The sequence below is a fragment of the Anser cygnoides genome, chromosome 19 (assembly GCF_040182565.1).
Source record: "Anser cygnoides isolate HZ-2024a breed goose chromosome 19, Taihu_goose_T2T_genome, whole genome shotgun sequence".
Classification (NCBI taxonomy): domain Eukaryota; kingdom Metazoa; phylum Chordata; class Aves; order Anseriformes; family Anatidae; genus Anser; species Anser cygnoides.
The window spans coordinates 9,804,717-10,093,074 of NC_089891.1; the positions used below are offsets into that span (position 1 = coordinate 9,804,717).

The 288,358-nt window shown below is 42.9% G+C and overlaps 3 protein-coding genes and 3 long non-coding RNA genes across 21 annotated transcripts in view; 3 read left to right on the forward strand and 3 right to left on the reverse strand.

Annotated features, from left to right (window-relative positions):
* Positions 1-6,060: 6,060 nt before the first annotated feature.
* On the forward strand, positions 6,061-12,840 carry APOH (apolipoprotein H). 2 transcript variants are annotated; one of them, XM_013178943.3, is made up of 8 exons: positions 6,061-6,219; positions 6,824-7,000; positions 7,824-7,920; positions 9,309-9,385; positions 9,962-10,150; positions 10,469-10,648; positions 11,171-11,368; positions 12,198-12,840. In XM_013178943.3, the coding sequence occupies exons 1-8, from the start codon at positions 6,156-6,158 to the stop codon at positions 12,266-12,268; spliced, it is 1,053 nt and encodes a 350-aa protein (XP_013034397.2). In that variant the 5' UTR covers positions 6,061-6,155; the 3' UTR covers positions 12,269-12,840. The 2 variants fall into 2 exon arrangements, with proteins under 2 accessions (XP_013034397.2, XP_013034398.2); XM_013178944.3 differs by lacking the exons at positions 7,824-7,920; positions 9,309-9,385 and having other exon boundaries at positions 6,062-6,219; positions 12,198-12,833.
* A 4,066-nt stretch (positions 12,841-16,906) lies between these two features.
* Positions 16,907-179,916, forward strand: CEP112 (centrosomal protein 112). Of its 13 annotated transcripts, none has more exons than XM_048064334.2 (28): positions 16,913-17,216; positions 18,063-18,183; positions 19,202-19,392; positions 20,161-20,327; positions 20,896-20,934; positions 26,426-26,522; positions 27,787-27,858; positions 34,492-34,539; positions 34,677-34,754; positions 47,489-47,575; positions 49,461-49,560; positions 50,628-50,746; positions 51,868-52,011; positions 55,834-55,988; positions 56,319-56,448; positions 56,860-56,952; positions 57,850-57,909; positions 60,620-60,699; positions 75,065-75,200; positions 78,629-78,736; positions 90,523-90,705; positions 115,869-116,099; positions 132,690-132,752; positions 136,589-136,738; positions 161,385-161,474; positions 175,709-175,810; positions 178,094-178,158; positions 179,470-179,915. In XM_048064334.2, the coding sequence occupies exons 2-28, from the start codon at positions 18,084-18,086 to the stop codon at positions 179,471-179,473; spliced, it is 2,892 nt and encodes a 963-aa protein (XP_047920291.1). In that variant the 5' UTR covers positions 16,913-17,216; positions 18,063-18,083; the 3' UTR covers positions 179,474-179,915. The 13 variants fall into 13 exon arrangements, 12 of the variants coding, with proteins under 12 accessions (XP_047920298.1, XP_047920297.1, XP_047920292.1 ...); XM_013178927.3 differs by lacking the exon at positions 16,913-17,216 and adding an exon at positions 17,381-17,401; XM_048064336.2 differs by lacking the exon at positions 20,896-20,934 and having other exon boundaries at positions 16,916-17,216; positions 179,470-179,914.
* LOC106034681 (uncharacterized) lies at positions 74,062-89,889 on the reverse strand. Its single transcript, XR_001206239.3, has 3 exons — positions 89,689-89,889; positions 88,627-88,737; positions 74,062-74,196 (listed from the first exon to the last, which is right to left on the reverse strand). It is a non-coding gene; the product is annotated as an uncharacterized lncRNA (long non-coding RNA).
* Positions 140,889-149,065, reverse strand: LOC136786630 (uncharacterized). The gene is made up of 3 exons (XR_010825810.1): positions 148,707-149,065; positions 143,644-143,849; positions 140,889-141,272 (listed from the first exon to the last, which is right to left on the reverse strand). It is a non-coding gene; the product is annotated as an uncharacterized lncRNA (long non-coding RNA).
* A 27,500-nt stretch (positions 179,917-207,416) lies between the features above and the next one.
* On the forward strand, positions 207,417-232,187 carry AXIN2 (axin 2). 2 transcript variants are annotated; one of them, XM_048064496.2, is made up of 11 exons: positions 207,417-207,576; positions 208,534-209,463; positions 215,488-215,628; positions 221,045-221,147; positions 223,048-223,188; positions 223,399-223,895; positions 224,075-224,257; positions 224,542-224,772; positions 225,411-225,506; positions 226,730-226,897; positions 231,179-232,187. In XM_048064496.2, exons 2-11 carry the CDS (start codon positions 208,640-208,642, stop codon positions 231,303-231,305), a joined length of 2,511 nt encoding a protein of 836 aa, XP_047920453.1. In that variant the 5' UTR covers positions 207,417-207,576; positions 208,534-208,639; the 3' UTR covers positions 231,306-232,187. The 2 variants fall into 2 exon arrangements, with proteins under 2 accessions (XP_047920453.1, XP_047920454.1); XM_048064497.2 differs by having other exon boundaries at positions 224,078-224,257.
* Positions 225,545-288,358, reverse strand: part of LOC125182850 (uncharacterized) — an 89,114-nt gene continuing 26,300 nt past the window's right edge. For both annotated transcript variants that reach the window (XR_010825921.1, XR_007163501.2), the window contains exons 2-4: positions 265,361-265,490; positions 230,911-231,076; positions 225,545-225,696 (exon numbers count right to left, since the gene is read on the reverse strand). This is a non-coding gene — a long non-coding RNA (uncharacterized lncRNA). The remainder of the gene's footprint in view (positions 225,697-230,910; positions 231,077-265,360; positions 265,491-288,358) is intronic.

Below are 288,358 nucleotides of genomic sequence, written 5' to 3' on the forward strand. Positions count from 1 at the left end.
CAGTATGACAAAAATTTACTTTAATAAAGTGAGCACTTCTGAAAGCATGACCTTCACTTAGTTGTCTAAATAGAATTTAAGCCCTTCTGAAAATCTGATTCCAGTTATTGATACTGGCCCCTTCAAAATCTGCTTCCTCTTAGAAAGGCTTTGCCTTGGATTTATTGCTGAATATTAGAGGCTGTCACAAACTGAAATTAGTTTATTGATATCTTCCTACTCTCTAATGGTCCCCACTATAAAAGCACCATACTTCTTGGTACAATATGAGTCTGTGCACAGGATCCAGACACAGAACGATGTGATGTCATGAGCATTAGGCACAGGGAGCTTACGTAGCAGCAGGATTTTCTCGCAAGTGTCTAGCTGAAGACAAACTAATCTTCCCTATCGGAGTAGCCCTTAGCTCACCAACTTAAGTTTGAATATGCAAGTACATTTAAAAAACAGTTTGTGGAAGCTGACGGCCTTCCCTCTGGATCCAATGTTTTGTGAAATTTTCAGTTCTGAGACTGAATGTTCAGCCTTTTCAGACAACAGTAAAATGGGGAATTTTCGCTTTTGCAATAAATTTACTAAGAATACCAGATTAAAAATGTCAGGAAAAATTATAGTCAAATATTTGTGTTGATTAATGAAGATTTGGCATAATAACATGACAGGATTACGGATTTAACTGACAAGTTGATGGCAGTTAGGTATAAGAACAGTGATGAAGTGCCATACGAAAGCCCCAGTGAACCGCTGACAAGCCTCTGGCTGGCTCGTGAAGGTTTGGGCTTTGGCCATGAGGGAGATCAGTATCTATCTACTTTTTGATTACACCGTACAGAGCACAGGAGCTGAATAATAAAGAAGGTAGATTTAGTCATCTGGAACACTCTGGACTTCTGCCCAGAAAGAATTTAACAGATAATATCCATGGGTTAATAGAGATCATAGGATCTCTAGATTGAAGCTGTCGATTTATTTGGCGATACCAATGGAAGCCTCTGATGCAGCCAAAACACGTTGATTCTAGGCTGCTTTTAGACACATGCTCTTTTCAATGAAGTTTCTAATGCAGATGAATATACCAAACAGCTTCTTGGTTATTGGTCCTCTTATCCATCACTTGGGAAGACCAAGGAATGGCAGTAAATAAATCCGGCGTTAGCTGGGCTTTCTGATAGTATCACGGCCATGTGCCAAAGGAGACAGAGCCAGTTTAAAAGCACTCTCATTTACCCACAGAAGTCCTTACCAGAAGGGATGGAGCCAATCTAGGATGAAAACTAGCAAGGATTGCTCCACTGTTTCACAAAGCGGTAAGAATGCTAATGACATTTCTGATGTCCTGGCAGTGTAAAGTGCGTTCCTGCAGCACTGCACTTCCCCTGGAGAGCTTGCATCTGGTCCTGACCAGGTCTGAGCTCTCCCCAGCTTGTAAACAAGATGACAACCTGAGGCAACACACATAAATAAGCATAGCGAGGCTCTCACAGAAACCTGTGGCATCTGGCTTAATAGAAAGCAGAAGAATAATGATGAAGGGAATCTTAATAATGTAGTTTCAGGCTTGGTGGGTGAAAAGAATGAGTTTGGTTTGAGCTTGGAGAGTGCTCTGTCTTCTCCAACCTCCCTGTTACCCTGGCTGGCATCTTCCCTGAAGGCATCTGCGCATCTCTGATGCACGGAGGCAAAAGGCAACAAGGTGGGATGAGACAAGAGGGTGGGAGGGTCTGTGGCTTGCTACGGTACCTTTGCATTCCCATGTCTCAAAAACAGGCCCTTGCAGAGTTGTTCACTGCAGACTCAGACTCACATAGGGGATAATTTGCCCTGAAGTCTACATAATTCAGCATTCCTGATGAAGAAATATAATGCAGGATTTTTTTTTAGACAGATTTTAAAATAAGTTTTATCAGAGGAACAGACTGTTTTACAATATTTGGGTCACAGTACAACTGTGAGAGAGATTCTCTGGATTTTCTGTGCAGGAAATGAGAAGGCGGAGAGGAGGAAGTGGCTTTAAAATGCTCTCTGGTTTTGTACACCGCGAGTTTAATGTATGTGAAAACTGGAACACCTTCACGCCTCTGCGAGGGAGCATAGGCCTGCTAAAACCCAGAAGAAATCCTTGTTGCCAGACCTCTGGATGGCTTGGGTTGGAAGGGACCTTAAAGATCAAGGACTGGGTATTAATGCAGTACTGGGTATTCTAATGCTGGATGTTCAGTAAATCGGTGGGTGTTTGAAGTGATTTAATGTCTGGGACTAAAATGATAATTATTTCACTAACTTCAGAAAAAAACATCCCAGAACATCAGTGATAAACCCAAGTGCCATCTAACCCCAAAATATGCTACTAAGTGAAAACAATGTATATGCTGCTAAGTGAAAACAATGTTTTTAAGAGTTATTCAGACACTGCTTACTTTTGAAGTCACCAAGACATTCTTCCAGGTCAATATCAGTTACCAAGTGTTTACTTTCAGCATCTCTAAAGGCAGGAAATATAAACATTGACTGGAAAAATGATTCAGTGCAGATGGATCTTGGCTTCTGGCTGGCTGAATATTTTGCTCGTAATGAATACATAAATCTAAATTATCGATACTGCTCTATATTAAATGGAACTGATATTTAGGAAGCAGAAACAGCCTCAGTTGGCCAGAACTACATGCAATTAATTTTCTTTAAGACTAAAAATGATGCAGTTCACCTTCTTACTTTTTATTTGTTATCTCTTCAGTGCAGTGGAGCACTCACTTCAATATCGGATGTATTGAGTGGAGGCGATAAAAATGTTTGTGCAGGGCATAAATGAACTTTGAACAAATATTAATAGAACTATCTTGGCAACACGAAGGGCAATGATTGGACCCGTAACTTAACACCTGCTCCCACAGAGGAGCAGGCATCCAGCCGCTAGCCACCCGACCATCATCTCCTCGTGCTCCAGGGAGGGGTGGGTGTACACAGGAACACCCAGCGACTGGCATGTGAAGCAAGAGGATCAGAGTGAAAGACGCTGGAATCTGAACATCTCAGCCTTGTAGGAAAAGGATGCAGCTGTTGGTCCAACCAAGTCCCAAGCCCAGCTTTCATGCCAGGGAGAGTGCCTCAGCAAGTGGATGCTGGCGCATAAGGAAGGAACACATTCAAATCTCTTCAATATTTTATCTCAGTATCCTTAACCAATATATTCTTGGTGATGTGAGAAACACCTGCATTTTGAACTGACTAAGCTGTGTCATGCATTTTCTGGTTGAAGAACACTCATAAAAACTTGAGAGCAGCGGATAATGCAGACCCAGCACTCATCACCCAGAAGGACAGACAGAAAGTCTGTGGCAGGATCAGAGGTGTGACATATCCTACAATATCATGAAAATTACAGCATCAGCTAGAGAAGCAGGCAGACAGATTAAAGGAAGGTCTGGCTCATTAGCTGGGGGAGCTGTTACTCCACAGTGACCTGACCTGGAGTCTGGCTAGTTCTTGCAAACTTTCTGCATAATATCTCTCAGAGAGACTGTTTCCTGCCTGGAAGTCTTTGTCTGGCTCCTTATTAGCTAGCGTCCCAATTACCACAAGGTATTTTCCTCATCTTGACAGCTCCAGTTGACCCCTGGTATCAATGAAGAATGCTGCTGCATAGAGTGCTTTTCATCATCATTTTTCTTTTGCAACCCTCTATTTTTTGTTTTTAAACTCTTCAACATGACACATTTTTACCTTCACTTGTAAGGCTTTGCTGGCACATCCTCTCCCCATCTCTTATTTGTTACTGAAACTACTCCGATCAGTCAGCGATGTCGGTCTCCATCATTAAATTGCTATCTTTTTCAAAAATGTGCTCTTGATCTCTGCTATGCTGCCCTTCATATTTTTGTCTTGGCAACACAACTTCTGCAAAGTTCATTCGCATCCCTCCTACATATTCTCCTTTTAGGTTGTGCTAGCACAAAATTGGGTAACAGACTCCTGTGATACTGATACTCTGCACATCACGCTAGCCAATATCATCTCAGTGTGTCCTTGCACTCCTGCCTCTGCTCGCAGCTAGCGTTTCTTCCCTGAGAGTATAAGGCCATTTGTGGCAGAGAACAGCAGCCCCCTCTGTTTTGTCAGTGACCAAATAAATGCAAAGTTCCATTTCATGATTGGGTTTATGAAAGCACTAGCAATAAATAGCATACATGGTAAGGAGTGGGCTGGGTTTGATGGAAAACCAGATGACATAAATAATTGCATATTATCATCAAGCACAGAAAGAAATAGATTGGTTGCTGATACTCTGCCAAGTTGAACAACTCTTCTCCAGGTACGGAAGAAGGTTCAGTTATTGGCAACATACATCCTGATGTTTCTTATTGCAGAAAAACGTTTTTAAAAAGAGTCACAATACTGGCAGTTATTACCCTGTTGTGTGAAATGCATACTTAAGTATTTCTCTTTCAATTTCATATGCAATTATTCAAAGTTTTACTTCCAATTTTAGAAGTAGCATAAGTTATCACACACAACCGATATTCAAACTGCATGCAAAGATCGTCATGCCCTTCATTCAACCCACTTTTTCTATTATGTCTCCCTGTCTCTTAAAGTAGCATAAGAAAAACTTTTCAGCTCAAGTTTATGGCTGTAAGGTAGATGGCAGAGTACATTCTGCCATCTGGTGAGCACAGTGGGAAGTGCTCACATGGTCAGCATGTAAACGGATAAAATTGTGCCCATCTATTCCTGGGCTATTTTAAACACAGAAAAGAATGCAGTCAGAATAGCAGGCGGATCTAAGGAAGGATTTAAACCAAAGGCAAGAAAGTTCACTACAGCATTGCAGTGTGGTGGGAAGGGAAAACTGAAATACTTGTGAAATTTTGTAGAGGAAGAATTAGGCTGTGACAAATGGAAAAATAATCAGATGTAAATACAGAAAATAAAGTCTATATTTCTTGGTTGATTTAGCAGTTGTACTTTGCCCTTTGGCACTGTGTGTTTGGTAAATATTTTGAGCAAGACATTCATATCACTTTCTTTCTGAGAAGACTAGCATGATCCTAATCATTTAATGTTGTGGCTAAAGTTTGTGTTTTACATGCAAACAGGGAAACTTCATGAAGCAAAAATAAACAAACTATTTAAGATCTCAGCAATAAGGGTTTGACATAACCTAGCTTCTCGTTTGAGCTTCAAATGTCCCTCACTCCCCCTCGCAGGCTGTGAGTCAGCGGGGAAGGAGGATACTTAGATTAGAAACACCAAACTGTGGAACAATGATTACACAAATGTTATTTTGGTTGCACTTGAGATGTTCCTGCAGTTAAAAATCTGCTAAATTAGGAGGATTGCAGTGATCAGAACATCAGCTGATAGCTGTGAAGTTTTGACTTGATGACCCCAAATGGGGGAATCAAAACAAGTTTTTATACCACCCAAAACCATGACTCAAATATGAGCCCTTATCACAAATAAGCACAATCTAGAACAATTATTTCACTTTTTTGGCAGCACTGGCATGGCGACCCTTCTCTATACTACTTCTCCAGTAGTTAACTGGTTATCCATTAATTGAAAGATGACAACTGACAACGTGAATCAGATAAAACAGGCCCACGAAGCCTGAAGTTTCAGGCCACATCATCATCTAAATCATTATTAAGCCGGTATTATCACTGGAGGCATATAACACCGCCAATGTCACTGCAATGCTAACCGTTTTGCCTTAAAAAGATCTTTATAACTCTCAGCACTCTTTGGTACATGAAAACGTACAAGCTCAAGTGAGAAACAAAAGCTTCTCAGTGACAGTTCTATTATTTGATCCAATATTGAATTCCAAGCATCCTCATCCTTTAGAGATGCTGAGAAAATAATGTTGTTTTCTCAAAGCCATCAGTCCCAACAGGAGATGCTTTGCAGAAACAACTGGAGCGGAGATGTTTGCAGCCAAGACTGCTGTTTGAATTCCTGCATTATGTACCAGCGCAACATGTGACGGTTATTTCATCCTTTATTCCAGCTACACAAGGACCCTTTTATCTTCTGTTTACCAGGGTGGGAATAAATACAAAGAGTTAATATGTAACCACCCTTTTGTGGCTGCCTTTATTTTTAGGGAAAGAAACGCTGGATTGAGGGTCATTCGGGAAACTGGTGGACCAGCAGCAATGTACTCCCTGGTGCTGGTCGTGTGTGCGGCTGCTCTGACCCACTCTGCTCTTGCAGCAAGAGGTAAGCGTCTTCCACTTTCCAATAGCCACCGCTACCATGGGGCGTGAGGGAGGGAATCTGGAGAAAGCGACGGAACTATAAAGCCTTTGGATAGTTCTGGTCAAGTGTTTTTGAATGGGAGTTCTCTGAAAGCTGTTTCTTGTCTTTTTTCACTTCCTTTCCTTCATCTCTACAGCGAGGGGAATTTCTGACCCCACCAAACCAACTTAGATTAAAAATGAAATGCTTTAGTTTGTTTCTAAGTCCCCCTCGCCCCATTTTTTCCCCTATATCATTTACCATAATTGCCTCACTTTGAAGAACACCTCATAAATCCAAGGAAAAGCACTTTTTTTCCTCTTAAGTCTAACTGGAGCCACGATAGAGCTGCCAGAGAGAAGGGAAAGAATACATTTTTTCCTTGCCGATGCTTACTGCAGCCCTCCCTTGCCTCAGTAAGTCAGGTACCTGTAGACACCAGAAGAACACTTAGCTCAGCATAGGGACATCCAACAGCTGGCTATAATACAGGAACTTGTGCTTCCAGTTTAGAGGTAAGAATATCTCAAACTTCCTGCCCACTTATTTTTCATTTTTTTTTTATAAAGTGTCTCCTCTCTTCCAGTCTGTTCCAAGCCACCAGAAGTGCTCTTCGCCACAATCAATGTGGTCAAAACCGTGTACGACGTGGGTGAGGAAATCGAGTACACCTGCAGGCCGGGGTTTGTCCCCAACAATGGCCAGAGGAAATACACCTGCCAGCCCACCGGCAAGTGGCCTCTCAACACGCTCCTGTGCCTGCGTAAGTAAAACAAAGTAGAACTTACCCCCAAATTTTGCACCACCTTGTTGACATACCATGTGCTGAGCTGAAAAGGGTATTTTATAGTCCATGTGATGGATCTGATATGTTAAAACTGATATGTTTTTGTTCTCTGGTTGTTCTTTCCTTGCATTTCTAAGTTTTCTATATAAAAGCAAACGCAGAAGCCATCTTGCTCCCTGCAAAGCCGCTGCCTCCTGCCAAGGAGTTGTGTGCTTTGCTGTATTTTGGGTGCTTTTTTGTTATTGCTTTCCTGAGTCAAAATAGGTAAAAAACTTAGATTGCTCTAAGCTTTCTCCTGAAAAATAAATAGTCATCAGAAGACAAACTGGGTGTGGAGGTGAAAAGAGAAAGGTGGAAAAAAGGTGGAAAAGAGAGGTGGAAAGAGGTGAAAGCAACAGGAGAAGGAGCTTACCATAACTTTCCCTTATGCCTCTGCTGCCAGAGAGTGATACAGACTGGATCCAGACAAAGCAAACCTTAATCTGGCTCAGCCCAGCAGTGCTTGTACTCTAAGTGATGCAGATTGGTTGGTAACATTATCTGCCTTTATTGTATCCATTGCCACTCATTTTTATCATTTAATTGCAGACAATCATTAAAAGTGAATTAATCATGAAATTTTTGAAGCTACCTTTACTATGTTTTAATAGAGACATATAATATTTACACTTAGGAAACGTAGCATACAAAAGTGGAAAAAATTGAAAGGCACCCAGACCCCTTTATGACCAACTTGTTTCCACTATCCTAGCTTCATGCCTTGTGAAATAATAGTATCCTTTTTATCTTTAATTAACAGCAAAGAGATGTCCCACTCCTGGACAGCTGCAGCATGGAAAAATTGATTTTATAGACTCTTATTACCAGAGTTCTTTAAGTTTTTCGTGTGAACCAGGGTAAGCACTCCCTTTCTTAGGCTGCTAAATAAGTGATCTAAATCACAGCATTACACTCTACTATCACCTGTTGGAGCATTACAAGCCAGGGAACTTAGAAAATACCACCTTAAACCCACCTGAACTTCAGACACTTAAAAATGCCATATTTAGCGATCCTTTACTGTTCAAACTCAATTATTACATCCCAGGGCTTTGTTACTCCAAAGCAACATCTTACAGACAGGAAAACCATCAAAATAGCAGAGATTTTGTACAAAGACTTATTCCAGACCTCTTTCCCCTGCTTTTTAAATCCTCTTATTACATCATGAGATGAAATCCTACAGCAAAGAAAGGATAATCACTGTCTAAGTTGTTATGCTGTCAGGCTCTGGAGACTGAAAATTTTGTTTCTGTGTCCTTCCAAGCTCAGTAAATGAAAACATGAGATTAATCCTCACTTAGTCCCTAGACCAAATGCACTTTTACTGAAGGCTGCTTACTGATTCCAGAAACAAGGATGCATTTAAAGAAATAGAGTTATGATAAATGCAGGGATATAGTTGATAACAGCATACAGTCATTCTACTTGGTGAGTAATTAATAAATAGTGCATACCTAGGAAGAGCCTAAGTGAGCCACAGTCTGGAGTTCACTGAAGAACATCAGTAGCCTCAGTTACTCCTTCCTCTGCAGGAGCAAGAGAAGGAATAAATAAATTCAGCTCTGACATCAAGTGTAGCTAAGGGACTTGAATTGATTTAATTTTGTTAATGATATTTACTAGGCTTCAGCTGTGTGATATTGAAATGATAAATATAGAGGGAGCATTTCTTTAAAACTCAGTGTAAGTAAGTTAGTAGTAACATGCGTACAGAGAACTGGAGAAGCACTTAAAGGGAGTGCATATGTAAATTAAACTGGACTTTCTGATATTATAGTAAAATAAAGCTCTTCAGTACCTTTAGGTATTGAGTGCTGAGGTTGTTACAAATAGACTGATCCTAATTGCCCTAAACAACTGGAATTTCTCCTGAGAACCTATAACACTAACATCATTGATCAAAGATCAATGCTCGCTATTTACGTATATCCACAATATTAACCAGCTGTATAAATTATTGTAACATCAAAATAGAATATTGAGTTGAAAGTACAAAACATCTTTTTTCATCAAGTATTCTTTCTAGAAAATTTTAATACCTGAATATTAACAATTTTTCATATTTGAATCTAAACTTCCTTTGAGGTTAATAAGTGCTTGAATCAGAGAAGGATTTCAGAACTGGACTCTTTTTAAGTCTGTTTGTGAGAAATGGAAACCTTTTTTTTGCAAAGAACAAGTTTATTTTTCTTCATATAAAGGTTCATTAAGCTTTCTGATAACCAGGACTTTTGGTTTTCAGCTACAACCTCATTGGGACAAGAACAAGCCAATGCATGGCAGATGGCAAGTGGAGTGGAACTGTCCCACAGTGTCAACGTACGTGTTTAAATACCAAAAAACTATTCTATCCTTACAGGACGGCTGCTTTACACTGCTCAGAATTACATATACTCTTGTTCAGAGGCCTCCTACTGTGCTGTGCAAAAAGAGATTAGGAAAAATCAAGAAGCAGCTTATATGTTTGGTTTTATATGTGTGGATTTTGGTTACAGAGAAATACAGTTTATAGGTCTGTGTGAAAGGCTAGGATCAGGGATGCTATTTACAGCTGAAGGTAAGATGCTTATCCACTCAAATTCATTTTCCAGGTATATAAAAAGAGGGCATTGTCATGCTTTACAACTGTTATGCATATTTTTGCTATAACTTTTCCTGCATAAACACTTTACTGAAAAAGCAATATACTGCATAACATTGTGTGAAAAATACAGAAAAAATCATGAATTACGTACTCTAAGGCTTCTGAGACTTTAAATCTGATCTTTTTGTTTTGGTAGCTACACTTCCATAAGGTATTTTGTGGGCTTATTTGGCCATAAGCGTGTTGTTCCTGTGATACTATTAACAATTCGATTTTTAAGATTTAATTCTAAGAATATAGTATTTTTCTAGCCGTGACTTGTCCACCTCCACCACTTTCTGAATTTGGAGTCCTTTCTTACCGTCACGTAAAACCTGGAAATATTTCTCACTACATGGACACGATTATTTTTGAATGTGTACCACCCCTTGCACTTATTGGAAATGAGACAGCTACCTGCCAGGCCAACGGGACCTGGAGCAGCATTCCGGAGTGCAGGGGTAAGTAACTTACTTTTAGCAGCATTAAAAAATATAATAGGAATGCTAGAATTGTATATATCAAATTATATGCAAAATTTTCTTACAGAAAAATATCATAATGCTATTAAAAACATACACTACAGTTATTCTGAAAGTCTGAATTGTGAATGCAATTGTTTATTTATTGTTTTTTAAAATATTTTCCTCTATGTTTGCCTGTGAAAGAGACTGAAATGAATCGCCATGAAAGTTTTAAGTATACTTCCAAATCAATACTGCATCTTCTAGAACTGCAGCATTGATAACGTTTTTCGCTTGTTTGTTTTTGTACCACAGCTGTCACATGTCCCGCTCCATCAGGAATAGAAAATGGATTCTTAAATTTTGCTGTTCGTAGAACATACCACTACAACGAAACCGTCAGCTTCAGCTGCCAATCCAGATACGTGCTAGAAGGACCTAAGCATTCCCGATGTGAAAAGACAGGAAACTGGTCCACAAAGCCAACCTGTAAAGGTATATATATTCCAGCTGTTAGAAACAAATTAATCAAATTTAATATTCCTGAAAGAGCACTGCTCTGATTGTTAATGAGCGATGGCACCTTTGTGGAAGAGCTGCCTTCTCGCAAGTAAACTGAAGCTGTAAATTCAAGGCCTCGATAACCTACGATGGCTCCCCGCATTCAACATGGCATACCGTGATGTATCTGAACTGACTGCAATAATCAGCTACAAAAATTTATGATGTCTGAATATTTCCTCTCCTCTTCCTATTTGATATAATTAGAAATTTTACTGGGGCTGGATATTCACCAGAAACTTCTGTCCCTACACATAGGGGTGAAAAGTTCTTCAACATCATAATACCAGCAGAAGTACTATATATGTGTGGGCCACGGTATTTTTCATTCTCAAATGTCACTTGTGCAAATTTATCATGGGATCTAATCTACCTATTTCTAATCTAATCTACCTATTTCTCAAAATGGCACTCTAGTTATCCTTATGTATTGCTTTTAACTGTACTCTTTTACAGAGCCATGTAAAATGCCAGTTAAGAAAGCTGTAGTGTTATACGAGGGAGAGAAGAAAAGAGTTCAGAGTGACCTTAAGGAAGGCATTCTGCATGGCGAAACCGTATCCTTCTTCTGCAAGAATAAAGAGAAGTCCTGTGCCTATACTGTGCCCGTTCAGTGCGTGGATGGCAATCTTACTCTCCCTGCCTGTTTCAAAGGTATGAGCCAGGCTAATTTCAAAACAGCGGCCTGTGCGTGTCGGGGGGCAACGTCACAATACGTCTTCAAGCCCTATTTGACCAGCTAGTTTGTCTGTCTTGTACTAAAGTTACTGGGCATTTAGGAAGACCTAAGCTAAGGGGAGAACGCACAGCGGTGTTTTTCTGTGATACACCGGGGCCCTGCTTTAATCCCTCTTCTTTTCTGAGAAGGCATTATGCAGAGGCCTAGCCCAGACAACAGGCCATGGGTAACGTGTTCTGGGATTTCACGAATCCTCGCATCAACTTCTAGAGCCTAAATATGGCTTCAGCCTTGAAAATCGAGCGCATTCGCTTCCCCTCATATATATATATATTTTCTGCTGAAGTATTGCCACTTTACGCTGACTGGTTCTGACATTGGGTCAAGCATTAAGAAGCAGCTGACAGCCATTGTGAGGAACTGAGGCTGGAGAAACTGGCTTGCAGGCACACAGGTGTTTAGAATAAATAAACAGACTAAGTACAGAAGTTTGTCAGCAAGACAAAATGTTTTGCACGTGTTTTTATCAATATTCCTTGCAAGTCTTATTTTCGTTTTGTAAGCAAAGGAAAAAACACAGCCTAATCCATGGTGAAAACATCCTCCCTTATGTTTGGCTTAGCTTCAGATAGATGTAGCCTAACTTTTATTAAAATAGAAATCAAAATAGCGTATTTCTTCCAGCGGTTTTGCAACGATGCAGAAAATCACTGCTTACCCAGCTGTGTCCGCAAGATGTATTGTTTTCAGCTATTGCACGTTTTATTATTTTAACCTGAGTTCTCAACCTCTTGCTTTCAACAGAACGTGGCTTCTTTTCAACTCTTGTGAAGAAGGACCCATCAGACATGAAACCATGTGAAGATCACGAATGAGTTAAAAAAAAGAAATACAGCGCTAAATGCCTTACTGAGGCAAAACATGAGATGTAAGAAAGGACAACCTAAGTCCTGTGAGGGTAAATTCCAGGTGAACTTGGGACTCTCTGAGAACGCAGTTTCAGCTGTTTTCCCTACTGCTGCTATTAGCAGCCTCTTTCACAAGCTATGACACATTATTTCAGCCTTTTTCCATTAACTTCCATCTTCTTTTTTCTGCTTTATTCAACATCCCCACAACACCACTTCTCTTTCCATATTGCCAATGTTTATGTAATTGTAAAGCATTTTCTCAATAGCAACCCCTTTAGAATAAAGTAATTTTCCGCCAATAGTGTTTTCTTATTTAATATTACCTAATCCTCAATCAAATCCTTCAGCTCTTAACTGTTTTATAGAGAAGGCCTTCATCATTAGTAATTAGCTGGGTTCTGATTCCATTTCCTTTCCCCTGTGATAGGGAGTGGACCTTCAATTATAGAGAGACAGAGGGTCATCATAGGATTTTCCAGAATTTATGTAAGTAGAAAGACTGAGTTTTCCAAATGCGTTTAGAAGCTGTCCGATCATCATTTAAATATCAATAGCATCAGATAAAGAATTCTTTTACTCTTAAAAAAAAAAAAAAACTTGCTAAAATTAATAAAACTATTTATGTTTTCGTGACTTGAACTTCACCTGAAATGATTGTTTTAAACATCAGTTAATTATTACCACTGTTTAAATATTATGCAACGTAGCTGATTCCTTTTTAAAGAAAGAGAACTATGCACCATTGAGCAATAATAATGATTTCTGGTCAGTAAGTAGCTCTGAAGTAAACTATACTTTTCATTTGATTTATGATACAGGTAGATCACATGATCCACTCTGGCAATTTTTGTGCTTATGTCCGTATTTCCATCCAGAAAAAAAAAATATAATTTCAACCTACTAGAAAGTGATAAGTGTACAACAGATATTCCTCTGCAATAGATTACAGCGAGTCACAGGTGCTTCCCTCTGAAGTATAAAATAATCCTCTGTGATTTGAAGCAGAAGTAAGCCACACAGTAATCAGGCTACTTTAGAACTTTTAAAAAGATCCATTTAACATTAACACCAAGATCAAACTAGAACTGTAAGATGCTAAAGCCACCATTAAAAAAACCTTTGAATGTACTCTTATTAGCTTTTCTTCTTTTAAGGCTGCACATGAATATTTTAACAGTATTCTTCAAATCATTTGTTCTTATACTTTGTATTTTCAAGAAGAGATTGAGGCAGGTGTTATTAAGTGTTTAATACTTGCACTTATGAGGAGTTCAATTCTCTAATGTAGAGAGAGCCCCTTCAGTTACCTGAGTAAATTTCTCTATTTTGTGGGTACAATGTGCACTGTTTTGCTTCCTAAACATGTTTAAAAGGGATCTTTGAACAACATCTGAGAAGCCAAAATATTCATAGCCACCTTTAATAAACACATAAATCATCTGGCAGGAACCTATCTGTTTGGAAATCTCCTCTCAATGTTTTGTGGATAAAACATTGGGATCAGGATGTTCAGGAAGGTAGCTGAGACACCAAACAGTTTAATATTAACTTGTCTTTCATAGCTAAACACTGTGAAGTTGGGATAAGTAAAGCTAGCATTTGCTGCCACGCAAATGCTACTTTTCCCTGAAATGATTTGTATTTTGCACAAAAACAGTTGCCCCAGGAACATTCAGATTTTTCTAAGCTATGTTAACAAGTTATCCCAGTTACAGCAGGATGACAACTGATGACGACAGCTGGCCCTGCTTCCTAGCTGAATGTGCAGTATTTGACTACTTGAAAGAATCACCCTTAGGAGTCAATGTTCGTACGCTGAATTTATTGTCTAGTCTCCTGAAGCAAGAAGGGGAGGAGGGCACTGCGAGTGTGTGACCTGATAAGTCTTTGAAGTAGAGAAGTGTTTTTGAATTGCAACTTTTCAGACATGAAAGGTTTGCTTAGAAGGTCTGAAAACTAATGTATTGCAACTAGAGGTGTTCCAAAGGCTGGTGTGAGTGAATGAAACCTGCCTTTTTTTTTTAGATGTTTGAAAGAATGCCGTAAGCTGTGCTCATGTTACTTGTGGCAACCTGCTGAGACAGTTTCAGAGATAAGAGAACATTGTGAAATGAGTTTTGAGGGAAAAAAAGTACCACGTGTTTTACTTAAATGAACATATTTTTGCAATTCAAATTGGGAATTTGTTCTGTTTCTGGTGTGTTCTACAACTGTGTATCTGGAGTGCTTTCCTTTGGAGTGTCAGTGCACATCAGTACTCACAATGTCCAGACTGCAGCTTTGGCCAAAGACAAGAGCGCAGTCATTGCTTGAATCTTTTGGTTTTCCTTCTTTTTGGACAGAAGTTATGCAATTGTCAAATCAGTGCAGGTAGTCTTCAACCTCTCTGGCTGCTATTGGTAATGTTTTCTGCCCTGCCTCATGTTCTTTTTCACCAGCAAATACGTTTTTTCAGACTATAGTGTTTTGTGATGACGATGACAAAGAGGTATATTCAACTCTGAAAGCAATCCACAGACATGTATCAATAATCATCAACATACAAAAACCTTGATTTAGAAATTCTAACCTTTTGAAAAAAAAACTTGAAAAGCCTACGTGGAAAGAAATGTGTACATCCATAGGGCCTCCCACGGCCTAGTCAGTAACAAAACACTTGTCTGTCTCCTGTGATTTGGACTAACTTGAACAGATCAATTTCCTAATGATTACAAAATTCCCAATCTGGGTATCCAAAGTGGTAGTTCAGAAGTGAAAATGTATGCAAGTTCAGCTGTTTGAGCAAGTCTGTTTCCTGCGAGTCTGTGTTGCAAAAATCCACAGTATTTTAAAACATTGAAAGTAGTCATATCTTCAAAAATATATTGAATGACAATTATTTTAAATTTAGAATTTAAAGATAATAATCTTTGTAATCCACTCCATCAGTTATTTTTTGCACTGCTACTATGCAAATGTTGATTGAAGGAGTTACATGAAATCTATGCAGGCAATCAGTATAGCTGTCATAGCCATCACCAAATGAGCACTGATACAGAATCATTTCTGCTGGAGATTAGCTGAGAAATAAAAGAAAACAGCCAATTTTCTACCATACATTTAAGAAGTTCTTGTTTAATTTATATGTGCATGTGAATCAAGCTTAGAAGAGTTGAAAAGTTTACATGTTCTAGATGAAAGCACTTTAGATGCTTTATACACAGTAGGCTAATGACAGATTTTGGGGAAAGAGAAATACTTAAATCAATCAAAGAGGTCAGAAGTTTTATTTAGAATCATACATGCATGCCAAAGAGCTGTGTGGCTGAAGAGCTAAAAGGACTGGGAGGTTTCTCTAATTCTTTTGGACTAATTAATGACTTTTTGATGTGGCTACAAAATGAAAAGCATAACCTCTGACTTATTTTAGAAAGGTCGGGCATGGACTTCTCAAGTGGTGTTTTTTGTTTTTTTTTTGTTTTGTTTTTTCCACAACACTCTCCTTTTTTCTGCTCTTAGGATAGCTTCATAAGACAGATAAGCAATATTAAGCATATTAAGTGGTTTAAGATGAAGCCAAAATTGATCTATTATCTACGAGGATATACTTGAACAAAATTTACTTAGAAATATTGGAAAAATGTAGTTAAAATCGGCTCTGAAATTATTCGGCCTGCACCTGCCATTTCAGTGTCATTTTATCTGCTCAGTGGTACCCACTACGAAGCCACAAAAACTTTGCACAGGACTCAAAAGCTACCTCTGATTTGCTGACCTTCTATTTCAGACTGCCAAACATTTTTCACCAAGCTTTGAGTGGAAGCATTTTTGATTACTGATTTTGATCGTAACAAAGACATGGACCAAACAACAGCTATAAAGTTTCAGCTGATATCCAACTAGCAACAATTAAAACTAATAAGCAAAGGAACACAGCCAAACCAACCCGGAGTTGCCTCCCACGCCTTTTACACCTTTGTTTTTGTAGCACAGGTTCCACCACAGTGCTGAAGCACCTGGCACATCTCCTGTTAACGAGGTTCTTAGTGAACCTCACAGAATTTCTGGCATCTCCTGTACCTCCCTTTGTGCTCTCTCAGCATCTGCTGGACCCTTTTGGGGTTTCTAGTGTGTGCACAAACAGGTATCAGTATTTATGCATGCGTGTGTACATTGTGGGAAGAGTGTTGGGCACAGTGATGACTGCAATTTAGTTTTAGAGACACACCAGCTTCCACAAGAGCTTATTCACTCATGGAAATCCACAAGGTGATGGTGTGGTGACTTTGAGTGCTGGCTCAGGCCAGCAGCGGCCTCCAGGACGGTGGCTGAAAGGGGTGACAAGGTGACATCCATCACCCCGGACACCACAGCGTACGCAGGCACTAACTGCATTTCTTAACACAGCACAACCGCCTTCAACACACATCTTTACCTCCCCGAATCTTTATTTGTGTGTTTCCTTTTCGTGCAATACAAGCAGAACTGGCCACAGCTCCTTCTGTGAGCTCCCAAACCCACCCGCTCCCCAAAAATCCTCTCAGAGCTCCCCTCAGAAGCAGCGCCCCCACCCCGGGGCCTAGCGGCCTCCACAGCCGTGCCCGCAGCGCCGCTCCCGCCCCTCGCCCCCCTCAGGGCGCCGCCGGCCCCGGGGCCTCCACAGGGCCCGGGCCGGAGCCGATCGCGTCTCTGGGCCAGCCCCGCGGCACAGCGCGGAAACGGAAGGGGCCAGGCCGGGGCCGGCTGTCAGCGGAGGCCGCCGGGAGCGGGGGTGGGGTCGGTTTGAACCGTTGGCCGCCGGCCTGTCCCCGCACCGGGGGACCGGGAGCCGCCGGCCCGGCCCGGCCCGGCCCGGCCCTTCCCGTGCGGTGTCACCCCGGGCGCCTGCTGCCCCCCAGGGCAGGGCCCGGGCGCTGCGGGGTAAAAGAGCGAGGTAAAGCGGGCGATGGGGACCGGGGTAGCGGTTGGGGTCGGTGGGGTGACAGCGGCCAGGGGGAAGCATCAGCCTGGCTGTCCCTCCGAGCTTGTCACCGCGGGAGGTGTCGCTGAGGGTGGCAGCCGCTGCAAATCCCCTCAGGAAAGCCCCGCAGGCGGCAGCGCCGCGCGGTGAAACCGCAGGTAACCACCCGGAGGAGGAGGAGAAATAAGGAAATAGCGGCTCTCACCCTGCGGGGACGGTGCTGGAGTCCCGGGCCGGCTGCAGGGTAGGGTGGGCTGGGCTGGGCCAGGCTCTCCCAAATCCCGGTGCTGCTCAGGAGCCGAAACACGCAGCAAACCCTGCCTGGCCCCCTGGGAACTCTGTGGCCTGAGAGCTTGGATAAAAAGCTCCTTTTTGGTTGTCTTTTTGTTTTAACAGACTGTTTAATATTCTGCCAATACATGCTAGTTGTGCCACTTCCAAGTCTGCTTGGTGTTTTTCCTCCAGTTGCTTTTTTCTTCTTAATAAAAAAGTTTACAAGTTTGCTAATTACAAGGAAGATAAACTAGTATGAACGTAGCTGTTACACAAATTAACGTAGGTGCCGTTTCTTACAAATTGTGCCGACTGAATACCTTTTTGTGTGGCTGGCTATTTTCAAAACTAGACAAGCGTGTTCTTGTAGAAAGTTTAATTGAACATCATTTGTAATGCAAACCACGGTTCTTTTTGCGTGAATTTAATGAAAAAGTTTCCTTTTCTATATAGTTTCAAAGGATGTCTTGGCATGGCCCAAGATGAATAGAGATCATCATAGAGCGGTATGCAATCTCATCTACTTCAATATGAATAATTTTGCAGGTTACTTTGCGCTCTTTCAAAATGAATGGCGAAGAAGAAACGTGGGAAAAACTAGATGCAGAATTTGATCACTGCGTTGTGGATATGAAGCCTCATGTTCTAAAGCTACAGCATAGGTCAGGTAAATGTCGTAAAACGTGTATGTAGAGAAACACTAATAACAAAACTCTAGGTTACTGGTAATTATTATGTGTACTTGTTTCACTTTAATGATTAAATTGACACTTAATGCCTGAAGTTACATGGTATTGTAAGTTATACCCCCCCCCCCCCCCCGAAAAAAAAAAAAGTTTAGATTGCTGTTGCTATTATTGTTTTGAACTTACCTGTATTATATTGTTGACTGCAAATGTGATTTTGCGTAAATATATTAGTTTCTGTGTTTTTAAAATTGAGTAGAAGCTAAAAGCTTTTAAAAGGCATTAATTCTGAGATTGCATTTACCAAATTGCAAATATTTTTTAGAAGTTTGTTTTTTTTTTTAATTTGGGTTAGGAACTTGTAATGATATAAGCGTCAATTCATAAATAATGTTTTATGAAGCTAGTGATTAGGAACAGATTTGTTATTATTAAATACATGCAATCTACAAATTGAGGCCTTGATTTGTGAATATTTAATCATATAAGTAGTTTCATTATCTGGCAACAATGCTTGTGTAGAGAATTTTAGAATGCATGAAGACTCAATGTGTTCATAAAATATTATTTTTCATACAAGCTGTATGTTTTAGTTAAATACATCACCTTGCAGTGAGTAACAGCCCTCAGTTCCTGATGATTTGAAGGAGTTCAGAAATCTTTGTCATTTGTGGGCTCTGTAATCATTAGAGATTTAATCTGAACATGCTGCTTTTAGAAGTCATGTAAGCTTCTAGTAAATGTGAATCTATAGAAAATATTTCTGAATGGCAGAAATCTGAGCTATTGTTAAAGACTTATTTTAAATCTAGGTACTTTGGTTCAGTCATTCGGGTTTTTTGTTGACTTTGCTTTAAACTTTTGTGTAGAAGGTAAACATCTACCAAAAAAGGGTGACCAGTAATGGCTTTTGTTATTTCTGTGTGTTCAATTTTCTCTGATATATAGTAATTTTATATATCTATATATGCATATAATATTTTTTAAAATTTATTTTAGAACGACAAAGATGTGCACTGTGGATTAAAAAACTATGCGAACCCTCAGGAGCAGGTACAGGAATAGCGGGAAGGAAGAATCGGAACCTATATGCAAGACTTCTGCTCCACATGCTAAAACGGGGTTTGTTAGAAGGTCCTTTTACACACAAACCAGAACCAGGAATACTGAAAACTTTACCTTCGTACATGGTGAGTGTAACTTTTTTATCAGTTAAACTTGCTTAAACGTATTCTGAAAATACTTTAAAGTCTTTGATTTGGCATAAATATGAAAAAACTTAAATGAATCGAGTGGATTTGGGTGTTGGATACATATATGTTGTACATCTTGTAACTAGCGTTGGAAATATCTTTATATGCAAAAACCTTTTATGAGAGACCTGTTTCTTCTTCAAAATTCGGCTTCTAAGGGGGCTTATAAAAATAGGTGTCCTGAAGGAACAGGAAGATGATTTCTGTCTAATTTTTTCAAAGGATGTAATAAAAAACCAAACTCTTTAGGCTGTATTTTGTCTTAGACAGCAGATATCCTTGTGAGCGGAAGTGTGACTGGTGTGACTTAAGCAGTCTTCCATTTTGCCTTTTGCTGTGAACTCCAGCCATTAAAACTTTATGAAAGAAAAGATGACAGTATTTCTCATAGGCATTGTAAAGCATGTAGTTTTCTGAAGACCTGAATATAGTGTGGCAAGTATCAACTTTACTGAGAAAGTGCAGGACCTGTCCTAACTCATACTAAAGTTACCCGTACTGAAAGAAGTAAAGTACAGGAAAACACACCATTGCTTGTTGTACTAATCCCCATGTGTAGGGAGGGTTATATTTGCATACGTCCTTGACTTTACTCAGAAAATAATTCATATAACGCAGATATTCCTGCAAGAAATTACGTTAGTAGTGTAAAGAATGTATTTGTGTAAATATAATGTTGATTTTGTATGTATTTTTTAACTACAGTCAATTTATTTTGATGAACCAAATTCACCAAGAGTTCGGAGTAGTAGCCCAGAGTGCTTACCTGACTGGGTAATGGGAGAACTAGGAAACAGTGAATCCAAACATGAGGAGTTGTCGAAAATATCTTCTAAAGAAGAATCATCTTTAGCAACATCACTTACATATGGGTAAGATTTCTTCATTTGCTTTATTCAGTATTTGTTTCATATTTAACATATACTTGGCTTGATAAGCTCTGCATGTTTGAATTTGAATTCATTACACTTTCTCATGGGCTCGTGTTGAATACGGTATTTGTACTTTATATACAGAAATTTCATTAATAGCTTATATCTTAATGATCACTGTTCTACTTTTTCTGTTGTTTCGCTCCTCTGTTATGTTTACTTCCTGTAAGTCATCTTCCAAATCTCATGGTTCTATCTTCTCCCCTTCCTGTTATTTTCCTTTCAGTTACAGACAATATGGAAAATCAATAGGGCAAACAGTTTGGCAAATATAGCAGTGACTGAAAAGAAGGCTTTATAGTGATTTGGTCTGATGATTACCATGGGTACTCAAAGATGGCCCAAAGAGCCCGTTTCCTAAATGATCTCTGTCCATATTTTTGCAACGTTCTTATCTCACTTTATGGTAATAGTATATCCTCTGTAGACTTCGGAAGTAGATAATAGCTATTGTTCTGACATTCTAAACATCTATCAAATAAGCTGATACTCTGATTATGTTTTTCAGACTTCAGATATTATGGTGGCAAAGCACAGTGGTCGCAAGGCAAGAGACAGAATTCATACAAAAATACTTAATTGGGAGAGGGAAGCACAGACAAATGCACAGGCAGGAAGGAAGAAGTGATGTGGTAAAAGACGATGTAGTTGAAGACTCTCAGGCCACATTTTTCTTGAAGTAGATCAGAACAGTTACTATCCCCCTGGAGTTCCTGTGCAGTCTTCTCTTTCCAGTTTCTGTACATCAGCATACAAGAGTGGTATTAATTAATGAAGCTGAGGTAGATTAATCCTCACTGTTTCTATGCAGTTAAAATAAATGGAACATACAATAAGCAAATGACAAAAAACTTGGGGAGAGTAAATGTATAATATTTTTTAAAATATGTTCTCAGATGATAATGCTGAAAGGAACTTCATGTAAAATAGTTTTTAGTGGTTTTTCTCTAGAGAGAATAAAAACAGGAACAAGCATACGGGTGGTAAATTTAAAGAACGTTCTGTTGTTCATGGTCAGAAGTTGGAGGAAATTGAGTAGTGTATCTCTGAAGATCAGCAAGTTTTGTTGTCCTGTGACAAAGAAAGAAAGGTTATGGATTTGATGCATCTTCTTGCAAGCGTGATAGTTCTTCTAATAAAAACTTCTTGGCCTATTTGTCCTGTGTTTCATGATGGCTTCTTTAGGAAATAGCAGAATTTCTTTTTCTCATTAGTCTTTTGAATCTTGGATTACAGATCAGAAGCTGTACTTTTCAAAACTTGAGGATAAAAACTCAGAACTGCTGTCTGTGGGTTTGTTTGCAATAAGTTTGTCCTTGTCTGTACAATCTCTCATTGAGTTTGATTTAATATATTTTGATTTACATCATGCAGTGTTAACGACTAGGACTCTCTTTGCCTGTATCTTGCATGTTTGCCATTAGGACAACACAAAATTTTAAGTATTGTTCATCTGCAGCTGTACACCAGAATCCTGAGTATTTGTATCTGTATCTTGTTCTTGCAATCCATTGGGACAGCCTCTTTGTAAGTTTGCAGGTGCCAGCAAGCTTAAGCAACGTCTGTATTTCCAGTCAACTGGGTATAGAGCTCTTTGTTTTCTATCCAGCTTACAAAGCAAGAAGGTAAAGGGGTGAAATGCATCAGGTTATTAAGTCTTGGTTTCCTTACGGCTTAGAAAAATGTCTCTGCAGTATCAAAAATGTACCAAGCTGGTCAATGAACACTGTTTACATAGGCTTTTTTTTTCTGTCCTATTTTGGTGGGAATCTTAGGTAAATTTAATCTACATTCTATTCTTAAATATTTCCTTTCCTTCAGTTTTTCTTATATAGTGCTACTTTGTACTAATGATCAAGTTCTATGTTCATTTTTACATAGCTGCATTTCAGTCATGAATGGATTTGCCTTTTGTTTGCTTATTTTGACGTTTTAGTTAATGTTTAAACTCTCAAATCCTTGCAGAAAAAAGCACTGTTACAGGTAGCTCTGAATTATGTTCACACCCTAAGTAAGCTCTGTACAAGAGGAAGTGTTTGCTCTCATTCTGTATGAAACTTCTGGTTTGGTTTCACTGCATTATAAATATGCTCATAGGTTTTGTTTCAGAAGACTAAAGCTTTTTGATGTGTTCAGTTATATTTTTCATAAGTGTTATAATTAGCTATGTTTTAAGGACAATTATGTTTATAGTGTACATTTCACATTCCTTCTATCACAGTGCTCAGTCTTGCAGTTTCAAGTTGTTCAGCTGTCATTTTTACAGGTGACAGGCACTCTTGCAAGTTATGTCATGTTAATATTCAGTATTTTGAAACTTTTCCTCTTATGTATCCATTAATTATGCAATTGTAACAGTCATTTAAAGAGCAGTAGTCCTATTTCCAAGTCCTACAACATTAATACTAAGGGGTCTTCTGTTTGCTTATACCCTGATATGACCATGCCGAAATATCATTCAGGCCTAATAATGTGGAGTTGTGCTGATAGAGGTAAATTACTTCTAATACCTAATCTGGCATTGATACCTGTACCATGCCATGTTTGCAGCATTTAAAAAAAAAAAAAAGCATCTAATTGCTCTGAGTTCCTTACTTGTAGTGTCAGCTGGGGTGTTATTTGAATAGGATGTGAGGCAGCATACTCCTCCCTCTGTATCCAGCTTGTGCTTGTCCACTTTTGAGGAAGGCTGAGGCACAAGCCTGCCTACTCCCTCCCTTGTGTTCTTTACTATTTTTTTTTCCTTTTCTCTACCTGGATTATAGTAGGATATTGGAAGCCTGACCCCTTTTCCCCTTCCATATCTGAACCCAATATTTAGCTAGGTCTCTCAAAGTTCCCTGAGATGTGGGCAGGATAGTGAAGCTTTATTTCACTTTTTTTTTTTTTTTTTTATTTGGTACCGTGGGCTTTAGCAATATCTACAGTGGTGATCAACAGCTGGTTTCCAAGGCTCTGGTAAGTTTTCAGGAGACCCATGTTGCCCACTATACCATGCCAGGAGAAGCAAGTAATTGGTTTAATGAGTTCTGGAAGTGAAACCTAGCACTATAGGCATGGTTTTGCTGATGTGTACTCAAGCTGAGTATGGAACTGTGTATAAGGAAACCTGAATTTGTGTTGGCACTTGCAAATTTTGATATCCCTGTAGATTAACAAGAATTAATCTTTAAGGCAGTGAGAAACTATGTTAAATGCGTGAGTTATGTGGGAAGAAATACCAAAGGTGAATGTTTCAGATATTATGTTTCATGGGGACAGTTTCTTTAATACTTATTTACAAGTGTCTATATTAAGATTGTGTTTTTCTTTGAATTTGTAGTTTTGAACGTGCCGTCAGTGCAAGTAAAGAGATTAAGTATAAAAATCTTCTGGAATCTGCAGTTTGTAAAGAGCCAGCAGATGGGGATCTTGTTACGTTTTACTTGTCTCTCTACTTCAGAATGTGTATTAGGAAAGCTGTGTCCATAGGCGTGTGATATATTTAGTTTGATGGAAATTTTATGTTCCAACCATGACTTAATTCTTACAGATGGGCTAAAACATTTTCTCAAGGCGAAACAGATATGCCAGTGAGACATGCTTATGAGTAATTTCTTCATGTTTGTTTATTCGAGATTCTCTCCTCTAAAAGAAGCAGACAAATGCAGAAGCTTTGTTCAATTATTTTTATCTTACAATATACATGCTATGTGTGAAGATCTTGCCTTTTTACATAAGAAGCTGCTTATCTGGCTAAATAAAAAGTATGTTTGCTCTCCTTCCAAGTAAGATTTGTCTAAGACCAAGCAAGCAGATGCTAGAAAGCTGCATCTTTAATATGAAACTTGAGAGAACAGGTTTTAGTAATATGTGGTTAGGTTTGGACAAAAATCTGGCCCTTCTGACTGTAGGAAAATTCTACTGTATTTTTGTAGCATTACAGATTATGCCTCAAAAACATTGTTAAACGTCAGTGTGTGGCTGTGCTATACCGGGAGGAACCAGTGAGTTTCCCTTACTTTGTTCCTAGTAGGAAATTATTTACTAATCTCTTTTATTAGCAGCAAATTGCTTCCTTCTCCCATGCTAGTTCAGTTTTTGCTGAGGCAGGTCAGAGAGCTAGCGTCAGGCCTGACCATTCTTCACTCACCTGCTGTGGAAGGAAAAATAAATAATCTTACATAACATCTTGTGCTTTCTGGAGCCTGACTCAATAGCAGAAAGCTAAAGGGAGTGAATGGGTGGTATACATTTGGAAAGAGTGGAGTTGCAGTCCATCCTTAGTGGTCTTTGCAGAGCCTGTTTATAGAGAAAAAGTGACTGCCTTTTGAGTTCCCTTTCAAAATAGCAAGTGCAGAACTAAGAGTATATCTAATTTTCTTCATTCCTTTTTCCAATTTAAAAATACTACAGGTAGCCTGTTGGCTGGTTTGGATATTTATCTATAGTCCTTAATCTCTCGATGATAGGAGCATGAATTCTTTTCTTTCTTGTTTTAAATGAATGAAACTTTAATTGCTAGGTAACCTGAATGTTGTTTGGAAAAGTCCATTGATAAAAGTGCAGACTTTCAGTGAAAGACAACAAATCTTTGCCTTCTAGTAAGATGATTTTGTGTAAAATGAAATTTTGGTTAAGATATGTATGATTTAGAATGCTACAGAAAGTCATTGTATTACTATGTTTCTTTTCAGCTTTTTTTTTTTTTTTTTACCTCTAAGTCTTTTCTAACTAAACTTATCTAATTTACTGCTAGTAATAGTTACTTTGCATCCATATATGTTGCTCATGTTTACTGGTGCTAGATGGGAAGATATGCTTCCAGTTGTTATATTTCACAATTCCCTGCTGTTGTGATGAAAGCTGGGCTGGTGTGCTTCATGAAAAGCTTGTGTATGTCTTCCTAGAAGTGACTAGTTTATATTGTACATCCAACGGTTGTCTTTCACTTCATAAACACTTAATTCATCTCAGTGTCTTTTGGCATATCTTACAGTCTAATTTTCTGCCGGATGGAAAGAATGAAAGGCATTTTAATGGTCTGACTTGATTTTAATACTATGTAGCTAGTCACAGGAAGGTGGATTGACTAACAGGAGTCTTTAATTACTTTAATACATACAGAATTGACACCCGAGTATATGCTGAAAGGTGTTTTGCTACCGTTTTGGATCCTTTGCTGTATCAACCTGTTTAACAAACTTTTAGAGTTCTTGCGTTGTTTTTGTTGTTCTGTGCTGCTGTTCTCTTCTTTCCTTGTTCTGTGACTGGGAGGCATCTCTTGTCCAGGTTCATGAATGACAGGTATCTTCTGCTACTTGAAATCTCTTGTGCAAACGCTTTATGTTAACAGCTTTTTCAAAGCATCCTTGTGTCCTTTTTTTCTGTACTGGACAGAGTACTTGTTTATTCTGTGCTATATCCTGTATTGCTTTCTGGGCTTTTCTTACTGTCCCTCCCATGTATATCACTATAGTCCCTGAAAGAGAGCTGAAATGAGGTGCAACTAAGGTAATATATATGACTTGTTTCTTTCACATGTTACTCTTCACCCTGGCCTTTCAAGTCATTGCTTTTCTGTTGAGCTGTTTTTGTGGTTCTTGTCCTTGTCTTCAGGTTTGTATGTTACATGAAGATATACCTTGAGCTAACCTCATTTTTAGGAATTCCCAGACTAGTCTCCCCTGTGGTGCGGACAACCAGCATCATCATTCCTTTTTTGTTCTCCGAGTTGTCAGACTTTATCCTATGCTGTCTCATGTGCTTAGGAATTTTGTCTTAAAAACATGTTCTCCTAAATCAGCCCTCTTGGTGAACTTAGGTTTATTCTAAAATCTGTTGAGAGATGTTGGGTAATGTAGTAACTGAGAAATGCAAAAAACACCTCTTAATATACCATATATATATATATATATATATATATACACGCTATTTTTGACCTTTACATCTGGATAATCATCTACTGTCGTAGAAAGGATCTTATTAAGGGTAAGCTCTGTTGTGTGCCACAAGCATTAAAATTATTTTATTTTTGCTTACTTTTATTATAACAACAGGGAGAGATTCACGTTCAATGGGAAGCCAACATTAAGATCACAGTCTACGAGTCCTCCTCACCGGACAGATGAAGATAACCTAGCTGCATCGCTGTCTGTAAGCTGCTTCTCCTTCTCGTAATAAAACCTGCTGTAGTTTCAATGAGTTCTTTTTATATATTCCTGTAAAGCTGTTATTTCCAAGTGCATGACTCATGATCCCTGTGTACAAATGGAGATATTTAGGAAGGAGTGACATGGACTAAAGCTCATCAGCATCTGCCCTTTGTGCACAGGAAAAAATTTCTGGTAGGATACTCTCGATTCATCCTAAAGGTTGAGCTATGTTTAGTATAGTGTGTTTAATGTCAGATGTGCTGTTATCCACAGGCTTTGCAAATTGGCTGTATTGACATCATCTTGTATTTGCAATAATAGATTTTAAAAAAATCTGCATAGATGGATTTGGCTCTCTTTAATGACAGCTGACCTTTGTGTGAATTTTGGACAGTTTGTTTTATCAAACTCTCAACAACTAGCATTATATCTGACTGAAAGACAGCAGTCAGACTTCAAGTGAAACTGTTTTAGTCCAAACTATTTAATGGTATTGTATAACAGCAAGCATTTGAAACTAAAATTACTCCTGAAAAATTAAAGCTATCAAAACATATGATGTTGCTGTTCTCTTTTACAAATGTGTTTTGTAGCCTTTTAACATCCTGTGTTTGTTACGTCAGAGAAGTCCATCTCCTCTAGTTTCTTCACTGTAGTCAGTGCATCATTTATAGGTCCCACACCTCCATGAAATATTTTATTTGCTGTATGTATATTCTAGATCTGCCCACGTTTATTTCTTGGTTGTATCAGAGGAACAGCTTAGAACAATTGCAGCTGGGAGTGGGCTATTGACTTGCGAGCAATTCAGATAGACTGTTCTTACTTTTCTTTACTGGGCGCAAATAAGAACTCCTGAGGAAGTGAACTGCAGATAGGTGAAACTGGAAGCTTGTATGGCTCTCCCATCAGCTGCCAAAGACAGTTAGGTATGGCTCATTTCTAGAGTGTGTTCCCTGAAGAATGGAGTTTTGTCTTACTTATTTTGTGAACACACCCTGTGTAGAGCAGGCCATTGCTTTGGAATTAGTAAGTAAAATAAAGAGCTATATTAAAGTGAGGTGGGAGGGTGATTCATCCTCCTCTGAACTCCTTGCTAGCACACTATGCTACTGGTAACTGAGCTATTTAGATTAAAGCTGTGACAAGTACCATGACAGAGTTAGGAAGAGCAGAGTAGGCATTACCAAATTTAATGAGAAGCTTTTTTTGCACTATGTCTCTATCAGCTCTAATGATATTTCGTTTGACTTTTTATGTTCCAGGACCATCATAAAAAAGCCACTGCTTTGGATGACAGTGACCTCGAAGCACGTCTCAATAGTTGGAATCTCGGGGTAAAATAAGAAGTGCATTATTTATTTATTGGCTTGAAATGCAGACTATATTACTAAAGAGTTTTCATCACTGAATTTAGTCGTCAAAATTTTGTGTATGAGTCAGTTTTTCAGAAATGAAATTATAAAGCTTGAAAATGCTAATAATGAATATATGTCCTCTGAAGAGGAAAAATGTTCAAACGCCTTATTTCTAAGAAATAATTTTAATATATTTACTGATAAGTTAATGAAAATAATACCTGATGGTCAAAACCAAATGTCATACTCTGGCAGAAACACAGACTGTTTCTAGTAAACTTGAAAACATTACCTTGAATTTAAGTTAGTATAAATAGTAGTTTGGCTTTCTACGTGTGTGTTATTTTGTTTGTTTGTTTTTAAATATAGAAATATAAAATTTGTAAGCCATTAATGCAACTTAACATTTTTGGTTAGGCTTTGCCTCCTGTTGGCAAGGTTCAAGAGGCTTTTCAGTGCATTAATCTCTTTTCTTCCTTTTTAATAACTAGAATCTTTAGTCCAGGCGGTGGGCTGTTCCTGATGGAGAAAATAGGAAAGCACAAAAATTCCTCGAGTAGGAGTCAGAGGTGTTTCCAAAAAACTTGATGTAGACATCAGAGTAATTTAAAAACATGGAGGAACAGACAAGTGTGGTTACATTTAGGAATAAAATGAGTTTTATTATGGGGAACATGAAATCCTTATGTAGGTCATGTATTTCTAAGGTCACATACTGAATTTAACATTGCGCTATAGTTGCTGCTTGTGGTTCTAATGCGTTTTTGCTTCTGTGATATGCCTACATCAGTAGCTCAGACACTTTAAATTTTAATTAAAAATAGTGTGAAAAGTTTTAGTAAATTTTGTGCTTTCTCCACTAAGAGGTCAAGGCTTAACAGACTGTATTACGAAGAGTTCAGATATTTGTTGTTAGCAGTAAGAACTTCCTACATGAAAAGTAAAACTTGCATCACTTTGCTAATATTGTTGCTTCTTATGAGTAACAAGATATTTTTTTTTCGTTTGCCTTGCAGCATTTCTGATTATCTCTATCAAACATTTTATTGTTCAAGGTCTTTGTATTCTAGGCATCCTTGGTTAAATGTTTTTTTTTAAAAAAGTTGAGTTTTGATAGTGATTAAATTTGCCTTTCACACAACGAATACTAAAACTAGCTAATTTTAAATACATTATAAAAATGTGTTTTTCTTAGTGTTATTGACTCTTATCTAAACCGATGTGGGACTATGAAGCGTTCGTGCCTTGAAGTTGCATTTGCAATGTAGAAAAGAAAAAATTGTTTTGTTGTTTGAAGGGAAAAGTGTTAGAGCCAGGAGTTTAGACAAATTCAAGTAATCTTTGGCCATGCTGTTACTTTGAACTTGATTTGTTATTCCTTAGCTATTTTAGAATATATTTAAAAATTCCTCAACTATCATATTTTATTAACAACTGCCAATAAACTTCTGCATGCTGTTGCAAATTTAGTGTACTTCATAAATGGGACATGCCCACCTTCCCTGTAGTTATTTCTTGAGAAGTAACTAAATATCATAAAATATATGTAGTGTCAGGAAAATAAGCTTGCTGAATAAGGGAATTATTTCCTTAGAAACTATCTGGCTGTTTTCTCCTCGTATTGGCTAAACTTGTAGGTTGTACACAAACAATTTTTGGATTTAAAATTTAAGTTATGTAGAGGAATAACAATGAACTAGACCCCTACATATTCTTACCCAGCCTACTTAGGTTTTTTCACAATGCTTCTGGTATGGTTTCATTTGTCATGGTAGCCAATTTCAGGTGTGACAAAGCCAGTCTTTTAAACATCCCAGGAAATTCAATGCTTCATCTTAGGTAGGAAGCATACAAAGAGATTGTACCCTGGGGAAACAGCAAAAGGGTTTTTAATCAGGGAGAACATCACTTTTCGTTATTGAAATTTGGCCAGGACAAGAGTTATCTCTTTGGCTTTTACCAGAAGCGATGTGCAATCTTCAGTCCAAAGAATTTGGACACTCAGGTCTTGTACAGAAAGATTTATCGTGGCAAACGTTATTGCATAATAAAGGTTTAACAGGACTGAGGCCAAAGAAATTCTGTGGTCAGTGGCTTGAAATATGTTCTCCTGTTTGGAGAAATTATATATAACACAGGGTTAAAGTAGATGCAAACACAGAGTTCTTGGGTGGCTACAGCAGCAGTGTATGATATGCCTGGTTTGTGTACTTAGTTCACATCTGCCCATGTCTTTCCAGTCTAGTTAAGCTCAACCATTTTTGTACAAACCATTTGATTATCTTTTGTTTGGTTTCTTAGTCTGTCTGCTTACTATAAACATACCTACTGTATATGTTGTGGTGTTGGAGGGCAGCAACACTGTAAAAACTTTCCCACAGTGAACTCCAAGTGGTGTTGTGACTTCAAAAAATAAATTCAACTTCATGCTGACAAACAATCTTTATGCGCTTTAATGTCCTTCCACTAAGACTGCAGAAGCAGCATTAAAGTGAACTTCCCTACAAATTATGATGTTAGATAAGAATGTCCTTACTCAAATTTCCTGAAGCTACTCAGCAGTTATTTCTGTAGGGAACAAGCAGGCTGGCTGGGTTTGTTAGATTAAAGTAAGAACTTAGGGCAAGGTTCAGTTTAGTTGTTTACCATTTCAAAATCTGAAGTGTTCTTAACTCTTTCATGTGTGTTTTTCCATCCTTGTTTTGAAAACAATCACATTTTGTCTTTGAAGGAGCTTACAGGGAGAATGTACAACAAGCCTGCTGATCTAAATGTTTTTTTTCCTGCATCTTAATATATACAACATACCTTCTGACTCCGTTACTGAACAGTAATAAGATACAATTGTATATTATCGAAGACAAATAGACCTTGATAAACATCTTCTGAAGAACAAAATGTGACTTAGGAAGGGGAAGAATGAAAGCATAACATTACCATAGTCCTTGTTGTGATATTTACTGTGTCAAAAGAGCAGAAGCTTTGGTATAAGTTTCTGGGCTGTGGTAGAAAGCCTGGATGCTGTTTTCAGCCCCAAGGGTAAAATGTAGTTGACAGCCTGAGGATGAGTTTTGTAGAAGTCCTTAGTGCTCAAACTTAGGCTTTTTCTGCACTGTCCTTGCTATTATGCGGAACCATTTTAGCTCAGTTTACTTTTCCAATGAATGCTTCACTCATGGCTTTCATTGCTTTAAAATAGTATACTTTAAAAATACATAGTTTTGTCTGCTATCTTGTTAAAATAAATGGCAATTGAGAATATCGAAGTTAAAAATTATGGTTAACTTACCTCAAATTCAGTTTTGGAATCTGTTTTTATGCTGGATTTCTGCCTTACTTATTTTCATGAATTAGGAGCGTATGTATTCATAAAGTAGATTATTTTAAAAGTATTTTTTTTTCTCCCCTTGTAATGGGAATCTGATTATCTATAGCCCTCCCAACACCAGGATTTACTGGTTTAGGCAGACTTGAGTACTGGAAGGTGATCATGGCAGTCCTCACAAATTGAAAAATGATTTGTTGTCTAACTGCCCAACAGAACAGGAGAAACAAAAATATTTTCTACAAAGAGATTCAAAATGTCATTTTTTATTAAGAAGTGGTATTTACAAATTAGAGTTCAATTCTAGTTCAAATAAAGATGTCTTTCATGATGACATTTATTTGGTTCATACTCTTAAAAAAGCATGATGTGATTTACTGTTCTTCTCATGGCAGCCCTTCAGTTTCATACATATGTATTTTGGTTTGTCTTTGACCTTTTGCTTATTATTTTTAAATTTGCATGTTTCTCATAAATACAAGCTTTTTTTCTTTTTTGGGCATTCTTTATTGTGATATTCCCTCTTTAATGTGGTATAATTTTGAGAACAAGAAGTTTTGCAGAAGACCAGCATGAAAAGAATGAATGTTGAGACATTAAATGTTTACAGATCAGTTTAAGTGGATATAATCCACAACAAGTAACAAAGTGGGAACATTAAACTTCAAAGCACATATGGCTGCTGTTACAAAATCAAAAAATGCAAGACTTAGGCCATACAAAGTATTAGAGACACATTTTCCTTCTTTCTTATAAACAAGTAGAATATACCTTAGCTATTTAGACTGTAAACAGCGTAATTTCATGGTCAGATAAAGTATTTGAATTAATCATAAATATTTACATTAATTTTTAGCTTTCGAAAAAGCAAAAGTAAAGGGTGACTTTTTTCTTTTCCCCTCTGAGAGAGGACTTTTGGAAAATATCTATGCATTTGAAATTCAGTTCTGCAGCCTTCTCAGAAGTCCACCTGGTAATGATGAAGGCTTTCAATGTTCGGGATTATCTGCTGCTCGGTATTCTGGGGAGCAAGGTCGGGGAGCAAGGTCAGGGAGCTAACCTTGAGCTTTTGGCAAGCCTTCTTCAATGCTGGGTGTCTGTAGGCAATGGTTTGGCTTGCGGGACAGATGCAATATGAGCTGGAAACCAAGTGAGTTAGAAGAAAGATCATAATACTACTGCAGTTGGAGAATTTCAGATATGAAATAGTATTGCAGGTACAAATGCGTAGGCCAAAGAAAATCCTAGATTTTCTGTTCTACAGGTTTTTCTACTTTGCATTTCCATCTCACCCTTGGTTTTTTTCTATTATTATTATATGTTCTGTGTACTTGTACTTCATGATGTTCTCGTTCCTCTATTTCTCGCTCCTCTATTTCTCTCCTCACTAATCTCTTGTGTCTAACAATTTTTTTAGTAGCTGCATGCAGCATTCCTTTATTCACTGCCGTCTGCCCATGTTTTTTGCCATGCCAGTCATAGTGGTATATTAAAAAAAGGAAAAAAAAAAAAAACTTTATATGAAAGACCTAATGTATCTGGTTTAGTAAACTCATTGACGGTAAAGAAAAACGTTATTAAACTTTCAGTTTCAATGAACAGTATTATCCAATATTTCTGATGATATACCTGGAAGTCTATGTTAAACATGCTAATATTTTCAAGTACTTCTGGGTGAAATATGACGACTCTTTAACAGCATATAGAAATTGTACATAATATTTTGGGACAGGAAACGAATAATACTGTATCAAATTGAAATTTCAGAGGGATTAAGCCTCTTTTTCACTGGTAAATTCAACTCACAAATTTATTTAATAGTACTGGAGAAAGTGCAAACACTTGATATTTGCCATGCCTCACAGATCATTCTAATTTTTTTAGAAAAAAAAAGACTAAATGTTGTAAGATATGTATTGCAACCACATTCCAAATCTCACTGCCACATTTTACAAGATTATACCCTTGAAAGGTTTTCCTGGGTATTACACATTCTCTGTGATGTGCTGTTTGAGTCCTATCGTCTGAGAAAATTAAAAAGATAGAGGAAGTGGGTTGTGAACAATGGTTTGTATTCAGTTCTTAAAAACAGTGATTGAAAGAGCTGCTTTAATTATACAGTACTGTTAATGAATTATTTCCTTATGTTTTGTCTCTATGACTTACATATGTGGATACAGTTTCAATGCACTCATATTTTTCAAAAATGCTAGATTAAAATCATTGTAATCAGTAAATTTTCTATAGCTTTACACTAATTTAAATGAAACTTTATTGCATAAAGTGTTGGTTTTTTTGGTATAAACTATGCATTTAGCTACTTAATTCTTTTAAAACACGCATTAATTGAATTTTTACAACCACAAGAGTTTGGAAAAATTGAATTTTTAAATGTGTAATTTCCACTCAAACTGCAGCTGGTTTAATAAAGAAATCAGTGCAGCAAATCCTACTGAATTGTTTTGTAGGCTGTTATCTAAACAATGTCAAAGTCATTGGTATGTTTCAAAATTCAGATAAATCACTTAAGATCTCAGAACTTCAATTAAAAATTTTGAAACTATTTTAAAAATATTTCAATTTTTTTAGATCTTTCAGGGAAGAACATGGAAGAGGTTTTCTTCAACTTGCTATTTTGCGTTGAAGTAATTTCTGTAAGCCAGGTTTTTCGTATTTTGAAGTTCATGCAATTTTCAAATATTTACTCTGTAAGTGCAATTTGAAATGCATTTGCATTAGGAAACACTAAAATTTTAAAACTTTCTGTCAATATTATATCCACAAAATAGTCTTTCCTGAAGATTGTCTATTTCTCTAACTTGTAAAAGATATTAGTGTGGTACTGGACATTTAAATTCTGATTCTTTTCTTAAAACGTGTTGAAATGTTCTAAAAGGAGAAAGAATTATGCATGGGGAAATTAACCTAGAATTTTAAAAAAAAGTTAGAGCCATGGTACCCTTTGAATCTAGAAACAGCAGAAACATTACCGTGTTTCTGATTTGCAGATTAAGTACACAGATTAGCAAAATTTCTAGTGGAAAAAAAAGTTCTTCAACTGGTAGATTCATCCAAAGGCATGCTTAAATATTTTGCTGATTTTCTATTGAGCGATACCATGTTTGAGTTAAGTAAAGGCTTGCTGAAACAGATTATCTTTCAAACTATGCACCCAAAGTTTTATTGCAAACATTTTTGAATCTTTAGAGAGAATCTTTTTTTCTTCTTTTTAAGAAACAAGAAGCCAATGCTGACGTGATTGCTTATTCTGTAACTTTGTTTTTCAGCTAGAAAATCCAAGATATTTGCGGGAAAAACCAATGCCAGTGTCTTTGGTAGGTATTTATATTTATATTCCCTTCATATTTTATAAGGACAGGCAAACATGCTTAATATTTTTTTTCTGTTTAGGAATGATTTTTACTTGGAGTTATTACTTTGAACTTAGAATCTGCTTTTTCTCATTCAATAGACGACATCCAAAATTGGCCTAGGAAAAAGTAGCAGTTCTCGTGATGAACAAGCACTATTTCAAATGCATGAGAAAGAGGTAAGATGCTATTTGTATATTTTTTTTTTTTCAGAAAAGAAGAGAATTACAGCTAAATTAGCTATTTAGGGTGTTTCTACTCAATTTAAGTATTCACAAAGCACTTTGTTCTACCAGAAAATCTCATATAAGAATATTTTCCCTGAAGTGGCAAGGCTTTTCATTAAATAATGTATTTCCCAATTACGTATGGAGTAAAAGAGACCTTCTGAGCACACGGACTATTCTTTCAAAGGAATTTTTTGTGTGGAAAAGTGAAATCTAGGAATTTTCCAAACATAGCTTTTAACCGAAGCAATGGAACCCTTGACTTAACAAGGATTTAGTGCATTTACTTTCTATATACCTCTAAGAATCTGCAGCTATAAAACTTGTTTTTATTAAAGCCTACGTTATGTCTATGTTTGCCTCATCTAGCTCCAGTCCTCTTTTATTCATTTGTGCTATTTCTTTTGAACATTATTTGGCAAGATCAGCATCAAAACATGCTTATCTAACTCTCTCATACTATGTTATTTACTTTCAACTTTTAAGAATAAAAAATTAGTTTTGTGATCGTTTTTTCTGTTTTCATAGCTCAAGGTCTGATAAGTTGTATTCCTATGATTTTTGCCATAAATCAATTTCATTTAGAACATCAGTCATGAGATGGAACTTGAACATGCTATATTTAGCACGAGTTCTTCTGAAATCATATAGGCATTACATATTTTTTGGAAAGCCGGTGAACCAGACTTCAGTAAAGCAAATGCAATGTGTATTATGAGGAAAACCAAACCCAAACAAGAGCGCACATTCTTTCTGTTTTCTTCTTCAAACAAGAGCGCACATTCTTTCTGTTTTCTTCTTCAAATCCTTCAATTTTCTGGGTTTAGTCATTTGCTATTGGAAAAGTAAATCATGTGCATGCAGGGAACCAGCTATCCAAAAGTACTTAAACCTACATAGGACTGCAAATATGCAGGAGCTGGAAAGGAAAGGACATTGTCTGCAACCCATGAAATCATCCCTCCCTTACGTGGTATGTTGTAAGAATATTTAAGAATTACAATGGTCCTAAAGTTAATTTCAAGGACGATTCAGAAGCATCTTTAACTGAGACACAAGGGAGGCTAAATTTGGTTTGCAGATACTTCCATTATTTTATTAACGATGAATATGAAATTCTGCTTTATGTTGCTGGCTGGAAATCTAATGCGATGCATAAACAAGCAGCCATACACCAGTTGCATGACACATGTATTTCACTTTCTCTGCACTGTTCTAATATTCACTGTTCTTTTCTATCGACAGTCTTCAAACCACCGTTGCCTCAGGGTGAGGCAAGGCAAGGTTTCATAAGATGTGAAAATAGACTAAAAAATAAATTGTAAGCACGATATTGTCATTTAAATAATATTTTTAAATTAAACAAATAGGAATGCATGCCAAGTAGCAATATAAAGTACTCAGTGAATGGGTTTCTCGTCCTGTGAAAAAATCCTCTAAACCACGCAGTAAAAATCCAGTGCTTTCTCCTAATGTTACTCTACAGTGGGCTAGTTCAAACTGGAAAGGCTATAGAAAGTATTTCGCAATCACCATGTGTGCGCTGCTAAGTAGAAAACTTAAATGTGTTTTCATCTTATTTTGTTTGTGAAGCTCAATTAAGAATAAAGTCTTTTCATTTATAGAATGTAAATGTATTAACAGAAGGAGTGCTGTACAAGAGCTTTTTGTAAACCTTTAATTGTTTTCAACCTCTTTGTAGTAGAACATAAAATAGGATAACTGTGGTTTTTTGCTTTTAACCTTTAGACCTTTGTTCATAAACCATTCCTGCACCTGTTTTGACTCTGTAATGCTAAACACATGGCCATTTTCAATGATAACCACATCACAGATTTGTGAAAATGTGAATATCATCAGGCAGTGGTTTTTAGTCATATTTTCCCCAAATACTTCAGACGTGGATTAAACCATTTGGGAAACTGTCATTACCAAAAAATCCTGGGTTCAAACAAGGAAGATGCAACAAAACAGGAGTATATCAATTTTCAGCAGTACAGCAAAACAGAACAGATTGTATGAGTGGCTTATCTTGATAAATAGGAAAAAGCCTCCCTTTGAACTTCACCTTTGGTCATCGTGAGTGCTACCCAATACTCCACAGAGCAGACTAGACTCTACAAACGATGTCTAAATGAATCTGAGACAAGAATCTTCTGATATTATTCTTTTTAAATTTAATGTTGTAAACAATGTTAGTACATTGTGCAATAACTGTTAGGAAGTTTCATCTGTCTAGGATAACTGAAAACACTGAGTGTTTGCAATGCTTTTGTTGACTTTATCACTTTATCACTTTGCTGTTTTGATTTTTAGAAAACCAGTGATAAAAGACTGAGTATTGCAGTGCCCATGCTTTTCCAGCCTCATGTATCTTGAAGCAATCTGGCAGAAACAGTTGTCTTTTCTACAGTCAGCTGAGTAGATGTTGTAGTGCAACTGCAGGGAGGAGTAGTTGTGGGGAAGGCAGTGGTTGAATTTTCAAGAGGATATGGAATACTTGCAGGATAATTTCCACCAATTTGTCATGTGAAATGAGGACTGATGGAGTGAGTAGGAGCCCAGAGAAAAGGAGAGATGATCTAAGTATTGAAAGATACCTTAAAGTGTAGAGAATGGGGGGAAAAGGTCTTTTCTTCCCCCTGAACTCACTTCAATGGATTGAGGACTGGATGAAAGATGAAAAAGAAGAAAGGTTTTTTTTGTTTTGTTTTGTTTTCAAAAATGTTTAAAATACAGATTTAGAACTTCTGTATTTATAATCTTGATTTTTTTCTCTCCTTTTTTGTGAATAGCCCTGCAATGATATAAATTTTGTTTGTAAAGATCATCGAGCCATGAATATAGCTTTGCTGCACTGAAAGTGTTGGCATCTAGTCATTTATTTACGTGAAGATAAAATCAGCATGCTGCAGTGACGATGTTATAGTTAAGTGTTGGTCTGGCTAAAAATGACCTGAATTTAACGTGTTGAAAGCAGATATGTTTTGCTTCTCACTTAACCAGCAGGAGATTATGGCTTGATGTGGAGTGAATTGCACAAGGGCTGTGGTCTAGATGTTCACCAAAAGGGAACATGCATAGGATGTAGTGGAAAGAAGACAGAGAGGAAAGTAAGTTGTTGAAGTTTTTGAGGAAGAATAAATAGTGCTTGCTGGTGTTATCAGAGAATAGCAGTGGTGTTTTAGAAACAAATGAGAAAACAATTGGAGAAAAAAATGTGCCACTCCAATTAGAAGGAGATGGGCATGCTCTGTAGGAATGAAGCAAAATGGATCAGATTATAGACACAATTATATTAACCATAATTTCAACAGCAGGTGAACCTTGTATTCTCCTTTCAGCAATGCTATGAAGGAATCAATGAGCATCATTACTTTGGTTTTGATTTCTTCCTCTTAATTGCTTGGTTATATGGCAAAATATATAAATATGTGAATGAGACATTTAATGCATGCTAGGTTAATTAGAAGCAATAAACAAACTTACATGGAGACAGTATTCTAAAAGAAAGATGCTTGTAATTAAATTAAGCTTTTACCAATTCAACATTATTGTGCTTTGAGCTACGTCACTGATTTGATTTTTTTTTCTTCATTGAAGAGAGATATTTTGTCCATATTTTCTGAGAATGGTAATAAAATCTATCAGTATTGCTCTCTTGTACATTATAATGAAACAAAAGCGGATGTGTGCTCATGTGTACGTACGTCTTTCTAGAGTTTAAATGTACACAGTGGATGGATATAAATACGTATAGATGTGGAGTTGGGAAGGCTGAAGGAGCTTATAGGCTGAAGGAGCCTATTTAGGCATGTCCTGTGGCTGGTGACCCTGCTTATACTTTAAGCTCAGAGGTATTTACTAATAATAGCAGGAGGGAGAATGTTTCTGACTTTCTGAATGCGTTTCAGTTGCAAAGGTACTTATAGGTGGGCCTAAAACTTGAAATTTACAGTAACTGGAGCTTCATGCAGTTCCACGGTCAGTTTGGAGCTTCTTGTGTTGCAACGATCTTTTTGATTCCTCTGTTTTTCATTCTCACTTATCCTAATTTACTGTTCATCTTTTGTCTCCCTGTTCATCCAAAACTGTACAAGTCATACTTCTGTTGTTAAACTTCCTGCTGTTTTTGAACTGGTAAAAGTTAAAAATTTTAATTCTTACATTTTAACAACAACCTCCACCAGAATGCATGTTGAATTCTGTTTACGTATATGTGGTTCATAAGAAGAGGCAAAAAAATCCAAAAAGGCAGGAAAGACATAATTATTCCTTCTTGATTTTTACTTTTCCAGAACTTTTTCGTATGATAGCTTGGTTCTGAAAACACTTTCGTTTCCCTTTAAAAATTTTATATATATTATATTCCAAACAGTAAGTATTATGACTTTGAATATTCTCTGGTTTGTTTGAATTTTCTTCTTTATGGACTAACCTGAAGTCTGTATTGAATGAAGTGTCTGATTTATTTTGAGAATTCAGTTGTAAACTGACTCTCCCCTGGTTATCATTCTGAACACAGATCTATTAGTTTAAAAACGCAACAATCTTGACTTGTTAACACGGTTCCTGACTGAATGTCCTGTTCCCAAGAACATATGCAAGTTGTCCATTGTCTTCCGTATGAGGAAATCGTATCCTGTCTGCTTTGATAACTCTTCAGAATGTAGTGTAATAAAATCCAAACCTTATTTTATTGCTAGACTGGTGTGAGACATACAGTGTATATCAGGATGAGACATGTTTTCATAAACTGACTTGTGATTTATAATTCCTGATACTAATTGGGCTGGTCATGGGGATATATATGGACATGTATATTTATTTATTTTTTGCAATAGATTGTGAACTGTCTTTAATTATTGCACATATGTGCTGGAGACATTGAGAAAGATCAAAGCGGTAGGTTAGCAATTCAAACTAGCGTTTTAACCAGTAAAATGTCCAGATGGTTGCCAAGCAGCTGGGAATTAATCTTTTGCTGCATGATTAATTTCTACCTCAGTGTCTCATTTTTGTCTTTTTAAGTTTGATTTTTACATGTATAGATCCTGCTATTCATGGCAGAAAATACACTGAGTAGAAAAAGTAGGTACCATACACTGTTATTCTCACATGTTGCAATTGTGAAATAAAGGCAGAAGTGTGCTTTTAATGACTGTTTTAGGAGATCCTGAGGTGACTACAAAATTCAGTAGCTGGTGAAATATAACATAAACAAATATGAAATAACACTGGGAAAGTAAGTTCTGTTGATTAAGTGTATATAGAATGATTTATTTTGCTAGGCATAGCACTAAGCAGAATTAAATTATATGAACTTTTCAAGTAGTATCTACTATCTTCATTATACTCAGACTTTTACTAACTCCCTTTAAAATTGGTATGATTTTGGCACATTCAGAAGGCTCAGCAGGGTTCAGTTCTCAATGCTGTCAACTGAAGATAGTTTGTTACATTTCTGAGCTCTCTTTTATATAATTGCATCTGATAATTTGTTACTATATATAAGCTTTGACAATTCCTAAACATAGTTTTAACTTTTTTGGTACTTATTGATGTCAGTCTCTTCTACAAGTGGCAGACACATTTGTTATGTATGGAAGTGGGGTGGTTACCACCCCAAATAGAGCTGTTAAGTAATATGATGTGCTGTAGTACTAATACACACACTATGTTTATTAGCTATATAAAAAACCCTTTAGAGTAAAAATACCAATTCAAGTTATAACAGTTGGTGGGATACAAGGCAGTATGCTTTCCTCCCCATTCCCACCACCCTCAACTTGGAAATCTATGAAAAAATATATTGTTCTCTTTTAAAAGAGATTAATGACTCTTACATATAAATACCAACAATTATCCATTCAATTATTTTTCTGTATACACCAAATGTTCAGTGTCATTTAAAAAAAAAAAAAACTCAGACATTTTTCTTGACAGGGTAAAGCTGGGCTGGTATGGTTTGATTTAGGACAAAGCCTTTCATTTTTAGTGGCTATAAAAATGGAACAATGTCATACTAATTTTTTACGTAGGTGAGCATCTAGTTTCTCTTCAAACAGTACCCTGTAAAAATATTGTAAATGAGAGTAGTAGCTGTCATGTTTTTAAAGAGTACAAATACAAAGAAGGTTAGATATGTGGAGGGAAGTATACATGTTTGTTAGGTCAAATAATGTAGTCCAGATCATAAACATAGTCTCCTGTGGAAGGACCTCTGCATCTGGGCAAAATGCCATGTATATAAAGGCTCTTTTTACGTTCTAACTTCTGGCTTGCATGTTTCACTTGTCTGCTGCTTTTCTTTCAGTCTGTCTGGATTATTGAGACTGTAAGCTCTTTGCAACAGAGACTTTCCAAGACACTTTTTTTTTTTTCCATGTTAGGCATTATGTTGGATGGAAATATTGATGGTATTTAATGCAGAAGTTTATTTATTATTTAAGGAGTTTGTTTATTATTTAAGGAGTGATTATGTATCTGCTGTTTCAAAATGAAGTTATACATTTATTTTTTGGGGGGGAAGGAGGGAGATATCTATATTACCCTGGGAAGATGAGCACAGCAACATCAGGAAAAAAGCCCAACCTTAATGTGAATCCCAGCTGGAAAACCTGCTTTTATTGTGTGTAATGTTCTACTAGGAAAAATATTATTTATGACTTCCTTTAATTTATACATTAGTGCCCTGGAAATCAAAAAAGACAGGCTGCAAAAGTATCCTGTCTAGCCCTCACAGGATCATTTTGGGAAATGTCTGCACCCGAAACAGTGAAAAACAATGGGCCTCGACACTTAAAAGCTCCTTTACATATTATAAAAAAATGTATGTGTAGAAAGGACTCAAAATAGTCCTCTTTTATTGTATAGAATCCCATTTATCGAGGGAACCAAAGTGAAGCTCAGGGAAATGGAGCAGTCGCTGGTTTTGTACCCAGAGCACAGGGAGAGGGGCTCTCATGGCTAGGCTTCGTCTTCCTGCTGCTGAAAGTCAGACTCCTTGAAGTCGAAACCTGGGGAGAAATGCAAACTTCTCACCATTTTTCTCAGCAAAACATTCATCCTTATACCTTGCTAATTTATTTGTAAAGGCGTTTACAGACAAGCTTGTCTGTAGACTTACATTGCTTTACATTGCCATAGCTTAAATGTTCTCCTGGTTTTGGCCTTCCTGGGATTTTATGGTGAACAATTACCAACAGTGTCATCCATGTCAGATCTGAGTTGTTTTTTCTTGTAAGTCTGAGACTTCTTGGCTTGTTATCCTTCCTCTAATTAGTTTAATTGAACAACATAGGCTTGAGAGACGTGACGCTTCCAAAAAACAGTTTTTCTGCTATTTCATCTTTTAGACTTCGTGTCACGAAACTTTCCTGTGCAATGTGCTTCTAGAGTACTATCAGCACGTACAAGGAAAACAAATCTTTTTTGATGTGCTTGTTAAATATGAAAAATGATATTAAGGTGTATATCATGTGACAAGTGTGCTTCTTACAGACAGCTTATTGCAACAAAAACAGGAGGCACAATTTTTACAATTATTTTGAAAATGGAAGAGTAGTTTCAATATGAGAAAAAGAAATTATATATATATATACTGCAGAAATTTCTATTCAAAGTAATTGCTATAAATATAGTATTCATTTCTTTCCTTTTTTTCCTCTCCAGTAATTTTTTTTGACACTTTTCAGGTTGTTCTGCCCCTTGAATTGCTCTAAATGTTAACATTTTTTATTTTATTTTAATGTTTAATGCACCTCGAAGTTGATCTTAATTTTTTTGAGGGTACAATACAAGATAGAGAAATAACCCAATGAAAAAAAATACTTTGTTAATTATAATCTGAGATGCATTATTCCAAATTGCTTTTCTGAAGTTCTGATTATACACATAATCTTGAGTGTTTTTCAGGTGTGGTGTCTATTGCCATGGCCTGCCCACATAGGTTAAAACACTGTATGAATTATAGGTATTTGTATATTTTTTTAACCCTGGATGTTAAAATCAAGTAAACATGATTCAGTAGAAAGTTCTAGTTGTGTTTCCAGTTGTTTTTTTAAAGAAATCTTTCTCTTCCGTGAAAATATCAAAGCTTTGCATTGTGAACTGCTTTCTTTAAGCAGCTGCGTTACACCAAGACAAATAAGTTTTGTCGTACACTGTAAGATATGCAAGTCATTGTTCTGCGCTGTTAGCTCTTACTTTGAAGTTCTCATTTATTGTTTACATCCTCCTCCCCCTTTCCTCTCCTCCTCCCTCTCCCATATATTCATAGACTTGGAAGAAATCTGGCAAGCAAACAAGTGCTGTTTTGTCAAATATCCAAAACCCCTCTCTGATGGATGTTAGAGCTTCGCGATGCCCCTCTGGCCTAAGGGTGATCTCGGTGATGAGACAAGTGAACAGTGAGCAGTGGTTCAAAGCTCTCTCCAAACTACAGCCTCAAATTAATATACTTAGTTTACTTAGTGATTGACTTTTAAATCAGGTATTTCAGTATTCCTACAAATTCTTGTAAATAGTGACAAGATGAATATGTGTCTTCTGTCGTGAGGAAAAGCTGGGATGTCACCTTTATTTTTCCAAAGATTTATGACTCTTGCAGGTTAGTTTCCATCAGTTTTAGTTGGACAGTTATTTAAATTTTCATGGCAACAAACCCGCGTTATGAAAATGTAAGACAGTGATATGATGAAAATCCATCTTCAGGTAACTATTTGCTGGATTTAGTGTGTTTTTTGTTGTTTTTTTGTTAATTAGGAAGAAAGTGTGACTAGGCACATAAAAGCAGTTCTGTTGATACCACCCTCCATGGCTTTAAATAACAGGGACAGCACAGATGTTTGACATCAGTAATGTTTACATGGCCTTAGGGTTTAATTGCCTCATACTCTTTGTAAGGAGAGTAAACAATGACAGAAATCCAAAGGAATGGCGTTCAGGCTACAGCAATGGCTGCATTTCATACATAGTTGGAAACTTCTCTGATACAGCTATCTATCTACACAATATCTACACTTTTTTTTTTTTGACTCTGGTAACATGTTGTAAACCTAATGTTCTCTGCTGCCTCTGAACTAGTAGTAAAAGCTATTAAAATTGATGAGCATCAGAGCAATTAGTCGCTTCTAACAAAGTGAATGACAGATTTTCTAAGCTGTCTTTATCTGTTTTCTCTAACACTTGTGAAGGTGTTAGTTTGTTACTGCGGTCAGTCAGTTTGTTTCTCGATATATGTTTAATAAAGTAAAACGCTGAAGTGCAAAGGGAAGTTTATAAAAGAGGAACATGTAAAAGTTATAAAGTGCTGTCCCACAGGAAATTGAGACCAACTTAGCAAATGAGGTTTGGCATTTGGGTAACTACAGATATGCAATTGATTCAATTAAGTATGCTTGTAATTTCAAAGATACGCCTTTATTTAAATTAGTATTTAATCAAAGATTAAAACTTTGAAGTGGCAGGGGAGAAGTTTCACCCAGTTGTGAAGTGAGCCCATTTGCTTCAAACCCAGTCTTAATGAGATCCCTTTTTAAAATGTGTTTGCATCATGTGATTTGTTTTTTTAATTTACATATGCGGTGAATTTGTGCAAGGCCAACTTCCAAAGGGTGGGCCAAAAAGTTTGCTTTCTGGCTTTTCTGGAAATTTTCCATAGAAGAAATTACAAATGTAGGGTTTTAAAACCAATATGTCTGTATTTTTACAGCAAATACTCACACTAACATTTCCAGAGATTACAATGAAAAATGCTGAAGATGTGTGTCTTGGAAGTATTGCACTGGGAAGTATTGTTCCTGGAGATTATTTTATTTTTATTTTATTTATCAGATGCTCATTACAAGTACAGGTTTCAACTTAAGCTGAAAGCTTGATGTGCATACAAATCATTGCTTTTTCAAAGATTTTTAAAATCAGTCTCCCTAATATTTATTTATATGGTATGTCCTGAAGTGACCAAATTATATAAGTTGTGGATGACACAGGTCTGAAAAATGTTTGGAGTGCTGAAACTTCAGAATTTCATTGTAAGTTTATAGGATTGCTTTTGAAGGTTTCCTTTTCAAGTCCTGAACTGGTGAGTTGCTGGTCTTTTGGATTTTTCAAGGAAGAGACTTTTAAATTTATTTTTTTAAATTAAAAAACTGTTCATTTAGTTACTGCAGTGCTTGCCTTTGTTAAGAGTTGACTTCTGTACCTTGGACATGCTTTTCCAATTCATTTTGTTTGATTGCCAGTAGCTCTCCTGAGACGAAGCTGTCAAACCTTTTTGGAAAGTAGTCCCAAAATCTGTGCGCTTTTAAGGGGGAGGTCCATCCTCCCAGAGTTAGTGCAATGAATAGAAAATGAAGTGAAATTGATAAGAACTAATGCAAGTGAAAGAAAGTTGTTAAGTGGAAGATTAATGACTAGAAGCAGGAGCCAACTTCAAGTATTGCTGTTAACCTGTGGAAAGACAGCCAAGTTGCTGAGAGCAGTCACCATCGCTTTAAAATATATGTCCATATTTAATAGAAGACGACTTCTAGTTTGTCTCATTTTTATGCTCTTTCAACGTATAGAACAATAAAGGCATGGGCCAGAGCTCAACTGATGCAAAATGCAGAGGATTAATTTATGCATGGGCCAGAGCTCAACTGATGCAAAATGCAGAGGATTAATTTATGTCAGCTGAGATGTTCTCACTTTGTTAATGAGTTTTAAACGTAATGTGTTTGTGTGTACTTAATAGGTGTGCGAGTGTGATAGCCATATGTCAGTAATTTGTGAGCTTTTAATGTAATTCAACTAGATTGGAGGTTCTGTCATGTTTAGTTTCTAGTATTTGTGTTTTTACATGTCCTTCATATTTATTTATGGTACGGTATGTTCACAAACTGTCTGTCTGGAAGTGGATTACTGCGCTGTTTTTTAAAATCAACGCTTGTTTATCACCAGGTACTGAGATTTTCTTCTACAATGTCACTTTGTTAGAAGGATATATGCATATATTTCTTTTCATATATACATATGCATGTATTTTGTGAATAGAACATGCATTCTTATTGTGATGCTCATTTTTGGATGATAAGGTGTCTGGCAGCTAAGCATACTTTCCCTTTTCTTTGGATTAATCGTCAATCCAACTTTATTTTCTTGATAATTTACATAAGACTATGTGCCTCTTTAGTCTTGAGAGATAAGAAGCCTCTTTATGTGGTGTAATAAGCAGGCATGTACTCTGGCAATCGGTGGGTGTGGAGTCTGGAAATTAACAGCGTGCGCTGCTCTTCTGCGCTCAGCTGTTGAGGACTGCAGTGTTTATTGCACTGCATTTTGCATTTTTTAGTTGAATGATGACTTGGAGTTTTGTAGCTCAATTTTTTTCGAGTATTTCTGCAAGTCATAGTTAACAGATGCATACAACAAAGTAATCATATAATAGCTGTTAATCATTTGTGGTGTATTTGTTTCTTCTATATGTTAGCTAAAGATTCTTGCTAGAATGACTGCTTTGGATAAGTCAAAGGAGTAAAAATAAGGGCGGAATGAATAATGCTTGTTGGTTCCTTTAGAGTTTGTCAGCTGAGAAGATTGGAAGTGATGTTCTTAGCCGAGCTAACCAAAACTGAGCCTGAGAGAGCTGCACGATGGCCTGAGCCTGGTGCCCCACTGCAGGCCCGGCGGGCCTCAGCACTGTGGGCTCTTGGAACATCCTGAAAGCAGATTTTTTTTTTTTCTGTTGGCAGTATAATGGTTCAATACATCTTTTGGTGAGATGTTGGTACTCGTGCTCCGATGGTTGTGATCTGTCCTGTGTAACGTGAGGGAGGTTACAGGGATCTGTCATTCTGGGGAAGCTTTTCTGGCTGCTCTGTTGCCTGGATAGGAGAAACAATTAAAGGTACAAGTGGAACAGCACGAAGGTGAATAGAGGTGTTGCCTTTTTTTTTTTACTAAGAACTCTGAGAAGCACAAACTAGCTATCATATTTGCAGAGTCCTGAAGACAAGCTTTAAAGGCATAGTGCAAACACGCAATAGATTAAAAATACTTTTAAGATGAAAACTTAGACTATAAGTAATAAGTGGCAATATGCTGTTGTTGGGGGTGTTAAGTACACTACAATGAACAAACAAGCGGAAGCAAGAAATGTATTTTAGCAATCAAATTCAGCAGTAATCTTAATCCCTTTATAAGAAACCTTTAAAAGGAAATGTGTTTATAATGTGAAATCTCTGAATAATAGAAAACAAAAATAAACATGCATCTGTGCTAAAGGACGTTCTTTGTGTAAATGTCACACCTGCCTAAAGAATAAAAGCTTGCCTACCATGCTTGGTATAGTAACACAAATATGAAAAGTTTAATTCTTAACTGTTTATTTAAATAAAAGATGATAGCTCTTTTCTGGGCAGTAGCAGTTGTTTTTATTGCCAACTAAAACATCTTACAAATTCATTTTCTAAATAAATATTTTAGGTTGAGAACTTTTGTAGCAGCTTTATGAGATAAATATGAAAACACCAAGAAACTGAATATTGATTTTTTTTTTAATTTTTTTTCATAGCGGTTATTTGTTAGTGACTTCCCATTGCCTTCTCAAAGACATACATGAATAATATAAAGGTTACGCAAAGGACATCAGTGAAATTTATTCTTTAATTTAGTTGTTTATTGATTCTATTTTGTTTTTAAAGCTGGACGTGAAAATGAAAATATTGGAAGGTAAATTTCATGAAGAAAAACTTAAATTGCAGCAGAAGCATGATACTGATGTTCAAAAGGTAAGAACTATTTTTTTCCAGAGACAATATATAGAACGAAATAATAGAGAATCTGACTATAATAAATTGTTCACAATTGTACTTATTCAGAATTGCAATTAATGTTCCTTTAAAGTAAGATTGTAGATAACAGATTGCATAAGCTGATAAGAATGCAGAATATTCTATGATAGCAGGAACTTAGGTAAAGAAAAATGCTTGCAGAAAGCATATGAAAATACCAGGTGACTTTTGTTTGTTTGTTTTAACTAGGGAACCCATTTTACCAGTCTAGCAGCTTCTATCGATTTGTATGCTGATGAAATCATAAACTTCTGATTTTTCTTTTAAAGAGAAGACACCTGTATTTTAGGAAACTGTGCACAAAAATATTGAAAAGAATTATATTTTTATGGACAAAATGCGAAAAATAGCAGTAGGACAATATGCATGCTTGTCACAGGTTCCTACCAATAGGACAGTAGTCTCTGGTTTGACACCATCTTAAAGCATAGGCTGGTCTATAAACAGTTTTTTTATGCTCTTACATTATTAACGCTGTGTGTTGCTTTTAACCCTTCACAGCAATAAAATGACACCAGATGCACTTCCTTTGGGCTAAGTTGGGTTTGACTTTATCGTATTGCACAACACCACTTTGGGGAAGATTACAAGAAGACCATCAAAGACCATTCTGTTACATTTAATACTGTGTTTTGAATGTGTGGGGTCAAATCCTGTGAGGTACTAAGTGCCTTCTGACGCGCTGTGATTCCAGGAGTGTAACGGGAGCTCAGTGCTCAGGATCGGGATCACAATGACTTGTCCTACCGTACGCTTAGCATTACTGAGTATCTCAGTTTTGTTTCTTAAGACTGAGTCACAGATTTGGAGGAAGTCAGTTGACACAACACTGTGACACATCAAAGCCTCCTGAAAGGATGTTAATATTTGGTCAGGTGCGTTTTTGGCTCATCTGTTCTCAAAGTCTGCAAGCATAACTAGCTAGCAAAGATGGGAGTCTAAAGGAAACGGCTTTGTGAGAATAAGAAATAGTTTAAATGCTTTCTCATCCCTTGAGTTGTCATCCTTTTCTAACCGATCGTAGAATTCCAGCTTCTGAAGTCGTTTCATAGTGTCGGATGTTTTAGAAAAGGTTAAATATGGTCATATCAATCTTTAAAGACAAAAAAAAAGTTTAATGCAAATGGAGTAATATTGTTTTAAGATAAAAGCATCTGTTTGATGAGAGATTTGGGGCACCGCTATAAAATCTGAGTTGATAGTTTATTTTAAACTTGAAGTTTAAATTAATATAGTATCTCAAAGTATGCAAATACTCAAACAATTTTTTTCCAAAATCAACGTGTACAGAAATGTAAATGTAGTTACACCTCAAGGACTTGGTCTATTACAAATAATAGTACTGGTGAAGTCAAAGAAAGTGTAACGAAGCTCACTAATGATTTAAATTCTCATCAGGTTTAAGGAATATTGAGGTGCTTTTAAGTATACCTAGGCAGTACAAATATGAAAAGGGAAACAAATCATTTCTATTTGCAGTCGTAGAACCGTGAAACTTCCAGAATCTTCCAGGGCATTAGCTTAATTTTTCTGTCTTGTAAATGCAACGTTGGATTTGCCCAAGTTTAAAAGAAAACAAAAAGACCCCCCCCAAAAAAACATGAAGTGTCTTTTTAATCTATCCTAGTGCCTGCTTTTATCTAAATCAATCCTTTGTTTATGACTTGGCAGTCTTAGCTATGAAAATTATTTATATTTCATTGCTTAACCTGCAAGATCTAAGGATATCTTGAAGGCAGCTCTGTTGACAGTTATCAGTGTGCACTGGTTGTAGCTTTGTGTTTTTGGAAATTTGTTAAAGTATTGTGAATCTTTGCTACAGATTTTGGATAGAAAGAATGATGAAATAGAGGTATTGAAGTCCCTCTACAAAACGAAACAAAATGAAGCTGAGGAGACGATTAGAAAACTGGAGAAAAAAGGTGATTTTCATCTTCACAGTTGTTGGTTGTTGTACTGGGTTTTTTGTTTGTTTTTTCTACATAGTGATATTGTACTGCATCCTTGTGGTCATGAGCCTGCGTGTTCCTTCCAGGTGCAAGCATACTTTTCCTCCTCATTTGCAGTTCTTTCCTGTATTTTTGCTTCAGATTTTAGAGGCTTGCCTGGTTGTTTTTGCTGGTTGTCTAGTTGCCAAAGCAAATTTTCCAAGAGGCGGTGTGTGCTTATGGTTAATGCCTACACGCTTTCATGAGCGTTACCGAAAAAAAAATTTGATCCTGAAATATTTTGGCCACTTATTCAAAACTTCTGGGATCTCTGGTTCAAGGTTCATTTATTTATACATTCAGTACATTTTAAGCAAACCACGATGTATTATTTATTTAAGACTATTGTGGCAAGATATTTCAAAAATGAGCAGTAGTCTTGAGTATGTCATACGTATAAAACTTGGCCCATCTGAGTGTGGCTTGTCAGCAGTTTTTGAGTATTAATTTCTTTTAGAATTCCTTGGAGTGTATTTACACTCAGGATGGAACCACCATGTAAAATAATGCACAAGTTTGGTGACCTAGGTGCAGAAAGAGAGAAAGTTCCATGTAGATTGTTTCCTGTTCCTTGCTAAGTAAAGTGTCCTGCAAGAAATCCAGTGCTTCTCTTGGGGGAAATTTTGGGAAATTAACTTTTTTGTATATCTTGGTCACTCAACCTGCATGAAAATATTTTCTGGATGCATACGAAATCAGCTAAATATCCCTATTTTCTGTAGGTTCTAAGGAATTTTATCGATGTTTGTTTACTGCTAGAGTAAGGAAAACCTCACTATGAAATATTTTCTGAATATAATAGAGAACACCTTGCACTATTTTAGTGACATAGAATTTAAGTGCTAAGTTATAAAGCACATGCATTAAGTTTTTTTTAACAGCAGAAAACATCAGAAAGCCAGGTCAATTGCAAAACTTCTAATCTGATTGCATCTGTTGCCAACAGTGAAAAGTCCCAAAGGTATCCCCTGAATGGTTGTTTATTTTCCCTTTTTTGACAGTTCAGACCCTTGTTCGTGAGTCACAAGTCATCAGAGAAGCAAAGGAAAAGCAGATCGTGGAGTTAAAGAAGATGTGTGAGCAAAGCACTGATTCTTTGAACAATGAGTGGGAGAAAAGGGTAATGAATATAATGCTTTGTTTGAAAGATTCCTACAGTCTGTATCTGGGATAATACATTTTGTTGCTTCAAAAACATAAATATAATAGAAAGCATGTTACTTTTAGAGAGATTCTCTTGTGTTGATTTTATTTACATCTAGAGTAATCTTGCAAGGTTCTTTCTGCTGACTCTCTTGCACATCCATAGTCACTTGCCCCTACCCAGCTGGTCACTCTAGAAGCTGTTCCTGGGCTTCATCAGGTCCTCCTGGCAAGTTGCTGGAGGTAATAGGGAAGTGTTTATTTCTGGTTGACCTGACATGGACTTTGAATCTTGGTAAACCTCCTGCTACCTGCTGTCACCGTGATTCCTTTGAACTATTACTTTCTCATTGGGTCATGAATTCTTCAAGGTATTTTTATTTATTGTTAGACTTAAGGCAGCAGCAAAGCATAGAGAAGCATGTTTACTGCAGAACAGCTTCACCTTTGCCCAAATTATTGGCAGTATTTGCATTGCTTACCCCTCTCAGGAGAGGGAGGGTCACAAAAAGGGCAGAATGCTTCCCTTCATAGATGAAGTATGCTGCTTAGGTTTAATTTTTTTTCTTCCCAGCCCTGCATCTGGAAGTGATGTTGGTTTTAATTCTTGTCTTGTAAGAGAGAAATCATAAATCCTGTCCTATGTGCTTAAGACCTAAAAGCTTGAGTGTTCAGGGTTTTTTGTTTGTTTGTTTTAGAGAAGCATTATTTTCGGACTGAGATTACACTTTTTGGTAGTTACATTGCAAGTAATTGTGATTGTCATCTGTAATTGTCATCAACGATGCAAGAATACAAACAAGAAGACAAAATGCTAATGTTAATTTTAATCTAATGAAACTATAAAAGTTAAATTGGAGCGGCATTTATCTTGAAGAAGATGGTAGTGTGAAGTACGATGGAAATACAATAAGTTAAAAAAAAAATACTGCTTTATAGAGTCATAGAATTTTTTAGTGAGACAGTTATGTAATTATAGACGATAGAGGTGTGACCTGCACTTGTCAGGTGTTCTGTTGGTATACTGTGATAACAGTGTATATATAAAGTGCTAGTTTTATATGCCATTTACTATTTGCTATTGTTGTTGTGGTGCAGCTTCACAATGCTGTAGCTGAAATGGAGAAGGAGAAGTTTAATATTCGGAAGAAGCACACAGAAGATATGCAGGAACTACTTGAGGACACCAATGCTCGTCTTAGCAAAATGGAGGAAGATTATCTGGAGCAAATAAAGTCAACAGTAAGTTTTTTGTTAGTATGTGACAATAGGAAGTGTGTCTTTTTAAGCAATTGAATTTTGTGTATCTATGCAAAAGTGTACATAAATAGTGTTGGGCCAAGAAATGCAATTATCTTGTCTTGGGAAAGGACAGTGACTGGGCAGCTAGTTCAATCAAAGATTTTTGCCACTGGAAATGAACATTGAAGTGCAGCCCTTCAATGAGTTTTATGCAGATCAGTATTTGTACTGAAGGGCTGTTTCTAGCATTTCTTGCTGTTTTTGAGTCAAATTAGCAAAACTTCCATCTTTGTAGGTTTGTAAACTGTAAAAAAAGATTTATGTAACTTCCACAGATACATGCAACTTCTTACTTACAAATCTCCTCTTCAAATGACTGAATGCTTCTGTTAGATTGGAGATCAAATACCAAGATTTAAAAAAAATAATCTTTGTAGTATTTTAATTTACTGCACTTCTTACTTAGAATAATCAGGAAAAAAAATGTAATCAGGTGTAATTTGCCCTGTCCACCAAGCTACTTACTGTTAGCTAGGTTTGCTTGATCAAGTAAGACCAATGCTGCGTGAGCATGTTTGTAGAATGAAGCCGTTGGTACTGAGGACCAATGTCCATGCTCAGCATGCTTCAGAGGCTCTTTCAGGCTAGCTTTAGCCTGGTTACATTGATTTAATAGTAATTAATGACTGGAGGGCATTAGGTCTGTTTCTGATTGACATCTTCCAATTTAGCTGTATCCAAAAGGAATCCAGTTCCTTTGCTTTGAGACTTCTGCACTGTGAACTAAAGCAGTGTAGATGGCAAGTGCAGGAGTTTTGCCTCCAAAGCCTGCTTTTGGTCTAGTAAGGAAGAACCTGGTGCTGATATGTGGATTTAGCTAAGGCCTCTGTCCCTGTACTTCATTTTCTGTTTCTTCTGGGCTTCATCTCACAGAAACAGGGTTGGTTGAAGCTCCTGTTTATTTTTGCAAAAGTGTAATTTTCTTTCAATTGGAAATTTGTAAGCTGTCTATAAAACTCTGGAAGCACTCTTATAGTCTAGAGATGCTATTTAATCATGTGCCTCAATCTTTTTGATCTTTGTTTAGCTTTAAAAAATACATTGTAATCGTAATTGGTGTCATAGATAAATGTCTCCTGGTGATGATGATAAGATGGGTGGGGAGATTTAATCATCAACCTCAACTTTATTCTCTAAGGAAGCGTAATCCTATACCAGACCTTTTAAGTGGGTCTTGTGCAGGCATACAAGGTTTGTAATTATGTAAATTATACAACAATTTGTAGTAAGGCATCATCAGCCTAAACCATATTGTTCAATTACTTTGTGAATACTTTTCTGCCCTCATTCTTTTTCTTCTGACGTGGATCATAGATTTGAAATCTTTCTAAGCAATATCTATCTTTTTTTCAAAAGTGCAAGATTTGAATTCTATTTATCCTTCTGAGATAACTTTTCTAGTGTTTCTTTAACTTATGCTTACCTAAAGCATTACTTTTATTCCCACTTCTTGTCATGTGTTCAAGTGATGTTCTTGTATGCAAAAACTCACTTGTGATGACCATTGGTTTGACAAATAGAAACAAATTCTTCCCCAATTGCAGAATTGCACAGAAAAATCAAGTGAAAGTGTTTGTGTTGCAAAAAAGAGAAAATATGAGGAACTGAATATGACAAATATGAAATAATTCAATATGTAAAGAGTGTAAAAAGCAAGAAATTAGCAAGTATCCTGTTTTTTATCAGTATGATGTATGAAGAAAATTGAATGAGTGAAAGGACAATGTCAAATAAAGTTTATCCCTTTATTAATGTATGTTGAATTTAAAAATTAACATTCAGTTCATGTCATAGGTAACAGTAAATACAAAGAAAAATGGACACAGTCTGTCAGCAAGATTGAATTTAAGAACCATCAAAACTAGACAGATCTTGCTGAGCAGCTTCTGATTTAATAATTAAACAAGGTACAGTTCAAGGCAGGGCTTAAGATGAAAGACTAGACTGTCACTGGAAATTAGTTTTCTTTTTTCCATTCTCTTTCTTTCTTGGTTGTGTTGTTTTTTTCTGTATTTCAGAGTTTTCTTGTTCAGAATTTCACATTGTCAAGAATGCCATTGCTGTTAGCAAGTGAAATTGGCTGAACAATTTAATACTATAGAACTCATAAGCAGGGTTTTGTGCATTGAACTCTTAACTTCCGAAGGGGTGGGATCGCAGGGAGGAACTGTGATATTTGGCAATATGATACGTATGTGACTGTTTAAAAACAAAATAACAACAACAACAAAGCATGCTATGCAACTGACTTTGTGCTGATGGAAAAATTTGCTGTGCTATGTTCATAAAATATCTTAAGTGACTGGCCAAAGTTCAGGTAACCATTCCAACTGTATGAGGTTCTTGCTTTACGGGCTCATTTAAAATTATATGGCAGTTGGGGCATTCACTGGAGAGGGCAGATGTTTGAGGTTTTTCTTTTACTTGACAGAGGGTGAAAATACTTTTCCACTTCCCTCATGTTCAGACCTTTATTAATATAAAAATAACAATGATATGTACATCCTGGAAGGACAGCTGTGTCTTATTTTTTAACTCTAACCTCCTGAGGAATACTTCAGTCATTTCCGTGCATATTAACATAAATTTAGGGAAGAGTGGGAAATAGTAGTCTCGTGCTACCTGCCTCTTCTATTTCTGCTCATTTTCAAGATTGTTTATATTAGGAGTTAAAATTAAATGGGGGGGGGGGGAAATATTTATAATATATCGAAAGAAAATCATTGTAATTAAACATATGATATGTTTATAAGAAGTGGATTAACGAAATGTATATCAGCAGATACTAGAGGAACGTGGTCTCAGTCCTGATTGTGTATTTGCTATATTCCTGCACATGCTTTCCTTCCCTGTTTGCCTCCACTTTTCCAGTAATAAAATGGAGCAGATACACATACCTTATGAGATGATTGGTGAATTTTTTTAGTTAATATTTTTTAGTTGATTTGAAACACAACTGAACAGCATTTGCACTGTTAATGTAGCATTAGTGTTATAATCATTGCTCTTGCATTCTGTGTCCATACCATATATTGCTGTATCTTATGGTTTACATCCTTGGATGTGGTTTTCCCGAAGTGTACACTTAAAACAATTGGTTAAAATCTATAATTTAGCAACCTAAGTGCATTGCTCTGCATTTTAGTTTAGAAATTTGATATGCTTACAGACAAAAGTATGTATGATGATGGTGAAAGTACTTGATAGAATATTTTGGCATGAGAAACCTACAGATTTAACTGGATGCTATGCAGTCTACTATGTTTCCTAGCAGACTTCTATAGCTGCTCCTCACCATAACAATCAGTAAAATCTTATATATATTTTTTTCCCCAAAATACTTTCTTACATGCAAGTTGTGCATAAGGCTAGTGATAACACTTGTTGGTTAATGGAAGGTCTATAAATGCTTTACGTGTATTATCATCAATTACAATTTTGATGTAAATATCTGTCTTCTCTCATTTTAAACGATGCATAATTTAGAAATTGGGTGCATGTATTGTTATGTTTAGTGGAGAAGACGCTATTCTTTTTTGGGGGGTGATGTTGGTGTATATATCCATGTTTTGAAGTTTTGTGTTGTCTTTTTGGTTTTTGTATGTATGTATGACATACTTACTGTCATGATTGACAGATTTGCCATTGTAACTCCTGTGTTTCTGGACCACCAAAGAACCTTGCTGCTCTAGACTACTGGATAACAACAGGGGTATATGCTAATTTATTCTGGTGTTTTATAACAATGACTTATTCTTTTAGAACCAGACGGTCAAAAATCTCGAGGCTCGTGTGCAGCAGTTGACTGTTGAGGCTGAAAATAGTAATTTACAGCGTCAAAGATTATCTCAAGAAAAGACTGAAGCAGAACAACGTTACCAGGCGATATGCTCTGAACTTCAGGAAGTGAAAGCAAGGTAATTAAGTAGAGGTTGCTGTTTTTAACATTGCTTTTGGAAATTCCATATTCTTCAAACATTAATTGTTTTCACTCAAGAACTCAGTGAATGGTAATTTGCTTTAGAGAATTTTCATTAAAATGTATTAATTGATGGAAAACTCATTTTGGAACTGACCCAAATGACCATCATAAATAAATTATCTTTCCATTATTTATAAGCATTTAATTCTGTTACAACAAGCACGTGATACAGTCAGATATGTAAACTCTGTAAAATAGAAGTAGAGCAGGTAAAATGCCAAAATATGAAAGCAATTTCCATATTTTGTTTGCTTACTACTTACAGGCACAGCTCACTTCAAAAAGACAAGGACCGTATTGTACAGGAATATGAGGAGAACATTCAGCAACTACAAAGTAAATATGATGTTGATATAAATTTTATAAAACAGGAGCATGCTCTCTCTGCAGCTAAGGTATGCTTCCACCTATAACAGGAATTAAAAAGTTTATTTTAGAAGTGGTCTCCTCAATATAAATGTAATGCATATGAATAAATCCCAGAAAATGTTCAGTTGCATAAGTTATTCATGTGCATAAGTTTAAAAATAAAAATGCCAAAAAACTAACTGAATTTTTCGTTCCCAAATTTGACTGAAAAAGTATCTGAAGCTAACTAGTAATTCTGGTGGGTGGGTGTCTATGTGTGTATATAAGTGGTACTTCTATAGGGGCTGATGTAAAGTATTTGGAGTTACAAACTCTTTTTTTTCCTACGTTAATAATTTTTCAATTTTTAGTCACCTTTGAGAAGTGAATATAAAAAGGCAAAAGATGCATCGTGTAGAGCTAATAACACAAAGATTCTTTCTGTTAAATCTTTACAGGCATCTGATATGATTGAAGAGTTGCAGCATGGTGTGTGTATATTAAAACAACAGTTACAAGATTCAGAACATCAAAGACAGCAACAGCTGAGGGTGAGCCCTGAATTTCTCTCTCAGGAATGACCAGTTCTTTGTACTTTCCTCAGTGATCTGAAATTTTAGATAGCCATAGTAAAATACACTTAAATACATGAGGATGCATATTGTATATTATTCCTAGAAATACATAGGGCGTCACCTTATGCTTTAAGATTGATTAAAAAGTAGGAGTAGAAGAGATCATTTTATGGGTAAGAGCAGAATTTTTACAGGAACTTTTCGACTATTTGTCTTAATTCATGTGTTTTAATGTGATTCAACAGTATAAATCTGTGTCTGTATTAAAGAGAAACATGTCAAAATTACAAATATTTTTTGTCTAATCAGCATACGTTTTTACGATTCAAATTTTTTTCTGCTTTTTAACAATTCGGTTCAATTTTCATTATCTCAGGATATTGAGTTCCACGTCTGTATAACGTATCAAGCCTGTTCATGTTTTGGCATCTACTTTTCCTCTGATGTCTTTCATTTCAGAGTTGACGTAGTACAGAATAGCATTTTAATAGCTCAGGAGAGCAAGTTGTTTTTTCTCTTCCAAAGCTTGAACCATGACTTTAGAGATGGTTTTGCGGGATATTTTTTGCTGTTGGTTGGATTTTTTTGTCAAAGATTTTTCTCTGAGTAAAATCTAAGAGTACTGCTCACATCTTGGATTTATGATCATGAAATGAAGTCCTGTAACTTTACATCTTTTTAGATAACCTTTATAAGCTAATGAAGCACTAAATAAAGCGGTGTGTTTTCCATAATTGAAAATAACAGCTAAGTGTCAATTTGAAAGTATTTAGTGATGTTATGAAGTGCAAATATGGATATGCCTGATAATGACTGCTTTAAAATAAACGAAAGATGTGATTTGTCTATTTAGAAATACCTCTTCATTTGCAGGATCAAGACTATAAACTTCAACAGGACAAACTTCACTTGGAGCGTGTATATGAAAAGCAGGTAATATTTTCAGGAAAATACACTGTCTTATGCACATTTTCAAGACTGCTGTATGCAACAGGTAAAGGTTTAAATTCCAAAATCATCCCCCAACATAATTTTTTTGTAGAACAAGGGCATGCAAAAAATGAAATGTAACAGCCAGTCTGAAAAATAATCTTATCTCAAATGGGGATAAAGATGTAAAAATATCTCACACAAGTATAGCATCAGTGTTTTGAATTGGGAATGCATGCTCGCTCCCCCTCTGAGAGGAATTCACTACAGCTACGAGGGTGCAGTGCTTTCTGTGCTCTGTATTTCTGTGCTCTGTATTTCAGTGCACTGTATTTCTTTCATTATTTTGAGTCTGTCTTAGCTATTGCCGTTTAAATGAAGAACTGGTAGTGACAGATTCTGGAGATGGGTTGCTTGTTTGTTGTTTCTCAGTGTGAGAAACAGGAGCCCTTAACCAAAATTAGCAGGTGGCAGTTTCAAAATGAACTTTTTCAAACAATCTCTAGTGAATCTGTGAAGGTCTTTTATAGGGTACTGTGCAGTCCAAGCATTTCATGAGTTAGAAAAATAATTAGACAAATTTGAGGAAGATTTAAGTGCAGCCATTTAATTGCTGATATATCACCTCAAATTATGCAGGCTGGGAGAGCATTACCAAAGTGCTGTTGTATGCCTGTCCTATTTATAAAGTCGTCTTTTGTTGGTATCTGATGCTAACTGCTGTTAGAGGAAAAAACAATGAACTAAGCTGAACTTTGCCTGACCTGTTGTCAGTCTCCATATGTTCTTCTGTACTTTTTTCCCAATGTATCTTTATTCTGTATGGCTACATGGTTTGAATGTGGTTTCTATATATTGTCAATATGCATTGTTTTTACATGAGAAACTTAAATTAGAAAGTGTAGTTCTCGAAAGCACTTCATCCTAAGCACTTTGCAAATGCTATCTACTCTTTCAGACTTTAAACATCAATAGGTTTCAAGTTAAACTTCATTTTTAGTGACGTTATGTATTCAACTCATGTAGTGTTTAGTAAGAGAGTGTGTTAGATGACTGTTTACTGGAAAGGATGTGTTATTCAAACATCATTTCAAAATGTGGCAAATACATAATGTAAAATGATGAATTGTGATCATAGCGACTTGTCGCTTAGTAATAGCATTTGCTACATGAACTGTAGTGAGATTTTTGGTTTGAGTTAGTGCCTCCTGCTGACTTGAATTAAATTCTTTTTTGTTCCAAGATACGTTTTGCTCTAATCCTAGCCTTTGTTTGTCTTTTTAGACCAAGTTATGTTTTTTATGAATGTTGGCTTCAAGAAAGGCCTAGGATTGAAATAATATTGCTGATTGAAATAAAAGTATGTTAGCATGGTTTGGATAACTTCTGGCTACTGAAGTACAGTGGATGTTGGTTTATTGCAATAAATCACTTCCTCCCAGATCAGATCCATGCAGATCAGATGTGGCTGGTGATGTTCAAAGGTACCAAGTCCAAATGCCCCTGAATGGCTCACATCTGCACTATTAAACTTGGTGCAAGATGAAGTCAACATATATGTTCATGTTTCTTATAGTAGTAATTTGATAGTAACAGCACACCTACTTGGAATCATATTCTTACAGTGTTCACAAGTTTCAAACTTGAATTTATCTGATATTTCAAGATGTCATTTCCAGCTCAGGTTAAAAATAGGTGTTGCCATTCTTGCAGAACTATGTTATTTGATTTCTATTATAGATAAGATAAAGCTTATTTTAGTTGAGATACTGTGCATCAGTAAACGAGAAAGAAGACCCTTTCTTTTTAATAGATAATTTTATAGCAGTTTGCATACTCAGAAATTCTGATGCAACAGTATGCTTTGGAAATAAAAAAAAAAAAACTCAAGAAAGGATGAGAGGAAAAAATACACATGAACAATCTGTTGATACAAATCCATAAAATCGTATAGATTGGCCCATAAAATACTAAAACCAAGCTTGCCTTCAAGTAGAGAAATCATGAAGTCCCTGATGCAATCTGTTCACTTAAGTACCTCCCCATTATCTAATAATCTTTATTGGTCTACAGTGGCTATTGCCTGCTAGGATATTTAAACATCAAACAAATAATAGGTAGTAACCCTAAATGTCACTGTTTGATTAAATGTGCTTATCTGCTGAATCAGGAACCAGTTAGGCTAAATGGTTTTACAAGCAAAGGAAACACCTGCTTTTTATAAATAATCTACTGCTTGTTTTGCAAACATTCAGCTCAGCATAAGAACGGTGACAGATTATTACTGAGAACTATCCTTGAGCCAGCTGTTACATGTATATAACTTTGTCAGGATTGGTAACACCTTCTTTACTCTCTGATGCACAGCCTGCCAATACCTAGGCTTTTTGAAACAGGCTAACACTTCAGATTTCGATATAGTAAACACGTACATAGAGCTGTAGCAAAATGAGATTTGCTTTTTCATTGGAGGTCTGAACGTTGTGCTGTATCTGGTTATAGTTTTTGTACAAATGTTCAGGATCACACAAAATAACTCACATGCCTCTCTGTTAATACTTATTGTTGTCACTTTATGTCATTTTAGAAATATGTCAACGGTTATCTATATCAGTGCAAAAGAAATATGTAAAATAAAGTTTATAATTTAAAATAACATTTTATCAGGCTTTGCTTTACCTAAAATATGATATTTTTTTCCTTCAAATGGTAGATTCATGGCATCCGGAATGATCTTGATAAAGAAAGAGGGGATGCTCAAAAGAAAATTCACAAACTGCAAGAGACTTTGAAGTAAGTGAATATGGAATAATTGTTGAAACACTTGTAAATTTTTAGTCACACTTATTAGATAGACGTATGCTGTGTGCTGTCTAACCACCTTCCCAAAATTTGTCTGAGTTATATTCCCACTGTAAAGCTGTGTCTTGGGGGTTTTAGCTATAAAAATCAAAAAACCAAGGCAAGAAGCAAACCACCCAAGTTTGTCGATCTGTTAAGTGGTAGGAACAAAATGGAATCAAAGTTAGTGATTTCAGCTGATCATTCCCTGTCAAATAAATGAAACAGTCTTCATTTTAGGGCGGATACATAATAGGCAAAGAATCCAAACAAAAGATTGCTTTGGACTATTTTGGAAGGGATACAATTGAAAACTTGTTTATTGCATTAGACTCTAATGTAGTGGTCTGTTATGTTGTTTTCTGTGCAACCTCCTGTTCAGTACTTAAGGTATTTATTTATGACTTAGGAGAAGCCACGAGAGAGGCGAGTCTGTTAAGGAAAAACTTCAGTATTGATTTTAATCTTGGAAATTATATTTGAATTTGGTTTAGTAAATGTATTTGTAATTTATGAGTATTTGAATCACAACTTTAATATGTTTTTTCTATTCTTTGATACCTCACGTTTTGGTGTCAGTCATTATTTTACAAATGTCGCCAGGGTTCAGAGATGGTCTACCACAAACATAAGATGCTTTTCAGTACTGAACTTGGAACAGCTTTTTTGCTGACCATTGTACATCACAAAACTAATCAGGATAGAACAAGTTTGATATTTTCTGAGCAGAGGCGTGGTCTACATACAGCAGATGCACACATGACAAGATTCTCTTGTTATGCTTCTTCCTTTTTTGATTAAGTAAAATATTTCCATATGTTTATCCAGTTTAAATTAAAAATTATGGAAAATATTTATAAGACAAACAGGTTATTCTGAGACAAAACAGAATTTGTGTGTGAAAACTATGTAGTTAAATATTGTAATATATCTTATGTAAGGTGATAGAGGCATTGTGAAGGTACTTTTATTCAATACAGGTCACTGGGCTGAAGTTTTTCCTTTATTTCAATAATCTCATAGGTACTTATGATCAACAGAGACTATTTTAAGTCCCTACAGATATTAATAAAAACTTCAGCACTTAATCTTCAAATTCTTTACACTATTTGTCTTTGTATGAGTTGAGAGACTTTGTTTACCAACTAAACATGTCTTTTAACATTGAAACATCAGACTCATTGATAATGTAGTTGCATTAATTATCTTCCATGGCTTACAAATAACATCTCATTTTGAAGTCTGTGTATGTTTAATACAATAAGTCTGAGTTTTCAGGCCACTGACTGCTCAGAACTTACTCCCTATGTGGGTGCTCCTCTTGCAGAGTAAACATGGTAGTGCTTCCCTTCAGGCAAGTGAAGTGGGTTAGTGGGTTGGAGATTTTGAACCTAATTTTTAGTTAACAGCACTGGGTTGAGAAGCTCTGTAGATATTTGAGGAGGTCGTAATATATTTCAGATTCCTTAACTGTAATTAGCTTAGGTTTAATGTTTGGGTTACAGTAAGGATGTGAAAGACTGAAGTTTCAAGAACCCAGTTTTCTGGTGATATTTCAGGGCTCACAAAGTTCAGAGCATGTTGGCGGAGGCCAGTCCTAACCTTTTGCTTTTATGAATGAGTACTTGGCCTGAACCTGAGGAGGGGTCAGCCTCTAGGTAAGCATTTTAATTTTGGAGATCGTTTACTCTTCAGTAGCGAATCTGTATTACTGTCATTTTGGTTGTCTTATAGAAGTGATTTAGGGTTAATTTTAAGGTTAGTAATGGAATTAGTAATGCTAATAAGTAATTATTTTTTTTAATGGAATAGAAGTTAAAATGAGCTTTGTTTTTGTCTGAATGGAGTCAGACGTTGGAAGAATCATCAGGGCTGATCTGGGCTCCTAGAGATTTAAAATATTTTACTGGCAGGTATAGTGCCATAGTATAAACCCAACAGATATTCTTTTAACCAGTTCTTTCAGATTTCAACTCTGGTAGAAAACCTCTGCTTTATTAGTTCCTGTGAAAGGCTATGCAGAGGCTGCTTTCCTGTTGAAACTGAATCACTAAAAGAAGTTGACAAGAAGGTATTTTTGGCATGAGAAGGACTAATATTCCTGATGGTCTGGTCATCTACTTTCATTTTCTCTTCAAATAAAGGCTACAGAACACACTAATCGGAGATGTAAATGGCTTATTCTATGTCGTAGATGATTCGCTACTTTATCAGTAACGTCAGTACACGTGAATATTAGGAAGAGACTCACTGTGAGTCTGGTACAGAAGAACTGCTAATCCTGCAAGGCTGACTTCCTGGAAAACAAACCTTTAGTTTAGCACCAGCATATGCCCCATTCCTGGAAGTGTTCGGGTTGGATGGGACTTGGGGCAACCTGGCCTATTGGACGGTGTCCCTGCCCATGGCAGGGGGTTGGAATGAGCTATTTATGGGCCTTTCCAGCCCAAACCGTTCTGTGATTCTACATCTGAACAACATAAAGATTTTATATGTATGCATTTATATACAATAAGCACCAGCTTACTGTATAAGTAATACAGTAAGCAGTAATAGTTTTATCAGAAAAATGGATGTGTTCTTTAAGGTTTCTTTACATTGCTGCAAAAAATTAGTTGATTTAAAAATCTCTTGCTATTAAAATGAATTCAAAGATACAATGTTTTATGTGAAAATGCTTTGTTCTCCTGAATTTCTTTGACTATTGGCAGAATCAAATTAAGTAAATACAGGCTAAAGCAGACACAGTAAATCTTTAGAAAACAGCCTTATCTTCCTTGAGATGGGTGAAAATATAGTTCACCATCTTCAATAGAAATGATGCCTTGTGGAATTGCAACTCAGAATCCAGTAGGTACATCAGTGATATCTCATGAACTTTGATTCTGAAATGGCCACAGGATTATATCTTGAGTAGCTAGGCAGCTGCAAACAAAGGGAAGTGGTAAGCATTTTAGTGATTTTATTATTATTACTTTTATTTTTTCAGTGGTGTGACAGCAAAGAGTTCTTTTGCAGTTTCAAACACATCCATATGGATGCACAATGAAAGTGATTTGAGGCGTTTTGTGAAAGAGTAAAATCCTTATTTCTACAGGTATCATTCACTTTGGATAAATAATGCTGACAGAGGTTTAATACTGAAGGAGTTTACACAGTTTATGGAAGGTTTTGGTTTTTTTTCTGATGTTCATGGCAGAAATCTTTGTCAGAAACAAATCTTTTGCAAAAGATTTTTGCTCTAATACTCATGATTATTGGTGGTGACTTTTAGATAGAAATTTTATATTTGGTTTAGCAATGCACGTCACAGGCATTGCCTCATAGCAAAAGTGACTCTAAGAAGTGCTCCAAGGATTTTCTTATTTTTTTCTAGAAAAGCATTTAAACTGTATATTTATAATAACAACGTAGAAAGCTTCTGTGTAATTACTCAGTGGGAAAGGTTGTTCCTCTAATCCCTTTAGTTTGGTTGCATAAAATATGTAATGAGAGTGGGTTACAAATAGGCTAAATCTCTGTGGTACTTATCTTTTATTTTAAGTGGAGGAATAAGAATTAAAGAGGTATAGTTATATTACAATTTGCCACACTCCATAATGAGTTGAATACAGCAGATAATCTATATTCACCTTTTGCTAAAGAAATTACATGGAAGAGAAAGAAAAGATTTTGCTGACATACAACACTTACCCAGAGTAGATTTTAAAATGATCTATAGTGTCTTGTCTGTGAAATCTGGACACCAATTTATTAAAAGTATTTGTTTTGCCTCTGCTAGTATTTTAATATCTGATTACTTCATAACTTTAGTTTAGTAGGCTGTAGGGAAATATTTTCCATTTAACTGAAGAATTCAAACGTTGAAGCTCAGAGACCTATGGCAATTTAGGAAAATGGAAATAGGCATGGCCTTGAAGTGATTTAAAAATGAGGCTAGGACATATATGTTAAAGGCTGTCAGCCTGTCTCTTTGACCATTTTTACTCTTTCTATTTCAGTGATCATCTCTGGAGCACTTAGCTGATCTGCACTTGGGTAATGTTCCCAACAGTAGTATTGAGGGTGGAGGATTTATGACCTTTTCCTAAAAACCTAACAAATTACTTTTTTTTTTTAAAAAACAAAATAAATAGTTGTGTTTAGGATAGGGATGATTGATTTGATTGTATGTAGTTACAGTTTTTCTTAAGGTGAGTTGTGCGAATACAGCATATATTTAGATGCCTCAGTGTTAATGTCTTCAGTTCACTTCTGGAGTCCATAATACCTTTATGACTTCACGAGTTTTATCAAGTCTGTCTGTCTCAAAATGGGACTTCTTAGAATAAATTATAAGCATATATAAGAGATTGTTATCGTCTTTCTTCCTAAGTCTTCACATCTGTCACCTGCATGGAAATGCAGACCTTCCTGCTTCTGGTTTCTCAGGATAACGTTGTGATGATTCTCACATACTGGAAATAATTATAGGATCTAATTTAATGCTGCTTGGTTTTCATCTCTCGTACGTAAATTAATATTTTCATTATACTACTGAAATATAGCTTTCCTGAGTTCTTACTCATCTATTCTGAAGTATAATTGAAGGAAACGAGTTTTACAAAGTGATGTTAGGAGAACTGAAACGTTACCTCTAGAGGTGCAGATGTTGCAATTGAAAATTGAATTGTGAAGGAATACGTCCACACTATTCACAGTTAAATGCTCCATAGCATTCTTCCTCATAATCTTTCTCATTTTTTTAAACCTGCCAATGGAGCCAAATCTCAGCACTTTGCAAGTGGTGATGATACAGAGCAAATGTTTAGCAGCTGGCTTATTGAAAGTCACTCAATAAAATTGTTTGTTTACATAAGAAACTAGCAACACCTCTTTTCTCCAGTGCTTCTCTACTCCTTTTCATCTGAACTTGTTTAAAACTCTCCTGGGGAAGGAAGAGGGGATAAACTCTCTAGAAAAAAACAGAGCAGCTCTTACCTATCAGCAGATTTGTACTTTTAGAATAGGTTTTTTAAGCATGCATGTACAGCTTTCAAAGTATTTTGTGATTTTGTTTTAGGTGGCAGACCAAAATGTTTCAAAGTCTTTTCACCTGAAAGCACGGTATGAAGTTGGTTCACAGCAATAAAAATTGAATACAATATGGAAATAAAAGCAATTTACCTTTTTTTCCCCATACGCAGTTGTGCACATGTACACAGAAAAAATAATGTTTATGCTGAATCTCTCTCCTACTTTTTCCTGCAACTATGGCTGTGCAATGACTCATTTTTCGTAGTATAGCTTGCTTTCATATGTGAAGTGAAGGCCCAGATGTTGTTTGGTCTAAAAGGCTCTTTTTGCTTTGTTTGTAATACCAAAAAATGTATTGAATTTTAGCACCAGTTTTTATGTAAGGGTCTTTTAGTCCCTTAGAATACTAATCTTTTGCAAAATCCCCTTGGTCTTTATATTACTTTCCTACGTTGTTATAACAGGGACAAACTAAAAGAAATGAGGGTACGTAAGTCTGAGATAAGTAGATGGTATACATAATGCTTCTGCACTAATAAAAAAAAAAAAAAGGAAATGGGTGAAGGCAAGGATAAGTAGAATCCAGAAGATAGATGGCAGAAGTAGATAGAATAAATAGCAGCGAATAAAATTTCTTTTATTTTTGCAGGCTACAGTTGCATAATTTAGCATGTAATGTTATGTTGGATTACAGCACTTCTAAAAGGTTAAATTTGAAATTTGAACTAGTATTTTAAATCAACTGTGATTTGTGGAGGATCTTGAGAATTTAATGATACCAAACCCTATGAGAACTTTATTTTTAAAAGGGTTCCTCTTCAAAATATTATTGTATGGATTATATTGTATGGATTTCCTGTAGCGGAGGATGTGAAAAATGCCATTGCATACAGAAAAATACAACTGCATGATAATCATCAATACAATGATAAACAAATGGAGTGATAACTTTAACCACAAGGTTTCATTGTTTTGTTTTTTTCTTTTTTGCTGCTCTAAGTTCAATCCAGATTCTGAATAATTGCTTGTTGTTGTTAATATTTTTAGGATAATTGCCCAAGTGTAGCTGTTTTCCTGTAGTTAATTCCATTTTTCCTTGAAAATGAAGTATTTGTTTGTGGAGGAATTTTGTGTAGGAATGGAAAAGCTATTACTATTTAAAGCAGGAAATAATTAAAGAAATATGAGAAGCCATTGTCTTTAATTCCAAATGTTGCAATAAAGAACATTAAGAGTTTATACTCATGTTCATTGTGTTCATCATTCTCTTTTATGAAAAATATTTCATGTTGTCTTGTTACAACAATTGCAATATGGTGAAAAAGGCAAACCTTGTGATTTAAAAGCAATGGTAATGTTAAGTGGCTGAACAGTTTGGATATAATCTTACTCTTTAAGACGGTTGTGGTGGTTTTGTGTGTATGTGTGTGTTGTTTTTTTTTTTTTCCCCTCTAAGAATCAGTGGAAAAACAGCCAGCTGTTCTCCACTTGGTGCTCTGTTTGAGCATCTGAAACCTTTTAGAGCAAAAACAGTCAAAGTTTCCAGCATATTGTAAACATTCCTTTAGCTCTAGTGAACATGCTGACATAACCCTCACTCTAGGGGGCACAATGTAAAGTATGAACAGAGGACAAAAAAATGTGGTAGCTTTATTTAATAGTCTCACTTAAAAGCAAAACTAAAGTGTTCTATTAACTATTTACAACCTTTCATTTTCTTTCACCAGTTTCTCTGGAGACCTACTGGCAATAATGAAATATGTATTTAAAGAAAACTCCAGTTGTACAAAAAGAAAAGTGACTGATTTTTAATTTTTGTCTATATTCAGCATATACTGTTATGTCCCTTCAGATGATTATAGATGTATTGTATGACATCTTTAATGATATTAACAATGAAAATGCTTCAATATAAAGTATAGGTGTATGAAACGAAAATTATTGCCTTGTTAGGCGAACAGCTTCAGTGTGTAGCACTATAACACTTCAGTTAACTGATGTAAACTGCTGTTGTAATAATTAATGTAGTTAAGGGCTATAGAGTTTGACCTCACTGAGTGAATATATAAACAGTTAACACAAATGTCAGAATCATTCCCTTATTCCAAGGAGATTCCCTTTAACGTTAGCACATCTTTTAAATTCAGAGCAGAATATTTCAAGGCTACAGTGCCAAAAACTTTGATGGAATGAAGAGCCTTCTGTTGGCCAAAGAAAGTCTTCTAGATCATTGAAATCACTTACTGATTTCTAAGGAGCGTAAAATGTTTCAGGCTGTCACCTCTTTAGGGTCAGTTAAAAATTACCTACCAAAATCATACAAAATGTTTTTCTTCCTTTTTCAGTTGTTGTTAGATAATTGATTGCTAGACTTGAATGACACTTGGTAATCTTGAGGTTACTTTTTGCGTACTTTGTGCAACTTTCCTCCAGGTTTATCAACAGCACAAGCAAGCTTCACTGAGGTATGAAAGTTAGTATTTCTGCAGGTGCTTTTATTGAAAAAAATGTGAAAAAATATGTCCACCACACTAGTGGACATGAAGAATCAACCGATGAGCCGAATAGGTGCTCATCATTCCTCAGTACTGAGTTACTACTGAGTCCTTTACAACATGGATATTTTTCTGAATCCTAAAATATAATAATACAATTATTTTAGCCCGAAAAATAGTTGCCTTAGACAGAGAAAATGCCTGAATGAATACTGGATCCTTGCACTTTCTTGTACAGGTGCATGAGTGATGTGCTTACTTCTTGGACTCTTGCCCATTCAGAAGTAGTACTTGGTGGTGTAGTCGTGATTGTCTAAGGATAGAAGAGAAGCAAGATCGGCGGGCAAACTTATTTTAATAAAGGCTTTTTGACCCAGGTTGTTTTTATCAATAAAGACCTCTTTGAAATAATAAACTTGGCATGCTTTAAACTGAAGTAATTAGTTCGATATTTCACTTTGAATTCCATATTGGGAAAAAGTGGAGGCAGTCTTCTGTTATTTAATCCTCATTGTGTCTGACTTGCCAACCACTGTTGGCACTGTCACTCATAACATCTTGGGCTGTTCTTCGCAAGTGTTAAATGATTCTTCTTGTCTGGGGCTCTTCTTGGTGATCTCTTCCATAGTTTGTCCTTTGGATGGTGTATTTATTTGCCCTCCAGCTTTCTGTGGCACAGCACTGTTCTCTGATTCCTATCTCCTCTTTCTCTGCACCTCTTCTCTGGGTGATCTCATGAATCTATTTCCTATCTGTGCTGCTGACTTTCTGGTCCGCCTTTTAATTACAGCCTTGTCTCCTTTAATCAAAGCAGTTATCTACACCTGTCTCTCTGATTCTCCCCTCCATGTTCTCGTGGCTGAGGTTTTGTTGTCATCTCAGCATGTAAAAGCCACAACAATTAATCTGTGTCCTAACCCTCCCTTCTGGATAACTGAGCCTCTGTGGCCTTTTGTATGTGATGTATCTAAATCTTGTAGACAGTATCTGCAAAGTTTAGCTAAGTTATAACATTTTCCTTTCCAACCACATTTACAGCGCTTATCCAGGCTTTTAACCCACATCTCATTTATCATTTTGCTGTTGCTGTTTAATTCTGTTTGCATAGCACCTAGCACAACAGTACCCTGTCATTATTATAATGAGAAATAGTTATAATAATTATTAGTGTGTTTAACCAATGTCTGGTTAACTTGTGAGCCATTAATTTTGAATGTAATGCATTATTCTTCTTATTTTACTGAAGTGTGATACTAGACACATGGAGTATTTACTCTAAATTCATTAACAGCTTTAAGTAGTGGTTTAGTTTGTTAATGTTATCTCATGATTTATTTAAAACATAAGTATATAGTTTAAAATAATAATTGCATTGTAAATATCACTCATTGTTACAGCTTACTTGAAGGAATGCAGACCAGCTTTTTGATGTTAACATCTCAAATTATGCAAACTGTAAACAATTTATAAGTGGATTCATGCTTTTTCTCATAAAGACAAGCTCATCTTATACTGGAAATCAGGGAGTAAAAGATAAAATTGTTCTCTACTTTATATTTTTGGTTTTATTTCTTTGAAATGATGAAACAAGTTAGAATGCTTTCTAACAACTTCGAAATATTAAAGTGCCCAGGGACAGGATAGGGATGATGTTTTGAAGGCAATAAATATTTCAGCTTCACATTTCAGTCTTTCTTCTTCCTTCCTTTGATCTGGCTTTGGTTTAGTTATCATTCCGCTTGAATGACTTCACACTGTCTTTCTTCCTCTCCACACCACAAAGAAGCGTTATGCACATATTCCATATGTTTGGGCGCTCTTGCTGTAGGAGAGCATTGTTATTCCTCATTGTTTGCTGGTAATCGCTGCCTCCATAGTAAGATGCATCCGTCTTAGCTGTAGTTAACATCTTAGGCCCTATCTATAATTTACATGGAAAGCTGTTAGTTAACTATCACTGCCTGTTACACATAGTGGAGGATGAGAAGTAAAACGGTGTATTTCAGAGGGTTGTTATTGCTACTGAAGCATTTTTCTGTAGCAGTAAACTAAACCAGCAACCCTTCCTTTATCCAAGTACATGGTACTTTAGGCCTTAGTGTGTTGTTTATGTAGTTGAAATAGTCTTTGTTCTAAAAACAAAATTAGAGGGGCTGTTGTGCAGAGTGTCCTTCTTAATGGTTATCCCACCAGCCGAGTAGTAGTGTCATCAATCTTGCATTTGGCTATAAATCGATAAACTGCTGCATCGGTGGGGAGGCTGGTAACAGGGCGCCTCCACGCGAGGCTCTCCGAGGTCGGGCAGCAGGATCCTGAGTTCACTTCTATACGATATTTTGTCTGGAAACGTGTCCGGATTCTGGATGGGTACTCCTGTGTTTGTAAAGATACTAAGATAGCCGTCCCGAATTTTTCTTTTGTATGGGAAGGTTGTGTATGTTTTGATGAAGGTTGCTTTTCGCTACTTAGTATGCTGTGTTTCATGTTGTCCAGGGAGTCGTCATCATCTTTAGGAACATGTTTACATAGTTTTTATAACCTAAACGGACTATACAAATGATAAGTGACTTTGTTTGAACCCAGGTTAGTGTAAAAAGAAAGCCCTCAATTTTTTTTTTCATTTTAATCGTTAATTTTGATCACAGATTAGATGTTTCCTATCTAATCCTCAACCATTTTAATCCAAAATGATGGGAAACAGTTAAGTACCATTTGTTTTTATCTGAAGGTATGAACGCAGGGATAGTTTTGTGATAGTGTTGTGTGAGAGATCAAGACTGTCCGTCTGGTAGAGTTCATCTGAATCTAACCTCCAGATGCTGGTGTAGCAGGCATGATGCAGCTTACAGAGCAATGTGCTCGCTACTGTCTGGAAAGCGTTATATCTTCTAAACTGAATTTCACCATTTTAATAATTGGAGTTTCCTGTTGTTTGCTATACATGCCACTGAGTTTTGGAAGCTTATTCAGTGGTAAAGGGCATCCTTATCAATGAAATTTCATGCTCCCATTCTGTGCTCCACTAAACTCAAGAAACGAAGGTCTGTTTGGACAGAAGCAGGTTTTCACTGCTGCCAGAAGTGTTTGAAGACCTGGCAAAGAATTTGCATATTCATGACCTAAAGCCTGGTATTATTTAAAATAAACGTCAAGATTCTCGTGATCTAGTAATTTTTCCTATCACTGAGAAGCCTCTAAGCTATGCCCAGGGTGTTTGCGTGCAGATTTGCTAATGGGATGTGAAACTGTCTGCAGAGGTTGTCCGTGTGTAGCTCATGGGGATACGCCTTCTGTACACGTGTATGCTTACATGCAGTCTAAAATATTTTTCATTTGTTGAAGACTGTATGAATGTTCTGCTGTTGTTTGGTGTTGGTCAGCTCTTGCTGTCGTGTAGGGACTGGTGAGAACCTTTTGGCCTTGAGAGCCCTGTGAGTAATACTGCTGGTTCATACTATGCTGGAACATCTTGAATTTATTTAACCCCATGTAAATCGCTGGATTGCCCTGTGTTTCATTAACCTGACTCGCAATGCTGTAGTGTCTCACTGTGTTTCAGTTGTTACCTCTTGGAAGACATTTTACGAAGCAAGGAAAATATTTATGATTAAGCATGAAGAAGTATTTAAGATGTTTGTATTTTCCATTTATCAGTACACTTCAGAGTGCTGCTGTCTGAAATTGCAATTCTGGACTTCATAGTACACTTTCACTGAGATGGTTTGTGCTGCGTAAGATTGCTAATTCCATGGACATATCCTTTATACACTGAAACAAGAGGAATTTGCTGCTTTTTAAATTGGGGCCAAAGAGTAAACTCACCCTATTTTTATATTCAAGCCAGCTCAGCTTTAGGGGATTTAAATGATGTAATTGTATTGTATTCGGCCCCACAACTAGTCCAACTGAAAAAAAATAATCTTCAAAGTGAATATTTTAGTGCTTCATGCTAGGCACATTGCTCAGTGTCTTGGGGAAAAAAAGTGAAGCTTTTCTTATATTTGTGAACCACAGTCCATTGTTGTGCATGTTTTCTAAGCTTCTCTACAAATCTTAAATGCACAAAAAGTAGACAGCTAGCTCCCACATCCTTAAAAAAAAAAAAAAAAAGTTGTTTTATTCCTAGTTATAATGAGATGTTACATCTATTCATGGGATTAAGTCCTTAAATGAAAGGATGGTGCATAAAACCTGATTTCGAAAAGTTTACCTTGTAATATTTCAAAATAAAAATATATTCTTCTGGAAGAAGATGCATAAATTTGGAGGCTCACTAACAGCACAAGGACTGACATCTTGTCCTTTTATGTTCAGATTTGTTGTTTCCATCTGCCTAGACCAAAGATGTTCTTCCAGTGCCTCTTGACACTTATCAGTGTTTGAATAAGCTTTGGTTTTGGTTTTGTTTCCAGCATGGAGTTGGAAGTATTTAGATGCATTTTGTGGGGAGGAAGAAGTGTTTTCCAGCACCCATAAATTAACTAAGGATCTTTGGGAGAAGAGTTTTCCCCTCTCAGTGTTTTCTCTAAGGCAATGCTCTGCCGCTGCACCACGCTGCTGCCCTGTTCCCATCTTCTCTTTCAGGATGTTGAGCTGTGTCTAGGGCTCAGAAGATCGTTCATTTGCTTATTATTCATTTCTATGAATTGTTGGTAGATTTTATTATGGGGGAAGGGAATGGCGTGCTCGCTGTACTTCAGTATCAAGCAGCTGTTAACTTGGAGCTGCTGAACATAGAGCTTTGTCTCTAGTACTTGCACTTCAGGGCGATAATTAAGCCAAATGCCTCTGCAGTTAGAGTTGATGCATCAGTAACTCATCAAACAATTCGTATCACGTTTAGCTTTTGAGGCATCCTTGGTGTGCACGTTCTGAGAAATGACTGAGGATCTTTGTACTTGTGGTTATGATATTTCAGATCCTCTGTAGTAGAAGTTTAGGTCCTAAATGGTCTTTATAACAGTTGAATTTAGAAAAAAAAAACAAGTTTTATTTTCCTGTGTAATTCGTATAGTCCCATAAATTAATGGAGAATATGGTAACTTAGATTAATATGCAGAGTTCTTTCTCCTGAAGGAAGTTTAGCAAATGCAGTTATTGCGGCAGTAGAAATACAGTGTATTTGTGTAAAGCTGATAGATGTACCTTAGCAAATTTGAATAAAGTTTTTAGAAACACACTCTTCTATCAAAACACACACATACGCAAAACACCTGAACAATAAACACCAAAATGTGATGCAGGTTTTTTGGTCTAGTTTATGCTGGGTAAAAAAAAAAAGTTATTTCCCTTTTCCTTAATGAAAACATCCGTCTCCTTATGTCTGAATTTCGTCATCTGTAAGCAGGGTACCAAAATCAAATATATATGTGTGTATGTATGTATATATATATTTTTTTTTTATTTTTTTCAAATGTGCATAATGAAAAAAAAAAGTAAACAGTAAGATACTTATTCAGGGCTTGTGGCATTTCTTTGATCTCTTTACTAATAGAATTACCCTGCTCTCCTGCACAGCAAATGGACACTTTGTGAAGATGTAGGATTATGTTCTTTGTCCCATTGTCAAACTCTGGTATGAAAACCACGGAAGAGGATGTGAATACTGTAACTTTGGGATTGGCAGCTTCCTGACCTTTATAAAAGGCTTGCTCAGTGCTGTAACAGCTAGTTCAGTGCTGGCAAGGTGACAGACTAGATGAATTAGTTGGTCTTTTCCATCTCTTGTGTGTCAGATTCTTTGTTTTATATGGAAATAATTTCTGTCAAAATGGGAAATTTATCATGAGGTACTTCCTCTGCCTGTAAAATGAAAATGTCAGCTACAGGTCTGTTTGAATGTGTCTTCTGTTATAAACCACTGGTAGAGCCAGCTTTGTCCATTGATAGCACCATGGTGTTCGCGTGTGTTTTGACACAATCAGGCAACTCTGCTGCCCTGTGAAAACAGAAAATTAACAATGCTTCCTGATTGTCTTCTATGTGAAGAATCGCATCAACATTTCCTAAGTATGCATGGGTTATCAGAATTTTCTTCTGTGATGTGTCAGTATGAAGACGTCTTTTTTAGGGGTGTGTGTGTATATCTGTGTGCATATATGTACATAAAATGTTATACGTGCATTACTATTGATAAACTGTGACGTCTTAGGATGCCCGAACCAATTTCTACGTATGTTTTGACACTGATATGCCAAATAGTATAGGCTGTTAATATGAACCATCTCTGCATAAAAATGTAACATCTGTCATTACTTTAAAGGCTGAATAGGTATTGCAGCATTATGGATTTCTGATGGGTTCAGAAGGTACCACAAGTCCCACATTAACACTGCGTGTGTTTTGATATATGCCAAGTAATGAATAATCCTGCATCTTGTCTGAGCAAAGGTGACACTGGGATAAGTGTTTTGTGGTTTTAATAGAGGAATACAATGATGCTAAAAGCAATTCACTTAAATTTTAGTGGGACAATACATTTCTTAGGGTGAGATTTCAAAGAAGGAGGTTGTAGACCAAGTAGTGAACCATTCACGTCAATGCAGACTTTGAAGCCAGAGGTATTGTCATAGGCTATGAACACTATGTTTAGGCTTGTGAAATTCAACAGGAGAAAGTGAAAATAACTCTAGACTTCTATTCCCTTCTTCAAAGTATTGCTAAGGGAAGTTTGGCAGAAGCTGGGACAGGAAATTGAAATCTGAATACTATTTTAAACTGATAGGGTTAAAGGCCTTTCTTTTACACTAGCACACTTGTTCTTTTATTTGATACTTGAACTCTGAAAATTTTCTGTGACTTTCTAGGGAGAAGGAGGAGCAGCTGACTCGGGTGACAGAGGTACAGAGGCTGCAGGCCCAGCAGGCAGATGCTGCCCTGGAGGAGTTTAAGCGGCAGGTGGAGCTGAACTCAGAAAAAGTCTATGCTGAAATGAAACAGCAGGTGAGGAGGTCACAATGCCAGCCTTTCTGAAACTCTGTCTCAGTAGGATAGCATATTCTGATCTTATAATGCCAGAAACATGCTTCACTTGATAGTGCTACATCAAAATCTTTCACAATGTAGTGTCTTTGGTAGCAAGTCAAAAAGGGATGTTAGCAGTTGTTTCATCTTTCTAACAAAGCCAGAATTGTCATTGTTATAAAGATATCTGCAGTTATGATACTGATTAGGGATTTTCAGTAGTGAGAGTATAAAGTGTTAGTTTATACACCCCTGCAGAACAACGTGTATAATTTTTCCACTTAAATGTGTGTCTCTTCCTACTCTTTTTGGAACGACTCTGGGCTCTGTTAATGAGGTCTTGTAATCAGTTTGAGCCTACGTGGGGCAGAGCCATTGTGCCTGCTGTCATCCATAGGCAGATGACAGTAAAACCCATTTTTCTCTCCCTGAGATTTACTAGTGAGAATTTATGCATAATTATGTAATCCAATATTGTATGAAATTTCTAAGGATGGTGATGATGTAGTACAGGGGTAAAACTTCTATCAAAAAAAAAAAGTTTCAGTCACAAAGCTTCACTCGTCTTCCTTAGGAGTGTTCCAAAACCCAAAGAGTTGGCAAAAAAAAAATATATATACACACACATGAAGATCAATCGATATATAAAGATATGAATAGTTTGATGTATGAAGGTATCAATATCACTTACCTACTACCAAGCATCATTGGAGCTCTCAGAAATAGTGTGTGCTTTAATATTCTTTGGAATGAAAAGAGCTCTCTTACAGGGGAGAATTATTTTACTGGTACAAAAATCGAAAATAGATGAAATTTAAAACAGTGACAGATATCTGAAACAAGCAGGAGGTGATTAAAACTGAGATTTTTTTTCCCCTTACAAATTACTAACTTCTCATATGGGTTTCACAATTACTATGAATTTAGAAGCTTGTGGGAAGAAAACCTACTGTGCTAGAAATTATCTTAGAAGAATATTTTGTCATGTACTTGTAATTTAACAAATTTCCTTTTGTTGTTCTTGTGAAGTTTTGATTTTTCCAAAATCCTTGACGAAAGTGAGAAAGGAAGTAAGACATTGTGTTGCTGATTTATTTTTTAAGACCTGTGCAGACAGCAAATAATAGTTTGGAAATAAAAAAGCAAGAGCAAACACATAAAAGCAGTGTGTGTTTTTGCAAACTAGATCTCTGAGGGCAACAGAACAAATCCTACAATTTTAAGGTCAGTTTCTGTCATTTACTGTGCCATGAGGCTCTTCTCCAACTTCAAGACGACTTTATCATTTTTGGAGCAGAAATAAAATATTTAGTCTAATTCTAGAAAGATTGATAATGGTTTCATTAACCTTGGGGGGGGGGAGGTGTAAACTTTTGAAACTTACAAAGTCAACTGTCACTTAAAAATTACTGTAAATTACTATACAATTGAGCAATACTGTTTTACAGGAATCAAGGTTCAAGGAAATACATCAGAGAAGCAGTACTGAAACTGTCTTTGTAGCTTTGTCCTTTCTCATTCTTCTGCATGCACACATACTCTTTAGATAAATCGCCTGTTAGATTACAACATAGTGAAGAATTTTTTTGTAGCTAGGTGGAATGTATTGCAAATCAAAATCTGTAGTAGCTATAGCAACACTGTACTCTTAACCACATCAGAAATACTGGGCTTCCAGAACCATTTTTGTGTAAGTGTGTGTGGCAAAGTTGCTTACAGAGATAAGTAGAATGAGGTCTGGCATTTTCAGTTCTTGTAATCAATATTTGATTCATTCATTTGGCTCTGTGATTTTTTTTTTTTGCCATCTGCTCACTATTTTGTCAAGCTCATGATTATTAAGAATCACCTGATACCCCTTGATGGGTGAGTGATACATTTTTAACTGCAAGATACCCATTTTTGCTAATACTAGCTAGCAAAAAGACACAGTACATAGACTATGCCGTGGTACTTCAGCTCTAGTGTTTCTTGGGCTTGGAAAATAATGATCAGGAGCTTTCCTTGCACTTGTAGGAAACATGATTTTTTTTTCCCCCTAATGATTAAAGCACAAAAACCCTATAGGGTTAAAGCATCTCTGCATACAGTTATATTATTTTATTTTTTTTAAGAATGTTTTCATTCTTAAAAAGTAGTCCTTTAGTGTAAAATATCATGGCCTTTTATTTTTATGTTTATTGAGCTGAGTAAAATATGGCTATGGAGATGCAACTTAAATAAGTTTGAAGGTGGAAGAAATTATTCCTAAAATATTTAATATTCATGATATAATAAAATTATATAATGAAATATAATAATCACAATATATTTATGCAGAAGCCCCATTTCTTAATAGCAGATGATACCATTGAGGTTCAAGGGCTACTGAAAAGATGATTTGATCTGTTTTATTCTGTTTTTAGTTTATTTTATCTGGACAATTCCTAGTCCTACATCTTCCTCTCCTGTTGCAGTATTTTCCAGTAAAATGCTTCTCCCACTCCGAGTACTGCCTTTTCTGCTCTTTATCTGGCTTAGAAGTGATGTCCAGACCGATTGGCAAAGACATCTATTGAAGACAGAGCACTCCCTTAGGCCAAACAGGATTTTGGCTTGTGGTTCAGGAATTCATGCGTTTCTTCTTTTGGTACAGCAGATGGACGAGCGGCAGCACTGGTCCTCCTGACAGCTATACCCCTTTTCCTTTCCTTTTTTTTTAAGGGAGACAGTTCATTCGCTGCCTGTGTTGGGACCTAGATCTAAAATAGTTGATGAGCATTCGCTGTAGCATAGCACTGTATACATATTCCCCTGGAAACATGCCTGATGTACAGCTAACAGTTGTGCTTTTGATACAAAAGTCTTTGTTAATTGGGTTATGAAATTGCTTCCTTGATGCTGTGTGCTGGAATCTGTGAAGCTCATTATTCATAGGTGATGACTATCTTCAGGGAACTTTACTTGCAGCCAAATAATTCTCTTTTAAGTTATTTTTACTTAAATTTAAAGTGATTTAATGTAAACTTTAAATGTGTAGTTTGTGCACTGATTCACGCATTACTTCCCTTGAATTTCCACAGGCAATATGTTTTTAAAATAAATATTTTTGAGTCTTAAATATGTCTATAAAAATATTCAGTTAATTTGAATGGCATGTTTACCACTGTCAAGTGAAAAATTAAGCCAATACTTTGTAATCAGGGAGTGACATCATACAGGTGATAGCTATATCTGTAAGTTACTAATAGTGCTATATTCACTGAATATTCATTTTCACAGCATACAAATAATACGATTATTATTCTCAGCGAGTTCTGTTCAGGTCTTTGATGGTTTGCAAACAACATGAGAAACGTCAGAATGTTTCAAGCTATGCCTTTTTTAAAAAAAAAATAATTAAATATTCTCTTTCTTTTACTATGTAGATGGAAAAGGTTGAAGCAGATCTAAGCAGATCAAAATCGCTCCGGGAAAAGCAATCCAAAGAATTCTCCTGGCAATTGGAAGAGCTCAAGCAAAGATATGAGCAACAGGTCAGTAAGTGTGCTCCTCCAGGTGCAGGGGAGGAGGGACAGATGTAGGTCATCTCCTGTGGCTAAATCCTGATCTCGCTGTGTGTTGCTTTTCTTCCTGTTGACATTCTATAGGTATGCAGAATTGATGGCTTGGGGGATGGAGGAGAGAGAGTCCAAATAGAAAATATTTTTGTTTCCTCTTTGCAATCCTTTGTACATCTGCCTCTTGCAAATAGTTTCCCAGGCTTACAGGTGGCAACACCTATTTTCATAATGACCAGATGAAATTATTTAACGTTATCTCTTTTTCTTCTTGCCAAGGATCAATGCTTTATTCTTTTTATAATTTTTTTACATGGGGAGTGTTCACATGAATGCTTGTTTTGGCCTACTGGTAGGGATTTTCTTTATTGTAATATAATTTCAGGGTTGTGAAATGTTCAGGAAACATGTGGGTGGAAACAAGAAATTTGGGTTCAGTAGTGTTGTGAAGTGTAAAGGGAAAAAACCAAACAGAAGCAGACAAATTATTGCATGTTACAAGGTTGAGAGCTAAAACAATTGTTCCAAGTGGTAGCTAGTCAAAGTGCTGTGTGTTTGGTAACACCTGTTAAGGGATTGAACATTTTTATGATTACTTTAAGGCCAACCATACAGTGGTACAGCAATGATACAGTTAGTCCATAAGCGTGAAATTATCTCTTATCAATGTTTTTGTGTGGATGTAAGTTTACGTTTCCACCAGGGAAATGTGGCTTCATTTCCTCACCAAGTTTACCTTCCGTGCTTGTGGGAGAATGAAATATTGCTGTCTGCTTATGGTGCAAGTCCTGCTGTGGTCCATCCAGCCAGGAACTTTTTCAAGTAATGAAGAAATGGGATCGCTTAGGAAGGTGCTGAGAGGGAACTTAGACATTGTTTGTGAGGAACAATATTTTCTGCATGGCTCTCAAATTTAATTGAAGAGAGTTTAGATTTAGAGCTCAGTGATATGGTTTAGTGGAAGACTTGTTAGTGTTAGGTCAGAGGTTGGACTAGGTGGTCTTGGAGGTCTCTTCCAGCCTCGATGATTCTGTGGTTGGTTCAGATCCAAGTATTTCCTTAGCCTTGCTCAGAATTGTCAACATTACTAATTGCTGTCACCTGATGAAGGTGAGACGTTGTCCAGTGTAGCAGATACATCTGCACAAGTGCTTTGTTTTGCTGGATGATAATACTTCCAGTTCTTCTACTTAATGATTCAGGAATAGCCCAGCTCACAGAGTTGTTGGGAAGTGTATGTGTGTATGTTCATGGGTGTTGTGTTGCAGATGAGCCCACTTGCCAAAAGAACAGTAAGAACTCTACCTCTCCTGTAATTTAGTAGAACTTCTGGAATCAAGGCTAAAAATCAGAAATACAATTGCTGTAATATAATTGCTGTTCATGAGAATCAATTTTCTTGAAATTATTTGTCTGAAAGACACTGCAGTAGTTGGTCGCATTAAAGATGAAGCTTAACATGTCAATTAAAACTCATTCTGAAGGAAGGACAATGGGAAGTGTTGGGGTTAGGTGGGCATCTACCTTAAGGTGAACATTTTTATGGGATCTCATGTTGGCATCAATTCAGCGTTTTGGTTGGATCACCTTTTTCTCTACAGTTCTTATAATTTGTGCTACTCTTTTAGAGTCACAAGTAAGCATTTATTCAAAGATTTTGTTCCCATGTTTAGGAACATGATCTATAGTAATAAACACTAGTCTGCAGTTCATAGCATGTTACAATATTCCTGTTCCTACCTACAAATGTTCTTTTTTTTTTTCTTTCCGTGTGCGTGTTAAGAGATACCATAGATAAGGTCTTCTCCCAAGCACTTTTTACTGGTTTTGTACACTAAAGGAAAATGACAAAGCCTAGTACTGTCATGGTTTGGTTTATTTGTTTTCTTGTATCTTCATGCCTCACATTTAGAGCTTCCGGATGCTGGATTAAAAGGATTGTTTAAAAACAAACAACAAAAAAAAAGCAAGAAATGAATGTGGTAGTTAAAATTTGTTTGAATCATTTTATATTGTTGTTCTGTAACAATAGTGATACTGTGATAAACATCAGTGAAAGCATTTTCCACTGAAAAGAGTTTTTTGCTGCTTCAATTTGATTTAATTTAGGATAGCTACTTTTTAGTCTAAGAAAGAACAGTGAGACTTTATGAAATATCACTGAAACGCAGGGAAAGGTTTTCAACACTAAACAGCTAAATAATGAGAGCCCCAGAAGAATTCTCAGAGGAATCCTGCTTATGCCCTATTTTTTTCTTATTATTTCTGATCATAGTTCATTTAGAACATTCATTGAAAGGCTGCAAGCCTGAGAAATGTGTGACCCTTCCTGCAGATTGTAATGCATTATCACTGGAAACTGCCTTCTTTTGTATTGTCATTTCTGCAGTATAAGGCTCCTTCAGTGCAGCCACAGAACAGTATGAGCTCAGTTCTTCCACTCTTAAAAATTTCCCTTCAGTAGTTCCAACTTCTATTTCTCTCTATTTATGCTTCAGGACTTCTACAAAATCTTTAAAGCAGACTTTTCCTTGCCTTGTTTTATTGCATACTTCTTCAGACATTAATTGTAGAGGAACAGACTGATTTAGACTATTTAAATTGAGCAGTAAATTAGAATTAGTGGTGTGCTTCAGCAGGGCTCTAGCAGACTTCCAGTCAGGAAATAGGCACCCAGCTACAAATGGGATACTTCGGCTACCTGAGAAAGCAGCAATTGCTTTGAGATGTTCTGCCTCAAGTGTCTGAATAATGATAAAATTGGATTTATATACAGAAGGAAAATTGACCTTCAAATGTATTTTGGGCAGCTTGGCATGGTGAGTGGCAGAGGAAGCACTGGCAGCCTACTGGACAACTCAGTTGTCCATAAATTTAATCATGTTGATAACAAAAAAACAAATGAACCTATTCTCCAAACTGAAAAGCATTTTGAAAGTATGAGAACTTGAGAGCTGTGGTTTTATCCATCCATTTTATATGAATGGTTATCTGTGCTTCACTGTAATTTTCTTGAATATTGATTTCAAAGAGATTACAGATGAGAATATTGATATATATATATAACTATTCAAAGCCTTCACATTTCTAATTTTCCTTGAAAAAAAAAGAAAAAATAAACTATGGAAGTTAATATTTTGTTAACTTTTCAAATTCTTTGGAATCTATTAAAAAAAAAGCAAAGAAGAAAATTTGGGATCTTGCAGTATTTGGTTTCAGCTGTCACGTGTCGGTCGTGGTTCCAGCTTCATCTGATTCAGTGCCACTTTCTTTTGAAGTATCCACTGAGAACACTCTTAGGGAGAAACTGGTGGGTTTTTTTTCTTTAAATATACTTTAGCTCAACTTTGTTCTACTTGCAGCTGTTAGATTTGAAAGTATATTTTGAAGAAAAAAAATAACTCCAACAGCACCACAGTTCCTATCTGCTGGGAGCAGCTGCTTTCGGCACTTCAAAGCCAGTGGACACCACAGTGAAGGCCTCAGCCTTTCCTGCCTTTGAAATGGTTGCAGTATCTGTAGCCGGGCTTTATGGCACCGTCAGCACAGGAAAAAAGGTTGTTTGTTTTTTTGCAAGCACCCCCATCCCTTTTCTTTTCTCCCCCCCCCCCCCCCCCCCCCCCCCCCCCACTTTCTAATTACATTCTCAGTTTAGCTCAAAATACCTGGGAAGACTTTCTGCTGCAATCACTTGCCATTAGTCCAAATATTTTTTTTAAAAAGTCTGTGCCCAAACTTGGCCATAACAAATTTTAGGGAGGCAAATTTGCCAGAAAAATGAATGAATATGCTGCTTTCCTGTATCCAACATGCTGCAGCTCTCAGAACAAGCCATGATAGCACAGTAGAGCGTTTGCGGTGGAACAAGGTTTCAGACAAGGACACTTCCCAGCAGGGTGAGGCATGTACTCATCTTCGTTTCAGGCACACTTTCATAAATTGTCATCAATAGAACCTTTTCAGTGGCTTTTGGAGATCTTAATGTTTAAATAGCATTAGCTGTCCTTTAAAAAAAAATATATATGTACCCCTGTGATCACTGTTACACTCATCTTTGGGTATAAATATTTGTTGAAGTGTTATGATTGAGGGGTTGTGAAACAGTGGAGATGCAAGGCTAGTGAGAGAGCTGAAGTCTGAGATTTCTTTTTCCTAGCAGGGAGAATGCACTATGAAAAAGCTGAAGAATTGTTGTCATAGCAGGGTGGTGTTCCTTGCCGAGTTATGGACGTACTTTGAGGGTGAATGCCAACCTGAATTTATAAATAAGCTTTTTGTTTTGGTTTGTCTTTTCTTTAACTGTGTTTATTCCATTTTAAATAATAATTATTCATGCTTCCATGGCAAAGTGGAAAGCTAGGAAAAGTATTACGTGATAGCTGAAGAATCTCCCTGTATCTCAGGAAATCCTTTCTTGCGACATTTATTGTTGAGTGCTGACTTCTGTAAAACTTGTGAAGGAATAATTAGGGTTGTCGTCTTGTTAGCCAAGTAGGAAAGTAACAGGACACCTTCAGAAATGTTTTAGTGGGTATTTAACAAAATCTCTTTGAAATCATGGTAAAGATGAGAGAACTAGTCTAAGCTTTTAAGTCTGGAGCAATGCAAAGGTGTGGTGCCTTCCAAAATATGCCTTTTATATTAAAGAAAGGGAAGTAAAGAAGTGCAGAATCAGCTGGTTAAAAGTGAAAAAAGCATGACTGTAATCTTACCTGCCAGCAGCAAGGACAGATATTCGAGGTAGTGCAGGGAAATTGTTCTCGTTTAAGCAGTGTTTTAGAGCAGAGGAAGATAGAAGGAGAGGAGGAAGAACATTATTTATCTTTTTGTATGACTTTTTTTTTGTATCTGTTTAGTGAGTTAATTAAAAAAAAAAAAGTGCAGTTATCTTGGAGGTAAAATACAAAGCTTGTAATTGCAAGCCTTATTTTGTGCATAAGTGCATATATTTAAAATCAAACATCTTCCACAGTGCTAGCAGTGCTATTTAATATGAAGGTTACAAACAGAATCTCATGCTTAGTTTCTTAAAATAAAAATATTCTGAAGTTTAACTTAAATTAATGGTTTTGCATCTCCCATGCTAACTTTTAGCTGTTTAATTTTGTGGCAGAAGATTTTAACCAGTGTTTGGGTGATCAAGGCTGAGATGACGTCGATTTTGCTTTTGTTAAAATTGTAGCAGGATTTTCTTGAAATGTTGGAGGTAGGGAATTTTTCACCTGAGTGTGTTGCTTTCTATTTTTCCTCCTGAAGATCTACTCAAGTGTATTTAGGTAATAAACATCGATTAATTCAGATTTTCTGGAGTTCAGCAGCTAAATGCTCTGAAGAATCTTACTGAGAATTTCCATACCCTCCCTGGGAAACGGAGCCAGAACAGTTTGTGTATGAAAGAGGCTGTGACCTTGTGAGAGAAGACGAAAACACAGCTTAGATGGGGAATAGAATAAAAAGTGGGGATTAAGTATGGGGGAAAACAAGAAATTGCTGTGAATGGGGTTAAGATTTGGAAAGCAAGTCCCTCAGGAAAATAAGTACTGGCTGTGAATCTGAGAGTAGTTGTAAAAAGCCTGTGCAATGGAGTCTGGAGCTATTCAGGCTGAGAACTGAGGCTTAGACCTGTGGATCAGGAGCACTGGAGAGAAGAGCCCTGCAGAAGGGGTCAGTTGGGGTGGTGTGGGCTGAAGGGTCAGCGGAGCATGAGTTGGCTCTTCAGGAGCCAAGGTTCCTTACTGACTTCTGCCTCCACCATGGCCACTCTGCCTTTCTGAGGCAGGGAGGGCAAGATGCTTCATCTATGCTGGGTGGTAAATTTACAGTTCTGGCTTGTTTATTAGGCATGTTACGTGTAGCTGTATTGATCTCCCAGCCGGTGCTCTTGTCTTCGGAACTGCTACCAACATCATCAGTCGTACCACAAGACATAATGACCAAATGGTGTCGTGTGTGTACACCTAAAACTCTGACTCCAGTTTAATGCTCACGTCTTCAGAGGCATTCAGCATGGTGTGTTAAAAGAGATAACAAGCTGAAGGTTCGGCTTTCTTTGTCCCTGTACCTCTGATTTCAGTTAGGAGTTCCTGCCACTGCAGTTATGTCCTAGCTTTTCTTCTGGCCTTGTTCTTCCTCTTTGTTTCTTCTAGCTTCCTTTTGACTGATCTGCTATTGACTCGAGTGAAGAAAACATTTGTAAAGACAGTCTTTTGAAATGTGTTATTACTCAAACAGACTAATGTTGCAGCCATTTCTTAGCTGTACTTTAAACAGTTCAGTTATGGATCATGAATGTCTGAATATTTTTAGTACGCTGGCTTAGTTATAAGGACACCATCTTTGTAGAAAGCTTTGTTCCTCTCTTCTTTGTCTATAGTCGAAGATAATTGAAATACGGTCTGTTCTTGCATGGAGGCCAAATGAGCACGTTTTTTGAGCACGAAATTTTTCATGTCATCAGCAACAAGCTGCATAAATTTCATTTAATAAATTAATCCAGGATGCATGAATGTTTCCTTTGAACCATCTTTAACACACAGATGAATGCCATTTGCTCAGAATATCTGAGGAATAGTTTCTTCAATCATCAGCATCAACTTTTCACTTCATGATATAGCTAAGACTCACAAATGGGGAAAGGATATGAATTTAACCTCCAAGTAAAGAGAGGGTGAAAATCTTCTAGCTGTACCACTGCTGTTTACAGAGTTGTTAATCAGACGTATGGGTATTTACACTGTCTCCTTCAGGCGTTTAACTTGTGTGTGATTCATACTTAAAAGCCTGAGCTCCCTGTATAGTCAACAGAGCCAGCTCTGGGGGGCGGAGGGAGAGGAGACACGAGTCCAGGATCATAAATTGATGCCTGCAGTAAATAGCAAGTCAGCCTGCAGAGTCAGTTCTTAGTGTTCAAAGAAGGTCCTTGGATAAACTTGGAATCCCTAAACAAAGACAATGTACAGTAAGTTCTGTACTAGAATCTGCTGCAAACATGCATTTGCAATGACTAAAGGTATATTATTTTGAAAGAAATATTTTGCACACTGGCTTTCTTGGGACAGGTAGACTGAGGAGGGCAGTGGGATCTCGTGACATTTGTCCCACTGCTAGGTACGATTTAATCACAGGGATGCAACTTCAGTGCCAGTATTCTGGTGATTTAAAAGCAAATTTAGTCATGGCAGGATGACTGGGAAGATAAGAGCATCAATGTGATGTTTGTGCTGCCCATGCTTTAAAAATATTACCTCTGGAAGATCTTTATAAATCAAAATTTACTGGCCAGATATGCCATTTTATATACACCTAGTGAGACTACTCGGGCATTTTGTTGTAGAAAGGATAAGTAAAACTGTAATTATGCTAAAGACCTGCTTGCATCTTTTGAAGAATTTTATGCAATTCTTAGTCTGCAGTTGAAATACAGTTATTAGTGGTTGATTATAAGGTAAAGTGTAACAGGAAACACATGAATGTCAATTAAGTTATTGTAGTTTGCAATGAAATAAAGTAAAATGCATTTACATGTATGTACATTGCCCCAAATGTGTTTGTATGTACATTGCCCCAAATGTGTTTGTATGTACATTGCCCCAAATGTGTTTGTACGTACATTGCCCCAAATGTGTTTGTTGCCCCAGTGGTAACGTAGGGGTCTGCACTGATGTATTTTTCAGCACCCCATTTGTCCTCTGTTCATTACAGTTCTTTTATCTTGGGAGTACTTTGTGTTCAAAATTATAGTGAAATCTCAAAAAATTTGAAGTTGTAAAATCCATTTATCTGCTACAATATAGTTCTAGTATGCTCCCTTGCTTTGCAATGAAGATTCGTCTTTTCCACCCAAAGTTATGCTAAGCCAGAGCCCAGCATGATTAATACTCGATCCTCAAGTCTGTTATATCAGATTACTTTAGAAGCAGTGTATTTGCAGGGATGGGTAATCCTCATATCCTCATGAAACATGCACATTTATTTATAGGCTTAGGAGACGGAAAACGCTAGATTTTACCAGAGTTGTTATTTGGGGATAGATCACGTGTTGTACAGAGTGCTGGTCAGAGTTTAGAGTGGGTTTTGGGCAGAGTAATTATAATGAAGACACCTGATTTACCAGTGGAGGAATGGGAAATAAAATCTCCAATAAAACATTTGAAAATACTCTTAAATGTTTATAAGTAAAAATTGCTGCAAAATAGATGTGCTGTGGGTGCGCTGTATGAGTAAGCTTTAGTTCAGTTCTTTGGCATGACATAAGTAATTTACTGGTGGCTTCTCTGGCCCTAAGAAGTTCAGTCATGCCAAAACAGTGCTAATAAAATCATCCTGCCATGCAAACCCATATTTTATATAGGTGTTACTTATAATATTTCTAGATTGTGGACATAAATTTACATGAATTTTCATACTTTGGTGTCAAATATTTATGGTAGTGGCTACATTTTTCAAAGAGGTAGTGAGCTAACTAATTTCCTTTCCCTCCTTTGGGGACTATAAAAAGATTTTCAAAAGCATACTTGTTCATGAGAACAAGTTGAAATTGTTCTAAAATTGAAAAGCCTAAACTTGCTGTATGATGTAAAAACAAAAACTCTGTAGTAGAAGCTCTTGTCTATATTAGGGTCTTTAAAAAAGGTATTTGTCAATGTTGATTGTATTACAAGTATTTGGTTTCTGAAGATATCTTATACAATCAGCAGGCTATTTACTGTCAAGCTTTGTTCTCCAGACGCACAAGGTGAACTGGCGCTAAGAGCAGCAGGGTTTCGCTTTAGTTCTTTATTTGATGGGTTCTTGTTTTTAACAGGTTCTTCTAGAGTACCTCCACATGTAGGTGCAGTTACATCTGCCTGGGTTGGAAGCCCATCTTTGGGTAGCTGAGGTTGTCAGTGTCCTGTGCAGGATGGTCATGATCTGCACCGCTTGATTTGTTCGGCAATTTGTGTGTGTTTATGCTAGTGAATAGCAGAAGATGATCACAGTTCTCAGATAAGTTTGTTTTAGCATTTTCTTAATACTTTTGTCATCTTTTGTCCTTCTCTGCAAGGTAAAGGCATACTGCGAAATTTCAGTTAAAAGCAGAGATTTTAAAATGGTGTGCAGAGAGATCTCAACGTGCTAACAGTTTTTAAAGGATGTGGTTTGTTTTATCATTTGCAGAGGTGTGCTCTACCCCAGAGACAGAATCCATACTGATTTATGAAGACTTAACATAGTTTTCATGCAGCTTTCTGTGATAAAGTCAGGTTGTTGATGCAAAACAGCATGGTGTTTTTCCTTTTGTTAGCGTACGTTAGTTTTTTTCTTTTCCTTTAAACAGCAGCAACAACACAACTCAATACAATAATGAGAGAGGGAGGGGTACAAGAGAAGCTGTAGAGCTTGGCAGTAGTTCTTAGGAGAACAGAAGTTTCAGTGAGAGTTCACCCACATAGTCAAATGCCTACTCAGTCATTTCATGTTATTTGTACAGGAAAGCTCATTTTGTTGCTTATGAATGTGTGGTGATTGTTAATATTCGCTTGGAAAGATGGGTTTTGTAGGCATTTGAACTTGAGGGAAGAAAATGCTGTCATCCCCATCCTTTCTCTCTAGTTATTCTCTGCCAGAAGTCTCGAAAAAGCCAAGCAAAAACATCATGGGGAATGGTATACTCTAAGTGATGAGGGTTTTTTGTCACTGAATATGACTTTTACAAAACACCTTGCTTCCCACTGCCATCGTTTCTGCTCCCATGTCAGGCCGTGAGGACTCCCCTCCTGCACATGGAAGCACTGTTCCCTTTTTAGCTCTTCCCCCTTTTAAATTTGAAAACTGAATCTGCAATATAAAGTTATACTTGAAGAGATTTTTTTAAGATAACTAATTACCTTAGTTGGGTAAACCTGTTATGCACACCTCCTGTAGCTGGTGGAAGAAGCAGGATCTGTCCCTTGCCTCCTTCCAGAACGTTCTCTGCCTGCTACCATTTTTTTCTTCAGCTAAAAACAAGAAAATTGAAATAACCGAAGTTCCTCACAACAAACTTGCTCACCCCAGACCTTACATGGCCCAACCATCAGAAAATGCAGTAATTAAGAAATCAAAAAAAAAAAGTTTGAATAGAAAGACTTCCCTTGTCAGCACGATCTCTTTTTAATCAGATCTAATGTATGACAGACTTTTTTTTCAGAAATCAGACAAAGGTTTTATAATTATTTTAGGGAGCAAGAATACTTCCATTTAGACACGCCAAGGACACTGAAGCATCTGAAAAGAAAACATTTTTGTACTCAAACCTTGGGCAAAAACCTGAGGTAAAGAGCTCTGCGTAACGATCCTAGGCCTGGCGCGGATAACGTGTCCCTCCTGGGGGTAACTTCAGATGTGTGTTAATGAGCCCCTCGGTGTTATTAAATAATGTAGATGTGTTAAACCATAGAATATTGCGGCTGTTCTCCTCACGTTGTTTTTGGAAGGACGCTCCCGGCCGCGTAGCGTGGATCACGTATTTTACTTTCAAATTTGGGATATTCTGATCCGTAATTGGTGAGAATAGGTTGCTTTTCACTATGCTTCAAATTTTAAGCCGAAAGCCATGAAAACAGCTAATTTTTGGGCTGAGGCCCGCTCCCGGAATTGCCTGCTGCAGCTTTAAGATCAGGTGCCGGGCGCTGTGGCGCACAAACCGCCCGACGTTGAGCCGGCTCCTCCCGACGGCTTTTTTTGAAGCCGGATTCTCACGCTGCAAATACCCCCACCATATTCTCGATAAGGGCGTTTTTTTTCTTTTCTTTTCTTTTTCTCCCCCCCTCTTTTTTTTTTTTTCCTCTCTTCTCCTTCCCCTCCCCGAAATCCACCAAAACTGAAGAAAAATCCAAGTGACTGTTCTTAGCAGCTGTGTGGCCCGGAGTTCAGTGGGGAAGCGGCTTCCTGCCGTCCCTATTCATCACCTGCTTCAAAGGCCGCCTGGCTGCTCCAGTGTGCAGGCCAGGTAGGGTGCCATTGTGCGAGGCGGGGAGGATTAGTATCAAAGCTGCGGCAACCAGGCCCTTGGTCTCGGGCTGCCATTCAGTCTAGCGGGGAGAGGCTAGGGCTGGCCAAGGTCACAGCATCCAGTGTGGTGCGGACTGGGAAAGGATCCTGAGAATAGAGCGCTGCTTATGAAACCGTGGTGCAAGCTTGCAGCACAGCAGGTGCCCTTCTGGAACACATACATCTGTTTATGTTGGGGTAGCGTAGCTGACAACGGGATAATAGAGCTTTGTTTTTTTTATAATTTTCTTGAAAAAAATAAAAAAGGACAACTGTATATACCACGGTGTTGAATATTGAAGGAAGAGCTTTCGCTCTGGAAAACCATCAAGAAATCCTTGAAAGATTTAATTGCTGGGGTGGGGGGGTTGCGTGTGTATACTTGAGCAAAGGGGAGAGCAGGCTGGCTATTAACCATTTAGGATCCTCAGCCCTGCGGATGAGCAGCAGCCGGGTACGGGGGGACCGTTCGCAGAATGCGACAGTGCAATTTTTTTTTTCTTTAAACGCTCCGACATTTGTACCAACAAATTGGTTAAGGATGCGCTGGATTTGCTCGGTTGTCGCCATTGTTGGAATTGTCTGGAGGAATTCTGTCACGCTAACGGTGGCTTTTTAAAAGGTGAGGTAATAGTGACGTAAAAATAAAATTGCCAACTTGATGAAATTAAGGGGAAAATTAAGCTGTAGACGAGTTGTCATGACGACAAGGATGTTCTATTGATGAACTGTACTCCTCACTGTCCAATCAGATAGTGGAGCTGAAGCTGGAGCATGAACAGGAGAAGACGCACCTATTCCAGCAGCACAACGCAGAGAAGGACTGCCTGGTCCGAGACCATGAACGGGAAATCGAGAAACTGGAAAAAGAGCTTCGCGCTGCCATGGCAGAGCACGAGAGTAAAACTCAAGAATGCAGGAAACGAGACGGACAGGTAATGATCAATAATGTTTCAAAGGCGTACGCTTATTAGAAAATGCTAATAATTAGTCTTTCCTGTTTGCCAGCATTGTTGGTGATGCACGCTGTGTGATCATTTGCGAAACTGGCACATAAACGTGATTTTGGTTTTTCTTTTCTTTTTTTTTTCCCGCTTCCCCCTCCCTTTCCACTACTGAATAGGGCTTTAACTGCAAAAACCACAGGTAGCCAGATTAAAAATCCCATGGTGCGCTATAACTCGGCCTATTTATAATCTTGTCTCATTTTCTTTCATGATGGATTTGTTTAAGAAAAAAGGTATCTGTTCTTCTCCCCCCCCCCAGCCCTCACAGTCACCCCTCCTTTTCTCCTTCCTGGGCAAATCCATATGAATTATGTCTGCTTCATTCGTATGCTTGTTTTTTTTTTTGTTTCAAATCTCTGCAGGTAACTCACAAATGGCTTTATTTCATTTTGTCCACGTCTTTTTGTTTCAGTTTTGTATTCTAGATTTGCTTTGTGTGTTTGCCTATGTGTGTCAGATATTTGATAAGACGATGTGGATTTTGGATTGCTTACCATCACGTTTATTTTCTACACACACGCACCCCTCCCATCCTCCATCTCTGTGGTCACTGTTGGAAGCCATTTGGCAGAATAACCCCCAGCTGGGGTAGCATTTGACTCTTCAAACTTCTGGATGAAATGTGCACTGTCAGCATGGAAAATGATCTTTATTAGTTTTCAGTTCAAAAAAAAAATCTTACTGCATTTTTTCAATATATTTTGTAAGGATGGCATGGTGTATTTTCTTAAGAGCCTATATTAAAAAGGCCTACAATGGCAACATTTAAAAAAATTAAGGTGATTTCATAGTTTAAAGAGTATTCAGAAAATAATCTTTACTAATCAGCGTTAGAATTGCTTATCATGCAAGGATTATTTTATACCAAAACTGGACATTTTTGGTAAGGCATCTTTAACAACGTATGTTTTCCGCGCACCACTGCCTTCCCTATGAGATGTACGACTCTGGCATTGAGGCGTTTTCACTTTACTTCCCTGTAGACTAGTATGCTGTTATTTTACTGAAAACTATAATGTAGCTAAGTGAAATTGAATATTTAATTATTTTAATGATTTTTTTGGCGTTACCCTTGGACGACTCAGACTATCGAAATCTGCCTTTAAGTAAGTCTGTTGGAAAACAAGCCGCTTGCTGGGGGAGGATGGGGGATGTATTACGGAGCCAAGACTTATTTCTCCATTTCCACCATTATGGTTTTCCAAGGAAAATGACAGATCATTTTGTGGGAACGCTTGGGAAAAGGATATTCAGGTAGCTTCTGAAAAAATTAAACCATGCCCTTTATTCTTCACTTTATTGTAAGAATGACTTAAACAGTTAAAGGGACTGCTTTTTATCTTTGGATTTTTTTTTTATTTGGCCTAAGATAGATTAATCTTAACTATATAGCTATTTGCGGGTGCCTTTGCAAAGTTGTACCATCCTCTCACCTACATGCCTGATGTGTTTGCGTACAAACAAAGGCAGAGCCGTATCTCTCAGGTTAAAAAACAGTTTGAGTTCTGTCTACACGCCAGCGTTCATTACAGTTGTTGCTCTGTATAACCCCGAACACAAATGTGAAGAGACTATCTTAAGCACATTCAGAGAATCTGGGAGGCGTCTTGTAAGTATATCTTTATTTAGTTCTGTTGTGGGCTGTTTCTGGTAAAGATGGGAACCCAAAGTTTGGTTGTGCTTTCTGTTTGCAATGGGATATATGATGCTACTACAGGTGCCGTGTAAAGAGCTGGAAATTATGGGAGCTATTATGAAAATCTAAACAGTCTGAATAGCAAAAAACTTTGGCCTTTTTACAGGGCTTTTCTTTGTAGTTTGAATATCCCCGTACAGTCATTTGAGTGTTGCTGCCATGAGAATGAAATGTAAATCAGGGAAGAAAAATGCAATTGCCTTTGACTAGAAGAGCTGTTGTTTATTTAAATTCAAGTAAGAATCTATCTGCTTTCAAGGACGCATTGTTTTTCTGTTTTGAAAAATAAAGCGTTCTTAGTTGATTCATCTGGTCTTTGTGTTAGAATTCACTTTTGTCTTTGCAGTGAGCTTAATAGACAATACTGGTGACTATTACGGAATTATGGCAGATATTTTTGATTTAAAAAAAAAAAAGCTTTGCATGTGTTTATCAAAATGTAATGTATATTTTGGGCATCTAATGGGACTAATGGCCAGTGTCCTTGATGAAACATTTGTCAGTCTCTTAACGAAGATATCACAGTGATTTAATGAGTGTGTGTAGACAAGGTTTGATTTAAAAAAAATAAAAATGTTATTATTGAACCATGTTTGACAGCAGTAATTTTAGGAATTCTTTATATTACAGTGAAGGTGCTTTGAGAAAGGAGAGGAGGCCATTTTGCTTCGCTAAATGAAAAGTAGATTTGCTGTGTATTTCAAAAAATTTAAATAATAATTAGTGCTAACCACACATGAGTATCTGGGTGCATAGGACCTATCTGTTCAATGTTAGGTGAATGATGTGAAAGCACTATTAAAGGTATTCACTGTTATTCTTTTATAAATGCTTTTCCATATGAGAATATGGAAATGTTTGAGAAACGCATTTTGACTGAGTACTGCAGAACAATTTCTTATCCTGTTCCTGAAAATATCCATTTTTTATTTCATATCCAAAGTCTTTGCTTTCATGTAGGTCTTCAGCTACCCTAAAAGATAGTATACAAAAACATTAAATATTATTAAAATATGAATACATTTATTAATGCTTTACTTGAAACCAAAGCATAAAGATTAAGATTTCAGTGCTTTGCCAGATATTAAAATATAAAATAATGTTACTGCTTCTTTGAAATACAATTTATGTCCGCAAAAGGAACTTGATCTAAGTAGATCGCCTATTGTATTCCTAATGAATTTCTGGATAACAGTTGCATTCCACTTTAGCTCTTGGTTTTATCTATTTCTAGGGGGCTTACTTTGATATTTTTTTTTCACCTGGGGTTGTAATGCTTGGGGAGGAGTAAATTGACATGTAGGTCAATAAAGTCAAAGCAGTACAAAGGCTTTTATACCATGCTGTGTTCTTGTAGTCATTTAAGTCCTATATGTTTCCTATGAACTGCTGTAATATTGTTATTGCTTAAATAATAGGTAATAACACGGGAATTTTGTTTAAAAAAACACTAGTTTTAAATCACTACTTGTATTTAATTTAGTTTTTTTGATATTATCTGGATTTTCTTTAGGAATATTTTTAAGCTATAATTTGATCATTCATTCTCCACCTCTAAATAATGTTAGTGCGTTCATCGTTTCACAAATTGGGAAATTCCTTGGATGATAGATCTTCCTTTTGTTTTAATCAAAAGAACCTTAGAACCTTGCTAGTGAATCAGAGGCTTTCTGAAGCAAGACTTCTGATTACAGAGAATAGTAGATGTTGTTTTTGGTTTTTTTTTTCCATGAAATAAGATAGCAAGGTTAGAAAATTTTAACAGCCGATGCCAAACAGGCTGTGGTAGCTGTGCCAGTTGTGCCCTTAGACTTTCCCTTTATCCTGTGACTGTCATTCTCTCCCCAGCATCTGACACGTGCCCTAAACCAGCTCAAAGATTTTTCATGTTCCAGCTGCTGTACAGAGCTGGATCATTTTCATGCTTGTTCTCAAGCCGTTGACCTTTGGGCAAGAAGAAGAATAAAACTACCCCTGTAACTTCAAATACAGCGCTTTGCACTAAAGCAAGAGGGGGAAAAAAGTTCCTTAAGGAAACTGAATTATTTCTTCAGGTACTGTTGCACTGTAATTGGCAAGTCCACTATCTTCATCCATTCATAATTGGGTCAAGAATAACTCGAACACTGAGGCACGCTTTGTCAGTTTTTGTCACTGATGTCACAGTCTTTAATTTTAGCATAGCTGTTTATTATCTCAAAAACTTGGCTGCTATAAGAGAATATCATTGGCGTTTGGCATGTCTTAGGGCTCTTCATAATCCGTTACCAGTTGGGAGAAAAAACATCAAGCGCTTCTAAAGATGTGCAAATACACACACTGAAAATGGAAGTTCTTATATTAAAAAAAATAAATAAAAAATGGGCTGGAGGTGATGAGAAGAGTTAATAAGGTATTTTCCCATGGCCAAAATGTTCCCGTTTTCTCTCTTGCATTTTGCACTTGATGTTATCCTCTTTGCTTTCACCATCACGTGATTTTTTTTACCTTCTTGCAAATCTGCAGCTCCTTCCCCAGGGCCTGCAGCATAGGCCATCCTTTCACTTCTCCTCTGGATGATCTTTGAGAATTTGCCTTTTGCTCTTGCAACCAGTGATCTTTCCACAACTGTTGCTTTGCATCTTCCTTTGACTGAATTAATTTTGAGCTGTTTGAGCCCATAGAGACATAGATAGTAGTGTGTGTGTGTATATATGCTGACTAGATACATACACGCATATGTTTGCCTGATGGAGGGCTTTATCAACTATTGATAAGAGAAAATACAGAAGAAACTAATAGAAATGCTGTATAATTGTTTAATAATAACTAAATACCCAAACACGTGCACAATTTCTTTTTGTGCATAAATCCTGCTGTAGCAGGAACTTTTCATTGCTATACTCACTCTAAAGGAATCTGGGAGCATTTGTTTCACAACTGGAGACTTTCTTAAACTTTGATCTGAAAGAACCTGCTGTTAACGTGCAGATAAATCACTGATCAACTCCGTTGCACTTCAGGTAGTTGTTCTAATGTCCCCAAACACTGGTTTCCACAGAGATGCTCTTCCAGTATCAGTGGAAGCAGTTTACTTGATTGTGCCTGGAGGGAACAGATAAATGTAGCCTGTGAAACATTCAGATGTTGTTGGTGCTACTGAAGTCACTTCTGTATACAATTTTAAGTAAATAAATTCTATGACTCATATTTTCTTTGACTTTTTTCTTTTCACAATAGAAGATGTCTTTGGCATGAGAAGAAATGCTCTGTTTGCTTTGCAAGCTTTCTCTGCAAACAATCTAAATCATGGAGCTGCAATCTAAATATTTGTTTGTTATATTTTACTTGGAGAGTAGCTTTTGGGCTGACAGTCAGACTTCTGTAGACAGACAGCAGTTCCCTTTCAGCCTTTCTTAAACAAAGGCTTTTAGCTTTATTGCCGCGTATTTAATTTACCACCAGTCAAAGCAGAACAACGAATATGACGGAGGTAAAAAGCACCAAATATTTATTACATATTTAAAAAGCACCAAATATTTATTACAGTGCTTGCGTGATTTCTCTAGGTTGTTATTCCTGGTAGGTTGGGTCAGGGTGGGGCTGGATCCACTGATGAGGAATATCTACTAAAATCAGGGATCTGGTGAGCGAGATCTGGTGGCTCTGTAGAGCCATTCAAACTGAGCTCTGAACTGATCAGCTGAGAGTTGAGTACGGATGGCCAAAACCCATCAGTATCCCAAGGAAATAATCTGGGCTGCAGGATAGACAGTCATTGAGATTAGAGGAAAAAATGAGCCTCTGCTCTAAAAAAAAACAGAAGCACACAGAGCTGAGGCTCGTGAATCCCTCCCTCCGGCCTCCCCATCAAGAGAAGGGTCTTAGCCTCCTGCACATCTTCCCCTTCTCTTCTCAGCTGAATCCGCCATGCCACGGTTGTTGTTTTGCATCGAGCTCTCTGCTCCTGGTCCCCACTTTTAAGCTGCTGCTTCTGTTTGAGCTGCCTTTCAAAAGCCTACCGAACAGGCTCTAAACATCTGCCACTTCCTCGCTTAATGGAACCATCAAAGCCTTCTCGTGCTGCACTGGGTGATCATCTCTGATCTCTTCCACATTTTTGCTTGACTCTCACTTTTTATGATACGACTGGAATTAGTGGGGAATTCAGTGCAGGAGGTGTGACTTTACTCGCTCCTCTATCCTTTTATATTTCAGGCTGTTCAGCATTTGAAATTGTTATTAAAGCCGATTTTGGAAGCCATATGTAATGGTGCATAAACTGTCATTTGCTGATTAAAAATGCTAAGTTAGCTTAGCATAGAGCTGACATTTTGTGTGGCTACAGCGTGTGTAAAAGAGAAAGCAGTTGCCATAGAAACTGGCTCATCACGTAGTATGAACTCTGATTCTGAGATGGAGCTCTCAGCAAAATGGACTTTGTTTATATGATATGAAATTGAATATATGTGGTAGTTATTACACTGTAATCAACATTTATATATTGTTTTTGGTTTAAATTTTAAATATTGCCAGCTGAAAAGATGGAGTACAATTTCACTGGAGAAGGGGCAGGGTTGATATCACGTGACAATACTTTTATTTTACGCCAGTACACCCTGTTTAGGAAAAAGTGATTATTTCCTACAGAAGAGTTAATATAGAATAATTTCTCTTAAAAAAAAAAAAAAAATAGAAAAGACCAGTCTTGCTCATCAGCTGGTTAAAGGATCTTAATGTATGGCAGTTTCTAACACACACTAGGCGTGGCTTTGCATTCAAGGTTTGGGTGTGATGGTTGCAATGAATGATCAATAGACAATAAGCTATACACAGTATGAATTTTGAAATTAAGCTTATATAAAGGAATATTAAAGTAAATCAAATCTTTTCCTTTATATCCAATTTGAATTTCAGTTGTTACAACTTGGATCTGTAGCTTCTCATCCTTTCGCTGCCATCTTCAAGAAGTTTGCCGTTGTCTTTTGTGCAATTTCCCTCTAATTTCTGTCTTCAGCTATGTGTAGATTGCTGCCTTTAGTGTTCTGCTGTCCATGCTGAACAAACCCAGTGTGCTGAGCGCCCTGGAGAGGTCCATTGCTCCAGCTTGCAGAGTTTGAGGTCCCTGTGGATGGCAGCCCTGCTCTGCAACATACCGACCTCTTCCCCCCAAGAGATGCTGCCCCCGGTGTTGCTTGAGGTTCTTTGTAGCCGTCATCCAGGTCAGTGATGGGGATGCTGAGCTGTGTCAGCCCCAGCTTTGACCTTTGCGAAATGCTGCTTGCAGCTGGTTGCCTCCACTCCTGTCCTTTGAACCCAGTGGTCCAGTGAGCTCTCCTCTTGCAGTGTAGTCCACCCATCCACTCTCTGAAGAGAGAGTGTGACTATGCAGGTGATATAAAAGGCTGTGCCAAAAGCCTTACCAAAGTCAAGATAAAAGATGTTGGCAGTTTTCCCCTTACCACAGAGTCAGTTGTTTGATTGTAGAAGGTGGTTAGTTTGGTCAGGCATGATTTGCTTTTGGATATCTGTGTTGGCTGTTCCCAGTGACCTTTTTATTCCTTGTATGCCTGGAAAGGAATTTCATGGGGTTTTGCTCCATACTTTTTGCAGGGGTGGAGGATAGGACGTCCTCTGTGTGGCTACTAGCTAAGGCTCTAGGTATTGCAAATTAAGTAGTTAAATTTTTTCGGAGAGTGTTTTTTCTCTTGAATGTTATTCTGGAAAAAGCTTAGCCAAAATCAGTTTAGTCTTTCTTCCTTAGGTCAGCAGATGCTAATTCCATTCACTCACTGTCACCGTAAATCAAAATTTGAACAGTAGTCTAGCTGTTAAATGATTTATCTGATAGGAGAGATTTTATGATCCATTTGGTTACTCAATTCAAAGGTATTATAAGTACCAAATGAAAGACTGAAAGACCAGAAGAGAAATTATGACAATCTGTAGTATGGAATGTTAACACCACTTGTTTTGGCAGAATTACGGGTCTTAAAACAATAGGATCCATATGGATGCTAATTTTCCCAATTTTGAGCAATAAATACAGCCTCTTTATGGTTTAAGTAATGATATTACTCAATACCACTGCAGGGTCCAGTGGACTATTTCATGATGAGGTAACAAATAGCAATTTTGGAGATCTGATTATTTGTATTTTTCTTTTATGTGGTTTGTGATGGGGGAAGGAGAAATCACAAAGCCAGTGAAAAGCCTTGCCCTCTCCTGTAGCTGACATACTTTGGCTGAAGATATGTCAGCTGAGAAATATGAGACCATCCATAAAGCTCCACACACTCCCACATTAAAGAATCATAGAGAAACCTTCAAGTGGAAAACCAGTAACAAATTGCAGCTGAAGTGCTTATGGCAAACTGCGCTGTCCTGGGCGCCCTACCACTGATCCCCTCGTTCCTCTGCCTATTGCTTTAGTCTGGAAGAACATGGGAGACGTCTCTCTTTCCTCCGGTTCATAGAGAGGAGCTTTGTGGTGGTGCGGGGGGAAAACCGTTGACGGGTCCTCTGTGGGTCTGAAGAGGATGTTACTGGCACAGACACCGGGCTGAGTGCTTCGCTGTTACTCAGCTTCGCAGCTGTTGCAAGCCCTGTGTCTGTAGCAATTTCTGTCTCAATTTCTGCCTCAGATGTTAGGAATTTGCTAACCCGTCTGCTGGAGGGTCAGCCCCTCCGTAACCCACCTCATCCCGGGAGCCAGCTCGGGGACACCGCTGCCTTGCTCTCCTCTTCTGAGCGGGCCCTCTGCTCAGGCCTGCTGTTTGAGCCTAGGGCAGGACCAGCTGTCTCTCGCTCTGCATTTCCCAGCCTGGTTTGTTGTCTGCCATTTGGTGATGCTGTTTTCCCTCACTGCCAGGTAACGGCAGGGATTTTAGCTTCTGCATTTGGGCAAGTTCCAGGTAGAGAAAGCTCCACATCTCCCCAGCTGTTGGCATTGAATGTGTGCTAGGCATGTACGTTTAAGTTTACAGAATCACATATGCTTTTTTGCCCTCTTTTAATAAGAAACAAATTAGAAAGAAACTACGTTATTATAAAATAAAGTGAGTGTTTTCATATGAAGTCGGACAGCAGAGCTGTTCTTTGGTCCAGTCACCTTTGAAGACATGATTGTCATCTTACTTTAATAAATGCCGTTCCTTTATTTGGAAAGAGTGACACAGACGCTGACAGTGATTTAAGGTCTTTAGTGTTGATTTCATGAGAAAAAATATTTTTCACAGTATGCCTTTAAAGTAGACTTTTTTCCCCCAATTACTCTACATGTTGGCAGCAAATTAGCTTTGAGGGAATATTGTGCACATCATAGTTCTCTGATGTACCGGGGAGTCATTTTTGGATCTCTTAGCTCAGTCAGACCAGTGACTGACACTGTTCACGTCTTCAGCTTCTGGAGATTTGAAAGACTTTCTTTTGACAGGGAAGGTGATATGGAAGAAAAGAAGCCAAAGTACAAGAAGTGATTGGCAAAGTGATGATATCATCAAATGTTCAAAGACTTTGCAAATTGAAGCTTATTAGACTGACATTTTGTCTTCTATTCAGCACTAATTGGAATCATGCCTGGCTGCATGATGTGGAAGGTGCTTAATACCTTAGTGTTTATCATGACAAAATGACAGAAATCGATGTCAACGATGCCGTAGATTTCTGTTTAATGGAGAAAACAATATATTTCAAACTGAAACTACATATCTCATTGTATTCACATATATGAAAGCCCTCCTGAAGTACTGCAAATAAGGGAACTTTTATCTTTGGCCACTAAAATATTGGCTTGATTACAAATATTTCATATTAAGTTTTTAAAGTTGCTCTTCAGAGTTAATAAAAACAACACTGATGTAGGGCGTTTTTTTTAAAAAAAAAAAGGGGGGGAAAAAGAAAAAAAAAAAAAAAAAAACGACACAGTGCTTTTACTTGAAACAGATCTGAAGATTCCAGGAAGAGTGAACTCCAGTCTTTCGTACGAGTGATACAGTTCTTCTAAAGTTGTCTCTGACAGCTTGAATTCTTTTGTAGTCTCTGCTTTCTGGTGTATTGGCATCTGTAAAATGAATTTAGAGAAGAGAAATAGAGTGGAAATTGATTTTTGGAAAAGCAGCCACTGTAAATGCACCGTACGCTGGAATATTTCAAAATAGATGCATTTTTTCCTGCTGTATCGTTTGGGATTTCCAAGTTCTAGGTGCCTGCCTCTTTGAGAGGGGTGCATGCCTACTGTCCAGCATACATGGTCAGCACAGTATTCTACATCTTCATCCTGTTCCATTTGAATTTGGGCCTTCAGTTAAATCTCTAGTATAATATTAAGTTAATATTTATTCAGTAGCTCATAGAAATTACTAGCCTTTAGCTGAAGTCACTACCTGAATGTCCATAATGAAATATGGATTGATCATTGCAAAGTAATATTTAAAGAAATAACAATTTAATCCAGTCTGTATGCTAGTAGGATTTACTGGTCATTATTACTGTAAACTCAGCAATCCTGAAACTAGTTTGGTGTTGACAAGGAGTAGTTTAGGGGCTGGTGGTAATTATTTGCATTGCAGGAGTCCTCTCAGGGATCTGAGTGTATGTTGGGTTAGTGAAAATACATAACAGCATCTCCTGAACCAGTGAGCTTGCAACATAAATGTGCTTGTAGGATATTAGAGGTGGGTGCAGCAAGCAGATGGTTGAGGATGCATGAGAAACAATGAAGTTTCGGTTGTTTGACGTGTTTTGAACAAGAAAGCAGATGACGTAGCACATGAACTGCTTTCCTCAAGTGTCTCTACCAATGACAGAATAAAAATGCCTTTCCGTGATTTGTTTGTAGCATTAAAAGGCATCTAAAACCTACTGGGTATTTGCCACATCTGCAGTTGCTGCTGTTATCACAGGTTTCTTATGGGACTGAATAGAAAAGTGTCTGACTTCAGGTGGAATGCATACACATGGAGAACGTTTTTCCTGTGAAAAGTTTGGGAACCGTTATAATAAGTTAAATGTTTATATAAATGCTGGATGTTCAGTCTATACAAGCTACGTTTATTAAGTCAACTGTAATCCTTCTAAACCTAAATATTATTATTGAATTCCTTGTAGGAAAAGCAAACAATAATTTGTTATTGCAACTCTTGATCTGTTGGATACCAATGTTGGGGATGGAGAGGTGAGAATGGAATAGGCCAAACTGTCAATGTGCTGTTGGTAATCTTAGTGGAAAAAATGCTAGTTTTCCTGCTAAAGCCAGTCAGGTAGGTGGGAGTGTGTCTTTGTGTGTACGTATGTGTGTATATGTATTATTGCCCTCTAATGGATAGAATCTGAATCTCTTGGCTGTGCTTGCTTATGTGGGTTTCTGTAGCAAAACATTATTTTCAGTTCGATATTTCCCATTATAGAAGAATCTTGTAATGTTTATTCATAAGAGATTCTGGTACATCGTCTGTAGGTAACATTCCTTTAGTTTGTGAAATTAATTTGAAATTCATCAGGAAGTCTCACAGCTTAGAGAAGTGCCTTTGTTCAGCCAAAAATTACAACTGCTTTAAATTTGCCACCTTCTTTTCCTTTTTTTTTTTTTTTTGCCACAGTGCTAAAGTAATAACTAAATAGGAAAAGAAAGTACAAGGTCTTTGTTTAACTTCTGCATTAACAGCCACAGGAGTGGAGTAGACGGACAGGGCACGCTCCCCCTCTGTTGTTACCTCCAGAGCATGCCCGTCTCACACCTTTTGCTCCCGAGGTGTGGGTGGAAGAGGCTGAGCACTGGGTGTCACCTCGGGTGACGCCCTGCCCGTGGTGGGTGTTCCCTGTGGCCATTTCCACCTGATCATGCTGGTTGCTTGCTCATTACTTTGTTTTCCAGGAAAAGTGGCAGAAGGGCATAACATAACCTCGCAGATTGAGGGTTCAAATCTTGATGAGATTCATGATAAAGACAAGTATCATACTGATGCACAGCAGATTGGGGTTTGTGTCCTTTTGTAAGGTAAAACTACCTTTGAAGTTATCTGAAAAGGAAGGCTGCAGGATAGATGGAAACTGGGTTTCCAGTTGTTTGTACTGAAACTTTTCTGCTTCTCCATGTTCTTCGTAATAGGGTCTTAACATAGTTGTATTTGTTCCTAGCAGGACTCTGTTTTCATTCATTGAATATCTTTGGGAGAATTAAATTTCAGAGTAGCAGCAAGGATCCAACAGTTCCCTTCCTCCCCTCTGGGAGGTTCGTGGCGGTAGTGGTAGGCAGCACGGTGATAGCAAGGAGGTTCCTGATGGGTATGGATTGTAACAAGCAGAGCAGTTGGACTTACAAAATGCTTTAACTGTTCTGGTGCAACCAGCAACTGACTTCACAAAGCTCTAAGGTTCCTCCCATTTCTCTGTACGTTAGGTTTTAGTTGAGTCCATCATACTTCTATTACTTTATGATCTAATTAATAAACTGAATCTAGGTTGGAACAACAGAAAGAATAGTACATTAATCAAATTCCTTTGTAATGACTCTTTTCGTGTGACTTCTGCAAGGAGTGATCCAACACAAGGCATGCTGTACTGGCTTTTCCTGTACTTCCCGAGGGCCTGGGTGCTTCCCTGTGCTTGTACCTGCTCAGCTTCACACCCTGCTGTAAAAGATTGTAGTAGTGATCTGAGACCCTGCTTCTGGGAGCAAAATAAATTATTCCTGGGGTTTGGGCTACTACAGTTTGCATTCGTAGTGAAAATAAGGAGAGGGGGAAAAAACGCACATGTTAACAGAGAGACGAAGGAGCATCTTCTCAGCCCAAGATGGGGACTTTATCTGCATTTATAAATATTGGTGTTTTTCTTCTGAACGTGATGTTTCCTAGCAATATGTGCTGTTTTTTCTCAGAAAAGTTATTTTCCGCTTACAATACATTGGCAGCCATTGTTTGTATTGTTTAGGATCAATGGAGAAATTTTTCTAAATGTTATTTTGATTTGATTTGATGACATTGTTCGCTGGTGAATTATGAAAGCTCTGATTGTTTGGTGCACAAGGAGGGTATAATACATTGCTTGGTCACATGCTCGCTTAATGCATGCACATTGTGATGGCAGTAGTAATAGCACCATTAAAGAACAAAAGGTAGCAACACATAGTAGCTCTGTATCTGGTCAATCCCCTCAAATTACCATAAATATTTGAGCAATCTGAATAGTTTTAGACTCTGTAGTAAAGCTTTCCTGTTCTTATCTGGCACCGAAGGAATGTGGAATAAAGTATTCATTTAACCAAGTATAAAAATATGTATGCTATGCAGTTATAATCATGTGTCATTAATCAGAAAATACTGCAGTAACTCTGACAAATTAAAAACACAAGGATGTGTCTGCAAGGGCTTTTTCAGTCATTAAAAAGCTGCTTCACCTCTCAGGCAAACTATTTAATGGCAACTTCTTGCTCAGTGTACTGACATCTTCAAAGGCTCTGACATCTGTCGGCCTTTGAACTACCATTAAAAAATATTATCCCATTTCCATTCTTTTATGCCCATTTTTTTAATTATAGCCCTTCTTTCAAGTTAGGAACATGGTTGGTTTAAATGATGCTGTCCTTTCGTTTTCAGCCACCCAGCTGCGGTTTGAATAAATTGATGTAGAATCAAAGGCGGGACTTTAAAGGGAAAAGGTTTGATGGACTTGGACTCCGAACCAGATGAGGTTTTATGATGAAAAGGGTTTAATCCCAGCACAGGCATCGCTTCTATCAGTTGAGCAGTACAAAGCGATTCATATATATAGGTTCACGAGAAATGATCTATTTTTTTTTTAAACAGCACAGATCTCTTCAGGACTTGCAAATGTGGCATTAGCTAATATTCAGAGAGCTGATTTCCTTTCATCCACCAGAAGCTTATGATTATAGTACAGTTCTCGAATTGGAAATGAGAGCTGCAACACAGATTTAAAGCTATGCTGTCTGATTTGTATTCAATATACATGTCACTGCGGGACAAGCCGGTCTAGGCCGAGCTGGTTCAATAAAGGGAAAAACAGTTTCAGCATCTGAAATTCTCGGGGGGGGGTGGGGGGGGAATGTACCAATTAATTCTTACCTGCCCTACCTGAGTATTGTGTCGGGTACTTAGATTACTACTGTTTCTAAAACCGTGCAAACATACCCTTGTGATAAAATGTCTTTGGCATCTTTTGCATCAGAGGTTGAGAGAAAAGATGCAGCATTAATCAGTAATGGCTTCTAATGCAGCCATTTATGTGGAAGGCAATGTTTGTTTTTCTGTACACGAGTTTCAAGGAGGCTTAACAGCGACAGCTTTGCTATTGCTTTATAGCAGTAGCCTTCATTAGTGCAATAATTGGGCTTGCATATGGAGAAATATAAAATCTCTCAAAAATTCATCAGATGCTATTTGTCAAAAACATCATCTCCTGGTACCCAAGAAATAATCTCTTTAATAGTTCCCTGCTCTTTGTGCTTCATGTTAGTTGAAATGTGGTACATAGACATATTTTCTTACTTTTCAACAATCGGATTGTGTCCTTCAAAACAGTGATGCTTTCCAGAAAAGTAAAAGCAGTAGATTTCAAAAGTCTGCAAATGACGTCCTCTTAAGGGACTGTGCTTCATTGTTGTACAGGAGGAGGACTGCTGCTTTTGGTCAACTGTCAGCAGCTCCCCACAGCCATTGTTCCCTGCCAGAATATTCAGTTCAGGAGTAATACATTGTTCTTTATCTCTTAATGCAATTTGGAGCTTTTTTTTTTTTATTATTATTTCGAGGGAAGGCAGAGGGATGGTGGAGGGAAGGGGAGTGTACTGAATATAAACATGGTCCTGTATAAATGGCCTCATTTAATGGGTTATTTTACTGGTATTTCACAGAATTTACTTTAGTATGTATTTATATTTAAACTATATGGTGACATTTAGTAAAATACAGTAGACTCAAAAGGTCTGGAGAAACTCCTGCCCCAGGATGCGATGGCCTATTTGTCATTCCGAAATGACAGTGGCATCAACTGAATTCAAGGACAAGCGGAGAAGGATGAAAAGAATAGACATCAATGTAAAGGTGCCAAAGGAAGATACTCAGCCAAAAGTATTCTTGATTTCAAGAAAAAAATGTTATGCACCCAGTCCTTATTTATTTTGCACAGATCATCCTGGGATTGATCTTGTCTTTCAGAACTGGTAGCGGTAGCATGATGCTTCCAAAAGGTCTCCGAACACAGAGGAGCCACTGCAGAGATGACGGGAATAGTGCAGGCAGCTCTTGAGGATGAAGGTGCAGAAAGGGAGGCTAGAAATAGTGCGGGCTTGTATGTGTGTGCATAAAGTACACCAAAGGTGCCATCAGCTGATGCCTTTGACTCCAACCCGACAGCTAGGCTGGAGTGCACACTTCCTTCCCTAGGACTTTCATCCTCACTTGGATGTGACAAAATTTAGCTGTTAGATATAAGGATTGACACTAAAGATAGTCAGCTAGCTTATGCTTCTTCCAATGTGGAGTTCACTTCAAAAAGGAGAAAGTAAAAATCTGCACTTGATTGTTTAATTTTGCATCTGATTAGTGTAAGCAGCTAAGATACAGATAAGAATTTACCTCAACTAGTTGATTAGAAGAAAAACTCTATTACTGCCTTGCAGAAATATTTTTTGAAAGTTAGAAGGTGACTATTTCTTTGAAGTCTAAACCAGTAAATTACACCTTTTTTTTAAATTTCTGAAGCTCCTGGTCTTCAGGATTTCTGCCCACACATATTGCCATTCGTGAGACTCAAAATGAGGACTTCATGCCTGGTTAAAGACTGTCACCTTCAATATAGCAGCATGGCATCAGCGATGAGAGTTTCCTTGTGTGTTAGGTTCTTTAGCAGAGCAGAATAGTAAGTACACAACAGGCTAGTGCATTTACCTCATCTTTAGTCATCAGGCCAGAGAATAGCACTGTTAGGTTCCTTAGCTGACTTTGTGCAATTACATTGGAGTTTAGAAGAATTTCTTTCACCTTGATTAACAGTCAGGCCAGGGCTTGGATGGCATCATCCACTTAGAGCCTTCCTCAAGTGCTTCAGCTGCCTGTTGAGGAGATCCTGGCAGGTGAGTTGAGCAGGACCTCGTGCCCAGAGTTTGCCCTTCTACAAGTACTCAGAAGTTGAAAATGGGAGATATGATTGTTTACTTTTTTTTTAATCTGTATCTTGTCTCATGTGTGTTTTGTCAAGTTTTCAAACCAATTCCATTTCCATTACAGTCACCATAAAACCTTCATGGGGGATGTATAGGGTAACGTTTCTGGAGTACTCTAAAGATGCATTTGCTTTGAGCAATAGTTTAAACAAAGACATGCAAAAGAGAAATGAGTTAATGATGTTTTTCTGTTGTTTTTCTACTTTCAGTGAAGTTTTCTCATTAGTTGACAGGGCAAAGCCATTTCTCATAGACAATATTTCCTGTACCTACTCTGGGGACAAATTAGAAAAGATATGTTTAATTTTGCTGCTTCACAGAGATGAATGTCTGTAGAAATCCTTAAATCTGTAATACATCACGTCTGCATTTAAATCAGGATTGCAAGTTGTTCAGGAAATGCTAATGATTTTAAATTTAATACATGGAAATTTAAATGGAAAGGTTTGTTTACAAACTTATCCTTAGAGTATTTCTGTGTCCGGCTTCTCTGATCCAAGTGATGGGTAGCTCTTCCCAGTCTGCTGCAGAGATCTTTAGCCTCCATTGATGTATTCCTTTGCAGGAAAGTCCTATCCTTCCTTAAATATCAATAGCTTTTCACATTCAACACAAGCTTTGATCCAGTGTTTTTTCTGAACTGTATACATCTGTAGCATTCTTCTGAGAGGAATAATTTCCTTTCACATCCTGAAATACAGAAAATCTTTTTTTTCCTCAGAAGAAAACAGGGAAGAATGCACTCGTGTTTGGTGTAATGTTCATCAATCTTTTGGGGGGGATAGGTTGGTTGTATGAGGCAGCAAAACTGATACAAGGTATAGGTTTTTATTTTTCAGCCACTGTATACTTTGTCTATATTCTGCCCTCAAAAATATTTTTAGAGGATCACAACATTAAGCATATCTTTATGGATGCATGTTTTGCGTCTTCATTATACTTCGGTGGCATTAATGCAGTTATGCAGATTGTTTGGTGCCTAGCTGAGTGTCTCTGTTAAATTTCGTAGTAGAACGACGCAAGGAAATGAGTCCTCCACTAGTCCTTTCCAGGTAGGTCTGTTAGTAGTCTTACTCATTTTATTTGTAGATAGAAAAATACAAATGTAAATGTCTTATACACAAAGAAGAGAGAGAAAAGAAAGCTGTATGACTTTATTTTTTGACTTGGTAATCTATTTCAAAGCAAATGTAGTAAACCAGGTTATAAGAAAGTCATCTGGAAGCTGTCTTCCAGGCAAGATGGCCAAGTCTTTTCTAGATATTGAACTGTTAAATGGAAAAATTATTTGCATTTTTCTCAATTTCAACTTGGTGACTAATCCTTTCCCTCACCATTGTCCTGTATTGTTCACTTCCATTCTCATCTCTCCCCCATGTAGGCTTGAGGTTCTTCCATTTGTCTAAAAATCATCTTATTAGGCAGGCAGTGGCAATAACCAACCTATATGAAGTTCTACTTTCTAGATGCTGTTAACTAAATTAGAATCAAATATACTTATGTAAATTAAGAAATCAAAATAAGCTCCGTTAATTTTAAGCTCTTTGTGGAGCTGTGAAATGGATGTCTGATTTTCTTTCTTTCTCCCTCTCTCCCTCCCCCCCTTTTTTTAAAGCCCAATAGTTTGTAGCTTAAATCCCATTGACGTTTACTAGCACTTAGGCAGCTAACTGCCTTCTTTAAAAGTCCAGATCTATTTCAGTGCACTTCCTTTGGAAATAAAGATACAAATTTGTATTTTTGATTCTTTTTCATGAATTTTTATTGAAAGTGGAGCTAAGCAGAAGGTAACTTCTCTTTACTGTTCTTCACGAATCAACACATTGTGTTTCAGTAAAATGCTTAAGCTGTACTTGCTCTATCTTGTCTAATCTTATTCTACGTTACTAAGAACTAAAATCTAGTCTGGAATGGTGCTGGACTTTTCTTGGGACTGTGACAAGTGCAGGAGTTGGGGAAAGACAAAATGAAGTTGCCCGTAGTTTGGAAGTGGAGCGATGTTTAGCCTCCAGCAGCACTGTACAGGTATGGTGGTGTTAATCTGCCCCTGCCCCTAGCAGAGTACAAAACAGCAAGGTTGATCAGAGTTTACTTTTAGCAGATGCACAAATGTTGGGCATTTTTCAGAGCATACACAACGTTAAAGCAGTCCGAGTAAAGAACCTTACAAAGGACTCTTGATGTTTAAAAGCACCTTAATGCTGTTAAAATTAATAGAATAAATATGTAAGTTAGCAGCTCAACACCTCACTTGGCAAGTCCTGGTGGATGTTTTCAAAAACAATGTCAGAGGTACATTTGTGGAGGTGGGAAAATCTGGGATTGTGTTGAGATGGAGTTGATATACCTTTGTATAAGCCCTGTAATAGGGGGACTCAGATTTTACACAGCTGAACAGCAAACATTTTACTGTTAGTATTATGGTTGCCATCTGCACTGCTTCTACATAAGGTTTTTTTGGACACTGAACGTGCATCTGTTTTATTCTAGAGAGCTGCTACTCTTTGTATGCTGGGCAGCGTAGTGACTACACCTTTCGTTTATGTAACAATTTTCCTACAGAATACCTAAAATTGCTATTATACAGTCTGATTTAAAAACTGTGAACGCTTGATTTGTGAACATATGAATATATTTCAGTTATGGGATGAAATTATTAATATTTAAAGTAAAGATGTCTTCTATTTAACAAGTTGTGCAATAGCACCAACTTCATGGACAGAATCTTCTTCCCTCAGGAATAAGAAAACTTATGTATGCATTTTCATGAATGTTTACATAGTGTTTCATGCATCTTTTGTATTGAAGTTTTAGTTTTGCTGATTTAGTATTTCCAGCAAGCACTAGATTAGCGATCAGGACTATGTTTAATTGTGGTAGATTGTGGTTTAATTGTGCTTCAGTGCTAGAATCACTGTGCTTCAGTGATTCCCTCCAGAATAATTTGCTTTTTTGAAAATCTTATCAGTGCTCTTAGGAGGTGAAACCTACCTGTTGGTCATTGAACTGTTGTTCATTCTCACTTCATTTCACACTATTTTATTTATCTGCTCCCTTAATTACCATTTTTATGGGTCTGTGTTCTTACCCAAAGGCATTTAAACTTGACAGTGTAATAGATTGTGCTGTGAAAGCTAAATAGCTGTTTATTACTTATCCCTGTTAATTTGGGCTCTGCCACATCATTACGCATGTGATAATGTCCGTGACATTTGCGGAAGTAGTTTTCTTTACAAATCAGTGCAGTACTCGCATTGCTTCCAACGTTACTTCCTGACCAAAAATCCAGGAAGAATTCTTTCAATCATTCTCCAACAGTAAAATAACAACTGCAGAAATCTGACCACCATTAGCCAAGCGTTGTTATGCTCATGTTAATATCTTCTGTGTATGACCTTGAAACTTCCATCTTGGTTCTATTTCCTTGTGTCTTTCCCAACCCTCCCTTCCTCCTTCATCAGTTACTACCCTAATTTAGATTTGTTCATTTAGATTTGTTTTCCCCTTGTGATTAGGATGGTTGGCTGATGTTCCTTAAAAGATGTTCCTTAAAAATTCAGCTCTTTATATGTTGCAATTTGTCTTGTAGAGATCCTGTTACTTGTTACTGCTTTGATAGGATGTTTTGAACAGTGTCTCATACACTTCCATGTTCCCAACCTTATTTTCTACCTATACATTTAAGGTTTCCTATTATTTACAAATTACTGGTTTTATCAATCACAAGAAAAAAAAAGATAATATTCTCAATATTTTATTTTAAATTGTCATTGTATAGAAAATCTTTTTAATATACTTGATTAAAATGGAGATATATGACATTAAAATCTTGAGTTACTACATTTTAATGACTTGCTAATTCAAAGCTGTTTTTAAAGTATTGGTTTGGACTTGAGCTTTTTAGATTTAGATTGTAGCTTAAACCAACAGATTCCTGGTTTTGGCATTGCTGTGTACCTTTTGTGTCATTGTCCTGTTACAAGGGAACCACACATTTATCTGCCAGCTGGCTGAACTGGCCAGATGAAACTCGTCTGGCTGGGAGAAAAGCAGGCGTACTGGGCCCAGTGAGTCTGGCTCAGTGGGATGTTTTGTGGACGAAAAGAACAGAGAGCCACAGGGATCGTGCTTGGCCCTTAGAAGCTGCACTTTGTTGCCTCTTTTATCTCGTAATGGTAAAAATCATAGGGATGGTTCCCAAAAGCCAGTGAGATCAAGTGTAAGACTGATTGTTGTGACTCGCTGGAACTGCAGTAGCAAGACTCGTTAATGTAAACCAATTTTGGTTTAAACACAAACCAACATCAGGCATCTTTGAAGTTCTTACAGCTGTACTTTTTTCTTAGCTTAGAGCTGCAAACAAATACCATTTGTTTACTTTTTTAGTAGTCTTTTATGTTAGGTGCACTGCTTTTGTGTGTGTGATGGTAGAGAAACTTGTCCCGTTTCTCAACCCTTTACAAAGCTTTTTTTGTTAATAAGAAAGTTAAAGTGGTTCAGATTCCCCATTTCCAACAGATAATCTGTCTAAGTTGTTTTACCCTAAATATGTCACCAGTTGCTGTGCTGACTCGGATGGGATGCTCTCCCACCTCTTCTGGAACATTGCACTAATCTAGGGTAAAAGGGAGTCATTGTCACCACTGAATCACTGGTTTCTACTTTGTTCCTTATTTTCCTTTTAATTCTTCTTCATCATCAAAGTGAGGTTTGTTTTTACTGCAGACTTCCTTTCCCTTGGCTGGACTGATCTCCTTTCAAAAATAATCCACTATCCAATAACAAATGTTATGTATACCTCATCCATCTCTGTCACATCCAGCCAGCCTAACAAGACACAAAGAAACAAGTCTCCCTTTCAGAAGGGTGCAGCTGATGGTTTCACATAGCGCACTGTTCAAACGAGTGCACTAATTTTAATGTTCTTCCAGGTGAGAAAACGTTGAGCAAGTACCAGCGCACAGAGGCAGAAACTGCATAGCAGTGATTCCAGTAGGGCTGTTGCTTATGGGCTAATATTTTAGGTTATAATCCTAGGATGAATAATTGTCAGCATCTAACCTAACACTTCATGTTTGAACTAAGTCTATGGAACTGCTCAGAGGTGTTTGGGGGTTTGTTACATGCAAGCAAAATTAAGCACTGCAAATGGAAACCTGTGCAGTTGTCTCCAGCTGAAGCCAAGTTAGCCCACCACAGGAAGCTTCTGAAACTCATTTGGAAGAGGTATCACAATCCACTTGAGAAATGCAGTAGGTTCTAAAAGTGCAATTCTCTTTCAGCTGCCTGAGTACCCTCAGCAATGAAAGGTTTCTGCAACTTCATCTGCGGGGAGCTTAGTCACTTGTTGAAGCTGCTGAAGCAACACCTAAATCATTCTAGATCTGAGCCACAGGGAATAAGATTGGATTTTATCTCAACTCTGCATTTCCTTGGTTTTGTGAGTTCAAACGGCGTTGAGGGCATTTCAAAGTTATGTGTGGTGATGGGGTGGATGTGGTTTGCTGTGTAATACGTTGAGAGGGAGCCCGTGTATTCCATCACCAAGTAGAAAAGACTCAGTCATGCTCCGGCCTCTTCCTTAGAAACTGATCCAAGTAAATGCTTCAAGAGGTTGAAGCAGAAGCTCCTGAAAAACAAAAGGAATTGGACTGTAGTCATTCGGTCCATTTCTCATCTCTGTTGCATGTAACTGTAGCAGAGTTTCAGACTTCAGCAACAGATTTTAATTTGAACTTTTTGCCAGCTTTATATTTTCTTATGCAATTTACTTTTTAAAATTAAGAGCACATGTTTTCCTTCCAAATAACATGAAGTACATTTATTGGCATTTTAAATAGGCCAGAGTGAGTGAGCAACCTTCTTTTTTTTCTTTCAAGTCTATTTTTTCCCTACAGGCAAATTGCTGTGGGCTTTTGACCCACCCTTTTTATGACACTATTTCAGCACAAATATTCTTAGTTAGAATTCTAAGTTATTCCTTTGAAACAGAAATAGAAATCACCATCTCAGCTAGCAGTTTCTTCATCTATAGGACTGTCATACGTGCCACATAGCGTACATACAAGTATGCCATATACATTCGTATGAACTCTCTACCTCTCACACAGCTGACTTTACATGCTTGTGTTTTTGTTCCATTTGGGATATTCTGTAAGCTAGCGTTTTCTTTCTCTGTTTTCCTTTAAATCACTTTACAGAATGCTTTCTTGTTTGAGATGTGCTGCAATGGCATGCCATCCTTCAGCGTTCTTTGTAAAAGAGATATGGATCTCTCATTTCATTTACTCAAGCCCATACCACTGAAAAAAAAGGCTTTAACCCTGATTCCTAAATCCGGCAAGTAGCAATAACATTTTGAACCTACTATATACTGTGAAATCTTTATTTCTTATGTTTAAGCCTTCCATTTAGCACAATAGTTATTTGCTCTGGTGGAGTATTGAAGTTGTGTACGTCTCACAGTAGGTCTTGCACCCAAGTTATTGTTTGGAGCATGCAATTTGGTCAGCATGGTTCACAAACATAGATATAACCAGCTATAAAATTGCTCTGAAGTTTTATATTTCATGGATTTTCCACAACAGAAAATTGTCATTTTTTAAATTTTTCCTGCCAATACTAATTTGCCCACATCTAAGCCTAATAATACTTTATGAGACCTGGCATGTGGAATAGCAGAGTCTTAGTGATGGAAAGTTTGGGCTTCATTTCTTTTAGTAGTTTTAAGATGCCCATGCCACAGAAAGTTGTCTTATGCAGCAAGTTGGTCATTTGTAAGCTGCTTCTGCCAGTGACTTTGTTTATGGAGAAAAAAATCTAGCTGTGAAAACTAGCCTTATTTTAAGGTTACAGACAAGAACTGTGCCTGTGATCCCCAGCGTAAGCTTTTCCCAGTCACTTTGGAGAGATTAGATGTCTCTTAACATCATCTTACTAGCAGTGAAGTTGCTCCAAAAGGACTCCCTTAATCACATTAGTTTCGCTGCCATCACCCTGTCTTCAGATTCTTTCTTCTTTCCTAATAGAACCAAATCTGCTTTTGCCATCTATTAGGCCCAACATTAATGCTCTTTTACATATTAATTACTATTACTTTACCTATAACATTCAGCCCTCTATCTTTTGGCTCCCCAGTTTTGAATCTGAAAGCTTGGCACTGTCACTGCCATGTGGCAGTAGAAAATGCTGCATTGTGCTATTTGAATTTTCCTGTGTCTTTGTATAAGAGTTATTGAGTATAGAATGAAGTAAAGCAGAAGGAAATAACAGTTGACTCAGGAATTCACCCATTCTCTATCTTGGCTTGTAATATGATGTATGAATGTTTTGTTCTTGTATTCTAAGAAGTGAGTCTTGGCTCCTTATCTGAAACTTTTATCAAACTTTTTAGGAATCTTCTGAGCGATGTAATGTCTTAAAGTTTCACTTATGGAAAAAATCAAGCTTAAGGAAGCTTTTCTTAAAAAAATTTTTTTTTTCAGTTACTGAAACATTTTGTTATGATCTTAAGGTGAAATATTTTTCTGAAAGAATTGTAGAAGTATATTGTAGATTATAATGATATACTGAAATGTGCTTTACATTTTAGTCTGTATAATTGCAAACTAAAGTGTATTTTGCATTTTAGACTGTGCAGATTTAGAAAAAAAAATAAACGCGTGGAGGAAAAGATCGGGAAAGGATCTAGTGTAGATCACAGAATCTGAAGCATATGTTTGAAATAATGCTGATATAGGCTGAAGTATGTGGAATTTTTTATAATTCTGTATACAAATGATGTGCTCATTCTGTGCATGCACAAAACTTTACCTTTGACATGCTAAGGAGTAATGCCAATGAGTAATTAGGAAAGCATGGAAACAAGTCAATCTTGTGATAAGTTTCTGAGATGGTTAATATTTAATACATGTTACAGCTGTGATAGTCTAAAGACACAAGGGAAGGTTTGAAAGGAGACATCATGTCTTTTATTATACCACATAGCTCAAATAGTTTAAAAAAATAGACTTTCAAGCCTCAGTTTTCTCGCAGATCACAGTAATTATCGTAACAATCTCTCCTCGTACATTAATGCGCAAGGCGTTATTTCTGATACAGTCATTAATTTCCCAACTTTGGTCAGAAATGAATCTTTCTTTGTCAAAGATTTGTAGTAACATGGTTCTCAGAGACTGCAAAGAAGTGGTTTAGCTGAATATAGATACTGTAGGAAATGTCTGAAGAACAGTAATAGTTGGAGAGAGCACTTCACAGCTCTAGAAACAGTACCTGGCACTCCAGGGCAATGTTTTTTTTTGATATATGCTAGTTTTAAGCAGATTTTCTTAGGAAACCTTTAATAAGCTTGATCTGAGTCACCTACATCTGTTTGGTAGGATGTCAGTATTTTATCTCATTGTCATCCCGTACATCCCAAGAATTCCAGGGAACTGCAGTGTCGCTTGTGAGGTGGGAACAAAAAGGGAGAACTACTGTGTGAGGTCTTTAGTGAAAAGGCTTGTTTTCAGAACTATGTTTATGAAAGAGAACATGTCTTTTCAACTTCATATGTTACGATTAGCCGGAAAGACAATGGTTTTGTCACAGATGCAATGCACCTATAATTTCTTTTGAGAAGCTACAGACAAAATGCAGTTAGAACAGTAATTAATGAGAGCTATATGCAAGAGTAAATCTGAACTAATGGACTACAGTAAAGTAGCAGTGTATAGTCTGTATACTTCAAGAGTGTGACAGAGTTGTAAGGGTTCTTTGCGTTGGCCAGTGTCATCCTTTCTCGGTGTGTGCTGGTGCCCTCACCTGAAGGAGCGCTTTCTGTGACGTGTTCCTTGTGCACATCAGCACACTGCAGCGAGATGCGGTCTATAATCTGTAGCAGTGGTTGGTAAATGATTGATGATATGCTCATGTCTCATTACAACGTGATAGGTGAATTCTTAAGGGAAAAAAGACATTATATATAGTGACTATAGGCCACAAACTTAAGTTTCTTCACCGATGGGGTCACCCCCTCCAAAAAGGTAAATCTCCTTGCTCTAGCCATGCCTTGGGTAGGAGGGAGCTCTGTCCATCTCTGTGTATGTGGAGAAGGGGAAGAGCAAGAAAAGAAGACAAGGAAAGGGACATAGAATCTGTAGAGTCAGCTTCCTACCACAGGTGAAAGCCTGTCTGAGGGAAGTATTTTGTTGTTTGTTCTTGTTTTGTTACTTTGCCTGTTCTTCATTTCAGGTTATGTGTGAGATGGAGAGCCAAATCCACAAGCTGAGGGAAGAGCTTATTCAGGTAAATGCTCAGCGCAAGCAACAGCTGATGGAGATGAGCCTTCAGAGGGAAGAGGAAAAGCAGAGGGCAGCTCGAGATCACGAGATGGTGGTGAATAAGCTGAAAGTGGATGCAGAAAAAATGTTGCTCGACCTGAAAAAGGTGCATGATGCAGAAACAGAGAAGGCCTTGGACAAGGTAAGAGAATCACACAGGGCTGCTTCTTGTGGCTCAGCAAAAGGGAAGCAATCACCTCAAAAGTCAGATAACCAAAGCTTTACAACGGAAAATGTTTAGGGGGTCACTTGATTTGAAAACAAAAGGTAGTATGTTGTAGATGTGACATAGATGCTGCAATCACTGTATGAGAATGGAAATTCTGTGGCTCTCTAACGAAAGACCTGTCTTTGAAGATGCAATGGCAGCAATCGCTGCTGTAGCTGTCTGCTGTGAGTGCTGCTGGGGCAGCACCTTCCAGCCGTGTTGCGAGTGGGATGGCCGTGACATTTAAAATCCAGATGACTTTAAAGGGAAACCCAGCTAAGGACTAGGCTAGTTGCTTTTCCTTTATTTGACTAGAGAGAGTAGAAAGGGCAGTTCTGTCTAACCACACTTTTTCTCCCTCAAAATGAGGAAAAGTTCTTAAGGAGAAAAAACTCAGGCTAAAACTGCAAGGAAATTGGGTCTAGTGGCTAACAATGGCTGATCTACTTTTGTCTGTGTGCATCAGATGAGCAAGTACTGTGTGAAAGGTTTGAAAATAAAAATTAACGTTTCAACTTCATCAAGGCTTCCCTCCCCATTCTGTTCAGCCGGGTCACCGCGTATCGCTGCTTCAACGCTGCGCTCGCAGCAGCTTCCTGACAAACCCCTTTCACTGGCTCCTTGAATAGAAATGTTTCTCCACATTAGGGATGGTATGAACTAAAACATGTCAGTTTTATTTCAAAGACTTAACTAAAAACGGCTGCTCAATATTGATGGTAGACTAAGGGTGTATACGTGAGCTGATAGTTGTTGAAGTATCTTTCATATGTGTTAATGTAATAAATGATACGTTTTATTGCCCAGTGATGTACAGTGGCATAAATTAACAATCTGCATATACTGTTTGAACAGCCTTTGTGAAAGTGACATTTCATTTACCTGCGTCAGGTTCTTGGTCTGTAATTTTAAACAGCATTTGGAGGATTACGTTGGAAATCAGCCAGCCTGAAGCCATTAAAATGGCTGTGATCAACAATTCAGAATCTTTTCTGAATGTAAGGAAAGCTCTGCTTGGCATAATTATTTAAAGCCAAGGTCACAGAAAGTATTTAAACCTTTGAAATTCATCATTAAAGGATTAATTTTAACTCAGGAAGACATTGTCATTTTTGCTTAAAAATGGAATTTGAATCTCAATTCTTTTCTTTCTTTGATCTTTTTTTACATGTGTAGTATAGCAAAAGAAAAGTTAACTTCTTTACATCCTCAAATTAAAGTTACAAATAATCCTTCATAGGGAAATATCTTTAATAGACTTGAATTGTCATTTCTGTCAGAAATATTTTCTTTTAATTTATTGGATTTTTCTATTTTTTCCAAATAAAATTGCTAATTTTAAGCACTATTAACTGCTATTAAAAATTACGTTTTTTTAACTTAGCATACTTTTTTTTTTTTTTTTTTACTTCTAATCAGAAGAGCACATGTTGAGTAGAGAACAAGGAAAAAAAGTCTTTTGGAAAGTCTGTCGTAAATATGAAAAAATACCTTGCATTTACCATCAAATCTCCCTCTACTGTTCTTCTTCATTTCTGTCTTCCAAATGTAGAGCTGTGGAAATTGGCTACAAAGTCAAAGTAGCTTAAAGGGCAAACTCCATATAAAGGTCAAAAGTAACAGTTTCCACTAACTCAGTTTCAAATCTTGATCCTCTTAAAATCTGCAGAATTTTAATGGAGATTTTATTTGAAGGGGGTTGACTAAAATACCTTAATTGCAGCATGAATCTTAAAACTTGTTTTTAAAACAAGCAAATCTCGTTCCCCTGAAATTTAGGACAATATGGGAGAAAGTTTTGTCCTCCAAACTGAATTCTTTTTGCCAAGTCTTTAAAGATTGTTTAAAAATCCAAGAGGAAGCTGAATTTCACTGTTTAGGCTTGGAAATAGTCGTATGGCTGTCCAGATTTTCTGAAGGTCAGTCCATTCCCACATGAAGGATCTCATTCCTCAGTGGGCTGTTTTGTGAGTAATACTGATTTCTGTGTGTATTCCTTTGTGAAATTGTGGACTGTTGTTTTTTTTAAATAAAAAAAAAAAGGCTAAAATTTGAGTGGAAAAAAAAAAATAAAATAAAGGTGGGTAAAAGAAGACATAGGATTTATGTGGTATTGTCCTCCCCGTAGCCCTGCTCCAGTGGGGATGGGAGGAAGGAGAATGCGCAGAAGAGATTAGAGAAAAGGTTTTCATTGCAAGCACACTGGACATTTAAATATTTGTTGGTATTTGTAGACAGCTTTTCAATATTTAGGTAAACATAGTGTAATTTACTGAAGTCTTTACTTTAAAGTTGAGATTTTAAGCAATAGAGAAGATAGGACATTGTTTATTTCAATATTTTATTTGATTCATTTTGTTAGAGATTACAGCATACAATGCCAGAAAGCTACTCAATAAAAATCATACAGTAATGTTTTTGAACCTGTGATTCTAAAAGCAATTATCTTCTGACAGTTATTGCATCTCCCGATCAGTAGGGGAATGATAAGCGGGAAAATATTTAACAGGTTGCCAAATGACACCGTGTAACCCACACTATAGGAAAAATAAACATATCTATTGACATGGAAAAAATAATAAAGGGAGCAGTCCATAATTTTCCACTGACCCCCTCTCTTGCAGGTATTATTTTCACTTAAATACCACTTTGTAAGAAAGTGAACGACAGCTGATGTAAATATGTATGTTTTAACTTCTGCTGAACCTGGTTGGACAACCCAGGGGCACCTCTGAGATTTCTCCAGGCTGGCCACCACCCCATGAGCAGTACGGTCCCTGAGAAGGTGACGAGGGCTCCGTCTCACCAGGGCTGGGAAGGCTTGGGGCTGGAGGTCCGACCTCCTGCTCCCCGGGGCAGGGCCCAGCCGTGCTGTCTCCCCACAATTTGCTTGTGTTCCTGACCAGTGCTACCAGCCCTATAAAAGCGTGGGGGCTGTAGCCCTGAGCTTCACGCGCCTTTCTTGCTGAACCACAGGTTGAAAGGGTCCAGATCCAGCCCCAGGGGAAGGGGCAGAGACACTCCCACCCCAGCACTTGGGTTCCTGTGGAGCATCTGCCCAGGACTGAAAATCTTCGACAGGCTCTTACAATTTGCTCTTGGCTGAGTACACTATGGTACGCTTGCGTGTTTGTAACTTAGTGCTGTTCTGTCAAAGCAGACCTCTTTCTTGAGCTGTTCCTGATTTGGACCTGGCCTTCTAAAGCCTCCCTGTTCATTTTTGCATGTCTCCTTCCCCATCACGTGAGCCACATTGCTGAAGATGGAGGCGTGCGGAAGGCTTGTAGGCATACACAGGTCTGATGGGCATTTTTCCTTGTCCCAAGTGTCCTGTTCCCTCAGAGGGCTGGGGTATAGACTCAGAAGTGCAGAAGAGAGAGCAGGGCAGGCAACTCCCTTCCATCAATCTTTCCTCCTTTTCCTAAGCAGGGCTCCTACCACCCTGGAGCCACAGATGTTATGTCGAAATAGGGCTGAGCTGGTGCAGGAGCAGCTCCGCGTGTACTTGGTAGCTTGATGCAGAAGAAGGTGTTCCACCGGGCAGCGGCAGTTCTTCCTTAGCCTTCTGCTAGGTCAGGTGCCACAGCCCCATCACCCGTAATCGCCTTACTGCTCACCTTGTGAGTCGTAACATGGCACCTGTATTGGAACACGGAGCCGCCTTATCAGATCCGGATAACAAGCCGTAATGTGCTTAAGGTCGGATAAACTCTGCTGGCCATAAATCAGACAAAATTCAAGGCGACAGCATGGAGCATTTGAAACTACTTATGTCCTTATGACTTCAGTACTTTCCTAATGTCTATTATCTATCTTTTTACAAAAACGGCTTGACAATTTCTCCAGAGTATTTACTGTATGTTAGTTAAGGAATCTTATATATCACCTCAGAGGAACGCTTGTACTCAATCATAGTGATTTAGTGTTGCTTTTAAAGCTGTTCATATATAGATTTAGTTTGCCTGAATTTCATTGCATCAGGTGATTATAGCATTTTCAGATATGATGGTAATTTTTAGTATTTGAAGTCACACCTCACTGATGAAATAAAACAAACTGTTTAAGAAATGAATGTACTAGACATACTACTGCATTTAGGCTCTGCTAATGAGGAGTTTCAGCAGCGGGGAGACAGGTGGGTTGTAGGCTGCGTCAGCAGCACGTGCAGGACCGCTCCTCAGCCAGGTGTGACAGGCTCCACAAAGCTTATGGGCATTTTCAGGTTTGCCAGAAATTACTGAAAGAAAGAGACAAACTGCATTTCTAAGTGTGTGCAGATGTGAAGCTTGGCTAACACAACTGTTTGTAACATTTGTCTGTGGTATTTTCTTGGCAAAGAAAATGAGCATTCAGAAAGCATGACCCTAGCAGATCAGTAGACATGCTAACAATGCTCAAAGGAAGCAACCTTGGAACGCTGAAAATACCTCATAAAAAAGCTCTCTGAGCAGTGTACATGAGTAAATTGGAGTGGGAGAAAAAGTTTTTTTTTCCTCTAAATAATTTTCAACATTCAGCTCTTTATTGACTTCTTTTCTGTAGTTAAATAGAGAGTTTTTGACTCATCCTGTTAATTCTTTATGCAGGTTCCAGGAACATCTAATTCTTTTTCAGTGCTGCTTTTCTTGTGGAGAAGTAATTTACATTCTTGTGTATTGACTCTTCTTAACACACATGTTATTTGATTACAGGATGAAGCTGTAGTCAAAAGAGAAAAAAAAGGGGGGGAGAATCAGCACTTTAGTTTCTGGACTGCACATCTGATTTGATGCAGTTGTGAAATGGCTCATTTTACCAAGATGGGACTCCAACATAGCATGTAACTTGGCCAGAGCTGTGCAAATCCGTCTGGTTGGTTTTGATGATGTAGCAGTTAGCTATACTCTGAGATTTCTGTTACTTCAAATAACATATGACAGCTACAGTGTTTTCTGGTCTATACCTGTTACAATCGTTCCACCTACATCTGGTGGGAAGTCCATATAAAACTGCAATGCCCGGGAAATTTGAAGTTAAGATTTAAATTTGAAAGAATATATATGTATGTGTGTGTGTATGTGTATTTTTGAAAGAATACGTATAAATATACTCTGTCAGTGATTACTTCCCTGATTAAGATTAACTATTCTGTATAATAATGTTTTAATGTGATGTTTTTTGTAGCAGGGACTTTTCTTGGGAAAAAAATGTACAGATGGTGTTTTATGATTGGATGTTTATTTATTGAAGAACTTGTACTTGCGTACAGTTTACAATTAAGGTACTGATAATGTGCCCTACAGACCTTTCAGTCCTTCCTTTATCACCCAGCTTCATGACGCTGGATACATTAACCGGCAAGCGCAACCCTGGGAATGCAGTCCAACAGGACATATTCATTGGGCATACTTTCATACTGCACATGTAGAAATGTCTTTATTTCACAGTATCTATGCTGGCATGATTCTCAGTACTCGTGCAGATGATGTCATACTGTTCAATCCTGGCCAAAAAAAAAAAAAAAGAAAAGAATATGACATCTTCAAAGAAATTAGAGAGATTCTAAGAGATGCTCTATTAAAAGTATTGAGTTTCCTCTAAGCAGTTGCTTCTGCTCATAAAAAAAATAATAATAATAATAAGCATCGCATGCTTTTCGTTAGCTTACACCACTGAATGCAGTCTCTCTAGCTGTTGTTCTTCTCTGCCAACTACATTTCATTAGCTACCAAAACTGGGTCCATCGTTGTATCTAAGACCTTCTGGGAACTGGACATCTCTGCAGCAATTCTGTAGGCTCCTGCTTAGACTTCTTAGCACGATGGAGACTTTGATCTGAGAGACATCTTTCACTTCATTAACTTGAACACTAATAGTGATAGTATAGAAAGTTCAACTGGATGCTCACAAAACAGATTCTATTTTCATACACTTTGCAGTGATACCCTGGTTATTTACATGGGGGCAAGTAGGTCAGCCATAAAATGTGGACATGTATTCTTTCGAGTATAATGATATCATTAAACTGTATCTAATTATAGTGTAGACATATGTTTTTCTCCGTGCTGAATGCATTCAGGATCTCCACCAGTTGTCATACATGTGCCATTTTTTATACTAAAAATTTTTAAGTGTTTTTGTATTACACAGATTCTTTTAGTTATAAATAATCTAAAGAGCATCTCCTTCTTACCAAGAGGAGTTGCATGTTCCCTGAGTTTCTTTATTTTTTTTCATTATCATCTGAAAACCATTGCCTGTTCCAGAGTAGTAACATTTCTGTTGTTATTGTGTTGTTTCTTGAACAATTTTGACATGCTGGTGTTAGTGATCTACCAGCTAATGTTACTCAAAGTGAGTTTAGTAGTTTGGCTCTATTGAAGAAATCCTGCCAAAAGCCTAAAAGATCAAGAGAAAAGAAATGTATTTGAAAAAAAAGAAAAGATCGAGCAAAGTTAGTATATGTTTTCATGAGAAGTGCTACTTACTTAATGTCTGTATCCTGCTTCTATGAAGGACAGCAGACAACAACTCTGCAATAACATTTTTGCTCACAGAGAAGGGAGAAAAACCAATTTCTTCTCTAGTGTGTCCCCCTTTGCCCTGCTCAGTCTCTTTCATCCCAAGGAAAGAAAGATGATAGTGGACAAGGAGCACGGTCACAGGAATTACATCATCCCACAGGGGAGCTATTTGGAAGAGCCTTCAGTCAACAGAGCCAAATGCAAAGCAAAATATGGTAGAATAATTTCAGGGATATTTTACTCAAATGAGACTGAAAAAAAATCGTCTCTTTCCCTGCTGGTGTTATTTCAGAGCAATAGGCTCAGTTACCCATACGCAGAGTTACTGTTCTCCCACCTCCTTTGGCTGGGGTGGGGGAACATCCAGAAAAACAAACTAGGAAACAAAAGGTAAGGTTTCTGGCATCCCTGCCCATGGCAGGGGGCTTGGAACTAGGTGATCTTTAAGGTCTCTTCCAACCCAGGCCGTTCTATGATTTCTGCCCATCAATTTTATTTATAAACTTGGTCCAAGAGGTAACCAAGGATAGCTGATATCAGTACCATTGCAGAAAAAAATATCCATCCACAGACACTAGACTTACTTTACAACATCTTAATTAATGTTTGGAGAAGAGAGCAAGCACCACATTATTCACAAATAACAACATTAGGTTAAACATTAAAATGCCCAAGGTACTACTGTTAAGAAACGAAAACCAGGCAAGAGGCATGATTGAGCTAAATAATATGTTATGACAGAATATGTAATTTAAAAGATAGCTTTCAACAGGGGAAGCATTAATACAATTAAAATTGGAGAACTGTCATCTGGCCTGTCTTGCAGTGTGCACTTTTATTCATTCCCTATCACATCAGTTACAGTTGGCTGGTTGGGAAGCTTGGCTGTAATCTCCCATGCCTCTGGGGAGGAGAGTGGGCTGGTGGCCCCTTAGCCCGACCTTGGAGGATGTACCGATGCCTTTAGTACGACTGTTTCAGTCTTAACTTCTCTGAGTATGGAGTGCAGGAGGCTTTTTTCAGTTGCAGGATGACTCTTCTAATTATTTTTTCGATAGTTTTCAGAGCCTTTCTTCACTATCCAAACTGTAGTACACCAGATTTATCTTGTAATACACAACTGCTTATTATTTTAACTTTGTTCAATATTTTTAAAGCCCAACTCAATCATTACCTCACTCCCCCCCCTCCCCCCCCCCCCCCCCCACCACTATGCGTCTCAGAAAAAGCTGACTGCATGTAGGTAGAGTTTTCTTTACGAAAAGTAAGAAAACTGAAACATTATTATTAATTTTGTCTTAATTCAACAAATATGCCTCAAATATGATCGATTTTACTTATCTTTATGTCATAGAGTAGAATATTAGCAAAACCACTGGCTATTTTCCAGTGTAGTAGCTAATTGTAATGTAAGATTACTCGGTTTTGTTTTTATTTTTTTAAACAGCTAGGCCGATTAATTATGAAATAATTTTCAGAATTATTGGATGAATACCATCTGGTCTGAGTGCCTAGACAAGGTAGGACCAATCCTACAGTTGATGTGCTGTTACTGGGAGGCAGTACCTGCGGTGATCCCTGGTGATCTCGCGGGGGCTCCCTAATGCAGGCAGCTGTAGGTAATCTACTGTCTGCTCCACCTGCCAGCAGTGACTGCTGTTTGCTACTTGGAGTTAGGAAGTAGTAAGTAGAAATATCTCGTGCATCCCATGCCAGGGAGCTCCACAATCCTACTTTTCTTGAAACTTTCTTAGGCGATGTGCCCCGTATGCAGTGAGTCTCTCAAGACCCCAGACGTGAAAGTCAACGCGAGCTGAAGCTACCCCATGGAACATGTCCTTGGCATATCTGCTTAGGGGGGCATTTAGATCTCAAAATTTTTCACTATACCTTTATCTTAGAAAGAAGGTTCAGTTATTTAGGACCAAGCTAACATAAAACACATTTATTGTATTTTTAAATTCTGGCACAATTTGAAGACGTTTATACTTACTTGCTCTTTTTTCCTATCTCCATAATGGAGCAGTGCTGCAGGTGGCTTTTTTTTTTTCCTCCATTTTGGAGGGAAAGGAGTGTTTGGGAAACAGGGAGGGGGGTAAAACGGTGTTATTAGTCCTTCGGAGTCTTTAATGTGAAGAAACAAAAGTGTTCCAAAACGACTTGCTGATAGCTGCAGAGCATGTCAGGGAATGAAACCCACCTTCATTAAGTGAATGAGAAAGAACTCTAATTGTTTTGAAGTTCTTGTGATCAGTCTGCATGCGCTTCATTGTAATGTGATACTAAAGTGCCTCAATTATGATTTGTATATTTTGGTGCCAGAAGGTTTTTTTCTTATGCTAAATTATTAAGTTCTGTCAGCTGCTGGGCTGTCATATAGAGATACAGTAAATCACATTATATTTTGTCATGGATTACACAGAGCAATAAATTTGGGAACAGAGATCAAAGTAGTTTCACAATCACATCTGAGTGTAGGAGGGGTGTTTAACTTGTAGAAAATCTGATTTAGGTGAAACTGTTGCAGTTCTTGTGTGAATTTGAAATGAATTTGGGTGTCTGCTTGAAAGTGAATAAGGTACAAATCCCCAAAAGAGTTCTCCTGCCTTTAGTTCACAAGAGTTAATTCTGACCTACAGCTGCAGGACGGAGAACAGATAAATAATTAAACATTGGGAATATTAAGTGTCTCACAGTGTCTTATTTATGCTTTTAATTGCTTTTATGATTGAGCAATATATTCCATTCTCCTTTTAATTGGGACTTTGCTGGACTTGTGCGCAGCTAGTTGTTGGTACAGTAATGCTTTCTGGCTCCGAGAAGTTCTAGCGTTCTGTTGGGGAAGCTTTGTTGTATTTAAAACTACAGAAAGTAATCCCACATAATCTTGCTGAGGAACACGGATTACTTCAGATTGTAGATTTGTTAGGGGATTGTGCCTTACTTTGAATGTTTGTCTTTCCAACTGTAAAAGCTTAACTTTTGTTGGGCTGTCATCTAATGATGTAACTTAGCAATACCCAGCCTGTCCTTTTGTTTCCAGTTTTTCTTCTATTTAATAAAACAGATTTGCTCTCAGAATGATACTTAGGATTTCTTTCTAGTCCTTATCTTTTTATCATTTGCTTGTTACTGCTACACAGTTCAACTTAGAACAGCAATAGCAAATCTAAAAAAAGTAAAAATCACATTCTTACTCTTTATAGTCTTTTCAGGAGCCTTGTTGTCTCTCCTTGGCAAAACTCACAGCTCATGAACTTGGCTAGTATCAGATGATAAAGTGCATGGGCCTCAGAGATCTCTGAATTCTGCTGAAATTCTTTATTGTAAAGCCTGCAACCGAGTCAACCCCTGGATCAGGGTCACATCTCGGTACTGGTGCCTTCTAGTTGTGGAGGAAACATTAGCTATGACTTGAATCATCAAAGATGTTTAGCAGCCTTATCCCTTCGTGCTTTTACTGGGCGTCAGCTGTTTGTGTACCAGAAACATCTGGGCCTGAGTGATACAAACTCTTCTGTAAACATCTTTGTGCTGGAGTGGGGGAGAGAGGCGGGATGCGCACAGCAGTGAGGTGTCCTTGGAGCAGAGGTGCCCGATGTTGCTGATGAGCAAAGGCAGCCTGCAAAAGCTGCAGTCATTCCCTTTGGGTAAATATTTTAACTGTTAAGGCTCTGAAAAACAAAATGCCACCGCTCTTGATATAATGTCTTAAGCCCAGTTTAAGTAACCATTTTAATTCAGTTAGAAGAAAACCAGGAGATATTAAGACCATAATTCAGGAACGTATTTGCAGAGTACTAGATTTAAATACATAACTGAGGGAGAATTAGGCTTCGGTATCCTTGCACAGAGAGCGTTTCATTCTCAACATCTTCACTAGGTTCACTCACTTCATCTTACAAGAATGGTGAGCAAAAGAAGGAACCATGCCATAACATAAAAGTCATCTGCCTCCAAGCTTTTTTGGCCGAAGTCACGGTACATCTTCAGATTAAACTATAATTTGCTGTCTGTCCTTCAAATTTCTGACACATACATCAGTGCTATCTTCGTGTAACATAAACTTAAGGCATTGAACAGTTTCATATGGAAAGACTAGAGTATTAATCTGGTGTTAAAGCCTTGTAATGTATACAAGGCTTGTGTTTTGGGCCAAATCATGCGGTTGGTTTTAGGTAAGGTGCCTGTCTCACTGCAGCACTGAATAGAAGTCACTGTTAGTGAAGCTGGGAAATATTTAGGTACTTAGTAAATCCATTTAGGTGCAGCTAGTAATTACGCTGTAGTGTAAGGTTCGTACAACTATGGCGTTGGCCACCGTGAAGCTGGAGTCTCACAGAAGAATTACTGGAAGAGTTAAATGGGTGTATTTAATTTCTGTACTTAATTTCAGAATGATTAAAGTATGCCATTGGTTCAAATGAAAGGACTGGAAATAAGAGTTTTCCTAAGGCACAAATTGCACAAGCAGTTTTTCAGGAGGCCCCCATTAAGCAGGGAATTGCAATACACTGCAGAAAGGCAATTCTTCATGAAAATAGAGGGTCAAATCCATTCCTATTCATTTTTTTTTTCCCAATGAAAAGCGCTTGGCACATGAATGAGAGGGTGATTGTTTTTTTTCCGTGAAGATGTATGTTTTTTAAAAAAGGAAGAAAAAGATTTATAGACCTACAAAAGTGGAATGTTAAATAGAATATTAATAGGATTTGTGAGTATGACAGGTTGGGATTTCTGTCATTCATTTTGGAAAGCCTTGAAGTCTTTTGGTACTTGACTAATTATTCTGTTAACATCGTTTTGGATATTGAACCAGTTTTAACAGTCTTTTTGGTGGCTCAAATTACATGTTTGAACTGGTATGCTATTTTCACTCTTACACAGATTTGGCTTTCCATTTGCTATCTGATTGGTGGGAAGAGTAGGAGAAAGAAAGGGTATTGGAATAGGAAGCCATTATTAGAGGCACATAAGGAAAAATACATGTTTCAGGATTTGAGGTAGAAATGAAACTTTTAGGTACAATCAGATGAATTTAAAAAGTGATCTGCTGATCTCTGACGTTTTAACAGATATCGTATGGAGAATTTTAATGTAATAAAAATTGCTACAGTTAGCCATTCTGAAGGTCATTTTCTTTTGACATCTGTCAAATTACATAATCTCGAATTTTGGTGCAAAGCATAATGCTGTCAAACTTAAATAGAAATATTCTGGTGGTGGGCTTCATGTTGTTGTTTTTGCTTTGGTTTGTTTTTTTTTTGTTGTTGTTGTTTAAGGTAAATGGGCCCCATTTACATTAGTTCTTTGATGTTAAATTCTTTGCTGCACATCAGAGAACAGTTGCTTCTTCCCTGGAGCAAATTTTCTTTCTTCTCCTTCCCCTACCCTTTGATTTTTCTTTTTTTTTTTTTTTCCCCCAGTTTGCGTACAATTTTATCTAGCTAATTATGGAGGATCAGCTTATGTATGGCCATCATTTAGCTAGTTGCAGGCATTTTGAAAAATGATTATTTCATAGCCAGTACCCTAAACAGATTCCTTGAATCTGCTTCTCCGTTAGTGACTACGGGTGTATATGTATACCTCTCTACTTCACAAGAGTTATGTTTGTGAGGTTTTTGGTGGTTTTGTATTGGTAAGACTGAAATCAAATTAAAACACTACAAGACTTTAGCTGGTTCATGTATAGATGAGCAGGATTTCACTAGGCGTGCTTGACTCTATCTGTCTGCACTTGGGTTGCAGGAGTTCATTTTCGTTTTAATTTTGTAGCATAATTGAAAGCGTATTTCTAATTTCCAAAGATCACCATTCCAAAGCTGAAAGATTTGCACAGGTTTGTACCATTCTAAAAAAATTAACAGCTGCATTTTTGATAAACGTTCAAGACGTCCTAGATGCCGACGAATGACAAAGTTGTTCACGTACCTGCAAACCCCCTAGTGCTGCGGCAGCTGCTGTCGCACCGGAGGTGTCCATAAAGCCCCAGGATGGGCAGCTGCCACGCAGGACGCGTGTGCCCAGACGTGGCTGGTGGCCGAGCCCACAGCTGGCCTGTCCTGGGCTGTCCCAGGCTGCCCACGAAGGAGGGACTCCCTGGAAGAGCAACAGGCTGCAAGCACGCTGTGTGCACAGTCACCCTCGTGCTCTCTGCAGCTTCAGGGTAGACCTCCACAGGTCAGACTTCAGCAGGTAGTTGCCTGTAATGCACGCAGCAAAAGTTCCAGTTCCATCAAGTGGAATTAGACCTGAGTCTCCTCTAATACTTTAAAAACAGTGCACTTGACACTCCGTAATTAGGGCATGACATGGTATGCATTTGGAGTACGGACCCGTCGTGGTAGATCCTTTGCTACTTTTTTCTTAGTAACACAGTTGCGTTTCATGAAAGGAAAAACTGAAAATCAGATTGTGTTCGAACAGCATCCATTAATTCCGATACCACATCTGTAGTGCTAATGCCGTTTTTAATTTTTACATGAAATGTTTTGTTGAAGTCGGTGCAGTTTTGCTCAGCAACCACAATATGATGCTTTAAGGCTTGTTATAGAATTATGGTTGGTTTTTAAAACCAATTAACTGCAACAAGGACATAATCTTTTTTAATGCAGAAGTCCTCACTCTGTAATATAGAGTAACTGTGTGTAAAATTGTCGTAATCAGATAATTTTAGCTAAAACGCGTATTAACTGTGTGAAACTAAACAGAAGTTAATTTTTGAATCAGTGGGATTCCTCTGCGGCTTATCCAATTTAAACCTTTTTATTATAGAAATGGATATTACAATCGATATTTCTGACAAGTTTTTGCCAAGTGAGAATTTCAGCAGCTACCTCTCACACGTGGAAAGCCCGTTTAAGACCATTAACTATATTTGCAGTGCTGCCCATTGCTATAAAAAGAGTTAGACTTTAATGAATACTGGCTGACCTTCCAAATGTTCCCCTTCCAGTTGGATTTTTATTCATTATGTTTCTGAAATAGCATGTAACCTGAAAGTGAGGGAATGCCCTTAAAGTAACACAGAGGCAGCCTGTGCTTCATACAATGCACGAGCCGAGCAGCCTGCTACAAAAGGAGGAGCCCAGGAACCTGCTGCTTGTGTACACCATGCCATTTTTAACCTTCTCGTTTGTCAAGATAAATGTAATATAAATCCTCAGCTATGATCACTGTGCGCAGCTACACGTTTACTTTGCAGTCTTTACTTTTTTTGTAAGTAAAAATACCTTTTTTTTTTTTTTTTAATATATAGCAGTGCTACATGTGCCCCAGGTTTATGCCTCCCTAGGCAGCAAAGCAACAGCTGGTAGCCTGGAGGTGTTAAATTAGTTTAGGTGCAGGTTTGAAAAAGGAAGAAGTTTGGTATTTCTGCAGTAAAAGAACATAATGGCAAAGAGCGTTCCTGTGCTTTGCAATGAATTAGATCTTTCCAGCTGACCACTGGGATACAACTTGCAGAAATTGCTTTCTGTGTAGCTTGTGATGATGCAAGACCTGTACAGTGTTATGGATCTGGAGAGAAGGGCTGAAGTCAGCAGATGTCCATATAGTCTTGATTGCCGATTTTAGATAGTTTTACCTAATGTTAGCTATCTCCAGTGGGAGTTTTGGTACCTCTGAAAATCAGGCCCCTCAAATAAGGATGTTGGGGCAGCAAGTAAATGCAAGAATTTGTAGTTTGTTGTTGACTTGGAGACAAATTGGAATTTTGTTGAAGCCATTACAAAATAAAGTGTTTTAATTGTCCTTAAAAGAAATGGCAGGATGCACTTTCTTTGTCCTCAGTCAGGAATAAAGCTGGGATTCAGCACCTCTCTTTCAGCCCTCCTCTGTCATGGCTAGCTCAGGTTGCCCTGGTCCTACGCAGTGTGAACAAACGAGTTCTAATTTGCTTATGAAAGTTAGGGGTGTGTTTTTGTTATTTATTGGGATTTCTTGTATGGGTTCAGGAGGTTATAGAGCTGCTTTCATGAAAGACGAAGACTTTTACCCCAGGCAAGCTGAGTGAGAGCAGCTGTAATGTGATCTTTGCAGCGCCTTGCTGCCTGGTATCTCTGCTTTCTGGGAGTAGCAGTAATTTAATCTATTACTGTCATTTATTTTTTACATTTTTCCTAAAGATAAACTGGCACTTTCAATCGCTTTATGATAGGCAGTGCTGGTAAAGTGTAATCTGAAACTGGATGACAATACAGTGGAAAGAGTGTTAACATGGGTGAGCCCGAGTACAAAGAGAAATGTAGGACAGAGCTGTCTGACATAGCTGCTTCTGTGTTACTGCTCTCCAGTTATGCAGCCCACCAACATGTGAGCCCTTACACTGTTTGTGGCTCACTGTAAATGATAGGTGTAGAAAAAGTGGAATTTAATTTGTCTGGTGCTCCAAAATTCTTGTATATGTTATCTTAAACCAGTATGTTGTGTCGTTATTTCTATTTATAACAAAACAAAAAGTGTTCTTGAAAATTAGGCACATACTTGATAATTGGTTTTGACCAACTTTTTTAGTTTGTTTTTTAATACCAACAAGCACATGAAATATAGAGACCTCCATAGGTTTCATAATCTTGGAATTTGAAGGGATTTAAGATCTTGAATTGCAGTATCATGTAAACTTTAAGATTATTTTTAACTGGCTGTAATATGCTTATTTTAAGCTGCACCACCAACTGCGTGGATGGCATGAGACGATTTGAGCCCTATCATGCTCTGCAGCAGTGCTTCACAAACACTGTTGGCAACTTAAAGCCCCTAAATTGCACTCCAGTAAAATCAATAAAACCGTTTGCTTGACTGAAATCCTTCGTGTTTGCAGAACCGGAGTTTCAGTCTTGTAGCTGGACCCAAGCAGGGTTCAGAGGCTTTGGAGGCCCCCCAAAGCCGCGTGCTGGCCCTGAAGGAGCGGGTGCTGGGTGCTGGGTGCTGGGTGCTGTGCCGTGAAACTAAGGAGGACAGATCAAAGATTTTAACATGAGGTCAGAGAGATTCTAAGAAGTTAATCAGCTTAAATTTGCTTCAGAACTCAGCTACATAATACCCTGTCCCCTAAGAAAATATTTTCCTTAGACACCTGTCCTCGAATCTGAGAGCCAAGAACAGGAGAGCGCCGAGCGGTTCGTCTGAGGACAGCGTTTGGGTGCTGGGCTATCATGTAATGCGGGGTCGACTTTACTAGAAAAATACGAATCAGAGTTGTGTCCTGAAATTAAATGGAAAATATTCTTTGAATTATTATTGTCTCATTGTTATTGAAAGTAAAGTATTTGAGGGAAAAACCTTAGGAGCTACTTTTCCCCAGAATTATGAAAGTATCTGCTGATTGGACACCGCTGCGACAAAGCAGCCTTGTTTTCACTCGGTTTTGTTCTTTATCTTTGAGTTTTGAAAGAAATGCCTGGAGAAGGGAGCTGTGTGTCTGAGAGATCCCACTTGGCTCAGCTGCACACTGGGGTTGATTTTCAGCTTAACCACAACCTGTAAAAAATAAAAATTAAAATAAAAAAGCAGGAATGTGAAACTGGACAGAAGGAAGGTACAGACATCGAGCTGCCCCATGAAGTTCATGTCGTGTTGTACCCTTTTACAGCCTGTGCTGGAGCTTGGGACTTTTTCCTTCCCTTTTCCCTTCGTTTAGAGATGAAGTCACCCTGATAAACCGGAGCCCGCCTTCCTGCCTCCCCCTGCCGCGCACACACGCACGCTCCCTCCTCTCTCCCTCTCTCTCTTTTTTTTTTTTTTTTTAATCCGCAGAAGTCTTTATGTTTTTCTAATAATTGGCAGCAGAGGTACAATTTCTCCCCTCTTTTAAGTGATGAATAGTTGGCCCCAGATCAAAGGCGAGCCCTTGTGGTTTTTTGGCTGCCACAAAAGGGCGGTGGAGCTGGCGCGGGGCCCGGCGGCGCAGTGATAGGCATGCCGATGAGGTGCCAGGCGGAGGGCTCGGTGGCAAAGTGTCTGTACACGTTCCTCGTCCCTGCTAATCTGGCTCCTTTTGTGCGTGTGTGTGTTTCAGGCAAACAGCCGGCTGAAGCAGGTTGAAAAGGAGTACAGTCAGAAGCTGGCTAAATCCTCGCAGGTAGGTACCGAGAAGACAGGAACTTCCCATGGATTCATTTGATTTGGAGACTTGATGAAAAGTGTAATTGCTCCTGCTCTGAAGTGTAGGTCTTTATGATCAAGAGAAGCCATAACCGTTTCCCAAATCAAACATACAAAGTCTTTCTTACAGATGTTAACCTTAGAAAAAATACAGAACATCCAACTAACCAGAAAAAATGATTGTGGTTGTTTGTTTTTTTTTTTTTCTTTTTGTTTTGAGCTTTCTTCTTTTTATATCCCAAGAGGATCGAGTCCTCCACAGTCGGTGGGAACTGAAGCCCAAGTGCCCCAGCAGGCAGCCCTTGTAGAACAGCACAGCTTGGAGGGGCAGGAGCCCTTGCATAATCAGGAGTTGTGTTTCGTGGGACAAGGTGGTGTTTGCCCACGCAGCTGATGACAGGACTCCAGTCCCGACTGTGCCGGTTCGATGTTTATCATTGCTCCCAGCCAGTTCAGCATATTTGCCCAAAATAACATTTGGAAGAATGTAGTGTCCTGAAAGCAAACTGTTTTTGAGTTGAGTTTTTGTTCTTCAGGGTAGTCTTTAGAACATGAAAGATGAAAGTGTACGCTGAATTTGCATATATGCAAAAATGATAGGGCAGGATGACTTTTAAATGTTTCAGCTTTTTTGATTGACAGGCCGTACTGAAGTGTGAAAAATGGTGGAGATGCAACCAGAAGTTAAGCTTTGAATAATAAGAAAATTGCCATGAGGATTTATATGGAGGTGTCATTCTTCTCATTCCTCCAGGCCACTGCATAATGCCTTCCTTATACTTTCAAAGGTGTTTTCAGCAGTAGGAATAATAGTCTACCACACTTCTAAAATCAACAAAAACACTATAATAAAGGGGTTAGGAGCCTCCAGACTAGACAGAAGTGATCAGTGACACAATGACAAGAAACTGCAAACTTTAAAGTTTGCAAAACACTTGAAAAAATTTTAAAACTCTTAATTTCCACTTTTCAGCTACATTTGGGCCTCATTCTCTCCAAACTTGACCAGAATTATGGTTTGAGCAATTTCATTGGACTACCCTGTTTTTTCACACTATATTCTTTGAGACTGCATTTATCAGGATCATTGGTAAATATGTTGTTACATTAAATTTCTAAAAATAAATGTGTGTTTTCTGCACATCTATTTGCACACAGAGAGATGTGTCCATCCTTGTGGGGTCTACATCCTTTGAGATATTCCAGATGTGAGTGGACAGGGTCCTGGGCAGCCCACTCTAAGTGACCCTGCTTTGAGCTGGTCCCTCCCAACCTCTCCAGTTCCATGATTCTGCAGTCCTTCAGAGAGAATCCTCTCCTAAATGCCTTTTTACTCATTTGTTGAGAGTCTTATAAAAAGACAAAAACTATATTATTCTGCCATCTGAACCTGAATAGCAGAAAATTTGTAAAACCCCAAAAGTAATATTTCATGCCTGTCAGACCTCAAGGAAGAGATCCTTTTCATTGCTAACTCCATTTTACCTTTTGTTTGTCATTTTTATACTATTGTCGTGCCTAATGACCATAATCCAAAGTCAGCCTGTCTGTGCCAGAACAAAAGTGGGTCTTGGTCCATTTGTTACAGATGGGCTAATTCAGGCATTTCTGAATTTTTAAACAAGGGGCGAGGGAAATTGCTTTAATTGTTACAGTGGGAACAGCTAGGTAGCACCGGGCAAGGTAATAAATATCTAACCTAAATGTCATAATAAATTTTGTCAGGCTGAAATTTATTGGCCTGTAGAATAGTCTCAAATGGAAAAATTTGGAGACATGTTTTTTTAAGCTAGGCATTGCTGTAACTAATACACTGTTCTCTTTATTGGGGAGAGATGGACCCAGTGACCAGACCTGGCATCCCTCTGTGCTTTCTGTGGCAGACACAACACATACATCATATGTCAGGGCTATTTGGCACAATAAAGGAGTTTCACCCTGATGTCTGAATTTCTTTACTTTTGTGGGTTTGAATCAAATCCCTAAAGTTACTTGAACATAGTTTTTTTCTAGCTCAGTATTAATAATAGGTCAATTGCAACTTTTCTTGTGGTTGTGTTGCTGACAGCATCCGTCTAATCTTACGCTCTGTGGCCTCTTGGAACATTCACTTTTAACACCCACACAGAGAAGATATTTCAAGAAATTTCCTCTGAAGTTTATACAAAGTAAACAGATTTTTTCTCTGAAAAGTACTGCACAAAGCAGATCTTTCTCCATCAATTCATGCTAATAGTCCCTTGCCTGCATTTCAGAATTCCTATGCTAGTCTGGGGTCTTAACCCAGTAAAAGCTTTAAATCTCACTTTGATTATATTATTTGGTTCATTATTTAGTTATCTTTTTTTAAAAAGTGACAGAACAGGATGTACACAAAATGGTGTAGGCTTCCGTGCCTTTAAGTTATCTTAATAATTCCTATGATTCATCACTTTTTCTCCTACTTCCTCACTGTTACACACCCAGACAAGCCAAATTTGTGCAAATTGCATCATGTAAATGATGATCTAAATTGCAAAACAGCTGATACTGCTGAATTCTGCCTAAAGAGGGTGTAAAGAGTTGCACCTATCCAGGTAATTTCTAACCTTTGGCCCATTGATCGCATTAAGAACAAATAGTGTTCCTTTTTATTGGTGTATTATCTTTTTTAGCATGTATTTGTTTTTAGAAAAGAAATGTGGAAATATCCACCTAGGTTTTACTCATAAGCTGCATTGCACTGTAGGATCTTCAGGGCTAGTAAAACATAATAGAACTTTACTCTGAATTTATTTCTTTAACTCCTTTTCCTCTTCCCCAGTGATTCTGGTACCTTCACTTGTAGAGTATTACTGCATCAGTCCTATCCTACTAGTAGGGTTGTTGTGTTTTTTTTTTTTTTTTTTTTATTTGTTTGTTTTAAAAAAGCACCTTTTTAAAATAAATAAATAAATAAATAACTGTGCCCTTAGTATAGTTTGACGTCTCTGTGACAATGAGGAGGCCTTGCAAGCACATGAGCCTGTGTGCTCTGGTGTTCTCTCCCTGCACTGCTGTGTGCTCAGGTGTTTTCTGAATTAGACTGTATTTTCCTGCTACAGCAGCTTAATCTTAAGCTTGGATATGCACTCTAACTTCAGTAACTCTCTGTATGTTTAAGTGCTTTGCTGGTGAGTTACTTACACGTCAGCATAAAATCCTTCAGGCTTATTTACAGATTTTTATTTGGTTATGACTTCCCACAGTGACAAAAAAGGTGAAACCAGTACCTTTCAACAAGTCATGAGTGAACCACGCGAAAGGTCTGCTGCAAGGGCCCTGGACATTGAATCAGGTCCCCACTGCACTGCTGAGCAGAGCACGTTCCTTTCAGCAGCTCAGAAATTTCACCATTAAGTTCAACATTTCAGCCCAGTGTGTACACTGGGGCCTTTTCTTCTCTACAATATCGAGCCGTTCCATATCATTTTAGAATTCAAACACCACCATCCCTCTGTAAACTTGCAAAACTCTTTCAGTGCAGTGGAAAACTGGAAAAATCCTATATTCTGAAGATCACAGATGTGCTTTGTTCTTATGAGTAAATATTTTGGAATGTCGTAGTGGAAATCTCTTCCAAATATGTTGTGTTCAGCAATTTTTGTCATCCGCAGGCTTGCTATATTCCTTTTCTCTGTATGAAATTTCATGCTTGCTGGTGTGCAATATGTTAATTTAAAATGCTTAATTTGTGCAGCAGTGCTTGCCAATGCCATGTTTCACCAAGCATAAGAACATGCAAAGTACATGCCTGTTACTGAAGAGAGATTTAGCATGCTGTTTTCTTTTTAGATCATAGCTGAACTTAAGACAACCATTTCCTCTCTGACAGAGGAGAACAGCCGGCAGCAGCTTGCCGCGGAACAGCAGCTCCAGGAAGTTGTACAAAAGTTTGAAGATAAGAAGCAGCAGCTGATTACAGATAATAACAGAGCAATCAAGGTAATCTGGGGATTTTAGTCACTGATGCTAGTAGCTGTTCTAGTGTAATTAAAAGTTCTGCAGCGGGCAGATGAATGCAGGTATCATTCCTGTTCGCACGGCACTCGCTAATTCCATTCACTGGACCTTGACTTTGATGTATTGGATGACTCAGGCTCTCTTTCCTCTAGCTGATCATACGCCTGCATAAAAAGTTTGGGTTTGGCAAGTCTAATCCATCCACTTCAGTCAAATACTTGAAACTTTCCTTTTCTCTTTCTTTTAATGTTGACTCAGATATTTTAACATATTTTCAGCACCTTTACTTGGTGCTTTCAGTACTTGGAAAAAAAAGTGAAAAATATGAGGTTGGAGCTGCACCACCTGACAGCCAGCAGCATCACACTGGCTTTGGTTTGGTTTTCACAAGGTGATGGCAACTTTCATGGTTAAGGACACAATGAAGGAAAGTATGTTCCCAGTTCCACTGGAAACTATATGCAAAGTCTTTGGTAAATATGAATGGAATCAAGTATTTTTGAAATTACATTTATATATATATATTTTTTTTTAAGAAGCTTTAAGATACTGCTGGTTTTGAATATTCAGATTGTGTCGCTGCTTTGACACCTTGATTCAGAGTGGCTGCAGAGAATCCTGCTGGAGCAAGTAGAATTACAATTTTTTTTTTAAACATTTTTTCTTTCAGAGTAGTGATGGGCAATGGAGGATTTTTTTGAAACTGTGCAATCTGCTAGGGTTGAAAACAAGAACACTTCATTAAAATTGTGTAGAAGAAGGAAATGCCTTTCTTCTTAGTAAGGACATTTACTAGTACCAAACAAAGAATTACGTTGTTAAATCTAGAAACTTGTGAAAAAAACTTAAGTCCTACAGTTTTTCTAACTTCTTGTGCTGAAAAAGAAACAATGGGAATTTTTACATGTTGGACCTGTCCGTTGTTCAGTTATGGTACACTTAATGTTGTCCTCTGTATTTGAGTGATTTGCATAATGAAATTAGGTTGACCTTACTATCTCATCATCTGGAGCGCGTTCTTTTTACTTTTTTCATAAATCATTTAATAGTACTTTTCTCTCGAGGAACAAGTCTGCCTTTCTTTGTGTTTGTTCATTGAGGAACAGAATTCTCTTTCTGGCCGTTCTTTAGCCTCTTCTGTCAAAGGTATAGACATATAAATGCTAGCTACAATATTTTATCCAAATTGAATCAGTAGAGGTAGCTTTTATTATCCAGGATCTGTAAATAGAGCATAGTTAAGTCACATTATTTGGGGGTATAGGCTGGGTTTTGCCACTTAGGAGATTGCGTTATTAGTTCTCCAGCTTTCCAGTGGCCAATGGGGTATACAGAAACCCTGTGACAGTGGAGTAGTCTTCCATATAGTCAGAAATATGTCGATACTCAACAGTTATCATGTCTTATACCTCCTTGAGTTATGGATTTGAAAAACACATTTCAGGCTGTTTGCCAGCTTTTTTTCTCAGCACATGGTGCAAATGCTGCTGTTGAATTTATGGATTCACTAAACTAAATTACGTTTAGTGGAAGTAATTCAGCTGTTGATAACAGCAATTTTTGAACAGTAATGATTATAGGTTGTATGAAATCCTTCCCCATGTAAATGTGTGTTCAGCTATTATAGGCTTAATGTAGACATTATGACTCAAAATATAATGAAATACATATAAACCTGGGGAATTCTGCACAATCTTTGTAGTGGCCCAGTGAATTTTTAGCTCCAGTGCTCTAAGTATGTTTTCTAAGATTTGGTCAACTTGGGGAATAAATTGTAGGAGATATTATGCTTGGAGATCTTGAACTTTTTTTAGTATCATTAGTATTGTACTTGAAAAAAATCTTCCTTTGAAACCACTGACTTAATGGAAATGTACTGAAAGCCAGATATCCAAACAGAAAATTCTTAAGAAGGTGAACTGCTGCATATGCTTCTGGAAGCAGAAGAAGGTGTTTTTAATATTCAACCATTTGGTTTTTTGTTTTTTTTTACGAACCACACATATTTTCTAGACGACCATATGTAGAAATACTTGGCTTTTTATTAGCCTGGGGCAAAAAAGTTGTTCTTGGTGAAAGTGGAATCCTAGATGTACTAGAGATGGGGAACAACATCCAACCCAGGGTAAGTTGAAGACCATGAGAGATGATTAAAGAAACATCTAAGGACAAAGCAATTCTTAATATAGCATAATCCTTTCTGAAGACTTAATATAAGCTATTGAAAAGACTGTCATTGAAAAACAGGCATTTGCTAAATATAACATTGATTTAAACTAACATCGAGGAACAGATTGCAATATCCTTTCTATGGTATTGGGTGACTTCCTGTAAGACCTTCCAATTATTATTTCCTTTCAAAGGGAGAAATACATTTTTACAGAAACCAACTGGCTTTCGGAGAAGTTTCACGTTTAGTCAGTAAAGTGATATCCAGATGTGGATACCATAGTACATGATTTTGATGTTAATGCAAATTCCTGACTCTAAGTTGTTATTATTTCATGATTGTCTTGATTTTTTTAATAGTATCTTAAGCATTAGTGAAAAAGAATAAATGAAACTTAAGAACGTTTTGCTTCTTTTGACAACCTAAAAATCCAATCTGAGGAACCCTTTTTGGCTTCAGATGGCCTCAATTTGGGTCAGTTTGAGACATGCTTAAAGTACTTGGCATTCTGTATTGCGCTGTGATTTGTCTGGCCTAGGGCAAGTCAAAGTTTGGGCTGTCAGAGTCATAGAATCAGGATAAAAGTTTGGCTCAGGAACTTCCTTTTTTGTGGCTTATAAGGTAACAGGTTTGGATGCCGTCAAATTACAACATCTAACAGCAAATATCTGAGTAGATGTGGTCTGACAAAGCGCTGAACAACTAGGTGACTCCTGCCACTGCCTTTTTGCTGTTGTTGAGTTTGAGCCTGTTGGGATTACGACAGTGTTGGCACAGAGAGCAGTCCCAGAAGCACAGCTCGCTGTTCACTGCCGGGTGGATATCTTTGCTTTGAACTTTCCAGGACTTGCACTCTTTGGAGCACAGTACAAGGATGCTGCAATTGGCCTGGCATGGGGCAAACGCAGCAAGGCCCACCTGGTCCCTGTGCCATGCCTCTCCTGTAATGTACTTACACTTCAAAGATTGGGAACCATTGGGTTAGACCGCAGGATTAGTTGAGAGCACAATTATATTCATGCCCTGCAGATGGTTGGAAAAGCTGCTTAAATTGCAATGTCTGTTAACCCATTTGTGATGCTTTCTGCTGGCACTTCAGAAGGCACCTCTCAGTAAGGTTTTGGGTGCTGAACTCTTGAGAATGCCTATGCAGGAGCTGTGTTGGTGATGTAAGTGTTGTGTAAACTTATTAAGGCTAAATTTAAACTAGCTGTCTTGCTTCCTGATAGCAATCTAGCCACAGCAACCCAGAGCTCAGCACACTCAAGTGGTCAGGGCATTTACCTAACTTTACCGACACTTGGCAGTGGTTACTGGCTGGACTGAGCTCCAGCATGAAGTTGATTGCACTGTAGAGATACCTCGAGGTTATTTATGAAATCCTAACTTTTTTTTTCTTTTCTTTATGAAATCCATTTGGATTCTGGGATTGAAAGTGCTGCAGAACTGCAAAATGTTCAGAGCGCTTTAATGTAGAAGTTGATGGCCAAGTGGGGACTCCACATCAAAAAGCAGATTCTGGAAAGAAATGGATGATGGAGAGCACGCAGTGACAAACCCACAACAGAAAAGGGAGAGAATGATGCTTTTTTGCCAGAGGAACCACATTTGTTGTTTGGCTCACATTACTGATTCTAGGATTCTGTTATATCCCCTGAATTAACACCAAAATTTCATTAGCAAAACATGTTTTGAAGATGACATATTTCAACACTTTGTTTGTCAGCCAGATTATGATCAGATTAATTCTGTTAATAAATAGAACTTAAAAGATTTCTAGGAAAGAATGTCATATAATAATGTTCCCCTTCGTGTGAAAAAATTTTGAAACTGTTGTTTTTCTTTGTTAGGTTTTAAAATATTGAGGGGGAAAAAATCAATAGTGTGTTTTATAGCCGTAACAGAACAAAGGAGAAAACTTTTGGTTTTAAACTGTTCAGACTAATGTGCTCATCAACATCATCATATATTTGTCAGATGCTGCCATACCTTGGAGCAAGAAAATCACTTCCTCTATGCCAAGGCTGGGCTGAGGGTTTATCAACACGGTGAAATTTCTCGGTGCAGCTATACCAAAATACTCTGCTATAGCTATACGCGAGTCGGCCCTCGTGTGGGGTACTCAGTTTCCTTTATTCCGGAATGCTGTTTCCACTGGGGAGCCAGGGGGGTTACAGGGATGTTGCTCTGTTTTGGCATGCTGTGCCAGCAGATTTCCGTGTCAGGAGAGTGCGTGGTCTCCTGGGCTCGGTGCTCTCCGCTCTGCCCGCATCCTGCGGCACCAGGGCTGCATGCCCTTCTTCTTCGGTTTGCTTAATCCCCCTTCCCTTTCACGTTTGGTTCCAGCTAAAAGTAAAGCAAATCATTTTAAAGCTTGGGATGTTCAAAGCATTCAGAACGTTTCTTTAAGGGCACCTGATATCTTTGTTTCCGGAAAGTAGTTAGCAAAATATCCCGATGGAATTTACAAGCCCCTCTAAAATGCAGTATATCAGCAAAAATGTTCTTAAAGATTTTGCGAAAAAACTACTTTTAGTTATATTTTATTATTAGCAAATTCCACTTGTAATTACAAATAATATTTAGTGTTAAAACAAAAAGTATGTCAGAGCTATGAAACATTAACTGCGTGACTGCAGTCCTGCAGAAGTATTTAGTCTGTTGTCCTCAAAATACCTTTTGGAGTACCACTATTGTGCTTTGCAATTGCCAATGATGTTTTTAATAAGAAATAACTAATTACATTTTCTTGGTTTCAAAGTCCTAAGCAAAGCTAGCTGTCAGTGTTTTAGATGTTTTATTAATGCTTATGAAGGGAGAAGATACATCAGAGAGCATACAACCTAAATTGACCTGATTTGGAGTACAGAAAAGGAGCATTTTTGGTCCTGTCGTAGAAATGAGACAGTGGAACGCAGAGCCTTGACTTTGTCCAGGCTTTGTGGCAAAGCTGGAGATTAAATCCAGCTCCCGAGCTCCAGATCAGTGCCTCAGTCCCTTCTGTGAGAACAGTTTCAGGATCCAACCAGTAACAAAACTGTGCGGTGCTCCACGGTTGGAGTGGGTTTTGGAAATGAGATAGCCCAGTGTTAAAACCGCATCTAACGAGTACACTTGCAGTCTGGTCAGACCCCTTTGAGAAAGTCAGGCCAGTTCAGTTCTTTTTGTTAAGGCTGCTGACAAGTTTCCAAGCTGTGGCAAATAAGGGGGGAACAATTTACATGTTCAGCATTTTCTTTGTATTTTCAGCAGAAAGACTGTAATGGCTATCTGTTCAGAGGGCTACGGCCATGTGTAACTGATAGCACTGAGAGCATTAATTAGGAAAAAAAAAGACTGAAAGCTTGGTGTAAACTAAAAACTGAAACCTAAACCTTAAGCTGAAGTGAAGACATGCTATTTCAGTGACTTTCTGTCAAGTAATCTTAACTTGCTCTCTTCTGCAGCACACATTGATGCTGTAGGGGTAGCTCTTATAATCTAGGCTGCCATCGAATAGCTGCCTAATAAACTTTTGCCAATGAGACTCACATCACTTATAAATATTTTAGGAAATTTTACTGTAATTTTTTATTTTAATTTAGATGAATATTTTTAAGCTAACAGCGCCTGTAAAATGATGTCAGCATTTCATTGTTGAAGCTGACACTGACTCGGGTCTTATAAGACATCTGGCCAGAACATGCATTACAGTTTGTGATGGTTCGATGGCCACAGACATGCCAAATTCTGTCAGTCACTGAAGATCTTCAGAGCTGGGTATGTCACAAAGTTCTCCAGAGGGATCTCAAATCCATCTAATTGCCTTTGAGGCTAAGCATTAGCATCCTAAATCATTTGGCATGGTGAAATAAAGAGTTTTAAGGGACTATCTTGATGTTAAATACATTTAGTCATTTTTCATGGATCTCTATTTCTTTGTTGCTGACTTTAGTCTATAATAATAGTAATAACTCTGCAGTGTCTTTTATTAGCGGGGAATTACAAGGCACCAACATATAAAATTTTGTACCTTAGCATTGTAAAGTAGTCATGAAAATTTACCATGCAAATAACATTATCTTGCTCATAATTTCCTGTATCCTGTTTGATCAGCAGAGGAAGTCAGGTCTTCCAAAAGGATAGGTAAATGAAATCTGCAGGGCTTTTATGGTTTTGCTTTCTCTTCTACATGGGGTCCAAGCTCTGAAGTACCTGTTTTTCAGTCTGTCTTTATGTGAATACTAGTTTCACACAAATTCAGTCCGTAAGAGGAATGAGGGTTTAGCCCCAAGCTTATTGACTGCTGCTTGTGTTTTGTCTCTTGATTCCATTACAAGGTTATCTTTAAAAAGCTGTATCAACACAATCATAAATGGTAATAAAAATAGGTTTACCTTTTTGTTAAACAGTTATTAATAGCAACTGACTGATTTAAAAAAAAAATATCTTCTTTTCATAATCATATATCTTTTTCTGTTGCCACAAATTATTTCATTGTTTGAAGCATAGTACCTTCTCTTCAAAATTACAGGGTTTCAGATGTTTAGCCAATCAGGCAATCTGAGTGGCTGAGCATCTGTAAGTACTTTATAATATCTTTGACATGCTTTGTGAGACAAAGAATTGAGTCATCTTTTTTTCCCGCAGCAAGCTTTGCACTCTGGCATTTTTCTCGACTTTTCATGTCTCAACACATTGAAGAACTTACCATGGCCAACAGCAAAATCATACTTACAAGTTTTATAAAAGACTAGAACTAGTGCTTGCCTAGCCTCTGAACTGCAGTCCAATTTTATCCGGCAGGTTTAGAAGTTTGGATTTTTCCTACGCCATTGTCTTCAGTGTTTTGCTTTCCCTGCAGAAGGCACTTTGCTGCATGAGGTCCTCGTTCTTTTTTCTCAGCCCTGAAGGGAGGGCACCTTACATCTACCAGTCTCCAAACTGTGGAATTAAAGATTCCATAAATGCATAACAAAGTATAAAATCTCATATAGCTAAGCTATCAATTTCTTCTAATGAGCTGGACTACGGTAATTTTGCATTGGAAAAATGGCAAAAAGAAATTCAAAGCAAGCCATAAAATCACTGTTTTTGACTGACTGAACTGGAGTAATAACACTGAATGGGGTCCTAGGCTATGAGAAAGGTACAGAGAAAACACTCTTAATTAACGAGTGTTAAATAATACTAACATAAGCCTGTGCAGTTAATAAAGAAGAGCAGAGGATGTTTTTTCTCTGCAATATAAGAAATTGTAAATTAGCTTTTTTTAAAGCTGCCATGACAGTTACAATTTACTGTACTGTTTCATTTCAAAGACGCTTTCTCTCCAAAGAGCACAGGGACTTTTATGAGGAGGAGAAAGTGGTGCTTAGAGAGACAGAGCTGGGGAGATATCCAGAAGTTACGAGGCAGACTGCCTGGGAGGAAGAGCCTGCGCTCAAAAGCCTGGGACTTTACTCAAAGAGGAGAAAAAAAAAAAAAGATAAAGATAAAAACAAGTGTCTAATGTCCTCCAAACGCAGGGCATCTGTAAAACAGTCTGTGCATAGGACTGTGTAGACTTTCCAAGGGCTGTTCTTTGTTCCAGTTCCAGTGAGTTCCTGGAACGCAGCCTCCTTCCCTGCTCCTGGAACAGCCTTGACTGCAGGGCTTCTCCAGGCGTGTAGGTGGAAACACAATATGTGTGAACTATATATTCAACCAACAAAAGATTGCTGGGGAAAATGACATCTTCAAAGCAAACCTTCCATAGTCCACAAACATTTATGACTCTGTAGTAAAGATTTTAAAGCCTGGCACAGTAACACAAGTTGCGGGGTTTGGCAAATAGAGATCTGGGGATGCAGACCTGGTCTACTTATCAGCATATATTTCCCTGAGATATCTTTCTGATGGTGTGGCTGATCCCAGGAGTGAGATGAAATAGCAACAGAATGCACTGGTTTATCCCAGCATGCCGACATGATTTCCAGTATTTGTGTAAATATTTTTCCCAAAGCTGTATGTTCTAATACAGTTTGCTATCGTTTCTGTACTAATTGTGATGCTAGCTGCTCCAGGGGTATCAGCAGGAGAGAGCCACCGAGGATTTCAGCTTTATACATTAAAATGTTCTTGCCAAAATTATTATTGACTTTAGAAATCTTCAGATTCCATTTACAATTTTCTGCTGGCTCTCCAGTTCTGCATGTAGCTCTGAAACTCTAGCAGATCAAATATCAGAGTATTTTTAAAAAATGACTAGCAAACACTTTTGAATGGCAGATCACAGGAAAATAGAAATCTGCTTATTAAATTTTCCAATTTTTTGCATAATAGTTGAGCCTTTCTTGAAAGTAACAAGAGAAACCTGGTGAATCTGATAGCTGTGCAGGGTAACTATTTATCTGTATTTAAAGACAGAGTAGCAGTAGAATTGAGGGGTCAGTAGCACTCGCACAATTTTTGGAAGGTATTGCCTTTGTTTTCTATAAAGCGTTATTTTCCATACAGATGAAAATATGTATAGTTTCCTGAGTAGTAAAAGATTAGTTACAAAAAAAAAAAAAAAAAGACTAAAGGAAAGCAGCCAAAGCTGCCATATATTTGCCACTTTCTTGCATCAGTGGAGTTGAGAATAAAGGAACTTTCCAAGTTACAGTACTGTACTTGAAAAGGAAAAAAGTATGCGAGGACTTTTATCTGCGTATTCAGTAGATCAGATGGCAAACTCACCCAGACAGCCTAGCAGGGGAGCAGCTTCTGCTTTTCTCAGTAAGCTCTGCATGGTGTGAAGCAGCACCAAGTACATCAAAAGACACAAATATGCATTGAGTGTAAAGTTTGGGGTTTTAAAAACATCTGTCTAATTAGCACAACTTATATATTTGCAAGCTCTAGCTCCGACTTTCTCACAGTTTCAAGCTCAGCAGAAGTGCCTTTTTCATCTGTCTGACAAATTTGTGTAAGAGGTTAAACCTACAAATACTGTCACCAAACCTGACCCTTCCAAATGTAGATATAAACCTATCTTGTTTCCTTCCAGCATCAATCGCTCTATTGTGCCCTGCTAGAAAATGTATGCTGGAGCAGTTAGCCAAATTTTTTCTGGAAGAACCAGGTCATTTTAATTGAATGTTATTATCAGCCAGTTCTTGTGGCTTGACATGGATTCAAAATGAAGCAGTTCATCTGCTTAAAGAATGCGTAGGCACTAATATAATAACTTCAGTAAGTTTTCGGATGCCTTCATCCCAAGGGAAATTGGTTTGACTTGCCCTTCAGTGGAAATTTTTTGTACTATTGGCATCCAGCATAGTACTAGAGTCCAGAAACAGAAGATATTCTATTCCTGTATATCATATTTTGCCCCTTTTCCCATTAAAATTTGTACTGTAAACACTTTCGTTTAGTCCTGGTTCACCTTGCTACCGTGCAGTTGAAAGAAAACTGTATGCGTTCATATAGTACACATAAGGCAAAAAACTACGTTGGTTTCATTGACAATCTGCATTATTCTTTGAGCCTTTTGCATGCTCCATCTTGCACTGGCGTTTGGGAGGTCTTCCCTAGGAGTGGTGTGCTGTTACTGATTCAGGCACCTCCCACATTGTGTTGATTCTTTTCATTGATGAACAGGATTCAATTTAATAAATATCTTATTTGTTAAGCCTTGAAAACATGCATTAGGAAGACTAGACTTGAGGTTGAAGCTTGAAGCGAAGACTGGAAACCTCAAGGCTGAAGCTTTTTCATAAGCTCGCTCTTCTGTGCAGACATCAGGAGATTTGTATCTTTGACCTCTTCAAAAAGCCTGAGGTCCTCCACTGAGGAGACTGTTTCATGGGGCTTAAAGAATTCACCTGTTTTCTTCTTCAGGAGTCTATCTACTACATTTATTCCCAGGAAACTGAAACGAGTGTTGCCTAAAGGATAAGATTTAGGACTCTCAATGAACTTCTTGGCAAAAGTTCCCTTTGCAACTGCCAGATAAGAAAGGACTGGAAAAGCAGTAAAACAGAGATTAGTCAGATTAGTCAAGCACAACAAAACCCGCAGTCCTCTGACACAACCACTTTTTAACTTCTTCCATTACTAAAACTGCTACTGCTTATTTTTAGTTCAAGCTTTCACAGCACTGAAGTCAATAACTTCAATTGGCAATATGTTAATGATTATGAAACAGTCGTTCAACACTGGTGCGTGTTTGTGTCTGAATCTGATCCCCTGATACAACAGAACCAGTTACCTGCGGTAGCGGTGAAGGTACCTGCTGGAACTGCCTTCACAAGCTTGGCCAACCACTCACGAGAACCCAAAATTTGTATTTCTAATGTGACTCCTGCATTTGGCACCCCAGGAGAGCCGTGTCCTCAGTGAAAACACTGGATTGCCAGTTATGAAGAATTCATTAAGATCTGTTGAAGTTCAAAGCAAAAAGGCCAGTTCCTCACAGGTCAGGGCAACGCTTTTCATGGTTCCTCCTTTGCCTGCAGCAGCAGCTCTTCTCCAGAACCTGTTTAGGTTTCTGCCAGGACTGTTGGCAGGGGAAGAGTCACATCAGATCAGCTCACGAGTATTCTTAGGTTGGAAACCTCTGCCCTGAACGTGCCATTTTCCTGGCCCAGCACAGCATGAGATCTGGGTTTCAAACCTGTCTGAGTCAGCTTTGGAAGACAAAACATTCAGTGTACCTTTAACTCCCTTTTTTCTGGGATCTGCTGTAAAGTCGTAGCACAGTTTTGCACCGGGATTTGCTCTCTCTTTAGAGTATCATTAAGGAATAATGCCTGCTGTGTAGGGAGGGAAGAAAGCATCGTGGGCTCGTGTTCAGGTTATTTGGGAAATGAATGGCTTGACATCCTTCTAGGGCCAGTTTGCGCAGGACAACACAAAACGGTCCCTTCTGGGAAACAATTAATTGGGGCATGTCAGTGCTGAAGCTTCTTGCAGATACGCCGTAGTTTAAGACAGGATTTGTCCTCCTGCCGAACGGGCAGCAGTGGCAGTGCAGAATTCACCCAGGCTACGGAGAGTCACAGTCTCAAGAGTGCAACGTTTTCACCTGATTAAAAAGTGACATTATCTGTCTGTATTAGAACTGTCAAACAATCGTTAAAGCTTGAAGCACTGCAAGATTTTCCTCTGTATTTTCTACGTCACTGCTCGGGGACTGCCGTGGGTACCGCTGTGTATTCTGCCGTGTTCCACATTGGCCCTCTTATTCCTGGTGCTGCTGGGACTCTCTTCTTACCCAGCATCCACCCTTCCACCAGCAGAATCTGAACTGGAAGAGGCCCGGGAAGAGGATGTGCTTAGTCAAGGAGCGATGGTGCCCACAGGCGACTGTCCTACCCGCGGCACGCACGCCAGGAGCCCCGGGCGCTGTCTGTGCTGCTGTTGTTCCAAGCTTGTTATGTAAGAGAGGGTGAAAGTACAAACAAGAGAAAACTGAACATGAAAAGTGAGTTTGTTTACTTACAGAGAAGCTTGGGAGTGTCAGAATGAAACTGTATAAATAAAAATTCGGGCTACCAAATGTGAGATACCTGCAGGAACACCTGCACGGCTTGGACCAAGCCAGGCTTTTGCAGGTGGCTTGAAGGAGAAATCTAAAATGCGTATAGGCTCCATCTGCCTTCAGAAAAAGCATTGCTTTTCTGGGTATATTTAAATTCCTTATTTTTTTGTTCCTAACGTGAGTAGCATTTGTATTCTTTACAGCATTGCACTTGTAACTCAGCAAGGTAAAACAGCAATTACCGAGGGAAGGGAAACAATTTGAATCATATCAGTGGATTTTAATTGTCTGCATACCTGTAAACACCTTTGACCACAGCTCTGCTCTAAGCTCCAACGAGCGACTCACACCTGATGTTTCATCTTCTCACTCCTACCAGAATAACGCATCCCACCTGCTCACATCTGTGTCGATTGTGATCGACACAGCTCGATTGGCAAAGAAAACAGAGGTCCAAGTTGTCACTGCTGATGTTTATGCCTTCCTTTAGTGTTAAATACTGCCTTTTCCTTGCTAATGTCCTCTACTAGGTCTCCCCTCCATCTTAAATAGCGTGAAATGTGCATTTGCAAGTCAAGTTTGACGTTGCTGCAAACTCATTTGCTGGCACCTGTCTCCAATAAGCCAGCCTCCTTCCCAGATGGGTGAGGGCTGCTGCGCCTCCTCCGTCTGCAACGTGCTGTTTGCAAAACCTCTGCAGAGGACAAGCTTCTTTTTGCTTCTTATCTGATCCTGAAGCTAGATCAAGATTTATGCCGCTTCAACAATATTGGAATTCTGTGTTCTTTCGTACTTCATCATATATTGTTTTTCCTGCAGTTTATGTCTCATTTGTGGTAAGGGATAGTTTTCTGAGTGTGCGTGAAGGAGCTGGAAAGCTCTGCTCTCCGTGCTGCGCAGGTCTAACGAGAGCCGTTAGTGTGTAACTGCCCAAATGAGAAACCGGTGGTGCTTCAGAACTTGATCTGTTTTCTGTTATTTTTAATGCTTTTGCATTTTAAAAATGTCATCTATATAAGAATATTTGGAACTACTTACACGTAAAAAAAAAAAAGAAAGAAAAATGAAAAGAGCCTGCCTTCCTTTTAGACGTGCCAAGCAGGTTTGGCAGGCCTTCACTTAGCATTGATGGAGCAGTGCTCAGCCATTCAAGCTCTTGTAGCCTTTTCTACCTGCACAGGAATGTTCTCACCAAGCATTTCTGAAACCAGAAGAACATTGGTTTGGGATATTTTCCTTGTTCAGAGCATTTTGGATGACGACTGAAGTGTAGCGTGGGGTTTGACAGTTGTCATTCGGAGGCCTGAAAGTCTTCTAGAAGATAAACCCCAAAGAGGTTTGGAAAATAGCAGCGGCTATACTGCGTCAAACCAGAGTCCATCGGGCTCGGTTTTGTGGAACATGATATCTGATAGCAGACACCCAGAAAAGATGACAAGAACAAACTGAAGATTTAGGGGCATTTCCTCAATATACTCTCCTACCCTCCAGCAGGATGAGGTTAAGTTGCTGCTGGGCCAGGGGTGATGTCTCACTTAGTCTTGGCTGGATTTCTGTTCTGGGGGTCTGGGCGGTCACTGTGCCCCTTGTCCCCGTAGTGCCCATGATGATCTGAGGCAAAGTGTTCCTTATTTGTGGTTTCTGGGTTTGGTATATCATTTTGAGATGGTGAGAACAAGACATAAATAGAGTTGAAGGTACAGGCACTGCAGTGGCTCAACATTTTCCTCTACTTCCATAGTTATAGGTCAGGTTGTTTTTATATTTTAGTGATGTGTTTTTCATAAATTCATCTCTAATGTGGAAAACACCTAATAGTATCGACAAAGCGAGAGGAGCTTGGGCTTAAATGTATGAAAGTTGCCTCGAATTAAAAATTGTCTTAATGAATTCAAATCTGCTTTAGGCCACGTGAGGAATAAAGGCTGATGGAGAATCCAGAAACACCTGTAGAGAGCAAGGGAGTAAAGTGGAAAGGTACCACTTCTGACAGAAGCCTTTGGGCTTTCTTGATCCTTTCATCCTTTATCCTTTCATCTTTGTTTTCCTTGTAAATCACGTTTCAACCAGGCACCAGGGCACCAAGTAGCCTGTACAATCTTCAGCCAATCAGCAATGTAATGCAAGCCACATTTCTGCCTGTAAGTGGCACTGATACTAAATCTACTTACTCTCTTATTGAGAGGTGAGAGATTGAACCATCAAGAGTATTTTAACTGCCTTGTCACGATCCTGTGAAGTTTCTTGGAAAGGAAGGCAGGGGGATATCTGGGGATGCTGGTTAGGGTCACAAGTAAGAAAAACTTCTGCTGGGTGGCACCCAAGTCCCCTCCCTTCCACACGTGACTTTTCTGCCACTACAAAAAGGTCAGCTAAGTGAATTAGCACCGTCTTTCAGCCATCATTCAGCTCAAAACTGGGTCGGTAAGACTTAACCGAGAAAAAAACTACGTCAAAACTCCATTGAAATCAGACCTGCCTTGTCATTAGTGTGACGAGCGCCCTCGACATTCCACAAAAAATGTATCTTGGGCACAAATAGCTTTGGCAAGTCTTTTTCCCCTCTCGTCCTCTTCCTAGTTCACCTATATATAAATTGTGCCTAATCTGACCTATGATGGTGAAATTATCAGCGTCAAAAAATGAAGTGCAGGGGCTTGCTGTACCAGCAGCCAGGCAGTGGCCTCCTGCAGGGATGTGCGCAGCAGTGCTCTCTGCCCAGGTGTCCCTTCCGTCTGAGCTGAGCAGAGCCAGCTCGGAGGGGGCACAGCCCTGCTGGGAATCTGCAGGCAAAATCCCTCCAATATGTACCATCCAGTATGCGTTCTGCACGTTTTTATATAAGCCAAATATCTGTTGTAAGCAATTGCTTTTAAGGAAAGCATGGCCAATAAATTTAAACTACCCAAATTCTTAATTTTTTATTGATGATTCCAGTTCAGCAGAAAAAGATTAGAGCTAAAAAATACAGTGGTGGGTGCTCCCAGAAAGGAGTTATGTAGGAGAGGGAGTAAAATGCTTTGAATAAATAGGTACCAGAAACACTTAAATAGGCTGGGGAGCCTTACATTGTTCTTCGCTATGTGTGCATGTGTCTGTCCCCCTATCTAAAATATTTCGTATGAGTATTCTGGAGCCCTAAAATGGGAGGAAAAACTTCTAAAGAAGCTGGGATAGATCTTAAGCCATGTCTAATTTTTTGAAAAAATATGAATGTAAAGGATTTTAGAAATGTTTAAAATCACTGGCATTAGGACAGCAAGCATCTCTGTCATAACGTCATGTGATTAAACTAGATCAGAAACATTCTGGGATGTTCTGATCACTTCTATTAATGCATCTTTTAAAAAGTATGAAGTCAGTGCTCTGTAAAATAGATACTTGAAAAACAGTTTTTGTTTTCCTCAGGCTAGTGAGATTAGAGTTTCGTAATCTGTTTGACCAGCTGCAGAGGATGTTCTTTTTCATTTTTTTCTTTTTAAGTAAATGAGCTTCATCTCAATACGATTAAAAAAAAAAAACAAGCTTCAAAAATGCTCAGTTTTTGCATATACATTTAAATAGGAGCAATTGCACTATCATGTCTTGTTGCAAATGTAATTGGGTTGGAGGTCTTTTTTTTTTTTCAAAACTTTGAATGAAAGAATTTCTAAGTTTCCAAGCGTGCATCCTCCTCTGTCAAAAATCATCCCGTTTTTGGCTCAGAGACATCATTTTAGAAGATATTACTTTGTTGCCTCTCACATCTTACATGTATTGAATGTGCAGGCGCTGGTGAGTCAAGCTAGCTCTTGTTCAGTTCAAAAAGTAGTGGTTTGCCTTGTGAGCTAATATTTTCGATTAAGGTTACTTTGAAAGGTATAAAGACATTATTAGCTCTCTTGTGTGTGTGTGTGTGTGCATGTGTGTAAGGGAGTGTGTGTTATTTTCTGTAATGGGGAGAATTCCAGCAGTGTTGGGCAGCCTGCTAGTTCATTGCACAAAATAAATAGTTTTCTTTTGTTCTTACTGGGAATCAGATTAGCCTATTGATTAGACATATCTCAGCCTTTCGTATTTACTTTTAAAAAAGAGCGTAGCAAAATAAGATGATTTGTAAAGCCTGCTCGAAATGTTTATATTACCAGCTCTTCATGCATCTGTGACAAGGAATGCATTTCAAGGAGACATTCGTAGAGCACCGGGGGGCTGCTGAAACCCTGATCGGGTCTCCAGGTGTAAAGTTTCAGGACACTCACTTAAAGTGGCAGTTTGGTGATAAACCGGGTTGGGAATGAAGCCCCCGGCAGCGAGAAGATTGCCTTATTCAGCAAGCGATTGATAAATATGCTTTATCATGAGTCAGATGTTCAGGAAACTCTGCTAGATCCCCTGGTGTTTGTTTTTGCAGAGCTGTTAGTAGGAATACAGCAAGCAGCAAACCCAGATGTTTTACTTGTTAATTTGTATGCACAATAGCAATTTTTCACTCGCATAGCATCTCCACTGATGCAACATTTTGTTCTTATGACATAGCATCAAAAATTCAAGAAGTAATCTGAAAATGTTGAAGCTGAGATGTCAGGTCTTCACAGGAAACCTGCTCTCGGAGTGGCAGACTCCTCACCATTTCCTTTGATTGCTAAGTTTTTAATAAAAAGCAAATTAGAAAATGAAGATCGTCTCGTGGCTCAATTAGGCGTAGCAGGTATCTCTGTTCGACGTTGTCATTCAGCATGTCAGGCGGTAACCTGATTGGGGATGTTTTATTTCGTATAATAGTCTCAAAATCAGACTGAAAGGTTGACTTAAAAAATACCTGAAGTATTTTCTGTGTGCTCCGAGGCTGATAACAAACTCTGCAGTTCCCTTTTTAATAACTAGGGGGGAGCTATGAAACTTCAAAAGGTTCATGATAAATGTTTTTGACAATGCGTCAGCTGAACATTAGGCAGAATCTTGGTAAATCCCCTCATAAGTGGTTTAAAATGGAGTTTTGAACTTTTCCTTCATAAGTGTGTGCTTAAGATGTCATGGTATCTTTGGGTTTAAAAGATTCGTTTTATCTGGTATACGCGAACTGTCGGTGTTTCTGTCTGCACCTCCGAGAGTGAAAGGGGGAAAAAGTTCAGCCGCTGTCCTCGTGGCAGCCAGAGCGCATGCAGGTGCACTTGGCCATGAGACGAGTGTCGGCGGCAGAAAAGGAAAAACCAAACAAGATACTCCAGGTAAATCTTACAGTAAATCTCCCCAGCTGACAGGGTTTCAGAATGACCTCACTGCGACAACCTGAAAACTTTCCGGTAATAGACCAAACAATGCTTGCACATGGCAACTGCTTGTTGGGTTTTGTGGTTCATTGAGAAAGCCAGATGAAAGCAAGTTTATTGCTGCTCTTTGAACCTCGCCTCCCCCCGTCCTGTCACCTGTGCCACTAAAAACAAAGTGAAAATGCTTCTTTCCTTGGCTCTCTCGGAACTGAATGCCGAACGTTACGGTTTATCCGGCTCTTTTCTTTGAATCGCTGTCTTTGCAGGACTGCTCTGTGCATGACACCCTTTGCATTTCAAATGAATTCAGTTTATAGTGCAATGTGGTGAAGTCCGGACTCAGCAAAATGCTTGGGCCCTTGCCTAGTTTTAAGCTCATGAGTAGCTCCGCTGGTGGCGTCAGTGTGTTTTAGGGGTATATAGCTGAAGACTCGGCAGAAAGAATGGTCCAAAAACTTTGATCACCAAAACTAGATATGTAGAGAAAATGCCAAAAACACAACGGTGTCTTAAAGGAACAGAGCAGGAAAGAGGCTGCACGTTGACAAAACTAACAGCACTTTGGGAATCTCCAAAAGACCCTGGTCTAGATGACGTCTGGTGTGAAGTCATTAAGGGACTGCTCAGGAACCCGTGCTAATGATCTACTCAAGGGCCAAAACACAAAATATACTGGCAGTCAATCTCCTGCCTATAAATCATGAACAATTCAAATAGTGTGTAGCATTAGACCCTACCACATTGGAAAAATGTTTGGATATGTGCTTCTTGTGTAGGTTAAGTGACCTACTTGCAAAATTTTTCACTGCTACTGGAGAGACTTAATTTTGGTCCTCGAGCCAAATTATTCTCTTCCGTCCTGAACCCCTTTCTTTCTTCCCACGCTCCCTGAAGGGAAGAAGTTCTTGTACTTCACAACGGCATCTCCTACTGGCAAATTTTAGAAGCAAGAGAGACTAGCTCAGTAAGGAATGGCTTAATGTGTGTGCTTAAATGGGCAAAGCCGACAGCGAGGGCTCAGTTCGCAAGATCTCCACTCCCATTTTGCAATGTCAGCAAAGCGGGCCAGATTTCCAAATCTCAGTATATGGGAGTTCATGTTATTCCAAGTGGGAGTGGGCATCTGTGCCTTTGGAAATTGCCCCTTTTATCTGATTCCTGGCCAAAGGAACTTTTTTTTTCCTTATAGTGACAGTAGACAATGGGCAACCAGCTGTTTCAGGGACACTTTTAAAAAGGTGCTAACATTTGCATTTTCATCCCATGTTGTAATTCATGTTCACTATTCATGAAATAGCGCTTAGTAGCTGACTTTATACATTAGGCATGAGAATTCCCAGATCTGCAGTTCTGTCATTGTGTAGGACAGGGACAAGCCGGCCTTTGCAGGACTTCTCCCTCCCTCACCCATACCCACTTATTAACAGCTTCACCCAGGTAATGAAGTTGAACTGATGGCAAAAGGCTAGAAGGTCACGGGAAGGAATGTGTTCAAGAAGTTTTACATATTGCTCACGGTGTTTTAATTTCTATTCATGGGGAACAATAAAGCATAAATTTTCTGTCCAGTCATAATAGTAATTGTAATGTTACCTATAGGATGAAAGAATAGCTTGAGTTCTTAAATGTCATAACTATTTTCGGTATAAAATAATAAATTTTAGTTTTCTGTTGCAGCAGTGTTGGCCCCTGCATATAGGTTGTGGAAAACTTTGTTTGCAAAAACAAAGCTATTGTTTTAACAAAAGCCACAGAATTTTTGCCTTTCATATTGAATCAGTAGCATAATGAGTAGTGGAGCAATAGTTCAACATCAAAGGAGACTTTTTGGATATATAGTGTGTTGCAGCAACAGCGAAAAAGTTCCCACCAGAAAGGAATTTTTCCATATGTGAACAGCAAACATATGTATTAGGTTAAAACCATAAGATTTCCTTTGCTTTCCACCAAAAACAAGGCAGAAGTTAAGTACAGAGGTTTTCAGGCAGTCATGTGCTGGAATGCAGCGCAGAGAACAAGCGTGTCCGAGGAGAGCAGGGTCAGTGGACAAAGCTCTACTGAAAAACAAAACCCTGTGATGATGCGTCCACAATTTGGCCCAAACATCAGTATTTTGCATCTTAAAAATACACTTTTTTTGCTCTTACTGCTGGACCTACATTGGTGATCTTCATAAATATTTTTCACTCTCTGTCTTTAATAGGAATAAACCCAAACACGTTTGCTGATCTCCATAAAATACTTTAAAGGAGATAATGATTGCTTTAAAAACATATGTGAGTATAGAACGTTAGGTAGAAAATAAATACCTGAGATTAATTCTGATGGGATACTTGGCCTGCTTTCTTTAAGTAAGAGTTGTGTTTGACACTGTAAATTGTGAGACCACCTAGTATAAAGAAGTTTTTGCCCAGACAGCTCATACTTACAGCTGCATGGAGAGATAAAGGTACTCAAGATCAGGCATTTCTGTAACATAATTGTAAAGCATCTCCATATATATTTCTGAAACAAAATTTGCTTTAATTTTTGTTAACATTCACATGGATTTACTTTAGGCTTCCAGAGCTAAGTTTTCTTCTCATGAACAGGGAGAGAAAACACATCAATGGATGTAATTTGAATTTAGAAGACACTTAAAGAGGGGCCTGCATTCAAAATTATTGTTGGCACATGTTTTGAGGATGTAAAGTGGAAGCCTTCTTCTGTGCACATTAGTAAGGAGATAATTAAAACTACAGTAGGTAATTATGGTAGCTTTTATTACTGCATCTTTCATTAACTAATTATATTAATTTGGTAATGTTTGAAAAATTCTTTGAAGATGAAAAGTGCTAACTATTACTACCTTTAGTAGTAGTATTAACTTTGCACTGGTCATAAATATTGAAGTCTCTTCTTGATACAGATGCACATCTGTGTGTGCAGAGGTGCTGTTAGAGCCAACAAGATTTATATAAGTCTATCAAGAAAAGACTGGGCTATTACCTGGCATAATCTGAGCACGACACTCTATGACTTTTCTGCAGACACTTTTAGTTTCAAAATAAAAATGTTTTGTTTTTTTTTAACATTTTTAGAAGATTTTCCTTTCCATGTAAATACCCCTTATTTATTCAACCCTCAATACCAAAGAGAGACATCTACCAGGTTCATCGTGATCCCAGACCTGCTGTTGGTGTGATGGGAGCAGGAATCATGGCCTGTCTACACTCAGGAGCCCACCAAAAATATGACATTATTTTAGGTCAAAGAAGAAGAAATCTTGCACCTTTTGTAAATACGGCATCACCACAGTAACGATTAATACTGAGCAATTCAAAGTAATTATGATTTCTGTTTATGTAATTCTTCCAGAACTGATTTTTTTTCAGTGAATCCAGCACTTCTCTTTTGAAATATCCTATGATTATAGGATAATCAAATCAGTTTTCATGAGTTAAGGACTAAATCCTTCATATATTCCCATTTCATACTTGTTCATGTGATTTGTAGAAATCTTTCTCTTACCCGCTTTTAGTTGATTTAGATTAAGCCTTGTAACTAATGCCAAAAACGTATTCCTGCCATGAAAGGGGATTTTGTAATGCTGGCATCATACCTTTTTATTTCTCTGTGGCTCCCTGTCAAGACTATACACTTTACAAGTTTAGGGTTTTTTTTGTTTGTTTGTTTCTTTGTTTGTTTTTTTAAGAAATCCTTTGCAGCCTCAGTCTGGCATCCAGAAGCCAGGCTGAATTCCTCTGGTCTCATGCATCATCATCTCTGCGAGCTGCACAGGCCAAGCTCAGCACTCGTTCCACATGTGCCTCTCTCTTGTCTCCCAAGTGCTCTCAGTTACCATGAGCAAAGTTGAGTTTGAAATAAAATTTAATTAACCATTTTGCTGATGATAATCAAGCCACAATAGAATAATAGGAAAACAGTGCCTCGCTGGAAATGAAGCTCAGCTGTTCATTTCTCCTTTCAGATCAGCCGGTAACCAAACATGTCATCTATCACAGTGACAATACTGGACTCATCCACCGGCTCCACTTGAGGTCCCAAAATATGACAGCAATATTTCAGTGGCATACTCTCAAAACCATTACATTTTTCTTCCATCCCTCTCATGTCTCCCAATGTCGTATGTGACCAAAACATTTACATTATACATTTATTTTAGGATCCTTTCCATTTTTAGAAATAAATCAAATGAATGTTCCTTTTATACAGCTGTAATTCACCCACATTGTTGCAGTAGAGCTTATTATCTCATTTACATTTTTAAGTGCTTTTCAAAGCGTAGGATATCTGGGCTGGAAAGCAAAACATTTCATTTCTTTGTTCTCAGGCCAACGCAAAGCACTTCCAAGGTCAGGTATGGTGTAGACTTTCAACAGCAAACATGTTTACATGGCATTTGAAAGCGGGTTTAACTGAAAAAAAAATACTGTCTTTATAATAGTGATGTAAGCCAACTTAGCAAAGATGAGAGAAGGGGATTAATTTTGTACCTGGAAAAACTGAACTTATTAAGTTAGGCTTTGTTTTCCATTCAGGGGAAAAAAAACCTCTGACACTCAAAAATTGGCCAATTTTTTTTACTTTTTTCTATGTCTTTTCTTCATCTCAATAGCTATTAACCATAAGCACTGTTATTCTTTGGGCAAAACCTGACACTTTGAAGCTGTGGAATAAAAACTGCATTTCTAAACCAAACCAAACTGTTTAATTTTACAAAAGAGATGTTCTCTGGCGTACCTCGGATAAGTCATCTGCTGTTTTTAAGAGCTTTCTACATGGTGAAAACTTATCTGTCAGACACAGGAAAGATTTGGTGGAGGTGGGTGGCTTCAGGAATCGCTATCAGCATTCAGCCTCTGACCACTGCATGTTAAGCTTTTTTGACAATAGAGACATTTTTCAGTGTGATCTTCGAAAGGGTGCATTATTCATGACAGCCATCATGATTCCTCCTAGAAAATTAAAATCATGGGCAATAATCTTGCTTGCTTCTAATTACTATTTTCAGAGATAATCACATGCAGGAATCTACAGCAACCATGAGATTTTGATGTTACTTTTTTTTTTTCACATGGCTTTGATCAAGTACTGATCTTTTGGTTTTACCAGGTTGTCCTGGTGCAGAGTCGAAGGCTGCAATATCCAAATGAACACTCTGAATTACTCCTAGGGCAGCCTTTATAAACAAAACTACAAAGTGACTGGCAGGAGAGCCCGTGTGCAACACATTTAGGTTCACCATCAATAGTCAAAAAATGGTAAAGTTAAAAGCATCTGTGATTGATTGGAGGCCTTAGTCTTTTCTGCAGCCCCGATACAAAAGGTGCCAACAGCTAGTTGTGATTGGAAAAGTTTGTAAACTCACACAGTATATTGCTTTCAGCAACTGATGAATGGATAATTATAAGACTTCATAGTTTGTTATACTTGTATGCAATAGTTTAAAAAAATATATTTTTAAATTGTACTTGTTTAAGACATTGTTCTCTGAGTGAAATGGAATATGTATGCGCCGTGCTGACAAATACTGCCTAGAGTAGGTGGACCTAACAAAGACTGTGTGTCATCTGAATTTCCCAAATGAAATTACTTCAAGATGCATCACAAACCCTCAGATATAGGGGAACCTCTCAATTTATGCTCTGCAAAGTATGTTTGTCTGCTGTAGGAAAGTAAAAATAATCCATCCGTTTTGTATTCAGTACCTGTGGATTTCCATGAGGGAGTGTGCTAGATACCTGTTCTCTGAGACAAGTGCGTGCACATACACTCAGAAGTGGATGTGTTTATACGCTACGCCTTGGTCATCTTCAAAGTTGTGTGAGAGTCAAACTTGCTCCTGAGTGCTTGGAGGGAATCCTTATTTTTCACCGTGCCAAGCTGTTTGGATTTTATAACCCGGTCACGTGGAAGCAGCAGAAGGCAGATCTGACTTTGTAGTTTACCCAGGTGTGCTCTGTGAATGCTGCTCAGAGCTGGCCTGTACTGGTCATGCCTGGACACTTGGGCGTTACGGGAAGATTTTGTCAAATTACTTTGGTCCTTAGTGATCTTTCCAATACACCAAGTGCCCTGCTCTTTGTGTGTTACATTTCCACGTTGCACAACCTGATCATTTTGAGTTTTAAAACAAGGTCGGCTTGTTTGTATTTTAAGTTACGATATTGAATGTACAAAATAAAAGCCTCCAATTCACACATGTTTAATTATATTCATGCAAATGAATGGTACTGCAAAACTTGTTGAGTGTTGAAGATCAGTCATATATTCAAGACTGGATTTTAACATTTCTCAGAAGTGATGATAGCATAAAAGTCCCTGGGCAGATTTGAAGTTCATGCTTGGGTCTGGTTAAATTTTTTGGCATTGGAACATGTAATAGTCTTATAGCTATAAGACTTTAAAGTTAATGCCTGGCATCACTTCAAAACAATGTGCAAGATCTATCATAAGTAGTCCTCTTATCTTATCTCCATAGCAATTTTATCCCGTAAATAATTTGAGAGCACAGTATTTCAGTGCTGTGGAAGGAGCAAGGGTTTTTTTCTGTTAAATCTTCGTACTGGTGTACTTTTCATGATCCTGATTTACGAACGGACATTCTGCTTTGAGGAAGCGAAGGAGAATGAGAAAGGAAGCATGAGAACAAGAACCACGCCACGTGTCCTGCAAGAGGCACCAGGACCCCAGGGACTCTTGGTCCCTCCTTTGCAGCACACCCCGCACAAGTTCTCCGAGCAGCTTAGCTTTTAAAACAGCCACCCCGGAGGCACCTCAGTGGATCTGGTAGCGTATCCCCAGGGCAGGTCCCTGCTCAAAGCCGGTCCTCACCCTGCTCCGCGCCTTTCAGCCGATGGGTAGCTGTGCCCTGATTTCCTGGCATACAAAAGATTGCTCAAAATATTCCCTTTCTGCTGCCACAGCCGCCTCTGTGCTGATGTCAATCTAACATCCACATTGTGCACTTTGCTTCAAGTCAGCACTTGCCGTTAACAATGCCTTTATTCAGGCTGACAACATAACTAAGCTTTTAGTAAGTGTGTAAGTAAACGTTAAGTGTGTATTCAAACATCCAACAATGGCTAGGAAACTTTAAAAAAAAAATCTTTGAAACTTTGTATTGTTTGTTTGGTGTGTATCTGTTAGAAATAACACAGACTATCAGTTCCTTGGGGCATGACTTTTCTTTTGTGAAGCACATAACAAAAAGATCAAGGCTCTGAGGGGCTGCCATAATAAAAATAAATATATAAGAAGAACAATAATGACAAAATAAATTTGTCAATGTATTTTACGAGCTCGGTTTAGAAGTGATTATTTCTGAACTAAAGAGAGACTGGATGGTTGTGGTAAAGTGACACGATCGTAATATTCCCTTTATTTATTGCCATTTATGCTGCGTTTGTTGCTCACATGCTCGACTGCACTGCAGGGCAGGAGGGGAGCCCCTCGGCTCAGCGAGTTTCCCACTGCAGTAGCACGGAAGGCGATTTCACTGAAATTCCAGCCAGGGATTTCCAGAGGGCTCTTCTTCTGCCTTTGAGGAAGAGTTTTTGGTACACTGCAAAAGCCTTCCCGGGAAGCACAGGTTGCACAAATGAGGCACTAACCAAAACCTGACAGAGATCGCGCAACTGATCGTTGCGCCGTGTTGCCTGTGAGTTTTTGTGTCGTTCCACGTTTCTCACGTGTGCTTTGCACCCCTTGGTGTTGTTTCAGGCCTTGCAGGACGAAGCGGAAAGTTACCGCAGCCAGGCGCGCGCCGCAGAGAAGAAGCTGCAACACAAGGAGCTGCAGGCCCACATGCAGGTAGGGCTGCTCTCCCCAGTCCTCTCCCCTTGGGCAAGGGGGTTCGATGGTTAAAAATAATACCTTGCTTCAAAGCAAAAGCACATCTTTTCCTGCAAAATTTTCAGCTAGCTTTCTTTTCTGTTTTTGTTAATAAAAGAGAATTAAACTGTCTGAGCCCTACGGGCAAATACTTATCTCTTGCTCTCTATTTCAAGTTGGTATTTCAACTATTCTAGCTGTTAAATGATGCATTTATTTTCCAGTGACTGCACAGTTTTACCATAGGTTCCTGGGACTATTCTAACCTGTTTGTTAATGGCTTGTATTAAGAGAATTATAATTGGACAATAACTGAGATAAAAAACTAATCTTTATTGCTGATCTTATGCATTCATTGTCCTAGCATGTTGTCTGTAAACACTTCCATATGATTTAATACTGCTAAAATTAATGTGGACACTTTCAGTGAAATCAGAGATTTAGTGTGCTTCAAGCAAAAGAGTGCATGTAATTTACAGAGTGGTATTGAAACAGAAAGCCAATGATCTGCCTTTAAACCAGATTAAATCGATGCATTCAGGAAAATGTCGAGGTTGTGGATATCTGAATCGCATACAGATTTACAGATCTCCAATACAAATGAGGTTTTGCAGCATTTCAGAACTTCATTTGGCGGTGCACAAACAGTATCCATAAATGTGGAGTAACTTGGGGTGGCTGTAAAAGGAATCATGATGAATTGCAAATATTTCCCCCCAGTTGTCATTAGCCTGCTTGCGGATAGGAGCCCTCGTTCGCCCCCCATGTTTACCCGCAGGTACTTGTGCTTAGGAAAACCAGTGATAAGCTTTGCTTCTCTCTCTCCACTTCTGCCTCACAGACGTAGATGCTGGGCCACTTCACCCCTAGCTGCAATGGGGAATTCAGTGTAATTGGTGGCCGGCCTACAAGCATTGCGTTTCAGCTTCAGCCTCCCAGAAAAGAAGGGAAATTAGCTGTTTGGTGCATGGTTGTTCCTCCAGGGAAACAACATTGGCCTGAATGCTGTGAAGTGACGGTACTCTAGCAAATGCCTTATTTTTGTTATTTTTTTCTTTAATCTTTGGTATTGCTGTTTGGCATTTTTTCTGACCCTTTCTGCGAGGGTATCTAGGAGGAGAAACAAAAAATGACTGATGAAATACCAAGGAAAAAGGTAAAAACACGCGGATTGGCAGTGTGGACTGTCCTTTCTGCCTCAGAGGTCTTCTCTTAGGAGATTTCCGTGTCCAAACCCACCTGCAGGAATATCCTGCCCGGGTGGATTTAATGAAGGACCAGCTCTGCTGGGAGGGAACAGTTCTCAGTATAAATGGATCAGAAATGTTACTTAAATGACGCTGCTGCATCACCCAGCTCAGAGCTGTTTCGGCAAAGCAGTACCATGTTGGGGGATCTGTGGTGATGCTCCCATCCGAGTGCCTCCGCAGTGCTGCCCCTGCCACTGCTGCACTGAGACTTCCTGAACAGGCTGCGTCTGTTGAGACAGTTCTTGCTTAGGTGCCTTTGGTTTTTTAGGCAGACACCCATTTTGCAAGTTGTTAGCGTGTCTCCTCTGTGACTGGTTGATCCCCTAGTTACGCTTTTCTGTCCAGAAGAAAAAGGCAAAGGTGACAGCCCTGGTGTATTCCCCATCGTTATGCTGAGGACAGACTACCTGTGAGCACGTTCATCAAGCCTTAACAGCAGCTGATGACTCCTCAGCTGATTAGGGAGCCGAAATATTTAAGGCAGTAACTTACAACTTGCTCTCTTGCTTTTACAAAATACTCCCTGCGTCAGGATTGCATAAAACATCAAAATTTGCACTGGCACTGTTACAAAGGCCACTCTTCTGAGCTTTTACATGTCTGTAAATAAGGAGGAGAGAGGGTTAAACAGCTTCTGTTTTTCATTAAAAGGAAAAATCTTGTGTTTTGATTCTATAACAACAACAAACAAATGAATGAGACATGAAAAAACATTTTGTTGTGCTTTTAATTAAAAATAAAAAGCTGTTTCTCGTTATGGCTAGTTGGGTGGTATCTCAGTGCTCCATGTTTGTCTCTTCTCAGTGCAGTGTCCTTATAACTCTTCAGGCTCCAGGAGTGACTGGCAGACCCACAGAGCTTAGCTCTTTGTGCCAGTAACCCTCTGGTGATTGCACAGAGTTAACCTTTCCGTATGATAATTATCCGGAGAGGCAGAGTCAACCCACTGACATAAACTGTCCCGTAAATAGCAGGGGAGAAGCGTGTTAGGAGGACTCTGATGGCAAGCCGTGAGCTGTCTGGGGGTGAGCGTGGCGTTGCAGCGCTGAGGAGCTCTTGTTTTTATGGAGCCTTTTCATTCCAGGATTTCGTGTTATTGTGTGAACTTGTGTTTATTCCTGTTTACTTTTTCAATCTTCTTACGGTGTGAGTAGAAGCAATCACGGTCTGTCTGTGTCATTTCACCAGTGGGACAGATTGTCGTGCTGCAGCATGGCAACGTTATGCGAATGACGTGCTGCAGTCCCAATGAACGTACGTTTGTCAAAAGCGGTTTTCTTTCATTGTACTGTTTCCAATACTTTTACCTTTTATTCCCATTTTGACTAACTTAAATCATTGCATCCCTTCAATAGAGGATCTCCAGTCTCTGCTAAGCATGCCTATATAGGGCAATGGTGCCCATGGTCAGTACTGTTATTTCTAGACTTGAGTCTTAGAATTGGCTATATCGTCTGTCTTCATGTTGAAATGCTGGATGTTTTCCGAAAATTAGATGTCTGACCTCTTGAGATGTATGTAAGTGCATTCATGGCAAGTGACAAGCTAGCAGTAAATAAAGTGTAACTCACCCTTAATATAGAGCTTTATATATGTATGTTTCTTGATATATAGTCCCTAGGCAGTTAAAGCAGTCTAAGAAGGTTCCTAGAAAATTTGGGTGCACCGAAACCTTTTCCTTGCAAACCAATGATGAAGTTTCTTATATCTCAGTAATATGTAAAATATGGAAACTGATCCCATTTAGATTATGTTCCTGTACCATACTTGCAGTATAGTTCTTGTAGTGTATTGCGTGGTTGCCTCTGATATGTGCGCGGATCTAATGCAAGACAAGATATCTGACAGAAATGCCTTTCGTTCTATTAAAAATGTTTCTCTTCCGTGAATTATACAGCTTGATGCGGTTGTCAGTCATAGTTAAAAAAATCCAAATTGTTCATACAGCAGATTTCACATCCTGTGTATGTGTAATTAAATATGACGCATCAGTAAGAGGTTAAGCATGTGCCTCAATGAGTATGGGAGTTTAAGCATGTGCAAAGAATTTTGCTGAATTGGGGCCTGTATAAAAAATCATGGTAGTGATCTTGTTCTTGCTTTATTACCTAGATTTCTTTAAAATACCTCATTTAATTTCAATTTCCTTTTGGTAAGGATAATCAACACAACTCAGAACAGTAGGAAACTCCAGTAATCTTTCTTTAGATAATTGCATGAAAGGATGCAAGATTTTCTTCAGAAAGAGCACGTCTATTCTTTTCATTCCTCGGTCTAATATTTGTAGCTATAGGGCTGGATTGGGTATGACACAAAATTTCTAATAAGGGGATGATACAGGGGGAAAAAAAGTTTGTCGTGTTCATGAACAATCAAGGTAACATCATGACAGGTATTCGAGCCATAGGAATAGTCTTCCAAACTGCCAAGTCACAATTAGAGACTTAAGGAGAGAGATTCTCTGAAAACAGAAAATCAATTATGTTCAATTCATGAATATTACTGACAAAGGAAGGGGAATGCCAATATAGGTTTCCCGCCCTTTAACTTCTTTTTTCTCAAGTAGATTATTAAAGAGGGAGAAAAGAGTTATCTGAATAACGATGCTCTAGAAGTATTTGGAGTAAAATGGAACGGCTTAGTTTGTTAAGTGGATTTCACTTGTGTTCAAATGACAACAGGAGTGATAATTGTAAAAGAGCTATGATTCAAAAGCATTCAGCGAGTTTTCATTTTTAATGTTTATTATTCTGACTTGCTCAATATTTTATGACTGCTGGATATTTACCACATTCAGCCTAACGTACTGTTTCCATGCCAACTAAATATATTTGTTCTCAGATGAATGCTGTGATGCATCATTCTGAAATTTTAGCTGCTGTGTAGCACAGGGAACTTCTAACATTTGCCACACCTTATCCTTGATGGGAATGGTGTTACTGTCTGCAGATTTCAGGAGCTATGAGTAAAGAAACAGTAAGACAGAGATGAGCAAGATAAGCCTATGTCCAGGGTATGCGCCCCAAATAATTCTTAAGGCAACAAAGGCTGGAAGGCTTGAGTAATATTGTCCCTTCTGTTGAGGGCTTTTTGTCCATCTTTCCATATTTTTTTATTTCAAATATACCATAGAGTGTTAAACGCACAGAAAATTCACAGAAAATCTTTGCCCTCACTTCCATTGTCCTGGCCTGCCTTTACAGTTCCACGGCTGCTCCCACGACTTTGCCAAAGCTTTATGTATGTGCTGGAAAAATGACATGGAAGGAGAGGAATTTCCTCCATCTGGCCATGGTGAGCCACAGCAGGAAGTCTGCTTCCAAACCAGCCTCGTCCCTGTCGCATGAGGACTTCCAGCTCAGGTGCCTCAGATAACTGCAAACGCCAGGGCCCGTGCCTTGAATTCTCATGATTAAAACGTGATCCTTGGATCTCCAGACTTTCTCAAAGAGTTGTCTTTCTCAGAACACGCTGGAGTCATCTAAAACCAGGTTAATTAGCTGTAGTTTAGGTGGATAGTTGGACTTGATGATCTCAAAGGTCCTTGCCTGTCTAAATGATTCTGTGGTTCTAGGTTGGGCATTTAAATTAGAATCTTTGCCTTGTGGCCAATCTGCAGGTGAAGAGGATTCAGACAGTATTTGTTTTGCAGAGCTGCTGAGCCCTTTGGAAACTGAGAAACAAACAGTAAGCACGCACTGGAGGTGGTGATGAAATTCTGCCATTTGCTCTGGTTGCTTCAACCCACGGCGTTGACATCCTTCCAGAATTTTCCCCCAGAGACCCGTTTGTGCTCCCACAGAAATGGGAAGCTCAGTGTAGATCTGAACGATCTTAACCACAGAAGCGATTCGCAGCGAGGAGCCCTGGCGCTGGCTGCGGAGCAGCTGCCAGTTAACCCCACGGGCAGCCTGCGCTGGCATCGGTGCTGCAGTGGGGAAGAAGGTGAGAATCCAAAAGAATTTTCTACTGTGACTTGCAAGAAGATCGACACCGAATAATGTCACGTTCAAACAGCTCCTGAGGTTTCTGCATGCGACCAGCACGTACCGGGGAGGCTGCGTTTGGAGAGCGCCGTGTGCTGAGGGAGGGTCCTTCCCTCCGTGCCCGTTTGCTTCTCTCCTTTCTGTTTCATCTGTTGCTCTGCCAGCACCCCGAACAGGAGGGTACTGCATACTTCAGCTTTTTTCCTTTCATAAAACATTTCAAGAAAAGTACGCATTTTGTGAAAAACGTAAAAGAGCAGCCCGAATGGCATAGCTCCCCGCAGGCTGGCACCTGAAGATCTACTGATTCAATATCTGCAGACAGCAGATTTCTTTTCTGACTACTTACGGTGGACAAATTTAAAGTTTAAAATATTTTCATGGAAAAGGAGTTGTTGGAGGGCCACATACAAGCAGCAAAGAATCTGATATAAGTGAGAGCAGCTGGTCTGTCTGTTTGGCATATGCAGACAAAGACATCTATTTCTTACATTTTCTTTCTTATTTGGCACTTCCTGACGGAGGCTGTTCAGGAAGAATGACGCTGACCTTGGTTATATTTCATGAAGGACCTTTCACGGATATAGGTGCAGCTGTAGGTGCATGGCAATGCTGACTACGGTACCATAAAATCAGTACTGTCATTATTTGGAGCCTGATTCTACTACTTCTAGTAGGTTCATGCCTACCATGCATACAATTCCACTGATATATTCGTTAATCACTTTGATACAATAGTGCCCCTCCAATCTTTAATTAAGTCTGAGATTGTTACAATAAATCAGAACTTTGCATTTGCCATATTTTGCGTCTTGTATAGCATTTTCTTTAACAGCCTACTATGAAAGGAAAGCAGAATTAAACAGAATGTGGCATGCTGTATAGCATAAAGTTTCAAAATAGCAGAAGGAAGAAGCAGCTCGGATTCAAGCACAGAAAAACAAATTTTCAGGTGGGATTTGAAAGGAACTGGAAATCAATAGAGTTGAAAGTTACCGGGAGCTCCATATGGCAGGAACTGCAGGAGAGAAGGCTCTCACCAACTGTGAGACTGTCAAAGGGAAAAGAGGTAGATGATGATAATGTATGTGTGGAAGTCAGTGATCAAATGTTAGCTTTGGTAATCAGACACAACTGGAAAAAACACAAATGTATGCCTACTTCATAGGACTGAATGAATTATTGGAATGAAGTGGCCAGCTGGAGAGAGAGACTAACACAGAAAGTAGAGAACAAACAGTTGAAAGGAGAAAAAATATTTTCGCCAAAGAAGAATAGAAGCATATGCCAGCATGCAGGAATTAGAGAGTATTTTAACTTGACAGTTTTCTAGCTCTTCGTCTTAAATAGGAGTGAATGAGAAAGAAAGCTTACTTATAAAAGAGCAGCATATCATTTTAGAGCATCTGTGGCTTGCTTGCGCATTATCAATTAAAGGAATTGTGTTCTATCACAAGTGTGCCTGGGGTAGTTTTAAGTACAACTACAAAGGACAGTGATGGTGGCGTTTAATGCAGGGAACTAAAAGAGGAGAAGTGGCACTGCATGGAGGAGCCAGCTGGATGACAGCAGAAAAGAACACGGACCTCGCATCTCCAGGTCAGGCTCTCGGTGACGTGTGGTCAGTTAGCGAATTACCCTGTTCATTTTTAACAGGTGACGAGGTGCTTGGATGGAACTGGAAAGGACTGAAGAAAGGCCAGCTTAATGCTGATTTTAACATCATCTGAATTTTAAAGTATTATTTTGTTTGCAGTTTGATCAGCACCAAGTGCCATCTTTCAGAAGTAGGTTGGGGAGGTGCCGCCGTAGTTCTCTCCCGCGCTACCCTGCTCACCTGTGCTCGAAGTTTATAGACTTACCAGCTGTGACGCTTCGTAAATCCGGCAGCTTGCTTTCCAGTTGAGATGCTGGTTAAATTTTCCTTCTTGAAAGAGGGGAAATGGTGATAGTAAAAGTAGCTTATCTACAAAGATTTGCGTGTTCACACAGACAGTGTGAAAATACTGAGCTTAATCCCGCACGCTGCTGAGCTTTGTCAGCTCTTGCCGTCATTAGTGAGCACTCAGCACCTCTCCTATCAGATACCGAAACCTTGACTTGCTGAACCACCCCAGGATGGAAAGGATTATGTAGAAGGTAACACATGCTGGAATGTAAAACTGAAATACAGAAATACATTCCCATGGCAGTGTCAAAGATGCTTATAGCTTTATTTCAGACTTAATTATCTTGATAGCCTATTTAAAATTCTCTGCCATCGACAGAGCCATAAATGAGTACCATGTGTCTTCAGATTTGGCCCCATGGTTCCCGGGCTGCTTTCGATTCCTGCTCTTACACGAGGAGGACCACTTGTTGCGCAGTTATGACCTCTCCGGCCGATGAAAGGATGGCACTGACAAGAGCTGAAGGGAATACCGCTCAGGGACAGGGATGGCATCTGCACTGAGTCATCTCGAAGGAGGGGAGAAGTCAGGGATCCTCCAAATCCCAACTGGAACAATAGAGGAGCCCTTCAGAGGGGGAGGTTGAGAGAACAGCGTGAATTTTCTAGCCACAGCATTCCTGGTTGTTCCATGGTGTTGACAGTGAAAGCTTTTATTCCTCTCCAACTCGCGTAATCCCAAGAATGCTGTTCTTGCCATATGCAGCCCACTGCATTTTTTTAAAAGTTTTGCCTGACTTCCCTTCCTCTGCAGTTATGAATTATATAGGCTCGCATTGCCTAACTGCAAACAGAGGATTTTCCAGGTGGGAGATCTTGGTTAAGAACAGAAAGATATCAAAATACAAACCCCTGAAGTAATAAGGCCTCTTGAACTCAGGTTGGAAGAAACTAACCGAGCAGAAAGCTCAGTGTGCAGCGAGCAGCTTGGCATAACCGGCAGTCCCTGCGGGTTAGTGAAACACCAAGGCAAGAATATTTTGGACGCTCAAATGGTTTACTAGCTAAAGACAGAAAAACAAAGGGGACAGCTATGCTACCAATTTATGTTTTATTGAAACTGTCAGAACAGACGAGGTTCTCCAGCAGTATTTTCTCCGTGGAGAACAACATGGTGCACACTTGACAAAACAACTTGCTCAGCTGATCTTGCTTAGTTACTGTTCTCAGCCACACCGTGTTCGTGCAATTTATGGTGTTCATTACTTTCCTTAAGAACTTGAGAACGGTTGTATCAAATTGCATAATATTTCTTTAAATGCGTAAGAACCATATTTCAACATACATTTCACAGTAAGAATAGAAGCTCCCACTGGCTGAAACGAGAGAGGATGAGGACTGAAAAGCAGCGGATATTTGTATTTGCCTGTATTGTGAAACGACAAATGAAGTGGCCTTGTTCTCCATTGAAAAAAAAAATTAATACATCACTTGGTTCCTCATTATCAAAAATTGTTTGAGAAGATTTCAAGCCGTAATTGTTCTTCCACAGCAGAACTGTGAGAGATCAGAACCTTAAGGAAAGGAACTGCAGCTTTTGGTGCAGTTTGTTCCTTGGTTGCAGGGATGGCCCAGCTTTCCCCAGGCGGGCCGAAGGAGGAAGGCGCCCGTACAGTTCTCAGCAGTTCGGGGGGAGCAGAGCTGTATTCACGTAGGGCTTAGGAGTGCTGAGAAGCAGAGGAGGCTCTGCAATTAGGGAGAACAGAAACAGACTGAAGTTAATCATTACTTTGATAATTTTTTTCGTTGGTGGCGGTTGGTTGGTTGGTTGGGTTTTTTGGGGGGGGGAGGGGAGGTTGTGTGTGCATTTTTGTTTTGTTTTGTTTGTTTAATTGGGATGGCATCGTGGTAATTTGTCCTTCACTTGCCCTTTTCAAAGTGCTTTCCGAAAATTACTTCAGCCATCCTCACATCGCCTGAATGAAGTTGACCTGTGCAATATTATTATTATCCTCATTTAGGATGAGACTTTAGTCAGAGATTAAATGGTTTGCCTAAGGCTGAAGGAGTTATTTTTCCCTTTTTGGTACCCTAACCTGTCTTCAGATTTATTACAACACATCTTTCATGTCTTCTGCAGAGGTTTGTACTGCAGAACAGATGCACAAACTTTTTAAAGAGATTTCTGTTTTGAACATCGTTATAACATCATTTTACGCCACATGTCATTCTTCAAATAATGCAGGAAAGAATTTGAGAGAGACAGGAAATAGCTTATCTCATCTTACTCCCCTGAAATGTGGAGAAAATTTGATAATAATTACCTGATCCTAATTATACCTTTTGGTCACTATCCTAGTATTTCCTGGCACACGTGGAATTATCCTCCTTCACAAATATTACAAGCAGGCAGAAATTAAGATACTAAAAAACCACAAAACCCAAGTTAGGTGAGCTGCCTTTCAGTTCTTATCTGACATAAACAAAAAGTTAACTTCATGCCCTTCAAGACGAGACTTTTTTTTTTTTTTTAATTGGAACTTCAACAACTCTCTTGTGGTGGCTTCCTTTGCTTTGGCAACATTTACTCCAGTGTTTCATTTGCATTTCCCTTATGTTCCTCTGGTTCAAATCAAGTAATTTACAGTTGGGAGATCTGGAGGAGATTGCATTTGTGGTGTGTTTTTTTTTAACGTTTTGAGAGGGGGATGTTTCACTACCTGGAGTCCCCAGGGCCGCTATGCTCCGGATGATAAAGTTGGCATCACAGATCTCTCGGAAGAAAGAAAGGGAGAGCTGGCTGTGAGCAACCTAAATCCGACACGGTGTGGCTGTGGCTGTAGAGCAAAGCACAGGGGAGAAGCATTAAAAGTGAAATTTGTCTTACTCTACTGAAAAGCTCTTGGGCCAGGCCTGACTGCTCGGCTTGGAAACTCAGTGCTGTATTTCTCTGCTGAGCACTGAATCCAACTTTTATCTCTTTTGGGAGCGGTTGGCTACCAGCTATGACAAGATTTTGTTGTAGTCTGTGCAGTTATAACTTCCCTGCTTTTTGTATCACTTTGTATAATGGCGTGAAGATTTCTCTCCTTTTTATTCAAATTTCTTGTGACTAACCATAGGTGATCTCTGCATGGCAACTTCAGCTTTCGGTTGTTTTACTGACACCAAAGATGATTGATGGTAAAACTTTAAACCTCATATGGTAGCCACCAACCTGAATAAACAAAGAGCAGTGTGGCAGCTTAATATTAAAAGCTATAAAACCTTCCTGGGGGTTCTTGGATTAAATCAACTCACCAAAATGAATTTTAAAAAGGCTTTCTCAGGACTGAAGGAAAATGAACACAACAGTAAATGAAATAGAGCTATCCTCATCCAGAAGACTAAAACCCTCCTGAGGGCTGAAGAATTGCAATTTTAAACATCTTTCGAGCACAAGAGGAGACACGGTATTTGTGGATCCTAGGGCGGCGGCTTGAGGCTATAAAAGAACAAAAAAGCCTTTAAGGCACACATGCACACACACAATCCCTGCAGACGTAGCTTTCATTGGTCAAAAATAAAGGTTAAAAAATAAAAAACCTTCCCCGATTAAAATCAGTATATGTTAGCCCACTATGTGTTATTTGTCAGTTCTAAGAAGTGATTTCAGATTTTTGCCATGCACTATGTTAATCTCTTGGTCAATAAACCTTGATAGTAACCTCAGCCAAAAATATCAGCATGTTGTTTATCAGATTATGACAGGAAACAGCTGGGATCTTATTTTCATCTTATTGTGATGCAATTATTAGTGAGCACAGTTGAAAGTAACATACTTTGTCTTAGCGAACAAACAAATTGCAGTTGTATGCCAAAGAACAGTTTGCACTGCAAGAAGTGCGTCTTCTCTCCAAAACCGAGTAAGAGACCAGCCCCAAGCAATACTTCTGCTACCAGGGCTTGCTTCTCGTTTTCTTTCTCCTTTTTCAGCCGACCCGGTCATACATAACTGTATTTTAAAGCACAGTACATGTTTTTCCTGACTTTCCAAGAAACACCTTCATCAAAAAGCAACAATCCCCTTGGTGCTTTGCAGAGCTAACAGCAAGCATTAAAGAGCACTGGGAAAGCGACATCTTTGGACGACACTCGCAGATTAATCTATTAAAAACAACGACCTGGTCAAATGACCGCGCTCAATGAGATCATTATTGTTTCACTCATGAAGCTGTATTCAAATTGTTGTTGTGTCTATTTAGAATGAAACCTTCTTGACTTTCCTCTAGGAAAAATTACAGTAAGGGGTCCCTGCTGCGGGCCTGGCTCCCGAGGAAGCTGGTGTGAGTCCCAGGTCCCTGGGTCATGGTGTAGTGTGTTACACCGGGGTCAGCTCCTCGCGTCCCCATTGACTGTAAATGGGGAGCTTAAGGGCAAGTTTGGCTTGAAAGCCGGGCTTTCTTTGCTGGTTGGGTCACCCCAGTGTAGTAGCAAGGTGGTAGGAAGTGTTGGATCGAACGTAGCCTTGAACCTCGAGTGAACGTGGCCTGTAGACAGTTTGAGTAATTAAAAGGGACATTTGTCTGCCTGGGGGCTTCTGCAAACCCACCGCAAAGCTGTGCAGCAAAGGTGGTTCGTGGTGGATGGGATTGGGTCCGTGCACTAAGCCCGTATGCAGTGAAAGGGCGTCTGTCCTGACTTCACATGCAGTTAGGGACGGGGAACAAGCCCAAGTGTTCAGGGGCTCCCAAAACTTGGGGGAAGTGGCAGCGCTGTGCCCATGGCTTCAGCTGTGGCACACGGAGAGGCCAGGCTGCACCGGCGGTGCCAGCCCAGCGCCCGCAGAGCTCCCCGAGCCGTCCCACGCCTGAAGCCTCCGCTGAACGTGGCTGGCAGTGGGAATAGATTTATAACCAGCATAGCCATCCAGACCCTCGGACGTGTGAAATATACCTTCATCGCTCACAGTGAGGAAATAAAAGCATTTTGCGGTTCTAGCTGCCTGTTTCTACTCCTTTCTCACCACGAACAAATGTAAGAAATGTGAATTAACTGAAATACATGTTTCTGCTGTATCAAGGTCCCCACCCAAATGAGCAGTTGGCTCGGAAAGTATTTATGCTGGCAAAGCACCTATTCAGAACTTTGTAAGCCTTTATAGAAAGAGTAGAATAAGTTTATTGGAGTAACTTTAAAAAGCATAAATTTTGATCACTGGCTTACATACAAGCAGAGTTCAAACAAGGTTTCCTGTCTTACAGTGGTTTTTTTTCCTGTTATTTCTTTGTATTTGCATAGTAGCATCACTTGCAGTTCACAAGGAAAGCCTCTAATTGCCTATTTGCATAGAGATTTGGAGATTTCTTCCTGCACGTTGGAATGACTCACAGACAAAATTTTCATCAGATTGTTTTATTCCTCTTACATCGATAATTGTACTGAGCATAATGCGTAGCTTGGCATGCCCTGCTTTCTCCAGAAGATAGTAATTGGCACATTGTTGGGTGAACTTTGGGCTCAGTCGTCACGTGTGTGAGCACGTGTGTAAGCAGGCTGGGAGCTGGAACTTAGATCTTACGGCTTCTTCAGATGTGAGACCGAGGTTTTGATTTGTGCTCACAATGGCAGATCTAAGAAATTTTGTATCTAAAGCAGAATCGGCACAAAATGGCATTGGTGTGTAGATGCATCGGAAAAAAGAATCAATTTGAAAGTTTAAAGATACTTCATAAATTAATCTGATATTGAATCCCTTTCATCCTTTATTTACATATTCAGCTGCTAATCCAGAAAAACACCTAAGTGCTTGGTTAATTTGAATTAAGCAGTTAATCCTATTGGAAGGTGAGTACAGATGTGAGGCCCTGATTCAGCAAAGTAATAAGGCGTGCAAATAGTCCTGCGAGATGCAAAGCTGAGCAAGGCTCTCGGGACTCATGCGCCAAGGTTCAGCAAGTACAGCCACAGCATAGAGTACCAAAGCACAATCCTTCCAGTTGAGCTGTCCTCACCAAACGCCACTTTGTACTGTAAATTCAACATCTGTTGGATAAGGTTACAGAGTAAAATGTTCTTTAGTTGTAGTAATTTTTATGCAAACATCTCCTCTCCTAACATGTCGAAGATGCTGGAACCTGTTGGTTGAGGTCTCCCAGCTGTACAATAAAACAAGCTAACATTTTTGCCTATTGTTTACTTGCAAATTTCTAACACGTGCTACTCCACTTGGTAGTTCACTTTAGAATACAATTGTATCCACCTTATGGGAAGAGAGTTAATTGTACAGATGATAATATTGCTATTTTATGTGATGAAATAGGCAGAATCTTCTTACTGGTCAGGTATCTTTATCAGGTTATGTGCAATACGCTGTAAAACTACTAGATAAACTGGTTTGCCTTAGTTCATGAAGCATGATTGAACCATGATCTGTGAGAACGGGCAAAGAACAATTTGCAGATTTTGTGTATAATAACTTTAAAGCAGGTTTTTAAATACTTGCACTGGTACTGGCAGGCCATGAAACCTTTTGCCCATATCCCTCAATCACCTAAGAATGAAATTCAGGAAGATGCAAAGTGCAATGAAAAATGGGTGCACAGTGAACAAAAAAATGCCTTAAAAGATCCCTGAGGTTGAGAAATTTTGTAAAAACTCTCGGGAAACAGTAAGTCACCTTGTCTAAGGGAGTAAGGGGCAAACATCACACGCTGACCTGATTAAGATCCCATTAAAGACAAAAAAGAAACTTCTGTGAGCTAGAAACCTGCTGACTAACGATCTGCAGTTTGTCTGCTTAAATGCTCTACCGAGATAGATTTAGGAAAGCTAGTAGTATTCCTTCTTCTGACTATGTCCCAGCAAATGCCTTAGCATTGCCTTTTCATGACTATTTCCTTTTCATGTTTTCTTTTTCCTTTCTTCCTCTTTTATTCCGCTTTTGCTCTTTACAGGTCTTGGCTGATCTTTCTTCTCTCTTCTTAACTTTCTCTTGATCTAACAATTCTGAGTTTACTTGAACTCCAAATAGGGCAAAAGAAGCAAAAAAGTTATTCTCTAACTTCCAAAAGTAGCCGTCTCTTTATGTATTTTTCTGTTCTCTTACAGATGACCCATATACGACAAGAATATGAAAACACGCTCAAAAGTCTGATGCCAGCATCTTTGAGACAGGAACTTGAAGACACCATTGTATCTTTAAAATCTCAGGTAAATCTTTATCCATTTATCTATCATATTGTATCTTTTGATGCCAGATTTTGTTCCACTTGAGAGTCAAAAGTAGAAAATATTGCTGTGTTCAGTAGCATTTTCACAGCCTTTCAAATACAGCATACAGTTTGCTCTCGCTTTTCTTACCCTGTTTTTCCTAGAGGAATTGTTTAAAGGATGCTTGTAAAGGATGCGAAAGAGAGTGAGAAATCATTTTGTTTTCTTCTCAGCCTATATAATGAAGCAAGTGAGATATTTCTTTTAAGACAGTAGTCCCAGTGATTACTGTATTATTTCTAGGTTTTCCTGTAGAAAGAGATTCTAATGGACTTCTGTAATGCATTCTCTTAAATGTTTCAAAACACTAGCTCATCTACAGTAACGCAGAATCAATATTGTTTATATGAAACAGGCATAAAACTGGCTAACAGAAATATCAAAATCTCATTGTAAATAGGGAACTACGTTGTAAATAATAAACTGGTTATGTTTCTAGTGTGGGGTTCCCAAAGAAGTCATTTGGTGCTGTCCTATTAGGATATATTATATTATATTAGGAGCTGGAAGAAAGCAAAATATCATCATTGCCTGAACTCGCAGACACATAAAGGTCTGAGGAAGGATAAATAACAATAAAGAGGGGTGATCATAGATGTCAAATAACAGTACTCCAAAAAAAACAGGCAGTGTTGGCACATGGCCCAGTGCAGGACTGCTTTTAGGCATGGGTCGGAAGGACTGGAATCTGTCCTGGGCTGAAGGGAAGAAATGAGGAAACACCGTGGCAGTCCTGGTGGTGGCTCAGAGCTGCCCAGGGCTCAGAGAAGAGCAAAAGCCCTGAGGACACAGCATGCATGTTTAGGCTTGACACCAGCACACGCCTTATACCAATTTAAAGGACCGTTTTTCAAGCTATTATAGATCTACAAACTCTCAATTTCTCTTTCTTATGCAATCTCTCTACGGAGATAGTTAGTAATTTCATGTATTTGCTTTTTATTGCCTTTTTTTTCCGCTTCCTTCCTTATTTCCTTCCTTGCTTCCTTCCTTCCTTCCTGTACAATGCATAAGGGTTATTATGTAGCATTTTCTTCCAAGCACAAGACACTTCACTGACAAAGTTTGCCTTTAATAGAAGTAGGAAATTTTCGTAGGGGAAAGTTTCAAATTCCTATGTGCTGCTAGTGCCAAAACTTCAACACTATGTTACAGGCACTCTGCCCACATGTCAAGGGATTCCTAATGGAAGTGAAGCTCTTTTTCATTTAAATATTTGTGGGAAATAAAGAGTTAAGGATCAAGTGGGGAAATCTATTTCCAGTTGATAGTAAAAAGCTATTTTTAAAGTGTGGTTGACCGTTAGCACTGTCTAGTAGGAAGCGTTACACTGGAGCTAATATGAGAGTATCACACCTTTTAAGGAGTTAAAAAAAGCAGAATCTGATATCTACCTGCAGGGCTTTTGTAAGCATCAGCAGCATTTCAAAAGAGTAAAAGTAACTACACACACTAAAAACTGGGTGTTATCCCAGAAATACATAGCTGCTGGCTGTATTTCCAGTGGTACGCTGTAGTCACAGACCACTCAGTAAGCAGGGCTCTTTTCTGAAGCACAGGTGTCCTCGTCTTTGAAAATTGTTGAAATTCCTGTTTCGAAACATCAGACAAGAAGGGCAATGGAATCTCTGCACCTGTCAGGATTATTTATTGTTGGAGGAGGATGAAGAACATGGGCTGGGTAAAAGCCCGAGCAGTGATAAAAATAAACAAAAAGAAAATACTGGATGCTTAGGCAAAGTTTTTGAAAAGCATTGCTAAATATAAAGTACGCTGCCCAATTGCCAGCTCTTGTTGATTTGTCCAAAAGTGGCCACGGTGTATTAATAAACATTAATTTTCACACCCATCCAGAACAGGTGAGTATCTTCACACCACAGGAGAAGTGCAGGGATCAGAGCACAGGCTTCGTATGGGCGTTGAGGGTGCAACTGGAGTTCCCAACCCCTCGCGTAATCGATATGCTACCGCAAGCTGAATTTCAAAACTGTTTTGACTCTGTTCTTAAAGTAGGGAGTGTGCAGCTGGTGTGTTGAGGATATGCAGGCCAGGAAAGCCATGCTGACAATCTTCTATAAAGTATTGTGATTAATTCCAGTACGCAGCTAAAATGTTATTGCATTTACTTAGGCACGATAGGCAAGAAAAACACCATTATGAAATGAGTGCAGATTTATTTATTAGAATTTTGTACAACATTTTCATTTGGGATGTATTTTACAGGTAAATGTTCTGCAGAAAAGAGCCTCTGCCCTACAGGCCGAGCTGAATACCTACCGCACCAGGAGGTACGTGATTATCTTTGATTAATTTGTACCATTTCACACCTGTAGATCCCAGTTATTGAAGTTTTACGGCTTAATTAAAACACTCAAATATGGTTGCCGTTTTAAAAGATCCTTATTTTCAGTAAACAAGCGTCTGAGAATTTTCCCAGTGCTTAGTCAGTACTATTAGAGCAAGATTAGAGAACTTGCAGGTGCATTGCAAGTCTGGGCTTTGCCTCGATGTTCATGATGAGACAGTGGCTCAGTGCACAGCTGCAGCTCTGCGGTGATGCCACCTCCTTTTAAGATAGAAAACAATGATGCAATGCATAATATTACAGATCACATCTTCAAAGTACCGGATCTTCATGAGCCTGAGCTTTTTTCAAACGTTTACACCCTCCAATATAAATTATGGCAAGTGCTGCAGCAATAAAAAGACTTGCTGTGCCTTTAGAGTAAGTGATTCACATGGATAGGTGAGTAAAAGGAAATTTCCTAGTAAAGTCACTCCGTCTTTTTATATTTATTGGCTTTGTTGATACTTTCGTATTGCACGAGGTGTTCTGCAAATAAAAATGCGGGCTTGTAAAATTAGTGTAAAAATGTGTAAGATAATTGGACATTTGTAAAGATGTTAACAGCGTGGAAGTTGTCTGAAAATGTTAATCCAAAATTTTTTGTTAACAAGAATTAGATAAAGCTAATTGGAAGCTGAAAATGTCATAAATTCTTGGTAATATGTCCAGCGTAGGTAAATTCAGAAAAAAAAAAAAAAGAAAACTAGGTAAATATAAAGCTGTAATATAGTTTCAGGACTCTCCAGTAACAGCAGTAGCACTGCAAAGGGATGGATTTTGTCTCAAATTTTTTTGAGTTAGTGTCTTCACGGTTAGGAAAATAGCTATTTAAAACGATGAATAATCATCGAGCAGGCCTGGTCACAAGTGACCAAAAGTCGAGGGTGGAAGGAGCCCCGTGCACGTCCCAGTGGAGAGGAAGGGCTGGGGACAGAGCGAGCAGGAGAGGAGCTTCTGTGCTTCTGTTCAGAGAAGTTCTGGTCCTGATCAAATATTTTTCCAAGACTACATTCATGCAAAATTTTGTTTTTGAAGTTACCGGACCCTTGTTCACTGAAATTGTGCTTTTTTTTTGCTGACACTGGACATCTGTCAGTGAAGAACTAACTTCAGCCTGCCTGTGCCTATGGCTGCAGATGTGGTCACAGCCGTAACCGAGCCCGCTGCGACAGGGCCCAACCGTGATTTCAGCCTGTTGTGTGTTGTAGCAAGAACAGTAAGATAGAACTAATGAGAATCTCTTAATTTTCAGGTAGCTGCTGGAGCTGTTGGATTTCTTCGATTGCCAAATGGACTGCTTTGAATAGGTTTGAAGATTTGGCTCTTGTAATTAAAATGCAAAGATCAGTGCCTGTTTTGTTAGCATACAAAATGCAGTGAAGTTCATGGAAACACATCCATTGCTCGTGCCAGATTTTTTTTAGTTGTATTTTCCTTCCATTACCTTTTATCATCATCTTATTACAGACTTATACTTTTGATATACTGTGTGTTTGACTCTGTGCTTGCTTACCAAGAGGAAAAGTTTCCTCTACTAATATTTTTGTTATTACTTCCTAGTACCATTCTTTTCACTTTTATACATGAAGAAAATCCCATTTTCTATTATTATTGTCCAAGATATTTTAACATATTTTGACATTGTTTTGTGTCCATGTGTTTACATAATATTAAAATATTATTTTGTACTATTTTGTTTTGCCATTATTGTCCTGCTTGGGCATCTCACTCACTTAAATAGCCACAGTGCATATGATATTTTTTTATGGCTTTTTTAACTGGGAAAATATTCCGTGCTGTATTTCAAGGAAAGCATTGTAGCATGAATGAGAACACCATGATGACAAATGCAGCCACTGTTGCCAGTTAACAGTATATAAAGCTACCAGTGGGGTTGCATGCACCGGTCACAGGAAAGTCCTTTGTCACTTACTGATAACACAGTTATGCGGCGTTATTGAAAAAGAGTCATAACTGATACGGCCCCGGTTCCGTGTGGGCGCGTGCGCAGGCTCTCGTGAACGTCCTGGTACCTCCAAGCAGGTGCCCCAGGGTTTTCAGAGGATGAGGTGTGGGAAGTGGGGGAAAGCCAAAGGACCTGGACAGGGAGCCATCCTCATAGCTCTCTCTGCCTCCCCAGCACAGAGCTTCCTTATCTCTTGGCCATCCGCGAGCAAGAATGTACCCGAGTACATTTGTAATCTGTAAATTTAGATACGCTGAATACAAGAATAGCCATTTTCTTCCTAGGCACCGTGCTGCCGGCAGCGTTCGTATCAGGGCACAGCTCATGGCCTGAGTGCTTGAGAGGGGGCCAGGAATTCCTCTCTTTGAGGTCCAGCTGCAGCACTGGCTGCGGGAGCAGAGCTCTCCCTGTCCCCGCAGGCGGGGACGGCCGCTTGTCCTCCCTCACCCGGTGCTCAGTGCCATGGTCCAGAGGGTCCTGTGCACGGCTCAAGCAACGGCTTGAGTGCCTGCGGCAGGAGGTGGCTGTCCTGCTGAGCCCCAGCTGCGCTCTTATCTCCACCTGGCATGGAGATCAATGAGGAAAGGCTTTGGCAGGCTGGGCTCCATCCTCCCCACCTCCTGGCAGCGCTGGCAGCGAGCTCCTTGCCAAACACAGGCCCCGGCCTCGCTCGGTGCTTTGCTGCTTGTCAGCCCGGCCTGGGCCTGCGCAGGTTTTCCACCTTCCTTGAATCAACAGGTGATTCCTCTAATTAGAGATAAGGGGTTGTCATGGCTCTGATAAGGAAGGAAGTGCTGCGGCAGGTGCCACAAAGCCCCGCCTGGGGCAATGGTGAATTTTCATAGGAAGAATTTGTTAGGATGCATGCAGTTAATTGTGGGCAGTAAAATTTAATGTATTTGCTCAGGGAGATGCATGGCAGCGATGGTTTGGCTCTACAGAAGGAGCACTGAGAGCTCCCAGAGCTGCGGGCTGTGATTTACTGGTTGGGTGTTGCTTTGTCCTTAAACAACAGGCAGTGGGATAGCGAAATCTCCCTTCTCACGCACAGAGGAAATGAGGAGATCTTGATTCTGGTGTTCTGCTGGCGTTTGTGCACGATAACTGGGTGATTATAGGGCTTTTGAAAGTACTGAGGGTGGGTACATCCATGAGGTAACGCACAGAGTCTCCTCTGTATGCTCTTCCCTGCGTAGTTTGTTAAATTCAGGCCTGATTTTCCTTCTTTTCTATGGGATTGGGTTGCTGGTGTAATTGATGATGGAAAAAAACAGTTTGGGAAAAGTAGGAATTAGTTGATTTGGGAGTTCTAAAACTAGCAAACTTTCTAACATCAAGTACAGTGTGAGAACCATTTTGAAGGTGCTTATAAACCTGATTAGCAATTAAACTCAACACTGGCTAGGGTGGGTTTGTAGTTGTTAGCATTTATTTGATCGCTTATGTAACAGGTAGAGTCTAAACTGCAAGGTCAGAGAGCTTCTCCTGTCCAGAACTTGCTCTCTGTCTCTCTTTTCACCTGCTAGGTAAGGAATTGCCAGCTGCCAGCAGTTGGCTTCATAGGCTGTAAAACGAGCTCTGGCAAAACTGGCTAGAGTATGGTTAGAACTTCATTTCTAGCGGATTATTATTGTTATTATTATTTTATTGAATTTTGCTGTATGAGAGAAGATAGTTTCACTCCATCCTGCATTTTTTGTGCACTTTTATATAATGTTCTTCACTAGAGTCAAGGTTAAACTTTATTTCAGTGCTGCTCACAGTTCTTGTGTCATATGTAACAAATAGGCTCATTTCTGGTGCAGTCGGAAGAAAAGGGACGCAACCTCCATCCTTCTCCCAGCCCTTTGCTTTGTCCTGCAACAGTGCTTTAATTGTAATTGTGATGGGGGCAGCACAGCAGATACCCCCTAAATCTCTGCAAACTGTGGTTTCAAACTGAGGAATGATTTTGCTGCACAGAAAAAGATTTTACTGTAACTAGAAGAAATATTTGTGATTGCTCTAATATATTACAGTGTTTTATTGAATTTTCTGGAAAACATACACAGCTTTGATACTAATGACAAGCAGTCTTGACAGAGAGTATATATGGGATCTGATTATTTTTATTTTTTAAATTATCTTAATGCACTGCAAGTTCTTCCCAAATCACAAAATGTACTGGAGGCACCACATACTACTGAATTATAGTTGGTTTCATTCTGAGGGTACAAAGGAAAAGTAAGACGTCAGATATTGTATGAAAAAGTTTCAGAACACAAGGTCATTTTAATTCAGACTTTTTTTTTTTGAGGGACTATCTGTTCTAAGCTTTGATATTTTGTTCAGAAGGGTCATTTCTTTTAAGCCTTTGTCATTAAAGAAGGCTTGTTCTTTAAAGTGTGCTATCAAAGAGTGCAAGAAATTGCAAGTTACTGAAACTAAAATGCATGATCAATTTTAAGTCTGCCAACTAAAGCCTGCTTAAAATTAGATGTGCTCTTGTACCGGTGGCTTCTTTGATAAAGCCAGTGGATGATATGCAGTTGGTCAACTCAAATCAAGAAAAGAAGATAATTAAATAAAACTTTTCCTCCCTAAATTAGAAATTATTTTTTGTGAAACAGCATTGAAGGACGTGAATAAGGATCTGATCCTGTGAAAATTTAACTTGTGTGTGAGAAAGCAAGTGAACGTGCATGTGTTGTGTTTGGGAGCAGTTTGTAACACTTCTGCATAGCAATTATGCAGCTCTCTTTCATGGTATTTGAAATTTGTAATAGTATAAATAAGTCAAGCCTCTGGCCAAAATATCATTTATTTACCATTTGCTACCATGAGATGATCTCCACTGCATTTACAGACAAACATGATAGCAGAAAAGAGTGAAGACCTTGCATCGTGCACTTGCTTTGCAGTCCATGAGCAAAGGGGCTCAGATCTCTGCTGATCCAGGCCTTATCCTGTGAATCCCTCCTGTTCGTTACCAGTCATTACATGCTGTGCTTCCTTCACTAGACAAGCCAATGCTAAAGTGAAGTTTGCCCAGTTTTGCCCAAAGGCTTCAAGGAAATCAGTGAAATTCTGGACCTAGAATCCACAGGAAATATCAAAGTGATCCTGAGCTGAAACTAAGGACTGTGTAATAGTGCCCTTGTCTCTCCCCCTGTGACCAATAGCGATGAGAACTCTTGGAGGGTGCAGGACATGTTTAGTGGGATTCAGCTGATTTATTCTTTAAAACACAAATGTGAAGAAAAAGAGTTTTGAAAACAGTGGATATTAAAGTAACCCCCACTCTTTTTCTTGTGGTAGGTTTCTTTTTTCTCTCCTCCTCTCCGCCGCTAATTTAACAGCAGTTTATTTTAATAATACAGATGTCATATAAAACGCACAAGGGTGGGGTTCCATGTGTTCTTATGTATATACCAAACATCTCTGTGCCTTGTGGCGTCCAGGAACCTCCAGTGAAGACCATCAGGTGTTGTAAAGCCAGCCAGTACGGTTCCTGTACTCTGTGGCGGCCCCAGGTGTATCCCGCTCCCTCTGCTTCGCAGTCTGGCACAGCACATGTGCATATTCCCAGCGGCTTTGCACTGAAGCTGTTGTAGATCAGAGGTGAAGTTTATTCCAGCCGAAGCCTGTGACAGTCCGTATGGCCCGAGGGGTGGCACCCACCCCATAAGGTGCAATACTGAAGCAGTCACTGACCTGCTGGCTTCCTTACTGCTGAACCCCACCGTTAGGTGTAGCACAGAGTCAGCCTTTTAACACAAGGCTGAAGATGTGGCAAGTCTGTTAGGGAGTTTGTCTGAGACGGCCCGTGGCTTCACAGCTGACCGCTCTTCTTCCAGAGAAAGTATTTTAGCAAGGGATTCCTCAGAAATGGCTCTTTCTCTTTAAATTCAGAGCCAACCTCAATCTCGGTGACTTTGCATGCAGCCAGGCGCTCATTCTGCATCTGAGGGTGGTGGGAAGCCAGACCTAAGAAGGCTAATGACTCCATATGGATTTCATGAGCACTCAGAGCCTGAATGTTTGTAAGGCTGTGTTTAATTGTGCTCAGGAATGATGTTACGTCTTCTGAGACTTATCGACACTTGCTTGTCATCTTGTTTGCTCATCGCTGTTGGATGAGGTCACTGGCTGACTAATTTCAGTATAGATTTGGATCTACAGAGAAAACTCTGATTTTAATCAACTCTTCCTCCCCTCTCCTTCATCCTCCCAGGGCCGCGGGGGATAAAATGTTGCTCGTCCCGGGCTCCTCAGTGAGGCACAGGGGGCCAGGAGCAGGCGTTGGGCCTGGCTGTGCTGGGTGCCGGCGCCATGACAGGCCGCCTCACGCGGCCTGCTCCTAGAAGGAGCTGAGGTTCCTCTCGGTAATGCTCGGCTGGATGAAACCTCGACAGTGCAAGCTCAGAACTTTGCAGGCTGAGCAGGCAGATGCCTCCCCTGTTGCTTTTCCCCATTTGCTTTCTTCGAGTGAAATTCAGAGCTGGATTATCTGAACAGAGTAAGAGCTGGGCCTGTGTGAAGACGCGTTGGTAAAATGGAGTGAGGAAACGTGAGTTCTATTTCTTCATTTCTCTGCTTAATGAAGATTTTTAGCCTATTTGTGCAAGATTTACTGGTCAGGGTGCTGCCTTGCAGCTAGGGAACCTGGGGCTCAGCTCACTGACCTGCCACAAAGCTGCTAAAACTGGGTACTTAACACGAAACTCGGGCATTCAGGGACCTGAAAAATCGTTTAAAGTCCAGACTAGCACTGTACAAAATGTAAATACTTCTCAAAAGTCTGTAGCTATTTCAGCAAAATACCATCTTTAGGGTGCTCTGAGCACCAGAAAGGGCGAGTCACCCCAGCACATGTTTACCCAGCCCACGGTGTATTTACAGCACTAAAAACCTGTTTAGCAGATGATTTAGCCGCTGGGCACCGAGGCCTCACTGAGGGCACAGATCCGGAGCAGACCAGACACTCAAAGGCTCCATTTACCGTTAATTACTGCTCCTAATATAGTTGTCTATTAGAGTTGAAATTGTCAGTGACCTGTGCTGAGGAGATTTATTTTTTTTTTCCTCCTTTTTTCTGTGTTTCTTCAGAGCAGCGTGAGCACTACAGTTAGAGGTAGTTATGGAAAAATTGCTAGAAGTCCTAAAATTAGGTTGTTTCAATTTATCCACACTCTCTATATATATTTCAAATGTAAGTGGAAATAACACAAAATCTAGTGCTTTGCACTTGAAATAATTGGAGAAACATCTTCCATTTTATTAGATGTTAGGTCAGTGAAGGCAATTTGCTCTGACAGAGCAAAATCACTCACCAGGGCCTGTAATTCTCCGTAAAGCAGGAGGGAAGAAAACCTGCCACCCACTAGGAGACAGAGTCCTGCCGAGCTAATGGCTTAATGGTAGCTGAAGTTGCCAAAATATTAAACAAAAAGCCCCACCCAGCTTTCCATGTAATGAGGTGATAAAACCCTCAACAAAGGGGACTCAGCCCTGGCTCCAAAGGAGAGGCCCTGGCCCTCCTCAGGTGAGCCTCTGCCTGTCCTTAAGGTGTTTTTTTTTTCAAGGTGGTGGTGCCAGGAGGTCACCGCCATGGAGCTGTGAGAGCTGTGAGGGAGAAAGGCTTTGGGATAGCCAGGGAGGGAATCTGCCCCTGCCAGAAGTCACCTGGCCCCCTCAAAATGATTCTGAAATTTCAACCTTTCTTCACTGATTGCTGCACAACACCTGGAGAAAACAAATGATTTGACCGTTTGTATTTTTTTTCAAAGTAACCCATAGGACTGATCAGTTTGCAGAGAAAAGGAATGCAACATTTTTAATGCAGCTGTCTCATAGCTAAAGTGATAGAGAAACTACACAGGCAGGTTTCGGTCAAGGCAACAGCCAGGTTGCAAGGGGTGGCAGCGGTCCCACCACCTACTTTGCCTCTCTCAGAAGGATATGCAGGCACTTTTGAATTGCGCACCGTGAGTCTCCATTTTCTTCCATGACTTTGTAATAGAGATCCAATTTTGTCACTGTATTTGCTGTCCTCTTGTTTAAACTTTTCCTGCCTTTACAGCTAGGGAGCTGGGCCTAGTCCAAACCCTTTAAACTCAAACTTCCAGGAGACCACGGCTGGCTGTAGCCCAAGCCCTGTAAGCTCGCTCTGGAGGACCACCTATGTTACTGCCATCTCCTGCAAAGGTTACAGCAGGGGGTTGGTGCTGCTGTGCTCAGGAAATGCTGTGAGCAGCAGCATTGAGCTGGTGCAGGTTTGGGGACGTGGAGCTGCATGAGTGCTTTGCCCCGATGGCTGTCCCTGCAGGTTCCCCCTTGCTCTCTTGGCTTCTTCCTGGGCACATGAGGGGTGGACATGGCCTTCTGCTGGAGGCAGGCACGAAGTGCGTGTACCTGCTGTGCTGCTCAGGGCACGGCTGGAAGGAAGGGCACTGTTTGTGGCTGCATCTGAACGAGCACAAAGCAAGCAGCGAGACACATCTGCCATGACAGAGTGGGCCCGTTGGGCTCACATCTGCACATCTGGCCAGCTGGTCCCCTTCCTGGGGCTTGTGTCACACAACCCGTTCAAATCACCTTCCTGTCGCTGCGGCATTTAGTGTAGAGGGAGGTCCTTGAGCCTCCCGTGGGCACAGAGTGCAGCACATGGGCCTTCGTGAGTTGTGTTTCCCCCAGCTTGCTCCTGAGCAAGGAGCAGTGGGACACACGGCTTCCCACCCAGAGCCAACTTCAATCTCCTGAAAGTTTATCTTTGAGTTTAAAGGGTTTGGACGAGGCCCAGTTTCCTTGCTGTAAAAGCGGGAGAAATTTAAACAAGAGGGCAGCAAACACGCAGACCCCCTTTCTGCAGCAGGGAGGGAGCAGAGCAGCCGACCATGGAGCATCTCCTGCAGCCCCGTTCCCACAACTCGAGGTTCGACCCCAACGCAGGCGGTGGCTCTGGTGCAGCTCTGCCAGGCCTTTGACATGGCTCTTCCTGCCGGCATTATGGGTGCCATAAACCACTCTGCTGGGCGGTTGTGCTACGGTTTGAAATATAAATACTGGGTGTAGTAAAAAAATAACCAGGCACCTGCAGACCAGCTCCGGTTACAACGAGGCCCAGCTGCCGCCCCACACCCTGTCCCAACAGCAGCGGGGCCGAGCACTTGGGCACATCTCTGCCTTCTTTCGTGCAGGTAGAGCAGCTTCCCACGTGGAGTGGGTCTGTGATTGCTGCGACGCACGATGTACTACATTGTGATGTTGGTTGGAATCAAGGTATTTACCCTCTGCCACGGGTCTGAAATGGGCTGCAGCGTACTTTCTTTCATGTATTTTAGGCTGGGGGTTGATCCTTCCGCTCTAGGCAATGCTAAGGCGTATTTTAGGCTTTGTTCTCGAGGTGAGCCCTCTTCACTGCAACAGGCAGTGCGAAGTTGGCCTGTGAGCCTGAGCATCGTGCAGGATCTGGCCTGCTTGTGTCTTGGCCCGATGCCACCGCGACAGATGGGCCTGAGCGCCCGGCGCCCCGCGTGAGCGCCAGGGCTGCAGCGCCCGCTCCCCAGCTGGGAACGCCCGCGGGGCCCTGCCAGGCCAAGCAGCGCCTTCTTTCTTCACTTGCGTTTTTTTCTTTAATTTTACTCAGTGCTGCTTTCACCCTCCCTGCACCTTGTCCTTGCCTGTAACACTGCTACGTCATTCCAAAAAGCTGATAATACAAGATGCGTTGGTTCGGGCTGTCTAAAAATACGTGCAGACTTTGCAATTATCACTCACAATTTTTTGTGAGTTTATGAAAACTTATTTATTTATTAAACTTCTTTATTAGGAATAACGTTCCCAAATTAACTTCTAATTGTTTGCAAGTTGGTGAAGGACAATTCTGTAAAGCACACCTCTCGCAAGCCCAGCCTCAGAGCTGCACGCAGACAGGTCGGCCGGGGAGAAGGGCAGGGGAAACATCTCCCCGGCTCGCCTGGGGCACTGTGGCATGGCTGGAATCGCCCTCGGTGGAGTCCTGGGGCTCCCTGGAGGCTCCTGCAGATGTCTGTGGCCCAGAGGTCGCAGCCTTTGCCCTCGCGTGTGGCCCGGCCTTGCAGCAGGAGCCCTTCCAGCGCCGCGCTGCTCGCTGGGCAGGCCGCTGCAGCCTTGCCCCGCCGCAGTATGCATTTGAAGCTGTGTTTTCAAAACAGCTCTAGGTTTTGATGCTTGCTTTGATTTGACTGCCCCGAGGGCTCTCTGATTGAGACTCTTCACAACCTAATGTTCTCCAAGAAACCCAACCACCCTCGGTAATTAACCACGTGCAATTACGGGTGGTTTTATTTGTATCCTGACCTGCCATCTGGGCTGGGTTTGTCATGCTGGAAGACGGAAGAAGAGATTGGGCTCGGGGATGGGTCTGAATCCTCCTCTGGTTCCAGGCTGTGTCTGAATGCCACCCAGGTGGGATTTTGGGGGGCTCTGGCCATGGCTGAGCACAGCACTGGCTCAGCATCGTGGAAGGGACGGAGCAGAGGGCGAGGGGGTTGCACCCCAGCCCCGTTCCCATTTTACACCTGCGGCCACACCTTGCTTTCAGCCTTCCCTGCCCAGGGCAGATGCAGGCAGCGTCCTGGTAGCATCTCTCTTCAAGCACTCAGCATCTGCAGTTTTTCCTGCCCGTGCAGAGAGGGACCCGCGCTTATAACGAACAGCCGTCGCTGTGCTGAGATGCGGCGTTGCAGGGCGGACGTAAGGGCTGGTGTACGCACAGCTACTCTGCTCCCTCGGTGTTCCTAAGGCGCAGATGAAAGTCACGCTGGCAGTCGCTCCCCACGATGCAAATCGCGCTGCTGCAGCGGCGGCCCCACGGAGGTATGCCATGTTCAGCCGTGGTTACGCGAGACGCCGCTGCCAAACCATGCTTTCCTCCGTATGTGGCTTGACAGAACGTTGTGTTTAACCTCAGACGAGATGGGATAAAACGCGACTCGCTGTCAGGACTGCAAATCCGTGTTTCTGTCTGCACTTAAACTCTGTCTCCCGGTCCTATCTGTGCCTATTTCCGTCATGTAGACAGGTGGGATATTTTCAGAGGGACCTGTGTGATGCAGGAGCCTGAAGTCCTGATCCTTTCAGCCTGACTCAGGTTCCCAGCTCAAGTGACAGCTTTGAATTTATGCGCCTAAGGCATTTAAACACTTAGCAAAATGCCTCCGGGTCCCTAACAGAAAGCCCTCGCAGGGCCTTGCCCATCCGCATGGCCCGCATCTGCTCACACCCAGATGTTGCCCCGGCTAACAGCAGGCTCCGCTCACTACCAAGTGTTACATCCATGCTCAAAGCGTTTTGTCGAGCCCTGCGTGGGGATTAATGTGTACCAGGACTCGCAGCTCAGCATCTCTGAACGATGTCCAAGGCGAGCACATCCCCAGCACACGGCTTTCCCATATGGAGGCCGGGCACGGAGTCCCAGCTCCATCCCGTGCGGTCCTTGTATGGAAAAGCTCGAGCGCCGATAGTCTCTAGCGCAGATCCCCAATATAACGGGGCTGTAATGAACAACAGCCCTGTGGTTACATGGCACCTTCCACCCGAGGTTCTCTAAGCGCTTTACAAGCCCGTTCCCCTCCGACGTGTGATGCTCTGTCCAAGAGCCCCGTCTTGATAGATTATCTCCTCGGGGTGGATTTGTGGCACGGAAGATTTGTTGCTCGTGCTTTGACACGTCTGGTGGAGAAATCAGATCTGCGCTTCCGCTGGGTGCCAAGAGGCACGAGCTGCTCACAGCCTCTTACAGACCTCGCGCCGCTTGAGCAGCGCTTTGTCGGCGTCTCTTTATTGCCGGCTCTAAACCCGGCCCCGTTCGGACACGGCATGAAAGCACCCGTGGTGGATAACGCGATCTGCCGGTGCTCAGCCTGGCGGATTGTTAGTGCCCCAGAGAGGGTTCAGAGCCAGGCACGGCTCCGGCCGCAGCCTTCCCGAGGCCGTCGGGCTCCAGGGCCCCTCAGGGAGCTGCCCCCACGGGAGCCGTGCTGGGCTGCGAGCGCAGCTGCCGTGGGGACAGCTGGGAGACGCGCGGCGCGGCCGGGCCCTCCATATGGATGCTCTTGACCTCTGAGGCCTCCGAAACTCCATGTGGCTGCTGAGGACGCTGCCAGGGGTCAGCCCCCTCCCTACGTCCCTTCCCTCCCCGACAAAAGGAGGTTTTCGGTAGCGGGCGCCCAGGACCAAGCTCTGGAGAGGTCTTTGGGGCGGGGGTGGGATAAAAGAACATTTTTCCAGGGGGCACGGCTTTGCAGATCGCTTGCAAAATTGAAGGGTGAGAAGGGGGCCAGCTCAGCGCCCCCGCAGCTCTGCCCGGTGCCCAGCACGGTGGGGCTGGAGAGGTCTGTGGGGAGCGGCTGGGACGCAGCCGGCGGCCCCGCACGCCCAGGGAAAGGCGCGGGCAGCTCGGGCGGGCAGCGGCGAAGCGCAGGGGTGGCTGCGAGCCCCCTCCCCGTCCCCGGCAGCTTTGTTACCAGTGCTATTGTGGGGCCGGCGGAGCCAATCCCCGCCGGCCCCGATTCAAAGTCCAGGTGCCAACCAACTTGAACTCTCCAGCTCCCCGCCGTGAAGCAATTATTCCCTCAGACACACTCATTGTTCTCATTACACCATAAATTGTGAATGAATTAAACATGCACTTACCACTATGCACCGCAGCTGTCAAGGAAAATAACGCACAAATATCGCGCGGGGCCGGATCCTGCTCCCGCTCCTGTCCCGGGAAGGAGGCCGCCTGTAGAGGAGGCAGCATCCAAGCGAGTTGGAGCTGACATTTTCTTTATCGCCGGGCCAGAGCTCTGTTCTCACTTAGAGCAGTGCTGGGCAGGAATATCTCCGTTGGGTTTGATGTCTTATTTGTTGGGTTTGGAGGGATTTTTTTTGTTGTTCTTGTTTTTCTTTGGCCTCACTTACATCACTGTGCGCGGCGGAAGACGGGCCGGTGAGCTTTCTGAGATACCTGTTTGCTTTGCGGCACGAAATCGCTCGAAGAGGACAAATTCCTGATCCCTGGAGCGCGGTGGGGATGGGACCGCTGGGAACCCCGGAGCCAGCAGCAGCCCCGTGTCGGCGCGGGGCCGACCCTGCAGGGTGTTGGAGGATCGTACTGTATGTGCCCCATAGCTGCAGGCTCCTGACTCCGTCCCATGGCACTATACATGCCCGCCAGCCCAGCGTGGCCTCCAGCGATGAGCCTGGGCACCGCTCCTGAGGGCCTGGGGCTCCCCAGCGGGCTCCAGGCTGAGCCCCCTGAGCAGATTTCCCCACACTCTGCCACGGGGCACATCCCTGCGGGCTGAGGTTGGCCACATCCGTCTGCGTTGCTGCACCGAAGGCCTGGTCCCACTGCGTGCTCCAGCACCTTGCCTGGACAGAGCCCCCCGCCCGCCGCAGCGGGACCCTCGCCCACCAGAGCCCGGCTTTCCCAAGCCAAGCGTGGGCACCCGTTTCTTTATCCCCTAATCTCCGCTCCGTGGCGCGGAGCTCAGAGCGGCGGGGACAATCTCCTAGCGTGTCGGCAGCTAAATTCCCCGATTGTCCCCGCTCTGCAGAGGGGACCTGGAAATAGCGGCTACCTTGGGGGACAACGTCGGGATCCACCAGACAGGATTACAGAAGGGGCTTTTCTTCCAAGTGCGGGAACTGGAAGTTTGTCTGCATTTCTGTTCCTGCGCCGCATCTCCAAGGAGGTTTTCACTTTCTAAGAAGGATGTTACCCACTGAGCTATTCATCGAAGTTAAATGAGAAAAGGGGTTAATAAAATACATGCTAGAAAAAAGAAAATAAGATTAGAGGGACTGATGTTTTGGCTGTGAGGCCTTCTGTGGGCTGCGGAGAGAGGGGAAAAAAAGGAACAAGATTATTATTTTCTTTTCCCCAGCTCAAAGAACTTCATGGCCGGAATGGCACCGCTAATCCAATTTTCTTTCTAACAAGTGTTTTATCAACACCTCTCTTTTTTCCCCTCTCCTCCTTCTCCCAGTCTCCACGCTGACATATCGGTAGGTGCACTCTTAAAATCAGAGTTTCAGCCGCGCGGTGCCTCCGCTCTGCGCTCACAGGACTTGCGCAGGACTCGGAGACCCCTGGCCCATCTCCCCCAGCACACGCACGCCTGCGCACACGCATGCAGTGCTGCTCTTTGGGCACCTGGTTTCTCTTGCCAACCGCAGAGAAGTCTCTTTTCCAGGGAGCTCAGCGCCATTTGGCAGAGGATCAGATAGCATCTCCACTGCGAGCAAACAGCCGTCTTTCCGAGGGAGTAAATATTTCGCAACGTGTTACTTCAGTGTTATTTATTACGAACATATTTTCCCTTTTATCCAGGGATTTGCCAACTCGTCAGAGTCCCAAAACCTCGCCGCGGCCTCGTGCAGCGCGGCTGCGCCTCTCCTCCCCGTCCCTCCGGCTGCTTTGGGAAGGTCTGAACCTGCAGGGGCTGTGCGGGGAGGAGGAGGCATTACCAGGGATTACCCCCCTGCTCCTTTAAACCCATGGGACACCCGGGAAGGGAGGCGTTAATTTGTAAGCATTGCTGGCGTGTCGTGCATCAGAGTGGGGATGAGTTGCAGTAGGACCCGTCTGCCCCAGCACGCACATGATGAGGAGGGTTTGAGGCAGTATGTTGGAGGAATGGTAAAAGGCAGGGAGGGAGCCGCTTGCCTCCAGCCCTGCTGGTGGCTCAGCCTTGTCCTCGCCACCCCTCAAGCCGGGATGGAGGCAGGAGCCAGCCCGGCGGCCCCATCACCGGGACCATCACCGCGGTGCCGAAAGCAGGGGCCGACACTCATCGCTCTCCCATTGTCTGCCTCCGCTCTTAATGGTGGAGGGAGAAAAAGGGAAGGTGCCGAGGATGAGTGGGTGGGGGGGAGACCCAGGGGAAGGCTGTTTGTCTTGGGTGGGGAGAAAACGCGTTGAAGCCTTAATGGAAGCTGGTTGAGCTTTGTTAGCCCGTGATTCCTGCCTGGCCCTGAGAACCCTCTGGTGCCCCGTGTCTCCGAGATGGGGAGAGCCGCCTGGCCTCCCCGGCGCAGCTCCTGCAGCTCCAGGCGCTGCCTGGCTCGGGGCTCCTCCGTGTACCCCAGGGCTTTATGGCACCGTTTTGCCCTCTTCCAAGACCCAAGGGACCTGGTCACCCCCTGCAAGATCCCTCTGGGCCTGGGGAAGGACCATGTACATGACTTGTCCGTCTGCCAGCTCAGCAGCAGCTCTCAGGGCTGGGGGCACCAGCGTGGGCCCCAGCTGGGTTACACGAGCACCGCAGAAGAAGAAATGCCTGGTGTGTTTCCTGGGAGCAGAGCAGTGCAGCACGCTGTCCTCAGCCGTGTACACTGCTTTCTGGAGGAACCGGGACCTTTTATAACAAACTCATCTAATTTTTTTTTAGGGTATTTGGCTCCGTTCTTTGATACAACAAGTTGGGAAAAAAAAAAATAATTCTCATACTGTACCCCCGGGACATGTCCGTGCTCCCCGCGCCACGGCCGGCCATGTCTCAGCAGCCAGGGATGCTCCCGGAGCTGGGGTGTGCTCGCACCGTCCCGGGCAGAAGCATTATTACAGAAGCAGCGAGAACTTGAAAGCGTTTCTTTCTTCCTTCATTACCTCCTTCCATTACCTCCGTCTTGCCTGAGTATCCAGGTGCTGATAATTGGCCAAACATCAGAGCAGCTGGAGCCGGTGCGAGCGCTGCCGAGCCCTGGCTGGCTGCTGAGCCCCATGGCCACGGCAGCTGCTCGTTTGCTTAGCCGGTAATTAACCCGGGCCAGGCGTCCTCCTGGTCCTCCTGGGCTGATGCATGAAAGGGCTCTGGAGGTAGGCGAGCAATTACCCGCAGTGGCTCTCTGGGCCTGGTGCAAGAGGAAGCCATTGCGGGGTGTTTCCATTTGTTCCTGAAGCTTCTTGGCACTCGTCTTCGCTAGAAAATTAGACCGTGTTGGAACATGACTTCACTTCGGCGTATTAATTACGAGGATGATTAAGATAGGTCAGCAGTTAAGAGCAGGCAGGCACGGTCATGTTCAAGGTAACGTCGGATGATGGGAGTTAATCCTGCCGTTCCAGGGAGATTCACTTGGGACCAGGTGGCAGAGCTACAACCAACTGAAATGATTTTAGTTGAATTTGGGTTTTGACGCGGGGACAAAAAAGATGTTAGGCTGTAACACTGTGTTTACCAGCTTTGTTTTTTTTTTCAAGTCAGCTCCATTTTCTTTGAAAAACCTTCCCTGCCACTCCTTTTTCAGCCAGTTGGCTGCACAAAGAGCAAAAACCTCCGCCTCTCTCTGCAAGGCTCGGCCATCTGCGCCTCACTGTGCTGCTCTCGGTGGTTTCCTCGCCCCCAGCGTGACATTCGGTGTCCCCGCTGGTGTCAGCCTCTCCAGCAAGCCTCCCGGTCTGCCACCAGCCCGCTCCATGCCTGCCCCTCGCAGCGCAAGGCTCTCCCCGGCTTGCTTCACTGCATCCCGCGGAGGCTGTCATTAGCGTTTCTCAATCAATGCATTCTCGTTAGTGACTGGGAGCTTTGAATGAACGTGGAGCCGAGCCAGAAAAAGTTCCTCTCCTGAAAAATTATAATGAAAGCAATAATGGTTGGGTCCTTGAGCAACGCCGCTGTATGACAATCGTTGTCTCGAGGCTACCTTAATTACGAAACAGTGTTCTCAGCCCCGGGCTCCGCGGTCTCGGTGCCTTTGCTCTCTCTTGAGCAATATTTTATTGCTATTGTCCTAAACCTATTTCTTATTAAGTTCAGAGTATCTGAAAATTGTATGAGCTATATATTTGTTTTCTATTATGTTTGCACAAATTTCTTGCATTGTTCTATTTTTTTATCAGTATCTGGAAGCCTAAAGCTGGGATTATCTGAAGGATTATAGGGGAATTAGGCACCCAAAGCCAATTGATTTTTCACTGATTTAGCCAAGTGCATTTGGAGGGCTGGAAGCTGAGGTCTGCACTCACGGGCTTGGATCCACCTCTCCTTGTACCTTCACGGTAGAGAGACCTCGGCACCTCTCAGGAGGCCCTTAAAAAGAACCAGAACAGGGGCAGGCAGTAAGAAAATGCAGGTACGAGGAGGCAGACGTGGCCCTGAGACATTGAACTGCCATTGTGCCTTTGAAAATCTCCTTCTGATTCCCTTAGGCTCTTTAGAAAATGCCACTATAAGTTACCATCAATTTCGATAATTAAGCACTGATTTAATTTCAGAGTAACAATAATTGTCAACATTTTCCAACCCAAGCACCTTAAATTAGACACACAAATCCAAACGTTGGCACCGGATCAAAGCAAAGCGGGGCGATTTTCAGAGATGCTGAGCACATGCAGCTCTCGCTTGACAGTGTTGGAGGTTGTGCTCAGGACTTCAGAAAAACCAGGCCATTTGGATTTGATCCCGCGCCAAGCTCGGCGTTCGAAACACAGATTTCAACACCTTGCTTTAGGCACCTCAGATTTAAAAAAAAAAAAAAAAAGAAAAAGAAAGAAAGAAAATTGGCCAGCAGTACTACAACAATTTTCCCTTGATGGAGTAAAAGCAGAGGGTGTCTGCCTTTCCTTGGGGAAGGGGCTGGGTGGCACGCCGATGTCCTTCGGGGGTGCGCAAAGGGACGTGGCCGGTGTCGGGGCTCCTCGTTGGCAGTGTGCGTGCAGGGCTGGGGTAACAACCTCGTCGTGGCTCCCCTGGGCCAGCCGTTCTCCAAAAAGGGACTCCCGTGTCCCTTGGTGGCTTCGTGGTGCTGGGAGGTGGCCAAGGACCAGCGGGGTGCAGGTGGCAGAGGGCAAGACGTCCCCTCGCAAGGGACCCTGCGGGTTGGGGCTGGGAGCGACCCGCCTGTGCCCCGTTGGGCATCTCGTGGTGTCTCTGCTGGTGCCACCATTCGACCCAGGCACTGCTCTTGTTGGGCTGAGGTCCTACAATGGGGACCACTCTCAGTGCTGGGGACCACTCTCAGTGCTGGGGACCACTCGCCGTGCTGGGGACCACTGGCCACGCAGCTCTGCAGCGGGACAGGGGGGACGCAGCCGTCCCCGTCCCTGCTGTCGCCCGGCAGGGTGACGTGCCGTGGCGGACATCAAAGCCCCGATTAAGCCAATACTTTAATCGTATCTGTGGGCCTCATTGCTTGTCCCGCGCCTTTGATGAGCGCCTCACCTCGCTGTGCTCTCCCCACTCCCAGCCCCACCCCGAATTAGTGCTTTTGCTTTATTTTTAGCAGTGGTTTGGAAATTGCTGGGGCTCCTGTTTTTTTTTTCTTTCCTTTCTTTCTTTCCCCCCTTTTCCCCTTTCTTTCTTTCTATTTTTTTTTTTTTTAAGATCATATCACTGAGCACCACGTCCCCTGCAGCCCCCAGAACCGCAGCCAGCCGTTAAGGGCACATTCACACCTCTTTCCCTGGCCTTGTCTCCCCTTTATTCTTATGAAGCTCTCATTGATTATTGCCCTTAAATTCCTCAGTCCGGTCATAGATAAAAGGATAACCACTTCAAAGCGAAGTGTTAAGAGTTTAACCTCGAGCTAAAAGAGTGGACAACAAGGTAATTGAGGGTAATAACTGATCACAGACCTACTTTCAAAGGCACATGCAAGCCTCACTTTCAGATGGCTTTAATTTTATTAACATTTGTAGCAGCTCTAGATGCTTTTGAATCATTACAAACTTCAAAGCTTGAGGTAACACTCCAAATGGAGAACCTGACACCAGGTTTTTTGTTCAGACCCACATCATATTGATAGTCTCTGTTGCAAGCATGTAACATCTCTTCTCAAACTATAAAAACCTCGCAGAAAAAATATTGCCAATAGAGAAGATCAAAGCCTGAACCTCCCTTTGAATAATCCAAAAGGAGTCAAAACAGAAAACAACATGGAAAAAAATGTATCTATATTATTCCAACTATCTTTATCCATATTTAAACTTGTCTGCTGAGGTGGGTATGTCTGGATAATTCTCCCTGAGTTTTATCAAACTCTGTGGCTAAGCATCCGTTTCTTTTTGGGCACTTGGAGCTGCCCTTTGCGCCCTCTGCGTCCGAGGCATTTAAAGCCAGGGCTGGCCCAGGAATTTGGAAACAGCACATAAAGGAACAGCCCTGACTCGCTGGGAGCGGGGGACACCTGAAGTAAATACAAAAAATACGTTTGTAAGCTGAAAACATACGGAATAAAATCAGAAGTAAAGACAATTGCACAGAGTCCTCCCATCCCCAGCGCCGTGGCCACTGCCGGCTGCCGGTGCAGCGCCTCGTGCCTTGCACCAGTGCAACTGTCCTGTGGCTGCGCCCTGAATCAGGGCGAGGAATTGATCCAGGGTGTAAACAGTCTCTTTCTGTGTCTGTTTTTTGTGGGGAGGAGGGCTGTTTTGAACTGGATGCATTCCCTGATCCCGCACGAAGCACTCACAGTGAAGGGGGCGGCCTAAGGAAGCGGGCTGTGGCTGCTGCCCCAAAGCGTGTCCCTGCTCCCCTCTGCAGCAAGGGGAGGCAGGTAGGTTGGAGGTAGAGGATCTTTAGGGTCCAAAAGAGGATCTTTAGGGTCCACATGGCCAAAGCCCAGGGCTGGGCGCTGATTGACCCCAGGTGGCCGGCCCCCAGGTTTGTGTCATTTTACTTAGAGCCCCGTGTGACAGATGGACACTCGCAGCGCTGCCTGCTGTCAGGTGTACCACATCAGGCTGTGAGCTGTGCTCCCTTCAACAGCAGATGGGAACGGGCATGAGCTCGTGGAAACGACACACTGCTGAATTTAATAAATTAACGGGGGGGATGTGCTGGCCTTTTCCAGACTAACAATAGCAAACTAGGCCCTGCTCCAGTCCCATGGCGGAGGTGGGCTATGACTTGTACAGCCCAGGAACTGGAAGGCTCTTGAATTAACGGGGTCGCCATTCGCCACGGTCATCCTGAAAAACAAAAATGTTATGAAAAATGGGAGGGAGGTCAGTGGCATTGAGAAAAGTCCAGGATTATGCTCTCAAGATATCAGGAGACTTCAGTTAAATTTGTTCTCGAGGGAAAAAGGTGTCTTAATTTCAGCTGTGTTGGGAAGAGGGAGCCCAGAACGTGGTTTCAGTGGCCACAGCTGGTGACTACAGCTTTGGGACTACACAGTAGCGAGGATGTGGCCAAATCTCTCTCCAGTTTCTCCTGATTTTCAGTGACATAACAAGGTTCCCAGTTCCCCCAGTTTCTTACGGGGAGAAAGGATATTGAGAAAATGATTTCCAGGCTTCTACAAAAAGGTGAGAAGTCATAACTAGCAAAAGGAGAAAAGTTTAAGACAGTATTTTGATGGTCTCTCCCACGGCATGATGATTTCTACTAAAAAGAAAAATCAATAATGACTCTTAACCAAAGATATGTCCAAAGAGCCATTTTGGGGTCTAGTCTGGAGAGAGATTGACCTCATGCTTACTGAGCCTTCCCTACATTTAATGAAAAGGTGAAACAATGATGCTGAGATTAATTATTTAACCTGTCTTGAAAGGATTATGGTGTAGGTTCCCGTGGTGGAAGAAAACATGTTTTCTTACAATCAATAGGGCTTTGGCAGGGAAAGATACTATCTACTAAAAAAAGATGCATAAATTAGAGAAATTGCGAAAAAGGGAGAGTAGTGCAACCTGATATTGGATGAAATGGTACCGAAAAATTGCACTGGGTGTTCCTTGGGCAGAAGGGGCCCAGTGCCAGGGACAGCTCTCCCAAGCACCATCCAGGTATTTGTTTGAGAGCCGGAGGGCCCCTCAGCAATAAACATATTCTGGATGTTGGTGCTGCTCTGGAGGGAGGACACGGGCTGGCAGCTGGGCCTGTGTTGTGCCACAACAGCACAATGAATTTTTCTGGTTCCAGCTCTAGAAAATTGTGTAAAGAATACACGCATGCTTCTGATGTGGAGGGCCAGGCCCTACAGCACAAATTCTGTCACTGCTGGCCCCCTGTTTGCTGGCTTGAACAAAAGAGTACAGGAGTGGCAGCCCTCGGGGCTTTTTGTGCATTCAAGGCAATGAAGGAGAGCTTTGTATGGAGCCTGCCCCCAGCAGCCTGCCAGCGACGGCTTGGGCGAAGGAGAAATCGAACCAAAGGGCGTCACTCATCTTTTGGGGACTCTGGGGTACTGTGCTGGTTTCCCCACACAGTGGGAAGTCCCACCCAGTTTGGTGCAGGTCAGCAACAAACCCAGCTCGCTGCTTTTGCTCTGTAACAGAGGCAGACCCAGGGTAGAAAGTCTCATCCCATCCCGTCCCGTCCCGTCCCATCCCATCCCATCCCATCCCATCCCATCCCATCCCATCCCATCCCATCCCATCCCATCCCATCCCATCCCATCCCATCCCACCCCACCCTTTTTCGGGCAGACAGCCCATGTGAACCATTTTTACCATCCCAGGAGGCTGGGGTTTCCCCTGATGCAAGGCCAAGAGGGACCCTTGGGGCATTCCCAGCACCACAGCCAGGTTCACGTTGTGTCCTACGTGGTGTGTTTGAGCACGGGCGTCTCAAACCATAAAAACATCGCTTAACTGAATAATCTGCCTCTGGTTCCTCCCTGTTATTGTCCCCTCCATCTGGTGGATACTGGGGTTATTCTCAGAGGTGTTTCCAGCATCAACTGGGCTCAGATAAGGGGTTTGGTTGTGTAACTGTTTGTGTGCAGGAAACCCCAGGGACCTTGGGGCTGGGGCTGTGCCTGCTGTACAACGTGGGGATGAGGCTTTCACCACGCAAAGTCTCCTCCCTCCAGTCTGTATTTCACAGGCATCCTTTAAAAAAAAATGGTGGTTTTGCAGCCTCGGTATTGGTCCCGCTTGTGAGAGGCATGGTGGTGGCATCACCCAGCTCCTTCAGTGCCTTCCCTGGTACTGAGAATTGAACGGACAGGCAGAAACAAACCAAAACTGGTGTCGTTTTAGGGCGCTCAACTTTGACAGTGCACCTGAAAATAGCTGTGCAAAAGGATTGCGGGTTGGTTTTATCATTGGTTCTGTTTTCTTTTTCTTTTTTCCCCTGGAAGTGGAGAGTTCCATTTGACTAAGTGGTCTCAAAGGTTGCCACTAATCGGGAAGGACTTACTGCTTGTAACTGGTTTCTCTTCTCCTGCTTTTCCCATTATCATCGCCCTTTTGGGATCATGGGGGTACCCAGGGCCCTGCTGTCTGCGTGGGGTGCCCCGCGGCAGGCGCGGCTCAAACCATCCTGCAGCAGCCCAGCAAGCACCCCGCTGCATGGGAAGGGTTAAACTTCGTGCTGCAGCTGCAAAGCCCAATTTCTTGATTTCCTGTTAATGACATTATTGCCTACATAAAACCATTGAAACATGTTTCTTTCATTTGTTTAATTTCAAATTCTGAGCACACTAGCTGGAAACTATGCTTAATAGTTAAACTCAAAACATTTGGGTTTCCTTTCCTCGCTGAGACTTTCAGTGAGTGCACTTCATACTTAGTTGAGTTTTTAAGTAACCGTTTTTACACAGCTCTAGAAACCAGCCAGAAAACAAAACGGATTATATTGCAGAATCGAATCCCATCAGTTCAGGCTGGTAACACATCATATATTTCACTTCCTGCGCTGCCCTGCCAAGACACCCTCGGCCCCGACTCGTTACCCCGCTGGCCACGGGCTCGTCCAGCCCTCGCAGGACTGGAGCCAGTGCACGCTGCTTGCTCTGCGCACGCAGCAGAACGGCTCCCCTGAGCAGGGGAGAACGGGCCCGTTCCTGAGCACATGGGATGGATTCTGCTCCCGGCCTTCCTGCCCCTCGCCAGCACCGGTGCTGCCATCACCTCCTGGTGTTTCTCCTGTTCCCCCCCCCCCGCTGAAACGCAGAGCCAGTGCTGCCCAGCGCTCTCGGGGCGAGGGCAGGGGGCTGGGGTGGGCAGGAGCAGGAGGAGTGCACGTGTGGGTGGGGCTGAAGCTTCTCGAATTGGAAGGGAAGGCCCTTCTGAACCCGTTTGGCAGACAAAGATCCAAACTGCCAGAGAAACGTTATCCGTTGATGCTTTTAGCAAGCCAACAACACCGGTGCAGGAGGACACCTCGCCTGGGGGTGCCCTAGGGGCGCTTCACTGGCACCCGTGGGTGCAGTGGGTGCAGAACCCCTGCAGGCTGACCTCCAGGCCGCTCTGCATTCACGGTCAACACGGCACTCATAGGCTATGTATGAAGCTAAACCAGAATCAGTACTAAGCCTAGCAAAGCAGTGAGCAGAGACAGATCGAGGAACGTGGACTCTAAGGAGTTCCCACTCTCTAAGGAGTTCCCACCTTGCCTGCCAAGAGGACCACGCTCAGTGGCTCCGCTGTGGCATCCCGGGTACGTCCCCAGCAGGCACAGCAGTCCCATCGCACACCTAAGTCCATCAGTGGAAATATTTCCACCTTCTCCCAAATCAGTTCCACCTGATTTCAGGGTGTTTTTGTAACGTAGGCACCTCCTGGCCTCCAGCAGGATTTAAATGTTACCTTCAGGGGTAAAATTTGGACTCTGCCGCCTGTGAGGAGCTCAGCAGAGGACGTAGCACAGCCGCATGCGACAGCGTAGGGTTCGCATCCCTTGTTCCCAAGGCAGTGGCACACATCCAGGCAAGTAGCCGCCCGTCAGAGGCCTTGCAGACCTTCTGGTTGTTGAACAAGAAGCTAGCAGAGAAAGCGGTGTCTAGTTCATGCGTAATGAGGAAGGGCGTGTGGAAAAAATAAGTCGCGGAAAGTTGGCCATAAATATCCTCGTTCCCCTTTTTTGCCCCCACCCTCTTTTCAATCACTGTTCCGTGCAGGTGAAGGAAGCAGTTCAAAAATGTTAATAGATAGCAAAGTGCTTGTGTGCATTTTATCAGCTCTCAGAGAACGTTTAATGCTGATACGGGGCCCCTTTCAAGTCTAAAAAATCCGGCCAAACGTGTGCAGATAGCAGGGAGTGCGCTGAACAAAACATCAAGGAAAAAAGTCTGTAGGGGGGAATGGAAATGTTAAAAGGATTATAGGAAGAGAAAATGTATCAGACTTATCTGGCGATACTTGGTAACAAAAGTATGTCGATTTATGAAATGAACTTCAAATCCCATAAAACTAATTGTGTGTTTTCTTGTCTTATTTTTGAGTATCTCTGGCAGTGCTTTCTTCTCCACCGCAAAAGCATGCCTGCGTGCGGGTAATGCTCTGTGCTTGCAGTATGTAGAGAGCTTACACAGCCGATCGGTTTTATACCTCTTAAACTAATGATGTTAAACTAGTTTATAAAAAATAAAATTAGAAAAAAAGAATAACTTCAAAGGTTCACATGTGGGTTGCAAACCTCTCATGTCGTCTGTATACAGGGCCTTCCTCTTATTTTGATCAAGACTGTTCCCAGCACTTCTGTTGAAATACTCGCAAGCCTTTGATCTTGTTATCAACATGACCACCAGCGAGAACGCCGCAGCTTGCTGAGCATATGACAGCGCCCGTGATGTCAGCCTCTGACTAACGCCGCGTTCGGATTTTGCCCGTGCTGCCGCGTGGGTCCCCTTGGGCTGTGCGATGCCGCGCGCCCCGAGCCCCCCGGCCCGCCGCTGCCGTGCGTTTCGCGGCGGTGGGAAGGGTCGGCGTCGCTGCTGGCTCTCCTCTGACCTGCTGGTGCCAAAGTGGCTGGGGCTGGCCAGGGCTTGGTGGCGTTTTGGGGCTTTGTTGCTGGTTTGGGGATGGACACGGGGAAGGCACTGCCCTGTCCTCAGTGTCCCCGGTGTGTGCAGCGATGGGCACCGACTTTCATCTGCGGTACAGGACTTGCAGTCCAGGAAAAGCAAGATGTAAGATGTAGGCGTCATTATTCTTGTTATTTACCAGGCTGTTAGATTTCGTTATGCTCCCCATATCACTAGAATTTCAACATAGAGGAGAGCAATTAGCCATCGGAGCTGGCCCTGGGGATGGCCAAACACCTGCCGTGGCTGGATGGAGCAGCGGAGCGGCACCACTCACCTAAAAGAAAAGGGAGCCCCCCCCAGCGAGCAGCCAGTGCTTGCACAAGTTGCCGAGGATGCTTTGCACCTCTCCTCCCCTGGACACGCACGGTGGCAGGAGGCACCTGATGGATGCAGTGGTCCCTGAGGGGTGGAGGCCGTCAGCGAGGCTTGCTCCAAACAGCATGAGCGACGTGACAAGGCAGGAGGGGACAGCAGCGTCGCCTTTAGACATGCCGGCACCGAGAGGACTATTTCAAGGTGAAGGCAGTTTAAGAACTGGCAAGGCGTAGGTCCCTCGGCTCGGGTGTACCCATAAATAACTGTAGCCAGGAGAGCTGAGCGGCACAGCCCCGGTGTCACCTTCAGAGCCTCGCCATCGCTGGCGCTTGACCTCGTTTTCTGCAGGCAGACACCAACCTGAAGACACCTCCCGTGGAGCAGCACACCTGCAGGCAACGGCCTTGTGGGCAGGAGAGGCGGCGGAGGCACTGAGCTGCTTGGGGGCAGGCGGGACAGCGTGGGGTGCTGCGCTGCACCGGGAGCTCTTCGGCTCCTTAATGGCTCCCGCTGCTTTTTTTCTTTCCTACAGTGTTTTGTTTTTCTTCACCACCTGCTCCAAAAAAAAGCTCTCACACACATTAAAAAAAAAAAATCATTTCTTTTTATTATGGAGCTTCACTGCACACGGATTCTTCTTTTCATCTAAAATTATTCCTTTTTGGTGCCACGATGTGACTTCAAGCTTCTTTGCTCTGACTGTGAGTGCGATCTGTAGCAGCATCCAGCAAGGCGAGGATGTGGCTGGCCTTTGCAGTGGCACCACGAGGGCATTAGCTCGGCTGGGTGATGCTACCTTACAGAGCTTTTTGCTGTCGTTTTTTTTTCACACATTTACGGAATTTATATCTAAAATAAAAAAGAGCTAACAAATAAAATATAAATAGTTAATTTTCCTGCTGTTCAGCCTGGGAATTCAGATTCAAGTTTAGACTGGAAAATCAGAAGAAAATTCAAAGATACTCTGCTTTCTTGATGACTGCAGCTGCTACCTGAGCACAGAGATTCCCTGTAGATCTACGAACAAGGACTTCCAGAAACTGATAAAGATGAAGAAAACTGTGGAGGCCCTTCTTGTACCTGCCACCGCCTGCCTAGTTCATCAGATTACTTTCAAACCTCAGGCACTATGTGACTCTTCCCCGTTGGCAGGAGGAGAAAATAGACTCCCTGACTGGACGTGCAGAAAATGAATGGGGCCACCGCGGCGCTGGGAGGACAGTGCTCCGCGGGCACTTCACACAAAGCCATGGCCCCAGGGGCTTGCCCTCCTCTAATTTTGCTCCCAAAGCGTCCGCCTGCGGTGTCAGAGGCAGGATGGCGGGCTGTTCTTTGGGTGGGCCGTTCTGGTGCGTGTGATCCCGAATAATGCAGTAAATTTAAGAACCTGAGCTGCCTTATTGCTTGGTGCAGGGCATCAGTGCATGGCTGAGGGCAGTACTACTGCACGATGGGGCTTGGAGAAAACGGGTTGGTTCAATGACACTTTGATGCCTACGTGAGGTGTAACGAAATGATGCTGGATGAGATTTTATCCCAAAGTGGAAAAGTTCAAGGTTTTCAGCTTCCGTTGCAATGGCTTAATTTTTCTGTGCTGTGGTGGTAAATGGGACACGGAGTTTTCAATGCCAGCTTGGTGCCTCGGAGCAAGTTCGGGACACAGCAGCAGGCAGAGCTCAGTCCCCTCCCGGCGGCTGGCGGTGGTCTCTCCTGGGCTAGCGGAGGTCTCACACCCCCATCACAAGGGGCTCGGGGCACGCAGGCTGCGCGTTCTCCCAGGAAGGGATCCTTTTGTGTGGCTCGGTAGCATCTGGCACGGTGGCGTGTCGATAGTCGGCACCAGCGGCAGTAAAAATACCAGTAATCCTAGTAACTCCTAACCGCGTGCTGGGCCTAGAAATGGCTTTTACTGCTCGGCATTAGAGGACGCTTGTAGGTTTGGCAGAAAGTTTGCTTTCCCTGTCCAGTGGCAGACGTTCCCAGGCCTGAAAAATGTGTAATCGGGCAGCAACAACCAACCACCGCCGTGTTACTTCGTATTATTAGCCCGGGCCAGGCAGCTATTAACATGCACGGGGTCAGCTCCTCGCTGCTCGTAGCTCTCGGGTGCACTCGGCCATCCCAGAGCTGGTGGAATCGAAGCTTCGGAGGCCGCCACATCGGGGCTACCATGACTCGTGGCCTCCTCGCTGCTCGGCTCGGGATCGTGGTGCCACTGGTGGGGCCGAGAGTTTAGGAAGATCCATCAAGCTCTCAAGCTCCTGGCGGGGACAAGTGCCTCATTTAGGGGCGCTGCAAATGAGCTGTGCTTTCGGCGGTGTACAACGAGAAGGCGGCACGGGTGGGCAGGGAGTTTTATGGCCGCGACTCTCTGATTTCCATCCCAGGGTCACCCTCAGCACCTGGGGCCAGAGCTGGGGTTTGTCTCCCCGCTGTGCCAGCTGCTGGGGATGGGGATGTGAGCGGGGCCCCGCGCGCCTCCTCGTGCCCCCGGGGTCTCACAGCGGGGTCCACCCGTGCGGTGGGGATGTGGGATGGCCGGAGGGGCAGGATGAGGCTGGCGGGACGCTCCTCAGCGGTGGGTCCTTTTTGGCTCCCCTTCTCAGGGCCGTGGGCGATTTTGGCTGGCGTGGGCAACTCCAGGCTGCGCCGGGGCAGGGTGGGGGCCCAGCACCGCGCGTGTGCTTTTGCCCAGGGCATGCCGTAAACGATGCTCAGGCACACCAAAGCTAGAAAGTGCCTTTTTATTTTATTTATTTATTTATTTATTTAGCTAGAGGCATCACCACGTGCGCTGCCTCCCCTGCGCTGCCCAGCTGCCCACCACCTTCCTGGCCCCAAGGGGCTCATTTTGTGGAGCTTTTCCCCTAGCAGAAGGGGGGATGGAGGGGTGCTGAGGCCAGCCTGGGCATGGGGTGCCCACAGCTGTCCCTCCTGGGGGCTTGTGGAGTGCCAGGTGCTGCAGGGGGCCTGTTTGCTGCCTTCCAGCACCGTGGAAAATGGGGCTGAGGACCTGGGGCGGGGGGGGGGGGGAGCAGCAGGATGGGGGCCAGAGCCCAGCAGGGCTTTGCCCAGGGGGACCCGCGCAGCCCCCACGGGCAGCCCGGGAGCGGGGCCGGGCGCAGGGCAGCAGGCGCCTTGGGTCTGGGGGACAGGTTTGGGGGCCAAGCCCTAATGAAAACCTCTTGCACGGAGCCAACCCGCCCCGTTCCGTGCCTGCTTAATATTTAACAGATGGGGGGGCGGGATGGGAGGGGGGGATACGAACACGACGGCAGGAAAGAGTTGTGCTGCTGTGCCAGCTGTATCGCAGTCAGAGAGTGTTCAGTTAGCATGCAGAGCGAAAACATGCCTTCGGATTATTGATTAAAGAAATGTAAAAAAGGGGAAAAAAGGGGGGGGGGGGCGGCGGCGGACCCATTTTCTCCCCGAGACGAAAACTTTTCGGCAAGTTTGCCCGGCTGCGAGTGCCCCCCCCGGCCTGCAGCGCTGCGGCTGGCCAGGGGATGGGGGCATGGGGGGGGATATGGGGGGGATATGGGGAGCACGGGGGGGGGTTAAGGGGCCCCGGGGGGGGGTAGGGGGGGCCTCTCCTGCGCCTTTAAGGCTGGGGGCGGCGGTGCCGCGGTGCCCCCGCCCGGGGGCGGTGGCTGCCGATCGCTTCCCTTTGATAAGGTCCTGGCAACTCCGTAGCCGTTCAGGGATGCCGAGAGCAGGGGGGGGCTTTATTTTATCCCCCCCCCCCCCAAATATTTTCTCTCCCCCCTCCCTGGACAGGGCCAGCCCCCCCCCCCCGCAGCAGGCTCCCCGCCGCACGCCCCGCACCGGGGATGCCCGCAGGCAGGAGCACCGGGCGGTGCTGGGGGGGGAGGTGGGGGCTCCCCCCGCTTCTGCTTTGCATGTGCGGTGATTTTTATGGTTTTTGCTTTTTTCCCCCGCTTTTCGGCCTCAAAACGCGGCTTCGCTACCGCCCTTGCAGGACCGCTCCGGCGGCCCCCGCTTTGATGCGGGGAGAGCCCGGGGGGGGGGCGGGGAGGGGCGGGGGGGGGAGGGAGGGAGGGGGAGGAGGCGGGGGAGGGGCCAGCGCTTTTGTATTTAAAATAAATAAAATAAAACAGCCAGGGGAGGGAGGGAGAGGAGGGAGGCGCGGATCGCAGGGGGCTCCTTCCCTCGCAGAGCCCCCCCCCCCGCTCCCTTTTCCCACCTTCCCCCCCCCACCCCCCGATGCTCTCCGATGCGGTTGCACCGCCGGGGAGGAGGAGGAGGAGAGGAGGAGGAGGAGGAGGAGGAGGAGGAGGAAGGCCGCTCGGACAGACGGACAGGCGGACGGGCAGGCGGCGGGGCCGCGGGCGCGCAGCGAGCTCCGGCCGCGCGGTGAGTGGCAACTTCGGGGCCGCGCTCCCCGCCGGCCGCTTCTGTCGCTCTATCTCGCTCCTGTTTACGGATCTTTATGCATTTATTTATTTAATTGATCTCCTCCGCCGATCGGCGCGGTGTGAGGGGCGCGGGGGCTGCGCGGAGCGGGGCCGGGGGAGCCGCGGCGTGCCGGGCTGCTCCCCTGCGCCGTGCCCGGCTCCCTCCTCCCGGCTCCGTCGCCATTTCGGGAGCAGGTTTTTTACGGGCAGCCTCCGTCGGGATCGAGCCTGGGCTCCGCGCAGCGCCGGGCAGCGAGGCTTCACCCCCCCCTGTCCCCCCCCCGGCCCCTTCCCTTTTATTCCTATTTATCGCCCGGGGAGCCCGGGATGCCCCCTGCGCCCAGGTACGCCTGCCGCCCCCCCCCCCCTTATACATCTAATTTTTTTAATTATTTTTTTTGGGGGGTGGTGGAGCGGGTGGCGTCCGGCTGCCCGTGCCCCGCTCCCGGATTTCACGCGAAGCACCCCAAAAAGCCCCTCTCCCCCCCCCAGCAGGGAGGGCGGGGGGGTACCCCGAAATGGGGCGAGCGCTGCCCGGCCGGGGGGGGGGTCCGGAGGGTGCTGGGGGGGCCCCGATGGGCAGCAGCCGGCGGGGCAGAGCCACCCGGAGCCCCCCCGAGCTGAGGGAGGGCCGAGGTGCCCCCCCCGGCCCCGTAAAAGTGCTCCGGGAGTTGAGCGGAGCGGGGCTGGTACTCGCCACCGGGCTGCCATGGAGCCGCGCTCCCGCTCCCCTTCTCCCCTTCCTTTCTCTCCCCCCTCCTCTCTCTCTCTCTCTCTTTCTTTTTTTTTTTTTTTTTTGAAGAGTTGAAAAGCCTGTTTACTTTTTGTCTTTGATGTCGGGAGGATCTGGTTTTGATTAGATCAATACTCCTTTTTTCTCTCCCCCCCCCCCCCCTTTTTCTTTTTCCCTTTGCAGAGAGGAGGCTCAGAGGATCCCCTGCTGACTTGAGCGAGAGGCAGGCGGAGGCGCAGGCGGCTCCTGCAGGATCTCCGAGCCCCTCTCCCCGCCGGGCTCCGGAGCCATGAGCAGCGCCGTGGTCCTCGCCCACCTCCCAGACCCCAGCAGCAGCTTCAGGGAAGACGCCCCCCGGCCCCCTGTCCCGGGGGAGGAAGGAGAGGCACCATGCCCGCAGCCCGCCAGCTCCTTCCTCGTGAAAAGCCAAAGCTTCAAGGCCATGCCGGTGCCTCCTGCCCCGAGGAGGAATGAGAACGGGCTCGGGGAGCCGGAAGGCAGCGCGTCTCCAGACTCCCCTCTGGCCAGATGGACCAAATCCTTGCATTCCTTGTTGGGAGATCAAGATGGTGCCTATCTTTTTCGGACCTTCTTGGAAAGGGAAAAATGTGTGGATACCTTAGACTTCTGGTTTGCCTGCAATGGCTTCAGGCAGATGGACCTTAAGGATACCAAAACTTTAAGAGTAGCCAAAGCTATATACAAAAGGTACATCGAGAACAACAGCATTGTCTCCAAGCAGCTCAAGCCTGCTACCAAGACCTACATAAGGGATAGCATCAAGAAGCAGCAGATAGATTCTATAATGTTTGATCAGGCACAGACTGAGATTCAGACTGTGATGGAGGAAAATGCTTACCAGATGTTTTTAACTTCTGATATATACCTCGAATATGTAAGGAGTGGAGGAGAGAATCCTGCTTACATGAACAGCAACGGACTGGGGAGCTTAAAAGTTGTCTGTGGCTATCTCCCGACCTTGAATGAAGAAGAGGAATGGAGCTGTGCAGACTTTAAAAACAAAATCCTGCCTTCGGTGGTTGGACTATCCAGCAAGACGTTGAGGGTTACAGCGAACGTCAGAGCTACGGAAGCTATCGAGAACGGCTACAGGTAAGGGAAGCCGTGGGAATCGTGCTCTGTGCTAACTTTGGGGACTTTGAGGCTGCTTTTGGAGAGGCTGGTGGAGCGGCGTGCTGGGCAGCGAGGCCGGGGAAGGCTGGGCTCGCAGGGGACACGGGTGCTTCATGCACCTCCGAGTGCTGTGGAATTCGGGGGGCGTTGGCTTTTTCTTTTTTTTTTCCCCTCTCTGCAGAGGGAAAACAAGATACTGTGCTCCTGAGCTCTATTGGCTCTTTCAGTTCTCTTATAGATGAAAAACTTCATAGCAACTATGTCCTCCGGACATACGTTAATTATTGGTTCAACTTTCAAACCTATTAAGCGCAGTAGTAGAGAGGATCACATAGACACATGAATAATGTAACCTACTCGTTCACCAACTTCACCATCAGCCAGCGTTTAACTATGTTGGTTATGTGGGAAGCAATTGTGCGGTCATGGAGCAGGAAATGTATGCACTTACTACATCAAACTGTGCAACTTGCAGAAAATCTTCTTTTATTTTGGCTGTGTGTGTGTGATACGCAGCCTCTCTCATCGCGTTCGCGGTTGGTATCATGTCAAAGCCATTTGGGATGGCTGTGAGCCAATGTATACAGAGGGATACTTAAAATTAAGTACTGAAGGTAGTGCAGACATCCCAGGTGTGGAGTAAGAGCAAATCTTTGGTGCTCTCCTCTTGGCTGTGTACTCAGAGCTAAACTTGCAAGATGTGGTTGTGCCTAATGGCAGCTGGAGAGGATGCGTGCGGGTTATGGGATGGCACTTGTGCCCGTGGTAGGGGCACGTCTGCCACCCCGACCCCTTTCTTTTGTTGGAAGCAAAAGAAATGATGAGGTGAGGAGATGAGGGTGAGGAGAGCAAGAGCCCTCTCCGAGAGAAGGGGGATGGGGAAGAGAGACTCTGATGAGCAAATGATGAGTTGTATAATCCTCTGAAAATGTATTCTTTCCTCTCCCCACCCTTACCATAAATGTGGCTTGTTGAATCAGGGTTGAGAGGAGAGGGCTCTGCTGGCAGATGTGCGCTCCTGTCTGCTGGACGAGGAGTTTGGGTTTTGCTATGGTAAGTGTTTGACATCTCGTTTACAGGAATTTTGAGAGCGTGTCTGTGATTCATGGACATCAAAGGGCATCGGGCTGCTTTGGGCTGCGCTCTGCCTCGCAGGGGAGGCTGTGCTGGAGTGCTCTCTGCTCCTGCCCTGCAGAGAGCTTCCAGCTGTGCAGGGCTTCCTGGTGCCGAGCAGCTCGCGGGGCTGCGAGCCTGAGCCTCCTCCTGCCCCAGCAGGAGCTGGGAGGGCTCCTCAGGGCTGCAGGGGCGATGCTGTGGGGCCGAGCGAGAGGCGGCTTTGGTCCTTTGCCTCTGCTGGAGGGGTGACAGCCGTCAGCGTGGGTACGGGACAGGAGGGACGCGCCCCGTCCCGCCGTGGCCTCGGGGGCTCTCCTGCTGGGAGCCGTCGCGGGGCGGAGGCACCGCTTGGCAGCTGGCGTGTGGAGGACGTGGGGTTTGGGGATCCTCGTCTCGTGCCTCTCCGTGTTGCTGCCCGAGCATCTGCTGTTCTGCAGAACCTGGTTTGAACTGCTGCCCTTCGCTTGCTTTCCAGGAGGGGGATGTTGGATGCTTTTATCTTGCAGCCTTTGTTGGTATTCAGAGCTGGAAGGGCTTGGCTGTAATGTTCTAGCAGTGCTGCAGGCCCTGCTGAAAACCCACGCGCTCCTTGTCCATGAGAGCTCTCGCAGAACTGTGGCTGCTTGCCCGATTAGTGCTGTGGTTTTTTTTTCCTTGTCTTTTTTCCCCTTTTTTTTGTCCAAGGATTAGTGCAGCTTGCTCCTCACACATCAGATCTACCCTCCCAGGACATGAGGTGGTGCATTTGGCTTTGATCACCTTCTGTTGAATTTCCAGGAGCGTTTGCTCTCCATGGGGCCAAGAGATCTCAATGCAAAGAGAGGGAGGTCAAGCTGAGATGCTTCTCGGTCCCTCCCCGAGCTGTCCGTTTGTGAAGCCACTTGTGCGTGCATGTGCTAGGAGCTGATGAGCATATGGATGGGTTCTCTCTCATCGCTCAGCATTTAGGATTGCATTTAGGATTGGAGCTGGAGCTTACACACAGTCTTTCCTGGTGAGTGGCCAAACCACACCTCCCTCCTAGTATGTGCGACGGAATTAAAGAATTCCTGCTCTCCTCCCCAGTGTGTTACGTTCTGGAAGTGCTGTGCAGGCTCTTTCCACTTGCTTCAGTGGGTTGCGATGTGACCATAGCAGCAAAAGCTGGGCTGAGCGCACCTGATCCCAGGAGCTGAGCAATCTGGGGCCAGCCCAGTGTTTGGATGGGAGACCACCTGGACATCCCAGGGCACGGAGTCACGGCCAAAAGCATGGCAAGCTGGAGACCACAGAAACCGTGTGAGCTGCAGGACGTTGGCTCCAGCACCAGTAACGGCCAGGAACAGAAGTGAAGTGACAACACGGTGTTTGCGCCTGGCTGCAGAGCAGGCGCGTGCATGCAAATTGCTGCCTATGTATTTGGAGCCCTAATGCAGGAAATATTTTTGACTTAGAGAGCTCTTGTCCTTTAGAGTGGCTGCCCTCCCCTGTATGTTGTGGTGAGGTTAAAAGCGGCCTCCCCACGCCGCCGAGAGCGTTGGACCTGGCCCCATTGTCCAGGAATTCCAGCTATTATTTATATGCGCTTCTAAATTTATCATGCACGAGTTTGTGTACACAGAGCTGGGCTCCTTCCTTTGCAGCGCCGCCGCACAGTGTGTTTTTGTTCAGGCCAAGGTGGACTCATCTGCCTCCCATTAAGCTCTCGGCTCTAACATCAGTGGGGCTGGCCTTGCTCGGGGAAGGCTGGGGCTCGCAGATGGCCTTCTGCCGGCTCCGAGGGCTTCCTGGCCTTTGAAAGAACCCGCCGGTGGAGCTCGTTTTGTGTGAAGTTATTGGAACCGAGTTTGGCTTCAATTATCAAAGTAAATGATGCCATTGTAAAGCTATGCTCCAAGCAGTGTTCTACAATTAGAGCATGGAAGCTGTGATTAACATAGTTTTGTTGAAATACACTTTTTTTTTTCACATTTGTGCATGCATTTTTTTCCTTTTTTTGCCTTTAAACCTGTGATTGCCCGGTGCCGTTTGTCCCAAGAAAATACCTAATGAGATTCAGTTTTGCCTCGAAATGCTCCTTGTAGACTTTCACTTCTCTGTATAAATCTCTGGTTTGCGCTGCCAGAGTGCTTTCATTTCGAAGAAGTGGAGGTTGGCAATAAAAAAAAAAAATCCCACTCTGCGACTGCGCCCTCGTAACAGGGGGTAGGACCAAGAGCCCCTGAGAGTTTCATGGCAGGGTCCTGCCTCTGCTGTGCCCACGGCCGAATGCGGCACGTGGAGTTACCCGCTGCGTGTCACCGCATCAGGATAAGAGTAGTCGCAGAAACATCAGGCACTCTCCTTGGAGCTCCAGAGCAACTGCTACCTGACAGCTGAAAACACTTTGCATGGGGGTTTGGAGGCTGGGGGGGGTGTGTGTGTGCGCCTGGGCGCAGCATCTGTGGCAGGAGCCCACCGCTTTCCCCTGGAATTTAAAACCCTCGCAGGCAACTTGGTGCATCTGGGTGCAATTACTGGAGTAAGGTGGTCGAATTAAAATAAAAATTAAACAGAGAGAACCGGCGGGGGCTGTTTTGCTTGAAGTATGTGGGGATTTCTGGAGGGTGCTGTGGTGAAGGGGGAGCGTGGGGGCCTACTTTAAAAAATACGTAGACTTTGGGGATTTTTGTGTCAGTGGGGTTTTGGTAGGTGAAGCAGTGCTGCAGCCTGGTACTGCTTGGGAAGATGAGTTAGTTCTGGCCACTTTCTCTAATTATATCTTCCCAAACGCTGTGCTTGGACACACCTCCTCTCCCTGTGCCGTGTTCATACGGAGCTGCTGCCTCCGCCCCCACCGCAGCTTCTCCAGCAATCGCATCCGCGGGGAGAGCACGGGAACGCAGCCCTCCTGGCTCGGCCTGCGAGAAGCCAGGCCCCTCTGGGCAGGGCAGTGGTCCTGGGCTGGGGAGCATCCTTCTCCACCGAGCCTCGTGGAGCATCCTGCTCCACCAAGCCTTGTGGAGCATCCTCTCTGCCAAGCCCCATGGTCCTCGGATGCACTCCTAAGACCCAAGCTGGTTTCAAGTCAAAGTCACGACGAGCTGCACCCCGTGCGCAGTCAGCCCAGCAGCCCCCCGAGGACCCGGGCGGTGTCACGGGGACTCCACGTCCCCCTGAGGCCGAGCAGAAGGCTGCACGTTTTTAGAGGAACTTTTCTGGAGCAGTAGTGGGATAACTTAGCTTTCGCCCACATGTGGAATTAATTCATCTTTGAAGATTTAACTTCTTTCCTGTGGCATTCCTCACTATCTCGTTTTTTGTTGGGTTTTTTTTTGGCTATATATTTTTTAACATCTTGATCTCCTCATCAGAAACGTCTTGGCCTCCCTCGGAAAGGAATGCAGCCCCGGCTGGGCGGAATACCTGCGAGCAGCCCCAGCCCCGCGCCTCATACCAGAGAGGCCCATCAGCTCCCCCATGCTTCCCCCTCCTGTTTTTTTTTTTGCCTTTTTCATTATTTTTTTTTTAACCTCAGCCTTTGTAAAGCTCCTGTTCTCCTGTGCTGGTGGGGCGGGGATGCATGGCGGTGGGGCAGTGGTGGCTGGATGTTTGTGAGAGCAGAGCAGGGGATGGGCGATGGGGTGGGTAGCGGCAGGAGGGCTCTGCTGCTCCCCATTAGGGCCGCTCTGCTGCTCACTTGCATCCAGCCCTGGCCCCTCCAGCCCCGCCGTGGTGGGGGTGGGGAGCTTGAAAGCCCATTAAAAAACCTGCCGAGCCTGCTGGCACATTCCTTAGGCCCCCAAGTCCTGGGTAAGTGGCCCTAATTATTAAAATCAGCAGTCCTTATCAGATGACAAGGCCCTTTGCTTTGATATACAAACGCGGAAGCTTAACAACCCCATCTTCCCTCGCAGAGGAACAAAATGTGCACCTTAACACGCAGCTTTAGAAGCTCCCTGCGTAATCCCCTTATCGCCTGCCCAAGGTATGGCTATTGATCCCGGCTGGGACCTTGGGGGCGCTGGAGGTGGCCCCCAGCGGGCGCAGGGACACCCGGTTCTCCCACATGGTGACCCCGCCGTGCCGTCGCCGTGAATTCCTCGTGTCTGCTCCTGGGCGCTCAGCTCGAACGCCCCGGTGGGGCTTTGGGTTTGCCAAGCCCGTGGTGTCGGTGTCGGTAACCGCTAACGCGAGCCGCTGCCACCTTCCCCCTTCAAAGCGCCGCCCGTAGCACGTCATGCTGGTCCTGCCCTCCCATCCTCCTCTCCCCTCACCCAACCCTAAGCACAAGAAACCCCAGACTGAGGAAGCAGTCGGTTCTCCTTAAAAGTGGGCCGCTTTGTAGTGCGGGGAAGATGGCAGCCCTCTGCGAGGCCAAGGCGGAGGCAGCGGATGGCGGCTCTGGCCATGCTCGCCGTGACACACGGTGGTCCTGCCCCAGCAGTTTTGGGCAGTTCTTTTGTCGCAGGCCGCACAGATACCGTAACTGGTTCTCCCAAAGCGCCCCTAACTCCTGTGTTCAGTGGAGACTGAGGCATTTATTAGCCGGTCCCTCAGCGGCTTGCAGTGGGACTTGAGCTCTGAACTTCTTGATCTTGTGCTTGGTGATGCCAACAGCAGAGCTCCCGTTGGCCTCGGCAGAGCAGCACCAGGCTCTAAGGAGCAAGTCTCTGAAGGTGTCAGAGCGCCCAGGGGTGCTTCGTGGGATTTTGTAAACTGCATGTCCAATGCCAAAAGCAACATCTTTAAGGTTGGTCTTTGGATGCTCTTAGACACTGCCCAGGCAGTGGGTGGCTGGTTGCTCCTCAGGAGCCTGAGCAGCCAGTGTAGGTGGTTCCCAAAAGGAGAGTGCTGCCCTTAAACGTGTGTGTTGTCCTCCAGCCCAAGCCCGACTGGTAACTGGACTCTTGTTTTGCTCATCCCTAGGTCCTTCAAGAGGAACGATCCCGTTAACCCCTACCATGTGAATTCCGGCTATGTCTTTGCCCCCGCAACGAGCGCAAACGACAGCGAAATATCCAGCGATGCCCTGACGGACGACTCCATGTCAATGACGGACAGCAGCGTGTGAGTATCCTGTCCTGCTCGGGCCCTTTGGGACGTGCCATCTGCAGATCTGTGCCGATGCGTGACGGGGACTGGTGGGACCGAGGGTCCTGCCAAACCGGGGGGCGTAGCAAGGCCTGGCAGCCTCGTGCTTCGTGCTGTCGCCATAGGCATTGGATGGAGTAAGGTGGTGAACCCCTCTGTTGCCATTGTGCAGCTGCAGCTCAGCAAACGTGTTTTCCCCTGTGCTGGTAGTGCTGCCTAACCCAGGAGCGCATCTCCCTGTGCCTTCTGTCTTAAGGCCAGGCTTCCTTAACTAGTTATCAGTCATCAAAGAGAAGGAGATTGCTTCCTGTAGGAAGTACTTGCTGTAATTAAGGTTCATTGGTAATGTCAGAACGTACATTAATAGGGCCAGTGACCTGAAGGGGCAAATAGCTGCTCATCTAGTGTGGCTGGGGCAGTCTTCAAAGGGCCATTTGAATGGAGCTGCGTGGAGCAGGGCTGAGTGTGTTAGGAGGGTAGGGGTGAGAGGTGGTTTTGTGGCTGAGCCCAGGAACTGCAGGATCTGTGCTTTCCTCCTGGCTCTGCTGAGAAGTGTGCAGCTGGGAGTAAGTTGTGTGACTGTTCTTCCTCAGTTTGCCTTCCCCAGCAGGAGAGAAATGGGGCTTTTGTGTCTGGGGGTAGAAGAGACAGTAGGACTCGCATAGTGCTCTTAAGGACCATTTTCTTCAGCTGGATACAAGGCAGATGTTTCCGTTTGTGTTTCATGATCTTCACTTAAGTACAAGTCCTCTAGAAAAACCAACCTGTCACTTAACAGTGCTGTGCTCTGTGTCTCGCCAGTGGAACTTCCCCAGTGCCTCTGTCACTTGTGGCCAGTGATTCCCGTGTACTCCTCAGGGAGATTTGCATTCTGGGTTTTGTAAGTCAGCAGTGCTGCATGATGCTGCACAATGGAAAACAGGATTTACCAAAAATCCTTGATGCATAAACAAAAGCTTTTTTTTTTTTTGCCTTTTTTTTTTTTATGCACAAGTGTGTTTTGAACTGATATTATGGAAAAAAATAGTTTGTTGTCCCACTAGATTCCCTTATTGAACAATATTGGCATTAAATAAAAGAGCTGAATCATAGGGTGACTTCTTTATTTCTTCTTACTGGCTCTGGTTGTATGTGATCATGTGTCAACAGAGCATTCATTGGGTTAGTCATTTCTGGACCAGTGTAGGGTCACTTGGGATTCACAGGGCTAGGATTATACCCTCTCTTCACAGCAATGCCAATTGTAGGCCTTATACAGATGAGAGCACTGAGTGAGAAATAAAGTGCATGGTGGATGAAAGGCTTAACTGAATCGCTTTCAGCCCATTGTTAGTCCAGGGGAGCTTAGCGGGGATAAGAGGGTAGCAGCCCGCTTTGAAATTTCCTTGAACAAGTGAATAGGAGCTCCCCATAAAGCAGCGCATGAAAGAAGCCTGCCTGTTTTTTCCTGCTGTAACAATAGCCCGTGCAGGCTGTGAGAGTTTGGGGAAGCTTGGCTGATTAAACTGCCCGCAGCTCCAGGTTGGGGGGCGGCTGGGGGGGCAGCACGGCGGGGCTGGGAGCAGCCCTGCCAAAGGACCGGGTCCTGCTGCGGAGCCAGCTCCTGGGCGTCCCCACGGCCCCGCTCCATCCGCGGGCCGGGGGCGGGCGGGCACCGGGGCGGTTGTGTTTTGGAAGTGGGAGAGGTGAATTGGCACTTCTTGAGGCTCGGCTGAAGTTAAGGCTGATGTAAAACTTCCTTTACGGAGACGGAGGGCTGCTGCCAAGATCGCAGTAAAACACTTGGGATTAGCAGCCGTTCCTGGCACCTGGCTCTGCCGGTTCCTGAAGGCACCGTGCGTGCGATGGGGGCACAAGCCCGCCGTGCTTCTGCAGGCCGTGCCAGGGTGCTCTCCTGCTGCCAGGCTTTGCCACTTTTCAACAGGGGACCCGGTTTTATTCTGTTCCGTCGGCGCGAATGGAAATGAGTTCTTTTGGCTTCTGTTGGTATCGACTGAAGAGCAAAAACTTGTTCTGGAAAAGTCTGTCAGACATAACAGCAAAGTCAGTTTTTTAAAAATATATCTAAACCTCAACTGCACCGGACTTAGGAGAGGTCTCCAAATAATGCACAAGCTGCCTTTTTTTTTTTTTCTGTGTTAGGTGCCAGGGATCAGCCTGTGTGTATATGTTTTGTAATAGCCACAAAGCATCATGCAAATTTATATTTCCATTTCTTGATTGGGGGGGGGGAGAGGAAAGGGGATTTTTTTTTTATTTGCTTATATCTTATTTATGGATTTACTTTGGACACAGGGGAATGCTGCTGAGCAAACTTCAAATATTACCTTATCTTACAAACCAGGCTTTTGATGTTGGCAAGATCAGAGGCTTGTTTCAGAGCCGTTGCCAAATGAAGATGGGAGTGAATGCATATGCGCATGAGTCTGATATTTCAAAGCAGCAGTAAAACTACATTCAGGTTAGGTCAGGCACATCTGAGTCAAAAGGCTAAGATAATTGGCTCGGCTTAAATGGCAGCTGACTGGGTAGAAGACTTCAAACTAGTATTTCCCCCAGAAACAGATTGGCTTAGCCCCAGCCTGGTTAGCTGAAATGTTTATAATTAAACTCTACTATTTAGTGCCTAAACCCTGTAGCTCTTCAGCCCACAGCCTTTAGTAGCCAAGAAGGTGAGTGCAAATGTTTGCTGCTGGAGCATGGGGAGAGGCTGCACCAAGAGGAGCACCTTCTTGCTTGGCGTTGACCCTAAACCCGTGCTCTGTGCTGGAGCCTTTTCGTTTTAAAGGCACTTTCTCCTCATCAGGGGGGCTATTTCAGTGTCGGGGTTTTGCCCCCCACAGTATCTCTTGGCTGTACTCAGCCTGGCTCCAGCTCTACCTACCTGTCCCTCCTGCAGTAGGTGACCACGTTTTGTTCAGCCCTCCTCATCTGGCATTGTCCGTTCTCCCCCATTTCATGTGGAAGGCCTAGATTTAGAAAGCACTCATCAAACTGGCTATAAAAGTCCCTCCTCATTCTCCAGGCTGACTTTCCCAAGCTGCACTGCCTTCCCATCACAGTGAAATACCTTCTTTTTTTTTTTTTTTTTCCCTTTAATTCTGCACTTTGTTACAAGTTGTAAAACTCTTCTGACAAGGCAGGGCTGTAAAAGCAGGGAGCAGGAGGCTTGATCTGGGGCTCTGCTGTGCAACCAGGGGAGGTTTAGGGGAAAGGAGCAGCCTTCATACCGACCTGAACAAGGGCTGATCTTAAATAAAGAGAGGAGCCGCGCTCTTGAGTTGGCTTCTGCAGGGCTTTGCTTTTTCTCCTCCTTTTTGAGCCACCCTGCCTGGCTGGGCTGCGGGAGCAGCACAAGTCCCCACTCCTGCTCCGTATCTCATGGACCATCCCTTTGGGCAGAGGTGGTCCCGCAGTGCAGGGAACATGGGGACACCCCGCAAGGAGAGCTGCACCCAGCCTGGTACAAGGGCTGGGGACAGCATCTCCTGCTGGCAGACCCGGGGGGAGGGAGGTGGGGAGCTCCCCCTTGTCCCTTGGTCGTGTCCTTGGGTGCCTCGTGCTGAGCGCAGACCCTCAGCATCCCCCCGGCGTGCCCCGTCTGGCCCCTGGGACTGCCACCGAGGGAGGGCACCTCCTCTGTCATTGACTGTGCTAACGGGATTAGACCTTTATGTATGTGTGCATGTAATGTGCTCATGCTGGCGGTTTTACTTACCTTTAAAATCTCTATTTTACTCATTATTCTGTGTACTGAAGGTCTTCCCTAAGAGACCTTTATCTCAGTAAGCCTCAGTGAACAGATGCTTCTCTGAAGGTGCAGCTCATTTGGCTTTCACTCAAGATTTGCTCTCCCCCGTCCTTCCCCCAGCCTAATGCAAGCAATGTCAGGTGCCCCGCGCACGGGGCAGAAACACTCGGGGGCCACCAGCGGCTGCGGTTGGTGGCCACGGCCAGCTGCCCCCCCCAAGGCGCTCCGCAGCCCCGTGTTGTGCAACGGGCACAAGTAGCTCCTTCCACTCGGAGCGTAATGCACGCTCACGGGCTGCGTCTGCAGGAGCCTGGTGATCATCTTGTGGCATCACGGACTGTTCGTGGGCTCCCAGCGCGCTCGCGCTCATTATCAAGATTTTTCCAAGTTCATGAAGATGAATTTGTTCTGCTCTTTCACTCTGGGCTTTGCGACTTAGTCTTGCCCATTAAAACAGTCGCTCGTTAATAGCGACTGAAGGATTAGCTGAGCTCTTCGTGAAGGCCTGAGACAGGGCGCTTCAAACCAGGAGTGTGGAGTGGCAAGATCTAGCCATCCGCCTCCGGAGAAGAGACCCGGCACCCCGGGATGGCGTTCCCTTGTGTGGTGGCTCTGGCCGTGCACCCGAAACGTGTCGCACCACCAGCGCGGCCTGCGCACGCAGGGCTGCCGCTGCCTGCTCGGCCGCCACAGCTTTCTGCTGGGCAGGAGCTGTTCTGGAGATGAGTAAGGTGTGGGGGCAGAGGGATGAAAGGGACTGGGCCGGAGATCAAGGTTATTCAGCGAGTCTGAGGGAAGGGGTGGCATCAGACATTCAGGATTTCCAGGCACGCTCTTCCGGTTGTCCCCGCTGTCTGCGGAAGGCCCTTTAATCCTAACCGAGGTGTTTTTTTTTTTGCGTGACCAGATGAGAACGCCCCGCGTTGCCTTGAGCAGGCCGTGCAGTGCTCTGTTGGCACCCGTGCTCCTCTCCCGGCCTCTCCTCGTGGCTTCCTGGCGATGAGGGGAGCGATGTTGTGCCGAAGGGCACGGCCCGCGTTTGCTCGCACCTCGCCAGCCTGTGCTGGCCAGCCTCAGGGCAGGGGAAACATCTCAGAGCCTCAGTAGGGCTGGAGGTGGGGAGCAGCCCTTTGGTGGCCATCCATCTTCAGCCTCCTTCTTGTTTCCGTAGTGCCGATGTCCCATGGGGTGGTTTAGGGCTAGAAGAAAGTTGTGGCCTCAGCTTAATTTGGTGGTGAAAACTGCAACAAAGCTGAAGGGCAAAAGCTTCAGCCTATCAGTGGAAGGGCCTTTCAGGGAGATGCCTCAGAAGTGAAGCTAATGGGATCTTCGGGGCGTCTTCTCAGGTGGAGTTGCCTTCAGCTTGCTGCTCAGCTTTTACTTAGTTACTGCTCAGCCGTGCCTATGGTGACACAGCCCCTTCCCGAGCCGCCAGATGCTGGAGGCTTATCCTGGCCTCAGGTGACATCCAGGGCACTCGGGACAGCTGGGAACACGGGCCCGTAGCATGCCCAGGGTATTTTAGGGCCGATGGAGAACCGGCTTGGTTAGAGCACGGGGTGATTGCGTGGAAGCCAGGCTGACCTGCCATGCCATGCCTCCAAGAGCCCCAGCTGACGGTGACCTCTCTTCCGTGTGCAGAGATGGGATCCCCCCGTACAGAATCGGGAGCAAGAAGCAGCTCCAGAGGGAGATGCATCGGAGCGTTAAGGCCAACGGTCAAGTTTCTCTACCTCATTTTCCGGTAAGTTCAGGTGGGAGCTGCAGGGCCTGGGACAAACCCCCTGGGACCGTCGGTACACCTGGAGGGATGGGAGCAGGGGAGGGGCGCGTTTCCATCCTTACCCGGTGCCAGAGCTTTTCAGGAGAGATCTTGCTCAGCGTCAGGCAGGAGCCGTGTGCTTTCAGCATCCTGCCAGAAACCTGCTTATGCACAGTCACATCTGGTCATCGCCTGAAAGCCAGGTGCTAATTAGGGCTCTTCCATGGCACTGAATTTGCCCTCCTGGGCTCAATTCAAGCATGGATGCTCTGGTGGGGTCCGGCAGAGCGTTGGCTGCAGGTGCAGGAGCCGGGCACCACCTTGACACCTCCTCGGTGCCGCACAGACCAGGGTTTGCCTTGCGCGCATTGCTCGCAGCCTTCAAAAGCACACCATGTGTAAGCTGGCAGGAAGGAGGCTCTCCCGAAAGAGAAACATTTGCAGCAAATATGTGCCTTCAGAACTCTCGCTGCCTTGCTTTGAGGGGGTCCAGTTCGTGGGGTTGCCTTGCTCTTGAAAATTAACTCGCTGACTTGCTAATTCAGTTGACTCGCAGGCTCCTGATTCCTGCAGTGAATAAACTGTTTACACAGACAAGTATAAACTTATCTTGTCTTGAGATTAATATGCTAAAATTCCTCTTTCTGCTGTCTTAAGCAGCAAGAAATCATAGATGATATTTCTGGTGGAGGGGGGTGGTTTATGTGGTTTTTCTTTTTGGTATTTTTTTCCCTTCCTCCATAAAGAAAGTTCTATAGCCTGAGCTTGTAAATTAGATTATTTTGTCCCAGGGCGTGCAAATCGACTTTCTCTGTAAGGCAGTGCTTTGATCAGGGACTGAATAGAGCCAGCTTGTGTAAGAGTGACAATTTCCAGCAGAGTGGCCTTTTTCTACCCTCACATCATTTCTGGAGCTAAGTGGTTGCCGGAGAGAGGCCCCACCTCATCTGGTGGGTAGTATGTGAAAGAGTTGGCAGTTCAGCTTTCTGCTTTCAACAAAAAAAAAAAAAAAGGAAAGAGCGAAAGTAGGGGTGAGGGGGAGTGGAGTGGGGGTGCGTGGGGGTGGCAGGAAGGAGGGGAGAGTCAGGTGGGTGCTTTCTTTTTCCATTTTTTTCCCCCCCATTTCCCTACCATGTTTGCTGCTTTTGGCAGAAATTCTCGTTTTGCCTTTTTATATTCTGCACTTGATTTGGAGATGTTCCCTTTTTCCCTTGATAGATCTGCTTGAGGCAGCCAAGCTCAGCAGTGTAGCACTGCTAGCCTGCAGCAGCTTTCTTCATTTTCTGTACAAAGAGATGGAGGGGGGGGAAGAGATCTAGGACACTGTTGAGACAACACTACCTCAAAGGTGCCCAGTGTGTAGCCAGGAAATAAATTACCAGTACTTCTCTGATCTGCAACCGTTTGACTTCTTTTTTTTTTTTCTTTCCCTTTTTCTCCCCCATCTTATTTTTTTTAATTTCCAACTCCTTTCTGTTTATACTCACTTTATTCCTTGAGTTAAAGTCTCTCCCTCCCACCTCAGAGGTTTTTTTTTTTTTTTTTTTTTTTGATGTTTGACAACAGTCTTTGAAGATTTTCTACTTCAGAGTAGCTACTGATGGGCTGGTTGTACTACAGAGAGAACAAGCGGGGGTTCCTCAGAGTGCGACCAACTGCTCCTGCCGAAGGCAAACGCTGGTGGGGAGGATGTCACTCCATGAGGCCACAGCACTAGCTCATAAAAATCCAGAGCAGACCATGCCTAGTTGCGGTCGTCTTTTCATCCAAACATGGATACACAACAAGCGTAGCGGGGCCGGCGATGCTGCTCCGGCTAAGCGCCCGCGCCCCGCGCCGCCCGCTAACCATGCCTTGTGCCTTCTGTCCCCGCTCCTTGTAGAGGACCCACCGGCTTCCCAAGGAGATGACCCCGGTGGAGCCGGCTGCCTTCGCTGCGGAGCTCATTTCCCGGCTGGAGAAGCTGAAGCAGGAGCAAGAAACCATGGACAGTCTGGAGGAGAGGCTGCAGCAAATCAAGGAGGTAGGAGGATTAACCGAGCAGAGATCCCGCATGCCGCTGGGCTGGGGGGGCAGCGGGGCCGTATCCTGCCTGCTCTGAGGGCACAGGGAGGAGCGCGGCTCCTGTGGGATGGCTCTGCGGTGGGCAAGCTGGGGGGGGGGATGTCCCAGCTTGTGTCTCACTGACTCCCCAACCTCTTGCATTTATCCCCCACCAATGCTTCACCTCCAGGACGAGGAGAAGGAGGGCTCGGAGCTCCCTGCCAGCCTGCAGAGCAGTCGGGAGATGGCGAACCCCCAGCACCCGCAGCACCCGCTCTCGCTCCTACCGTCCGGCAGCTACGAGGAGGACCCCCAGGCCATCCTGGACGAGCACCTCTCCCGCGTGCTGAAGACCCCCGGCTGCCAGTCTCCCGGCATGGGCCGGCACAGCCCCCGTGCCCGCTCCCCCGATCGCCTGCCAGGAGGCAAGCTGCAGCCCGGTGTGGCCTCGCCGGCCGCCTGCACCCTCCTGGGTAAGGGATTTATCACCAAGCAGACCACCAAGCACGTCCACCACCACTACATCCACCACCACGCCGTACCCAAGACGAAGGAGCAGATCGAGGCGGAGGCGGCTCAGCGGGCGCAGTGCTGCTGCCCGGCAGGCAGCGACTACTACTGCTTCTCCAAGTGCAAGGGCCACCTGAAAGGCACAGACCCACCTCTCCCTCCGCTGGAGCCCTTCGGGTAAGCCGCGAGCCTTTCTCCATCACACCCACACAAAAATCACCAGCCCATCCTCCTCCCGCAGTGGGATCGCTTGGGAAAACCACAGGGGGCTGGGTGGGTTGTGGTCGGTGCTGCCTGGGGTGCGTGGGGCAGCGCAGGCGACTAACCATGGGCTCGTGTCCCCTTCTCGCCACCAGCAGGACGGGCACGCTGACCAAGAGGCCAGGCAGAGGAGCGGAGAGCGTCGCCCTGCCGGCTGGGGACGGGGGGCTGCCCGGCCCCGGTGGGGTGCAGCTACCTGGCGGTGAGGCGGACCGGGCGCAGAACGTCTGGCAGTGGATGCTGGAGAGCGAGAGACAAAATAAGCACAAGCCCCATAGGTAAATACGCAGCTGTCTACAGCAATATCGCTCCCGGTAAATATTTATATATTACATGGGCTGTCTATTTTTACAATCGCTAAAAACAAATGAGACTCTTTGCTCCTCCGGTTTAATATAAAAGCTGTTCCGCAGAACCAGAAAAACCACAAAAATGTCATGTTTTTGGCAATAAACCTCCTTTCATGTTATGACAGACTTTTGAGAGGGAGCGAGCAGAATAGGAGCTGCTATTAAAGTCATATTTTCCAGCTTTTCTAACCCGACTTCTTCCCCTCCCCAAGCACACAAAGCACAAAGAAGGCCTACAGCTCCGACTTTGCCAAGGGGGCCCCCGGCGAGCGCCCCGGCCGCCACCACCCCTGGGGGACCGGCAGCCACCCGCGCGGGGTGCAGCCCGCCCACCCCTTCGTCCAGGACCCCACCATGCCCCCGCTCACGCCGCCCAACACCCTCGCCCAGTTGGAGGAAGCGTGTCGCCGGCTCGCCGAAGTCTCCAAGCCTCAGAAGCAACGGTAACGGCGGCAGGAGGGACGGGGTGGCCCCAGCTGGGTTTGGTGCTGGGATTTGGGGAGCAGTAGGGGTTTGCCCGGGGTAGGAGCCTCAGCCAGGGCCATTTGCTGGGTGCTGGTTGTGCTCTTCTTCACCCAAGTGGAGGCTGAGCGCTGGCAAGGCTGTAGCAGGCGCGTGCGAACGCGTGGACGGTGTCTTCCTCGCGGTGTAGGTAGAGGTCCAGATCAGGAATGGGGCTGGACCGTGGGGATGCATGACGGCACAGCTTGGCCAAGCCCCAAGGATGAGCCTCCTTATTCCAACCCCACCCTACCCCGGCACAAATAGTTTGAATCCTAGGCTATTACTTCCACTCTTTTGATGGCTGTAATTTGCCCATTTTTCCTCTGGGCCGGACTCCAGCTACATACCAAGTGGAGAATTGGACTGGTTATCATTCATTTGGGTATGGAAGGATCATTAGCCCACAGCATTTTTAATTCTTCCTTTGATTGTTTACAACATATGAGGGTTGATACAAAGAGCGAACTTAACGACCCACAGGAGATTTCAATTAAGAAGGCTGTATTTCAACAATTTTTAAAAGATCTTTTTTTTTTTTTTTTATTTCCTCTCCCCCATTTGTTCCCCCCAACTTCAGATGTTCAACCTCAAATCAGCAGAGGGATCGAAACCACTCAGCTGCTGTTCAGGGGGGAAACACCCCATTTTGCAATGCAAGTCTAACGACAGAAGAGTGAGTATTGCACATGGATAAAAGGATTGGGAAATATATATATCATAATAATTTTATTTTCATTAAATGGATTGTGCTTTGAAAAGAGAGGAAATTTTTATATCTGAAGTTTTAGTCTTTCAAACATTCTTCTTAAAGAAAGAACAAAACATTTTCAAATCTTGTCTCTGGCTCTTTTTAACTTGCATTCCTGTAAAGTGGACAAAGATTGGATTAGTCTAATTACAGGATGGTTCTTTTAACAAGAAATCTGCTACAGAGAGGTCTAAAATGGCCTAAATAATTAAAGTTTTCTTTCTTACCCTCTTCATCTTAAGCAATGAGTAATGTTTGAAGTCCAGACTGAGCCACCTGACTAGAGCCTTTCATTTTTAATTGGTTGACCTTAAGTCCACCAGCTGTCTTTGCTAGCAGCTTTTTTTCTGAAGCCACTCTACAAAGACTTAGAACAAATTAGGAAGACTAAATTACTGCGGACTAACACTTTGTGACCTTTTGACATGCCAAGTGTACATTGCCTCAGAAGCAGTTGTAGATTTGGCTGCATGGCATTCACCAGAGCGTTGCCATTTTGCTGTGTAATATTGTTTTAATTATTCTTTAAGAAGAGTTCCTTATTTCAAATGACAAGATCCGGTTAATTTTATCCTTGCTGTTCATGAGTAACAAATAAGATCACCTGTGTACTTCAGGTGAAATAGTCTTGGAGTAATTTTACTGTTAGCTGTTGCTGGTTGCAGGTAGATTTGTGCATGAGAAAGAAGTCTGTCAGATGCTTTGTGTGAAGGTAGATGAAATGAATCTTTTAAAATCAGACACGTACAGTGCTTGGGCCTGGCAGGTACTTAGCCTATGGTGAGCCCTGTGCACGCTCATCCGGACCTTGGTCCTGATTTTACAGCAAGTTCCTAACCTCGGTTCTCCCAGCCACAGACTGGGACTGAGTCTCTGCTGCTCAGATGCACCCTGAGGCTGGGCGCTTTGTGATGCTGATATTTCCACCATCAAAGCAACCAGGAGCTGCTGTCAGAGCCCAGCATCCCACAGGGCTAAGTGCTGTGCAAACACAGCATGACAAATTCACCTCGAGTACAGGAATATCTGACTTTCAGGTCACACCCACTGTATTTCTGACCAGCATTACGTGTAGACTGAGTGCAGTGAAACTGCTTGTTCTCAAGTGGAAAAATAGAGTTTTTGTGTGTGTTGTTTTTGTTTTACAGTCACAAAGAGCCAAAGAAACTCCCGGTTGTTCACACCTCTCAGTCTAGTGAGTTGGTTGTCACCTATTTTTTTTGCGGAGAAGAAATTCCCTACAGGAGAATGTTAAAGGCCCAGAGCCTGACACTTGGGCACTTTAAAGAGCAGCTGAGCAAAAAGGGAAATTATAGGTAAGAATCTTTGTCATTTGTTTGTTCTTTCATGTACTGAAATAAGACAAAAGAATCAGCAGATATTTTTGCAGATCTGCCCACAGCAACACATTTACATCACCTTTTGGAGCCTGTAGCTTTTCTATTCTTACTCTCTTCCCACTCAAACCAAGAGCAGCTTGGAGATGGAGCAATGGGACAAGCTGCACTCCCTGAGCAGCAGCTTGGCTACTGGGCCACCTCCTCTCCTTCTCCATCCCCTGCCTCTTTCCGAGTTGCACAAACATGCAGGCTGGCAAGCCTCGTGCTACAGCTCGTCCAAAAAGCTGGATACCAGGTGAATACCTCACCTTGCAGCGAGGGCCTGGAGCCCCTAGAGTGGGGTGGGCTGTGGGGTTCACTTTACAAACCAGAGGTGTCAACGTTCATACGGCTCTGTCCTCCGGTTGCTACTGTAATTTTTTGTGTGTTTGTAAAATGGGCACAAGGCCACCTCTGTCCCACAGCTCCTGGGGTGTGTTTGAATAGTGTTGCTGTAAATCCAGTGAGTGGAAGGCTGGGATACTGCATCTGAGCGGACATGTAGCTGAGGTGCAAGCCAGTTTGTTTCAGCTCGTCAAAAACCTTTTCTCTTTGTTAGGGGGAAAAACACTGCCCTGTAGGGAAAAATCCACCACTGATACTGGGTTTTTCCTCAGACACCACCAGCGAACCCTGCGTGTCTGGTTTCCAGGGCCCAGTTTAGCCAGTTTGCTCCTTCCTTGCTCTTGTTCCCATGGCAGTATCTTTGTCGGCTGTTTTCGCTGTAATCTCCCAGTGGATTTGGGTGCTAGTGGGATCATCTGTCTGCCACTTCTTGTACAGGCTGTGCAGGGGGGGTGAAGGTCCAGCTTTAAGGTTTGAATTTGCACTGAATTTGGCACTTCTTCAAAGAGCCAGGCAGCCTGCCCTGTAACTGGCAGCTTCGGATTTAACCTCCAAATGGTCATTTTGTTTTGTTAAGAGGCCTTTCCAGCTGGTGCACCATCACTGGCTTGCCTTTAGCTTTGGAAACTCCACATATGCAGCTCAGAAATCACCCTGGGGCGCTCTCAGGCTGGGAGGGTGCTGAGCTGTGGGTCTGTCTCTGGATGCTGCCCAGTGGGGCTGGGGCTGAAATATTGCCAATCCTGCCCCCCAGTCATCTTTGCAGCCCGCCCAGCTGCCATCAGATGGCAGCAACCTGCAAGTACACCCAACCTGGACAACCTCCAGGGTAGGTGCTGGTGTCTCTTGCACCCCTTCACCACTTCCCAGCTCGTACAGTCTCTCATGGCCCTCCGTATAGTTCCTCTTGCTACAGCCATGGATGCAGCCCCATGACCCAGTTGCAGACCAGCTTGCTCAGCCTCGCCCTGGTTTGCTGCTGCTCTGTTCCTTGTGGCTGTAGTACCCTGCTACCCCCCTGCCCCCCCCCCCAAAAAAAAAAAAAATTTTTTAATTTTTTTGGTGCGTTTGTTTTCCGTGACAATTTTTGTGCGATGACTGAGTGCTGGAGTAGGATCCTAGAACCTCTGTGGCCTGAAAGCCCCTCCAGGTGCAATTATTTGTGCCTTGTCAGACTGTAATTACTTTAGAAAATGTTTTTAAGTGACTGACAAGGATGAAACAATGTTTTGCTTAGATCTCACCCCTTTACACCTGGGTAAAGACAATACTGAAATTTATAAAAGGAACTTGGGTACATGCCCAGTATTTTATCTTGCACAGACACAAGGTGAAACTAATTACACAAATGTGTGTACCTCCAGGGAATCATTTTGATCTAAGCTTTGACTTTTGGCTGGACTTTGAGTGAAACTGCGGGTGACCTTCAGGGAAGAGGGCCGCAGTGCCCAGAGTAGCGTGTGTGTTACGGGGAGGCACTAACTAGGCTGCTTTGGTCACATCTGGCATTGATTTCTTTTTAAGGCACATTTAATAAGCATGTCTTTGAAGCCTTTGCCTTTCATTTAATGCACAAAGACATGCATAAATGCTCGACTCTCCAAATTCTTTATTGATTGAATCAGTTTGTGAGGCGGGTACCTCGGGCCCTGTCACTGCTCCTCCTCGAAGCCGAGGCCTGCGCCCGCTGGGCCATGGGGCAGCCCCGCAAAAAATTGCTGCTTTGCTCCCCCCCAAAAAAAAGAAGGAATTAAGCAGTGATTTAATACTGATGGCGTTAACAAAAAACAAACACACACACACAAAAAAACTGGGTGGTGTCGGGTAATCTTAACATGGCAGTGGTTCAAAACAGAGCTGTAACACCAGGCCTGCTCGGCTCTATTGGTGCCAGATGTCCAAAAAAAAAAAAAAAAGAAAAGCAAGGCTTGCCACATAAAATATGTTTCAATGGAAAGCCCATTTCTGAGCAAATAAGAGCAGAGCAACTTGTTTGAAGATGTTGTGGGGGAGGATTTTGCTTTGCCTCCTCTTTTTTTTTTTTTCCCCTTTTTTCTGTGAAATAAGGTTGTAATTATGTAAAAGGTCATAGCGTGTTTTCTCAAATAAAAATTTTGTAAACACAGCCAGCATTTCAGCTCGTGGAGGAAGTTATTGGGAAGAACGGCTGTTATCTGGAGAGGGGCGGAGAAGGGGAAAGGAAAGAGAAAGTTCTTTGTAATTCATTCAAACTTTCCTTGTTTTTTTGGTTTTGTTTCAAGCCTGCTGGCCTGGGGAATTGTGGCCTTGACCTGCAGCATTAACGGTGGTGGGAGTTGTGCCATTGCCTTCAGTGAGCACAGGCTGTGAGGAACTTAAATAATGTGTTTTCCTTGCTGAACCTTTAAAGACACAACATGTGTCAATTCAGCTTGGACTGACTTTACAAAAATAAATCCTAAACATACCTTGACTAAATGTAGCTGCTTCAATCTCTGTAAGCAAAAAGCCAGCTTTTATCCCCCTACCAAAATAATTTTAACTTACCCTAAAAATAAATAGATATGAAAGTCATCTTTACTGTGTATTTTAAAAATGCGTAATAGAACATTCCCTACTTAAAAACAAAATTCTAATAGCCTGCCCTGGCCTTTTCAGTTTTACCAGTAAGAGTAAGTTTAATTTGCTCTCCTTTTTTGAAAATCTCACCTAGCAAACATCTGCTAACCCCAGTTGTCTGGAAACTACAGGGGAGGGGTGTGGGAAGTGTTTTTTTGGTGTTTTTTTTTTTTTTTTGGTAATTCTGATGAAGGTTTTTCCATTTCTGGTGATCAGATGGGAAAGCACTTTTCCAAGAGAGCAAGGGAGCAGGCATGTCCGAGGAGGTGTGCGCAGACGGACAGGCTCCCTAAATGCTACCCCTCTGAATGGAAGCCCTTCATTTGTGCATATGCAATTAAGCAGCCTTAGAAGGAAGAAAGCTAGAAACGGGATAAAAGGAACCTTTAATCAAGAAGCTGAACGGTCTAATTCAGGATAATAGAGGGGTCCTTACTGTTTGACACAGGAGGGGTGGGGGGTGTTTTTTGTCTCTGGGAGCATTGGCTTCATGATCTAACGACCCAAAGCAAAAGAGAAGGAATGCAGGACACTGCTACTTGACCTTCTGGTGTCACATCTTGCAAGCTAGATCGGGGTTGCTCTTTGCATGTGACCGCTAGGAAGCATCAGGAAACAAATACAGTAGTTTCTGTCATTTAAAATGGATATGTGAATTAGGCACTTTGTTGTTTCTAATGGGGAGCTCCCAGTTTTTCTGTAGCAGTGCCACAGAGTTTCAGCTGCTGCTTTGCAGGAAGCTGGGCAGGCTTTCTTTTAATCCATCTGTATGCCTAAAAAGCCTCTCCTTTTAATAACAGTTGCTAATTTTAATGTTGGGACTAGGCTTTGAAACAAGAAAACACATGAAAGAAAGGAGGTGGGGAGAGAGGGGAACCTTAAGAATGCCTTGCTTTGAAATTGTATTTATTTATTTTTTAAATAAGATATTTGACCAGAAATCACCGTGCTTTCTAATTTTCCTTACTGCTAAGGATACCCACTGCCAACGCGTGTAATTTACTCACAGTGCTGTAGAAGCTGCTGTCACTGCTGAGGAGCGTGCTCAGCCTCGCTCCCTCTGTCCCATCGCTGTCCCCGCTTACATCCCTGCAGAGCCGGGGACGCTTTCATGTTGCTGGACCTGACCTGCCCTGAGGTTTTCCTGGCCACGCTGGGAGCTGGAGGAGCGTCCTAGGAGGGAGAGATTGAAAATGTTGTGGTTTAAAGAGCTGCCAAAGCATCCTTTACTTTACCTTTTGATTTTTAACTGTGTTTTAATTCTCCTCACCACAGATACTACTTCAAAAAAGCAAGCGACGAGTTTGACTGTGGTGCAGTGTTTGAAGAGATTTGGGAAGATGAAACAATTCTGCCCATGTACGAAGGAAGGATTCTTGGGAAAGTAGAAAGGATCGATTGATGGCATCTGTGTTTCTTAAGAAAATTTAAGCTAGAAAAGTCTTTGGACACACAACAGTAGTGATGACAAGGAAAAAAAAACTCTGAAGGAAAGTTTTGAACCAATGAAGAAAAAAAAGTGAAGTCTCTGAAGACTTTGCTGAATTAGCCTTAGAGGAAAAAAATGGCATTTATTATTCATGAGTTGGGTACTGAGATGATAAAAACCCTGAACTATTTATTAAAAACATGACCACTGTTGGCTATTGGAGATGCAGACTGTGTTTGAGAGACTTCCATACATAATATATGATTTCCTGGGGATCTGAAATCTATGGACTAAGAGAAACTATGTATAGCTTACCTTAACAGTAATCCTTATTGATATTTATTGAACAGTCTGTTTTCCCTTATGTCCAGTTTTTGGATATGCTGCTTTAACAATGGAGAAGAGAGGGGCTGGGAAGTAGGGTGATGGGAGGAAGGATTATTTTATTTTTTTATATTGTTCCCACTATCTAAAATTCAGGAGTATGCCCAGGAGTGCATTCATGATTTTTTTGAAGGGGGAGGAGGGAAGGACCGATATTGTGCCCAATATTTCTCCAAGTGAAGATAAAACTTTTCTAAAGGAATAATAATAATAATAATAAAAAGAAATAAAAATACTGTCCTACCATCCATCTAGAGACCGGTGCATTTTAATCTATGCTGCTCTAATTTGAAATAAAGGTCTTAAGCATTAAATATGTTAGATGCAATATAACACCAAAAACTTGCTATTTCGTCCATGGATTTCTGTGGTGTGAGGTTTTTGCTTTGCTGCTGTCAGTGTTGAGGGTGCCGTGTGGTGTCCAGTGCCTATCTTGGTCGAGGTGAGCTAGAGCAAAACCCCAGTGTGGAAGAGCTGTAGAAGGAGCCATCCAGTTCCCATTTCCATACTTAACACACCAAAAGGACACATTGCTAAAGCCAGGTTAAAAACCCATATGTATTCCACACAGCTAGCTAATTTCTTAGCCATTCTACTTCAATGTTAGCACAACTTATATTTAAACGACATGTAACTATGATGAGGAGTATTTTCAGATCGTTGTGGAGCGTGTGATTAGTTGTGTGGTGGTTTTTGGTGGTTGTTTTTTTTTTTTGCCTTACCCTCACAACACCCATTGAAGCCAATGGGAGGTGTCAGCGAAGGCTCTCTGCAACCCTTTGGAAAGCTTCGTGTGCGTGTGCGTGGGTGTTAGGACAGAGCGACCCTTTCCCGAGGAAGACCTTGCATTTCTACAGTTGGGTTTTGTGTTGATTAAGTTAATCTGTGCATTCTGTTTGCCATTGCTACTTCGTGTAAGTCTGTATATATTGTAGAAAATGTATGGTGAAAATATTAATACACTATCTCTAGTGTTGTTTAAATTTAATCAGTACAGTACCTGTGCCTGCATGGTGTTACTAGGCCATGCGTCGCCCTATATTCAGGGTTCAAGCTTTCCCTTGTTTGTTTAAGGGGTTTATGTATAAATATATTTTATGCCTTTTATTACAAGTCCTGTACTCATGACTTTTGCCATGGCATTTTGTTCTACTTATACTGTAAATTATGCATTATAAAGAGTTTCATTTAAAAAAAATTACTTGGTACAATAATTATTGTAATTAAGAGATGTAGCCTTTATTAAAATTTTATATTTTTCAAATTAATATTGTCTGACTTCTTTTTTTTCCACCCCTAATGTCTTAAAAGGTTTCTTCTCATGTGTGGTGGTAGCTGAGAACAGTAGCTGAGCTCTGCCCTGCCTTCCCTCCCTCCCCTCCTTGTCAGGAGCTGTTGCTGCTGGGAAGCATTTGCAGCTCCAGTAGGTAAGGCAAAGGCTTGGGCTGGACTCGAGTGCAGCGATTAAATCACGCACAGGTCCTTCAGGTAACTCGGGCACAAATTTGGTGTGGCCTGCAAACCTGCCTGATGGGGAGGCAAAGGCAGAACAGAGGAGGAGGACTTTCTCTTGGGATGCTGAAGCCCAGGAGGGATTTCTCAAACTCCCCATTCTGGCTCTCTCTGGCCAGCCCATGTTGGCCCATCGGTGGGCTTCGTGGTGGAGGGTGGGCACATCCCTACGGGGTGCTCCTGGCTTCCAGCTCATCTCCCTCAGCTGCCTGCAGCTCCTGCCCGAGCCACCCCCACCTCTTGGCTCGCCCGCCTGCCTTTGGGAGGGAGCTGAGGGGCGAGCGAGACGAAGGCCGGGAGCTGCTAACCGCGTGCCCAGCCTCGCGCTGGTATTTATGGCACAAAACCTATTTTATAGATGAACGACCTTAATTTGTTCCTGAGGGAAGCTGCCCGTACCAGGGCTGGATTTGTCTCCCAGCTGTCGCCCAGACCTTTCCCGTCTCAAGCAAGTAACCCTGGGAAAGCAATTGTGGAAAAGCTTTTGGTCTGTCATGTTGGTAACCAAAGCCAGCCTCTTTTCTTCTGCTAGACCAATGGCACCAACTACCTTTTTTTTTTTTTTTTCTCTCCACCCTATTTTTTCTGTGAGGTTTTAAATTATCTGGGTTATTTTGTGTGTTTGAGAAGACTTCATTTAAAACATCAGTAAAACTTCTATCAAAGGGCTCAACTTCACACCGAGTACACAGAGCTCGGGACTGAATCCCGCACTTAAAGGGAGCCGCAGGCAGTTTTACACATTTAAATGGATGGTGCCTTGTTTTAAAAACCATCTGAAGTTCATGGGGTTCATCTTAATTGATAAGCTGGACATAACGGATGGGTGTAGGGAGACTTCAACAACATAAGGGAAGAAAGATTTTTTTTCTCTCTCTCTTTTTTTAGTCTACCATCAAAGGTTGGGAACTTAGCACTACATCGTAGTATTATTTTTCTTCTGCTATTAAAATGAATCACACTGTGCCTAATTCTTCTTGGGAAGATAAATGCGTTTGAGGCAGCTTGAAGCCATTCAGTGCCTCACAAGCCTTTGCATCTTTCTATCAATGTTCCAAAATACTCACCTCTGTTTTTTGGATGTCTGTAGAAACAAAATATAAAATGGCTTCAAATACATGGCAGGCTGTTTAGCGGAGATGAAAGGGTATTTGAATAGTCTTTTAAAAATGAATGAAAAGTGAACACTCTCTTCTGTTTCAATTATAAGTGGGACATGGAGATCGTTAGACACAACCTTAATGTGCGACACCCTGAAAATGTTCAGCTACCTTCAGCATTTCAGAAACATTTTGTTTTTCAGCCTGTCTCGGGATGAAGATGGTGATTACAGCTCAGTCTTGTCAGCGTTTAAATGGAACGGCAGCGTGGGAAAATTGCACGGCTACAACTTTAAAAGTACAACTTCGATTTTTTTTAAACGGTACAGAAGATACCTGTCTGTCTGGGGGAGCACAGCCTCCCTAGCACCCCGGGGCCCTGCTTTCCAAGCCAACATCCCCCTGCGAGGAGCTGTGCTGCTCCCGCGGGAGCACCGCCTCACCCCCCAGCGCCGTGCCCAGCACTGAGCTTTGCAAAAGCAAAGCCGAGCAGGGCTCGCTGCAGGAAGGAATGTGAGCGAGACCTAACTGCTCCGTACGCCTAAATCACACTAATACTTAACACTTAGAGCATTTTTCATCTTCAAAGCCTGCTGGAAACATTCATTAAGGCCTACAGCACCCGCGGAGGTAGGAGAGCCGCCCGCGCTAGGCTGCAGCGCGGGGCGTAATTGGCGGCGTGGATGGGGCAAGCGGCAGCCGCGCCGGGCAGAGAGCTTCAAAGCCGTGGTTCTGCTCTGCAGGCTGGGTCATGGTCCAACAAAAACACAATTAAAACGTGTCGACGGACCTTTAACAGTCCTCGGGAGCGTTCGGGCTGGGTGGAGCCTGGAGCGAGCAGCGGGCTGGGGGGCTGTTATGGGCATGCATTGCCTGGAGGCTTTTTCTGGGGGGGGGGGAAAAAACACTTTCCCAAGTGCCTCACAGCTTGCATTTGTTGGGGAGGTGTGAAGAAGTGCAATGGTCTTGCTGGATCCCAAATGGAGCCCGAAGTGGTGGGGAGTGGGGGCTGGGTTTGGGTCGTGGGCAGGCACGCAGGCACCGGGTCATCTCCATCGTCCGAGTACCCCGAGCACATGCACTTCCCTTCCTTAAGCAACAACCAGGCTGTGCTGGGACACAAAACAGGCTCAGCCCCCGCTGGCAGGTAGGTCAAAGCCGGTGCATGACATATTTTGCTCTCCTGCCTCTAGCCTGAATGTCTGACGTCTGCCTCAAAGGCGGCAAAACTTCTGAGTCAGCGTCCAAAAACGCACGAAGCTGCCCCCAATATAACAAATAAAAATCCGCCAACCCCCTCAAGCCATGAGTCCTGTCTGATTCTTCAATTCCTGGCTTTTGGTGTGAAAGCAGGAGGCAACGACGGTGTGACTAAGGGCACTGACTCACTCTGCTCTGTCCCGCGTTTGCCACCGTCCCGCAGTCCCTCTGTGCCACGGCACCGTCAGAGGGGCCGGGAGTTTCCTCTCCCTTACCCGACACAATTCACAGCAACCCAAGTACATCAGCCCTCTCTGCAGCCTTCCAGTGCTTTCCTGCACACCAGTCTCTCAGACCATAAAGTGAAGATCCCAAAACAACGACAAAATGCTCCCTACCACCACGAACACAAGGGTAGACTATAGGCTCTGCAGTAATAGGAACGGAGCCAGTATCAGGGCAGGAGGGCGTCTTGCACTGGGTAAGTCCCATGAAAACTCCCTCCTCCTCCTCGCAGGTGCCCTGGTCCTGCAGCGTCTCAGTGCTGCTGCCCCCCAGGCATTTCTCGGGGCTCTGTGACGTTTTCTCCCCCCGTCAAGGGAAGTTTATTCTCCTGAAACGAGGAGGAAGCCGTGCACTGGCCAGGCAGGCGCATCTGCTGCTTCACGCTGCTCGCTGCATGCTGGCGATGGTTATTCCCTTCTGCTTCCACCTTCCACTAAGAAGTGGAACACTTCTTCGTGTTCCTCAAGCACCTTCCTCCAACTGCTCCACTCCAGGAGCAACCTCAGATTAATTAAAAAGGAAAAAAGTAAGGAACACTTGGGCTCTAAATGAGGTTCCTATCCCATTGCTTTCCAACGTTCTCTCTATTAATCACAGAGTCCAGAAAACACCCACACAGAGGAGGCTGGAGGATTATTTAAAGCAAATCATCTTCCTTCCCCTTCTGTAAAAAGCTCAGACTGGTTCTGGATACGGAAAGCTGCCCTGGTTCAGGCCCTTTCAATTATTCCCAGCAACATCCTCGATTCCTGCCCCAGCCCTGCCCAGCCTCCTCGCACAGCCCCGCGTACGCTCCTTCCCCCGTGGCTTCGTTAGCATATTACTAATCATCACAGAGAGTCCCGAGCTCAGTTTTTCTGACATTTAAACTATGGCATGCCATATGTCTTAGACTCTCTTTAGATTAAATGAATGTTGTGCTGCGTTTAATCTTCAGGGAGCATTGAACCCACGCAGTGAGAGAGGAGGCTAATTTTGGACACCAGATCTAGGTGATAGCGTAATTTCAGCCAATTTCGGCTGACCTCCCTGGGCAATGCCCTTCATCTCTTTCATGAGAGGATCTATTTTTAGGGAAGAAAGCCCATTAAGTCTTGTCTTCCTTAATTCAGCGCTTCACTCGATACTATTTGACAGGTAGATTTTTTTTTTATTAGTATTTTTATTTTTTAAAAAGAAAACAGAAAGACCCTCTGGGAATTCTGGCTTTCAACATTTGTCTTGGGCCCTGCAGGAGTCTGGAACATCTCTGAACCCCACGGCTCGCCCTGCTTTGAACCAACCACCTCTTCATTCCCGATGCGCGGCGCCTGCTCTGCCTCCTCATCTGCAGTCCCGGCACTGCCGCGGCCCCATCCCGCAGCTCCGTGCCCCATCCCACGGCTCCGTGCCCCATCCCACGGCTCCGTGCCCCATCCCACGGCTCCGTGCCCCATCCCACGGCTCCGTGCCCCATCCCGTGTCCCCCCTTCCTCGTCCCACAGCCTCCCAGCAGTGCCCCAGCCCCCGGAGCCCAGCCCCGTTCCCCCCAAGGAGCTCAGAGCCAGGGCGCCCTCTCCATGGGGTCTCGCTGGGCTCTGCGCTGCCCCTTTGTTCTCCCCTTCTGCTGTGACAGCTCGAAGAGAGCTCTCACCCCCCCCCAAATCCTTCGCAAGTCGAAGGATAAATGGGATGCGTGGCCAGGGTGCTCCTGGCCTTGCCTTTTCTCCTCCCTCCCCTCGCAAAGCAACGCATCCCGGAGAAATGCTGACACTTCGGCATCGTCCCTGTGCGGGGGCTTGCCCCCGGCACCAACAGCCCGGCCAAGCGGCTCCCTCCTGCCCTCCCCAGGCTGCCCCCGGGCAGGAGGCTCACCTAGGCGTGGGGGAGCCCAGGCAACCCTCAAGATCTCACCCGGACCCAAACTACGAATGGCAAGGAGTCCAGCAAAAAACCTTTCCACCCTCCAAAAACCCCAGCACCTGCAGGCGGCTGCGGCAGCCTGGCAGAGCTTGGAGCAAAAGGTTTGGGCCTTTTCTAAAGCTCTCGATTCCTCACATCCTTACATCTTCGAAGGTTTCGGGCAGCCCTACAAACGCAGCATCAGACTGCAACCGTTTCGCAGCCAGCTGCTAACCTGGCCGTCCTCTACAGGTAACATACCGAAGGGTTGCACCGGCAGACGCGGCGCAGCAGCAGCAGCCACCGCACGCAACAGGGCGAACGTCCCCAGTTAGCTATCTGTGTTCACAGACCGACCACCCTCCCAACAGTCCCAGCAGGACGGAGGCAAAGGGCAGCGTTTGGGACATCTGCCCCAGAGGAGATGCTGTAAAACCAAAAGGTGGTTGGGGAATACCGACGGGCACGTGGGCAGGGAGCCCGCTGCGGCACGGCCGGGCAGGGGTTAAAGCCCGCAGCGCCTTGCTGCCATGCAAAAACCACCCAAAACGCATTTTTTTTTTTTTTTTTTTTTAGAGTTTTGCATTGAGATTCAAATGCCCGGATCAAAGCAGAGCTCCAGGAAGGAAGGGCCAATTTAGGTTGGAAGCGGAGAAAACTTTCTCAGCTCACTTCTGGGAAGTGAGGCAGCCGGGTTCCAGAGAGCTCCCATCCAAAAGGTGCCTCCAAGGGAGATGGCGTTCCCGCGGGAGCGGAGGAGGTGGCTCTCTCCCTCTCCTCCCAGCCAGGGAACTGTTATTGGACGCTGGCTAACAGCACACCCCGTTACGGCACTCGCCCCGCTCTCCCGAAGCTGTCACCGAGTTTCCCCGGCTCGTTCACAGCCTCCCAGCGAGGGACGAGCAGGAGCTGAGCCCTGCCAGCCTTGCACCACCGGTGCCGTTCGTGCCCAGGCTTTCCCCGGAGCCAAGCCCGAGCCCTTCGGAGAGCGCTCGCCTCCAAGTCCGTGCTCCCTGGCCTTCGGGGCCGGCCCCTGGCCCGCAGCGCGGCATTTGATGGAGCAGCCAAAGTGCTATTTCCAACTTTTTCTTCCTTACGGTTCGTTCCAAAGCAAACAAACAAACGAAAAAAAAAAAAAAAAAAAAAACCACGTTTGAGAGTTGAGCTTTGATAATTTACGGCCATCTCAGCTGTCCTTTCTCCTCCGGGATCCGCTGCCTGACCTTGGCGAGGCTGCAGGAGGAGGGAGAGCTCTCACCTTGCCTGCGGGACAGGGTGCCAACGGAGGGAGAAAGTGTCTTATTCTAGTAGCATGGAGTGCTTTTGTATTTCAAGGCTTTGTAGATTTGCAGCGCCTTTAAAAACCCTCGCAACTGTCCAACATGGGGTGTTTAATTACCAGGTAAAAGAATTTTTTTAGACTCCATTTAATTATTTGATTGCACAGTAACCAAAGAGTGTAAGAGGGCTGTAGCCAGAAGGCACTTCAAAGCAACGCCTTGATGTTTCTTAGTGGGCATTAATGGTTTCTGAAGGCAGGAGATTGTTTAAAAAAAATATTAAAACCCTCCTCATGATCCCGCCAGCAATCTCAAAAAAATGCATAAACACTGGAATCCTCTGCCAGGGAGGAAAAAAAGAGTTCAAAGGGATCTGAGAGTTTTCATGTAAAGTTTAGAGTTTAAGGCGTGACTGTTGGCTACGGAGCCCCACTGTTTGAACTCTTGTTTATTAAAAACAGTTTCCCAGCATTTCACAGGGTTCAGAAAGACAACAGTAAAGTGCAGCCTTTTTCACAGTGCACTGTTTAAAGGCTCCATTGATTTCTACCTATATGTTTTATCCTTTTTTTTTTTTTTTCTTGATCAAATGCTGCAGTCGAGCACAATATCCAAGGGAAGGCTGAGCTGGGTACAAGGAGGAGAGAACCGCTCTGGAAGAAGGGTTTTACTTTGTTTTTAAAAATACTTTTCAGCTGTTCGCTCCAGACTCTCCGTGCCCCAGAAGGCTGGATGACAGCAGCGTAAGGAAATGACAATTTGGCTGGCCCAGAGCTCCAACTGCCTTTTTGATATTATCGCCAACCCCCCAGCCTTTGTCCGAGAACGAGCCTCAGTCAACATCCAGCCAAACAATCGCCACTTGGAAAGGAAAAGGAAAAATCAGGTTTTTTCCCAGGGTGGGAGATAATCTTTCAGCCTGTCCTGTCTGGGCACGCGCCTTATTTTTGATGAGCCCACCGCCATACCACGAGTTGTCTCATTCTGTGCTCAAACATTGCCTTTTCTTTTCTTTCTTTTTTTTTTTTTCCTGTGGCTTCAGCCAGCATCATCTGCTTGAAACCCCCTATTTTTAAAGCCAGGGCTTTCTTTTCATCCAACAAAAAAGCGAACCGAGGGGGAGAGGGAAGCGCAGCACGCTGCAGCTTGGCCCTGCCGGCGGTGGCAGAGCTGGACTTTGAGCGGGGCGCGGATCCCTGCAGGACAAGGAGAGGAGCTCGGGGATACGTGGCAGCACTGGGAAAATCCTGCGCTGTCCTGGGAAAAAAGCTTCCAGCCGAGTGTTTTAGCACGTTCTGAAGTCTGACTGGAGAGATCTGAAGATAACACAGCCCAGAGCCGCCCAACCTCAGCCTTTAACAACAGAGGCTAGCATCCATCCAGCACAGGCCTAGAAGTACTGCCAGAAGACGTTATAAAAGGCACATTAAGAGCAGAATTAAAGCAAGCATAAAACAAAACAAACAGAACCATCTGCCGAGCAGGTAGCCTGAGAACAAACCCCCTGCTAAAGCCGTTCCCAAGGCTGAAGCCCCAGCTCCAAGTCACCGGGGCGCCGCTGGGTGACACCGGCCGAGGTCCCCTTGCAGGAGAGGAGAGCTAATGGCAGAGCGGGGTCAGGGACCAGTTTGCCTCGCACAAACACAGCAAGGGGAAAAGAGGGACAAGCAATGGGAAAAGGGGGTGCTCGGGAAGCAAGCGGGGTTTTGTTTGAGTCCTGCCAGGCTCCTCTGCAAACGTGGCTGGGAGCTAACGCGGGACATGGATCTTCCTGGGAACGTCCCCGTGAGCCGGAGCATTTCTACATCTCCACCGAGGGAAAGAGGCGTGTGTAGCGGGGTAGGGCAGGTTCGGGTGAGCTCAGACCTCGGGCATTGCAGTCACACGCCGCATTTTGCACCGGAGGGGTCCCCTTCGGACCCGAGGACACGAAACGTCTCCTGAACGAGAAGGTGCTCGTGTGGGAAAACGCGCCGTGTGCTGCACGGCCGGGGGATAAACCAAAGCTGCAGTGGGGAAAGAAGCTAAAAGAAAAAAAAAAAAATCTAAGTCCAGGAAGGAAGGAAGAAAGGAGGGAGCACCAGGCTTCTCGCAGTGCCCGGCGGTACCTGATCCTGCCCGGCCGCCTCCAGGCGCAGAGCGCGGCGGAGCCGGTGCTGCCCTCCTGCCATCCCCACTCGCGGCAAAAGCCTCCTCCCTGCGAACTCCAGGGATCGATGGAAAATATGAACTTAATTTCGGGTTCTGTTTTCCTTAAATCGGCGCAGTTCCAGTAAAATCAGATTAAAATACCTCCAGTTCCTGATGTTTGGGGATATTTAAAGTCAGATCAAAGCGCTCCTAACCAGCCCTTTTGGTAGCACGTTTGATGAGAAACACAGGTGCACTAATACGCGGAGCTCGCAGCCGGCCTGATTTAAATGCTGCCTTGCAATTCTGCTTCTGATCCCCTTAAATATCAGCTGGGGGCGAGAGGAAGGAGTGGATGGATGATGTTTTAATAGAAGACTACTTTTTTTTTTTTTTTTCCTGGATGCAATTTGAGCTGCTTCACTTTCTGCATGAAAACTTGCTCGCCTCCCCCCTTTTTTTTTTTTCCTATAATAATTACGAGGAGAAAGAGACTGTCAGACAAGGGAGAGCCACGGAAAGGTGAACTGATTTACAGACCATAATCTTTCAAGCACAAGCTGTTGGCTCGCGCTTGCAGGGAGCCGAGCACGAGCTCCACGTCTCGCACAGAGCCCCGAAGGTCCAACCCTGAAACGAGGGCACATTTTTTTTTGTTTCATGGCACACCTGCAGAACCCGCTGGCTCTGGTGGCACAGGGGGCCGGACCCTCTCACCTGGCTCCGTGCAGGTGAGGAGCGGGGCCGGTGCTGGTTTTAGCCCCAAGCCCACCACTGCTGTCAGGTGGGGAAAGCTCTCCCAGCCCCGCAGCACACGGGACTTCTGCAGGGATCTCCCCGGAGGCACTTAGGTGGGAATTTTTGCTTTTGGAGATCAGGGAACAAAACCCAACTGCGCTCAGCAAACGGGACTGGATTCTAGATAACTCTGCAGGGTTAACCCCAAACCACACAGTGCTGGCGTTGACGAGCAGAGCTACTGAAAGCAGAGGAGAGCTGCTCCAGGGCATCTCTTCCCCATATTCTGGGTACCACCGTTTGTCAGGAATTATGAGATGTCTCCTTTCACTCTTGGCACTCGTGGCGTGCTTGTCCTGCCTCCAAACAACACCTGCTCCGTTCAAAACGCACCCCGCTAACCCCAAATGAAGGCAGGCTAAACTGAATTTTTTTGACAAGGCCAATGAAAAGTTATTAGTGCAGTTCATTAGTGCATATACTTCAGGAAAATCAGCACATTTCTTACAAGCACTGGTTTCTTACATGGTTCTTCAGCCCTGGTTGTTGACAAACGACGTGACCCCAACAACTCATCCCCAGTGAGACAGGATGGAAAGTAGGATAGGATTTTCTCTGCTGGGAGCTTTCAAGTTTTATTGTGTGCAATTAAAATGCAGATGAATAACGTAGTAAAATAATAAAAACCTCCTATAAAAGCGCCCCAGCGAAACGAAACTGTCAAAACACAAGGAGGAAATAAAAAAAAAAAAAGGAGCAAACATGGCTTTCTCTCAAAAAATCATGCAAGTTTAAACAAACTCCTTGTTATCAAGAGATAGCAGCCAGTGGTTTGGTTACAGCTTCCCGTCTGCTCGTCAACAACTCAAGAAGGTGGCTGGAAACACAAAAACCTCCAAAACACCGGCTGCCCCCCCACCAGCCCAGCTCTGCTGCGTCGCGGTGGCATCTCACCACCGGTGCTGCTGTCCCCACCTGCACCCGGGTGGCACTGCCTGGTGGCACTGCCTGGCCCTGCAGAAGGGAAGCACGGAGGCACCTCCCTGCCCACTGGTTGCTTTTGCCAACGCGAAATTGCAAATGGTCCCTGAGAGTCAGAGTCGTCGACTTTTTTTTCCTTTTTGCATTAAAATCACATTGAAAATGCAATCCAAACCTTGCTGACACTGCGTGGTTAGGGAGTGGCTGCATTTGTACAAGGCGGGTTGTTTTAACCGAGCTACTGTCACGTTACAAATAAGAGACATAAAAATAAAAAATAAAAATTAATAAAAAAAACAACACAGGCTTTTGGTCAGTTCGATCACTTCAAAAATCAGAAGATGCCAGATTTGTGTTTCCCACCTAAGCCGAGCGCAAACACAGATGAGAATAAAGTTACAACAGACCTGGACAGGGCTGGACGCAGCCGTGGGGTGGGTGGCACGAGGCTGCCCCTGACCCCCTCCCCAGCACGTCCCCCCCAGGTCATCCCTCCAAGCCCCACCTCGGATTTACACAAGCAGGTGTCACAGCACGGGTTAAAGCACCATACAAACCTAATAATAAAAAGGAAGAAGGATGCACTGAATTCACGGACCGCTTCTTCTCTTGTGACAAATGAAGGGGCCGAACAACAAATGAGGCCAATAACAGCAGGAAAATCAACCCGCACGGCCTGAGCATCACCGAGGAGAGCGGCTGTTAGAGCTGGAAGGGCAGCAGCTGCCTTGCAGCGTGCTCCTGGTGGCTCCGTGTCTCAGCTCGGAGCAATCCAAGCAGGCCAAGGCACAACCTGGGTAACGTGCCCTGGGCTGTGCACTTCGGGCACCTGATTCAGCAGTGACATGCAGAGAAATCCCTTAACTGAGAAGGCTCCAAGGGAAGACGCTGCTGGGCGGTACAAGCTCGCTCCGTCTGTGTTTAGATGCTCTCAGTAGATGCTGTGCACGTTTTGGGTGGTATCAGAGCTCGGATTGTCACCGCTACCACAATTCATCTTCTGTCAGCTTCGTTCCTGGGGCTCAGAGCCCTTTTGCAGCCCTACTTTCCCCATCACATCAACCCCTGCCAGGCTCGATGGATGCTGAGGCAGGGCTGCACTGGTGGCCAAGCAGGATAAAAGCACAAGAACCCTCCCCACATGCAAAAACACCCTAAAAACATGGGGTTTTAGCTTAGGTGGGATGTCCTGCTGACATGCAGCCACCTGCAACCCCCAGCTCCAGCTCCCCTGATGAGCACCACATGGAGATTTGCTCCGTTTGGAGCACTTCAGAGCAGCTCCCACCTTTCCCAGCAGCTCCTGCACTTACAGCTGTGATTTTCCCCTTTCGTACGGCCATTGAACTCCTGTTATCTCTCTGAATTCATATGAACGGCTTCCTTTACGTTCCCCCATTAGCTCTCATTCCTTCCAATGACTTTTTGATGATTTTGATTCCCCCGGACTCCTTCTCCCCATCTCCCCTCTGTCCTCACGCTGCTCCTCTGCCTCTAACCCACGGCGTGTCCCCAGGACGGCACCGGTGGCACTTGCTGCAGGGTTACTCAGGTTAGCAATGCTTTTAGCCCCCCACCCCTGCCGCCTGCTCAGCTTTTGCCCTGCCTCCTGCCGAGGGCCCAAAAATGCTAAAGCAGAGGCCACGGGAGCCCTCGGGGGATGCCACGGGGGGACACAAACACGGCTGCTCCCTCCTTGCATATCCCAAGAGGGGACTGGGCCAGGGCCGGGCCCTGCCAGGTCGCTGCTTTTGTCCGAAGCCGTTCTTTCACCACTCGAAAGCGTTTCCTTAAGGCAGAGCCTCCTCTGGGGTGCAGGATCTCTTTCTTGCATTTTATGAGGTTTTTTCCTAATTACGGAATCTCTTTCAATCCAGACCTCCTTTGATCACGGCCGGCCCCGGAGAGAAGTCGCCTTGTCAGGATCGACTGAGAAAAGGAGGAGACGACGGAGGCGAGTGACCTGCCCAGGGTGACTCAGAGAGCACGCAGCAAAGCGGAGATGCGAACACAAGCTGAGCACAGCCAAAGTGTCAGAGAAACCCCGGGACAAACCTCCCGGCCAGCCCGCGATCCACCACCACAGCCTTCCAGGTACGCCTGTTTCAAGAGGGAACCAGGGGTGAGCACTCAGTGAGCGCTTCCCACAGCACTTTTGCTCCCCAGGTTCAGGCCGGACGAGATGGGGCCGTTCCTGATGCCATCGGATGGCCCGATGGGGACTTCAGGGCCAGGACCCGCTGCTGGCACGGGAGGACGGCGCCCAGATAATCAGCACCGAGGAGACCCCGCTCTGCTTCAGCTGGCGGATCACAAAGCCCTTCCCATTAAACCCGGTTAAATGAGATTTCTTCAGAAGAAGGCTATTTTCAGTGCCACTCTGATTATTTGCCCTCTGTTGTCTTCCATAAAGGATACTGTGAAGTTAATGATCCAGCCGTGGAATTTTAAATAGCTGCTTCATGACTAACAACATGTGCTCCGGATCAGCTCGAGCCTGTATTTACATATTTCCCATGATAAGTCAACATATGGTTCTTGTTTGGAACGTGGAGTTGCTCTCTCCGTATTATTACCAGTTTTTTCCTCTTTTTCACAATCGCAGGGGAAAAACCTTTCCTTATAATTGTTGTCAGAAGAAGTGCCGTACAAATAAGAAGCTATTAGGGTAACCAGGAGCCTGCTAATTGCTTTATTTCGGTTCCCACTCAATCCCAGACCCGTTAGTCATGCAGGGGCTCAGGCTGCACCCAGCAGCGCCGTGGGATGCTCCAGGTCAGCTCTCACCATCATGCTCCCGGGCCGCAGGCAGGGATTTCACAACCCTCCTTGACAGCTTGGCCATGGCCCTCTTTGGGAAACTTGCACTAATGGTTTGAATTTCTTCCCTTTTGAATTTGCAGTTTTAAGCATGCAGATAATTTGTACAATTGTTTTTTTCCCCCTCTGTTTCCCTCCCCACATCAAAGCGGCGGTTGATGGCTGGATACAAACATCCTAGCTGCACTCGCATGGCACGGCTGGAAGCACAGCAATCGGTGTTTTCCGATTTTTTTTCACGTCTGGATGCACAGCAATCGGTGTTTTCCGATTTTTTTCACGTCTGGAAGCACAGCAATCGGTGTTTTCCGATTTTTTTCAAGGCTGGAAGCACAGCAATCGGTGTTTTCCAAGCCCCGGTGCTGTTTTCCCTGGTGCTCCGCTCCCCCGGCTCCTCTCTGCCGATTCAAGTCCCGAGGCTTCAGCTATTTCCTTTGGGAGATTATTCCACATGGAAATGGGCTCCAACCATGAAGAATTTTTTCCTCCTACCCAGTCACAAAGATTATTTCCTTTATTTAATCTCATTACTCCCTCTTGAACCGGGCTAAATAATTCCCGTCCTCCGAGGGTATTTACGCCCCTCAAACTCGCCGACAGACACCGTATCCCACCCTTAGTCATCACTTTGCCAAGCTAAACACGTGTAACTCTTTTAATCCTTGCCCATAAATCAGTCCAGCCCTTTCATCGTTTTTATTGCTCCTGTCTGAACACCGTCCCCTTGTTGACGTTGTTCTGCCGCGGAGGTGCTCGGAGGACGGACATCCCAGGGCTCACGCAGGTTCACGGGCACCACCTCCCCTCTGACGACCTTGGTGCAGCTCACGGGACCACCGCGTGGTGCTGCAGCCTCTGCTGATAGGGACAAGGACCCAGGGGGCTCACTGGGGCTAACCAACAAGTGCTCACGGGATCAATCCCCCTGAACACCCACTGTAAGCTCTCTGAAGAGGTTTGGAGCTCGCGTCACCCCACTGAGGTCCCCCGTGTGGCACGGCCATACAAAAGTGATGGTGTAGAAGGGGCTGCACCTTGCTCACCAATATCTGATGCACCAGAAGGGCCAGGCAGGAATTATGTTCCCCCTCCTGAACCCTACCGGGGCAGTCGGGGAGGTACAACCGTGTGCAGGTCATCCCCTGCCGCCTCACCCGCTGAAATCCCGTACATCTCACGGGGTGGCACAGCCCTGGAGCCAGCCGGTGCGAGCATGCGGCCGCACTGCAGCTCAGCCATGAGCAGGGCACTGAGAAACAACCGCTCTTCCCATAAAAACCTGCTGTAAAATCGCTGCAGCAATGCAAAGCGTGCAGCCAGGCCTGCACCGTGCATAGCGAGCCAAGGACTCAGCTGCTGAAGCAGGGAGCGCTGGGGGCACGTGGGGGTGAATAAAAGGGGTGAGGAGTCCTGGGTGGCTTCAACGTGATCCGGGGCAGGTGCCGTGGCTGATGCTTGGGTTGCTCTGGATTCACACTGGTTTAACTGGACTTCTTTAATTAGTCTGCTCAAAACAGGAGTCTTCTCTGAGAGGAATTAGGGCTCCCTCTGAGATCTGTATGGCGATTACTGCTACCTATGGGTTGCTCGTGTTCCGTTGACACCTCCAGCTCCCATAGCTGCTGCTGTGCCAGGGGAGGCACGGCCTCGCAGGACAGAGCAGAAAGGGAGACGTGCACTGGGGTGGAGAGCACGGCCGAATTGAGCTGTGCCGCCCCCGGAGCCCCCAGCCCGCTCCATCACACGCCGTGCAGCACCGGGGCAGGACGGGCAGCCCGGCCGCGGTGCAGCGATGCTCAGAGGATGTTGCAGCAGCCTGGACAGCAGCACCTGCCTGCCCGCAGGGTGGGGAAGGGCTGGCGTGGGATGGGGCAGAGCACCCCTCACCCCAGAGGCACCGCTTAAAGGAGACCATGCCGGGTCTGGCATCAACACCCCCTCTGCTGATTGTGCCTTTACAAGGGGCTCAGGAGCCCCAGCCCTCCAAAACGTGGTCCAGAAGTGCAGCCGTGCCCGGTTTCTGGTCCCGTTGCCTTCCACCCTCTGGTGACAGCCCAAGGCCCCTCACGCTGCAAAGCCCCACGGCTCTCTGCTATGAGGCTGCTGCCTTCAGTTAATTCCCTTCGGCTGGCAGCGATGCCACGATTCATAACAAATAGCCTATGATAATAAATACCTTGGTGAGATCAAAAGATCCTTAAAGAGCCTTAATAAAAAAAAATAAAAAAATCAGGGAAGCGCAATTTGGTTCTGTTCTTAAACACTTTTCTCCTCTCCCCTTCGCAGAAGGTGACGGCCACGTAACTTTTACATTTCAAAGATCCCCGTCTCATTTCATGTAAAGGAGCAGGCTGAGGGCTTTGTGCTCTCCCCAGTTTTGTCCAGCAGTTGTCCCACTAACCAGCCGCCAACGGAAAGGGATTTCTCCCTTCACCTGCTGACAGCATTTTCGCTTTGAAAGCGCGAGTTGACTGCTTCTTAATTAGTGCTGTGGTGAGGTGGTCACTGCGGGCTGGGAGTACAGGAACAAGCTCATCCATTCACTCCTGCTCTCGCCTTGCACGCCCAGTGCTGAGAAGCCAGCACAGCCCCGGCTGCCCCCGCCGGCAGCTCCTGGGGCTTCTCCTAATGGCCCCGTTTAAACCATGAAACGCCGCTCAGAAGCCTTGCAAATAAACGCAGTGCACTTTATAAAAAGAACAGAGATGGAGATGTTCTGAAAGAGAGTTTCCTTTCAGACCCCAGGTATCCCGAGGTGCTTTACAAAATAATGTTAGGGGCCTGCCGGTGGCAGCCAGCTCTGAATTTGCCTGATTTTGCTCACACAGAGCCCGGGCTGTAGCTGGCCCTACACAGGCAGCCGAGGCCCTGCCTTCCCCTCCCACCAGGCAGACCCTGCTTTGCACCCTCACGCAAATACATCGATAAGGACAGAAGGGTCCCAAAGGAGTTACATCTCACAGTAAAATGGTTTTCTGGGTGAAAACGTTCAGATAATGGGAAGGGACCGAAGCAGTCCCAGCCGAGGGAGCAGGGGCTGCTCGGGGTGCTCCCAGCCCACTGGCCAGTGGTCTCTTCTGGTGCGAACACGCTTGGGTGTTAACGGGGAAAATCTGGTTCTCATCCAACCTTTCAGAAATATTCAGCTGCTCAAAGAAGCATCAAACTCTGAAGAACGTAACTGTTTTACCTATTTTCAGAGGAACACGTGAAATTATTACTATTACTTCTATCTGTGTTTATTACAAAAGCACCTAGAGGGAGCAACGGGCCAGGACTGCCCTGGGACACGGGGTAGCAAAACGGAGCAAGCGACGGGTCCACAGCACGAGGGCAGTGATGCCTCCAGCCCCGTGCTCCACCACCCTCCTGTGTCACCCACAGAGCACAACAGAAGCAGTTCCATTAGCCAGCACTCCCTCCATAAGCAGACAAGTGGATGCCTTTATAAAACTCCCATTTTTTTTTCCTTAAACAATATTTTATCTTGAAAAACAATATTTTATCTTGAAACTATTAGCAGCAAATAAAGACGGAGACTTTTTGCCCAGGCTACAGTGCACGTAGCAGTCAGCATCTCTTCATCTCCCTTACTGCAGGTTCCCATCTGATTGCCGGGCTTACAAACGTGCACGCTTCCCTTTGTGTGTTGGTTTGGATCCATACAAAATACAGGATAAGGTTCCTTTGAAGAAAGTGGGAAAGGAGCATGGCAGCAAGCCTGGGTAGGTATTGAGTTACTTTCTGTAATTCATATTTTCTCTAATGAGAGGCTTGCAAAAAAGATACTCCTCTGGTCGCTCTTCGAGTCAGACAGGTACAGCAGCAAGTGCACCAGACAGGAATATGTAATCTAGAGATGGCTTTGAACCAGCTCCCAGGATATGAGCACTCTTGAACTTTAGAAGTATTTAGATCCAAATCTGGATCCGTGCTTTGTGGTTGACCATTTAGCCCACTCCCCCACCACATTACGTGTGTGCATATGCACACATATTTTCAACAATGACCCAAATCAAAACATGAGACGTTAACAACTTTTGACTTCAAGGCAATTGTTGGCATCTCAATTTTGCAAATATAAGTCAGAAAACTGAAAGGACTTACACAAATGTTCCTAGCGTATGACTTTCAGCACTTTCCTGAAAGTATTACTCCACTTTGCAGACTACCTCGCCTCAAAACAGAAAATAAAACAGAATGCAGGAAATACTACACATGTAGTAGGTACAACAGCTTGTATGATGCCTGTGCCAGACCACTTTATCAAATCCTTTGTGCTGGGATCAGCACAGCAACCTCCTAACACTCAGACATCCTCCACCACAAGACTGAAGACAAGACAAGAATCCCGAGCAAACACGGGATTCCCTGATTGCAGCCTGATACCTTCCTGGGAACATCAGAATTGCAATGAATTTATCAAGAGTGCTTCGGGCCAGGAGGGAGGGTAATAAAGATAGAGAGCTCAGGCCAAAGCAGTTCCCCAAACACATTCCAATAACCCGGAGATCTCGGATGAGAACAATTCTTTTAATCTTTTAACGGCATTTCAAATTTATTACTCCATGGAGTGATTGCAGATACTTTGAGGAAGTTCTGCCCGCGTAGCTACAACCGGCTGTGCTATCCACGTCAGGGCTTTCTGCTTCTTGGCCAAATAAGCTTGCAAATACTCTTCCCTGAATATATCTGTGAATTACAACAATTAGTTCCCATGAAGTTACATTGAGGATGCGACTTTGAAGTTTCCCTTTTGTGAGCACCGGGGTCATTAGGAGTCATTCCTTGCAGTGACGGTGGCAAAGGAGCTGGGATGCAGAGGTGTAAGGACAGCCAAAGGGTGAAGGTGCAATTTGTAAACCTGATAATCGGCTTAGAAAGCATCCCACAGGATTTCGTGGCATCACTTGTGGCATTTTCACAGTGGATATATGTTACAAGAACGGACAATGAGATATCTAAAATATTCTAAGTCTTTTATCTCTAAAATTATTTTTTCAATAGGCTTTAAAAATAGAAGACCTTTCGTTAATTTTCCCTCTCGCTGGGAGAAGCACCCATGGAGCTAAAAGCTAAATTTGGCCCTTGAGCTGCATTTGGTGGCTCTTGCAACCTGAAAAGCCCAGGCTGTGCTAAGAGGGGGAAAAAACAACCTTGGAAGAGGAACTTTTCCTTCTTTTGAAGTCAGAATGGATTTGCAAGGGTCTTATGTGACGAGGGGACAGTTTTAAGTAGAGGGGATATGTGTATAATTTTAACCATGTAAATAGTCCTTTGCAGCCTGGGAATCTTCAGACGTTTCAAGGCTTTAAGAAGTTGGCAGTGCATACTTGTTAAAATCAGTTTAACCACTTGCCAAGAGGTTTAAAAGAAAGACGACACCTATTTTGCATGAATAGTGATATTACTCTGATGAATTTAGTTATACTAATGGGAGAGCTTAAAGAATATGCTCCTGCCCATGACGGATTTTTTAAGGCAAATAATAAGGTTCTGGAGGGTGTAACCTAAAATAGACATTTCATAAAAGATTCATCCTTGAACAAAAATGCCATGAAAGCATGAAATGAAAAATAGACGACAATCAGAATTCCTCTTGAAGTGCTTTGTAGTAATTATTTTAAAAAAATCCTCACAAAAGGCTCTTTTCAATTGCAGAATAGCAAGTGAGGTCTGTGTGGTTCAAGGCCAAATAATTTCTGCAATGGAAAAAACAGCTTCAGTTCTTCAGTTCTGATGTAAGGTATTTTAAATGGGCACGAGCTTCAATTATTGCTTTCTTTTCCTCGGCTTCAGTGAGCCATGAATTACCCACAGATAAACCCCCTGCTCCTCAAAGCGATGACCAGCATCACTTCCCTCCTTAGCGCTCCCGATCCCACAGCGACACCGAGTATCACAGCCTCCACGTGAGGGCCAGGGGCTGCGTGGACCTGACAACCCTCGAGGAGCTCCGAAAGCCCCGTGGATGGGGCTGGAGCCCTCCCCTTGCCAGTCCCCAGCTGGACTGGTCGTACTGGTGGAGGGAGCCTGCTCCTGGGTGACTTACAGGAGGTGGTGTTGGGAAGGTTGAACTTTTCCTCTCCCCTGACTCTATCACATCCCACTTGCACCCCACAACCATTTTTATTTTTTATTTTTATTTTTTGCTTTTCCAGCACTCTGCTGGAGAGGGACGTGGTGGGATGATGGGACCAGCACCGATACCTAGGAGAGGAGCACAGGTGGCTGGGTACCCCGACAGCATCGAGCAGTGCCATCAGAAGAGAAGTAATGACAGCTCTACCGGCATCATCTTTAGGTACTTTTAAATGACTGCCATTGTGGGATCACACTGCCATGGTGACAGATCTGCTCCAGATGACATTTTCCTGCAATGGAGGTGGACTTCTAAGCCGTTTATAAGTTATAAACAAGCCTGGAAAGCGTCAGCACCTGGACTCGCCCCACAGGGAAGCGGACCCGTACCCCACAAGGCAGGCACGTGCTGCTCTCCCACCTCACATCTCAGGGGTAGCCCAGGTGGAAGCTGGCGGAGCAGCACACAGAGGAGATACCCCTGGGGGAGCTCCAAAAGCACGGCCGCCAGCCGGGCCTACCGGGCTTCCCCTCGAGGCAGGACAGCTCCTGCCCTTCGTGGGTTTTGTAGGAGTGCCCAGCCAGCAGGTCCTGGCTGCCGGCATCTCCCACAACCCAGGGCTCACCTTGCTTTCCTCCTTTTTCATTTTCCCTTCTCAAGTCTCGTTCAGGAAAAGGCACATCCCGAGCCACCGAAGCAGCGAGCGGCCGCTCCCCACAGCTCCGGGGTCGCCCAGCGGTGCCGGATCGGCCCCTGGGGAGAAGGGGAGCGGGCAGGGCAAGACAAAGGGCTGACATTGTTTATTGTACGTATAAATGTTGGTGTTTTTAATGCAGGCAGCCTCACCCCAAGCCTACGCCGTGCCTCCCTCGCTCGGAGGGGCCAGGCTGCCTTCAGCAGCCCCGCAGCCCCGAAGCGCGGGTGACAGGGGCGGCATTCTTCGCTCGAACAATAGCGACTTGTTCACAGCCCGATACCAGGCTGGTAAAACTCTGAATTTTCAAGTGTGTTTGAGTTGGGGCTTAGCTAAACAAAACTCATTTTCCATGCAAGGCTGGGGATTCTCCCAAGCTGGACACGTTAAGGCTCCAGCTCGGACCCTCTCCTTTTCCCCAGCACGGGTTCCCCACTCTCCCCGTGTTTACGCTCGTTTCCCTTCTGGCAATTCTAGTTTTGCATTGAAAATCCTCCTGGTCCTTCCTAAAGCTAGGGCTGACCCACATTTCGGCAGTGTTTGAAGCAGAACCTATTCCCCACCCCACAGCCCCACCAGAAGATTTTAATTTTAAACTAACTGCTGCGCTTTGTTTCCAAATGCTTTTTTTAAAAATTACTTCAATGTGTAGCTTTCCGAAACATTATTTTGCCTTTTCCGAGGCTTTTCTGGCTTTGCATTTCCCCCGCCTGATTTTTAGGACTTCTCTTTCTTCTTTCCTGAGGAAACATTACCCTTAAAAGCAGGTCTCCTGCAAAGTGCCTCTGGACGCTCCCGCGAACGCGTAACCCCTGCGCCTCAGTTTACATAGGTGTAAAAAACCCACAGAGTATCATTTCCCTGCCTCAAAGAAGCACGGTGAAACTTAATTAAATTAAGTAATGCCTACAAAGGGATCCTATATCCTCAGGTGGACAATCTATATGGAAAACGCACTTCTAAGAGCGCTCTGTAAGCGCTTCAAGATGAAGATACAGCACGAGGAGATCACAGGGACCTGGCGGTGCTGCTCCTCCTCCAGCCCTGGCACCGCCTGTGCATCTGTTTGCCCCCAGGGGCTCGCTTGGGTTGCAGAGGAAGCACCCAGGGACCAGGAGCCCACCCTCGCCCCCCGGGATGCTCTCTGGGGGGACGCGGCCGGTGTGGGACCAAGTGGAGGTGTCTGCACAGAAGGAGGTCTGTGCTCAGCTTCAGTGGAGCTGCTGGAGGGCTTGAGCTGCTCGCACTGCAGCCACCGGGTCTCCCCTTCCTCCCAAGTCCCTTCAAAGACCTCGGCAGTGAATGAAATGCAGCTTTCCTGTGATGTGACAGCCGGCGAGAGGAGTGCTTACGATCAAGGAGGAGTGCGAGCTGGTGAAAGCAGCAGGATGCTCAGGCCGGGTTTGATGCGGCTCCCGTCCCGAGGCTGAGCCTCCAGCCCCGAGCACCCCCGGGGAGCCACCATGCCGGCCCTGGTCGGTGAGGACAGCACTCGGTTGCTGCAAAATGAAGCAGGAGCCACATCCTCTGGGCTTGCAGACAGGAAGCTGGAGGTGTCCCCGGGCAGGGGACAGGACAGGCTAACGCTGGTGGAGGGGACACGGCCCCATCCCCGGGAGCTGCGGGGCAGCAGCCCGTGCTCCACAGCACCCATCTGCTGGGTACCGCTGCGCTCCTCCTCCTCACACAGCAGGTCGCCCTTCCCAGGGGAAGTCAGCTGTGTTAACAGGTGTGAACACAACCCAAAATAAATAAAAAGTTATATCTTCTGAGACAACAACATATCCCCCACCCTGCCCAAGCAAACCTACACTGCCTACATGATGAACCCAAGCCCCTTGCTCTTTGCAAGTACAAGCAAATGCATATTTCATCACAACATTACAGCCACCTACGACAAAAATAATTAATGACTGCTTAGTGGCCCTGGCTTTTTTGAGCATATGAATAGATTAAACTAAAAAAAATATGGAAAGGAAAAACTATAGATCATTTTGAGCTAGAAAAAAGAGATGTATAGATGTTAGATAAAGAACAATGGATAATGTAAGTCAGCAATTTCTGAGTGACCGAAGTAACCTCAACAAGCGCTGCATTTTTCCTCAGTCCTTCCAGAAAGGCTGTTTTACATTCTTCAGTCAGAAGAAAACACTACTTTCATTTTAAAAGAGTTTCACAAGATGGCAACGGAAAAGAAAGCTAAAACAACCAGAGGTGACAGGAGCCACCCGTGGCCACCACCACACAGCAGCCCCCAGCCGAGCCCCAGCCCCAAAGAGCTGAGGCAAGGGCGGTCGGGATGCCACGGGGTGGAAAACGTAGACACAGAACGCCATGCCCACTGTTCGGTGGGAATGCTACACGTGCTGCGTGCCTTACTGCATCTCAGAGGATGTCGTTGCAGACAGTTGTGCTCAGCAATGGCTGCTAAAATCCAGAGGTACAGGCACGTCATTTTGGCACTGCTAAGCCCTCAGTGGCGCACCCACCTTCGTCCAATGCTCCAGCATCTGCCCCATGCAAGCCCATGGAGACAGAGCCATCATGAGCAGCATCAGCACCAAAGGCCTGCCCATTCATTGCTGCCCACTTCTAGGGTCAGAAGTAAAACCCAAAGCACCACAGAAGTAGTTGGAGACTGCCCAAAAGGAGCAGGGGCAGGAGCAGCCCCATGCCCAGGCACCCCCCATGCTTTCCCTCTCCAAGGCCTGAACCAACAAGGATGCCACACGGCCAAGCGAGCCAAGATGTCAAAGGAGGAGCAGAGGATCGCTGCCACATCTAAGCACTCAGGAAACCATTGCCATACAAAAATGATTGCTTTTTAAAAAGCCTGAAGGAGCTCAGTTTGCTTTCTGGGTTCAGAAACCTCAGGTTTCCCATGCTTGGTCTTTACTCTGCCAGGATAGACTCCACTCAACACTTCCCACTGTCCTCAAATGACAGCAAAACCCCTACAGAGACAGGCTTTTTCCACGTCCCTTCTACTTTGGTGTTTTCTCTCTTAATTTCTCAGTCTGTCTCCTGAGATTTAAGCAAGACCTCGGCCAGCATGTGTTACCAGATGCCACAAACAACCCCAATGCTCTGCCACGGCGCCCACCGGCTGGCAAAGCAACCAGCCAGGTAGGAGAGCTCAGGGAACTGCTCCTCCACGCCAGGCGAGCACGGCCCTGCTGACGGGGATCACGGGCAATCAGAAAATCCTGCGGCTCATCAGGTATTGCTACGTGCTGCAGGTTCATCGCAGAGCATTGCTACAGCATCTACGAAGCGGTTTGCCTTCCCGCACTAGACTTACGTGGTTCGGGAAGTCGTAAACAAATTATCTTTTCAAGTGGAATTGAAAGCTGTTTGGCAGCGTTGTGTTCTCTAACAGCCCCATCACTCTTAAGGCAAAAATATCCCAAGTTCAAGTCCTGCACGCGCAAGGACCTGCAAAGGCATCTTGGGCATTTCTCCTACCGATTCCTGGAGCATTGCACAGCAATGACAGCCACGAGTGCCTCTCTGAGCACATCCAAACCTCGCCCTATTGATTTTCACTCTGCCTGCTCTTTCAAACTGCTTTTTCCTGATTTACTTCTCTGTCCCCAGCTCTGCTCTTCCTTTCAGCTCCTACTGAGCAGGATGGAGACCCGGGGATGCCTTGCTGACTTCCAGCCAGCTCCAGAACTGGACACGAGGCCCCCATGCACAGGCTCTGGCACCATCAGGAAATCTCAGCGCTTAGCTCCGCATACAGGACTAGTCTCACTGAAAGTTAAAGCTAGCAAGAAGCTCTTAAAAGGCATTTAAAAAGCAAAATACAAACTTCACACAGTCACCACAGGGTGAAAAAAATGTATATTTTTTCAAGTGACAGTTTAAACTGCCAAATAGACGATACTGTTCATTGCCTTCCATCAGCTCCCTGTGGCACATCACCCATCGGGCTAACGGCCGGCCTGTTATTAACCATGCATTTCATGGCCATTAACTTGGGTTCAACAAGTCACAGGTGACTTTATTAGGCATGACTCAGATAACCACCATTTTAATTGTTTGAGCTGTCCTCTATGCCCACAGTGAACACAAGTTATTTTTAAGTTGAAGTAACATTTTCCTTTCTATTGGGAAGCCCAGTGTGCCGTCACACGGGGCACTTGGCCAGCAAAGGAAACTAAGTAAAATAATTCAGGGTAAAACCTTGCCCATTTCTCTGCGTCTTTGAGGTACAAGCCACATCTGATAAGCAACTTGGCAGAAGCGAGACCATGAGAACCAAGCTCTGCTCAAGGTTTTAATAAAAAGACTAACGGAGAACGGAGGGGAGGTGATGCTGAGCCAACAGACTGGATCAGGCTCCAGTCAACAAGGGAGAGGAAACCTGTCAGCTTCAGGAGAAAAAAAGAAAAAAAAGCAAGACTCTGGAGTTGGCCCATGCCTCCAGCACAAAGCGTCATACCCTTGTCTATTATTGTCATTAACTGTGCAACTGTTTGGAGGAAGAGGCTCCTTCCCATCACGTGCTCAAACACCAACCATTACGGACCCGGATTTCTGTGCGGATTGGTGACCTGCAGCCAAAGACACCCCCAGCACGCCACCCTCATTCTTTGTCCACAGCGGAGGTGGTCTGGCTTGTTTTCAATTGTTTCAACGCACTACAAAAAAAACAAACAAACCAAAATAGACAAAAACTAATTCTGAAAGTTCCCATTTTCCATCTGCACCGTGATCAATGCAGACTGTTTGTGTGAAACTTCAAGTTCTGAAGCATGAGAAAAGCAAATATCCCCCAAACCGGATTCCATAGCAAGCCGGGCTGTATGACCGGCACGGACAAATTCATTTCTGCATGAACTGCGTTAAAGCACATTCACATCCCCAGGGCATGCAAATGTGAGGTTACCACGCTGCAGCAGACACAAGCCCCGATACAATCCTGAGCTCTCAAAAATCTCCCAACAGCCACAGCACAGCCTGCCCAGGTCAACAGATCTTTCCATCTTTCCACAGGCACAGGAACTCCTCCTGGATGTCCTACAGGACCACAGCCTTAGATCTCCCATTCCATCAGAGATGCATTTTTTTTCTTTGTACAGATCCTTTCTGATTACTTTTATTGCAGAGTTTAAAGACATAATATAGCATGTGATAAATAATTGTGTTTGCTCTGCATACATGAATGGCTCTAACTTGCAGTTTATACTTAGTAATGAATGTCAGATTATGTGTTAATAAAAAGTTAAATCACCGTAGCATGGTGTCAGGATACATACTTTTGTAACCTAATGCTGTTAAGTTTTCATGTCATGTGTGCTGCAATATACAGTAGCAATGAACAGACATTCCTATTCCCTTCGGATCGTACAGATGTTTTGTGCTCCCAGAGAATATTTTGAGAGACATACGCCGTTAGTATGTATCTATTATAACATTATTAGCCACACTCCTAATTAATCCTTAGGAATTCCAGGCATTTCTCATTTAGTTCGTAGCAAAGGAAAGGGGGGAAAAAAAAAAAGAGGTGCCTTAACAACTATTTGCGTCGTAGAGTTCATAAATGAGCCCATCACCCTATACCAGAACTGCTATAATTTTATCGGAATGAAAACCATTCTCTTTGATCTCCTCCAGTTCTTAAATCCAGCAGTTGTGTATTCAAACATCAATGGAAATGTGGTTTCAAGCTTCCTCTTTCATTATCTTTCTCAAAGATAAAAAAGAGCAAAAGAAAAAAAAGTTCTGAGCTTTAGAGATGAGGCAATATTTTTACAGTAATTTCTTTATCTGATTTCATCCTGTTTACAGAAGCTGCCGTTTGGAACATTTCCCCCCCTACACCACCATTTTTGAGATGGCTTTTCTTTAAATAAATGTATATTAAAAAATAGCGCAGACAACAGAGTCAGCTTCCTGCTTGCTCTTTATTGTGAGGGAGATAAGGCTGCTAAATGCTGTGCTATCTGACTCTGGTTCGGTGCGTGACCTACATGGATCAAGATGGAGATTTAATGATTAAGCTTAACTCCTTTATCTTCAGCAAGGGGGGAGGAAAGAGTACCCAAACAAACTACTTATGTTGCAGCATGATAGAATTACATTTCAACACAATAATTAACTATCTGACACATTCCTGCGAGGCTGCAGATGTCACTAATGGCTCCGAAATGCCCCCTCTGTGTTGTCATAACCCAGAGCTCTTCGCAGCAGCCAAAACAAGCACGTACTCTGAAGAGCATCAAGGCTGGCAAAATGCATTTCATCCCTTCTCAGCTGATTCATACAGCCCACAGGTGTGTTTCATGGTTCATATACCACTGATAGACAAATTTAGGAGCAAATTCAATTAAAACAAAACAGGTCCTTGATCTACCGAACCCACAAAAGCATTTTAATCTCTTCCGTCCAAGGCCCTTGTCTCCAATCTTCCTGCCAGCTTCTCCGCAGCTCTTGAAACGTATCTTGATCTCTCACACCCAGATAACACGGCCCGTTTCGCTGACTGTTACGCAGCCAGCATCTCTGAACAAACCAGGAGAAGTCAGAGCCCTCTGGGTGGTTCCCAGGCTGCTCCTCCCGCTCCTCCTGTGCCCTATCAAACCCCTTGCAAGTCGATCCTAAAAAGCTTGCTCCAGTTAAGCCTTCAGAAAAAATCAGCTCCAGTAAAACCTTCAGAAGGCCAGGCACTTCAGTTCTGAATGACAGTAAAAACGGCATGTACTTATGCACGCAACCTGCATGCAAAAAGACTGGCAACACATCCCAAAGACAAGCAAACCCAAAGTCCAGCCTAAGGTTTGTAAGCACACGAAGCAAACTACAGACACCAACAGTGGTTTATAGCTTTGCACGAAAGCCACATGACACGCAGCAAGTTTAATGAAGTTTGCTCTTAGCATTAGTTCGAACCTCCAGGGCTGCTGTCACCCACGTGGATCAAAACAGCAGGATTTATTTGCATCCACTCCCACTTGAAACAAAACGCAGCAGCCACCAGCCCCAGCTCCTGCAGCACCCAGAGAAGCAGCAAGCTCCCTGGTGCCTCCAATACCAAGCGGACAAGGACTACATCAAGAACAGAACCCACGCTTCGCTTTTAACCCCCCAAAGTTCATTAAAAGGAAGAACAAATTCAGGACCTTACCTTCCAAAACCGCCACGTTGCTGCAAGACCAGCTACTTCGGGTGCCAGAGGAGTCTCCCTGCCAGGCACCCCAAGGGAGCCCCAGCAGCACTCCCTGCCTGCCCAGCTGGGAGCATTTACTTTAATTAACAAACCCACATACAGCTGAGAGAAGCATTTCTGCCCCCTCCGCCTCCCAAAGCGTTAGCGTAAAAATCTGGCTGCCCCTGGCTGGAAGGGGTTGATCAGTGCTAAGAGGTTCAGAGAAAACTGGCTTCGCCTTGCCACCTCCTGGTGCAGGACTGGGGTGGAAGGAGCGGTTGGCCATGTTACACGGTGCCTCTTCTGGTTGCTGATAAGGAGCTTGGGTGAAGCCTGAAGTCAATTACGTTACTTCCCAGAGCCCTTTTTCCTCACCTTAATAGCCTTCCTGTGCCCTCCCTCCCTTTGACCACATAACAGTCTCATGTCCCAAAAGCTTGGCTGTGGAACCATGTGCCAGCTTCATGCTCCAGGCCATTTCTGGCTAAAAGCGCTGGAGGGAAGCAGCCTGCAAACACGATGCTCCACCTCATCAGGAGACAGGAATTTTGGCCTGGAGTGCCACAACTGCTGCTGCAGCCAGAAACGGAGCTGCTTCCAGGAGGTGCTCGTCAGTACCTGGGGAGATGCTGCAGCAGTGGCTTGTGGTCAGCTCGCCAGTTACGTTTCTTCAGCCTCTGCATTGCCTGGTAGTGGATCGTTGTCTTCCTCCTTAGCACTGCCAAGCTCGTAGCTTTAGATTCCGAAGGGCAACCATCACAGCTTGATGGTTTGGTGCTAAGGAATCAATGAGCTGGTGATGGGAAACTTCTGGATTTGGTAAAAACAAACCAGAGGGGACAACACTCACTGGTCAGGCCTCTTTCCCCTGCATCTTTCTAAAGGGTGAGGAAGAAGAGCAGGTTAAGGGGGATTTCCTGGATGGAGAGATGTAATAAGCTAAAGCTGTCTTGGGCTGAGGGATGGGAGATTAAGAGGATGCCCAAGTCAAACTTCAGGGACAAGTTTCAGAGTCATATATGGAGTAGTTAACATAAACGCTGGGGACTTTCGGTCTCAAAGTTGATTCAGTTCCTCAACTTTGTTATCCAGCCTCTTAAAAATGTAAGCACGAGGGATTGGACAGGAGAGAGCCAGAAGGCAGATTTTTCCAGCCTTGCAGAAAGAAAATCAGAAGTGTTTCCATGCTGCCGCATGCAGCGCGTTGCTTGTCACACTGATAGATTGGGGATGTTGCGTGAAATAAAATAGAAAACAATTAAGCTGCACGTGACTCGGGGAGGGGGTAGGTTTACTTTGCAGGATTTGCATCAACATTTCTTTTGGCTTCGATCCAGGCAGCTGAGCACCGCTTCGAGTCACTTAAACAAAACCAACTCTGAAAGCAAAACTCCGACGGAGCTTCTGAGTCTCACCCAGCTTCACACTCACACCGGGGGAAGGGGAAATCGCACGCAAGGTGGCCACAAATCTTCTCTGAAGGACCGTGCTCCTTGCACACATGTAAAAAAAATTCACAGCCACCTTCGTGAGGGCTGTAAGCTTTGCAGTGAAGATGCAGCACAGCCCTGTGCAGTCTGATGCCCAGCTTTCTGGACAGAGCTTTGAGGGAGCAGCAAAGCTCAGCTCCACCTTCAAATACCTGCAAAGTTTAAAGGAGGTAGACTGGGGGCTTTGTTCAGCACCTCTAAAGAATGTCGTAGGGGGGATCTAACGCTGGGTCCAGATGTGGCTCTCTTTGCCTGGCATCGTTTGTGGATGAGCTAGGGCTTGACTTCAAGCTTGCTAGTGACAGAAGTTTTGGTGCATGAATAATAAGCAACCTGGTGCATATTAAAACACAGCTATTGAGTTGTTCCAGCAGAAAGTTTTGATTTGTCTTTTTTATGGCAAGGTTTGCAAGTGCAGAACAAACTTTTTGTTCTATAAAGTTCGGAGCGAACTGCTGGCTCGCACCAATAGCAATATTTGGGGCCTTTTGATTATTTTATTTAGAGCTTTTTTTGCAATTAACCTCAGCCCTAGAAGTCTTTCTGTTTTGATGAGGTTATTTTCATATGGTGCAATTTGAAAGGGGGCTGTGACAGCTACGCATATGTATTATAATCATATTTGAGCCATTTTTCTTCTTCATCTGTTTAATGTCATCTGCGCTGCCAAAGTAGCCAAGCTCCTTTAGGGCAAAACAGTGTAATGGGAACTGACTTTCCTGATGTACTGTCCCTGTACGCAGCTCTGCAAGTAAGGCATTGCTGGATCGGCCTGAGCTCTTCTGGTCCTATTGCTCAATTACTGCTGCTTTTACAACTGAACGTTAACCTCATGCTAACCACTGTCTCTTGTCAGTTGCTGCGCATGTGCAATGGTTTCTGTCGCTGTTTAGACTGAACTAAATCAGAATTTGGTTCAGAATCAAAATCTAGACCTGGATTTACGTAACACCTCAGAAGGGCAAAGAAGCCATGAGCGGGAAGGTTTAATCCAGTAAGGGATGGGGTGAGGATGAGCCGGCTCCTTCCTCGCAGCCGAGGGGTGGGTGGCTGTTTGGAGGGGGGCTCACGTCGTGTGCTCTGCTCCAGACTTTTTTGCTTGTCCATTAATAAACAAAGGTGAAAATCTTTGCCACTAAGAGGGCACCGGCAGCGTGCTGTCACACTTCAAAATCACACCACAAAAATTCATTTCTTTGGTCCTTCTTATTTTCCTTCATGTTCCCCAAGTACATACAGACATTTAACAACCTAGAACTGTAATTGAAGCAATTACGTGAACACAAAGGCATACACAGGTTCTAGCACCTTCCCAATGAGGCTTTTAGTGTATTTGCTTAATGCTTTTAATTACAGTTGTTAATGTGACAGATTGATAAGATGCTTGATGGCTTCTGTTCAACTTGAGATGTTCTGGTAGTTGGCAAATGCTCCAAAGACTCCTGGAAGAAGCCACCTGCACAGGAAGCAGCGTTACTTGGTCAAAACCATATCCCAGGGCATCATATCAAATTAAAATGATTTTTTTCTTCTCTTTTCAACAGGGAGCTTTTCCTCCTTCACCTCCCAGTGTGAATGTGGATGTATGAGCAATGAATGGCAATGGGAAAGGAAATGCAGAGAAACCACACAACGATTTACTGGGGCTTTAGCAAAATATTATCATTCTTAATGTTTGTCGGCATGTGGCAATTTTCTTTGAACCAGGGATAGTTTAAATTCCTTCTTGCTTTGAAGACTTAATTTTCTCCCATAAAGATTATGGAGACTGTCTTGGATAATTTTAGGACTTAGGCACACTATTTGCTGAGCTCAGGCATGTTTTGGACCATGTATATTTTATTTGCCACCTGCCAGCTCGTGTTCACATTTTCCCAAAGTCTAGAGGTCACAGACAAATCTTGAGCAAAGCCATTTGCTACGGCCCAGGTCCCGCGTTGCACGTGCATGGCCTGAGAGCCCTGCTTGCATACAGGCACCACTCAAAACTTATTAAATGATGTTTCCAGGCAGAGCTAGATCCCCAGCCTTGCAAACAGTGGCTCCGGTAAGTAACTTTGCAGACGGCCACATGACAACCGCAGGCATGACGTGGTGTCTGTCTCGTTGTTTGCTGGTGGCATTCGGGGGCCACAGCCTGGGAGGAGAACATCGGGCTGGAGGGCAAAGGAGATGTCTGGGCACTACACAGGGCTCGTCTGGGTCCTCTACAGACTGAAGCTCATCCCCTGGCCATGACGCAAAATCCTCCAAGCTCAGTGAGCCAGGGTTGGTAGGCAACTGTGAGCCAACAGAAATGCCTCAGTCGCTCTGAATACAGCCAGGCCAGGAGTTCGCCCACTCTCTGATTTGGCCAACGCAGAATGGACAAAAAAGATTTGGAGGTGACATGAGAAATCACCGTGCTCCAGCCCTGGGGACTTTTATTAAGGAGAAGGTGGGGATGAGGCCTGAAGACAGCACATCAGCATCAAACACCCAGCTCTTTGGTTAACAGGGGAATGCTCTGAAAAGGACTGATAGATGAAACCCAAGGCAGACAAATTCAAAATAAAGCCTGTAGACATAGCAGTCATTGTAGAGTATTTTTGAATGACTCTTGTGCCCATGCTTGTGTCTGCAGATGCAGTAGAGATTGTTGGCTTTGCTTGCACACATTCCCTTGCCCTGAGTTAACTTCCTGGGGCAGATGAGTGCCCAGAAATAAACTGTCATAACCTCTGAGCAAAACTGCCAAGGGGCGGTGAAGTCTCCAGCTCCAGTGTCTTCAAACCAAGGCTGGTTTCCTTCTTTGAAGATATACTTTTGCCAAGCACAAGTTGCACCTTAGTCAGACACCAGTTACCAGACTTGATATGGATGAAACTTAATGGCCCGTGAAATAAAGGTCAGCAGAAAAAGATTATTGAATGGTTTCCTCTGGCTTCACATATACGAATCTGTGAAAGGTCGGCAATTCGTACCAACCGTCATGGTGTTTTTCATGGAATCCTTTGATAACGGGATTAGGAAGTACCAATATTAGTTCAAATAAGCTGCTAAAAAGTGTCTGACATTTGGTCATTACTAGCCTTCAGTCACTATTGATCCATGTCTGCACTGGAGCCGGTAATCCAGTGCGGGGAGGGATCTGGGGCAGCTGCAGGTACGGCGAAGATCGATGGCGAGGCGGGCCGAAGGATGCTGCCTGGACGGCAGCCTCCCTCTCGCTGGGGGTTTTTAATGAGAAGCAAGCCCTGCTTTTTGTTTTCTAACAGATTATTCTGCCAAATGGTTTGGCAGCATTCTCGTTCCTCAAAACAGAGGAGTCACCATTTTGCTTTTCCTGAAGCATTTATTATCGGAAGAGACCGCCCTGCACAGAACTGCGTTCCTGAAACATGAATATTTCATGGGACCGGTTTCGGGGTGATTACTTATGGTTGAGTTTTCATGGCCAATAAGTAGATTTTTGTGACTATCAGCACTTCTTTGGTAATTTAAAATTTACTTGAAAGGGAAAAGAAGCAAAGCAAGGCTGAATGGGTACAACCAAGGTCTCGCGCTCCTACAAATACCACGATAAAAGTATATTTGTTCATAAGAATACTTTGAAATATTTAAGAGAGCAACAGCAGGAAATATATGCACATGTATATGTATAAAACTAGCGTTTCGTGAAGTGTGTGGGAAGGAGACTATTTGGGAGTCAGCACATTTCTTACCAACTATATTAAGTGCACCCAAGGGTGAATTTTTTATTTATTTGGATTTTTCCTTAGAACCACCCCCTGTGGTGCTTTGGATATCTGGACATGTAAAATAACAACAAGCTTTACAAACATGCAAGCCACAAAGTGCAGCAGCTTTCAGAAGGCACTGAGCTGCCCATTCCCTTCCTCCAGCAGGGCGTTGCCGCCCCATTGTTTCCCACCGGTCCCAAAGGAGCTCTCCCCAAAGCACCCAGACCCACCTGGACCTGATGGGTGGGCACACGGGGGCTTCTCCTGCCATCCCAGCTACCCACCGTACATCTCCTGCTGCCCCCTGCAAGAGATATTCATGCCTGAATTTTCAAGGCTAGAGTTCATGCCCAATGTGGAGTGCCTCCTTTGTACGAAACCCAGTTTGAAACATTCCTGGGCTTGAATAGTGCAGAAAATTTGACCAAACATTTGAATTATATTTCATTCCTCGGATGTATGTGTCTTGCTAGAAACATAACAATTTTCATGAAGCTTCTACTTGGAGAAAATTCTCATCTGTCTCTTTGCTCCCCAGACAGAATAACTGTGAAATCAGGAATGAGGAAGACTAACCTGGCATCCCAAACAAGTGCTCTGGCCTTGCTGGAAGGTGGCGGCTTCTCCAAATCTCGACTGTTAGGATTACTCCAATTCCAGCAAGCATCAAACAGCCATTTTTCCAGGAACTTTAAGCAGATCTGGCCTGAAGGGGAATCAAGAAATAAACCATAAACAAAGGGGAAAAGATTTGCAGGTTTTGTTCTGCAGAAGGATAATTTTATAAAATTTAAAAAAAATAAAATTATAACTTTCTATTTTTTTTATTTTTTTCTCCTTTTTTTTTTTTTTATAAGAGAAATTTTTCCCTTGGAGACACTGCCTGGATTTTCAGGGGTCCTGAACACCAACTTCCCTTAGGTCCTTACCAAAGGTCCTTACCCTTGGCCAAGTCAGGAACACTGCCTACCTCCAGCCAGGCTCTGGCTAAATGCAAAGAAAAGGCAGCCAAAGCCAGCAATAACTCCTGAACCCGCACATTCTGGTGTCGCCCTTCTCAAATCCCAGCCCACCTGAGCCACCCTCACCCCAACCAAACCAAGGTTTCAGCAGAGCTGTCCCAGTGGATGGGGCAGACAAGTGTCATGCCTGGGGTGGCACCAAAGCAGCTGTCTGGCTCTTTCTGCCTTGCCTCTGAAACAAGAAGAGCTCCAGATCCCTTTTTTTTTTCTTTTTTTTTTTTTTTCTTTTTCCTGCCTCTTGCTTCCAGTGCATTTTGCCTTCCTGATAACTAGTCAAGGGCCTGGCCCGCTCTTGGCCAGGTTTTTCTCCTCTTCTCATGTTATGCAAACCATCCCTGTCTGGGATGGGAGCCCCTGCCCGGGCATTATGGTCACTGAAAACTTGGAGAAATGACCCCGAGATCTTCCTGACCCTGGCTGCGTTTGCTCATTTCCTCCCCAGCTCTCTTTCTATTGCTTTTCAAATTAAGGTGCACAGGAAACCAGAGCAGTTTCTGATCTCTCCTCCACCTAAAAAATTAGAACATCAAAACCAGTTTTACCAGCAATAAACGAAGCTACTTTGAAAAGTGAGGCAAAGGGATCTATCTGGAGTCAGTAAGACATTGTTAGGATCTCTTTGATCGGGAGCCTTAAATGAAAATTATCAAATGGCGCTTTAAAACATACACCCTTTTGTTTGATTAGCCTGCTGCAGATAACCTTTATTAAACCTGATCTAAAATTACAGCCATGCACTGGTGGTTCTTTGATGCCTTGGCTGTTTCATTTCCTGTTTATACTATGATACACGTTGCACTAGGAGATAAAGCACTTCTGAAGGATATTAAGACATGAAAGTCCCTTGGCTATTTGCTGGCACTGTTTTGATGTTTTCTTGCTCTCTAGAAATTAGCATATCCTTTTCAAAGACTGCCTCTGATGAGAGTAATCCTTTGCCATGATGTATTTGCTAAAAGTCATAAATGATAGTATATTGTGTAAAGAAATGACACATAAAAGGGACGATGCTAGATTATTGATAATGAGGCAACTTGTGCAACTCTGCTTTTGGCTTTTATAAAACACATTTTTGACACCATAAATACATTGAGCTTATATTAATGAGGATTTAATACTTCTGAGATTTTAGAAACTTGCTTAGAACAACTTTTCAAAAGAAGGGTTTTTGGGGAAGTTTAATGTTTTCACTAATTTTGATAAGATAGTCTGTTAAGCACGTTTTGCTGCCTTCATAATGAGAACTGACGGAAAGGTTTTTAGCTTGGCATTGCCAGAATTAAATGGTGCTGGAATATTTATTTTATTATTTTTAATAGTGTCTATTGCCATAGAAATGAGGTGGCTTAATTATAGAAATTTGCAACAAAATGTTACCTTTCAAAAAAAGGAACTTTGACACACATAAAAGCAAAACATAAGGATCTGATATCTGAAGTAAATAAGTATCGCTCCATTGAAGCTTTGAAGTGACATTGATTTACATCACCAAAAGATCTATCCTTTGTTGTCACTAACAAATGACCTGAGCATTTTCACAGAAGAGAAAGCCATGCCTGGATGATGACCTAGAAAATACGGACCAGGGCGTCGGGATCGTGGTGGGGTGAGGAGGAGCAGCGAGGGCTTTGAGATCTTATCCAGCCTCTTTTCAAAGAGACTTCCCCAGGACTTTTCAAAGAGCGCTGGATGACACAGCGTCAGGTTAGACTGTAACATCCCTGTAACTGCGTGAAAGTCAGCACAACACCTGCTGTGTTTCATTTGCACAAGCATCCTTTGGTGCTCTCACTAGCCCGAGGCACGGCAGCACCCAAAGGTTCGGTCTCCGACAGCTGTGCGTGGGTCCGGCACGGTGGCACCGAGCGCAGCGTGGTGAGGGTTTACACCCTGCTGTACACCACGTGCTTTCTGCAGACAGAGGCAGAGCTGAATTTTGTGTTTTCCAAACCGGGTCACCTAAGCTGCATACCTGGGGACGCGTGAAGCACACCTGAGGATGAGGATTTTGTTAGCAAAATTAGTAGACGGAATTTGCGGAGCCTTTGAATACCCGAACTCATCCTTTAAAAAATTCCATTCCCTTATCTGTATGCCTTAATGTGGAACTGAGGCCTCACCTTAGATATCCTGGGTTGATAATCCTGCCCTCGGGAGCTAAAGATCTCATCTGATATCCACTGAAGTCAATGGGACAATTGGCTGTGGGTGGCTGCTCCGGTGAGCCCCAAAGGGAATAAAGTCACAGCCAGCCTGGCGATGCTGTACGAGGGTGCGAGGGGTACGAGCGCCGCTGTCACCGCTCTCTTTCCCACTGCTTCCTTTTCAGCAGACACTGGCACAGGCCATTTGGGGCTGCAACCATGCTCATCAGCATCAGGCATTATTCTTCGCTGTGCATCTCAGTGTGTTGGGGTAGGAACTGGATTTGTGTTAGTTCAGGTACATTGCAGAGGGAGATGAGAGAAAGGAAGGAAGGAGCAATCGGGAAGGCAGAGACAAATTATAACTCCAGTGATGAAAGCCACTTTGACTGCAGCGAGGCCAAGAACTTGCCAAGATGATTGCCAGTTAAGCATGCATTAAGCAAACATCCCTCCTTCCTTCCTGCCAGGCCTCCGCCGGCGTTGCCTTCTCCTACAAGTTACCGGATTGGAAGCACAGAGAGTGACAAAATTATTACTTTTTTAACGACTGCAGAAAAAATCACAGACAGTTGACAATTCAAGAGAAAAAGGCTTTTAAAAAATTGATAGCGTGTTTTTTTTTTTTCCCTGTATCCTTATCAGGAAGTCTTTCAACTCCTCTCTTGGAAAGCAAAGACATGAAGAAGGTGCTGGGGAAGGGATTTCTGCGCGGGCACCTGCTGTTATTACTGCAAGCAGTGCCAGGGAGCAAAGCCATTTAGGATTAGTCCCTGAGAAATGGCGATTATCGGGACTTCTTTCTGCAGGACCTCTGCTCATTGGCCTACATGCCACCCGCTAACTGGATTAGCATGACTCCAGCCAGCTGCTTGGAGAATGTGTCCCATTCCAGTGCTTTGCCATATGTCATACAGTATTCACGGCAATGAGCATGACTCATAAGATCAGCTTACGCTTATATAAGGTTTTCTGCAAATTTGGGGTGATTTAGCTAAAAGTAATACAGGCGAGGCTCACGCTGAGCTCATATTCCAACCAAAAGAAAAAGGGGCAAAGAAAAGCAGCGAGCAGAAAGCATGCGATGCCCTCAAAGCCGGAGGACTTGGTTTCTCTTGGAGGCCCTCAGCAGACTCCTGCAGTTCTCCTCTGATCTTCCGAGCCATCCGCAGAGGTCCATCGGGCAGAGGAGCCAGGCGTTGCTCTGGCATCCGTCCCTGCCCAGCTTGGCCGGCCCAAAAGGCGGCTGTGAGAGAGGCCGGACGCTCCCTGCAGTGACGGCCTCTTTCCAAGGGCCTCTTGTCCCGCCAGCACGCGGACGACGGCCAAAATCTGCAGCCTGCCAGGGTGTCACAAGACCGGTGAGTCACTGGAGGATCACAAAGTGGTGCTCTCATAAAGGAGCTTAACAGCAGGAGGTGTCAAGGTGAAAGCACCTGTAAATGAGATGGTTTATAACTTTACAGCCTTGCAATAGCAATGCTGGGCCACCGAGGCTTGCAGGTCCCTGCGCTCGGTTCCTCTGTGCTCGGTCCTGTTCTCTGCAGCGGTGCCGATGTGTCAGTGCCCCAAAGATGGGGTGTTTGTGGGACTGTGCTGCCAGGACTCCACAACCGGGCAGATACCACGCTCCCTCCTCTCCCTGACTCACACGATGTAACCCAGCCTGCTGCAGAGCAACGTGGCCCAGGATCCAGCCCGCACAGCGGTGGCTGCCCAAGATCCGTCGTCCAAGTGGAGATGAGCTTCGTGCTGGGCCACCGCTTGTGGCTCCGAGAGGAGGCTGCTCAGCCCTGACGGCCAGGGTGGGAGGATGCCTCACGGCACCCCAGCACGTCCTGCTGAGAAACTCCCCCTTTCTTCTGCCAGCAAACCCTTCGTCTTTCCCACCCTAGTGCTTTGCAACTTCAGAGGGACTCCCCTTCTCTTTCTCAACATAACCTAACTCACCCTCAGCTTTACCTCTGCCCTGCCACCCACGCAGGAGGGCCATAAACAGGAAGAAGCCCTCACCAACAAATGCTGGCCCTAACCTTGCCTGTTCAGACACCTGGCGAGGACATCTGCTCGCCTGCAGCCCCTCCTGCCCACTCGGCAGCCGAGGATACCCCTCACCACCTCTAGCTATCCCGATGGCAAGGACCTGTCACCCTCCAGGTTTGGTCCAAAAGATGCAGCCCCCAAGGATTCCTCCCTGCGATCACATCCACACCCTTCCTCTTTGCAGGCATCGTTGCTGTTTAATAATGATCTCAGAGGTGCTAAGCTGATAATCATCTACCTCAGCTACTCCGCACACGTTGTCAGACACACTGGTAATGAAAACATAAAGTGTAAAGATATCCCCTTCCCAAGGTAATGGAAAACCTGAGCGGAGATTGACATTAGAAACGAGATAGGCGGACTGGGAAGCCAAATGAAAAGGAGGAACATCTGGTTCCGTTTTTCTTTGTGAAATTATCTCACACTGACCAAGCAGTACCTTCTCTGAAGTATATAAACGTTGAAGACGCACACACATGGTTGTTATCAAATGGTATTGTGCAAAATTAAATTGGCTACTTTATGGTGAAATGGAGAAGGAAAGCAGGCATTTCAAACACATGCGTGTCTCTCAGCAAGGTCTGGAAGCGATCACGATGCAAGGATGGCTACTTTAAAATATCTACAAATAGTTAGGGCCATTCTGAGAGATGAATAAGCTGGGGCTGAATTTAATAAAGTTATCAAGGCCATAATAATACAGGGGCCAGTGCCTGAAACTAATAAGCGCTTTGGTGAGCATGAGATAGTTCATATGTGCAAAGCATTCCTCCCGCGCTGACTTGCGAAGGTAACGCACCGTGCCAAATTCCTCTAACTTCACCAAGATGTGCTGAACGTCTGCCCCATGGCGAGGCTCAGCCAGCCCGATTTGGGACACCCCGCACCCCTTTTCTGTCCCAAATCTGGTCATAGCTCGCAGCGTCCCTTGCTAAACGTGGCTGGTGAGGTCCCACACGGCACGCACGTGTTTGCCCTTAGCACGTGCTCTCCATGCCAGCTGGTAGCACGTTTGTGGTTTAAGACGAGAATTGAAAAAAAATCTCCCCCAGAAACAATCTGTTACGTCAAATTTCTATCTCCTGGTTCCCATCAAGAGCTTCCGAGCAGGTTCCTGGGGCTCCATCCTCACTGCCTGGCCCCAGCCGTGGGACCTGGCTGCTCCCCGGCAGCGGGCAGTGGAGCGGGGCTGGCAGGGATGCTCTCGCCTTTGGGCTCTCCAGATCTGAAATTTTCCATTTGTGGAAAATTCCACATCTCCGATTTTATTTTATTTAATTCGGAGGAATATATTAGATATGAGAAATTTTCTCTGGACTGGAAATTCCCGTTACCACACATGTCGAGAGGAAAGCGTTCAGTTTTTCCAGCAGACTGGTAGCCGAGCAGGAAGGAGGGCTTGGTTTTCCTGAATTCCACTTCAGAGCTCTGCTCATCGAGCTACACAGCCTCTGCAAGGCTTTTGTTTGGATAACCTGCCTTTCCCACAGAGCTGCAAACCTGGGCAAAGGGTGAAGTAACAGCCCTCCTCATTCCTAGCAGGTTTTGGTGGTTTTTTGTTTATTGTTTGTTTTGTTGGTGGTGGGTTGTTTCTTTTTTTCCCTTTCCTTTTTTTTTTTTTCTTTTTAATTTCGGATTCAGAAGCAGAGAACCAAGAGCAGTGCTGGGGCTGGCTTCAGGGAATGCAATTCTCATTCCTTTGAAAAATTCTCGTTCTGCCAGTTTGGAGCTGTGTTCAGCATTTCACTTCCCACTTGGTATTGTGGGGCTGAACTTTCTCAAGACATTGACGGTGCATGAAGCAGAAGAAAAGAAGGGCAGATTTCATCTAGCTTGGATTTACCCAGGGAGTGATTTTCTTCCAGAGATCCTAATCTGAAACCGCTTCTTCCCGCTCTCCCCCGGTTTGCCTTCTCCAGTGTGTGCATTGGAGTGAAGCTGTGGGTACCAATGGGACTAGGAGGTACTTGGCAGAGAGAGGGATTGGCATTTTGGCTCACAATATTCAGAATCCAGTTTATTACGGCCATAGCAATATCTCAGCACTGTGCTTGGTATTGGTTTCTACCCTGAAAACGGTAGCATTTATTAAAAAAACAAAAACAAATAAAAAAAAAACACAGGTAGGCAGAATTTTACCCAGAAATTTACCAATTTTGCCAAGGTAGACAAGTGTAGCTGAACTCCTGGACACCTGCTGAAGTTGGTTCTGTTGAAATTAACCTTAAAATGTTCCACTACAGCTCTGTGAGAAGGTGTGAGAGGCGGCTGCAGACGTGTCCTTTGGAGGGAATGGTTGCCGAGAAGACTTTCAAACTGCCTTGGGAAACATAACTCCGAGCCCCAAGTTTCAATGGAAATGCAGTAAAGGAAACCTCAAAAAGCAAACTACAAGCTTCTCTCCCAGATTTCCTTTTCCTTTCATGGCACAAATTAAAGAATACAAACTTAGTGGAATTGCAGGCATCTAAGAATAGCTTTGATTTTCCTAAACATTTACAATTCTGTTTTATGTACATCGTCAGAAAAGGAGCAAGGAAATACAAAATGTAAATCTTTAAATGAACCTGAATACGAAGGAGACTTTACATATCTGCTTGTAACAAATGGGATGTTGCAGCTAAATCTCAAACACGGTAATCAGAGAGCTTCAATAGCTGTGGATGCATGGAGTGTAATCAGACACGGGATGTCTTCTGTAGGGCCCTTCTTTCCCTCCCTTCCAGGTTAGGAAAACTATTGTGACTTGCTATAGATTCTGACGCCTGCCAGTCGGTTTGGTTTCACGCCTCCCGGAGCCACAATCCGATCTCCATTTCAGAGAGCAGCCGCAATGTGCTAAGTTAGATGCCAAAATCCTCCCTGTCCTTGTGGCAAATGGGTCGAGCAGTCACCCTCCCTGCCCTCGGATACGCAGCGGGTGGTGTCCCAAATAACCGGCTGTCATGCAAGGTCTAACGAATCCAGAACCCGGGGATGTGAAACCACCTCCAGACGGGAAGATTTGCAAGGATTCTGGAGAGCCTGTTGGGCATCTTTGATAAAATGCCACTTTTACAACAGGGATATTGTTCTCTCTCGTACAGCAATGCTAAGTGAAAAGTTGAGTTTGGGAGGAGATATTAGCCCTTTCCTCAGCGGGACAGCCCTAATAGAGCAGAAGGCATTAAGAAAGCAATTTAAAAAACATAATGCTCAGGAAGCGCCTAATTTTACTACCAGCTGGGTGTTAAATTAATTGTATGGAAGCCGAATGTGGCAAAAGATAGAAACTTCAGGCTTTAAAGTGTATGTGCTTTTCTAAGAACAATTCTGCTTCTTGGTCGAAAGCGATGAGGATACATCATGGAAAGAGTCCAGTGATCAGCCGAGTGGCATCGTGATGGATTAGCACAACCCATGCTTGCCTGGAAATGCTCAAGTGCTAGAGGTCAGCCGCAGGTTATAACTCTCTCCAACACCGAGTTACAAGCATGTGTTACCAGCGCCCCGTAAGGAGAGGATGCTTTGCAGAGCGGGGCAGAAGGCTGCCCACAGCGGGCAGGATGATGATTCACTTGTCTCAGCAGACTGAGGAAACACACTGAGTGAAATCTCGGATACCGCAGCGGCTGATAAGTGCTACCACTCCCACTTTCCCACTAGGTAAACTGAGGTCAGAGATGCTTTTTGACTTGCCCAAGGTCATGCATTAAATTAGTGGTAGAGCCAGAAACAAGACCTAAAAGACCCTGCTTCCTTTCATTGCCACAGTGTTTTCAATTGCAGATGCAGAAACGTTGCAGGCCTGTTGTTCAAAAAGAACCCATTACCCATCTGCAGGACTTGTATCAGCCTCCAGAGAGATCAAATAGCCCCGTGGTGGAAAGGCATCCAAGAACAGCTGCCTGCTAACTGGTTTTTAGGCTGTGATTTCTTCAGTAGCATCATTCCTGGTTCCCACTGAACACTCTTAATTTAGATTGATGGAACTGTTCTGCAAAGCAAGAAACTTTCACTTGCTGATATGCAACTTCTACGCTTGTTCAAAACAGCCAGAAAAGTTATTTAAACTAAATTTACAGCTCAAAGCTAACAGCTTTTAAAGCCCCTCCTTGCCTACTTCTTCCATCTTTTTCCTTTTATTTTATTTTTTTCTGGTCAGGACCTCGTTTTGGAAATACCCCAGGCTGTAATAGTTTTGCTTGTACTGTATTACTTGGCTTTGTTCATCTACTGATGAAGTGCCAGCCCTGAAGCGCTGCCAGATGAAAGTAGGCACCTTATAGCGCTGAAGGAAACTTTCGTGAGATTATTTATTAGCGGAGTCACCGTGCAAGTGTTCTGAACGAACAGCAGGTCTCTGCCCACGTCAGCTCGCAGCGGGACGGAGCACGCAGGGCCTGACACGCGGGGAGGAGGCCGCGGCCTGGGCCGGGCCTGCTCTGGCCACATGTTGAGCAAGTCATGGGCTCCAAAACTGCCATGGGCTCCAAAACTGCAGGGCAACCCCAGCACTTCCACCCCCGTGGCTCGTGTATGGGGTGGTTCGGGTCCTCAAGGTCGCAGTGTGAGGCAGCAATGCAGCCCGGGAGCGGGGGAAATCCTGCCACAGTCTCCTCTGCTCCTCATCCCACGCCAGCCAATACTCACCTCCCGGCTAGCCGAAGTCCAGGCCTGGCTTAGTCCCATTCTCAGGCCCAGATTCCTTACAAAGATCTGAGTTTTGATGAGTCTTGATGAATGTTTTAACTAAGTTGGCCTGAGCCCCAAGTTCATAACATAACACGAATGCAGGCACCTTCATGTGGTCTGAGGTTTGGTAAAGAAAGGTTCCCTTGGCCCTCCAGCTGGCTGGGGTTTGGCCGTGTCTCCTGGGTCATGCAGCCGGCGAGGGGAGGTGTGGGCTGCCCAAGCCCTGCGTCGCTGTCACAGCTGCGGGGAGATCGGCATTTGTCATCGCAGATGGGACAGAGCAAGAAAATAGTGGGCTACTGATATAATTAACGCTTAGAGGGCTGCAGGACCATCTTCTACATGCCCTTCCAGAACTGCAGGCCTGGGATCGCTTTGTACAAACAGAGCACACCTCTAGAACAACAGAAAGTGAAAATTAAGCTCATCTCGCACGCTCCTCTGAGCTTCGAATGATTGTAATAGTTTAACTGGCATCTTGGTAAGACTACGGCCTACTTAAACATTACTTCAGAAATCTAACTGCCAGTGTTTTCTTTTTATCTTCCCTTGCACAGATCCCAGTGGTTTAAATGCAATACCTTAGAAAGGAGGAACTGTTTTCCTGGGTAAGGGTGGTGAAGAGCAAATGGAAGTGGGCTCCTGGCAAGGGAAGTCCTTCGGGTGCCTGTGCATGTCACCGTCGTGGCACGCCAGCTTGCTGACCAGTAATTAGCTTGGCTGAAGTCTGGCTCAGCAGATCTAAGTACAAAGGCACGCGTTTTTGAGGGACTCCTTTTTGCAGAAAATCTAAATGCCTTTCTAGGAGCGATTGCTAAGTCCCTCCTGTGATCTCACACAGTAGAGCTAAAAAGTAGATTAGGAAATGTAATAAGCTAAAGGAAAAAAACACAGCGCTTTGCTCATTTATTTTATATATTAAGGGGAACACTGACCTTTGAGATCTCTTTTTTCCCTAGTATTCACGGTGATGAATAGAATGTATTCTGACTTTAAATGAAACAGAGTGCTTTGAAAAGACAGAAAATTAGCAACATATGGGCCAAAAGACCCAAAGAGATGAGAAAGAAGGAGGGGGAAGAAAACGACTGAAAGAAAGTTTCAGATGTCGCTGTGATCTTGCAGCAGAATATTTTAATGTTACCGCTATTAGAGGAGGTCAGGGCCCCTTTGGACATCCCCCTTGCATCACGCGTGATGAGGCCTTTCGGCACGCAATGCAGAGCAGAAATTGCCCTTCCTGCACTGCAAATGCTCTTTACCCTGCTGGACCAGCACTGCCACAGAGGACAGTAGGATTTTACAGCCAAGGTCCTCTTTGTCCTTCCCAATTCCTCACTGCTCATCTCGCCAGAGATGCTCTCACTGTAGGATATGATCTTTCCCTGCCAGGCTCTGTGGCAGCCTTGGAGTCCTCAGATTCCAGCCCCTGGTGCTTGCCCCAGGCTCAGGTTAGGTTTGCCCCTTGTTCCCCATGCTCAAGAAGCATGTTCTTATTTGTACGAAATGAAATTAGTGACAGCAAAAAAAATCAGATTATCACTTGTATTCCTATCATAATTGTTCCTTATCTGGCTTGTTTGGGGGGAATTTTCTGGGTTTTCTCTAAATCACACCTGAAAAGTGCCATTTCTAAAGGAGGAGGTCACACAGTCAGTAAGGTGCAGGTGGTTAAAAGCCGTTAACGCCACAGCTGAACATTAATCACCCGAGCCTTCTGGATGGTGGGGAATCTTCATCAGCTCAGGAATCAGCTAGAGCAGCAAACAGCTAACTTTGACATTTAAGACATATTAAGGCAATAAGACATTTAAGTGTCTTATTAATTGATTCAATACTCTTGATTAACTTCCAAAATACTCCCATTTTAATCAATGTCTGATGCACGCCCGCCAGAGAAAAGAAACTTGGCATTAAGTCTCTCAGCTTCACCTGTAACTCTCCTGCAGCACATGTGTTTAGAGAGGCCACCTGCTGATATGAGGTACCTCTGATGAGCTATTAATTGGAGCAGACGAGGCTGACCTGGCTATGGCTGGCTGGTCCACAGTGACATGGGCAAGTGCCACATTTCTACATGATGCAGACAGCTCTGAGAGACAACGTGTTGTTTTTTTTTTCCCAAGCAAAACCAAATCTGGGTGAAATTAACATTCTATCCTGCTAGTATATTTAGTCCAGATCCAAGTCTGCTTATTTTTTTCCATTCTGTCTCTGTCATTTTAGTTCATTCGTCTCTCAGCTGAAAAAAAATGAAAAAAAGAAAAACCAGTCCTCTGCTGTTGCAAGAACTTCAAAATTATTTTGTGCTCCCTACAGTACCGGTAAGTCTATGTATCCCCAGCACACCTTGTGATATAAATTACACACCTACACTTAGATATTTCCACAGACCTGCTATCATTTTGCTTTACATAAACACACACAGACACCTATTTTGGAAAGAGTTAGAAACTAGAACTAGAAAAAAAAGTTAATTACTTTGGGGCTTTGCTTCTCCTACTGGCCATCAATAGGGTTTGCTTTTGCACAGGATGCACGAAAGATTTCCAAAAAAGCTTTTTGCAAATACTGCTGCCCCCTTCCAGAGCGGCACAAGCTTGAGTGCTAAAAGCAATGAAGTATATAGGAAGCTTGGGACCGAAATGCTCTATCTTACAACTCCTGCAGTAACAGCATAAAACCCTTTTAGCATTAGCTGTGGCCCAGTTTGTGGAAGGGTGGGAGAAAAATTAAGCTCCTGTGGGCTTTGGCTTTTCTGCTGGGTCTGCCCACACAGGTTGTTAATGGCTGGTGGGTGCTGGAGATCCTTCGGGCCGCTCCACGTCTCGGGCAGTTTCCAAAGAGGAAGCCAAAGCCTGAGTATGGGGCTTGAAATGATGGCTGCCAGGGCCAGCGAAAGTTGTTCTGTCCAAACTCTTCCTGACTGTGATGGGCCACATCACGATTGAAGACTGAGAAAAAATTAAACTCGTTCCTCAGTGTTTTACCAGGTCAAAACTACAGCCAGCTCTGCCAGCCTTTGGCACGTGGAAAGAAAACCCATCCCAATTTCTTATAAAAGACTCTCCCAGATGTCCATGCTTGGGATAAAAAGAGCGAACAAAACAGCACCCAGAGGCTGAATTTTGCCCTCAGACCAGTGACACCAAGGACAAAGATGCGCCAAGGGCAAAGAAGCAGGGAGGACACCAGTAGCCCGAGGGAATCCATCCATGAAGCTGACCACAGCCTGAGCCCCTTGCTGCCCTCTGCACCTCTCTGAGCAGCAGAAGCTGCTCTGATCTCTGATTCTAATCCTGCCAAGCTGCTGTTAGACAACTCATAAGTGCAGGACATCAACGAGCTGGTCCCTGACCCTTCTCACAGCCCAGCTCCCACAGCCTTGTGCATCAGGTCCGCAGGGAAAGTCCATGATTTTCCTCTCAGGCACAGATGCATCATCAGAGCGCGTTATTTTCACCCTACCTGTTCTCCACCGGTTTCTCCTCCACCTGTTAGGTCTTGCCTTGAAGGCCAGCAGGGCTTAGGTAGAGCCAGTGCCCAAGCCCAATGGTGCCCTCGTCTGGCTGAGGCTCCCAAGCGATAACTATCCACTACAAATATTCATCCTCATCCTTGCCTCCACTCCAGGCAATAGGAGGGACAACAGAGACAAAAAAGAGCAGGTTTTGGATCAGGTCAGAAGACGGGCTGGCCCCGTGGGAGCCTTTTCCCACCGCTTTTCCTGGCTGCTTTCCCGTTCGCTACCAACTCGCCCCCCTGCTCCACGCCGTGCAGCACACGGAGCGTGCAGCCCGGGATCCAAGCCCCCAGAGGATGGTTTTGGGGTCACATAAACTCTTTCCTTGGGTTCCCCAGCGGGAAGCCCCCAGAGACACCGAGAGGAGCCCCAGCGCCGAGAGCAGGCTGCGGGCAGTGCCAGCATCTGCTGGCCGGGGCTCGCCGGTGACATCACCAGCGAGTTTTTCCAAAATTCGCTATTGTGGCTCCTTCCACGGATTTTGCTTGAAGAGATAAGACTGGGTTTTGGCCCGTGGCCAGCCTGACTGTTGACAGAGCCTTATAGTTCAGCTCCGAGCTGCAGGACTCTTCCTTCAGAATAAAGGGTCCTTTTCAGTTTACAGACACAAATACACGAATAAAGGCATATTTCATGCGTGATGTCTAAGTATATCAATCAGATAACTGGAACTGGTGTGCGTGTGGAGAAATTTCTGACGTAATATAACTTGTACTGAGAAGAAAGGAGCTTTCATTAATCCGATGCCTGGAATGTCACTTGTACACTAACAAGTGATTCAGTAAGAACTTGGAAAAACAAATGAAGCCATCGTTTTTCAAATATCCAAGAGCCTCCCAAATTACAAGAGCAAGTGAGCACGCAGGAATCACAAACAGGAGACTCGCAGATCCCTGAAATGTCTAACGAAGTACCTGGACAACGCAGAGCAAGTATGCATAAATTAAGCTGATGTGCCCAACAGAGGAAATAAAACCAGTTTGCAATATTGACTCGTTTGCGGGAAGGAGGAAGTCACTGCAGTTCTGCACAAACAGCAGATCCTGAGGACTGGAGGTTGCGCCAATGCTCATGCAAATGGTCTTTTGTAGTGGGAGTACAGAAGTCACTTGCTGACTCCTGCCAAGATTAAGAACCTCCAACATTCAGATCCTGTGTCCTGTTGAGACTTCCAGCCTGACTGTAACGTGAAGGCTGACTCTTCCTTCGTGTCCTTGCATCCCCGAGAGCACGCGGTAATTGAAAGGCGTTGTGGTGCGCCCGCGCAAACACCAGCGGTGGGTTCACGTTGCAAAATTCACTTCTGGATGTAGGTTGAAATGCCCTGAAGTCTGGTAAGTTTGGATTTACTAAAAAGCACTACATTAAAATTAAATGAAAGATTTTATTTGAACCAAAGAAAGGAAATTAAATTTAGGCGGAAATTCCATCATCAAAAATTCCTGCACCGTGTCTCAGTGTTTTGGCACCTCCAGAAGGGTAAATACAATTCTGTGCTCTTTGGACATCTCCACCATACCTTAAGTGCCTTTCGTGTAGGCACAAGATGATAGGTTAATAGTATTATTTCAACTTCAACTGAGAAACGTTTTCTTGTCTTTGGAAATGAAAGGCAGACTCTTAAGATTACTTTCATGTCAATTTTGTTATTTATCACAGGTATTTATAAGGTGCCTATCACATGGGTATCCATGCGCCAGGTTTTTTACTCTTGGTAAGTTCTTTGATTTTTATTTTTTTTTTAAAGGTAATTTCATACCAAGAAAATGAAGTTTTCATTTTAAAGAGTATTAAAAGAATTGTTATAAAAAAGGAGGAAACATCTCTCCAGGGATAATATGAAAACGGTGTCTGCTTTACAGCTGTTAGGGCCCATTCCAGCGGTTCCCTAAATGGGTCTTGAACCACTGACGGTCCATGGCATATTTGCTGGAGTTCCACCAACATCTTGGCTCGCTTCCTTGTTTTCAGCTCCTAAACTGTATGAAGAGACAGCTTAAAAATACACACTCTTCTCTCCTACCACAGCTTTTCCCCTCCGGCAGCCAGTCCTCGATGGAGGAATGTCTGGTGCTCCCGGTGGCAGAAAGGCAGCAGATAAGTAAGGAAGGGGCCTGTAAGAAAATCAGAAATTCTAAGAACCTTAGAAGTAAGGAAATAAGTGGGAGTGATGGAAGATGCCCCCCAGGACAGGCTGCTGTGTGTACGGAAGGGTGGATAACACACACCGTCGTGCTGCTGTCCTGTGGTGGGAGCCCAGCCCCAGTACCATCAGCTCGCACCAGTGACCGCAACAGCCTGGGACCGGAGCAAAGGGGATGCATCAGGCACACCCGACACGTGCTCGGTTCGGTGTCGCATTGAAATGGGGCTTTTTCACACAAACTGCAGAAGAAATTTGTGCTTTCCTTCCTTGTTTTGCAGAGTAAGTTCAGAAAACCTGGCCCCAGCCACCAGAACGGTCCTTGCACTGGACAGGGCGTGCAATGGGATATCCAGTGGCAGCAGGGGATGGAGGGAAGCCCCGAGATACAAGAGGGCAGTGAGTATAGGGTTAATTCCCCAGACCCCAGCACAAGGCATGACAGTGCTGCTAATGACTGTGCCACAACAGCAAGCCCTAATGGGGCTGGGCAGGCAAATAAAACTGATTTTAGCGACTGCATCTCAAAAGTTGAGAATGTTTCCATGACTTTTGTGCCAGCGAGAGGGGAGCTGAGGACGGTGCTGCTTGCATCCCTATTGCAGTCTTTTCACAAGGGACCCTGCTCCGGCCAGGGCCTGATCCTGTAGGCACGGAGTCGGTGGTAGCTGAGGGCAGCTTTGGTACCATCCAGCCTCGCCTCTCCCTCCTCTGCCTTTGATCAACCGCGCTGCAGAGAGCGGTGTCTCCGGTTAGACTTAGCTCAACCTCCCTCCAGTATTTATAAACACCTCAACACGTGCAGCCCCAAAATCAGGCTCCCTAACAGAGCCGTGAGCACAACCTCCGACGGCTGCCGTCACTTGGGTGCCCTCCGTTTGGGGTGGGAGCTCCGAGCCTCCAGCTGCCGGCAGGGCTTTGCACGCCCGCAGGTGCGTGTGAGCACGCAGAGGCAACGCGGGGCTGGCGCCCCGTGCGCAGCCGCCGTCCCGCTCGTGCCATGTCTGCAGAACAGAACAGCCCCATCAAAAAGGGCTCTGCCCACTTCAAAGGGAGACGTTAGCAATTACGCCGAGCTAATTGTATCCTGATAAGAACACCAGCTTCATTATTCCATCCTGGTTCACATTTTCATATCTAAGTTCTGTTTATTTAAAATAAGCACCCTCAAATTATAATTTTTTTAAAAGTACAAGATACCCACAATTTCATTTCCAGGGATACATGTTCATTAGAGATAAGGTGATTAAAAAACATCATTTTATACTGCTAATTGTAAGCAGAAAACAATAAGCTCCCCATGAAAAATGCACAAATAATGCGCCAGGCAGGCCTGTAATGCTGGAAGTTCAATAATTGCTTTTTTGATAAAATGTTTTCAACTTCTTAATAATATTTTTATAGCTAGAATCTAGCTTTCAGACAATGGGCTGGGAACTCGCATTCCCTGCATGTTTTAGACAAATAACGCACGCTCCATCGAAAGCAATGGAAGAATAAGTCCTGCCTTGCGGGTATTATATTTTTAATCTACCAATAAGTTTGGGCCTTCTTTCATTTTTTTCAGTTTTACATAAAGTAATTCCAAACTATAAGCCACGACTGACCTAACTACTTATTAAAAATGCTAATATGCTTTTGTGCTTTGATGTCTGGTGAACAATAAAAGGGAGAGAGTTACTCTGGGACACTGTAATCCTTTATTTGTCACTAAGTTATGACACCCAGCAGAGCTGTGTGACAGTCCAAATCAATCATCCCCCGTGCACTGCAGGCCTTCGCTGCCTCCTGCAGAGTCTATGCAGTTTAATTAGCTTTTTTTCACACTAGCATAATGTACATCTGCAGCTTCAGCAAGAAAAAGAAATGGAGGATAGTTCACTGGGATACGGTGCCTTAAAAAAAAAAAGTTCATATAAAAAAAAAGTCTGAAAGAAGAAACATCACAATCCTTTGTAGTTTACTTCAGAGGAGTTTGCGGTAGAAATCTACAGGACTGGGTACTCTATATTGTTAAATGTAGATTTTTTTTTTAACCTAATAAAGGCCTTTTCAGCTAAAATCTCAGATGGCATTTAAGCCTTGTTCTTTTCTAATGGTCTCTATCTTTTATACCTTCTTCTTGCGGTTGATCATGCCGTAGCTCATTATCTGCTCCTCTTCCCCTCCCCACGGTGGGCTGCTACAATGGAGGTTTCGAGCCCGTGTTTGCTGGTTAGAAATCGCTGCCCCCGATCCCTGGCGGCCGTGGCAGTGCCCTGGGCACCGCTGGGCTGAAGGTGCCGGTGCAGAGGAGCCGCGGGGACCTGCAGGGAACGAACCTCCCGCAATTAGCCCGTTAGCGTGGCTGGCGGGGGAGGACACTGCGGGTCGGCGTGGGACCAAACAAGGTCGTGGGACAGGAGGTCTCCGGATAAATGGGATTGTGCCGCCCCAGGGAAATATTTCTAGCCTCGTTATGCGAGTGGTTTGGTCCGATGTGTTCGAGCAAATAAAAGCGACTCAGGTGTGGCCTCGTTTCAAAAGGGGCAGGATCCTTCTCCAGCCATTCCAGCTGATGTGATGGAGCACGTTAACTCGACGGTGCAAGCTAATGCTGCTTGACTTTTATTTATCTTTTCTACCCTTTGAGTCCCACTACAAAGTTTGAAGGCATGCGTGATCATTCCTCACGCTATTCCTCCGAGCGTGACCACAAAGGAGTCACCTGCAGAACACAGCGGCTCCTTTATTCAAATGATAGATTGCACTACTAGAGGCTTGTCACTCTTAATAACCTTCCAACAGAGAAATGCATCAGAGGAGGTGATGGGTTGGGTTCAAACGGGAACATTCAGCACGAGCAACCACTTTCTGCCCCCCAGTTTCGAGGAGACAGGCTGTGCTGGAAGTGCCTTACAAAGGCTCTGGCTGCGGACAGCCAAGGTCCAGTGGGTCACAGCAGCAAAGACCCTTACAAAGGACGGCGAGCGGTCAGACATCCATCAGCCCCTTGATTTTTAGGCACAACTCCGCCCTCATAACACAGCAACTCCCTTCAGATCTCTTGGACTGCTTACATGCAGCTCCTTCCCCTTCACTCTCAAGAAGCAGCCGTGATGCACCAGCTCTGGGCACTATGAAAGTGTAAGCGCAGTAACCAGACCTACGGGCAAATCTCCGTCCCTTTTAGAGCTGTACCTTAAATTTCCTTTTAAAGCACCTCTCTAATCCTTCAGTGCAAAAACACTTTATCCTCTTGTGGGAATTATATGTATTTCCCAGTTCAAAGGAGTATAAAATATAAATGTACTTCTGTACAATTCAGCATTAATGAGAGTAAATAGTGTACAGTGCCTTTTCATCTTTAGATTTCAAGTTGCTTAAGCATTTAGAGACTACAGTTGGCATTTCTTGCTGTGCTTCTTCCTGTCCTAATGCTATTATTGAAAATGCTCTTATCCTGGGCCTTGCCTGGGATAATTCCTTTGAAAAGTCTTATTCCACACTTAACGCCAGTAATTCTTTGCTGTTTTTCCCTTCTAGAACAGGTAAATCATTAAGACTGAAATCCGCAGTTTTCACGTACTTCCAGTTTCGTGTTTAATGGAGATCTCCAGTTGTGGACTTGGTGGATGCAAGCAGCGGGCTTCTTGTTCGGACGGGAAACATTTTGAAATGACCAAAATAACCCAGCTGGGCAAGCACAGGACCGAGTTTCCCACTGTGCAGACCGAAGAGCAGCCATGCCCCGCAGGAGGGACCCCCAGAGGGACCCTTCTTGCACGGGAACCCACTCCCAGGCATTTTAACACAAGCATCCATCTCCCTCCCAAAGCACCCCGAGACTAGGCCCAGCAGACCTTCAGGGACCTGCAGGAAGAAGAACACAGGAGCAAGATGACTTCTCAGCTCTGTGCTTGGAGCACAGCCCACGCTGCTCTCACGAGGAGCACACCAGGCACGCACTCCTGCCCTTCTGCATGTACCAAAGGACTTCCACCGACACTTCATTAGCCAACGCCTTTCTCGTGTGCCCAAGCCACAGCACTCCCAGTTCCTCTTCCCAGGGAGAGCCCGAGGGGTTTGCTTTTCATTTCCACCCCCTTGCTTCCTGGCCAGAGAGCAGCCCTCACCCCCAAACAGGTTCCCAGACAGGTACCGCAGGGCGCCGAGCAGTGCCACTTGATTAGAGGAAGGGATGAAAGGTGAGATGAAGCTTCGCTCCTTCCTGTTTCTTATGCCCTGGTGGTGGGAATCTTTCAGGGATCAGGAAAAAGGTGAGGTTGAAGGCTCCGTTAAAACAAAGACACAATTCAGACTAGAAAGTATTTTTTCCTTGTAATTCAGCAGGTCATACATTAAAATAAAATGGTGCCCAACCAAATAATAATAAAAGCATTTGTGGGGCATCGATACTTCTGCAGGGAAAGCATTGCTTTGGTGAAGAACAACCTGAGGAAAAGGGTGGCTCTGGGGAGAGGCTGGAGGGGCTGGTTCTCTTTTCGAGAAAGTTGTGGGAGGAGGTGGTGGAAAGAGTCGTGCTTCTGCTGGAAGACAACACAATGATCCATGAAGACAAGTCGTAGTATTTACCCTCTCCTGTCACACCATCACATCCTTCAAGGAGATCCAAAATGGAGGATCTGGCACCTCAGTGCTCCAGATGAGATCTGCAAAAGCTTTCTGCGCTGCTCCAGCCCTGTCACCTCCCTGCCCAGCGTCTGCAAGAGATTTCTGCTCCCGCAGCGTGGGGAATCAAAGGCTTGGCCCTGCTGCTCCGTGCAGAGCCTGGTGGAAAACCTCCCTTCCTCGCCTGCCGAAGCGAAGCCGCTGGGTTTTCCCTCGAGTGCTCTTGGTGCCGGCACCGCTCGGCTCTGCCAGCGCTGCGAGGGAGTGGCAGGGGGGGTGGTAGGACCTCGGAGGGGAAGCGGAGGTGTGATAGCATCTTCAACCACCCCAGCAAGACCTGCTGGAATTCACCTGCCAGACCCCGCAGTCAGACCCCGAAGGTCAGCCGGATCCACGCGCGGTTGGGCGGTAGCCTCCAGCGAAGAGACCTGCTGTGCCGGTGAGGGATCCCACCCCGCTCCCGATTCTGTAGCTCCCAGTTTGCTGACACTGGAAAGGCATCAGAGGAGATAGGAGGGTACTTATGCAAAGACTTCTATCAATGGGGAGGCCCAGTCTTCAAAGCTTTGATTTTACCAGGTGCTGGCATCCCTTCTGAGAGCTGTTCTTGCTTGGGGGGATTCCATCTCAAAGTCCTCACATCACAGGAAGGGGAGTCCTGCTTTGAAGAGTCTCACCAGCATGGGCCAAACCTCCTATTTGCATTTCATTTTTGGCTGCATGAAGCTTGCTCATTGGCACCAACCAAGCATTTTGCAATCTTTTTAAAGCAACAAGGCACAGCGTTTGCTGACACAGCTCAGCGCCAGGACGTGTACCTGTGCATCCAGCTGAGAAAGTCACCAGCAGTTTAGGCAGGTGTGGAGGGGTGAATTAGAGCTAGAACAAAGCAGTGGTGCATTTGCAGTATGCCTATCAAGTTGCAACAAGCAGAAGCTAATGTTAAATTACGGGATGTACTTCCAGTATTTGCACTTGGCAGTTGGTTTGATTCCTGAAGTGAAACCATGAAGAGAATTTAAGGTTGGATTTATTTTAAGGCTACCTGTTTGAGTTGCTTTGCTGCTGTTCCTGTGAATTTGTGTCACGTTGGACTCGGGCAGAATTTCTGCTGGATCCTCAGCGCTTCAGCGGGGCCTGCCTGCTCAGGGAGCAGCATCTTGCAGTATTTCAGAAGTACAAAAGGCATTGCCAGAGGCCACTTAATCTCATTTTTAACTTTAGCTTTGTCCAACTAAGAGTTTCTTTAATTTCCTAAAGGTTCTCAGAATATAGGGCAGTGCTGACATAATCAAAGCAGCCAAGACTCCAGACTCAGACACCGTCTTTGACCTTTCGGTGGCTCATTTTCCCTCTGTTACTTACTTTTCAGTGGAATTGTAGAGCTTCACCCTCTAGTGTTTGAGGAGGAGTTTGGAAGGCATTTAAGAAATCAAGGTCATTAGACATTACCTTTCCTGTTGCAAGCCCTTGCATGATGCACCGAGGATTATTAGGCCATTGCCCTTTGGTGTAAACAAACCTTGGAGATGTTCTTTGCAATGCTTGTAACCAGAACAAAGCCCTTTGCGTTGTTAAACCTCTAACATAAGAGAGACTCAAGGAAAGCCTATTTACCATGCATAACACAAGAAAGGTTCCTGAATAATCCAAGACAAAAGGTCTATGCTGGGAAAGTACAGAGGTGGGACTGCCGGTTTCCCTTTTATGAGGATCCCCAGATTCCCCGAGTCTCTTTTTGGCTGCTACAAAGAACCTGGAGCTGCTGGTCCTCCTCCCTGCTTTGCTCCCCGGCCACAGAGGACTTAGAGAAGACACAACAAGTTTTTTGTCCGGTTCAGAAATACCCTGTGCACTTCCCTGATGCCTGGAGATGGATAGAGAAGAGGGGTTCCCAGGGAGATGGAGTCACGCTGAACCCGTCACGCATGAAGAAAGCATTTTGACCTGCCTGTGACTTGGGTTCTGCTCCAGATTTTTTTGGTTCAGCCAAGCCTGGTCCAAGGGCTTGGTGCAGCCAGCGTATCTGGAGCACCAGCAGGAATCAAGGAGCTCTCTAGCCCTGCCAGGCAGCCTCGTGCCCATCTCACAGCCCCTTCACGCACCCTGCAAGGGGAGGCTGTAAGCAACAGAGGGGTACAAAGCAGAGCTCGTTCTGCCCGGCTTCCCATTTTTACCATCACCTTAAACCTCTGAGCTCAGCTGTGCTGTACCAGACCTCCCAGGAGACTGCTGTGGCCCCCTGACGGCAGCATGGGAGCGGGTGGCGGAGGGCTCGGGGTGCAGCCCCTGCTTCCCCCATCACGCCTTCAAAGCCCCGCGCACAAAGGGCCCACGCTCGGTGGCGGTGCACCCGGTGGGTCCGCCAGGGCAGGTCTCCTGCTCCTTTGTTTAAACGCTGCCCATTTGTTGACTCGGAGGCACCCACTCCTCGGTCTCGGCAGCAGCAGTGAAATCATGTATCACTCTAATGAGCGTCCCTTCAATAACCATTGCCCTGATTTTTGATACCTGGAGAGAAGATGCACCAGCTAGGGAAGAATTTATCAAAAACACGCCACTGACTAGACATCAGAAGGAACCTCAAAGGGACAGTGAACTAGAACAAAGAACAAAAACATTTACAGAAGTGCTACGCCGAAAAAAAGGGAAAGGAAAAAAAACTGTACTAACAACAGTAACAAGGTCAGCTATAAAACCAGAATTAAAAGGCACTGCTGGGGAAAAGATGACGACTCAAAAAAGCACCAAGAACTAAGAACACAGCTTGCCAATCAGATCTATACAGATTCCCCTTGATATCTTCCCACTAACAGGCTTTCCTGCAGGACAAGTAAAAAGTTTAAGCGACTGGCTCTGGGAAGGTGGGCTGGAAACGGGAGAGCAGCATTCACAGCTTTTAACACAGATCTTCAGGTTCTGCATCAATGGGATTGCTCAAAGGCGCCCCGAGCCTTCAGCAGCTGGCGGGGCCGGGAGCTGGAGCAGCCCTGCAGCAAAGCACTGAGAAAACCCCAGTTAAGCCCATTTTGTGGTTTGAACCCCTACTGGTGGATATTGATACCTGAACGGACTGCGTCTGCCTCTGCTGTCACTTGCAGCTGGGGGAGCCACCAGTTTAAATCGGTACAAAAGTCCTGAGCTTCACCAAAGCGGTGCTAAAATTAGGATGTGTTGAAATCTTTCAGATAAAGCACTTCCCAGAGAAACAAGAGTTTTCTACCCCTCGAGAAAAGAATTCTACTTTTTGTTGAAAATTTCGACCCATTCATGGGGATATGAAAGTTTTCAGCACTCTGCCAGAACGCTCAAGGCCCTTCCTATGCAGAAAGGTCATCGCACCACAGCCCTCTCCACCCTGCCTCCTGCTGCATATGCATTTATTGCAGCTCCAGAGCATCCACCCAAAGGGAA

Excerpts from the sequence above, each read along its gene's own strand:
- APOH (XM_013178943.3), top strand. The coding sequence starts at position 6,156 with ATGTACTCCCTGGTGCTGGTCGTGTGTGCGGCTGCTCTGACCCACTCT. Across the intron at positions 6,220-6,823 it reads CTCTGCTCTTGCAGCAAGAG|TCTGTTCCAAGCCACCAGAA; the intron begins GTAAGCGTCTTC and ends CCTCTCTTCCAG. Across the intron at positions 10,151-10,468 it reads CAGCATTCCGGAGTGCAGGG|CTGTCACATGTCCCGCTCCA; the intron begins GTAAGTAACTTA and ends TTTGTACCACAG.
- CEP112 (XM_048064334.2), top strand. The coding sequence starts at position 18,084 with ATGAATGGCGAAGAAGAAACGTGGGAAAAACTAGATGCAGAATTTGAT. Across the intron at positions 26,523-27,786 it reads ACCTAGCTGCATCGCTGTCT|GACCATCATAAAAAAGCCAC; the intron begins GTAAGCTGCTTC and ends TTTATGTTCCAG. Across the intron at positions 136,739-161,384 it reads ATAATAACAGAGCAATCAAG|GCCTTGCAGGACGAAGCGGA; the intron begins GTAATCTGGGGA and ends GTGTTGTTTCAG.
- AXIN2 (XM_048064496.2), top strand. The coding sequence starts at position 208,640 with ATGAGCAGCGCCGTGGTCCTCGCCCACCTCCCAGACCCCAGCAGCAGC. Across the intron at positions 223,189-223,398 it reads GGCTGCAGCAAATCAAGGAG|GACGAGGAGAAGGAGGGCTC; the intron begins GTAGGAGGATTA and ends CTTCACCTCCAG. Across the intron at positions 224,258-224,541 it reads AATAAGCACAAGCCCCATAG|CACACAAAGCACAAAGAAGG; the intron begins GTAAATACGCAG and ends CCCCTCCCCAAG.